This window comes from Scomber scombrus, chromosome 4 (assembly GCF_963691925.1).
Source record: "Scomber scombrus chromosome 4, fScoSco1.1, whole genome shotgun sequence".
Classification (NCBI taxonomy): Eukaryota; Metazoa; Chordata; class Actinopteri; order Scombriformes; family Scombridae; genus Scomber; species Scomber scombrus.
Genome location: NC_084973.1, coordinates 25,307,292 through 25,521,090, shown reverse-complemented (window position 1 = coordinate 25,521,090; position 213,799 = coordinate 25,307,292). Strand labels below are relative to the sequence as shown.

At 40.5% G+C, this 213,799-nt stretch overlaps 4 protein-coding genes and 1 long non-coding RNA gene across 5 annotated transcripts; 2 read left to right on the top strand and 3 right to left on the bottom strand.

Annotated features, from left to right (window-relative positions):
* Nucleotides 1-19,995: 19,995 nt before the first annotated feature.
* LOC133978964 (uncharacterized) lies at nucleotides 19,996-31,689 on the top strand. The gene is made up of 3 exons (XR_009925047.1): nucleotides 19,996-20,128; nucleotides 29,646-29,835; nucleotides 31,034-31,689. It is a non-coding gene; the product is annotated as an uncharacterized LOC133978964 (long non-coding RNA).
* Nucleotides 31,690-45,179: 13,490 nt separating this feature from the next.
* xbp1 (X-box binding protein 1) lies at nucleotides 45,180-48,430 on the bottom strand. The gene is given in 6 exon segments (XM_062417335.1): nucleotides 45,180-46,515; nucleotides 46,663-46,770; nucleotides 46,773-46,829; nucleotides 46,933-47,049; nucleotides 47,420-47,516; nucleotides 48,060-48,430. Coding segments are annotated over 6 exon segments (1,191 nt in total). The 5' UTR covers nucleotides 48,296-48,430; the 3' UTR covers nucleotides 45,180-45,939.
* A 22,130-nt stretch (nucleotides 48,431-70,560) lies between these two features.
* Nucleotides 70,561-138,575, top strand: znrf3 (zinc and ring finger 3). The gene is made up of 8 exons (XM_062416984.1): nucleotides 70,561-70,956; nucleotides 107,200-107,322; nucleotides 127,820-127,894; nucleotides 130,316-130,447; nucleotides 131,412-131,522; nucleotides 132,887-133,054; nucleotides 136,363-136,465; nucleotides 136,683-138,575. Exons 1-8 carry the CDS (start codon nucleotides 70,726-70,728, stop codon nucleotides 138,431-138,433), a joined length of 2,694 nt encoding a protein of 897 aa, XP_062272968.1. The 5' UTR covers nucleotides 70,561-70,725; the 3' UTR covers nucleotides 138,434-138,575.
* Nucleotides 138,576-139,045: 470 nt separating this feature from the next.
* On the bottom strand, nucleotides 139,046-146,672 carry coq5 (coenzyme Q5, methyltransferase). Its single transcript, XM_062416993.1, has 7 exons — nucleotides 146,443-146,672; nucleotides 145,335-145,484; nucleotides 144,468-144,692; nucleotides 142,949-143,055; nucleotides 142,200-142,288; nucleotides 141,272-141,383; nucleotides 139,046-141,051 (listed from the first exon to the last, which is right to left on the bottom strand). The coding sequence occupies exons 1-7, from the start codon at nucleotides 146,618-146,620 to the stop codon at nucleotides 140,950-140,952; spliced, it is 963 nt and encodes a 320-aa protein (XP_062272977.1). The 5' UTR covers nucleotides 146,621-146,672; the 3' UTR covers nucleotides 139,046-140,949.
* A 7,746-nt stretch (nucleotides 146,673-154,418) lies between these two features.
* kremen1 (kringle containing transmembrane protein 1) lies at nucleotides 154,419-210,590 on the bottom strand. The gene is made up of 9 exons (XM_062418075.1): nucleotides 210,512-210,590; nucleotides 188,469-188,631; nucleotides 179,939-180,030; nucleotides 162,239-162,363; nucleotides 160,448-160,601; nucleotides 159,583-159,915; nucleotides 156,079-156,318; nucleotides 155,418-155,502; nucleotides 154,419-154,578 (listed from the first exon to the last, which is right to left on the bottom strand). The coding sequence occupies exons 1-9, from the start codon at nucleotides 210,588-210,590 to the stop codon at nucleotides 154,419-154,421; spliced, it is 1,431 nt and encodes a 476-aa protein (XP_062274059.1).
* Nucleotides 210,591-213,799: the final 3,209 nt, after the last annotated feature.

Here is a 213,799-nt window from a genome sequence, read left to right as displayed (position 1 = left end):
AACACTTTGTTTTTAACAGATGCAATGTCATCTTGAAACAGTTTAGTACCATGATTAAAAGCGATTACTATATGATTGCAGGACGACATACTAGATGTTACCAGATTACTGAATATGGGTGCAAAGATATCAGCTGAGTTAGCAGGCAGGTTCTGTTTCTGGACAGTTTTGACAGAGCTGAGATTTACAAGATCAAGATTGATTTAAAAAAGGTGCAGTAATCTTCTGATAAAACAATCTCAAGTGCTGACATGGAAAGGGCTTTAACTCCTTTGGACATAATTAAGTATGGCCCAGTTTATGAGTGGGCCCAGTAAAATGCTGTGGGAAACCAAAGGCCTCCAGCAGATGTTTTTAGATCTTTTTAGCTTTCTAGAATAGTAATCACCAGTGTTATCTACATGGATATTAAAGTTACCAGAAATGTATATATAAAATCAAAATCTAAGCATGTTTGGAACAGCAGATCATTGAATTCACCAATCAATACACTATGATTAATGAAGACAGGAGTTGTGCATGTCAATGTCAGTGCAAGATATTCAAATGAAGTGTACTCACCAAAAGTGAGTTGCCTGCATAAAAACATATAAGAGAAGAGTGGTGCTACACCTGAACCTCTCCCATAAAACCAAAAAACATTTAAAAGTTCAAATTCAGTAGTGATGACCCTGTTAGTGTATCAGTATGTCCAGCCAAGTTTTTAGTTAAAAGTACTATGTCCAGCTTATGATCTGTAATTAGGTCACTAACCAGCACAAGCTTTCCTGTTAAAGATCTCACCGTTTTAAAGTGCTGACTGCAGTAGCACCGTTTTGTGGAAAAAGTCATGTTTAACAATGACATAGCCTGCGAAAAAAATGGAAAACGGCAATAGAGTTTGCTCACTGCAGGTGTGCTCAGCTTTCAGTGTCCTGCAGGCAGTGAAGCTCTGGCACTGTGGCATTTGGTCAAGTGTGTGTGTTGTGAGTGTGTGTGCAACCCCCTAAGACAACATCCTTTGGGGGCAGCCAAGGGTACTTCCAACCGGCTGACATTTCTGACAGCCTCTGATAGAGCCCAGAGTGCTGAATTATTCATACAGGTGTTATGGGGAAAGGTTGCCATTTTCACAGAAGAAACTAACCCCCGAGTGAATTGTGGCTGTTTATCCCTGCAAGTGAATACAGTAGTAATGATTTGGGTCTGTGATGGCTTTTTGGCCAAATGGCAGCAATTCTCTGTCAGCTCAAATGTTGAAAGCTGCTTCACTGGCCAGAGCAAACCTCTTCAACTTAATCACCCCAGTATTGTGTTTCTACCTGTGTTTCATTTGACATGTAGAGGTCAGTTTTCAGCAATCCTATATGTCATAAGGAAAATATTAATAAAAGGCAACCACCTGATTACTTTTATCTGTTCTTACAACATTACAGCAAATTCAAAAATGTATTTACCCAAATCACAAAAAGAAAAACATGTTTTATCACACCTTTAATGTTATTTAGTTATGCTGATAGTTTTAGTTTTATTTGTCTAGGTTTTAAGATATTTGTCTCTCGAGATTTCTGTCTTCCCCCCAAAATTGTTTTAATTTCTTGTGTCAGTGGCAGACAAAAAAATATATCTGAAAAAGTGAACAACAGCTACTTGTCTTTCAAGAAATGTTGCCATTACTCCCAATCATCTACAGACCACAGTTTTCATAAAAGGAGGTGTAAGAATTACAGTTATTTGCTGTCTTGCTGAGAGTGAGCCAACAAGATCGATACAACTCTGCAGAAAGGAGGTGATTAGCCTAGCGTAGCATTACAACAAGAGAAGCTGAAAAATACAGTAGTTACAGCAAGTAACTCCCTGAAACCACAACTTGTCAATTTTCAGTTTGTGTTTGAAATAAACAAGCTACAACACTTGTAGCTGGTGCTGGTTGGTGTCTATTTGAACTCTGAGGAGAGCCAGGCAAGCTTTCCCTCCCTGCTTCCAGTCTTTATGCTAAGCTAGGCTAATTATCGCTTGGCTTCAGCTCCATACTTGATGTTTAAGGATGGTCCATCTTCTTATCTATCTCAGGACAGCCAAAAATACTACAGTCAACAGTTTAACCATCAGTTGCGGCAGGAAACTATAGTTATATTTTACTAACTGGCTACGAACAAAGCTTCAAAAATATTAATTTTTCTTCCTTTTTTAAATGGTACATGGTACCTAACAGTGCAATAAATGCAACCTTTTCTTTGTCCTGTATTATCACACCACAATTCAATAAACCCAATAAATAGCTTTAGGTTTCTCCAGGTTCAGTATACAGACCAATTTTCACTCGTCAAAATCTTTAAAAATAGACAGTATGGAAGGTTATTAGTGTCATATGAAAAATAATCATTGGAGTTATTTCATTAATATTGAAATTCAGAGAAAATTCATCATTCTGGGATTTAAGTTAGAAAAAATATCCGAACTATGGGCTAATATTATTATTTAATGTTAAATATTGTATTTCAAATTACCATAATCCTCCTCTGTTGGACAGGGATTTGTCACATGATTTAGGTAGTAATGAAAACACAGACACAGCTGTGTTGACATTATTGTTTATCTCCTATTTAAAGATGTGGTGTAAATTAGGACACCAATATGAAGATGTTGACATGAATGCAATTGGCTTTTGCTCTGCAGCTGTCATTCTATTTACATCATGTGTATACAAAATATCAGCTTTCTTTGCATCTTGGGGTTGGTTTTAATGGCATTAACAATCAATTTATATCCCAGTACACATGCAATTATCTGGTGTGCAGTTACAATGAGAGTCCAGTTCGACTTTGTATTTTCCTACTGCCCGGTTGTCTCTGAGCAGACTACAAAGCCTAATAATGGTGTTTTGGCTCTTACCCTTGCCTGCCATACTCTGTCATTTATGACTGCACCAGCTTGTGTTGTCGCAGTCTGCCATTTGTCGGAGACGATGTTGACATGAAGCATCCCACGCTATTTTGTCAACACTACTGCGAGTCCTGTTTCTCATCATGTCGTAGCTGACAGATGATACTTTCAAGTTTCATTCTTGTGCTAGATTCATAATTGGAATTTAATTATGAGATGTGCCCGAGCTTGTTTACGTCATGTTGCAATGGCTTGTGTATCATACCCCGCAAAAAATCCCGATGCTGTTGGTTTTTATCGTAATTTTGTGCATGAAAAATTCATGCTTAGGAATTTACAATGAAGTGATGACTTGAAGCGATAAGTAGATTCAGAATAGAGCCGCAGCATATTAGTTGTTCTAATCACTGTAAAGATTCCTCACCTACCTCGAACCCTATCTCTTTTGTTGCCTGGGAACAACCTGCCACCCAAGGGCTCCCATGATCTGATCTGTTAAAATGGTCCCCTTCAACCGATACCACCCCACCCCACCTTTTCACAAATGTCTAAATATTTTTACATTGCAATCAATTTTTAACCACCTATCAAGTCCTCCTTCCAAGCATTGTCATCTTTAATGAGCTTTTTATGCCACCCTTTGATTTGTGGTCATGGTTTACTCTCACAAAGAAGAATAACTTGTTATTGACTGGAAGGACAGATGGTGGTCGATGAGAAAAGGCGTAATGGGGTTTCACTTCAGAGCGTCTTTCAAACACAAATGTTTCATTGTGTGTTTACGTATTGATTATACATTGCTTGTTCTTGTTGCCTTTTCTTTTCTTTTCAAACCAAATACTGCAGCCTGTCATTGACTCAGCAGCGTTCTTCTGTCTGTTTCTTTCTCTCGCTTTTCCCTCCTTTCCCTTCAGCATATTATCGTTCAGCTTTGAAAATTACACTCAGGCACAACCAGTGCTGTTGTCTCAAACATTTGTGCATGTGGTGCATCAAGCACAAGTAGAAAGACACCCACTTGCCTGCCAGTTAGAAGATATTAACCAATTTATAAAAAAAACATTAGCTGAACCAAAGTGAAAGAGTCACTTTAGCACAAAGAGCTAACAAAATTAGTCACGTCTGAGGCAAGGTCACTGAGCCACCTCCCACACTCTTGGCAGCCGGCAGCTACTCCTGGGAAAAACTTTTTGCACATTTGATGCTACGAGTCATTAGCGATGCTGATAGAAACACACTTTAATTAAGACTGCTGCATCTTGGACTTAGATGTCACATCTGAAGATTAATAAGTAATATCAGGGTTGTGGTGGTATGCAAATAGAACAGACATGCCTCAGAGCAAAACTGGTGCATTCGGTGTATCACTGAATAGGGCCAAATTAGCATGCTGGAACACAAGTGCTCGGTGCCCCCCTCCTAGGCTGAGGTGCTTGGCTCCACTTATGGGCGAAAAATTACCAGCCAGCTGCTCGCTAGATAAGAACTGGAACAGCAGAGGGTTGGAACATTTATTCAAAATGTATTTATTAGGATAAAACCCTTGAGATTTGCCATCAGGTTTTCAGGGGGGGTCCCAACATATATCACAATCACTACATAACAATAGAGGATTGGAAAAGAATAAATTAAAAACATAGGAATGCAATTATCAATATGGCAATATACAGAGAGACAATAGACAAAAACAAAACAAAGAGAAACTACATACATTAATTAATTAATGAAAACTTTACTACCCCAAGTGGCCAAAGTGGCCAATAAGATAGACAGTAGAGTGTTAGTGGATTACGAAATACAATCAGGTATAAACATAAGGTATAAACAGTAGGTATAAACAGTGAGAACTTCCTTGATAACAAGAGCAGTCCGTCTAAAGTAAGAAGACAGGGCACGCTTAAGTGATGAAATAGCTCTAATACAAAGGTAAATTACTCCAATCTGCTGGGGCTTTAAACCTAAGCTCTTTTACAAATTGTTTTCCTATCATAAGGGAGAGTGCCTGACTTGATCATTTGAAATAAAAGGTACAAAATACTGTCGTGAATAAGGATAATAATTGAAATTGGTAAATCTGCTCTAATGTAATCTGCCAGTTAAGTTTAGCGTAGTTTTCAAAAATTTTTAAAAGTTCATACATGTGTTCTGTGTTGTTTTCTCTTGACTCTTTTGACTCTATTCACTGTTTGAGTCTACTTGAAACGTGAAACAGATATTAAATGGGTTGTTTCACTGGTTATTGCAGATTTAGGTCACAAGGTGGCAGTGTTGAGTAGACGGTGCTGCAACAACTCTGCAATTTAAAAAAGTAGGTAAATTAACACATGTTGTATTTATATTCCTGTACAAATACTTAAGTAACTTTATCTGTCGACATTTTAACGGTAGGCTATGGTTTGATTCAGGACACAAAAATCACCAGTGTTCTCAGTTGCAGGTAGGCTAAGGTAACATTAACATTAGCGTGCGTAAAGCTACATCATGCTATTGTAATTTGTATAGGGCCTACTAGAGAAATGGTTTTACACGAGTTTTAACACTGTTTGTAGGTAAACGACAGTGTGTTTAGCTGGGCAATCTTCTAGGGAAACTTGTTTAAATGTAAATTAAATTATGTTATGTTTTTATATTGTGCATTTACAGGTTAGTTTTGTTGGTGTGTGGTTGTTAAATATGTAAATTGTTAATCTAGTTATATTTTATGTTTTTATGTTGATAATCATAGCCCATAGCTGTATTTTGTTTTTGTTGTTTTTCTTCTAAAATGACTCGGTAGCTTACACAATTGTTAAAATGACTTGCTAATGTGGTCAACAGTCAAATTTAAGCTACAAGAACCCTTTTAGTAATTGTGTCCAATTTCACGGACCACAAATACACACAAATATAAGTTGAAGCCAGTAAAAGTGTCTTCTTACATTTAGTGACAGCCATTTAAGTGTATCATACATTGCACAGTGATGCCTGAGAGAGAAACAAACAAAGACACATTTGCAGAGTTTATTATATGTTGTGTTAAGCTGGACAAGGTCTGATTTGAATGTTTTGATGACATCAAGTCAAAAACCAGAAGTTTAAGTTGAGAGGAAAGATTGTTATGAACAATGTGTGTAAAGAAATTTCAAGATCAGTGTAGAACATTTACTCCAAAATTAACCTCATGTGTGGTTAATTAATCGTTAACACGATCGATGTGTGATTCGGTGTCAATTTAAACACCAAGAAAATTTAATATTATCAACTTTATGCAGAGGAGTGCCATTATTACAGGTGATTGCACAATAACAGGGTTTGGATTGAGTTTCTGTCTGATATCAAAATCATAATATACAACTTTTTTTTGTTGAGGAGTAGTTTATTATGTAAAAAAAAACTTTCTTGAAAGATGTTGAAATCTGGCTTGAATTTAGATGTAATCAGATGTATGACAGAATTTCCACCTAATCCTTGAAGTTACGCTTGATCACAATAGACCTGTGACGGGCTCTGTATCTTTGTTGGACAGTCAGAGAGTGGTGGGCCCCCTCACTGATCGGCAGAATGGGGAAGTTGTCTCCTTCCAGAAGCTGTGGGATCAGCTGGGACATGAAACAGATGATATCATTGCCTTCAGCGGACTCTTGAACTCCAACAAAGCAGAGATTAGAGCATCAGTTTTGGTTCTCCAAGACATCAATATTGTCCATCAGGTAGGAGTTGTCTTTCTCTAGCTGTTGATCCTGAGTGACAACCTCCTGGTTCTGGTCCTCATAAGCCCCAACATGCTGTTTTAATGAATTCTGTATGCTGCTCAGACTACTTTGAATGTGATCCATTTTTGCATCAAAATGCATCCATCAGCATCTCAGCTTTGATCTGTTGAATGGCGTCCCGCGAAGTTTGGAGTGAGATGTGCAGGGACGCAAAAATATCATATACACAAATCTTATGGCTTTGTAGAGTGACTTAGATAACGTTTGACTTTTATAGAGACAAGTCATGTCAAAAACTTGTGGATTGAGATAAAGGACAACTTCTAATGATACTTGAACAGTGACAAGCAGATTTGACTCAAGACATGTTCATCTTTTTGAAGTGGCGCCGAACATATGCAGGCGTTTGTGTCATATGCAGGCGTTTGTGTCTTTACTTGTCTGTTTTCACTCTAAAACAAGCTGGTTTTAAGAGGAAGGTCAGAAGAATATTGTCAGGTCATTGTGGCTGTGATCCTCACACTTTAAGCTTCTTTATAACATTCACTACAGTCAATCTGGACAACAATGTTGGAATGGAAAAAAAGTTTTGGATTATTAATTTATTTCTATGGTGGTATACTTTTAGAGCTGGGCAGTATCCATTATTAATACATCACATTCACCAGACGCCAAAATACATAGAATAGTTAGTGCTGTGATAGTTAGGGCAAATGCTTAACACCTGCACCCATTCTTTTTTTATATAAGCACACAAACTGATGGTGTCTGTAATTTGATCTGGGGCTCTGCTGGAATATATTTGCCTGATTTACAGTTCAAAAAACACCTTTTTTAAAATCTTATACTGACCCTTTATACAGCCCCTCACCTCAGCTTCTTTATTTTTAAGGCACTCTATATGCTATGTCAACAAACCATGAAACAAACTGTAGTGGTAGGATTTCACTAAATCTAATTTTTTACTCGAAATGTCAACTTCTTATACATCTGTACTACAACAACAACCTTACCAACCCAGGCTATGAAACTGATGGCCGTTATGAGCATGTGGGATGAGCTGATGTCAACTCGTTGACAAGGTAGAAAAAGATAAAGCCCTGTCCTGCAAACGATCCATTCAGTGTAGGCCGAAGCCTTGGCTTTGACTTGCAGGGAGCATCTCTACATATGTTGACTTTGTAACTTTGACCATTTTTAACATAGATCTCCAACATCATAACTGTATATAAATAACAGAAAACCAGAAAAGGCATAAAATGTCCACTTGAAAGGTACCCTGTGGAGTTTTCTTGTAAACACAGCTATGTTGACAATGTGTGTTTCTCACCCACACATTGTGTGTATCATTGAGGCCTAAAAGTTGTGTTGAATGCTTTTCTTTCCTCATAAAACATTTCCAAAATCAATATTTAGCACCTCCAACTGTTTATCAGTGGAAGATTATGAAACATCTCACCTGTGTGTGTGAATACGAGTCCACATTGTTGTGTTAGTAAAGCAAGAGATACTGTTTATTAAATCATTGCAGTTGTGAGAACTTCCTAAAAGACTAATTATATAAAAAATATAGTTTGGAGGGCTGCAACTAACACTTATTTTCATTATTAAACGATTTGTTTATTGATCTATAAAAGTTTAGAAAATGGTGAAACTGCTGTGATTAGTTTCCCACAGCCCATAAATATAATGACTCAAAACGATCATAGATTATCAAAATTGTTGGCGATTGGCAACTAATCAATCAATGGACGAATCGTTGCAGCTCTAATGGTTTGCTGGGTAGCATTCATTCATGAACAGCAGAATTACTCCCTGTTCATACCATATTAATACAATTCTACTGAAGGTTAATTCATATTAACATTGAATCACCCCATATATATTATTCTCTTAATATTGCCTTTGTGATTGGACGTGACTGCTTATCTTCACATCACTCAGTCACATTGAAATTGCTGATGACCACTGAGCCTCCTGCAATATGAATAAGGTCCCTATAAGCTAATCCACTGCTCTCATTTCATTTAACAGCCCTGCAAAATTTGGTTTTGAGTCCCAGTGGATTCCAACAACAAAGGATCATACAGGATCAGCACCTTGGCTCTCCACTTCAGCTCACTTCAACAAGCTTTGCAGCATCCCGTACCTGCTTTTCTCATCCTCCCTCACTCACAAGAAGGCCAACCGCTCATTTAAAATGATTAAGAAAACACTATGGTGTATTATCCGGGCCGGTCTCCTGGCAAAGTCACCTCGACAGTTGCTTCCGTGTCTTTTAATTTTCCACTGCGGCATTAATGCAAAGGTAATTATGCGTGCAGTATGAGCAAGCAAACAGTATTGGAGGAAAGGTTATGGTTGGAAACTAAAGCACCATAATTAAGTCATTCATCTGGCCAGATGTAACACGTTTCTCCCATAATGCTCTAGTTAGGTGTCATTTGTGCCTGCCTGCTGCTTTGGTGTGCTCTAATTTTGGTAATTTACAGTGTGCAGTGTGTGTGTATGCATGCATGGTTGTGATGGATTAATCTAATGGTACGCGAGCACTTTTGACCGTAACTCATTGGCTTTGATGGTATTTTTATGTGTTTCACAAAGATAGGAGATTAATGCGTAGGCTTGACATTTGTGGTTTATGAGCATTTTGTTTTTTCGTTTTTTTATCTCTGTCATTTGGATTGTTGGAAAGTAAACATATATCATTATTAAAGCACGCTGGGTGATGCCCTGTATTTATGACTCCCGCTTGTGTTTGGCATCAGCAATTAAGCCAGGCCAGAGCTGCTTCAAGCTCCTGCAGAAAGCGGAGCAGGAGGAGCAGCAGAAAGCAATAGAGGCAACGAATGAGGAGGGAGGAGCAGCTGAGGACGGAGCCACGACCTCCCTGATTCTCCTCTGACTCAGACTGTGATTCAGAGGGGAATGGCAACATCAGCTCAGTTCCATTCCTCCTTGCAGCAAGTTTATCAGCTTGGGTGCAAAGCACGTGTAGTGTATAATGTGTATTTTATTTTGCTCTAAATCAAAACTAGGGCTGGACTTCTAACTGCATATTCATTCCAAACACTATTACACTTGACCTCTAACTTTTTAGACCCCAAGAATAAGGCTGGCCATTGTCTCTAATTTTCTTGTCAATAGATCCCAGCTATGATGAATACGTATTGCCTGTGTAGCCAAAGACTGATAGGGTTTTGGCCCCATAGACCTTCATTGTTGTCCAGGAACTATTTAAAACCCATCACTGAGCCGCTGTACTAATGACATCTTCCAACATTACCATGATTTTGAGTCGATCTGACATACCCTGTCCTGCTGCTGGAAATATTCACTCGAGCACTAAATGTCTACTAATTAACGACTGAAAATAGCCCCCAACAAATGCACTATTTCCTTCTGTTTTAGCGACATTCGGTAAAAAACTGCAGTGCCCAGCCATTTAAGGAAATGACAGAGCCTTTTGTTAAAGTGAAACAGTACATTTTTAATCATTTATGTCTGTAGTAGGAACCAGTGGGCTTGGGGATGAGTCCCACAAGCAGGTTAAGGAAGTCCGGAAGTATATGGCTTTTGTCTTTTCATGGGATTTGTCGATAATACTGTTTAAAAAAAGAATAATGCCAAACTTACCCTTTGAGTATACTGTACTTTACAGCCCACACTTTTAAGGCCATATGGACCACAGAGAGAATGAGCTTGCTCTTAGTTGGTGTGCGATGTATTTACATAGTGTGATATATAGTGGTGATTTTTCATGTTGAGGAGGTGTGATTCAGCAGTTCTTTTAATTATAAAAAACATTGCTTTGCCAAATGATATTCCATGTTGAAAGATAGAGACGGAGTCGTGCAGAAACCAACTGTGCTTCTTCCTCCCAAACAACTTTAAAGCAGCGGTGCGCTCATGATGTTCAATAAAAGAGAGGTGGGAAAGGCTTCTGCTTTTCTTTGTTCTTCAGCATTTCGCTGTCAGTATATGACCTTCAAATGTACAGTGCTTTGCTGTGCTGTATATACAGTACTGTGTAGAGTACTCTGCAAGTAACTTCATGCAGGAAGGTGTTCAGGGCGGCCAGATAAGGAAATTCAATGGTCTGACCTTCAAAATGATTTGTATGAGGCACCAGAGCTTACATATAAAAGCTAAGAAGAGCTAAGAAGATTAGTTAGTATCTCTTGTTTCAATAATTTAGCGTAGAGAGTTCGGTTTAATATCTGATTATCTCCCGCTATCATGATTTAACTATTCACTCCGTGCTTGAATGAGGACATAGATTTGTGAAAAGAATCACTACACCCTGCGGCACAGTAAAGAAAAGGTGAGAAAAGCTTTTGATTTTAAGGAATCACTGCACCTATTCCCCCTGCCTCTGTTAGTCGGTGTTCATCCGCTTGAGTCATGTCAACAGATGTGTTACTACACCTCAGCAAACATCAAACAAGGAAAAACAAACAGGCAGATTGCTGAATATTTAATGGAAAACATCTGACAATGACAGATATTCCTGATGCTTTCATTTTGTATTTCTTTCATACAGCAGGTTGCTTTGATGTTATGTGAACCGGGGCTAACCTTTCTGAAAAACCTGTCAGAAAAAGTTTTCTCTGACAAATCTTCCTTGTTAGAAACTCAGCTGTTGGCTGACAACAAAACACACACAGAACTCAGGTTCACAAAAGCAACATTCATGATTTCCTGCGCTGCAAGTGCACTGCTTTGATCTTGTATAGAGGATTTGATGGCAACACAGCCTACAATGAACAACAGAGCAATACAGTATGTATCACACATTGTGTTGTGTGCTTGAAAATGATTGAATGGCAAAGCAGGAACATTTTAGCTTTTAAACTCAGTTCAATACCAGTTTGCTAAAAAGTCAAGATATGTTTGCACTTTGGTAAAATAAATCTGTTACAATTTATAGTAACACTCCTATTTTGCAATTATATAACATGATAATTGGACTGCATTACCATCACTTTAGTATTTATTTTCATTTTAAACAATGTGAATCACTAAAAAAAGGTGATTCAGAGGTCTGGAAGTTAAGATTTGTCCATAACTCCTCCTATGAGGCATTAATAACTGGTATATGCACAGTTAATCAATACACAATACAGAGTTGTAATCATAGCTACTGTCTTTAGTAGCTTAAAACACATTAATCAAAAGCTGTAAACCTGTGTATAAACAATCAGCATTTCATACTTCAACACACTTATGAATACGATTGAAGACACCCTCCAGTCATGTTATAAGATGTGTTTGGAATAATAAAATGTCTGACATGGTTTTTCCACTGAAGATTTCAAATGATTACCTCATTAAAAACCCTTAAAATGACAAATATACTCTTCTTGCATGTAAAAGTCCAGAATCAGTGAATATGTAAATATTATTGATTTAAAAACTTGTAACTGCAGGACACAAGATGTTTCCTAATTCACTGCAAACTCCACTGTCAGTGTATGTGCACTGGAAGCTTCAAGTTTCCACAGTTTGCACTTGTGTAAAGTGCATACTGGACCACAATTAGCTTTTAACTATCATCACAAATCAGGCTTGTAGATACACTACTCAAACTCAGATTTAAGATGAGCACAGAGAAACATTCCTCCTTAAGCAGATGAATGTGAAAACAAACTCGGCACATACATCATTCTGCAGTAATGAGAACAGCCAACAGAAAAATACCTTTTTGATTGGGGGGGGGGGAGTTAAAACGATTTTAAAATGACTGAAGTCCATATTTCCGTTTGGATTTTTCTTTTTTTAAAGTATTTCCCCAGTTCAAAACTCAGTCTCAAGTCAAGTCTTAAGTAATTCTCCAAACAGTCAAGAGTGAAGTCCTCATTTTTGTGACTTTGACATGAGTCTAAGGTCAAGTCTCAAATCTAACTGTCTGCTACAAAGTAACTGCAAACACAAACAAGATGTTCTTGGTGAATTTATTACTCTTATCAACAGTGTGCTATACTTCTTTTATTAATTGCTTGTATGCTAAATCAGGAAGCAGTTGAATAGGAGGTTAGTGTAAAGTGTTACTTAAATGATTGAAGTTCTCTCAAACCTGTTCCTCGTCTCCACAGACACAGTCAAACACTCTGTCTTTTATATTTGCCTGAGTGCTACTCTACAGGGACAAATCTTCGCTCTACGGCCTGTGTTCATGATGCATCACCTCCAACTCAACATGCATTTCCTCTGACACGGCATTATTGCCACTGCCAGAATACAGCCTTGTCTTCTGGCGAGACCTCTGGAAAATAACAACCCTGTTTGAAGGCTGTTACCTGACATCTGACAGATCCTAATCTTGCAGACTCTCCGCCTGGCAGACAAATGGCCTCGTCGATAATGAAAAGAGCTTTGAGCGAACCGGGGCAGCAACATTTGTGCTCTGGGGGGAGCGAGGAAGAAAAGGAGGCAAAATTCATATTGTGTTTGATGTGTTAGGAGAGATCATGGGAATGGATGTGGTCATAAAGCCTCGAAGCGTGAAAGTGTCGGGGTGATAGACGACACCGCTTGACTGCAGATGACACTGTAACCTAGCTTTTAGAGAGATGGCATGTTTTGCATTTGTTTTTACTACAGCAGCTTGTATATAAACTGTCTGGCCTCTTGTGTGGATGTTTTCATCAACTTATTTTACCTACAATACAGGACGTGACTGGAAATCAAGGGTGTTGTATATGATTAGTTTGTGCAGTGGCTAATTTTGGCCATTGGAGGGGCCACTGTGCCATTGCTGGATATTGTGCTGGATATTGTGAGGACTTGGACATAAATCACAATCAGAGACACGAAGAAGCTGTTGCAGAACACTTAAAAGCACTTTGAAGTTCGGTATTACTTTTATTTGTCTTATTCTATTCTGTACACACAACACCTACTTGCATGTCTGCCTGTCCTAGGAGTGGGATCCCTCCTCTTTCGCTCCTCCTGAGGTTTCTCCTATTTTTTTTATCCCCATTCAGGGTTTTTTTTAGGGAGTATCATATTCATATTGAGGGTCTAAGGACAGAACATGTTGTATTGCTGTGCAGATTGTAAAGCCCCATGAGGAAAATTTGTGATATGTGACATTAAACGAAATAAAACTTGACTACTGATTTTATTCAAGATGAAGATCTCTTTTTCAAGAGACCACACAACAAAGAAAAACATTTAATTAGACCTAACAGACGCCCACACTGTCTGCAACATCAGACAGGCCACCAACAATATAGCTACAAAAATCAATGATAGAAATAATTAAAGGAGTCATCTGCATCTCTGTAGGTACTGATGTAAAGAATCAGATGTGGAATTTAATATTCATGTTTTAATTGGTGTGTAATCAAGTGGAAATGAGGAATCGTTGTTTTGTTACTTTGGAATGAGCCCTTTATATTTATATAGGGAGCAGGTTCCGCCATATTTCTTTAGTAGTCTAGAGCAGACAAACCAAACACTGACTTGTCTTTAATGTTTTTTGCAAGTTTAGCAGCCACCAGAGGTTCTCCTCGAACTAAGAGGATAAACTATAGGGGGCATTTAGTTGGATGCAATCTGCAGCGTTACTGTTAGATGCAACTAAATCATACACACTGGTACTAGGTACTGGTAATTTGAACACAGTAATACACTGCGGCTGGATAAATGAAAATATTAGTTGTCCGTAAACAGAACTGCATTCCTGTGCATACACAGGATAGTGTATGCTTTTCAAAGAACGACTCTCAAGACTGAAAACGTGGTTACTGTTATTAATCTTTGGAGCCATTTCTGAAACAAGTACATAGAACAAAATGTTGCTGTAAAACTATTAGACACTATTAAAGTATATCCAGCTTTTAGTCAGTGTCTCCAAAATTACTGGCATTAATTGTGATGTTTTAGGCCTTACTGAACCATTCTCATACTGAAGCAGTGATTTCTGTAAAATCATGCATCACAAAGCTGAGAATTAGTTTGCTATTTTTTTTTTTTTACAAGTACTTTTAATCTTTAAATATTTTGTAATGATGAACACTTTCCATTGCTTATATGTAAAAAACATGTTTTTCCAAGTTTTTCCTCTGCCATGTATATAAGATAAAACTCAGTGTTGGGACAAACCATAATGCAGAAAAGATAGGGGTCAGTCAAGTGAAGATTGTTTTCATTATTAATTCATTAAAAATTGTAATTTGTAGCAAAATCTTTCTCTGAAGATCCAGGAGAAAACTTAGATCCCATCCACTGTTAGTGAAGTCTATGTGTAAACTGATTGATGTACATATTGCTGTCTATCAATATATCAGTAGGGACCCGATGAATAAAACTGTGTGTATGCACAGAGACAGAAAATATGCAGCTATTTATACTGTTCATATCATTAATTCATCACAAGAACCTTTAAACTATCATCAGCAGTGATATCTCATCATTATTTTTAAATGTCAGCATTATGCTCAATAATTTGTTGGTAGTGCTCATATCAAAACAGAGTGTCCCAGTTAAGGATAAAAAAGAATATTAACAGCAAATGTTGCCTCCTATGTAAATTAGAAGAATGATCAAATTGATTCTAATAGATTCCATCACTCACCTTTTTTGCCCATCTGCACCTCATATAATCTACAGCTATCTCTATAAAAACCTGTGTACGCCTGGTTTGATGTATGCATGAGATGTGCACATTCTCACTGCACATTCTATAATGATTAAATGGTAATCATTATAATAAAAGCATATTGATGGAAACTTTTACAAAGAAACAAAACTCAGATAAATGTCTAAGTTCATGTCATTGTGTGCTGTTGCAGGGAGATCATCTACAACCAGCTCAGGCCTTAACTCTGGAGCGGAGTTGGCCCCTACACCACCTACTGGGAGCCAAAAGTAGGTGTCTAAGTTTATTACAACCCACACACCAGGGATCAGTTTGAGAAAATATATGAATAATAAGTTGGCTTTTAGATGTTGCTCTGGGCAAGATTTCTGTCTAAAAATACATCTAATCAGGCTGTCGTCATCTCCTTATCAAGACTCGCTCTAAATTCCCAAATAATATTAAACTTTTCAGTATGGACAGTATTACAAAACAGTTTACAGATGTCATATGTCATGTACTTAACCTTAATGGATGTGGCTGGTGATTTCTATATTTTTCTTATTGTCAACAGATCTCATGTGCAGAGCCAAATCAACAATGATTCAAGCCTACAAGTTTTGTGTGTGTATCCAAAGCCTGATATTACATATATGTATAAAACTTATTCCTCTGTGCTGTAGACCTCCATTGTTGTCCAAAAATTGTCATCAGTGTGCAACACCTTTGGACTATGAAGATAACGGTCATTTTACCTTGTTCAGAAATGGCTCCAAAAACCAATAACAGGTATCACTTTTTCAATCTCCAGTGAGTAGTTCCATGTAATGCAGATGCCATTGCGAATGCATAAATGTGGTTCCATTTAAAGAGATTCCGTAAGTTGTTGTGCTTAATATCACAACCTCTTTACTTTGTAAATAACTGTAGTATAAAGTTAGTTCAGTTATTTATTTGAACATGTTAAAATAATGAAACAAAATAAACAGGCTGTGAATTATACCAAAATAGAAATGACAGCAAAATGTTTTAGACAGACAACAAAACAATAACCATCGAATGTTTGAAAGGGTGTAGGATGAAGTACTTTAACAGTCACTTCCAAGCCAAAAGTCAAGAGGTTGTGACATGTAGCACAACAAACTAGGGAAGCTCTGTAAACAGAACCGCATTTACGCTTGCTTTTCAAGGAACTACTCTCTGGAGACTGAAAACGTGGTCGCTGTTATTAGTCTTTTGTGCCATTTCTGACACTAACTAACATGACCAACCAAACTCTTTGTGGTGAATGAACATGTCACCCACCACAACAGTGTGACTCATTGACTTGTTTTTAATAGTTTCTGCATAACAATAGAGGTTTACTGCGCAGAGAAATAAGATATCGGGCTTTGGATACACAGAATACTTAGATCAAATAATTGTTGGTTTGACTCTGCATATTGTTGAAGATAAGGAAAATGTAGAAAATCTCTAGCCTTATACTTAAAGGCCACACTGATATATCTATAAATATTTTCTGAGCATGATATAGGTTAGATCTGTCAAAACCTGACCTGTGGAACCTAATAGGTTTCTAAAGATTTGAGATAGCGTGAACGGGTAATGGTGCATTCACATTGAGCAATGAGACACAAAAACACATGGAGCATTAGCATTATGACTAGGGTTGTCTTCATACTTTCAAACAGCCCCATACATAATACATAAACTGTCATTCACTATTAAGGAGTCATTCCACTGCCTGCAGCCCCAGTCAAGAAACTAAAACACACCAGCATGAGTGACATATCCATCAATGATTGGCTCATTACGCTACTGACCTCTGCACACTGACAAATGAGTAACTTCTGTCAAAGCCACACTGTTTTTAAGCGAGCCACCTGAAGAGACGTTGCATCTGTACTGTAGAGTGCTGGTGATGAAGGGTGGAGGTGATCAGGAGCTGCAGGCGCAAGCTGACAGTGCTGGATGAAATATAAAGTCCAAAGCTCCGGAGGGGGTCCAGGCTTAGCGAGGAGATTGCATTCTTCCATCTTTGTCGCCACCCCCTCACCCTACCTTCCCCCACTCCCTTTTCCAGGTTTCAGCCCCCATGATATTGACCTACCACAGGGAGTTGAGAGAGAAAATGGAGAGAAAGTGCAAAAGCAGCAGCTGTGTGGTGCTTAGATTCATATGTTTAACCCACACATTTGCTGTAACATTGCATATGTAGTCTGCTTTAATTCCTCAAGGGCAGTTCTGCTTAATGTTCCCTCTTTACGTCTCTTCTATTTCTTTTTTTCCCCTTGCCTTGATATTGATATCTGATGATCTTTATTCAACATTCAAGATGTTTATTGTCACTCCGGTTATACAATTGTGTCAAATGCTTTGGCTTGGAGGCTCAGTAAATACTATACAGACACAATCAGTGAATTTAAACCCTATAAACAATTAAAAGGTTGAAAGGCACAAAAAGGTTGCATATACAGTCATTTATATGTAATATTGCACAGAGATTAGATTGCACTGTGTGTGTGTCTGTGTGTTATTTATATAGTAGTCTCATGGCCTGAGGGAAAGACCTGTTCCTTAGTCTGTTGGTGCATGTTTTTAGGATTCCTATGCCTTATACCCGAGGGCAGCAGGGAGAACAGGCTGTGTGGATGTGTGCTTAATGACCTCAGGGATTTACTGTGGCACCACTGGATGTACAGCTCCTGGAAGCTGGGCAGCTCAGATCCAGTGATGCACTGGGCCGTGCGCACCCTCCCTGGTGCCTTGCGATCCATGCTGGTGCAGCTGTACCAGATGGTGAAGCAGCCTGTCAGAATGCTCTCTATTGTACACCAGTAGAAATCCCTGAGGATTTGGGCCTTAAGCCAAATTTCTTTAGGTGCCTAATGCTGTACATACACTGTTGGGCCTGTTTATGGTTGTTCCATAGGCCACAAACTTCATCTTCAAATAGGTGTCCTTCCTTTCCAAGTGGGAGATGGTGGTGTATAAATTGCAGGAGGCTAAAGGTGGGGGGTCATAGGGCCAATGGGGAATTTAACCACCCTATCAAAACACTTGTTGGTTACGTTGAGACTGGACTTTCTGTTGTTTGGGAATGAGGATGATGGTGGTGGATTTAAAACAGGTCTCTCTCACTCTCACTCTGTCTTGTTCCCTTTTTTATTGCTTTTGATGGTAATAAGAGAAACCTATGTGTAATGATTTGACAGTGCAGCTTCTTCAAGTATCATAGGAATCCTGGACTGGGAGAATAGATGAAATCATAAAGTTTAAATGTATCTGTGCTTAGTCACAATGGTTCCTTGTAGAATGTAGTACAGCAATATTATATTGCATACCACTGTAAGCGTTGAATAATTGATAGAAAAATGAAAAAAGGAAAGAAAAGAATGGAAGGAAAGAAAGGAAGAAAAAGAGCTACAAAGAGGTTTTTTTTGTACCCCAAACATTCTCATGTTACAGCCTCCAGGACCTTCACTCAGCTTCAAATCCAATTTCCCAGAAAGTCTTAAGCTTTATGGGCCAAATGATCCAACTGAGGTATTACTGTACAAGAAGACAAGGAGAGGATGAAATGAAACATTATCACAAGGTTACAACACTGCTGGGCCCTCCACCAGGCAGGCGGCTCTGATGTTGGGCATCAATCTAAAACACTGCGCAGTCTTTACGATAAGATGAATTATGATTTTGATAATGGCCGGAGCGACTCTCGAGCTGTCTCTGGCTTGAAGGCCGGTTTTCGACTAGTGGTGGGTCACAGAAGGTCGCTGAGGTGATGAATGTATCACAACAGCAGCTATTATTTTCCATTTGCAGAGACCCTGGCCAAGGCAGGACCACGATTAAGATGCTTAAAAAAGAGAGAGCCACTGAAAACAAATGGTAGCAGGTTGTGTCAACCAAAGTGTAAAGTTGGATTTATTTTACTTTTATTTACATTATATTGCCAAAAAGATGTAGACGGCCCTGCTTGAATACATGTGTGTACTTAAGAGCTGCAACAATTAGTCAATTCATTGATTAGAAAAATGAATCATCAACTAATCACTTCAGTATTTTTCAAACCAGAATATTAAAACTTCCCTTGCCAGTTCTCAGATGTGAGACTTGGCTCCTCCTTATGGTTTTTGGATTGTTCGTCGGACAAGATGAGAAATTTGCAGACGTCACTTTGAAATATGGGAAACTGGGATGGACATTCCTCACATTTTTCTAATGTTTTAGAGATTTTCAATTATGACAATAATTGTAAGTTTCAGCCCTAATGTGCTTTTGGTGTGGGCTGTTTTTCATAGTTCCTGTTAAAGGATAAGTCTGGTTATATTCTACATTTTTTCCTCTTGTTAATGAATTCCATAAAAAAGACCAACATCAAATATGAATTGATCGTTCCAGCAAGAATTGTCTTTAACCAAAGCCTGATATGCAGTAGTGTATTTGTCAGTGCCACAGACCTCCATTGTTGTCCAAAAACTACTAAAAATCCATCAGCCTGATGTCCTTTTATTACTATAAATGTTGCTGCTGCTGTTTGTTTTGAGTAGATCCCACATACACCATCCTGCCACCCCAAAGGGTATTTAGTCCAAGCCTGAAAATAGCCCCCAACAAATGCATTAGTTATTCCAGTTTATAAAAATGAAAGTATATATTCATGTACTAGGTTTTTAAAAGTTGCAATACACGACTTTCAGACACTAGATGTCGCACTATAGCACCAACATCTCTGCCCAAAACAAGCGCGTGTGTCACTTAGTCAATAAAGTTGTGGGGAAAAAAGAAAGCTGACAGCTCAAGAAACTCAGATCAATCTGACAAACTAGGCAGTGTTGATCAAATATGGATTAAGATTCTATTTCTCACCTTAAATGTTTTTTAGAAATATATTGTAGTGGGTGAAACAGATGTGAGGACATCGAGGAACTCACGTGCTACCAAAACAAAGAACAGAGAACCTTGGATAACAACACACTGAAAGGTAGTGTGGCTTAATGCTCCTCTCCGGTCACCATTACTCCACTATGTCTTTACATAGCAATTAGTTATTTGCTGACATCCCGTGTGGCTCAATGTAATTTATTGCATCTTTAAGGTTTAACACCTTAAGTAGGAAACATTGAGCTTAAATTAAAGGATCTGAAAGTATTGAAAAGGACTAATACATTGTTGGTTTTGGTATGCTCATGCGAAAACACAAAATATCTCCAGCCTTATGGGGACATTTCCATGCTACAGCACACAATGATATTTTACATAATAGTGTGCTTCTGTTTAAACTGGACAATGGCCCTTTGCACACATAAAGCCAAATCCATGAAGAAATGTTTTTTTTCCCAGTTTGTTGTGGAAAAATGTGTCTGCACAGAGCCCTGACCTCAACCTCATCCAACACATCTGGACTGAACTGGAGCACTAACTGTGAGCCAGGCCTTATCATCCAACATCAGTGGCTCACCTCACTAATGCGCTTATGGCTGAATGGCAGCAAATCCCTGCAGCAGCTTCCAAAAGCGAAAAGTGATGGCCATTATAGCAGCACATTAAAGGATGGGTTCAAAATTATTTTATTCTTTTTTTTTTTTCTTTTTTTAGTCAGGTGCCCATATGAACAGCCTACAATGTGAATGAAAAAACCCACAGCCCTCATTTTGAGCAAATATTTATTAAATGTTATCTGAAGTTAACATGGGGCTTCAGCAGTCTGAGTTAGACAAACAAAGTAGATGTCTTTCACAGTTAGTGTTTTGTAGTCGTGATGGACAGTGTTTTCTTGTTAAACTGCAGTGGAACAATAGTAACTAATAGAATAATTTGACTAATTTGGACACCTTGAGCTTCATATATGCTTCAAATAAACTTCTAAATATGTTTTTGCACAGTAGGAGGTCTTAGGTCTTAATGTCCAGTATAAACAGGAGGAATGATTACAGTAAGAAAAGAAAAATGTGTCAGAGTTCACCTGAGTATTGTGAACCTATCCTTTAATGCCCATGGTTTTGGAATAAGATGTTCAACTATCAGTTGTCCGTGTCCTTTTGGCCATGTAGGAATTTCCCTCTACATATCTCAGCAGGAGGTCTGAGTTTGCCCAGAACTTATCTTTCAAAGACCTCTGCCTGTCACGCTCTGCAGAAACAGAGAAATCCTGCATTGTGGCACCTACATGCATGGATCCTCGCACACTAACACATACACACAAAGACAAAAGAGGAAAAGTCAGGTGAATTTACATATAATCACTCATGCTTGAGCAACACACTAAATTGCTTCTAAACCTTAAATCTTAATGCACAGGCACACTTACTGAAAGAGTCAAATCCGCATGGCTACGCCCACTTACTGACTCACTCAATAAGCAAAAAAACGTCATCACACACACACACACACACACACACACACACACAAAATCCTTAGGGGATGGCAGTGTGTGGCAGTAGAGGACATTTGGAGAGCCGTTGCCGCTGTTGCTGAAGTGTTGTGCTTCCTTCCACCCTGATAATTAGGCTGATGGGAGCGTCACACACACTTAAGGCCTAGATCTCCTCTGACAGACAGGGAGGAGAGAGGGAAGGGCATAGGGGAGAGAGGGGGAGGGAAGGGAAGGAGAGACATGTCTGGCTCCTTTCTGTTGCTCATATGTCATGCTCGGTTGTTGAGAGATGGGTCTACCTGTGAGTGTGTGCCAAGCTGCCACCTGCCAGCTTGTTTTTGTGTGTGTGTGTATGATTGCATATTTATATAATTGTGATAATCAAATGTCCCCATGAGCAGCTATTTAAAATGTAAGACTTTGCATTTGGTTTCAAGTTAAACTGACTCTTACTTAAAAGCAGCCTTTATCATAGGAACTTTGGCCCATTTCTAGGCTTTTTCATTGTTTGTTGGTCTGCTTCTCTTTTTCCCAGGGGCAACTGGCCAAACACATATGGCTAGACATCACACTGTGATATTTATAGCATGGCTAAAATGGAGTTTGATGTAAAAAAAGATCTAAACCATCACTTGTCACTGCCAGGTCTTTGTTATTCCCTTAGAATTCATATCATGAACTTCCAAAGAGAAAATAGGTAATTATAGCCCACTAATTTCTCTAGTGACAGTAGCCCCAAAGGACAAATATGTAATTCAGCCATAAGAGATATATTGTATTGAGGAAGAGCTGTGGTAGCTTCTTAGATAGGCAGCTGGGGAAGTATGTAGTAAACGACCAACCTAAATAGATGACGCAGGTTGAGGTAAAATAGGTAAACCAGAAAGACAAACTGTGACACTTTTATAACAAAATATCCAAAAATGGACTTCACACCACAAATTAATAGTTTGTTAAAACATTTTTAGTCAGTAATGGTGGATTTCCATTTGAAGGTTCAAATTTTGACCCAGTTTGAATGATCAGTGTAAATTAGAATCAGATTAGGGTTAAGTAAGTAACGGCTCCACAGTAAGACTTTTATGGCTGAAAAGCTTTGTTGTACTGACCTCTATAGGTTGAAAGTGTCTGCACTAGTGTCCATAACAATTGTTTGTTGTCCTTTTGTGTGTGTGTGTGTGTGTGTGTGTGTGTGTGTGTGTGTGTGTGTGTGTGTGTGTGTGTGTGGGTGTGGGTGTGGGTGTGTGTGTACAGTACTATGAAATAGTTTTAGGAACTTTAGATTCTTATCTATAATGCAATACCATCAGGGAGGAATCTGATCGTCTCCAAATTTATTCTGCAGCATGACAATGACCCCAAACCTACAGTCAATCATAAAATAACGTTAGCAACACGAAGATAAAGGAGTTCTAGACATTTGAACAAACAGCCATTGCTGTTGAGGGCGAAAGCTAATATTATGACCTGTAGCAAAAGTTACTGCAAGCCTACATAGGATAGCTAGTTAGCCTTAACAGACAGGCAGCTCAAAACATATTATACTTAAGAAATAAGTTTATGAGCACATGCATGGAAGAGATTAAACATGTGCAAGAGCAAGATTCTAAATTCTAATGTATAAATGTTATTGTCTGCAGACACATCAGAATACAACAGGAATATGAGACACATTTTAATACACTGTGTAAATAGATGTCCTTTGAGTTACTTCTCTGTGGTATGCCGGCGGGCGGGGGGGGAGGGGTCTGCATGCAGTCACACTGACTCATCTCCTATTTGTTGAAATCCAGAGCACGGAGTGAACCCTGTCCATTTCCCATCAGCGTTGGCACTTTGCTGAGACATGAACAAAACTTCACACTAATGTTTGTCATTATATGCTTATAATGACCTTTCATTGTCTATATTAATACCCTAAACCGTAAACCTAACATTGATCCTTACCTGTACAAGCCTAACACTAACTCCTCCCCTAATCCGAAATTAAAATGCCCTCAATGTGGGTTTACCACATTTAAGAAAAGCACACATGAAAAGGATTTATGAAAGGTCTATGTATGTGAATCAAAGAAGTTACTTTTTAAAATGTACTTTGTTCTCTAAGTCTAATGAGTTTGTCTAAAGAGTAATGTCTAGACCTACTCTATTCGCCCTGAGGTCACTTCTGTTGTAATTTGGCACTGTGTAAATAAAGTGAATCAGGCTTTTCCTTGTTCCTTGCATGAAAACACAACTAATGATCACAAAGCCTTAACGTCAATTAATTCCTGTTGATAAAAAAATGAGACACTGCACTCTCCATCTCTCTTCATGAACAAACACACACGCAGTTGTGTTTCTGTCACCTTACATGTCACAGGACATTACATTGACTTACATTCATTTCCTGAAGACTTATCCTAGCCCTGACCATAAACCTAACCCCTGCCCTAATCTTGACCTAGGCCAAACCTTACATTAACTTAAAACCAAGTCTTCACCCTAAAATGAATGATTCATGTTAAGGAGACTTGCCTTTTGTCCCGATAAGGGAGGGTAGTCCCTGCAACATGACTGTGTAAACACATTTATGTTACCACAACAGGAGGAATACCTGCACCAAATATACACATACATTCACACATTTGTCTTTATGTGCTTGTGCGGTCACTCGTTGACATAATGCATTTCCTAGCCCCTTACCCTAACCTTAAGCATCACAACTAAATGCCTAAACCCAACCATTACCCTAAACTGAACCTAAACCTAAACCCTAACCTTAACCTTAAAACTAGTCTAGTCTAAGTCTAGTCTTTGCCCTCAAATTGCTTTTGAAGTTGTGAAGACCGGTCAAAATGCCCTCACAACACAGAAATTCCCTCACAGTGCTGGTTCTCAAATAAATCGGTTCTCTCAAAAATAGAAAAACACACTCACAAACACACACACACACCTTACTTAGCACCTGCTGAGTCAGAAATGGACTCCAAAATAAGTGTTAGGACTGTTCGATACACTACTTAGCCGAGTGATTAGACTAGAGCCATATGCCCTGGTTGCCTCCCAGGGTGCACTGCTTCAAGCTTCAGAACATAGTATAATTAGTCATCTGACCCCCCCCCCCCCCCCCCCCCCCCCCCCCCCATACACACACACACACACACACCACCACCACCACCACTGCCACTGCCACCGGTAGATTACAGGTTTCATATCATTACCTCCTGATGAAAGACTGTTCAGCTAGCCGTCATTGTCAGGTTGTTGTTTTTTCTTTTCCCTGACTCTCTTTCTCTTGTTTTTTCCTCCTCCCAAAACCCCCACTCATCCAACCTCCCGTGCTCTAATCATAAAAGGAGTCCAAAAATCAAAGGATTAATTCAGCGTCATTGGTTTAAAGCAATTAGCTGCTGTTCTGGCTAATCCCTGGAGCTATGTCTCAAATCCACAAATTGGCCACTGGAGATGTGAGGCTCTGCCCACACTACATTGTTTTGCCTGCTAAATGGAGTTGAAACAGGACTTCTTTACTTTGAAAAAAAAAGTAGTTTTCCAAACTCTTTGATGAAAAAAAGGAATTGTACAACTTTGAATGATTAAGAGGTTTATCTTTGAATTTCAATGTCTTCCCCCAGTAGTTTTTTTTAGCAGCACAGATACTTAATCCGCTGCATTCATTTGGGATAATTAAAATAAGAACTCGTATTTATTCAGTTTAAGCCAGCCAATTTGCAAAAGTTATTGGCTATTACAGTTTTGGCTGCAGGTTTTTATAGCTGTTCCTTGTGAGAAATCATGCTATACATTTTAATAAGCTCCTCATCTGCCTGATTTGCCACACTGTGATTAATTTTGTCACAGCTCATAGAAAAGTTGAATCATTTAGGCTGGTATTTAACATTTTAATGAATGCTTTATACTCTGTGGAAGCTTCATGAAGATTTATTGTGTCATCACTTTGTATGACATCTATGTATAAACTACTAGCTGCTGTGTCAGTGGGATTACATAGTCGGATAAACTTCTCCATCAATTCCATGCCGTGGTGACAGCATGTGAACACCAGGGGGAGCTATGAGATTACATATGACAGAAGACATGAACACATGCATTGTAGTGATACTTGTCCAAGCTCTGATCTGTTTTTAGAAATCAACCCTCTACTTATTAGATTTCAACAACCTCTGAGTTGTTATTTGTATTTTTTAAACTGTTGTCAGACTCAAAATCACTTCTGATTTCATTGAATCACTGAAATACTGGTCACAAATGGCACATTCAGAGCAGAAGTCCCAAGAAGTCCCTTTCTGGCTTCTGATCCCTTGATAATGAAGCATTGTCTTCTTGCAGTGTGTACTTCTTGTCACAGGATTAGACATGAGTTGCGAGAAGTTCAACCAAAGAGTTTTTTCAGTTGAAGAATTTTAAAAGGACCAAATATTTCACAAGACAAACAACAACAATTATAGATACATGGAAAATTTAACATCATTTTGTGCTACAGAAATCCCTTTTTTCTTCTTATCTTGTGAATGCTTGAGAAGACTCCTTGGGGGTTTCCAAATTCCAGGTTGGGAACCACTGGTAAAAGGGACACCACAGGAAATACAACCTATTGGGCAAAAATTGAAAGCAAACTTTATTAATGTAGTACATTTCGCAAGGGAAAAAGATTAATAGAAAGATGCTTATCTGTTCATAGCAAACACTCAAGAAGTCACATCAATTATTAATTTACAATGGAACAAAGGCAACAGACAATAAATAAATAAACGTTTTAATGCTACTTGTAAAATAAATGACAATCTGAGCACAGCTGAGGTCGGGGAGGTTATTCCAACCACAAGTTTCTTAAAAACTAAAGTTATTTCACCAGGTTATGAAGATCTGAGAGGTCATCATTTACTGCTACATACTGACAAATACATTATATTGATTTGTTTATCTGGGCAGAGTGGCTTTTAAGAGTCTGGGAGAGCATATAAAAATGGTGAGCCTTCTTGGAAAAAGACAATATTTTTGATTTATAGGGTAAAAACTTGACTTCACACTTATCAAAATGACCCTGTCTGCCCAGGACACCAATCATTATGATTATAAAGTTGTACAAAACATTCTTCTGTTGAAAACTTTGAAAACTGGTGTTAAAATTAATTACAGATCAATAAACTCTGCACTACAGCAAGGGACAAGGAGATAAGGAGTAAAGAAATAATGTAATTGAGTTATTGTATCTCTAGGTCTAAAGAAAGACATGGCTCAGGTTGGGGCCATTGGCTCTACTGGCCAATGGGAACATTATATCAACTTTCTAGTTCATGACTTATATTACAGCAGCCTGAACCTGAGTAGTAACAATGTACCAACAAGTAATTAAGGTATAAAGATAAAATCCCAGTATCATTACCAGCTTACAGCCATAAATCCTTAAATTCTACCCCTGATTGCTGTTGTTCCTCAGGACAGTCACAATAAGTGGAACAGTAGTGAGGACTTTATTTCCTAGATCAACGGTAAGCTAATCATAAAGAGGACAAAAGTCCAAACTGGCATGGCCTGTGAACCTGGAAGGATAGTGTAAAATAAAAAAGAAGAGTAGAGAGAAGTACGCTACAGGAGCAGCTCAAACTGTACTCTTCTCACTCCCTCTGTGGTGACAACCCATCAGTTTGTGTCACTATTTTTAGTCCCCTTCATCTTCATTCCTCCTCTGACCTTTTCACAGCTTTAAAGGGAGTGATCTGAGAGGCTATGTCAGGAATGCTGCGAAACGCCAGTGGGATTGTGTTGTGAATGAGACACAAAAGGAGCATGTTGTTAAAGTGTCATCATTGGTGCTTTCTACTCATGCAGACAGTTAAAGGTGTGATCACATTGAGAACCACCATTCAATGACTGATTACATGTGCCAGATGACTGTTTTCTCCCAGCCAGTAGTGCTTTACGTAATTATGAGTTTGTACCAACAACGTCTAACATGGAATAGTTGATGTGCACAATTTTAACACTCCAAACTGTCACCCTAGTTTTAGTACATGTGTATAAGCAGTTCATAGGAATTTCATTATATTTTGTGAAGCCAAATTATGTATACAGCCAAAAGCATATAAACAGATATACATAAAAGTACATAAAACATAACAGCATATAAGGATCACAAATTGTAGTATAAACGTCACTACAAATATGAAGATTAGCATTCATAAATTCACTTTAGAGGCACAAATGTATATAAAACATCATTGAAAACAGCAGATTTGCCTCTCAATAGCTACATTTTACAATGGAAAACCAATATTTTGCACTATTAGAACCAATAATACTAAATATTGCTACTCAAAAGCAACGGACCTCTTTATATCTAAGAGGAACATCTCAGAAGACATACAATAATATCCAGTCTCACTTTTAATAAGCATGACATTTGTACATGCCATTTTAACCCATCCCTATCACAACAGTCTCTAACATAAACACGTCTTACTCGTTTTAATCATCTGTTCCAGTTCCACAACACTTGAGTCTAAAACACAGCCATTATCTCAAAGGGCGGACGACCAAACCGGCTCCAAGACTGCAAAGACTTCTCATTCCAAAAGTTGCACCTACAACTTCACATGTTCCATCAACAAACTAATAATCTTAATTTGGTATTCAACCAAATATGACCTGCTTTATATGTTAAGTATTTGGACAGTGACACTTTATCCATTACTTTGTCTTTCTGTACTCCAACATTAGATTTGAAATGAAACCATGACGACAGGGTTAAAGTGCTCTTAGCTTTAAGGGTGTTCATATATTGGGTGAACAGTGTAGGGCTTGTAACCCTTTTCATAAGCAGTACCACCTTTTTTAGGACAACGCAGCAAGACAACAATCGTACATGTACAGTCAAAGCAACCAAAAAGTAAAGTTGTCAGCAGTACAGACCTGACAGAGTATCAGCAGAGAAAATGCCAAATGTCTGCTGATGTCTGTGTTTCATAGACTTTAGTTAGTGACTTTAAATCATTTGTCAACAAAATTGATTTAAGCTTATTTTAATTTGTCCTATAGATTTTGGTCTGCTAAAACGGTGGATTGTATATAAAGAAAGCAACATTTCCCACAGCGTCAGTCCAATGTGGATGTAAACACCCTTAAATTAAAGCACATTAACATCATAGTAATTGTTTCATTTTGTGTGCAAAGCCAACAAAGTGATTTTTTTAGAGATGTTTGTCCATGCCAAAAGCTGCCAGAAAGGCATACTTTATAGCATATTACAACACTGAATATTCATTTCACGTCATTCATTTTTTCTTCACAATATATGAACATAACATTAAAAGTGATATTTAACTTCACTTGGGAGTTCATGAGAGCTCAGGGGACCAGTAGTTGTTCAGCTTCCACAAATGATGACAACTTTTTATTTCATCATTCATTCATTATCAGAGCTAATGGTGCTCCAATCTTGAGCTTGTAATTTTATTTAATGGATTTTTTTTTGCATATTTTACTAGAATGTGAAACTTGACTCAAAAGCACTTGGGGAAAAATGTTCAGTGAATGTGATGTTATCATGTTTTATCATATTATAGACTTTAATCCACTCACTGAGCTTTTGCTTTTCTTAGATCTGGAGTTAACATCCCTCAGACTGGTATTGCTAGCTCACTCTTTTATGTAATTCTGTGTGCTTAATACACATTTGAATATCAGTTCAATAAAGTCAATGTGCTTATACAGTATAAGCAGTGCTCTGTGTGAGCTCTTACAGGTTCTTCCAGTTGCTTTTTTCATTCAGTTTTATTCAGTTTTTTATTTTATTTATGACCAGATCAAGTCACCTTCCCCATCATGTGACCTGCAAGTCCAAAGAGACAGAAGCTACAAACAGCAACAATAAAACAAGCAAAGTAAGAATATGTGTGGTATGCAGCCTGGTGAAGACATTATCTAGGGTGGAGCTGGGGTTGTTGGGGCGGGGGTGAGGTCAGATTTTTGTGGATCTGCATGCACATATGGTGTGCATATGTGTGGTTGTATGTACATTACCGCTTAATCAACTTGATGTTATCATCTGTTGTAGCATTGTATGAATGATGCTGTCAAAGGATGTGACACCTGTGCTGGTTTGTACTGTCATTTTTATCAGGTTGACCAATCTGAGCTGAGCAGCCTGCCTGAGGACACGTGCAGGGAGTGAGCGGTGAGCTGGGTGCTGGAGAAGCTGAGTGGTTTTGCAGAGGAGACGCTCAGGGTTTCACCTCAAGCTCTTCATGAAGGTGTTGGAGGGTCTGGAGCTGTGGGAGCTCTGTCTGCCTGAGCTGTGTGTGGCCATCCAGGTATCTCTCCACATATCACAAAGAAGATCGAGCCACTGAAAACTGTGTAACACATTTTTTAATTCTCATAAGGGCTTTGCAGCAAATATTATAATACTGTCTTCCTCACAACTGCCTCCAAGTAAATACATAAATACAATTAGAAGAAAAGTACATTTTGGTCTATGTAGGAAATAATGATGTCACCCCGAAGCTCGCATCTTTGTTTGAGAGATTTAAAAAAAAAAAAACAAACAGTGCAGATCCGAAATTTAAGGTCTGAAAACATAAAATCTGAGCACCTGTAGGTTGAGGCAATACACTATCAAACCTTTTGTGGGACAGAAAAAAGACATAATGCCCCCTTGTTGACTGGTGATATATACTTTTTAAAATAACATTTATTTATAGTTTCACTGTTTCTGTGAAGCCAGGAACACACAAGCTAATTAAAATTCCAATGTGACAACGGCTGGTCATTTTTTTTAGGTCATGTCAGCACTGGTCTGCCAAAAATAGGCTCTCGTAATTTGCAAGACTTAAAGTTTAAAATCTTCGAATAAGCTGAAACAGTCAATGAAACAGGTTTAGTTTTGTGACTAGAATCCTCTTTACATGGATTTTAAAATGTTTAAACTTAGTTTGTTCCTAAGTATTTTCACAGGGTTTCGGTAGGAATATAAGAATATCAGTTGTGGTGCCTCATCTGTTAAACTCCTCTGATCTTCCCCCAAACTTAAGTCAAAGAGTAAAATGGGGGCTACTCCCACCAAACCCTCAATTAGAGACAAAACTTGCTCAAGTCTTAACAGACTCTAAACCTCAAATACACACCCCTACCGGTCCGAAATGAGGGGCAATACATCCTCTCCAGACCCCAGAGCCGATAGCTAGAGGTATAATGATAGGAAACCGGCTGCTAAATGACACCCAAGGACAGTAAAGATTACTTTCTGATTTAGAGGGTCAGTGAGGAGGGTCAGGCGCCGGCTGGTTTTTCTCTGTGTCCCCTCTCAGAACAGCCTGTGGCAGCGTCTCATTCTGAGACTTAGTACTGAATAGAACAGACCACCCTCTTGTTTTGGTTTCCATTTCATGCTCAGCAGGAAGGGTCAGCTGGGTTTGGGGATTTTTGGGATGAAACAAAGCCAACCTACTTCTACCTGCTTCTGTTTCTATTTAAATGATCCCACCATCCCTCCCTTGTCTTCTCTGCCAGATTACCACGGATCATCCAGATGCTCAGGGAGATGTATGATGCCTGGCTGTGTTCGAGGAGAACTCAGACACCGAAGCACCACCATGCCCCTCATACACCAGGTGAACCAACCTCAGGAAGGCTTGAAGGAAAGCTATAGTCTGGAACAAATAGATAAAGAGAACTCACTGGGGTCACACTGGGGCTATGAATTTAATGTGAGCTCGAGGCTGAGATTGCCTAAAATAGCCTTAAAAGTAATGGGGGGAAAATGATAAGTAGGGGAAGTTACTTTGCATTGCAGCCTGCTCAGAATTCACATGAATGGGAAAGTAGATGTTAGCACCACATAGCAAGCAGAAGAGAAAATGTAAACTTCAAACAAAGCCATTCATCAACAATAAGTAATGATTTGAAAAAAAATGTAACAAGTGAAGGTTGGAAGACATAATAGTTATTGCATCATAATTAATTGTCCAAAAAAGTAAAGAATTTGATTAAAGATCCAAGACTTTTTATCCTAATGAGCACATGTTCATACAGCGATAACAGCACAGAGATAAAGACACACATAATATGCTTGAAGCAGGAAGTACCTCTCACTACTTCCTTTTATCAAGGAATCTACAATCAGGGGTTACAAAGAGCTGCCAATTGTCTTCCTGCCTGTCAGCCTTGTTTTTGTCACGAATTTCCCGTAACGTTCCTCCTCAGTGCAAATTTCCTTCCATTTGTGTTTCTGTAGGTAGAGCTCTTCTACTTTTTCAGACATTGTAGCTTTTTTCATTACTACCCACATGGTTTTTTATTTGTCTAAAGCAAGCTTTATAGTTTGAAATTTGTTGTAAAAACCACTACTTCCTGTTTGCGAGGAAATGTTTCCGGGAACGGCCTACTTGACTCTGTCTGACCAGCAAATGTGCAGTAAAAGCTTTTCAGAAGTGGCTAGGTAGAATCACTATCACACGTAGTATCATCTGTCTGTACAAAGAAGCAATATAGACATATACTGTTACTATTTCAAATACATCCTTTTTCTGTTAAAGCTATAAATATGCACACAGATGATCAAAACAATGGATACACTACTTAATATACAGGCATTCTTCCAAACACTCATGCTGACCTTTAACCCCACCTCGCCTTCTGATGGGGTTGTAAATAAAAGAGGCTGACCTATGACTTTCTGCCTGCTAGATAAGAATAATAATGAACTCTGGATCACTTTTTATTGCCTTCATCAGCTTTTCTGGGGAATTGAAAGTGATTGTGTCTGAATCTCAACTTGTTACCATGAGTATTTGAACCTAATTGAACTGCACTGTTAAACAGAAAAATGTCAGACTTGATACACACAAGATTGTATGTGATAAAGAAGCCAAGTTTCTGCAAAAATGTGTTATTTTAACTCCCTCTGACTGTAAACAACAGTGATAACTTCTAGTCCTCCTTATCCACTCATGATAAGATGTACTGTATTTGTTTCCATATGAGATGGGACAGGGCAATTTCACTCAGTCTGAATGTGGCTGTGTGGTTATGTGATGGTGGTGGGGGGAACACAGTGTGAAAAGGGACTTTTTTGTTGCCGGGATGAGGAGGGGTCGGATTTGAAACAGGGGCAGCAGTGAGCAGGCAGCAGCGAGCTAGCACATTTCAGGAATGCCACACACCCTCAAAGCTTAACTCAAGCCACCCACCCCCACACCTCTCACTTTAGCCCTGGACAGGGGGATGTAAGGGGGGTGTAGGGCAGCAGAGGAAAACATAAGGGAAACAGGCATTCTTTCATTACAACTCTTCATTCAGGTTTTAAAGTTCATGTCTCAGGTCTTCAGTCTTCAGTCTCGACCAAATAAAGTGAAAGATAGGAACTATAAGTGATATGTGATATATGTCGCTGCAAATCAGTGGATTTAAACTGGCCTAATTATACACATGCACTAAGTAAAATTTAAAAAAATAGGACCTGAAGATGAACAGGAATTTTATGTGAGCTGGTGTGAATAGAAGCACTGGAAAAATTAAAGTTTCTGTTCCAGTAGACTTACTGAATTTCCAATGAATGTGTCTGAGTCATGTCTGGAGTTTTAACAGGGTTATGATTATAAGTTACTGGCCAAAAAAATGTCTGTGCCTATTCTCATATATAATATTCATTTAATTTCATCTGTATAACTTATCCATTGCACCCATTGCACCTCATCCCTTGCACCATCTGTAAATATTGCCTTGTCAGCATCTTCTTTTTACTATTTGTATTGCATGTTTATGCAACCATATATCACATATGCTCTCACCTATAAATATTGTCTCATCAGCACCTTATTCTACTATTTGCACTTTCTGGTTTGATGCAACATGACATTTCATTGCACTTGTGCTCTGTGCAGTGACAATGGAGGTGAATCTAAACTAACACAAATTAAAGGAATAGTCTAACATTTTGTGAACTTTGCTTATTCACTTTCTTGCTTAGAACAATGACAAGGAGATACCATTCGTATATCAGTACATTAAATATCCTTTAATAGCCTTAATGCTAGTTTATCTTAGCATAAAGACTTTAAATAGGGGAGGAACAGCGTGCCTGGCCCTCACTAATTTACACACCAAATCTTCCATACAAAAACCAAAGTGTAAAAATATGTAAAGAAATATGGCGGAATCCAGAGCCATATATTAGCTGTAGGCTCACTTCTGTTCCTCTCACACATTATCACAGCAGTAAAAAACAATCCATCCACACTCTCCACCTCTCTGCGGCCTCCCCACTTATCACTCGACCTGTGTTCAGAACCTCTATCCACACAAGCCACCATCGGTCAGCAGCAGCTCTTGGGGAGCCTAGAGGACAGCGGCTGGACAAACTTAAACAGCTGCCTGCTCAGATTACACTTCACTAAATGCGACAGAACATACATACATCAAATAATATATCTCTATATATATAATAGGGATATCTATATAGTGAGAAAACACTTTCTATGTGAATTGGCCACAGCCTTTCTCTTTCTAGTTTGCCAGCCTTCATCCACCACTGTACGAGTGCTGGAGCCCGGAGACTGTCATATCCTCACACAGACAGCTGCTTTGATGATTTCCTCCTGTCCTGCTCATGAGCATAAACACCCCTTCTGATTGGTTGTGGCTCAGGCCCATTACCTTTCGAGCATTTTGTGACATTAAGACATCACAAAATCATGCAAGAATCCATCTTGTCAGACTTCAAGTGTGTTGTGTTGTGAATCCAGCTGCCTTGATAAGTAAGACTCTTATAGACGATGATGGACAGATGGTTCATCCAATCAAATGCCATGTATTTTTTGAAAGTGATCTTTACTTTTCAAAACAGCTCCTAAGAACGACTTGTCAGATAGTTCTGTGTAACAAACCATCTGGTGCAAGCCAGCTCCCTTTTACAGAGCCAAGATTTTTCCCCCAGCGCTCATACAGAATGGACAACTAGCAGGCAGTGAGGAGATATTTGCTGAATTTGACAAAAAGTATATTGAACTATCTTTCGCCAGAATAACTGACTCTAATTTTAATTATTTGCTCAACTATTTCTCAGTCGGATGCAGTGACTTCCTGGAGTCTCATCACTTTGTTCTTGACAGTCAACAGATTTTTTTTTAACCTTTTGACAGAGCTGAGCCAGCTGTTTTCACTGACATCTAGACTTTGTGCTAAGCTAAGCTTTTGGCTTTAGTTTCATATTTCACACGCAGACATGAGATTAATACTTATCATCTTGTCCCAACTCCCTGCAAGAAATTGAATAAGCTTATTTCCCAAATATGTAACTACTTCTTCATGGTGGATGGAGTGATTTTTGCAACAGCTTGCAACAGCTGCCGTTGCTGGTCTGCTGGTGACACAATCATGTGGCTGTGAAATGTGGTTAATCTCGTTATATACTAAATATCTAAGTTTAGTTGCAGTTGAGTCAGTTGCAGCTGAGACATATTCACTTCATGTGATCACCTTTGGATTTAGTGTCGTAAAAGTACGAAAAATTTTAAGATAGAAAGAGAAGAGAATAGTCAAACTCCTGTGTTTCTTGGATCTTAACAGTACTTGTGAAAAACATAATGAAGATATGGATTTAAGAAGCACAGGCAATAGAAAATACAATGGATTAAATAGGAACTAAAACCTACATGTAGTAGGAGATGAAATTAATAGATCGAACAAAGCAACGTGACTTTAGAAATTAACAATTGCATTTTAAGAGAATTTTAGCCACCTATCACAAAAGTTTATGTAATGAGTATAATCAGTCAGAGCTACCGGAAAATATGCTTGATTAACAGCAACAGAACACACTGTTTCCTGCTTCAACGTATAAATGTGGGTGATGTCGTGTAGGTGTCCTCACACTAAAACCCTGTGTCCTTTTTCCACTACATCACATCAAACGCACAACGACCAAGCTGCCTACAGTACAGGAAAATTCAATATTTACTCTCCAGTTTACCAGCAGCAGCCACTCCGTGCTCGTGTAGTTATGCAAGTGAATTTGGCTGCATGGGAGGAACAGAGAAGTGTTTGCATAGCAGTGAAAAGTTGTGCAACCAAAAGCTGGATCTCAAAATTGTTACATTGAGTTAAACTGAATTCAAACTAATGAACTTGAGTTTTACGAAATTCATCTCTCTTGTTTTTTGGAGTTGTGATTTTGAAATATCACATATTCAAACAACTATATTCATACAAACAGTTATGACTACATGAAATCTTGTGTTCATCTAACTCATTATTGCTTGCTGGCAATGTTGGAAATACTGAATTATTCTTGCATTATTGGAGAGTGCCTGAATATCATATGTAAACCCTATAATGGCAACATAACAAGGTCTTATCAGTTCCTTTATTATGTCTTCCTGCTCCTGCATGTTCCTTTTCTGAGCCCTTTGTCCTACTGATAAACAAAGTCCCCTTACCTGCCTCTTTGCACATGTAGACACTCTCTTATCACTGCTCAAACAGTTGAGGGCACCTACGCTGTTCTCAAAGTCAAACTTGCACTCAAATTTTCTACACAAATAACAAGACAAGCATTAGTCATCAATATAACTTTTATGTCAATGTGACAAATGTCATTTAGCCAAATCAAGTTCAAAGTGACTTATCATGCGGCTTGTCACACAAGCTAGGCTAAAGGCTGTCTTCACCACTGACGAAAATAGCCGTGTAGCTTTAGTTTAAAGTACACACATGGCACTTTTACAGCCGAGGTCATTGAGGGAAACCACCTGTTGTGGGCATAGTGGTGAAAGTGTGCTTGTCTGCTGTCACTGGCTATTATATTTTACTTCTGACCATGATTTTATGGGGCCTTGACCATGTTGGGGTTTTGTGTTGATCACATTGTCTTTCTTGGGAGTAAATTTAGTAACATTGTGGGTTAGTGTCCTTTCTGTGGTTGAAGTTACATTGACTTTTAGAGGTTTACATTTTGTGACTAAAAGAATGTTGTTGAGTGAACACTTTGTAATTCAGATTTTGGTGAGTTTATGATCAATAACATGGTCGACTATGGGCTTAAAACATTCTCTTACCAAATCTGTTAACAAATATTTAGCTGCAGGGGCAACACAGTTCTAGGATGTCAGTCACGGATGTATAAAGAGAACTTGATACAGCATCAGAGGCGGGGCCCCGTTCATCCCTGTGAAAGTTGCTCAGTGGCGCATGATGCCAAAAAATCTACTTCCTGAAAACATACTGTGCATGCTCTGTGGGCCCGATGCACCCATTGAGCAATGTGATTGGAGAAGAATGAATCAAATCTTGATAGTGAGACAAGTCATTTCGAGGGGATGGATGCTCAAAAAAATATATCCGCTGATTTAAGGACGTCTATTTTACAAAGTCTTTTTGGGCACGATAGTGTCACATGACACTGGTTTCAAAGCCCAGCACTCTTCCTTTATCTAGTTCTCTTTATATGTCAATGATGTCTGTCTGTTAGTCAGTCTTCTTTCGATCTTTCTCAGCATGATCGGTGAACCCCTGACTTCAGTAGCGGCACCATCAGGTTACATTTTATAAGCGGTCTACTACTTCATGGTTTATGAATAAATACCCGTAAAACTAATTATATTTCTATCAGCCTCAGTTGCGCTTTAATTAGTAAATGTTAGCATGCTAATATGGTGAACTTGGTAAACATTATACCTGCTAAATACAAACATGTCAGCATTGTCAGTGTGAGCATGTTAGCATGCTGACATTAGCCTTTACCTCAAAGAACTGCTGTGTACAGCCTCACAAAGCCTCCAGCATGGCTGTAGCAGCTTCAGGTTGCGTTATTCTAGACAACTAGTTTGTTCAATGTGCTGTTTGACTACACTGGAAGGCAGAAGTGTTTATAACTATTCTGAGCTGTCACACTTCAAAGAGGAGTGAAAAAACACCCTTCATATAGACGGGCGAGAAGTGATAATCGTGGTATGGTTATAACAGCACACATTTTTAGACAGTCTCTCCTGGAGGGCATTCATAGTGGTGCACTCTGTTATTCACATGAAAAGTGTCAGAAACAGCTATGAAACGAATGAAAAAAGACAACTTGCTACCCTGCTGACTTTCTCACCTCTGCACACCTGGTGAATGTTGGATTGTCAGTTTCAGAAAGTCACATAAATTGTTGGCTCTTTGATAAGCATTTATAATAAGGGAACACTGGCATCTTTAGTCTCTTCCTAAAAGGGTACCTTTAGGTGTTGGCATGAAGGCCTTGTAACTCTAAGACTGTCTATAAGAACATTCTCTGAACAAACTGCTTATGTTTATAAATTTTGTGTAAACAATATAAGTTTCAAAACTAGAGGTGAATGTATGTAAAGCTGAAGGGCTTCAGCCTGCTCTAAATGCTGCATTTAGGCTGTTACCTCTATTTCCTCTTCATGATTACATCAGATGGTCATCACATCAGGTTATTGGTAAGGTTGTTCCACGGGTTGGTCTTGTTGTCGGATTTGAACATGTACAGATGTATTGGAGAAGTTTCTATTTCCTGAAATGAACAAGAAAAAGAAGTAAAATCCAACTACTACTGTTTGTTTACATAGCCTCCCAAGCTGCCAGACGTTTGCCGAGGGGCAGCTTCTGGAGGCTAACCAATCACAACAGAGTGGGCTCATCGAGAAAGGGGCCTTGAAGAGACAGGAGCTAAAAAGGCTAGTTTCAGACAGAGGGGCTGCATAAAGGGCCAGTATAAGATAAATAAGGAGTTTTTTTTAACTGTAAATCATGCAAAGATATTCAAGTAGAGACTGAAAATATAAATATTGACCATGAAATGTCCCCTTTAAGTAATGTGAAAGTTTGGGGTTTTTTTTATTTTGTGTGTGGCTGAAAAGCTGAACATTTTCACCTTACAGCAACATTATTGATCTATGACTCTTCCACCTCGTCACTGCAGGAGTGTTCGATATTACAACAGACATAGTACAAGCTGTGACAGCTAAGGGATGTTTATTGTGTTAGACATCAGTAGGTGGTCCTGATGAAAACACATGAAAGATTAAATTCCACAGACGAATTACTGTACTTGCGTATGTGTGTGCAGGCCTGTCTCTCTCTGCTCTATGATCATGTTCAAGCAGACTTTGTAATTGCAGGCAAACACAGGCTGACGCTTGAGCCTTTAACCTCAGGAGCCTGGTTTGAAGGAACAGTGAAAAGCCATTCAAAAGTTTTGGTTTGTAGTGAAACTCTCTCTCTAAAAGTTGTTAACTATCTTAGGAAGTTTGGACCGCAGAATTTGAATTAGATTGCCAAATGAGTAAAATGCAAACTTGTGTCAAGGTTGTGAGCTGAAGTCATTTAAATGATATCAAAAGATATTCATAATGTGCCATTTAAATCTCCCTGATCCACGCTGAATCTTTGTAACATGGGTTTACTGGCTTTGAGAAAGCTTCAAAGAGAGAATCTGCCACGCTGTGTAGGAGGAATCCAAGTGATTAATGTTTTCTTCCAGCAGACAGGCTGCTTCTTGCAGACCTGCCACATGTACAGGAAGTGAAACCATGGCAATGGAGCCTTGTGTAATGTGTGACGCCAGTCCACCCGCAGCTTGCATTAGCTCGTGCCTATTAAATATCACTCCGGGAAGCCTTGGCTAGCCTGCTGTCATTCATTGTACAAAATGTCTCATCGTCTCTTTGCTTCCTCGTTGCTGACCTCAGATTGTGTTTCAAAGAATATATTATTGATGTTGTTTTTAAAGCAAAAGGTTATGTCGTGTTTCTTTATGATGAGAGATTATTTCCTTATTGATTTGAAGTATGTGTAGTCATCACTTTTGTTGCTTTATGATTAATCACCAGTTAACATACTTTGGAGGCATGACATATAATTTATCTATGTCATAGGAAAGCATGGATTTGGAAAAAGTTTTTGCTGCTTTTCAATAATAATTGAGATTACACTTAATTAAATAATTAAGTGCATTAAATGTTAGTTTTCTAAATATTTAAAGTCCCTGTCTACTCAAAAATGTGCTTTCTTATTGTTACTTCACTTGGATGTTAGATCTTCACTGTTTAAAATAATCCAAGTACAGAGTTTGACACTAGAAACATGTTTTTACATTTATCTGCTGAATGATGAAAGCTTCTCTGTGTTCAACATAAATCTTAAAATGTTAAGACGTGACCATACAAGAAGGATTATTGATATCACAGCCAGTTTGGAAGCCTATCGGGTCCAGTATGCAGCTTTCACAGGCGAAATGTAAAAATGTGAAACCTCCAGTGCACATCCACTGAGAATGGACTCTCCAGTGAAGTAGGCAAGTTAAAATAAGTAATAGTAATTGAGTAATAGTACGTAATTGAACTCTTGTTGTGGAAAAAAACATATCAGTCACACATTATTATTCAAAGCAGATTATTGTGAATGTCTTCCAACATGACTGGAGGGGATCTGTAAATACAGTCATAAAGCAGTAATTAGAACAGTATGTTCCTCACTTTCAGGAGCACATCTGACTCCCATAAGTAGCAATACTGTTCCCTCAGTGTGCTTTGGCTCAGAGCCGCGGATCAGACATGCATTAACACACTTGACTGACCGTCCTCTGTTGCCACTGGTAACTGAGGATAACGATCTCTCTCACCGCTGGAGAGTAAGCTACCTTGACTGAGCACAAGAGTGAGGTGTGCGTCTGTGTGAGTTAATGCAGGTATGTGTGCGTCACTGATGATACGTCTGTGGTTCAACCAAACAATAATATCCTGCTTCTTTTTTTTCACTCATTTAAGTTGTGATGTAACCAAGAAACAAGTGACTGGACACAAAAAAGACAGATGAGGTTTGGGATTGTCATGTTTGTGTTGTTCCAACAATAGGGTGCTGATAAAAGACTGATGATTGACGCCTTTTATTCTAAAAATGATTTATTACGTGTTGAATGATCATTTGGAATGTTTTAACCGACTAAAATCCAGAAAAACAAGCCTGACAAAATTAGACGCAGGAACACACCTTTCAAAGTGAGAAGACAGGATTAACAGGCTTTTCATTTTTTCGGGAACTGACAATTAAGTGCAGTAGTTTGCATTTTAAACAAGCTGGTGAATCATTTTCCTCCACATCCATGAGCAGAGATGGACAGATGTTGTTTGTTGGCAATGACTCATTTTTACCCAGTTGACTCATTCATAAAGTGCCCTAAATACCAAGGCCATACCCCCCTTCCACTCCCACTCCGTAGCTCGTGATTAGCCTTTTAATAAAGAGGGCCAAAGGGGGTCGTTTAGCGATTTTCATTCCTCATCTGGGTCAGGTGACTGAACTCACATAGCCCCCTAGGCTCTGCAGACTGCAGAGTGTGACCCCAGCTCACCCCCCACCCGCCAACTCCATTACTATTACACATCACATGAGCCACGTTATGTTCTTTTCACTGCCTTGACCTCTTGTTTGTTTTACACCTGACTCACTTTGCCTTTAAATCGTGTTTGATCAGCTGGTCCTATGGGGGTTTTTTCCTTTTGTTTTTTTTGCTCACTTCTGCCTTAGAATCTAAGTCGTAAAAGCCAAGGCAAGCTAATTCAACACTTTAAAGGGTTTTTGTTATCCTGTCAGAGCTGATTGGCCCTAATTTCTCTTAGTTTAAAACTACATTTTAAACACACAGTTAACCACAAGTCTGAGAGCAAGAGCTTGAATGTTCCAACTGTAAAAGCTGTATTTACATTGAAGTGGCAGCTGTCAGTGTAGGTTTAGCAATCCTCTTTATAATACTGCTGAGTGTAGTAACTCAAGACCTGCAGTAACGTTTATCCAAATCCGTGCATAGTGACGAGAGTGTCATATTAGCACGACGAATCTGGCTCTAATTTAAGCCTGGACTTTGACTTGCAGAACAAGGTTGGCATCACGTTAGAGGAGCACACTGACTTGGATATTAAGATCAAGTCTTAGGCAACAATAATCAATAAAAAATGTACCTGAACGTGTAATGCCTAAACAACAGCTTCTACCATTTAACACAAATATTGGGTTACGGTTAAGGTTAGGACAGATGATTTAGGCCCCGTTCTCACAAAACAAAAACAAAAAAAACAAAGCATACTGAAGATAGGGGAGACTGAGGACAGCAAGTCTTATTTCTCCAATCAGAAGCATGCTAGAGTGATGACACTCACACTGCACATGCTCAGTTAGAACCTCTGCCCACCAAGAAGAAAGAGGCCATATTGAGCATCTGGTCCTGCTTTTATCAAGAAAAGTTGTTTTGGAGGCATGAAAGTAGCTTTTTTCATGAGCTGTATTTTTGTCATATTGTCCTGACCTTTTGTATGAGTGAATCCAAACTTACCTAGTTTGAATCATTGTTTTGTTGACTATTCAGTGACATGGTTAGCATGTGTCAATGTCAGTGTGGCTAGCTAGCACATGATGTTTTGTCATGACTGATACCATGGGGACAGTTGCAACAGTTGCATGCTAAGTTGGCTAGTCATATCAAAACAGATTACAAAACAGTATTTGTGAAGATTTTAAGTTCAAAATAGGCACAATTCATGTATTTTATTGTGTCTTTGCTCATGATGAACAGAACTGGCAATTATAAGACAATGAGAGACTAATGCTATTGATAAACAAAATAATTCTCCAAATATCTAGTTAAGCAAAAATGAAAAATTATTGTTCTATCTGTTGTGCTATGGGACAAACTAGCCACATACATTTTCCTGTGAAAACAGGAGAAAAGTCAATTTATTTGTTTTCCTATAGTGAATAAATCATCTAAAAGTAGAAATTGTATTCTGTTTGTTTTCAGTATGCCAAGAGTGAGGAAGAGAGTCACTAACAGAGGGGTTCCCCTCAATATTTTGGAACGAGCCTCACATATTGTAAGAGATGAGGGCAAATCAGTCAGGGCAGTAGCCAAGGCCTTTGACATATGCCACACCACATTATTCAGGTTCCACAAAAAAAGAGAGACTTGCAAGCGGGACATCAAATAAGATACCGCTTGCAGGGTACTGGACCAGCAAAAAAGTATTCTCAGAGGACCAAGCAAATTATTCCATTCTTCTTGTCTCACACTGAAATATTGAGTTTTAATAGCTTCAGCAACATCTGCAAACACAAGGTAGGCCTATGATGAATATTACTAAATAAATAATAATTAATTAGTTCAATTTAATGTGTTTTAATATGTTGCAACCATCCGTGTTCCGTGTTGCAACTGGGGACAGTTGCAACACTGTCCACAGTTCCAACACGGGTTCAGTTGCAACATCTGAATTTTTCTATTCAAATCAATATTGTGATTGATATGTTATATGTAACCTTAGCAGACATGTGTAAGTTTAATATGTAAAGGTTTGGTGGGCCTAGTCCAAATAGTCTCTGAGTAACTGAGAGTAATGTAAAAAGTGTTGCAACTGTCCCCAGTGTCCCCTACTAACCAGCACTTGCAGATAATCAAACAAAAAACCCTGAACAACCATATTTCAGGACAATATTCAGGACACACTGTGCATTCCAGCTTATATGCAAATAGGTTACACATAACATTTTTTTACTGTACACAACACTAAACAAAACAGAAACCGGTTTGATGAGGTTGTAAGTAGGGACGGCTCTCTCACGAAATGTCAGCAGATATGTGATTTATTCATATATGACACATTTCATAGTACATCATTGAATTAGTAGTATTAGAATTATTATCTAACACCAACATTTGTAAAGTGGATTTTTCTATTCTTTCTGTTGACTGTTTAGGAAAGCTGAAAGCAAACAGGTGAAAGGAAATATTTTGGGGAACTAAAAACATCCCTTTATCATGAAAAATGTGCCTTATGTCAGCATTGGATGAGAATTTTGGCAGGAAACTTGGTTAACCCTGATGAAGGCCGCAAGCCGAAAAGCACTGGTTTAACAAAGTTGCTCTATACTAAAAGTATTGCTGGAGCTTGGACTTTTTTAGACTTTCTTTCCCTTCTCCGTGCACCTTGGAAATAGTTGAAGTTGTGCCAGAAACCTCTATTCTGCTGTTACTGGAAACTTGGATTAGCAGGAATTTACTTGAAGGAAAAACATGAAAGAAGTAAAAGGACATAGTTTAATAAATAATGCAGATAACTGCAACAGGTGCAGACATCCCTCATCATATATCATTCTTTTCTAATCAAAACATCTGCACATACTTCACTTAACCAATTGGTTAAAAAGAATGAAAAGTAGCAGTAAGTAGCACACACATTCACGGACTAGAAACTGAAATTAGCCTGGAATCCTTAAATAAACCAAGAATCCTCAGCCTGAACATGGAAAGACCTGCACAGCTGCTGTCCTTTTCAGTTTCAGCTGAGCACCTGTAGTGAGCTGATGTAAGTCTTTACTGTGGTATGCGCCTACGAGACAGGAAATGGTAAAATTATTTCTCACCACACTCTTTCGGGGAGAAGCAAAAGCGAAGCTACGTCAAAGGCGGCTGCGGTTCCTTTCAACGTACCACAGAATATAAAATGAAGGTCAAAAGACAATGAAATAGCTGAGCTGACAATTCTTCTTGTTTCCTTCCAAGCTCTTCTAGGTAATTTGCTGTGATGTAACAACTACTCCAAAACTAGAGTAGCTGCTGTGAGATATAATGGAGGACATCACCAGTACAAAGCTTTGTAATCAGGGAGCTAACAAAGCTAGCAGACACAGGCAGCAAGGCCCTGCAGAGTTGAGATCAGTTGCACCTGAAAACCTGATCTAATCAGCTCAAACAATAAAAGGGGCTCTGGGACCTCTTGTTCAATGGGTAGGTTATGCTATGCACAGCCTGGGGAGCTTTAAAGGGGCAACTGTCTCATCAGCCAAAATGTGTAAAGAATAAAGTCCTAAGGGGAAAGGTGTGTTCCCTCCCCTGCCTATTCTCTTCACGCTGGGCCAAAATACCAACAATACTTCCACTGACCCATTTCTGCTGGGAAGTAAAGACTAAAACTGTCTCAGGTTAGACCCTCAGGAAACTCCCAGTTACATTAGAAGTGTTACGTAACACAAGCAGGCCTCCTTCCTGGAAATGTGAGGTTGTGCTGGCACACGAGAGATAGGGAATATAAACACTCTGTTTGCACATGCAGGAAAGTATTTCTCAAAGGAGAACTGGAAAGTTGGACAGATCATTGTGGAAAAGCAACCCTTTACTCTGGTTGATCTGTGAAACAACATAGGACGGTTTAAGATAACTAACCGGATAAACCTGTTTTGGGAAAATACCCCTAATACCCTAACCGTTGACCCTTCATCTTTAACTGTGAGAACAGTAAACATTCAACAATCTAATTAACCATCGTTAGCATAAATAAAACTGGGGGGGGACTGATTCCACTGGTGATGTGATTTAGTCTGTGTGATAATACAAGCTGTTAGAATAAATATCTACCCCCCCCCCCCCCCCCCCTCTTTAGATGACCATGTCCTGCATTATCTCTTCCTTGAAACGAACAAAAGGTCTAGCTTACACCTACATATTCAGTGTATATAATCTTATGTGATATTTCATATTTAAACAAAGGATTAAGAGCTCCTGAAAATATCATGAATATCTCTTGAATCTTTGTGCCTTGTAAAGTCTTAAGATTGTCCATTTCTCCCTTTCCAAGTACCGTGCAATGACTAAAACAAAGAGACAATATGCAATGCAAAATTTTTTTAATGCAGTAATTAGACTACATGGAGAGCGGCAAAACAAAGAAGAAAGCTTTATACATGCGTACATACAGTGACTCCAAAGCAGAATACAAATAAATAAAATGCCATATTTAAATGATCGGTCCCTGTCCCCTTAAATTTACAGAAATACTGAATCCACCCACATTTCAATTAGAACAGCGAGTGAAAGATTTGAAAGCAATCTTAAATCCTCTGGAGTAATTAACTGATGGCTAAATAAGCTGAATCTCATCTCCCACAAGTTCATGCAAAGTGAATGCATCACAAGTGGTACAGACCTGCTGTAATAAAAAGGAGATTGTGCTTAACTTTAGCCTATAGATGAGCAGGGTCTGTGGTGTTAAATTTTTTCACATCAGGAACTCCTAAACTGACAAATTAAACCACCGACCCCAATTTGATGAGATTTTTGTCCCAGGATTCCTCATTTGATAAGATTTGTTTTTAGTTAAATTACACAGAGTATGAAACCCATGACCAAAATAGTCATATATTCTGTCATTATGTTATTCATGGATGGAATTACAGTGAAAATAAATTATTCCCCTTTTTGCTGGGGACCCCCAGAATCCCCTCAAGGTCTCCTGGGGTCCCCAGATCCCACTCTGAGAACCAATGTTCTACGTTATAATGAAGCGTTGTGTCCTTATCTGTAGGTACCGAACACTACACATTAGCTCTTATATGTATATATTATAACCTATTGGACTACAGGGTTGGATTCAGACACTGATAAGTTGGGGGAAGAGTTCACTTGTGAACATGTCTTCCCAGGAGCTCTCAGTGCACAGGGGAGAGGACATGTCACTGAAAGGGGAAGGGGACCCTTCGTATCCAGAGTCACTGTATGTGTCCGCCAAGCAGACTTCCTTATCCAGGCCGCTGAGTGCAGTGGAGGTGGAATCAGAGAAAATGTCATCCACCTGACTGTGACCGTTACAGTCGGGGATGACCACTTCTTCTGGTTCGTCTTTGATGCAGACTGTCTCCTCCTCGACCACCACCTCGGCAATGGGGAAGGCAGCCTCTTCAATCTTCTCTTCTTCGCCGCTCTCCAAGTCGTTACACTGCCCGTCAATCACCTCCTCCACGGGCTTGGTGTAGATGTGGTCAAAGTGGATCAGTTCATTAAGGGCCTCCAGCTTAACTGATGGGGCCCCCAGAGTCTCAGGTGTGGTGGTAGGTACTGGGTCCCCCCCTCCGACCAGCAGCACCTGCGGCTCCTCGCACTCCTGTTCACAAGACTTGAGGAACAGCTCTGGGTCAAGGATGTCCAGAATGCCCAGGAGCAAATCAGACTAGAGGGGGGAGAGAACAGAGAAAATGGGGGATTAGCCTCATAACCCATGACCCGACTCGAGTGTTATTACAGAGCTTTCTTAGTAATGGGATTTAAATCTTAAGGCACATGTTTCCATGAAAAGAAATCTTTGTCAGAGACTTACCTCATTGTCTGTACTGTCAGGACTATCTGTATCCATTGAGAAGTCTTCAGATTTAGGAACTGCTGGGCCTGCACCTGCTGCGGAGGCACACGTAGCCTGAGTGCTGCGGACTCAGAAGACCCGATCCCCAAACCTGCGTCGTTCCCGGTGGACAACATTACCTGAACCTGAAACAAAAAGATGGAAAGGGGGTGTTGATGATGGTTACGCCACTCAACAAAAGACAGTTACCAATCTGCTTCCCTTCTACAGTCTACATCACAATCTTACCTTCTCTTTTGAGTCAAGGGTGTCCAACCCAAGTCTCTGTCTCAGTTCCTCATTTTCTGTCAGTAGGCCACATGTCTTCTCCCGAAGTAGCCTGTTTTCAATGTGAAGTTTCTGATTCTGCGAACAGGAAAAAAAAGAAAAAAAAGAGAACAGATGTTTGTACTTGAAACCTTTTACTGGGAAGTGATGCGTGAAGTGTCTCGGCAGAATTAAAGAGAAACTAGAAATGAAACCGCACCAAGCAGTATTAAAATGTTTTTACTGTCAAGACTGAGAACAAGATTTAGAAAGAGGCAGCTAATGAAAATATAGTGAGGTTAAATTGATTATAGCTGTATAAAGCCATTATGATGCCAAAAAAGGCACAATTACAAGTATGAAAATGTATTTATTGGTTGTGTTTCAGTTTAAAAAGATATTTTTGTGATGTGGAGACGTGATGAAACTGAGATGAGGGTTGTACAAGCCTGGCTACACAAACATTTACCTCCAGCTCCAACTCTAGGACTTGCTGTTCCAACTCTCCCATCTTGGCCTTTTTTCTATCTCTGGCTGTCTGAGCTGCAACTCTGTTCTTGAGTTTCCTGGAAAAAAAAAAGAGGGGAAGGGAGAGAAAAAGAGAGGAATTTAGACATTGGTTGCAAGATGCTGACTAAGCCCCCCTGACATGACTTGAATTCACTGTGTTACTGCGCAATCACCGGCCATGTTGCTGCCACGCAGGCATACCAGGATATCAGTGTCCTGCTCTGACTGTAGCAGCAGAGCCGGGCGGGTCCGGCCGCAGCCAAATCACTTAGATTGCAGTTTGACAAGCTAGCTCAAAGTCTGAACTGATACAACAGCGACGATTAAGCAATACAACTACAGCATGTGAGGAGAGAGGGGGGGGGGGTATTTAAAAACAGATTCATTAACCTACTTATTATGTTAGCTGATGCAACATCGGGGACTATTTTTCGGGTGCTTTGGTTTATAAACGTCAGATCAGTTGTACATTGTTTCTACAACAGGATCAATATATTATTGGGTGTGTCCTTGTCGTTACACCAGTGAGTCTTTACACCCAGATATGATATGAAGTAAGGGGTATTTTCAAAAATAAATAAATAAATAAATAAACTAACCTGCGCAGTGCTTTCTCCTCTGGACTCAAGTGTGTGAGCCTTTGTCTTTTTCGTATCGGCGGCCCCGCAGACGAGTTGGATTCTGAATCCGACGACGCCGGGCTGGACACTGACGGCAAAACAACGGAGATGGGCCGGTTGAAGCCTGGCTGGGAGCCGTTGGAGGAGCCGGTCTGCTTCCCGGATATCAGGAGCACTTTGTGTGCTCCTCCGGTCCCTGCTGATACCACCACCATGTTGGAATATCCTCCTGGTGCGGTGTAAAAATAAAAAATCAGAAAAACACCGGGTATCCTTAACAATTCAGTGGAAACCTTGTGGCTTCACTGCTCACCCGGCTGATGATATTTCTCAACTGTTGACCGAGAGCGGCTGCGCCTGCGATCTTTTTCTACTATCGTGGTGACACCTGATAGGCTCCGGGCTCCTCTGACGCATTCGCTACACTGCCTGTGATTGGTACTCGGGATGATGTAATTTGCATTTGAAGTTTCATTCTGCTTGTAGTACAATTACCCTAGGTTCCTTATAAATAAGTGTTATTTCGCGTTGAAAAAGGGCTGGTGTCAATTTCTGTTTCAAGGCAACAATACGTCCATTTAGAAATCTTATTATGATTTATTCTGAAAGCACCCCTTTCCCCTTGGTTTGACTTTTCTTGATGTAATAAACAGGAATTTCAGTACAGATCACTGTTTCCCGATAGTTGCATCAGATTTTACTTCTCTCTCTCTCTCTCTCTCTCTCTCTCTCTCTCTCTCTCTCTCTCTCTCTCTCTCTCTCTCTCTCTCTCTCTCTCTCTCTCTCTCTCTCTCTCGTACACAGTGGTCTCAGCTCACATCAATAAACAATAAGCTTTCACTGTATTGATCGTGAAGTTATGACACTGATTTGGAGTTTCCTGGACCCCAGCATAGTAAACACCGTACATGTAGTATGGCATGGCATTTACAACCTCTACAACAAACAGCAGCAAAGCATGAGCTTTATGCTGGTTAAAGGGGCAAAGGTCACACTGAAAATTTAAAGTCAGCTGATGTAAAGGAAATAATTTGCCCTTAGAGAATGAGTTTTTTTAACCTAAGGTAAAAGGTTCAGTGTTACTGTTGTTTGGCCTCTGTAGGATATTTTGTGCTCCTTGCTCTTTATCTTGTACAGTACAGTTTCCTCATTCTTTTATTTGAAGGAATCTAATCAAGCAAATAATACAAGCTCAACCACTCTAATGGCTTTCCTTGAAATTGAAATTTCCTATTTCCTGTAAAAGACTGTTGAATGAGTACAAAAGTTAATTGTCTGTTCAATGATTCTTTATAGTTGTTGTTTTTTTTTCTTTTTTCTGCCAATCAGAAGTGGCAACAGTTTGATAAAGACACTCTAATGACAGGGAAATTCTTATTCAGATGGCATTATTACTATTCAATGGAATAGTCCTTTTTTAAGGGGGGGTTTCGAGACTGGAAGATTACAGTATATCAATTATGCTAATATTATTTACAAAGAAAACCATCTGATTTGTTCTATTATGATCAAAAATGTGTCAATTTATATTCGCTACACTTAAAAAAAGTACGGATTGCCTGGAAATGTGTCTTACATTTTGAAGTACTGATTTTTTTGGGACATTGTACTTTATGTAAAGCACATTGTAATGAAGCTGTGAAGCATGACCTATTAAGAGTACTACATGACACAAAGCTCTTCACACTACAACAAAAACAACAGGATGCAGTGACACCAACAGGAGATAGTTCAGTAACCACAATGTTGCTCAACTTTGAACAAAACATGAACTGTGTATTGAAAGCAGAGCCTCAAATTGAAAACTATGGGTTGATATGATAGGGCATAGTTTACAACCTTAATAGTACTAAGATTGCCTGAAGCATTTTATGCCATCACAATAAAAACACCTCAGGTGACTTTGAGCACTTTGTCAGCAGCCACCCCTAGTTTCAGATAAAGGTGGCCCCTGAATAAACAATCAGTTAGAAACTGCTATAAAAGAAACACAGCAAGCAAGTTCACAAGTACACTGTCTTCCTGAAACTACTATTTGTCCTCAAGTAGGAATTCACATTTTTGTGGTGTGTGGGACCATTACTGTTTACAGCTTGTAGCACTTTGCTGTCTGTCTGTCACCTCAGCAGGAGTAGCTACAGCAGCCAGAGCAAACACTGGCCTGTTTGCAGAGCTTTACTGGCACTACAGAATCAACATCTGAGAAAGTGGAGGTTTTTATGATGTTGCTAGTGTGTGTGCGTGTGTGCATGTGTGCGTGCGTGCGCATGCGTGTGTGTGTGCGTGTGTGTGTGTGTGTGTGTGTGTGTGTCATAGTGTCGTTTAGTTCTGAAGAAAGATAACAAGATTTAATTACAGGATGTCCTTTATTTCTAGCAATATAACAAATAGGTCAAACTCCTGTGGCGTCATGAATGAGAGCTAACACTAAAACAACGCAAGCCTTAAAGCAAATAGGGGAAATAGGTATGCATTTGAAATTCCTAGTAAATATTTCCCATTTTTAAGTTTCATTTTGTCACTCAAGAGAGTGAATAGGCAATATTATACTGCTCTAAGATGAAACGCAGTTGGTTATTTTTCACTTGGAAAATTGGTCGGGGATCTCCCCTCATGGGTGAGACAAGTCTCACATTTGCCGTCAGTGAAGTGAGTGCCTGTCTGACTATATTTGTATAGCTCTCAAATTTTATTAAACCCAGTGTGGGGTAGAGGTATAACCACATAACACAATTAAAATTAAATCTGCCAAATAGCTAAGGGGAATTTTCGGACTGTGAATCATGCTTCAGTCTTTGTAATTTCTACCTTGTGCACATAGCCTGTGGTCATTTGCCATGAATGTATGTCAGAGGAGGAAGCTGAGAGAGCAATATGCATGGTGGTGTTTCTTCATCGTTGCCGATATCTCGGCATAGATGAAGGAACACCACCTGCAGGGTTAACGTTTGCAAGACTGAGCTCTTCCTCGTCCCAGCCAGTCCTTCTGTGCAACGGATCAACATCCAGCTCGAACTTAACTTAAACTTGGATTTAATAAAACTGAACTTTTAGGTTCATGTGGCCTCAAGTACTTGGTCGTGTCAATTTGCCCTATACAACCTCAAGAAGATTAGACTTGATCTTTCTGAGCATGTAACACAACTCTTGGTACAGGCTCTCATAATATCACACATTGACTATTGCACCTCCTTACTGGCAGTCCTCCCTGTATGAATGTTCAAACCTCTGCAGATGATTAAGAACACAGCGGCCTGTCTGGTATTCAACCAACAGCACATCACTTCACTGATCATAGCCCTCCAGTGGCTCGTAAACTCCATTTGATCTGCAGAGTCTCTCTCAAACTTTAAGAAAAAGCTGAAGACCCACATCTTTCTCCAACACCTCTGCACCTGCTGGACTGAAAACATGTTATTAAATGCTTCTATGCACTCTATGCATTGCCTCTGCACACTGCCTGCTGGCACTTACAGCCTGTCAGACCTGAACTTAATGGCATTTGCTTGCATTGTTCTCTCCTGAGTAGCTATTAACCCTCAGGTGTGTGTCACTTATAGGATAAAAGTGTCTGCCTAATGAACAATCAAATGCTGTGTAAAATGCAAATTATATGTTCAGTTCATGTTTCCCAACATTCATAGTAAAATATCCTAATGGATTATTTCCACCGTATAAACCTATGCAGAAGAACAGAGTTGCAACCACACACTAAAGCTCTGTAAGTACTTAATGAAAATCCTCTAAATACACGATGTGCTTACATGGGTGTAACAACACAATGGAAGTACAAACAATTACTGATCATTGAATACAGTGTGTGACAAGGACATTCAAGCTACTTTTAAACATTGAAGGTCTTTGTTGCCTGACTGGTTTTAAAGAATATAAAGTGTAATTTGACATTACTTGAACCAGGAGTTGAACAAGTCATGCAGTGTTAGAGTTTGTTTTGCTTTGAGGAGAGTCCTGGAACTTCTTGAAACTTCAGAAACAACTGTTCCAAATCAGAAACATTTTCAACAAATGACTACACAGTAGTTCTCTATCTATTCATTTCTTGTGTCCTTTAAGTATTTTTAAAAATATGCTTCAAGTGTTTTATTTTCAGAATATATAACTTATTTTATTCAGTATAATATAAAATATCTTAGTTTAACACTGGAAAAACCTTAGTTGCTTTCCATTCTAGTATGGCATATGCAGTTTACAGTGATAACAGAGGCATATTTACCATTTGAAATTTTAATTTTAATAACACAAGAGCAGGATTTTCATTTCTAGGTGTCAGTTAAGACGACTTAAATAACTGCCACTCACAGTTTTTATCTTACTTTACGAGGTAGCTGGATTCTTGACATCATGAGATCCCACGAGAATCCATCTTGTCAGGTTTCGTTATATCCTTGTGTCCAAACCACCGGTGGTTTGGTCCGATCAGGGTAACCAATCCAGCTGCCTCAAGAGGTAAGACGGTGAAAACAGTTTCCAAGCACATCTGCCTTGGTCGAGGCAGATGGCCACCCACTTAGAGTTCCTGCCTGAGGTTTCTTCCCGTTAAAAGGGAGTTTTTCCTTGCCACAATCGCCATGTGCTTGCTCATGTGGGAATGTTGGGTCTCTTTAATTGAATTAAAGAGTATGAGTCTAGACCTGCTCTATGTGTAAAGTGCCTTGAGATGAATTTTGTTGTGATTTGGCGCTATATAAATAAAGATTGATTGATTGATTGATTGGTTGATTGATTGATTGGATTTCTCAGATGGTTCTGTGTAACAAGCTACCTGATACATCAGGTTAGATTTGATCAACTGTAGCTGGCTCACCACTTAACAGTAAGTCTGTGAATTGGCTGAAACTTTTGTCTCCAGATGTTGTTTTAATGTTGCCAGCTGATGTGTTGAACCATGTAAAATAAAGTCTAACAGGCCCCAGACAAAAATTTAGCATCCCCACCAGTCAAGTATTTATGTAGAAGGAGTACCATTGTTCTTGTGTTGCAGGTTAGAGCTAGCTATTAGTACAGTATTACAACTTAAAATGTAATTAAAATGTTCTATCAACCAGTTTGGATGGTTACGATAATAAATAAAAAAAGCTTGGACAAGCAACACAGAAGTTTAATATTTTTTTAATTCATATTTCCGACACAATATGTTTCATTTATACAAAAGAAAATACTTTGAGAATCAGGACTTCATGTGACAAGTTGCTGGTTTGCATATTCATGGCTTTCAAAGTAATGTTAGGTTACTATTGTAGGTACTTAGTTAGCCTAAGTATGCTAACATTTATGCCTTACGTTTTAGAAAGACAGTAAAAAAGTACAACCTTTCAAACTATTTAGATACAGAGTAGCACATCTGAGTAGTTAGGGTTGCTAAGCTAATGAGACTTTCACTGTTTGGTGGAGTCTGTCAGCAAATGGAAATTGCTTTCTGTCTTAATACAACTTTATTCTTCCTCTCTTACATGAAGAAATATTACAAGCTTGAGTAGTGTGGGATTGATTCAACTAGTTTTAGCACTCACTGTTTTTGCCTTGTGACTTTTAGGGTTGTAAAGTTTCAGGCAGGACTAATTAAATTAATGGAAGCCCTATTCATGTGAATTAAGAGTTGGGGATTTTGCAACTGGTTTCAACTCAAGATGTTCTATTAGTGTTAATGTAATTACTTCTGCTTTTAAGCCTCAACCCACAACTACTGGAGTCAGCAGACCAAAGCCTGAATTAAAAGCAGATTGTGTATAAAATGCCTATACAGTTTTGCTCATAGGTAATATACTGAATTCATTGTGACAATATTAACATCAACTTTACTATAGTGAAATACTGGATACTCAACTTCTTTTGGGAAAAGAAAAATATTATATCATTACAAGCTGTTGAAAAGAAGTAGAAACAGTTAAAACCTGAGGCAGAAATGTTGTCTTAATTCAATATTAAACTGACTGACTAACATCAGCCTTAAATCAATGGTTACATTTCCAGGATTCAGATAGTCTGCCTTAGAGGCTCTTAAAGCAACTGTTTGAACAGCTCTAAACCTATGTATAGTCTGGCTGCTAGAGTTTTCTCAACCAGTACTTAGACACACACACACACACACACACACACACACACACACACACACACGAACAGAGACAGAAAGAGACGTATGCAAATACAGATACACTCACAAATGGGATCCTCCCTTGAGCTCAAAGTTGGAGCCTGTGATTAAGGTGGGTGGATCCTTGAAACCACAATTCAAAATGGGCCAATCCCAAAAGCATCAAAAAAACATTGTACATATTTCTTCCAGATGGTGACAAAGCTGTGATGTAACAACCAAGACTTCCATATTAAAACTGCACCCTGTGGTGTTCAGACTGCTGTGAATGGGGGCATACTTACTGTTGTGCCTTAGTGCATTGTGGTATGTCATTTGTCCGCAGCTTTAAATTCTCAAGTCACTCTTCTAAAAATGTCTTTTATTTATTATTGCTTCACTGAGAGGTTTGACCCTCACTGTGTAGAAGGATATATGGTCAGAGTTTGAAACTATAAAAGCAATTTTCACATTTATCTGAAGGGAGAAAGTTTTCTGTGCTCACCTTCAATCTTATATGTACCTACAGGATGATCACAACTAGTTTGAAGCTAATCATAGTACAATATGTAACCACTGACATGAAATTAATTATATTCCCTGCTTATAGCTACATAAAACCAGCTTGTAAAACCAGCCATTAAATATTATTTTTTTTCCATATTTTCCATTTATCTGTAAATGATTTAATAAACTGGCTCTGGGACCAATTATTGACTCAAAGACTTGTTATCATTTTGAATCAATGAGGACTTTTTCTGTGAAGATTTAGTTACAGAATTTGGTGGATAGAGTCTTGAAAGTTTGTTTGTTTGTATTTTTTAAAGACATTTGGCATAAATATTTGGTACTGGCAGCTTCAACTGATGTCAGTATCATCAGTCATAGCCTACATCGCACTGACTCCACAGCACTGTGTCTAAATTATAACCTTGACTAAAACAATATCATGAGGTTACAATATGACTGTGCTCCAGCACTCATGATTTGATTAAGAACAAAATGCTGGTGTGTGTTTAATTAGAGGCTGCTGTTAACCAACCATGGTTTGTTTTTTTTCTAGGAAAGGCCTGGTTGCTACAGTGAAGGCATGGCATGCAGGGTAAACAGTAACACCCATGTGTGCTCGGCAAGGCGGGCACTGGTGTAAACGGTGGTGTTATAGGGCAAAGCCGGGTTGGACAATAGGGGTGAGTGGGGTCACACCCTGGGACAGCAGCCAGCTGCAGGGGGGCGGTGGGTCGATGTGTTTGCTAAACTCCTCCCCATCACACATCCTGCTCCCTACCCACGATACACTGGGGTATTTGCTCGGCCTGGAGCCTTCCCACACCCTCCACCTGTATCTGCTGCTTTTTCTCAGCCTATTTTTCTTCTTCACTATTTTACTTCTTCAATGCTATTTTTTTTGCTAGTTTTCTTTTCCTCATTTCATGTTGTTTTTTTCACCCATTTTATCTTTATTTAGCATTATCATAAATGCTAGAAAATGCATTCTATTTTTCTTGGGTTTTTTGCTTATTTTACATATCAAGTTGTCATTTATTTATTATCATTCTTGCATGTTGGTGCAGTGGAAGTCTTTGCAGCCCTGCAAAAGCACCTCTGCTAAGTTTCTGCAGTGTCATTGCATCTTAGCACTACAGTACAACACTTGCAGTAACGTAGTTCAGCAATTCATTCATCTCTTCCCTTTTATATCTCTACACCGGTTACTCTACTGTCAGTTAGGCTCTTTATCTGTGTGTGTGTGTGTGTGTGTGTGTGTGTGTGTGTGTGTGTGTGTGTGTGTGTGTGTGTGTGTGTGTGTGTGTGTGTGTGTGTGTGTGCGTGTGTCAGCCAATCTACAGATAAGGTGTCCGCCACTTTGAATACACATTTTAGTATACATGAGCAATAATGCAGAACAGACAGAGATGTCCCTGCTCTTGGATGAAAGAAATGCTTTTTGTCTTTGATCCATTGCACATTTTAATTAATCCATCCATCATACAATTTCTGCCCAAAATGACATTTCTGCCTTTAATTGAAAGCCATCATGGGAAACAAAGCGATGAAGCCAAATTCATCTTCCGTTATAAATTGACCTAAATTCAAATAGTGGAACAGTGCTTGTTGTCCGTCCTCTCCGTCTCTGCAAGCACTTTGTCAGCCCAGATAAGCCATGCTTTGTTGGTACAGCGAGCTGACATAGCGCTCTTTTTGTTTGATGGGCCGCATTTACTCTGCTCTCACTGTACTGGCTGAGTACAAAACAACAACAACACTATTTGTCAGTAACAACACTGCAATGTTCAGATACAGAAGGGCAAGATCTTGCAGGAGCCTCATGAAAACCTGTTGATGCTATGTTATGCTCATTTTTGACTAAGGGATTTTAGTTTATAGTTAGTGTCAATGCAGGGCTGTGAACTGTTGCTATCTTTAAGAACAATAACAAAACAAAACAAAAAAACACACATTTAAAGCAAAGCCACACTTGTGGATTTGAAAATTGCTTCCACAAGTCAGGATGTATGCATTATTTTAAGAAAGCAAATGTAACACATACATCAGACCCTAGGCTTTATCTACTAAATGCTTCTAAGTGTAACATCCCAAATTAATCTCACTTTATTTGCAAAGTTCAGGAATTTGTCTTGGTGGTACTAAAGAAGCATAATGACATGATAGTGTAAAATGTGCTGTGATAAAGGAAATAGGTGGAGAATGAACACAAAAGAAAAGCAATCATTATTTGGGCATGATCTGGTCTTTACTTGCACAGATCTGATCGGCTCAGCCATGAAGCAACATTGATCTGATGCAACACAAAGGCAAGAGGGAAGATGTCCAGCCCCAAACTGATGAAACCCACATTAACCTTTGACTCATCATGACATGTCTTTTTCTTCATTACTGTCACCACTTCCTCTTACTCTTGCTAGTGTCAAATTCATGTTTGGTGCACTCTTACAACTAGAGTGTTTTAAGACATGATACTAAACTTTACTGGACTTCTCCCACACATGGTTTTTACATGGTTTCACTTTCTGTGCAGAAGTTGTGTGTCCTACTGCCCTCTAGTGTTTGCAACAGTGGATTACATTAACACCCACCACTACCTACTGCTAATCCCCAAATAATTCCCTGACGATACTGAATTCTCCGGCATTGTTGTTGGTGTGTAAAAAAATAAATTAAAAAAGCAGTTATGTATCTGCTTTAATTTACTATCTGTGTTTGTCATAAGATGACATAAAACAACTTCTCACATCACTCTGAAATGAAAGCATAGTCAAAAATCTGAAAGCTCACACACAATTACAAATCTTAGCACACATAGTAGAAAATTGCTTTAATTCTTTCAACATTTTAGGGTTAATAGTTGATGTCACATTCAAAATTCTTGCATGATCGGCTCATTTCTGCCTCATAGTGGAGGAGTGAGGAATATCTTATCTACATCCAACAAGTTAAAATGCACTTTGCATTTATTGTTACAGTGTGATGTAGAACGATGAGGTTAATTTCCTAATAATCAAATACATTTTTCCTTTGAGTTGAACTGCGTCTATGAAAAGTCCAGATAACTCATTGGAAATTTCTTACCCACCACATGACACACAGTAATTTCACCAAAATACTTAGTGACTCATTGCTAAAGGCACGACTGCCCAGGCTGCTTTATAACACATCCTCAGTGGCTAAGACAATACATTATACATGATATGAATGACTTTTAAGGCCTGAAACTACCAGCTTCAGCCCTGCACATCTCAGTTTAAAGTGCTATTGAAACAGCCGCAGTAGTGGTTTACAGACCAGCGCCCTAGAAGCTGTGACTTTTGTGGTGTTTGTATTATATAAATGTTAACTAAAGTTTAGGTTTCCATATTTATTTTGACTGGTTAGTTTTAACATTCATATTATTTTTTAGACATTTACATAAGGGTTCACTTTAGTTCAGATTTTGGTATCCCTATTTCAAACGTCTGTAAAGGACAGCTTTTGTCTTCCTTTCATAACTCAGTTAAAGTAAATTCAATACAAATGCACCCATCACTAACATGATGTTTGTGAAGCACAAGTAAAGAAATGCCTAAATTAGACCCAGTACTTGCCGAAACAGTCTTAATTGGTGTAATTTCATGGCAAATAGATATAAGACAAGCATTATATTCTGGTGCTGTATAGAAGTGTTCTTAATGATACAGTAATATGAGAACAAATCAAAGGTTTTGTCTGATTGAACTTCAGACTTTTGGCCCAAGTGTAGTTAACTTTTAATGATTTAAATACAGTAAAATAATAATTCAATGAGCTGCTGCTGCATACAGAGACCTAATTCTTAAGGGAAATTGAATTTGTGTCTACCGGCTACTAGTTTGAACTGAAGTGCCTTTGATGTCTCCTTCCACTGGGTCCTACAATGGTGTGTATGTCTGTGTGTGTGTGTGTGCACAGACTGCCACAAAATCAGCAGAAAACAAAATAAGTCTCACAGACATCAAAGAGACCCAGGAGGAAAGATGATCTGTTTTCAGACGTGGTGAACCGCATTTCTCTCTCCCCAACCAGTTCCCCAGTCATCTCTGGCCCCAACCCCCACTATCCTTACATCTCCACTGCTTTCCAACCACTGGGTGGCACATGTGGCAAAGTGTTATACTATGTCAGCATGTCCTCTCACGCAAACCAAAGATCCCTTCTTTGAGACCAGCTTGAGTGATGTGCAGACTGGCTTTTCATTTGGGGATTTAGATGTTTGGGATTCGGTGCTCTGACGCATTGTTTTCCTCCTCGGAGTGATGATCTGTTCCTGCAGTCAGAAGCAATAAGGGAGCACTCGACTGGGAGGTTTGGGAATTATGTCGAACCATCAGCGGGAGTGACAGGGAGTTAGTGAGAAAGAACGGTGTGGATAGACAGAGAGAAGGTGATAGAGGAGATGAATGAAGATGAGGAAGAGTGAGAGAAAGTGTCATAAAGACTAAAATCTGAACGACAGAGCAACTAGATAAGAGGAACAGAAAATAAATTGGTATCTGCTATCTGGCAGCCTCAGGTGGCAGTAGGAAATAGGTAAAGCTTGAGGCTGTATTTATGAACTCCACTACAAGGTTCATTTTGAGTGACTTGGACACATTTCTTCTTATTTTTGTAGAGAAAGGTTTTTGCTTGGCAGTTACAGTCATTGTAGGTCAGTTCTGCTCATGCTCACTTCCTGTTTAGGGAAACTATGCATTTATTTACTTACAAAACAGGAACAAAACGTAGTAACAGACATGCATTATACAAGTGTCGCTGTACATTTTCCAAGCACAAGGAAGAACCTTTTAAAAGTACAATCAAATAAATACAGTAATATCATAATATGTACATTAATAAGGACTTGTGCAAGTAGTGATGAATACAATTTAAAAACTATGGTACAAACATACAAAGCAGATATCAAATTAAATGTATTTACACTACATTGGAGGCTTATTAAATATTTGAAAAGTTGAGTTAATTATATTTTTAAGAAATGGAATAAAACGAGTTATAGGTTAAGTTGAAAATGAGGAATATACACTACCGGTCAAAAGTTTTAGAACACCCCAATTTTTCCAGTTTTTTATTGAAATTCAAGCAGTTCAACTCCAATGAATAGCTTGAAATGGTACAAAGGTAAGTGGTGAACTCCCAGAGGTTAAAAAAACAGGTAAGGTTACCCAAAACTGAAAATTATACAAAAAGACTTAAAAATGTAGGTCTTTCCTACAGAGAAATTGCGAAGAAAGTCAAGGTGTCAGTGAGTAAAGTTTCCTTCAAAAAGCACTCAGAAACTGGGGGAAACTCTGAAAGGAAGAGGTCTGGCAGACCCAAAGCCACAACAGAGTCAGAAGACAAGTTTCTGAGAGTCAACAGCTTGCGTGATAGGCGGCTCACAGGACAACAGCTTCAAGCACAGCTTCATAGTGTTCGTAGTAAACAAGTCTGAGTTTCAACTGTGATGAGAATACTTCCAGTTGCAGGTTTGACAGGTCGAGTTGCAGCAAGAAAGCCGTCAGAATAAGAAGAAGAGGCTTGCCTGGGCCATGAAACACCACCAATGGACTACTGAAGACTGGAAGAAGGTGTTATGGACTGATGAATCAAAATTTAAAATATTCTGTTCATCACGCAGGATTTTTGTACGCCGTCGAGTAGGTGAAAGGATGGTTCCTCAGTGTGTGACATTAACTGTCAAATATGGAGGAGGAAGCATGATGGTCTGATGTTTTTCTGGATCCAGGGTTGGCTACCACAGCGTTCTGCAGCGCCATGCAGTACCCTCTGGTATGCACGTAGTTGGTCAGAGGTTCATCATACAGCAAGATAATGACCCAAAACATAAGTCTTGGTACTGGTACTTTTTCCCTTAATAAAAATAAGTTAACTAGTTAAAGCTGGATTACTCAACACTGGCATGTTATCACCTGAAAAAGTTGCTATGGCGGGTTTCATATTTACACATCCAGCAGATAAAGGTCAGTATTAGCATTCATGTGGAGTTGTATTTTTGGCCACCTGACAAATGTAAGTCTGCAAGCTCTCACTAATTCTAATGTGAAAAATGTACTGCTCTGAAGCAGACAAATGTCCCACTATGTTCATCAGCTAGTCACTAACTTCGCTGGTGATAGACAGTTAAGGTGTTTTCACACCAACAGCATTTAGTGCGTTTTAATCGAACCATAGTTTGTTTGACTCCTTGTTTCGGTTTGTTTGGGTCGGTCAGAATGCAACAATCGACTCAGGTCCGCACCAAATGAACCGGTCCGAGACCACAAAAAGAGGTGGCAACAAAAGAAATAGGTAAAAATGACCTAGTTGTAACAAATTATTGCTATGGGGGACACTGAATTGTGGATATAATTATATATTTCATTTCATATATTTTATATTTCATTTATATTTCTCGCTGAAGTGACGTGCAATGCGTCTTCGATGACACCAACATCATCAGATTATTTTCCAGTGGGAGCTGTGCCTCGTTTTCAAACTATCATTTGCCAAAAATTAGCAGAGGTGGGAAGTAACTACTATTGTAATTAAGTAGATATTTCAGGTATCTGTACTTTATTTGAGTATTTCTTTTTCTGACGGCTTTATACTTTTACTCCCTACAGTTGAACACAAATATCTGGACTTTCTACTCCTTACATTGTCAAAACAAGCCCATTACTTGTTTCAACCTCGGTAACATTATAAAAAGAAGACATGATGTGCAAATAAGTGAAACCAATCTTTTTTTTTCTGTTGGGGTGTGCGCTCCATATCACCCCCGGTAAGATGCTGGTAATATGACTGTGCATATCAAAAACTGCTACTGACAGGGCGAGTCTGTGCAGACAGTGCAGGAATATGACAGCAGCAGTGAGACGCCTGACATGGACACATGCTGTGCACATTGCACAGTTTATAGAGGTCGATTATAACGGCAGACTGTGGCAGTGGGTATATATATATATATATATATATATATATATATATATATATATATATATATATATATCCTGTCTGAAATTTGGCTTGCAGCAAAACTATATCTCCGGTGATTTTTTTCTGTGCAGGTTGTTAACAAAAGAGGAAAACGAAGAAGATAAACACCAAAGTGACCTATGAGGAGTAGTCAACTCAACTATTACGTATTTTGGTTCGTTCAGAAATATGCATATGTGAAACCGAACCAAAGTCAGTACGCTACATTGTAACAATTTATTGCCTGCTGTAGACCAAGACCAAACCATTGAACTATAGGTGTGAAAACGCCCTTAGCGTTAATCAGAGCTTTGTGAGAGCAGAGTTTGCAGGCTGAAAACTAAAAGAGCTTAAAGATCTAAAACTCTTTGTAGTGCTGAGGTAAACTGCAGAAGCGGCTGATATTTTAATTGAATTGAAATGCACTGAATTGAATTTTGTGTGGGTTATTAGTATAAAAGAATTGAGTCATGCAGCTTTAAGGAGAAAGTTTTACACAGTACAATTGAAAGATACCTTCTGGACATGTTTTAAGACATAAAAATACTCTGCTTTGACTAATACTGTGTGTCTGATACAGGCTTTCCACAAAAAAAGTCCTTTAAAATCCTTAAAATTACATCTCCTCCTACCTCTATGAATAATCTATATGCAAATATTTTTCATTTCAAAAGCTTAACTGCTGAATATAAGGTGTCCAAACTCATTGAACGTGCGCTCGAGGCGTCAAGTTTCCACATCACACGTGTGCAAGTTGCATGTTAGTAAGCAGAGAAACTTTCTACTTTAGTCAGATGAATGTAACAGCCAGAATCTACACATCAATCATTCTGCTCAGCAAAGCTCAAATATCCAACTGAAGGAACAAGAAGAAGAAGAAAATTTGACTGGAGGGTGGCTATAATTTACATAAACAGTTTTTTGCTTCCTTGCTGAGATAGATAAGAAGATCGATCACAGTCTGTCTGTTATAAAGCTGTAGCCAGCAGCTGCTTAGTTCAGCTGAGTGTAGCAAAAAGACTGGAAACAGGGTGAAGCAGCTAGTCTAGCTCTGTTCAAAGTAACTACATTTGCCTCCCAGCACCTGTAAAGTTCACTAATTATCATCTATGTCCCATTTTTAAAATCTGTGCAAAAAGCAAAGTGTAAAAATATATGTATGCTGTGGTTTTGCAAGGGTATAGCTATGTGCCATTATCAATCTTTTTATTCATCTGTTGGCAAAAAAGTGAATAAGCATAGTTCAACTATTCCTTTAAGTTAAGTTAAGCTTCTGGTGCTTCAATATTTCCTGCCTGTCATCATATGAATTACTGCTTTGTAATTTATGATCATGATACAGGTGGATTTTTAAAAATTAAAAATCTTGCACAGTGGAGCTTTAACATTTGAGATTTTCCAACTGTCCAAAGTTTTCAAACACAAAAAGATAATGCACGCACACACACACACACACACACACACACACACACACACACACACACACACACACACACACACACACACACAGAGTCTATCCTGAGGGGTCTTCATCTATCTCCTGTTTGCAGTCGTGTTTCCTCATCCACTTTCCCATCATGTCGCCACCGGGAAAAGCCGGCTCACTCTTTCACTCTTTGATCACTGATGAAGACATCAGCTACTTTTTTGCCTTTTTTCTCTCTCTCTCTCTCTCTCTCTCTCTCTCTCTCTCTCTCTCTCTCTCTCTCTCTCTCTCTCTCTCTCTCTCTCTCTCTCTCTCTCTCTCTTTTTTATTATTATATTGTATTACCAACTTCTTTTTTCACATTACAGATCACCTAAAATTGTTCCTACATTGCTCACAGGCCTTGAAGTGAAGGTGTGTATGTGAGAACAGATTCCATCCATCCATCCATCCATCCATCCATCCATCCATCCATCCTTTGAGAACATGTTCACGCCTGTGTGAGTATATCAACATCATATCCCCCCTATCCTCCTCACTTCTCAGAACAGATTATTAGCATTGGAGCTGACTGAAATTACTTTGAATTCTCCAAAGCCCCTAACCCCTGGGAACATACCTGTTCTTGCAAGCCTCAAACGTACAGGTGCCTCATTTCAAAAGACTCCAGCTCTCCTCTCTTTCTTTCTCTCTCTCCCTCTCTCTCACTCCGTCTTCTCTCTCATTTTCTTCCTCCCCCATTACGGCTGCAACTTTACCCCTCGACTGAACTAGAGGCCTATTGAAATACCTCCCCCTGGTCTAGTCTGCACTTCAAAGTCAACTTTCACCCTCAAGCCAGATCCGAAGGGGAGGTCCAACCAGGAAAGGGTCCACCCCTTGAATAGTTAGGACTTCAAAGCTGTAACATTTAGTTATGACCGGTTTGAAAATTGCAGGGGGGGGGTGAGGGGATTAGGTGATTAATCCTGTCGTTTGTCCACTCTAAAGTTGATACTGTATCTAATTGTCTGACCAAAACCTTCGTAAAACCTTTATAAAGCACTTCTTAATGAACTTTAAAATATGTAGGTAACATTCAGTTTGTTTGGCCTGAGAAAATGTGTTTATTTTCTCAAAAAAACTAACAAACAAACAATTTTTGATGTAATTTTTATATTTAAATAAGTCAATTTGACAGTTTTGGTGGATGACAAATATCACTGATGCGCTAATTTTTCCCAGTTACGTCATTTTGTCTTTTTAGCCTCATATTTCTATTCAATGTTCTGTTCACTTAATGTCTTCATGACATTTGTTCGGTAAGAGAGACAATAAATAATGTTTTTTATTATTATTAATAAAGGACTCTCCACCACCCCTCCCCTCGGTGCTGATGTGTTTCCCCCTCTGTCCTTTCAACTGATAATTCATTGCAGAACATTTCATGAGAGTTTCCCACTGGGGTTTGTGTAGTGACATCATTGCAAACATGCAACATACTCCGAGTCGCCTGGAGTCAATAGTCATCACCATACTGTGTCATCATGGGGAAAGCATCTCCCATAATCTGGGGGCTGTGGGGCCCCCTAATTGCTTTATGTAATAATATGCTGCAGTGATGCGCTCTTCTGGGAGCCATGAATGTAAATGCTCCCCCTCCTCATCATCTCCTTCCTTCATTAAAACATAACGTCAGCACCATGCCAACAAAGGGACAATTGGTACACATAGAGCTGCACTGAAGGACTCATCAAACACATTCAAATGTTCCCTTTAGGTATAATTAGTAACCCGTGATCTCGTGTTTATTTCATATTTACTTATTTATGCAGGCAAGTCAATTAAGGAATAATTCTTATTAACACCAACAAGCTGGTGGGAGAGTTTTCAAAAGTAACAAGTGTTATTGTAATGTAATGCAGCAGTGATGTATAGAAAGGTGTGAGAGAGTGAAGTTGTACTCATGTGTGACATATAAGTACTCAGACACAGTAATGTTTGCAGCAATAAGCACACCATCGAAACAAACAGTACAGTTTTACATTCAGTTGATAATTATCATTAAGTAAACATCCACCAACTTAAATAAATCGAACCAAATTAAAGATTCTATATGTAAGAATCAGACTTTTTTTTTCAATAGGATGCAGTCAGCATCCTATTGCTCGAGCATGAGCGAGCAGTGACAAATGACTATTGCAGGTGATGTGGTTAGTTATATAATCATGGGAATGAGCCAGGTATCTGCATAATCATTATTTCACTATTATACTAAACATACTCACAGAATGGCATTGCTGTTAGGCCATCATAATCATTTTTACAGCATGCTCAAGGCCATCATGGCAAGTAACACTTCATTTTTTGGCAGCACACTCAAGCCATGGATGTTTTAGAGCTCTAGTAATACATCCATGACTCTAGGCCATCATTGATGTTAGGTGTGAGAGAAGTGTCAGGGTCAGGGCAAATAAACTCACAATAAATCCAACATTACATTGAACTCTGCCTGAACCTAAGTTTCTGCAACACTTGCTTACACTCATAATAACATATCTCTAACGTGTTGCACCGTGCTTCAGCAAAGCATCTGTCACTCCAAGTCAGTCAGTCCCCTCCCCCCATACGTGTGCATGCCCGTTCGCACACAAACACACACACAGACAAACACACTGAGGCTCCTGCTGTGATGTGGCTGTTCGCTGGTAGTGATGCGTGCATGGGTCAGGGTTTAACTGCGCCCATCCCACCCATGATGGGACCAATCTGCACCATCCAACTCACCAAAATTGTGTTTACTTTGTTTACCAACTGTGTTAACTAAACATCAATCTTCTCAGTGACATGTGACCCCGGTGCAATGCACAGCAGTTTTGTTGTGAAATGTGTGGTGGTCAACAGAGCAGCTAGCCGTCTCACCCCCCCAAAGGCAGTACTGTAGCCAGAATAAATGGTAGCTTACATAGTTAGGCAGCTAGCCACTAGTCAACCTGGTGGATAACAGAGCTGGAGAGCTAATATGTGCAGGGTGTTTCTACTCTAGAAAAGTTATGAATGTTTTTGTTGTGGTGGTTGTTTGTTGATATTAGCGGGAGAAAGGCAAGGCAATCGGAAGTGCACAAAAACATCACATCCTTTGTATTTTCCTTCACATAGACATCAATTCATAGGCTGATACAGGCAACTGAGAGAGTCGGAGATGTTGTCATTTTTTAAGCTACGTTACAACCCGTTCACGCATCGGCAATAAAAAAAAGCTTCACAAATCATGCATATAGGACCTTTAATGTTCATATTAAAACTTAGTCAAATCTATGTTGCAGATATTAATTTCAAATTCAGGGCTATGAATAACTATTAAAGGATAAGTTCACATTTTTTAAAAACAACAGTCATTTGCCAATATGAACACTGACAGACGCCTTCCTCGCTGTAATCATTCCTCCTGTTCATACTGGATATTAAACATGCAGCGTGTAGAATTTAGAGGCATCTAGAGTAACCGACTTGGCAGAAACTGAATATAATATTCATAGGTATGTTATGCTGTGTTATAGTGTAAGTACATTATTAGTGTATACGAATCTTGTTTGTTTTACCTTAGAATGAGCCCTTTATATCTACTCAGTGCGTCCTTTTCCACACAATCAGCCATGTTGCACCGCCATGTTTCTACAGTAGCCCAGAACAGACAAACCAAACACTGGCTCTAAAGAAGGCCTTTTGCATTTTTTGTGAGTTTCCTGGGGGTTTGTTCAGTTTCTTGCAATCTCCAATCTGCAACCTCACCAGTAAATGTCTACAAACTGAACCTATAAAAGATCCCCTTCACATGTGCTTTGAATGCAAGTGATGGGGATCCAAAATCCACAGTGTATCCACACAGTCATTTTATGAAAAAATGTATTTAAACATTTACCTCATATGAGGCTTCAGCAGTCTGCGTTAGCCATATCATGTGGATATCTGCCTCATTTACATGTCTTTTTAGCATCAAATCCCCTCTTTGTGTTTTTTTGGACAGTGTTTCGCTGTTGAGCTGTGGTGGAATAAAGTAACTAAAAGAGGGACTTTAGCACTAAAAAAAGACTGTAACGTTAAAAGGTATCTACTTGACTAAGTTGGATGGCTAAAGCTTCCAATTAGCTTTAGATCAACTTTTAAGTACATTTTTACAAAGAAGGAGGACTGTGGATTTTGGCCTCAATCACTTACAGTGCATTATTAAGGGATCTTCTAATGGTCAGTATGAACAGGAGGAATGATTATGGCAAGAAAAAAACATTTTAATGTTAATGAGCAGCTGATTGTTGCTTTAAGACACACTTGAAAAATTGTGAACCTTTCTTTTAACTGGGTGATTCTTTTCTTGATTAACGGATCAATTTTGTAGTCTCAAACTTGTGAAGAACACTCATCACAAAAATTACTTGTTTTCAATCAAAAACCTAAAATACTTTCAGGTTACTGACACTAATTGTTTCCCTTCTAGATTCTCCTCTTTGTTCTTAATATTGTATAGTAGAAGAATCCTACTTCCACAAGTCCATCTGGAAGAAGAAAACCAGCATTAATACACTAACTGACAAGCCTATCAGGAGAGATGGCAAGGTAATACACAAAGCCGGGCCAGCCATCATCCTTCAAAGTCATTCTCATCCACAGCACTCTCTCAGCCTAAACAAAGCAGACAGCTGATTCTTCTCAAGCTGGCCTGAGTTTAGACACTGGTGTAGCAAGAGACCGGAGCGTTGGGGGAAGCTCCACAGCTGCTATTAAATGAAAACCACACATGGAGAGTTTTAAAGGACTAAATGGCCAACAAACCTGTTCTAAATAGTTCGGAAAGTAAACAGTGTAGAGTCAATTCAGGGTAAGTCAAAGAAAACTACAAAAGTGGAGCTACAGAGTGGGAAATCTCTAATGAAATGAAAACTTCTAGCAACCAGCAGAGGGCAGACTTGCCATTAAAGAAGAACATTACCTCTGTGAGTAATTGGATCACTGATGCATTGTGTGGCCCTTTAGTAAACTGATAAAGTGAATCTCATCAGGCTTGCAGGAATTTTATGCATGATATGGCTCATTGTGCCTTTTATGTTTTTATTTTCAGGAATGTACTGATTGATACTCCTTCATGTACGTGTATTTCATGTGTGTGTGTGAGAATGAGAGAAACAGAAACAGAGAAGTTAAGTGCCACAAGACAAATATGGGACATGTGGTGTGGATCAGGATTCATAAAACAGAGTGACGTCCAATGTGATCTGTAAATTATTGTCATGCTGGAGGCGCTGAAGAACTTCTTAGGTTTCAGCTTTGAATTGTTTTCCTCCCTGCTTTTTTGAGTCCGAACACATGTTGACCATCACGCTTTCTTCCAGAGGCGGCTGCATTCTTGACCTAAAAAGTCCTCACAGTTGGTTTTAATAATCGCACTGCCACACAGCTGACAGCAAGATGAGACCTTGTTTTCTGGGCTTTTTTGGACATCTATCACTGTGCACGGCTCACCCTTCATTTGAAAGATTTAATACACCAGATTGTTTTCTTTGCAAGTGAGAGATTAAAATGATTGGAAACAGGCCTTTTCCAAAGTTGTATTAATTAATTTCATGCATTATTGTTTAACCTGTTAAATGACACTGTCCCATCCATTGGACAATTGTCTCTGTAACTTTGGTTCAGGATCAAAACTCATTCTGACTTTTTGGTTGCATAATTTAAAGAGTTGCCTTTCAAATGAGACCACGGTTATGATCTGCAAACTTTTAATTTTAGGGACATTATTTTCAGGCTGATACACACAATATTGGTGGCGGGGAAGAGGTTAAAAACTCTACTTTCAGATTAAACTAGGAGACTGTACTCTAAGTATAGCTACTGTCATCTTTAAGTCTTGTTTCCTCTCTTTCAATGTACGTACAGTATCGTCATCGTGGTACTGCGAGCACTTTTCATGAATTTCTCAGTTGCACAAAGGTTCAAATTGTCTTCTTTTGTGTGGGATTTGAAAGATAGTGTGTGTGTGTTTATCTATTCTCTCAACATCCTTTCAAGACACAATGTGCTCATTTGCAGACACATAATGAACAGTCACACACTGAAAGAAAGCACGCCAGGCAGAAGATGTTCTCTAGGAACTGGGCAGTATGTACGTTTCACAATAGACTCTTTATCCTCAACAGAGAGTGATTGGGAAATAATTGTCTTCTTCTGTAAATAAAAGCATCAACAGTTTATTTAAAAGGGGGAAATGCCTTCAGTGTCTTAGAGAGCACATCATGGAAAATGTGATGTTTATCAATTAATACACAATAAATCAGACGCCCAACTGCTACAACTTCAGTTGAGATTTTCCATTCAGCCACTAATTTGCAGCGGACTTTCTGCAGATAGAAATTATGTCAAATTACTTTAAATATGTATAGGTTTGTGAAATGCCTGAAATGATATATGACTAGCTTGTCAGGCCCGTCTGGGTGAGGACAACTACTTTGAAGATCAAAGCAGGCACTTAATTGGAGATCCATCTGTCAAAAATAGTGTTGCACAATTATTTACGTGCAAAGTGAATGCGTTTAATTCACGTGGAATACAACTGCTCTCATGAGAAAAATGCAGTTTTAGATGTGGAGTGAAGTGATGTGTGATTGTTGTGACGTTGTGATTTCCTTAAATCTTTAAAGAGATATATGGTGAAATGTTGTGATTCCAAAGATGGGCGAACAAATCTCCATAAAGTAAATTGTGCAGGGATACAGTAGGGAATGCTGTGTTTAATTGCATTGGAATAATTTCATCAAACTTTCCTGTTTCTGTCAGAACAAAAGGCAAAACAAACAAAAACGTTATATAAACTATCACATTCAAAGTGAGATGCTGAAAAAGCTGCTGCAACGTGTTTGCAATCTGAAGGTGAGCAAATCTGAATCAGATTGAAAAATTAGCCCGGTTAAATCACGAAGCGTCCTGAAGAGGGTAGTGTTTATTTTAAGGTGGTACGACTGCAAAAAAAACGTGTCAAACTGAGGAAAAAACATCACCGGGTAGCCAAGGCTTATAACACTAGTTAAAGATGTAGCCTCTGCTTGACGATCAACCCAACTAAACCTGAATCAACTCAAACTTTAAAGAGTAATTCCACCATTTGACAAACAATAAGTCTCCTTTCTGCTGCTCAGTGAAGTCTGCGGTGCCTCCTTAACTGAGTGCTGGCACTTCAGAGTGGGGAGTGCATAGGGAGAGGGTCAGAAAGATTGGTGGGTGGGGATATAACCCTTTTGGGAGAGAGAGAAAAAAAACTAAAAAAAAAAAAAAAAAAATCACGTGTTTGGAGATCAAAGGAGATCCGCTTTGTAGAGGAGGAGGAGGAGGAGAGGGAGGGGGGTGAGAAAGAAAGAGGGAGAGAGAGGGAGGGAGGAAGAGAGCGAGAGAGAGAGAGAGAGAGAGAGAGGGAGCGTTTGCAGGCAATGTAATTGACAAGGCTTGCAGTGGTGAAATAAACACGCTTCAGCCAAGGCTCAGCTTTTATTGCACAATTGTGACTCTTTTGACGAATCGCCCGTAGCGCGCATAGACCTGATTTCAATTACCTTCACCCGATTAATTAATCCGTGTGAAATTATGTCCCGATCGGCGCAGATCCAGCCGGCAAGATGATGATTTCACCGAGGAGAGGCTCTGATCGTGTACCCGACTCGGTGGTCCTGGTGATCTTGGTGGTCGCCGCTTCTCTTGGTACCGTTTTCGCCAAGGATACTGCCTTTGTGGAAGTGGTTCTGTTCGAGTCCAGTCCCAATGGAGATTATACTACTTACACGACTGGCTTGCAAGGACGGTTCTCCAAAGCAGGAGCCACTATCAGCGCGGAGGGGGAGATCGTTCAAGTACGTGTAAAGTGTCTTTTTTTTCTTTTTTCCCCCTCTTCTTACGTGGGAATGACAAGAGGCAATCTGGAGCTACACTGCCTGGATCCGGGGTGTAATTTTACCAAGCTGCCCTTCTTAAAACTTTTTTTTCCAGAGGGGCTGGGGGGGTTGACAAGAGTTGTATACGGTGTGTGTATGTGTGTGTGTGTGTGTATGTGTATGTGTGTGTAGGCTTGTGTGAGGATGGTACTAAGCTTGCAAGCATATGCGGTCACAAGATGGCTCCTATCTTGTGGAATTCATTCACAGGGAAAACATGCTCTTGCAGGTTATTTTGTTGATGTGTGGAGCTCACTTGAGCGCAAGTTAATAATAGTTAATTGGCCTCTAAACACAAACGCACGCTTTTCGGGAGTGTTTTCCTCCAAAAGTTACAAATAATCCGCCACCGCTTCCCGAAACAAGTTTGTAAACTTGTACCGATTTGAAGCCTTATAGCTGTGATAGTTTAACCCGTTTGTGTTTTTCCGGTCAAACAATCCGCTTTCATTTGGGAAAAGTTGGCTTTAATAGTGGAATAGGTTTGTTTTTATTGACTAAAGCGTAAACTGACCCGCACGTCCCGCCGTCTGCAGCCTGTTAGTTACCATGTAGCCGTCATCAATGCTGCCTTTGAAGTTGCATGTTTTTGGCTGAGGCTTTCTTGTAACCACTTTATGGCTTTTGGATTAAACATCAAGTATGCTGAAGGAACTAGTTATCATTGGAGACTCCTCCGTGTTCCATCTTTTATATCTTCCCCCCAAAAAAACATGACAAGTGCATTTGGCAGGACTTGGTTGTAGTTGGAGTAGTCGTGCAACTTTGATTTAGTGGAACTCACTAAAATATGAAGCTTTTTCTCAGCGCCAAGTGTTTATTTTAAGATTTATAATGCTTGCTTAATCTACTTGGCCACTGTTTGTGAGGTACTGAAGAGTTTGAGGTACAGTGAACTCATGTGCCAAAGCCAAATGTTTTATTTACTGACCTCTAACATGTCCTATGTGGAAGAAGTTTGTGATGTGTATGTGTGTGTGTGTGTGGGAGGGAGGGAGGAGGAGGGAGGGGGCTCTTCATGATCGATTGGTAGTCACTTGAACGTGAAGCAATATCCTCTCTTTGAAGTAGTGTCTATTTATTTGGCAATATCTTTAAAATCCAAACTGTTTCTAACACATGTCAAGTTCATTTGGATTAAGCTTGTGATTGATAATTGGGCCAACAAGTCCAGTGCACTGGTCACTTCGCTACATGACGGATTTCTCCAATATTGAGATGATACTGGATCATCATGAGATAAAAGTTCAAGTTAAAGCCTCATGAGCGATGAAGATGATGGTTCAGTTTTTGTATCTTTTGTAGACAAGCCAATAGCTGCTCAAGTGCGACCTCAACACTGAAGAAACTGTTGAACTATATGAGATCATTGGTCTGTCCTGGGGTTACACGATTCAGTGCAGCCTGTGGAGAGAGCTGAGGGGTGGAGGGCTTGTTTCAAATTTTAATTTATATGTGTTTATATGTGGTGGTGGGCTGCATCGTAGAATATCAGCAGCTCCTGCCATGAGCCGTCGTATTGACGAGTAAAGACAGTGACTCACTAGCACATTTGTGTCTCTGTTAATATACACTCATACTGAATCTACCCAGCTAGTAGCATCCTCTCTCCACCCCTTGCTACTCTGTAAGAATGATGCGTGGGTGGATATCAGTTGTACCTTTTCAGTGCCTTTTTTGTTGTTGTTGTTGTTGTTGTTGTTGTTGTTGTCGTCTTCCTCAAAATGCAGACTCTTACATTCAAAGAAAGATGATATGTGGGAATCAAAGGAGGGGGATACTCAGCACAAAAATGGTCCCTGTTTACACACAGTGATGGCCATTTGGCGCCACTCGGTAACCACACAGAAATGTCGGACCTCAGCTTTACATCGAAAACCACATCTATTTAGGTTTGCTTTCTTTGCTAACATAGCTTCTGACCACTTAGAGGCAGCTTATATTTTGTCAGGCTATAATGAGGGACAGTTTATCCGGCACTGCGCACTGTCTTAAATTTCTTACAGCATATATTCTACCAAAGATTTATGAAAGTTGAAACTGACAACAAATGACAGCCATACAACCTGAGGAGTACAATTTTAAACTGCTATCGAATTCCCCGCATGCAAATTCTATACTTGTGAAATAACATTGCAGTAACGTGTTGGGAAATTGCTGCGGTGTTGTAACGGATATAGTGTTACATTGGAATTGGGTTGAACACAAATATTTGGGTTCTCGTGCATTCAGTTGTCCGCAGCGACCTCTGCAACCGTTGCACTTGTCTACCTTTTTTGCATTCAAGGTTTGAGCCTTCTCGTGTTCGGTGAGTAGGGGCGCTTGATTTGGTCTGTCTGAGGTTTACAGGGCCTTCACGTTCTCCCTTCTGCTGTTTGAACAGGGCCCTGAGGGGTTTGCGTTACCTTGTGTGTACAACAGTGGCCAAACCTCAGCAGGTACGGGTTCAAATACGGGGGAAGTGGGGGGTAGGAGTGGGGTGGGAGTGTGTGTGTGTGTGTGTGGGGGGGGGGGGGGAGTTTGGCAGCGTTCCTGAGCAAAGACCCAACTACGATCACCGCTCATACACTCCCAGCTCGCCTTTGCTAATTCCCTAAAGCTAACACCCGCTCAGCCCTGTTTGAAGAGTGCGAAATGTGGCACACGCTGCCAGGGCCAAAAATAATAAATTAAGTTAATTTGCTTCTCGCTCTTGCTCTAAGAGGGGAAGGATGACGACGCAGATTTGCCGACGGTGCCAAACCCCAGGCCTCCCAAGCCAATTCCCTGATTGCTCCAGTTTGACTTGGTAATAGAAAAGTAATCAACGTCTCCTCAAACCATCCTGTCAAGAAATTAGTCTGTGTGTATCGACAGGCATTTCTCTAAGTGGACTTTAAGGGTGTATTTACAGCAGTGGCTGTTAACTCTGTGTCTTGGTGACCACAGTGCTGCAGGTTGTCATTCCTGCCAGGTAGTTAATTGTATTCACCTCTTGTCCCAGATTTAGATACTTCCTGATTAGACAGCTGGAATTAAAACCCAGCAGTGCTTTGGGCCAAAAGAGACTGATTAAGTGAAGAAACCCTGATGTAAGCACTTGAAGCATTCGTTGCATGGATTATATATTTTAAATAGGTAGTTCAGGTAGTCTTGCTTCACCTTTCCACATGTCTGCAGCTGTTTGGATGTGGTTTAAGTACACTAGGCAGTGCAGTGATGGCACCATCATGTCATCCCATGATTAAGTCACAGAGGGATTAAGATGAACACCTTGATTGGCGTGGGTTGACAAAACCAGCTGATGCTTAACAGACTGAAAGCGCTCTTCTTCCAGATGTACTGATAATAGAGTTTCTGGACTGGCTTTGCTCCACAGGATGCCCAGTCAGACTGCTCATCACCGTGTTTGTCACATTTGTATCATTGTTGACAGCGCACACACAGCTCTCCTGATTAGAACGTGTTTGATGTGAAGGGGAAACGCCATCTGCCGCTCATCATTCTCCATTGTCTCTCTGACGCCAAATTGTCTTTCCTGTAGCGAGATGAGGCGCGATGCACTGCGCGAGCACACATCTGCCTCTGATTTCCAGCAGGCCCTGCTGTCAGCATGTGAGTGAGGAGCTGAGGCAGGGACGTGGCAGGGGCACCGAGAGGACCAGATGGAACTCATAGTGTTGTCGGCCAGAACCAGAGGGAATAATGTGGCTTTTGCCTGCTTCCTCTCAGAGGGGACACTGAGCATCCCCAGAATCCAGAGTCAGGAAGAAGAGGCTATAGTTTCCCAACACCCACGAGCTGTTTCACCTTTGAACTTCATCCCCATGCACATGAAGTGCCAGTAACTATAGCTGGGAGACTTCATGATGTGGTTCTTTGAAAGTGGCAGTTTTTTTCTGACTGCGTGCGCAGGGGGGGAAAGTGGTGGTTTTGAGCTAAGACAACGATGAGCTTAAATACTGGAGCTCCTACCTTGGAGCTGGCAAGAGTTGTGTCGCGCTGCATTTAGACTATAATGAGAGCTTTAGTGGTTTAAGGCATCCAGCGCGCTTTCTCACCACAGGCTGGAAACCCCAAGAGGCCATAATGGGCCGGTCCCAGACGGGAGGTGCCAGGGACCGGGCCACTCCCAGCGCCAAAGCAACAGTAGCAGTACACAAATGCTGGTTTAAAAGGTTAAAAGTGCTGCTCCCTACTTTTTTCCATTTATTGGCTTGGCGGTCACAGCTGTATTTTAAGTGCTATCGTCTCTTAACCGCCACCCTGTTTCACTTTCATGTCCCGGCCAAAGTAATTTGAGGCTGCTTTTCTCCCCTTTTCGGAATAGAACAGACTAAACTGTTTTTCTCTTTCTCTTGCTTAACACCCCCCACACACGCATCCACTCTCACCCCCCACCACCAGTCTGCTCTTTGTGATGCAGCCAAAATTTGTCATGCGTTCTATATTGAATTTGAATGACTTCAAGTGATGGTTGCAAGTATTTCTTTACTAGTGTGTGCATTAATGAATTGTCACTTAAACATCAGTTGTATTAGGGTGGCCTGTTGGTGGGATTTATGATCAGCATGCAGCATGCAGTCTCCAGATCTTTGCTGCATGTCATTCCCCATTTCTCTCTCCCCTTGTTTCCTGTCATCTTTCTACTCTCAACTCTCTGATGAGGGCATACAAGGCTCCAAAAATGCTCCTAGAAACACTGGATAAATGCAGTTGTTCATTTGATTGTATATAAAATGTGATGTTCACATATTGAACTTGCATATTTTGTCTGAATATGTAAAAGCACCACAGGTTTTCAAGTTGCATTGATGTAAAACAAGAGAGAATATTTGGCATTTGCACTTGACAAACTGCTTAAAATGACAAATCCTTTGTGAATATTGACTAATCAATTAATCGGAATTTGTGTTTCGGCACTAGTAATTTCTCTATCTTGCAGTAAGAATGTGACATTCTGAAACTATATGTAAAATGATTAGTTAATATCTTATTGTCAGCAATTCACTGAAAGCACTAAGTGTCTGTCAGCATTCAGTCAGGTGTATATCAGTGTTGAAATACCTAACTTCCTGTTGGATCTCTTACCTCTTCTCCAAACTTCTTTTAATTGGCCAACACTGCCTCCCAAACTAGCAGCCTCTGTTTCACTCTCCTGCCCTTGGCTCTTTTACTCTGTCTTCTCCTGTCTGCCTCTCTTTCTCTCTCTCTCCCTCTCTCTGATCCTCTCATTCCCACTCACTGCACAGCTCCACCTGGAACAAGTGCATGTTGGTACTGGTGGCCCCAGTAGCTATGTTAGTTTCCACTGGGCTGAGTGGCTGAGCAGATCTTTGATGTTCCACTCCAACAGAGATTAGCAGTCAGCGCTGGTGCTCGCTGCTGCTTTCTCTCCAGCTTCCAGGCCTCTCCCAGGGGAACCCTATTCCCTCATGTCACTCCGCTCCTGATCTGCTATTGATTATTTGTCTGAGCTCATTTGTATTAACGTCTTGTGTTTGCCCTCTGCTTTACAGTCCAATCATGAGGAAATGTTAATTCAGTATCACCCTGAGGCTGTGATTATTTTTCTATGAAGCGTGCTGTGATATGGTAAATGCACCGCATCATAACGTCACACTTTGACAGGTGAAAAAGTGATTTTTCACACAGCCTGTCTTCACCAAGGTTATTTTTGAAGCAGATTTGTTAAGAATCAAAGATGAAGAACTGTCCGAAGTGGGTTTTTGGCTGTCCGAATAGCCCCCGGTGTGTCTGTCTACATTTGATGCAGCTGTACTGAAAGGCCAGTCCATCCCCTCAGCCCACATTTTTATCCACTGACACAGAGGGTCTGCAAAACAAAGGCTAAGGGGTCGAGGGTTATGAAATGACAATGCTCACAGTGGATCATCCAGGCAGAGGCATGCTTTGTTGTCGGCCAGGAATGTGCTGACTAACCGTGGAAGGCCACAACGCCAGCCTCCTCTTTTGTTGTACTTTTTTTGCCAATAGACTAGGAAGGTAGCTGTGCAGGGAGTCCATTTCATTCTGAGCAGTACACTCCATCTGCCTCCTTCTCCTCCTACCTTACAATGTACTTGTGCCCTCGCTCGTCTCATTTGTTTTCGAGAAAGGAGAGGTCTTATCACAGATCTGTCCCACTCACCCAAGTTCAAGAACACAGGGTTCAAAGTTCTTCCTTTTGTGTACATCATTACATAATTATCAGCCTCTTGTGTCTAAAAACATATCACAGTTGCTGTTATTGTAAGAGAGATCCTACTGTTATGTCATTTTCATTCATACTAATATCGGGTAGGCCTAGTTTCAGACTGTCAGGTTATTGCTCAAGGAAGCTATTACTGGTTTTGTGCACATGATCACCGCCTAATTCATCATATTAATTTGTGAGGGCTCTTTTGACAGGCGTTCTGTCAAAAACCCTGCCATTTTTCTTTCTCCCCCTTTTTTGTTTCCTTTAATGGATTCCTACACAACCGTGGCAAAGGTCATTTACAGGGGTGCCAGATGGGGACAAATCAGTTTCAGGTGGAAGCTCCGACCCCATCGTGTTCATCTCTGTCCCCTTACCCCCACACATCATGGTGTGTGTGTGTGTGTGTGTGTGTGTGTGTGTGTGTGTGTGTGTGTGTGTGTGTGTGTGTGTGTGTGTGTGTGTGTGTGTGTGTGTGTGTGTGTGTGTGTGTGTGTGTGTGTGTGTGTGTGTGTGTGTGTGTGTGTGTGTGTGTGTGTGTGTGTGTGTGTGTGTGTGAAGTAATGAGGAAGATCCAGGTTGTAACACAATGGGGCCAGAGGTATGATGGATCGGGCTTGTTTGGTCAGATGAAAACAAGCTGTGTTATCTCTGCATTCTTTTTGCTTTTTTTTTTCTGCATGTGTCTTCACTCCTCAGTGAAGATATATCACTGCATCTTGAATATTTGTTGTGAAGCAAAGGAGTTAGACCTTCACCAGTGCATTTTGTTTCTAACTCCTCAAATCCAACATAGTCAAGTGCAGCTATTCCTTTTTATGAATCTACAAATATAGCAACTAATATACCGTGCCAATAAAAGCTCTGTTGTACAGCCTTGGGTTTAAAAAAAAAAGCCACCACAATTCTTCCTGTCCTTCCTGTGGACCCCCGTCGGCGGCTAAGGCCACACTGCTTCCCTCTCCAGCCCATGGACCCTGAACAGGGAGGGGCTTACAGGGCTGGGTGAATAGCTGCCGGGAGTCGTGCTGCGGGTGTAAACCACATGAATGTGCCGCCTGAGCAGATAGGATCAGGCGAGGCGGGGAGGCCTGGGAGGCCGCGACGCTCGGCGCAGCTCCACGCGCTAACATCAAAGGCAGTGCCGAAGGGGGTGGTGGAGGGGAGGAGGGAAGCAGAGAGACAGAGAGAGGGTTGGGCCAAACTCTTCAAAGGCCTCTCTGAGTAATGCCGGCCCTGATATGCAGCACTGCAAAACTGAATGATGTAATTGCAGGCCTTCAAGCTAAATCCTCTCCCATACAAATAAAGGTGGAGGTGTTCCCTTGCACAAGCACGGTGAAAAAAATACTTTGAGTGTTTTGTTGAAACCAAAGTGTTCAGTACACCTCACAGGCTAAGGTGTTGGGTCACCTCCTGACGCTCCTCTATAGTAAGGATCCTGGTGTAGAAAGTTTTATTTACGTTTTTGATGGAGGACTTGGAACGGGAAACAGTTTTTTATCAGATTTCAGCAGATAAGTTAATCCACTGGGCGTTTCTAAAGTACACAACAGGTGGAACAGAGTTGACTCTGTTCTTTGTAAAGTTTATACAGGAGCTCCGTGTGTGTGTGTGTGTGTGTGTACATGTGTACTCTTCTTGTAATGTGTGTTACACTAAGCATGACCACAGATCCTTTCAAAAATGCCCACATGATCATCAGGCTGATAACTCATTGACAGCTCCCATGACAGTTGAGAGGCTCACGCTGCAGGAAAGTATCCCGCTTGTTGAGAGCACACAGCAATAATTCACTGTTGTTGATTCGGTTTGCCAAAGGTTATTTGCATGCCTCTGATCGAAGTTATCTTCTCCCCGCCCTTGTTTTTGTGATTGTATATCACTTTGATGTTAAATTGGCAGTAAACAGCTGCACTTTTACTTATTTAGAGTTCATGCAGAGGTCAGCCTTTTAACTCATGCATTCTGAGTCGGACTCAAAAGTCGGGACTGCAGCACAAAGCATAGCTGGTTGTAAAGAAGAGAGCTCCTTGTTTCCAACACGTAGACTGTAGCATTCATGACTATCACAGGACCATCCAGCTAATCGCCAAACTTGAATGGATGGAGACAAAACACAATTCATAACATGAATTACCAATCTTGGAGTAGGGCTGCAGCTGACAGTGACTTTTCTTATCATTTAATCGGTTGTGTCTGTGAGTAATTGGTGCTGTCCGTAAAATGTCAGAAAATTCCAAATTTCCCAGAGCCCAAAGTGACATCTTGTCTTTTTTGTCTAACCAAGCCTAAGCTATTCAATTTACAATGATGTGCAAGTTTGTCATTTTTGCTTGATAATAGATTTAACAATTGTACAATTATCAGGGTAGTTTTTAATTAACTTTGCCGCCCAACTAATTGATTAATTATCTAATGATTACTCAAATGAATCATTGCAGACTTTCCTGACTGCAAGCAGGATTCTACAGATTCTTCTGTTGGTAATTACTTTAACTTGTTTAAATTCACATTTCATTTAAATAATTGCTTGAATTCATCTAGTAGAGCCAGTTTAACTTCCAGTCCCTATTTAATTTGAACTCAGTGTGCTATGAGCATGTCAACTCTTCAAAGATGCTTCACTGCACTCTTCTAAAGCTCTGAAACCTGTTCTCGATGCAGTGTTGCCAGCATATTAACTGCAAGACATCATGAATGAATCTTGGCTGGCAGTTTCAAATAATTGTATCCATACTGATATTATGTATCAGTGAAGGAAGCAGGCAGGTTCATTTAGTGTTGGAAAAGATCCCATTGCCTCTATCTGTCATTTACCAATGTCTCAGCTGAACTGCAATTGAACTTCATACTGTGGATGAAGAGAAGCTGTCCAAGCCTTACAGCCACAGATATGATACAAAACACTGTGGGATACTGTACAGAATATCATAGGAAACCACTGAAGGAAAGCTGTGATGGAGCGTATATTTTCCTAATTCAGAGCCGCTCGACTGTCAAACATAACTAAGTGTACACCTTGCAGCTGTACGATACAGTAAATGTTACTTTGTGTCTGCACTTTCTAAATATAAATGACTCTGATTGCAATTGTAAGCAAAAAGCTCTCTTCACAGTTCATAAAGAGTAGATATTTACATGAATGCATTCCTCACTTCAGTCTTGAATTGGGGAATGAGTGAGAGAAAGTTGAGGATGGAATAGAAATGTCAAGACAACATCATTACAGACAGCGGTCAGTTAGGCTGATAGAAATGACATTTTCCATCATGCAAATTGTGTCTGCGCTCTTCCCTCCAACCCTACCTTCCAAACCCCCCTGGCTCAGTGTGAACATGAGTGTATATGAAAAGGTCAGGACAATTACTCCTGGCCAGCTGTGTCCATTTATGTCCCCTTGCAATCCATCTGTTCACCCCACATTGCCCCGGCATGTTGCTGTCAGGAAAAAATGTCAAGGTTGTTTTGATTTTTTGTTTTGTTTTTTTTCACGTCTGATTATTTTTCTCAAAAGCAGATTACAGACTGGGCGTATGAGAGAAAATGGGGTTTTAATGTTAGTAGCAATCAAATCATTGTTTCTTTGCGTAGTGAGATGGAGCACATCATTATTTGTGTCACTGTGCTTTCTCAATCACACCTCTCCTCCATCATCCATTATCTGCATTCTTCCGTCTGTCATATGTCACTGTAAAAGCACCATTTTTCATTTTTAGCAATCTTTTAAAAAGGCACTGAAGAGATCCTGGCTATTCTTTGCTTGGCAGTGTATGGCCAGTTCGTCCAAACACACTTGGCTCGCTAATGATAACTTGTCGTTGGACCTGTCAAGGAAGTTTCTCAGAATGCTGTTTTGAGAGAAAGGAGCGATCAAGTGGGAGAAGATGAGAATGACCGAAAAAGACAGGCCAATACAGCCCTTTGCTATTCCGTCTGCATCCCACAGGTATGTGACAAAGTGAAATTGTCACCCCCAGGGTGACATGCATCCCGCAGGCATTTCGAAATAAACACAATCCCGGGGAATGTGGCTCTGAGATTTTGGCTAGTGGCCTCACCAGGCGTTTGGAAGTGTGGTTCTTTCTCATATAAAAGATGCAGAAGAATCAGCACTTTGTATATTGTAGATTTAAATACCATAGATAGAGCTCAAATATATTCTTTAACTAAGTGAGAATAGTTTGACAATTTGGAGCAGTTTGGCAAATCCCCGTATTTGTTATCTTGTTGAAAGTTGGTTAAGAAGATTGATAGTGCTCTTAGTGCTCTCGTCTGACTGTTGCATGTAAATCTTCAGCCGACAGTTAGTTAGTTTAGTTTTGCATAAATACTGGAAATGGCTAGTCTGGCTCTTCCCTCTGAAGAACCACAAAGTGCAAATCTTACACTTTTGTTTTTGTTAGGATTAAGCAAATAAAATACAATTCTATTAGTGAGCTTTTGAGGTGTTGGTAGGTCAGACTTTGTTTCCTTTTAACAGGGGCATGCTAGCCATTTCCCTGTTTCTGGACGTTATGCTAAGCAAAGCTAACTGGCTGCTGGCTGTAGCTTCACATTTAAGGAACAGACATAAGAGTGGTATCAATTTTCTCGATCTTCTTTCTTATGGTGCAGAAAAGGTGTTTTATGTTTGCAGCATGACCAGCATTAGTTGTTTTGAATCAGTAGAAATGGGTGTTGGCAGGAGCATCTGCAGTAACCATGGCTGAGCAGATTTAGCATACACAAATTCAAACTTCATCTGCAGAAATTGCTGAACCAAGCATGCAGTACGTTGTGTTGCAGAGTTATGCTGTCGTGACACACCACATCTCTCCTGTAAAGGTCCAGCAGTCTGCAAGTGTTGATTGAAATGTGATGAAGTTGCAAATTGTCAGTGAGAAAACTGTATTTTATTGAAACTGTGAAAAAGAGATGTGAAAAATAAAAAAGTCAGGCTCCATATCCATCTGAGGATACTAAACATGTTGTTCTTTCTAACAGATGAGTCAGTCTATTTGCACTAATGGCTTCCAGTAAAAATCTGCAGTAGATCTGCTCCAAAGTGCTTTTATGTGAAAAGCAATCACAGGAATGGCTTCACACTCCACTAAGGTTTTCTATAAGGCTGCTACCAAATGCTAACAACAGACTAGCACCAGTATTACTGTAACTAAGCTGAAACCAAGCTTGCAACCATTTCTAAATTTTCATGATTTGATTTTACACCAAACCGTTCTGGTGCCTAACCTTAAACCATTTCCTATTGGCAACCACATGTAGCATATTTGGGTCAGCTTTTCTGCAGCATTGCCTCAAGCTAAGCTTATGGACAGAGGATTTGGTAAGCTACTGATGCATACATTCGTCATAATTATTGTTTTGCAAAAGCTGGAGTTAGAATTGCCCAGGCAACGGGAAGCTTCAGAATTCAAATTAGAGTGTGGGATTGAGTTTTAAAGTTGTGGAGAAGGGCTGTTTTCTGTTTTCTGTTTTTCAGTCAGAGCATAAAAAAAAACTCCATCATTATGCCCTCTAACCCCTGTTGGTTGGTCTTGGTTGCTCATGTATTAAAAGCTTGAGTTGGCATGGCGCATTATTTGTCTCACGAGTTGAAGCGACATGGGAGAAAGGTGAGGAAAACCCCTCACTCCACAGTATGCACTGCGTTCTCTTCACTGGCACCAAAACAACCAAAGCATTTTTAGTACATCTCAATTCATTTTCATTTATAATTACATCATAATTAAGCACAAAACAGTGCACATTCCTTTCTCTCATCATTCCTTGCCTCCCTTTTCATAAGTGCTTTCTGTTTTCTGCTCTCTTTCTCTCTCTCTGTCTGTCTTCTCCCACTCTGTTAAGCATGGGAGGGGAAGGGGGACGGGGTATAAATGTGAGACCACACATGCTGTGTCAATGTTTGCTGGAATAATTAGAGACAATGTGGGCCAATAACGGGAGGAGTGCAGTAACCTGAACTCACTTTGTTCTGCCCCGGCAGCAACACAAAAGCCATTCACAGATGTACAGATCCGCAGGCTCAGAGAAGAAGCAACTGCACTTTTAGCCGGTGTAGAGGATCTGCAGGAAACTGGATTGGTTTCTATGGAACCTGAACAGTCCGCTCTCGCTTTGCTGTTTTTGTGGCAGCTCAAAGTGATGCTGATGTCACTCTGAAGGCCTTTTTAAGCACTGCCTGAACATCCCCGCCACCACCCCAAAAAACACCCCTTCCCCTTCCCACCCTCCCCATTCAACCAACACATGGCCCTGGCTTAGTGGGCCCTCTTTAACTAGAGGATATCCGGCCGCTCGGTATGCAAAGAGCCTGTGGATTCCTGACGCGAGTGCTAGAGCTGGACTCAGAGGTGACTTTCAGCGTAGCCAGACAACTGTTGGATTAGCAGGACACTTTGCGTTGACTCAGAGCCAATAGGAGGAAGCCTGGCCAGAAGCAGGGCGTACTTGGTCAAATGCGGGCTAATGGATTCTTTTGAGCTATATATATTAGATTACATTTTAAGCATTCCACTGCTGCTCTCATCCAGCATGACTTACAGTAAGCACACCACACTTGATTTTTTTTTTTTTTTTTTTTTGGTTGAAAAGAGAGCAGTTTTCCTTTTTAAACAATATTATGCAGAAAGAAAATAAATAAGATTAAAGAGAGCACCAGGAGGGATTTTATTCTTCATCATGAGACTAAGACGATTATCTAAATCACAGGAGACAGAAATAAGATTATTAGATACAATGCACGTTAAGTGTCACCTAAGCTCGTTGGTGTTTCCCTGGTTGCGGCAGAGTGACCCACTGCTGTGCTCACACCCCTGGGTGGACCAACTGGTTTGTCCCCTCTGGTGTCCATCTTGAAAGGGGACACTGCTATGGGATGCATACATCCCCTGGAGGTCGCTGGTGTCATTGTGGCACCTGTCCCCTCCACTCTCAGCCCGTGTCAACAGCTCAGATTTATTTACATTCACTCTTGTTTTCCAGAGAACTGAACTGAAAGCATAGGATTGGTTTGTGTCTTGTGGGACTTCTTCTCGTCAGTTTGTCAGTTGATGGAGTTTGTGATTGCTAATAGTCAAGTCTGCTGGATTAATGAAAGAAATACGACTGTTATCTTGTTTAACGATGTTAGTACACTACCACTACCTTTCGAGCTGTATTTCTTAAACAAGTCTTGCTTTCAGTTTCAGTCTAGCACATGCAGGATAAATACTGCAGTAGTGCTTGCTAAAGATGGCCATCAATGTCCAGTTTGATAATATCTTTGGACAGTACTATGTATTTATCCTGAGTCTCATGTCATATATATGGGATTTATGGTAACTTGATTGTTACTTTTTGTTGTTTTGATAAACTGCATGTATTCTAAATCTCACAAGGAGCTGTCTTTTTAAGAAATATATAGACTTAATGCAGTTTTAGGGGATTTCCCTTCAGGAGAGACTGGTCCTTTTAACTTCTGGACATTTATAGTTCTTATTGTTCAGTTTTGTTTGACAGAGCCTCCTCTCTGTTTTTAGCCTGGGGATACACAACAGCTTTTTTTTTTCTTCCACTCAGTGTTCTCCTATAATCATTTTCAGATTCTCTCTTTGCCTCCCTCTCATTCCTCTCTCTCTCATCCCGTCCTCTTTTGTCTCCTTGCCTTTCTCTCCCTCCATCTTCTCATACCCTCCCTTTTCCCCGTTATCTCTCTCCTTCTCGTTCCTTTCCACTGGGCTGACGTTCGGTTCTGTTCTGCTCTCCTGGCAGCAATGTGTTCCTCATCACAGCTTGTGTTTCCTCTTATCTACAGTTCTTTTATCAGCAGCCGCCACACATGCCCGAGAGAGGAGGGTGGTGATGGTGGCGGTGGTGGGGGTGGGCAACTGATGCTATCAGCAGGTGAAGATTTCACCACAGAGTTCAGGGGTCCAGCGTGGCCAGAGGACAGCCACACCATAAGGTTCTGACGTGGGAGTGAGCAATGTGAACATCTCCCTTTTTAGTGTCTCTCTTTATTCATAATATGAAAGTAACATAAGTGTTGTTTCTGCACTACATATCTTGCTAGTCAGACAGTGTTGATAGAAACATATTATCTTTCTTAAGATATGTTGTTGTTGTTCTTTTAAGCCGGTGCTTTTTCTTCAACTTTTCCATCACGCTGGTAGCACTGCTCAAGTCATGTTCAGTGCTGCCTAAACAAAGCAAAATGTTATGTTGAATGTTGAATGTTGTGTGTAAAGTTTTGATACCATGTGTGTTTTGTTTGAATAAATCCAAGAGAGGTTAGAAAGCGAAGATTGAAATGTGTTTAATCGTGCAAAATGAGTTCCATGATGTGTTGATAACACTGTTGTTGTATAGACGTCATTGCTGTGCAGGGTTTTAGTTGCGAACGTGTCGGTCTTCACTCAGACACACCCGACCAATGAGAGCAAGAATTTCTTAAAGAAAAACATTTTCCACAGCTGGGAGGAAAGATATTGTTGAAAAATGAAAACCTGCGCATGTTTTCACTGAAAGCATTCCAGTTGTTCATCTGGTTATCCCACAGGAACAGCTGTTACTGCTGCAGGACATGAAAGAAGCATCACCTCATGTGCATCCATCAACAACATACCTGACACCAGGTGTTTACGTAAAATTTAAAGGCTTTCATGAATTTTGGTCAAAAATTTTAAAAATGTTGTCACTTACTAGCATTACCAGTCAATCCCATTGTGTGGCCATTGTGCACCAAGGATGTGCAGTGCACGTGAAATCCTTGCAGCACAATGCAGAGAAAGCCTGGACGTGGTAGAGAGCAGGGATGGTGGACCGAAAATGGAGGGTTAACCAAAGCATGGGCTCACAAAAGCCTAAAATGATATCGCTGGTGGATATCTGGATGCTTGGGATGCCTTGGATGGCTGCTGTACACTTTTGGCTTTGTCTTTGGGGGGATGAATAGAGGCCTCTGTGGTAGTGATGACAGGCTTCTCTGGGCCGGGCCCTGGCTGGCTGGAAGACTAGGTGCTGGAGGTCGGGAGACTTCAGTTCACTCATAGGGGCAGGAGCCCGACAGGGGATGCTGGTTGTCCTGGTTCTTCCTACAAAAGACACTCTGTTCTCTGCCTATGACCAGCGCTTGTTATTGTGACATGCCAGGTACACTCATACACACGGGTGTAGCTGAAAGCCAAGGGCCCGCAGCGCCAACCAAGCTTGTATCCTCCCACCTGAGTTTTCGATGTTTTCATGTGGTGCTAGGGCTAGATAAATATAATCATTCTGTTCTGATGTTGGCTGTTCTGAATTTGAATTATGAACATTGCTCAATATTGATGATAGAGGATATGATTTTACTCAACATCTTCAGACCTGCCACACATACCTGCTAATAACACTGTATAGGCAATTTTGATGCTGTGTGTCAGTGTCACGTCATTTAAATGTGGTTTCAGAGAGATGGTCACCATATGCAGAAAGAAACTGGCAAATATCAAGTAGTTGTTCTTTTTGCAGATATTTTATATGAAAATGTCCAGTGAAATACATCACAAAGTACTGCAATAGCAGATTAATAAAAAAAAAATCTGCATTCATATAACACTTACTGACTAATGCCTTTGTAGATGCACATTAGGAAGATTTATTGCAACAGTGTTTAACATTGCAACTCTGTAAGGTTTTGTTTTCCATTCATCAATGAATTCAAGGGGTTAATTCTGCACAAATTTGAAAAAAATTGGAGAGTAGAGGGATGACAACTTGTGACAAGGCAGCTTTGATTCCTGTCTCCAGGCCACTGTTTTGGTTTTGGAGTTGAGACGTAGCGTGCAGATGCTGCCTTCAAGTGTCACAAAGCTCTCTCTTTTTCACCTAATGCAGTACAGGAGGGCATTACGGAAGTGAAGGAGCTGCCATGGCTGTCACAAGAGGTTTCATCATTCCTTGATCTGCCCTAATACAGCACCACACAGCTGGCCAGGACAAACGTGAGGTGAGCACACTGCTCACTGGACTGTGTGACTCACACTTTAACATGCTAGCGGCACACACTGGGGAGTCTAATGGCTGAGCATATTGTGGTTTTTTTCATGTTTTTTGAATTATTCACGAAACATGGAGAAGCTGTAAACGAAGATGGAGCTTCCACACGTAATGCATGATGTGCGGTAACGCTCTCAGACTCTTCACATGGCCTCTGAGTTTATCCTGAACAACCCTCTGAAGATTCAGAGAGCCTCTTTGATCCGTATGCTGTCCTCCCAGCTGGGAGGCGAGGGGATGCAAGCAGCCCCTTTAGTCTTCGATTTCAAGTCACACATTCTTTCCTTAAGGACCCAGAGGTCCTGACCCTTACTTGCAATGGAATTTCATATGCAAAAATAGGCCAGACTTGCCAGCTATTTAAATATGCACTCGTCCTCTTTTAGCATTCATCATCCTTGGATCTGCAGAATTAGGTATTCATCTTCAAGGTGTCATGGTGGGGCGTATGGAAATTATGGCCAAAGAAGTGACAGACAGACCTTCCCTGACCCTTTGTCCTTCTCTGTCCTTTTAATATTTTCATCACAGTGATTATGACTTTCAAAAGGGTCTGTATTGCCTATAAAAGAGACAAAGTCTAGCTTGACAATTGCCTCACTGTTCAATGCAAACATGGAGGTGGAAGCTCAAAGTAACTGCTCTAGCAGACTGGATTTTAAATATCAATGACATATTCACGTTGCTGTATAAATCAGCTCAAAGCCATGATAGTTTTTGTATATGAAGGCTCTCACAGAGATGGTGAATCTGCTGCATTGCATTGGTTAATATGTATTGTTGTACAATTTGCCAAATCTGCAAATTCCTGTGTGCTTTGGGCATCTAGAGATTACAGTTACATTACAGTAGCTTTGCATAGTTTTGCCAGCTTGTTTTTGCAGCTCCAGGGTCAGTATTTGCCATTGCTGTCCCTTTACAGAAAACCTGCAATCCTCTTAGATGTGGAGCCAAATGCCCCAGAGGTTACAGCCAGCTAAGTGGTTCCTTGTTTCTAATAAAAAACAAATCAAATAACATGGATCCCTAGGGGTTTATAACACCAGAGTCATGAACTCTTGGGCAGATAAATCTCTTCCAAATATCCCCATACAAAGGCATGGATGTGGGAGGAACTTGTTGGCTTTGATTGTATAATTTATAAGCCACAACATGCCGAGGAGTGTTGATGAGGGGAGGGGGGAGAAAGCTCTGACCACTCAGTGATGGAACAGCCCTCTCGACTGTGAAATGACCTGATCTTTATAAGTTGGCCATTACCTTTTCAAAGCAGCCCGGTAACGCTGATGGCAGGAAGTTCTTGTGTGTGAAGCAGGTTTGATGTTTAACTCTTCAGGGGCAGTTATCCCCAGGGTCTGCTTATTCCCAGCCCTCAACCCCACAATTCTCCTTCCACTTCTCTCTGCGGCCCCGTCAGCTCCTACCTCTGGCAGCGCGACCAGTGAGAACGGGAGGAACAATACTGCGTTTGTGCACCGCTCTGCACTCGGCCTGCCGCTAAACAAATGTTCGGAGGAATTCTGGTGGCTGGCCTTGCCCCTGGGCCCAGGCTGATCCCACAGTGACTTCATAAACACTCACTGGGGCGATCAAAAGAACAAATCACCCTTTATAGGGAGCTATATGGTAATGGAATTATTTCCACACCAATTAAAATTTACTTTTCCCTCCCTTTGCCCTCATGTAGACTATTTATTTTGCTCCTACGGCAGAAAGGGAAATTTTCTGTTGCCCAAGGCACAAACATTCATTTTGTAGACGCTTTACACAGGGTGGAGTGACGAAGGCATGACAGTCTAGTTTATGCCACTTTCTCTCCTTGTAATTGCCACTGATGTTGTGGTGATATTTACAGGGTGGTTTACACGCCCCCTGCTCTAAATAACTTGTTTTCATGGTGGCTGGGGTATGTTATTTTACGTGTTTTTAAGTTCATTTTTCTCAGAGGCGGCTTTGCGAAATCTCATGAAATCCTTCAAATCAAAACCACTTAAGTGGAGAATCTAAAGTGTTTCCCCACCCACAGTGGAATGTATGAAATCCACAGCCCTTGTCCTCGGGCGGTGGTGTGGGTTGACGGAGTTGGAGATGAGGGGGATTGAATGGCTGGGTGACATGGATCCACACCCAGACCTTCGGCCCATGTGGCCCTGAGGTGACTAGTACAAGGATACAGACATGCAGGATAACTCTGGGCATTTGCTTCTTTTTTCAGGCAAAGAGGAGTTCACCGTTAGAGGGTCAGTTCACCCAAATTACCAAAAAGAAACCCCAAATTCTTCCACTAATCGCTAATGTGTCTGGTCATCTAGATAGTCGAGGTTTTTGAAGTATGTGTATGAGGTGCTGCTACTACTCCAATACAATGGAGTTAAAGGAATTTTCTTCAGTGGGAAACGAAAATGCATTTGAAAAACTTAACATGAACTTTTCATAGAGCATATTTCTACTGTAAAAAGTAGTTCTCAATGTTTAAAGCCCTTTTGCTACATTTTACCCCATTTCTACAAGATTTTGGGGATTCAATAGCATTTTACCAAAGCTGTATCCCGTAGGGAATCTCCTTTAACCCACATTATTTCAAATCCATTCAGATTTATTTTGAACATAAAGTAACAAAAATCATAAATAAATGATTACATTACTGTGCAGGCTTCACAAAACTAGATACTCCTCAACACAGGACAAAACAGTCTTTTCTCTGACCCGCATCGGCTGCTCACACCTGCCACTGCAAGGCCAAGTCCTTCCTTCATACCATTTTCCCCCACCTCGGCCAGGCCTCAACTTGGCCCAGCACCTTGCTGCCTTTTATCTCCACCCACTGATGGACCCAGCCATTGAAGCAACCTCAACGCCACCCCCACCCCTCCCAAACCTTTCTCTCTGTCTCTTTACCGCTCGCCTGCACAATAGCCTCGCTCGGCAGAGTTCCAAGAACAGTGTTTGTCCGATCACCGCCGCAGCCCCACCCCCCTTTTATTGGTGTGTGCGTGGAGGGACAGTGAGTGAGTGAGTGTGTGTGGGTTTGTGAGCACACTGTTTTTCAAGCAGCCAGAAGGAGGTGTGGCTGGATCGTTATGGTAACCTAAATTGCACACAAAAAAAAAGTTTCTAAGCATTTCTGCTTTTAGAGATGCAATTTAGTTATGTTGAGCATCCAAGATTTTGGAAGTAAAAAGTCTACATATGCACTGTTGGATGAAGAGCAGTTGGAGCACTTCCAACTCTTTCATGGGAAATGAAGTCTCCTGGTTGGATAAGCATCACAAAAGATGAGCTGTGTTAGAAAATATGCAGTTCTTTTGATGAAAAAAATCAAAAAAGTACAAGTATTGCTTAATATGAAAAGAAAAAGGTCAAGTACAATTCCTAATGTACACTAAATATCCGATTACAGAGCTTAAAATTCTGTTGTGTGTGCGTGGCTAATGAGGATCAGGAAGTAATATGCTCTGTAAAAACCGAAACACTCTGCAGTTTAAATCAGTTTAACTTATTGTATTGATTATGGGTCAGTTTTGCTGGCGTTGTGTTTTGTTCCCAATTGCAATGATGAGATGTTCTGAATTAACTACAGCTCTTTGGACCTGTGACTGGCTTCCTCTCCATAACGATAGTTGACTGAGACTCGTGTGTTTAGAAGTATGTTAGAACAAAGTGCAAGACTTGTGTTTCTGTTGAGAAGCACTGAGGATTTCATAACAAGAAAACTTTGAAATGGAAATTTTACTGTCAGAAAAAACACTTTAAGAATTAGTTTCTCCATCCATCGGTGTTGATGATTCAGGGAACAGCATTTTCTTTCTTTTTTTGTGTTGAAATATTTGAATCCGCATGCCATCCTCTCCTTGCTCTCTATCATTTTTACCCCCTAATCATCCTCCAAACACACACACGCATACACACTTGTACACACACCTCTTTTCAAGCCCCATGCTTCTATGCCCTAAGCCCAGATGCTCTGCCAGGGTAGGGCTGTTCCTTTCCCTTTTGTCCATGCCACTGACCTCCAAGCGCACTGGGAGCGCACCTCTGTGGGGCCTGGCCCGTAGCCGGACGCTTGATGTGGACATTGTTGGAGCAGCGGGTCCCCCTCACCCCGGCAACCAGGCCCCTTTGAGCCCTTACCCCTCACTGTTTGCCCAGCCACTCTTTCCTCCTCGGTCCACTCTTCTTCTTTTCCGCCTTGCCGTGGGACTGGAAGAAAGCTTGAGAGACAGCATGTTGTTTTGTGCTCACTGCTGGTTGTGCTGCTGGTGGCCGGCTTCCTATGGTGCACCAAAGCTCCCATTCACTTTCTCTCCCTCTCTTTCTTTGACCTTCTCCAAGGAATGAACCCCTGTTTGATCACATTAGGGGAGAAAGAGAGAGATCAGTGGTGCTTTTGACATTCCCACTAGCTTTTGACAGTGTATGTGCTGCTGATCAGTTTGCCCGGCACCAGCAAGTGGCCTCTTTTGAATTTCTCCTTTTTTCTTTTATGTTTTTTTAGGCCAGCTTTTGTGAAGCCTTTGATTAGAATGTGTGGGTTGAGCTTAGCAGGACTGCTGCATCATTTCTTATTTCACACTTTTCTCTTGATTCTGCCCCCCCCTGCCTTCCTCCCCGACACACACACACCTTTTCTTTCATTTTTAAAAAAAGGAGCTTGTTTTGACCGAAATCAACTTCAGCAATCATATCTGTAGAAAAACATGTCCTATCAAGTGAAAATGAGCCACAGCATGTGCATGCACCACTTTGACAGCCTCTTTGCTGTAATCAAAGCTGAAACAGTCTGATATTTTGACCGCTCGGAAAGCAGACGTGTATGTACTCTGCAGTTGGTGAGAACTGTAGAGCTGTTTTATTCAAAAGCTGGATCACAGTGTGGGTGTCTATACTCAGCATTTTCTCACTTTGATATTGTACGTTTCTTATCGCTCCTGAGAATCATTCTGATAGATCCTCCCCCTTTGATCTGCAATGCTTGAACCTTGACAAATCTCACGTGATTTGGGTATGACCACTTTACATTCAGTGGCAGCCATGCTTACGAAGACACAGAATTTGCAGAAGGCTTAAAGAAGGCCTCTTGAATCTTGTTTTATTTATGCCAAAAATGCCTGGCCACAATTAACCAACCACGACCACTCTGAATGTCAATTTAGGTCATTTTCTACCCTCACAAAAGCCACGGACTTGGAGCCCATCAAGCAGAAAAAAGCTGATGTAATGGGTTTAAGAAAATCTCCAAGGGGAGTCAAACCTCACCCACACACCCCTAACTACCCTCCTCCCCTCCTCCTTCTCCTCTGTCCAAAATCCCACCCCTTATCCACCCTCTAAACTCTGAAGCGGTCATCACCTTGAGTCCCCACCCAAATATGGTCACTTTGATCCCCCATTACAACAGGTTGGAAAGTTTCACAGGAAGAGTTAGAGCTTTTAGACAGCAAGAAGTTTGTGATTGTGACCCCCTCCCCCCACCCACCGCTACTACCACTACCACTAAAAAAAAAAGAGCGAGAGAGAGAAAAGGTTTATGATTCACTGATTTGGTGTTTGGGATGGGGGAAGGGGAGCAGGAGATGAAGGCAAAGGGACGAGGGAGAAAAAAAAAGGGGGGGGGGGGGTAAAGAAAAGAAATCCCAGCCTTGGCACACACACACACAGACTCTCTGTGCAGTGCAAAGCACAAAAGAAACCTGTAACGCCTCCAGATTCCTTCTAGTCGAGTATCAAAGACATGCTTTGCTTTAGAACAAGAGACTAGTGGGTAAGATAGGACTGAGTGAGCCAGTGAACCCAGCACTGGCTCGGTTGGGTGCTGCGAGTTAATCTCTTAGATAGGATTTTCCCCCCACCTCCTTCTTCTCTACCTCCTCCCTCTCTTTTTTTTTCCTCTTTGGGGATATCGGTATTACAGTGTAGCTCTGAAAAGAGGGACTTGTATAACCTGATCACCAGTCAGAATAAGTGCAGGGAGAGGCTCCAAAAACACATGCAGGGATGGCTACTGCTTTCATGTTCAGATGTTGGATAAACTTGCCCAATGTTCCATCCTGGTGCCTTTAGCATCGCTTGTGTCTCAGACCTCACAGAATTTTAAAGATTATTTTAATAGGTGTTTTAAATAGAAGCTTTAGATCAACAGTATCTCATCAATTTTTAAGTAGTTTTGTTGACGATGTTTGAGTTTTTGTGAAGGCTTACAATTATTGTCATCTAAAGTTGAATTGACTTTGCAGTTGAAATAAAGCCTTTAAAAGTTAGCTTGATGCTTATATTATAGTTATTGTTCATTAAAACAGCAACTATTGATCTTCAATATTGATTAATGTATCTAATTTATCTCTGGTCTCTTATCCATGTAGTTTAATCCCAATGTGACGTCCTCAAAGATCTTACATAGTCCAACTACCTGTCCAAACTCAAAGATGTTCAATAAATAATTGCTGATAATTGCTTAATCATGCAGTTAAATGATTGATTATTGATCAGAATTGCTCTTGATTAATTTCTTATTGATACACTAATTGACTAATTGTTTCAGAACTGTAGTAGAGCCTGATGATACTGGAGTTGTGAGGTTGATATTGACACTGATAGTTGAGAGGTTTAAAAAACTGATAACATTAACACAAACATTTTGACTGAGAATATTGACTATGCAGATTTATCATTTGGGCTCTAATAAACTTGCATTTATTTGCATTGTTTTGGTATTGTATATTACCCATTATCCTTAAAGCTACAACAAAGACAATACGAGACTATTGGTGGTTTTGGATAACATCCAAATAGCTTCCGGTGCTCCTGTTCTTGCCATTCAGGGTCTTCCCTTAAGGAATATAAGTAGGAAGCTGTACGATGGCTCCCCTCGCTCCATCCTGTCCCCCCTGGTCCACCTCAATCCATGTTTCTCGCAATATTCCTGGAAATGGCCCTAGCTTTGTTTATGCACATTCTCATTTCCTCTGGAATATCATTAGCTCCTTGGAGGGCCCTAGCTCCTCGATCGAGCTTTCCTCCTGTTTCCCCCCTCCAGGTTGTCGTGAAAGGTGATCATACAGCCATTCAGACACAAGAGAGCAAGTGAAAGAAAGAGAGGGGCGGCAGGAGAAAAACAAAACAGGCACAAGCGAGCCAAGAAAAGACCTGGGAAAGTGTCAGAGGCTGATTCAACGTGTGCCAGTTTCCACAAGAAAAATCAATCCTTCAAACCCCCTCACACTTATTTCTCCATGTTTACTTTAAAGGTCGGTACATTAAAAACTAACTCATGAGGTTAATTGCTGGTGACACTAAACGCATTCCACATGTGGTTCAATGGAGCCCCCGAGTGTAGCGTGACCCTGGCCATCCGACCCGGAAGTGATGTAGGTGAGCACTTCCTCTGGTGTAGTCGGAGCCCCAGTAAGTGTTTCCTAAAGAAAACAAGTCAGAGGCGTCTGAAACCTGAAACCAGTGCTAATGCTGGCTGCCTCTCCACCTTGCCCTCCCTCCCTCTCTCCCTAAACACTGTGGCCAGGGGGAAAGCAGAGGTAAAGAGGTAGGGGGGGGGGGGGGGGGTGAGTAGCTCTTACCAAACTCACCGTCTGTGCACACATTCGTTTTAAGTGTGTGAACATGTGCATGTACTGTATGTCCTGTTCACATTCCTCTTACTCTCACTGGCAGGGAGCTACAATCCTCAGCAAACACACAGTGTGCAGCATTGGCCAGCGCTCTGGTTAGCCTAGCCTTGTGTACCTAAGCCCTGACAGACATCAGCAGGAATGGCCAAAATGGCTTGTTTGTGTAGTTGTTGTGTGGAAGGTCATTCGCTACGTTAAGTGTGTGTGTAAGGAACAAAATGACCTGATCTTTGAAGAAAGCCCTGTCTATCTCCTTTCTGAAGAGTGGTTGGATTACTGCACACATCTCCCACTTATATAAATATATATGTACTGCATGAGAGTCAACAGTGACTTTTATATTGCAGCTGTGATATGCCTGGGCTACTGTGCATATTTGGCATGTGGCTTTGGTCATCTGTGTTTGCCATTCCCCTCTCTATTATCTTAAGGCATCAGGGTTTAGGTGCAGCTTTTGATAATGAGCCAGCTGCTCGCCTCGGACACGTTCGATCTCCACAAACCACCTCTGTCACCGCTCCCACATACCACAAATCCAAACACTGACATTGTAAATGAAGACTTGCCACACTGACATCCGTTCTTGTTGGTGGGTAAAAAGTTAATTTGATGAGTGAAAGAGCTGGGACACAATTCAACGTTGTCATTAATCGACTTAGTGGAGTCTTCATGGTATGTTCAAATTAACACAACTTTGTTTGTTGTTTTACACATGTAGACTTAATGTGCTCTAACCGCTGGAACATTTAACTTTAACTTTAATTGTTATTTCAACTATTTGAGGATCCATTCATCATTAATTTTTTATCTTTTATTTTCAATTTTTTATGTTTGCGATGCATTTTTATGTCTATTGCGATAGTAAACTGAATATCTTGGGACTTTGGTGAGTTGGTCAGATGAAACAAGACATATGAAGAAGTCACCTAGCTATTGGTTGTAGCCTCAAACTTAGTATGGAATACATGTACTCATCAGCTCTTTGGTAAAGATGTTTTACATTTTGTTGATGAGAAAGTGTAAATCAGTGACTAGCTGGATGAAAACTTGCAACAGTGTACGTGTTCATGCTTCGTTTGTAAGGGAGAGTCCAAGGAAAACACAGCTTGGCAACATGTTCTCCTCTTCTTCCCACCATTGCCCCAAACTTTAGGGACTGGGCAAGGTTGCCGCCATGTTGTCCACCACAAAAGGCAGGGTGGGAGAGGGGGTGGGGGGCAGGTGGGGAGGGGCGAGGAAGGGCAATATGGGCCTATACTCTAATCCCATTCCAGCGGGCTGAGCAGCAGCAGCTTGCGCCGCATTCCACAACTCCGGGGGCTTTTTGGGCGGGGAGGGAGGGTGAGCAGCATTCCTCCATGGCCGGAGCCATCAAAGACGCCGCGTAACTTCAAAGGCCAGTCAGAGCCTAGGTGTTGATGACTGCAATCCTCCCCTCGGTCCACTTTTAGCTCAACCCCTCAGCCTTCTCACACACGCACACACATACAGAGTGGACTTACTGCGCCAGGTATGCACAGCCCCTCTCCTCCCCGGTCTCACCAGCCATCCTGCAGCAGCATTAATCATAGCTCATTAAGTAGTGACATTGACTTTTGTTTTATGGCGAGGGTTGCAGAGGAGCAGGCTGGAGCAGGGATGCCACTGATATTTGGGGCGGTGGTGGCGGCGGCCCGAATCAAAGCTGCATGTGGTTTGGAAACTTAAACTGCAAAAAGATTAAATCAGCTTGACTAATTGGGTAAAAATGAAAATTATTATTTGATCAAACAATCAGTCAGTGCACGGAAAGAGATTTGTTAATCAGTTATGCATTTTGAATCATTAATCAGGCAAACATGCTAAACACGCTGCCTTCAAGTTTCTGAGATGTGGAGACTTGCTGCTCTTTGAGTTTTTTATCATTATAAATGTGAAATCTTGTGGATTTTAGCTTATTGGCCAGACAAAACAAGCACATGTACATGCAAGTGTTACCTTGCAGTTGTGTGCTGTATAGAATAGTATATTAATGAGTCCCATCTCCCTTTGCTTGTTACGCTGTTAGTCATGCTAATTATTTCACTGTGGCACCTTGATGCTGACAAATAATTTGTGCGTGTTCACCTACTTTTGTATTTGTCCTCATAAGTGCAACAGCCTCATGCACGTGGAGACAATATGTTTGCTTGCTGTTCTTATTTATTTTTGCACATAGATTCTGTGATATCTTCAGTGAAGAGGGGTGCGTTTGTTTCCACTCCCCCCTTCTCTTTCAAAAATGGTGGCATGCAGCCCAATGTTGACCCCTGTACTCTGTCGGCCTGTCCTTTGTTCGTGTCACTCTGGGTTTTAAAGACTGAAGAGCTGAAAGTGACACCAGGGAGACTTTTGAGTGTGCGTACACACACACACACACGCCATTGACGGTTTCGGGATGCACTCGCATAGAGTTAATAGAGTCACAAGCTCGGCGTCCTGCTCAGTGTTAAAGCTGTCAACCCCAGAGCCTTGTGCTACATATCAGGACATTTACATGATATTAGGTGTCCTCTACCAGCGTCCCCTGCTTGCTCTGAAACCATGACACTTGTTTGCTTTGCCCGTTGCTATGAAGATGGTGCGGAGGTGATTTTCATGGGAGGTTAAGGAGGGGACAGCGACTGGTGGTGGTGGTGGTGGTGGCAGTGGGTTGGGGCTGGGGGGGGCGAATGAACAGATGATGACTGCGCTGTGGCCCGCATCACCAAGCTAGCTTGCTTAGAGCACGCCTTTGACATAGGGAAAAAAAGCTTAGCAATGTCAATGGTAAAGCTGACTTTCATGAGCTTTTGTCTTCGGTCCCCTGCATTTTTTCCTTTTCTTTTTCACACTCCTCCTTTTTCTTTGGTTTACGCAGCCAAAATAAAAGATGGACGCCAGGCTAGCTTGGCTAATTGTTCCTTAAGTTCCAGTGGGGAAGACAAAAGAGAGGAAGTCTTCATTATTTGAGAGGAGAAGCAGAGGGATCCCTTTACAGTGATAATGTTACAGGAGGAGGAGTGTCGGGCCCCACCTGTAGGGCCCTCCCAGCTGCTCCACTGTAACTGGATCCTGTTCCCTCTCTCCTCAAGGCTACCAGCCCCCTTTGAAGTTATTTCTAGTGCTGGGAAAGAGGGGCAGAGAGCGACTGAGAGGGGCAAAGAGTGACCGAGAGAGTGAGAGGGGATGTGTGTGTGTGTGTGTGTGTGTGTGTGTATATGTATGTCGTGTGTTAGTGCATGCATTTAAGTTTGTGAGTCTATTTGTGTGTTCTATACATAGAAGGCTGCAATTCAAAACTCCTACTCCTTTTTTGTGCTCCTTTTCCTCCTCTGCTGTCTGACATTGAACCTCTGTGTGAGGATAAGAAAACTCAGAAGATGTGCTGTTTTGATTAGAGATTGTTGGACATGTTATGATAGTAACTGAATGAATGAACCCCTGAAGACATATTATTGACTAGAAAAATACATCCAATGCCTCTATTTACATCGTTTTTGGTTCAGATCATTGATAAAATAATTTGGAGAACAATACTGCATGTCCACGGAACAGAAAGTCTTGATTTGTAAATAATTTTCTTTCTCACAGATTTCTATATAGAAATAAAAGAAATATTTCTTCCCTCCAAATGGGTTTAATTCCGTAAACAAGGTGGATTATTAGATATACAGTATTTGTACTTGAGTCTGGTGGTAACCCAAAACTGTGCAGCCAAGGACACTCACTACAAATCTTCCTGGCAGGGTTTGTAGGAGTGTCTGTGAAACACGCACATCCCAATTGGCACCAGAAGCTTAACCTCAGAGAGCCTGAACTAAAATGACTTGCTAGAGAGTCTCCCCATCCTCCTCTGCTTCAGTGATTTTATTTTGGGTCATCATTTGGATAAAGGCCCAGTTTCGGACTTTGATTTCCTTCCTCTGTCCTTCAGGCATGATGCCATAGCTCTTCAGGGTCGAGACAACTTGTCTGTGGGCCAGTGGGGAAGGTGAGATAATGAAACAGAGGAGATGGGGAGGGATGAAAGCTAGATGAAGAGGCATTCCACATGAAAAGATGGCGACAAGACTTTGAGAAAATTTGACCTTTGACTAATGACTGTCAATCAGTCACGACTTGCCACTTCTTACGAAATATGTATTTTATCATAATGGCAAACATGCAGTTATGAATGAAAATCACACTTTTTTAGGTTGTGTTTTTATTTTTTTTGGTCTGATGAATTTCTTTGAGCATGCATGTTGTTCCTGGGGGCCAGTTACAAGATTTGCAGATGAGATATCACTGCATGTATGTGGCAGCTGGTAAAGCTATCTTATAGATGGTGCAACCAAGCATTCATTAGTATGTGTGTGTGTGTCTGTGTGACAGTACTTTTCTCACATACTTTAAATTAGGATGTCACTTTTTGACTGCCCATTCAGGCTCCCAACAAACACTCTCAGCTCCTCTTTCTCCATACCTTTACTGAAGGAGGCCTGAAGAGCATGTGCTGATGGAGAGAGGTTATTTGTGTTTGTGTGTGCGTGTGTGCAATTTGCAGAGGAAGGTTGGGGGTTAAGCGCCAGCAGGAACATAATTGGTTAAACCATGCTCCCATGTCTGACCTGCTGAGCACAGGGGGGTGAAGTTGACTGCGTCCTGACCGCGCCACAGTTTGCTGTTAGGGAGGACGGCTGGTGGAGAATCTGGTGCTAACATGGTGTTGACATTTTGCTAGTTTGTGTGTTTTGGCCAACATTTGCTGGATGTTACGCAATGGAGCATCGTAATGTGCTGGTTTGCATAAAATGCTATTTTACACTGCTGGAGTATTATGATATTGTGTATACTTAAAGGATAGGTTCAACATTTTTCAAGACTGTCCTAAAATAATAGGCAGGAGATCATTCCTCCTGCTAATATTGACCTGTAAAAGATCTGGTTCAAATGTGCTTACAGAAAAGTGGGTATCTTCAGATGATATTTTCTTTTTAGTATAACATTTCTACTTTTTGTTTCTCCAGACAAAATGAATAAATAATTGAAATGTATTCACCTGATTTGACACATTTAGATGGCTGTAGCTCCATATTAGCTTGAGATAAACTTTAAGAATACATTTTTGCACAGAAGGAGGACTGTGGATTTTGTCTCCAATCACTTACATTGAAAGAACATTTGGATTGGATCTCTGAATAACCAGTATGAACAGGAGGAATCAATACAACTCCAAGAACAATCTGTCTCAGTGTTCATGTGAGAACCTGAATAACATTTTAAGACCGACATGTAAAATTGTGAAGCTGTATCGACACTGTGAGCCGAGCGCTAATGATAATTGCTGAGGTGGTTCTGGAAACAAACAGGCATCACCCCCAAAGCACTAGATGATTGTTTTTCTTTAAAAGAGGAGGAAATGTGTAATTGATTCATTGTTCAAAGTCATCTATCAAGCATAAGTGTTGAACATTAACGGACTCCAGCTTTTTATATATGTATACTCTGCACTCGACTGGCCTTGCAAAATTCAGAGATGATTTAAAACAAAACACAAGGTATTGAGCCATTTTCAATTGAAATTCTAATTTTTATAAAACTTTGTATTTCATCACAGTACAGTCATGTAAGAGTTTGAGTATGCAGCTCAAACAACATGTTTAAGTGTGCAGTACCTCTTCAGGTTGGAAACACTGTTAACTGTCACCACTAGTAAGGCAATTTAGTAGAGACTTGATTTCAGTTTATAATGTATTAGACACAGCTAGATGATGTGAATGTGTGCAGAGGTACTATGAGTCTTGGGGCGGTCCAGTGTGTGTGTGTGTGTGTGTGTGTGTGTGTGTGTGTGTGTGTGTGTGTGTGTACTTGTTAGTGTCCAGTCACAACATCCTGTTGCACACCACTCCATCCTGGCCTGAAAAAGCTCTTTCTGTCATCTTTCTTCAACAGCTCTGTGTTCTGCCAGAATTATGAGACTCTGAAAGACAACACAACCCCCCCCTCCATCATCCCATGCCCACATCCCTCAACACAACTGCCCACCACCTCAGTTGGCAAAGCTGGTGTGTTATTCCAGGAAGTTGACAATGCTCTCCCCATAGAGAGGGAGGTTGAAGCACAGTGCTGGGGAGGGGAAACTGTTGGTGGAGGTGGCGCTGGGGAGGGATGTTGGAGGAGGTCGGAGGGGTCGGCTGAATTAAAGGCCCGGGTGGTGGGCGGGATGCTTCATCGCTGGGGTGAATGAGTTTGTGGCGAACGGACGGTCAGTGAGAGATGCCACTGAGTTACCCCTCGGTCACCCATGATGTGTTTCAGGCTACAGACTCGCCTCTACACACGCCTGTGCTCAAACAGTGAGACACGTAAACACATGCGCGACGCTGGGGAAGCAGGTGGGTGTGAGGACTGGCGCTGTGCCCAGGTTTTTCTTCCTCTAGGTTTTGTGTGCATGTGAAATAGGTGCCAGCTCTTCTTCCAGAATTTATAAAAGAAATCCATGAACAACAGATCTGTCCAGTTAATCATTTAGCCAGCTTCACAAAGAACATCTTGTAAAAATTGGCTGGCACACGCTTCAGACAACAAGGCAGCTTTGATTATTGCGACAGAAACTCATCCTCGGTGTGACCTAAATGCCATCATAAGAAGTGTTGGAACCAAGTTCTGGGTAAATTATTGATTGCTGAGATTTCTAAAATGGATTTTTTAAAAGTTGAATTTTCAAGGACATGCATGCCAGTATCTATAGTTGTATCCTTTTATAGATTACTTTTAGCTCAGGGATCATTCTCCTCTCCAATCCGCCTACTTGCCTTTGATGTTGTGAGCTCCTGGTGTGTTATAGCAAGGATGCCTTGTTGTAATGCACAGCACATTAAGCGCCATGTTTCAGCAAGTGCATAACTTTAAATAGACATGCAATTCAGCAACTCCTTTTAGAATTTTAGATTTGAACCCTACAAGCATCATTTTTTTCACAAGTTCACAAGGCTTTCTTAGCCGGTGGTGCTAAAAGTAAAAGAAGAGAGAAATCTTTTTGAAACTTCTGCTTTGTCACAAAGAAAGTTTTTTTTTTTTTTTTTTATCCCTGGGGATGTTTCATTTGCAAATACAGACATTTGGAGTGGTTATGCGGATTTCAAAGGCCTTCTGGAGATTTTTTTAGTTCAGTAAAGCAGGAAAACAAATTTGCTGATTTTTTTTTTTTAAGTCCAAGTGCAAGTGAGTGAGTATAGAAGTTGTTCACATACGTACACACAGCTGTGCAGAGAAAACGACAAGCTCTTTCATGCAAGGACGACATAGCATGATGAGGGCAGTGGAGGGCGACTTGTTTTGGAGGTGTGGGAGGGATGAGGGGTTATGGGGGGCTGTAACCGCGGCCACCAATAATTTAGAAGGAGAGAGGAAAAGGGGGTGCGGCAGGAGGAGGGGGGGCAGAAGTGGTTGTTGTATGATCAAAGGCTCAGCGAATTGTGTCACAGACAGACGGAGAAGAATGGCGTTGGATGGTGTGACTTGCATTTTGATGTCCTTTGAGAGCCTGGGGGGAGTGGTGGGAGTTTTTTAGAAGTAGGGCCCTGTTTTGATCCCATTACCAACTCTCAGGTCACTTATTTGTGGAGAAGGGGACCATAAAAGACCAGAGGGAGAGCAGAGAGTTGGAAGAAGGTTTTGTGATCAAAATGAGATATTATTGCTTCCAGCATGTAAAAACAAGCAATTTTTTTAATTTATTTTTTTATCACGGTTTGTCTGATAATTTTCAAAGCTGACAAAATATTTTATATGTATGTAACTGTGAACAGAAATGTATGAAATACACACGTTCCTAGCAATAGATGAAGGGGAATCTGTTATAAATATGACAACCAACTTTTAAATTAAGCTCAAAGCACAAAAACTGAAGTCAATCATACTATAATCATTGTCCTTGTGCTAAAAAGACAATATCACAGCATTGTGCATTAAGCTGTATTGGCTTTATAAAAAAGCATCCTATGTGAGCAAGAACTTTCTCTACAGGTGGTTTTGCAGGAGGGGTTGGGGGTTGGCAGGGGGTGTGGTCAGCTTGAGTGACAGGTGGAGTTCAAATCCCCGCCAGGATTTCATTGAGAGTGTGGCCTGTGTAATGGGATATTCATGTGAAAGGCTGCCTCTCCCCAGGGGCAGGAAAGGCAGGGCAGAACAAGAGCCGCCCCCTTGTGGTACTTTCGGGGCGCTGGATGCCCTTCACCCAAAACACTGGGTATAGAGGAGCAGAGCTAAGTGGAGCAACCGGGTGTTTCCAGTGGGTTGAGCTTGTGTGATTTGGGGCCTAGCGGGGAAAGCTAGGAGTTGGAACAAGAGAGGCGACAGTCTCTGTCATATTGTGTGTGTCTGTGTGTGTGTGAAGGCATGTTTGCATATGTGCTCGTTACTCTTTTGTGTGCACGGCCGGTAGCTGTGACCCACTTCACCAGATCGCCGTCTCTCATCCAAACCAAGCTCCTTTTCCTTTCGCTCCCCATCCCCACATCCATCAACGCCTACATCAAGATCTGACAAAAAAGAAAAATCCCTGTGGTGGAGATAATGGTGCAATGGCCAGCCTCTAAAATAACAACATGGTCCACAACAACAACACTGCCCCATTTGGAGTGCAAGAGCCCCCGCACAATGGCCCAGTGTTCAGGATCCAGGGGCACAGGCGGGGCTCCCCACTGCCATCTTGTTAGACAAGCAGGAGAGAAAGGTCATAATCACACAGCAAGCACTGCTCCACTTCCTGGTCCTCCTTTAGATTGACTGAGACAGAGAGACAGATTAGGCCTCTCTTTAGATCCCCTCCTACACTGACTCACTCTGCTTCCTCCACAACAACATCCTCATAAGGTACTGTATGTTACATCCAGTTCAAAACGTTACCTTAGTTGACTGGGATGTGCAGTATGTGCAGGAGAATTGTTCAGGTTTTAGAATGATATTATGTGGAAGGAGCAAGTCGAGATATGCATGTTGAATGTAAACCTGACTATGTTGCGCTCTTTTTTAACATTTTTCTTTCCCTTTAATTCTGGCGTCCTCCAAAGGCTGAGAGGGAAAACACACTCAAATTATCATACCAAATGTCTATGTAATGTGTAGCTGTGCAGTCTCCCCGCTCCTGCCAGCCCTAGGCTAATATCTACCTTCCAAACTGTCACCCAGGGCTCAGTAGCTCTCCACCTGTATATGCTCAATAAAGAAAAGTATGGCGTTTAATTTGTTTTTAAATCCCACGCACATAAAATACCATATGAGACAAGAAGACAAATGAGTATCCACGAGTGGAAAAGCATCCTCACGAAAAAAGCATTTCTGCTCCGTGTGCACAAATGTGGTCCAGTACTCCCAGGGTTGTGACGAGCACTCCATTAAAACTCTGTTTTAATGACTCTCTGGAGTCTCCCTGGTAATCTAGTCCAGATTGGACAAATCTAATTATAGTGGTTGTTGAACTGAACCTGGTCTAATGTGGTTTGGATGGAGAAATGTCAGTAAAATCACCCTTTTTGTGTTTTCATAAGGAAATAAAGGTTTCTCAAATCTAAAAGAGGGTTTACAAAGCATTAAGGTTTTAACTATTATGCCTGCCTCGCTTTTTTCAGGCAACTGCCTGTCTTCAGTTGTGTCAGTGATCAAACCAAACAGTCAATCAGAGGTCATGGTCAGTATTCAATCCAATCAAAGGAGCACACTATCTATTTCATCCCTGCCTCCAAAGTCTCCAAAGTCAATTTGATGAGTGAGCGAGTGTTGAGCTGTTCACAGTACATCACGCTGGTGCTCATCACAGCCCCATGCTCATGGGGATGTATTTGTGCACGCTGAGCAGAAATGCTCTCTTGCAATGATGGTTTTCCGCTTGCAGATACTGTTTTTTGTGTTCATATCAGGAGCATGTGGCTGGTTTTTATGTGTGCATATTTTGAAATAAAAACTACCGCCATAGAAAAGCAGCTTTCAGAAAATGTCTACTGAATTTATGAGATTCAGGTAGGCAGCGTGACTGCATCCTGTGGATTTGTGTAGAGGTATTTTGAGACAAAGTAACCTCGCTTTTCGATGACCTTCTCTCTGGTTTTCCGAACCCTGTTGTGAGAATGAACCATTTTGTTTCGAAAGACAAGGATCGTGATTTTACACCAGAGCCTAATCTTTTGTCATACCAACATTTGTCTGTGTGTGTGTGTGTGTGTGTGTGTGTGTGTGTGTGTGTGTGTGTGTGTGTGTGTGTGTGTGTGTGTGTGTGTGTGTGTGTGTGTGTGTGTGTGTGTGTGTGTGTGTGTGTGTGTGTGTGTGTGTGTGTGTGTGTGTGTGTGTGTGTGTGTGTGTGTGTGTGTGTGTGGGAGGCCTGAGGAGGAGGATTCAAGGATGAGCGATCTTTTCAGAATCCATTCTAAGAGAGATTGTATGCGTCTTCAGTGTCAAATATTCTTCCAGCGTAGTTACCTTGAAGGCTTGGGATTTCTTCAATTCATCATCTGCTGTTCCTGCATCTTCACTATCAGAGCTGATGGTGCGTGGATTCCAGTCAGCTTTCATCCCTAAGGCAGAAAAGAAAGATGCTATGCTGTGGAGCTGCAGAGCGGCACACGTTGTCCACATTCCTTCCCTATGACTCTTCAATAGTCCACCTGATTTGCATGTGACCCCCTTACTCTTAGCTAAGTCCTCCCCAAAAACCCCTTAGGTCAGGGGCTTGACCCCTCGCCCTTGTGGCACTGAAGTGACTAGGCGCCAGCTGAATATCTCTTCAATTGGCCTGCTGCACGACGAACCTGCTCCCAACGTGATAGAGTGGGGTTCAAAGGTCAGGGGTCACCAGAGGGAGAAGGGTATCTTGGGTCATCAGCAGTGGCCCTCGGGCTAGAGTGGCCAAGGGCTCGGCGCCACAATGCTGGCTGATTGGGGTGCTGTGGTCATTGGGTTAATAGGATAAGTGGCCTGCAGGTCATTTTGGCCCAGTTCTAATGCTAATACAGGAACTTGTCTTTGCTCTGTTGCCAGGACGGGGAATGGATCCAGGATTTTGGGTCACCACTTGGTTACAGTTTTAATCCAAGCTTTTTTTCATCACAGCTTTAAAGTATGTTATTCCATTCAAGTGAGTGGCTGACAGCTCTTGTCCTCTGCCTTTTGCTTTGGTTTGTGTGCTTTGATTGTTAGGATTATCTGCTCACTTCCCTCATGATACAGACACCTCTTGGGAGTGCATACTAGCACATCCGCAAGATTGACGGTCAGATAATAGTCTCTAGCAATCTCTTGATGGCAAAAAGTGATACAGATTGAGGTTTTTTGAAATTGTCATTCTGTTACAAGCCGTCTGACACTTAGCTAGCCTCTAGCCTTCTTCATCATCATCATCTTCCCACAGTCAAGACAAGCAAAGTAACGGAAGTGCTTTGAGATAAATACTTTAAGATAAATGCTTTTGTTAGTTTGCAATTAAGGAGGCTGCCAAACTTCTTTTCTTCTGGGCCCAGGGAGTGAGTCAGTGTTTGTGATGTCTGCCATCTTTTAGCTTTAATCTTCTCTAAAGACATCGTCTAGGCGCTGGCTCTGCAGAGCTTTTTGGCACAGACAACTGGGCCAATTCAGTGGCCTTAAATTAAATGAGAGGACAACTTAAAATAGTCTGATAGACACTGAGCATACTGCATGGGAAACGTCAGCATCCATTTTCATAATTTAGTGAGAGAAGATAAAATATATAAAGTCCCCGGTCATTGTGCACATATGCACAATAGAAATGGCAGAAACGTTCATTTTGCGTTCATCATTTGCAGCAAAGTAGAAAATCTGCCTAGTCAGCAGATCCATAAAAGCACATAAATCCCAGTTTGGCTTATCTGCTGCGCTATTCTTTGAGAGGTCATGTAGAATACTGTACTCTATGTTTAGATCTTTCAGGATTTTTGCCTCACACAGTGAATACTTCAGAGACATGTAATGCTCTTAAGCTCTTACATTTCATTATGGAAAATAGGTGACAAGTGGATTATAAATTGTTGCAGTCCTTCAAACAACGGGGTATCCAGGAGAGATTAGTCCAAGTCTGAGCCGCCTGGAGAAAATCTATAAGCCGATGATGCTAGGACCCTCAAACTTGACACATTGTGTGGGGCAGCGTTTCATGTTGTTTTGAAAGCCTGCGCAATGCTTGTTTTATGTTTTTCAGAACTGGAGATACAAAGCGCCATGTTTGCATGTGACTTATTATCCTTTTTCTTGTTGAATCATGACAAGGCTGCCCATTGTCACCTTTCGAAGTTACTTATAACTCTGTTGTTTTGATGCAAATAACTCATTTATCTTCCTATCTACTCATTCCAGATGCATCCTTTGGGATTATGTAACAATAACGATGAGGAGGACCTATATGAGTACGGATGGGTTGGAGTGGTGAAGCTGGAGCAACCCGAGCTGGACCCCAGTTGTCTCACCGTGCTGGGAAAGGTAAATGTAATGTAATGTAATGTGATGTAAACAAGTTAATCTTTGTGGTGTGTGAGGCAGAAAGAATCCTAATATAGGAATATAGCTCTGAAAACATCATCTTAACTTTGTTATAAATACATTGTAGGACTTGAGTTATTTTGACTCCTTGTTGTGATTAATTGCCTCGTGGTATTAATACTGGACTTCAGATGACTAGATTGCTGCTTCATTCATTGCATATTTGTTATGTGGCCATTTTCGGGGTAAAAAAATACTCTGTCAGACCCAGAACACCCAGGCTTTATTTTTTTTTTTTTTACCATCTGCAATCTACAGCCAAACATCACACATCTTGGATATGCGTTCACTAACAGAATAAGAATTGGATTACTTTTTGCATGTAAACATAATCTTGAAAATCCCAACAGTACAGATCAAAATAAACAGAAATACTTCCAGGTGTGTATTGAATGTTTGGGCTTGAGATTTTTGGTTTAGGGAGTGATGAACAGAAATGTGCAGACAGCGTTGTGTGTGTGTGTGTGTGTGTGTGTGTGTGTGTGTGTGTGTGTGTGTGTGTGTGTGTGTGTGTGTGTGTGTGTGTGTGTGTGTGTGTGTGTGTGTGTGTGTGTGTGTGTGTGTGTGTGTGTGTGTGTGTGTGTGTGTGTGTGTGTGTGTGTGTGTGTGTGTGTGTGTGGACAGCCGACCCCTTTGCTACAGTCAAGTTAAAGAAAATTCTTTCTCCTGCTTAATTAAAACCTTTTAAGAATTTATCTTTGATCTTTTGTAGTCAGGCAGACAATTCACGGAGGGATGATTTAGTTTTATTTATTTATTTATTTTTTTAACTTCCCGTTGCTGGGAGAATTAGGTTGAACTGAATCCCTCCCTTGTCTCTCACCACCCCCCCTCCGTCCTCCAGTGCCCAGACCCCTCTGGAGTCTCCGAGTGGTATTTTATCATGCTTTAATTAAGTGTTCCTCTTAATGGAATGTACCAACATTCCCCGGAGGAGGAGGGGGGGTAGCTGGCTATAGTCTCATTTATCCTGTGCAGACCCAGTGACAGAAAGAGAGCAGCCATTCATAATTTAAGGAGCCCTTGTGCCATATAGACATGCTAATGGTGCACTTTCTCTGGTGATGGCTGCTGCTACCTAACAGATGCTTATGCTGAGACCTGAAAACTGACCTAATGTTCAGCACTCAGACTTCTTGACTGCAGCTAAGAATATATCCATGTCAGTGGTGGCTTTGCTCACTAGTAAATGGCCTTCAAACGGGTAATGCGTCCATGTTTGAGGGGGTGTTTAACAGTTCCAGAGGCAAACCAAGGAAACTATAACTGGTTTACAAAAGTAGTTGTTGTTTACCACTACTATAATTGTCATGAGAGCTGCATGCCTGTCATGAGAACTGTATGCTTGTATGATAGTGAGACATTTATTTTATTTTAATGGTAAGTAGGGAATATTTTTAGTACTCTAAGCATACAATATCTGGTCTCTTGTATCTAGCTACATGTATGTAACATCTGTACTAAGTCAAAGGAGCAGCGATTCAATACCAGTTCAGCTTTTGTTCAGTTGTTGTTGAGATTAAAGCTTTATGGGACACACAAACAAAAGCAGGAAAGATGGAAAACATAGAGTGGACATTCAGACCCTGATTAGTTCTTGATATAGGACATGTACGTTAGCCAACTGAGCTACCAGGGCACACAGAGTACCAGAAACCCACACCTTCTGCCCAGTGGAACCATCCAAAACGGAGCGCTAATGAGCTGGCCATTTTTATACATTCTGGGTTTGGTGCTTTGCTAAAGGACAGTGTAGTGAGGATGGCAGGAACCTTGGCCTGTGACCTTTTGGCCCCCAGCCAGCCTCCCTAACCTCTACACCACTCTATTTCCTCTGTGTTTATTCAGCCAGGACTATAATTAGAGGAGGGAAAGCCCATTGTTGCATCTTGACAGACCCTTGCCCGGGGCCCGAACACAGCTGGGTGCCTTGCGTTGGCACCGCCGCTTTTGCCAGGCCAGACAGCGCAGTGTTTACCCCCTGCCAGTCTGCTTACTCTGCCCAGCCAGCCAGGCCACCGTGCCCAACCCCGGTCCGGATACTATGCCCACTCTTACACATTCACCCCGCCTGGCCTGGCCTCATGCGTGGCAATCCCACACACACACACACCCCCCACTTGCTCTACCCAACCAACTGGCCCCTGTCTGAACCCAAGAGCCCACTCCACTTTGCTGCCACTTTGCCACCAACAGTGTTGGGGTCCTGTCTGGTCAATTTAGATTCCATTCAATTACAAAATCCCAGTGAATGCACAAAACTGAATTGCAGGGAAAACACGCTGTTTACTCTAATCCATGTCTAAATATAAAGTGTCTGGGAACACAAGCCCCCCAGCTGTGGCTAAGAGCTGGTCAACACGTAGCAATGGGCATTCTCTCCTCTATTTAAAGTTGGCTGCACACAAGGATGGGGCTTGCTTTTATTTTAAGTGTCAGGTCATAATTGGCTGATGGATATGGTCATGCAGATAGCTGTTATGGCAAAACATGATTAAGGAAGCGTGGTTTAGGAGGTATGAGCGTTCACTGTCCTAAGAACCGTACTTCCCACAGTAGGAAGATATGGAGATTCTCTGTCCAGGTTATGCAGGTTTTTGTGTAGTTTGTATTACTACAATTTAAATAGTGTTTTTTTTTTCTCTTTATTCTTTACTTGATTTATAGGCTTATAAGAAATCACAGTTTCGTATATGCTGCTGTTGTCAATAATAAACCAATGTGATTTTAGCTTTTACTTAATAATCCAGCTGAGCCACTTGAGGATTTCTCACTGTTGCAGAGAGATGCTCTGACATCAGCAAATATTAGCAGTAGGGGAAGAGGAGGAAAAGAGGGCAGTCACGCTGGCCTCTGAAGTCCACGAGCAAACCTTACAAAAGTGCTGGCGTGTCATATATATGTACACAGTTTTTTCCTGCACTTCCTGTTTGGTTCCTGTGAGAGCGGCAGGACTGGTGAACCCCTGACCTCTGTGTGCCACAGCAGTAGCCCTCCCCCAACAGCAACAACACAAAACTAAGAACATATCAGTTCATACTGTAGCTAATTAAATGCATTTGAGGCAGTCTTTGATATGGTTCGGTGACACTGCAAGGTGCCTGAGCGTTAGCAGAACACAGATGCAAGTAGTTGCCTCTCTTTAGTTACAGCTTATCAAGTCTCTGTTTTCTCTGAGGTGTTTGTAAATGTTGTAAATCATGCTCACACCTCTGCACACATGTATCCATTCTCAAGTTGGACTATTTATTGCAGTCAATAACATATTCTTGGTTGTCATTTCCTCCTTGCTGCTTCTGAGAAATGGCCTCCCTCCCTACTTCTCTACACTGTCTTTTCACACACATACACTGCGATTTTTGGCAGCGCCTCTGGAACATGAACTCATGCCACTGGCTTTCATTGGTGGCCCAGGCTGGTTGGAGTCTTTGTCACTGTGCCAGTGAGATATCTCTTCTTTCAAGTACCGCAGTGTCAGTCCAATGGCCACACGGGGCCTTAGCATGCCGGCTTTTCCCCTTTCATCCTGCCCAGGATCTCATGACATCAGCCCCCAACTAGGGCAACCAAGGGAGGAAGGGCAGAGGATTGGAGTGGTGGCGGATAGAGAAAGGAGTGGGAGTTAGAGGACAGAGTGAAGGGAAAGAGGTTGGGGGCTTGGCTTCTCAAGAATATGACGAAGGCGAATGTGTCTGGTTTGGTAAGTGGGTGGCTGGGATTTGTGTCTCGCTTGGTGCAACTTTTTTTTTTTTTTTTTGTACACACATAAGCAGAAAAATGCGACCCATCCTCCCACACAGCCCTGCAGCTTGTGTAAAGCAAGCCTCTTGGCTGGCATAGCATGTAAATCTCGCTGGTATGTGCTTGTTGTGTGTGGCCTGGCGCTGCCCTTGACCAGCTCGTCTCTGAACCACGATCAGTTCCACCTTAAACACCAGCCAAAGACAACATTTCATTGCAGCGGAGCGCAAGACAGGCCGCTACAAAGCACTTAAAAATAACTAGAGCAACAAGAAAAGTTTCAAGATCTTTATTGACATATCCTCCCAGAAATAAAGCTAGCTACTTTAAAGTTTTTGCCAGAGGCACACAACCATAAAATGTGTATCCTGTGTGGGAAGCTCTGTCTTTGACACACATACAAACATAATCCTAAAACCACAGTTGCCATGGAACAATGTGAGCGGGCAGAGGACTATGTCTTCTACCGTGGCCCTCAAGTTGGCACTATGGGACAGCAGGCCAGAGCAAACAGCTGCTGCTTCTTAGTGCTAAGTGGCTTTTGGACTCTAACCGTGTCTGGCATCTCGGCCAGAGCTGCAGAGAGGGTGTAGTGTGTGTATGTGAGTGGAATGATGGGGACATAGAAAGTACACGAGGCCTACAGGGATGGGGTGTGTGCGTCTGAAGAAGAGAAAGACCTGCATTAAAAGGAAAGAAATGGCAACAGACAGATGAGTGTGATATTGCGGGCGACTGGCTGCGAGCCTGCGGCCAGGTTAGCTGTCCTACACACTCAGGTGTGTGTTAGAGGTCGTCTCGAGGCCACGGCAATGCCAGTAGGGTGTCATGCCGCAGGGCCTGTTGTAAAGACGCTTCAATGCTGGTTTGAACTGGCTACATTTTGGCCTTGTTTTCAGACCACTTCTAATACACTGTGTTGTCTTTCATGGTTGGGAATACTGTCTGATCAGTGGTTGTATTTGTTGATGTGCGTATGTGTGCATGCATTAGCTCATCCACTGTTTATCAGTCTGGATAAGAAGAAGTAGAAGCCTGGCAAATCAGCTTGTGTTTTGATGCAGGCGGCTGAATGACTCACTCTGTCTTTCTCATCACTTTCTTCTGACTCCTTTCCACTTGCATGCTTTTCCTCTCCTTGCCTTTCACTGTAAAGGCTTTAGTGTAGCAGAGAGCATTGACAACAGAAAGGAAATGTATGTAGTTGCAGTCTCTAGAGTGTTTTGTTAAATTGCAGTGAAACCACAATAATGATTGATTTACGTCGGCAGCTTTTGTTCGGTACCAATGAAGCTTGTTTTTTCCTCAAAGTTAAAAGAAATCTTTTCATGGCGTAGCTGCAAAGATGCAAGAAGGATATCGATAAGACAATTTTCCCTTATGCTTTCCCTAAAAATGAAGGGGCTTACTTCCCTTTCAATTGTGTGCAGCAAATTGAAAGTCGATTTTAGGCTGTTTAAATCAGAGCAGCTAATGTTGGCAGCTGTAGCCTGAAGTATAATGGAGGCTAATGTTGTAGTAACTTCATAAACTTCTCCGCCTTGTTAGATGTAGCAACTTGAGGCAGTTTTCGCCTGATTTTCTCCTCAGTTCCCCTCCTTGAAATTGTGTTGCCCTCTAAAAATGTGCCATATGTTTTTGCCAAGTTCACGGATTACAGAAAATATTTCAAGGGGCTTGCAAATTCCTTACAAAAACATTCAAAAAGTTGAAGGCACTCCCAGTTCTCACAGATTATTAAAACTCAACCGCACAGTCAGTTACAGGGCATTCAATAAATTATCAAGGGCCAATAATCCATTGATACTATAGTACTCCTAGATACCAAATTAAGGAGTCAGAAAGTGAAAAAAATTTGTAGGACAAAAACAATGAGCAGCCAGGTTAGCTTTACAGTGTTAGTGGGTAAACTCTTTTGCTTCCTCTCCACCTGCCCCTTGCCCCAAACATGCTGCACAAACACTTTCAAACACTGCAGCATGGAGGGAGAGGTAGAAAGAGAAATTGAAAAAGAGAGGAGGAGCAGCAGGGAGAGAAGAAAAAAGGGAGGAAAAAAGCTTGTGAAGCGCGGCGCACTCAGGGGCCTGCCTCTTGGGCTCTCCTTTCATGTTTGTGTACGCCTCAACTTGCTGATATTATCTTGGCTGCTCTTCCTGGTGGGGTGTCGGGAGAGGTTTCCACTGTGACCAGGCAGGGGCCTCTCTCTCTGTCTCTCTCTGTTTCTGCATGTCTCTCTGTCTCTCTCACCCCCCCCCCCCCCCCCCCTCTCTCAGGCTGTGATGAAACCCTCACCCACCTTCCTACTTCGATCGCACACACACACACACACACCTAAAAAAAAAAAAGTCCCTCTCCTAAATCACTGCTTCACCACGTTTCACGGCGTTTGGAAGCGCCCGGGATCCCACAGCGCTGGTTTCCATGGTCACTGGGAAGCTCCTTGTGTCATGTGGCTCAAAGTGAGCCGTCCCTGGGCCGAATTACCCAGCTTTCAATGGGAGGCCAAATGACCATTATTAGACTTCACAGCTCAGGCCCCTATTTAAAGAGAGAAGAAAGGAGCCCCGGGGACTTAAGATGAGAGACAGAGATGGAGGGAGAGAGAGAAGGCGAGGGGAGAAAAAGAGTGAGGAGAAGAAGAGAGCAAGGGAAATGAGAGGAAAGAGAAGAAAAGTACTCTCAACACCACTGCGGAGTGGTTTCTTTTTATTTTTTCCCCGCCCTTACATTGATTTTTGTTCTTAATCACGACTGTTATTTGAAAGTCAGACACCAGCCACAGCTAAAGCTCTCCTGTCTGTCAAACAGCACCCAGAAAGACGGGGCGGCACTGGATCAAAAGATGAGCCGTGGAAAAAGTAAATCTTAGTAAAGATAGAACCAGACATCCACCCACGTCAACCAAAGCCCTGTCTTTTCTCTCTTCATCTCTGTCTAAGCCGGTTGCTTTGTAGGGGAATGCGCTTGTGTGCGTGAGAATCCTTGTGTCCTGCGCCCTGCTGTGTATGTCAGGGCCATGTTGTCTTTAAGGCTTGGGCCAATGGCCTGGCACGGAAGCTGGAAACTGAAGCCCCCTGGTCCCCGCACAGCTAATCTGAGGCCTCTCCCCACTACAGATGATTCCTCCACTGGAGGGTTAGCGGGGGTGAAAATGGCATCCTGCTCTTGTGGTTTAAACTTTCTTTTATGCTCCGCCAGGGAGCCAAGGTTGGGCCCATAGCAAAAGGAGATGGAGAAGAAGTGGTGTGTGTTTGAGGGTGTGGGTGTGTGTGGGTGTATGAGGGTGACAATAAAGCTGCCATTGCTATGAGGACAGTGAGGTAATGGAAGAAGAGAAAGAGAAACATGGAGATAAGGAGGGCAAGAAGACTCGGAATGCACCTGGTGGATACTGGTAGATATTGGCATCGTTTATTGGAGACCAATATAACAATAAAATTTAGATGAGACATCCGGATGGCGGTTGTCCATGGTTAAAGTTAATTTGAGATGATCAGTTTTCGGTCAAGTGTTTTTTAATACCTTTTTATTATATTTATTTTTTTACTCTTAATGTAAAGTAGAGTAAAATGTACAACATTTCACTTTGAAATGTAATTCAAAACTCAAAACTGAAGTATGCTATTCAAGAAATGAACTCCTTTTGACCAGATCTGGTAGAAGGTGTTTAATTGTTGACCAATCTGATGACTAAAGATACAGTAATATAGATTTACTCACTAAGATAAGACAACAAGTCGTAGCTGAGTCAGGTAAACACTCGAATATTGCACCATCTTGCTGCTCAAATCCTTTTTACAGCCACAGACATTTCCTGCTTTGATGTTATCTTTATTGGGACACAACAAAAGGAAAGGTGCATGCAATGTTAGATGAAGATAAGAGTTCCAGTACACTGTTTTAGAAATTGGTGCACCTTTTTGGTCAATTTCAAAAAAAATTTTGTGACCGGTTCAACTGAAAATGATTATTTATACCTTTTCATATTGTTTTATTTGGATGTGTTTCAATGGCATGGGGATTTGAAATTCACTCAGCCAGTATATCCCAAAAAAGGCAAAGATTAAAAGAAAGTTTCAAACAAAGACATAGTTTCCTTGTTGTTTTTCTATCCTGTGAACCTCCAGACTTGCGTTGTTAGGTTTTGAACTCCTATCATAGATGACTTAATACCCCATTGAACTGCAGTACATAGTACACTTTTTCTTAGACCTCTGCCTTCGCTCAACTTTCATTCTGCCATCAAAAGGCAAAGCATTTGCAGTCTCTCCTTTCAACTTGGACATTGAGAGGTCTCATCAAAGGAGAATCTGTCAGTCTGAAGGCAGTTTCAAGCATTTTATGAATCCAGTAGTACTTTCTCCAGCCTTTTCCTTTACATTTTACCCCCAGACATGAAATAAACAACCAAAGGTTAAGTCGGTTGCAGGCTACACAACAGGAGAAGAGAGGTACAGTAAGAAAGGAGGCTACATGGGGGTTAGAGGGCCGAGTCCTGACCTGCTCTGCCTTGTTTGCCCAGGGAAAGCAGGGAGCAGGCAGCAGCAACACCCCTCCATCTGCAGCAGGATAGATGCAACAACAGCAACTTCTCTTTCATGCAAGCAGGGACATGGTTTCCTAAAGCAGCTTCAAGGCAGAGAGAGATTAGAGAAAACCAGTATGACTGCAGAAGAATTAAGAGAAGGAGCAAAGTAGCTGTTTACTGAGACGCCTCAGTTCAACTTAAATCACTGCATTTGGACATAATGCGTGTTCACACCGTAGCATCCTGGGTAAAAAGAACCACAGATGCCGCCGTGTTGCTGTTTAAGTTCATGTCATGTTCAGAAATGTCAGTCTAAACTAATTTGGGGTTATACTGTTAATATGATGCTGTAGTTTCTGTAGGTTTAGTAATGATGAATGTAGCTAAGAATGTATTGAGTTTGGAATTTATGTCAGCTGTTAATGACCTGTGTGGTTGGATATTTTAGGAGATGGAAATAGTGATTTTTGATTTATTTTTCTCTGTTTGGGGCTTGACAATTGCTGTTGACTTAATGAGTGGTTAGTGTTAGCTGTTGAAGGTAAAAAGCCAGTGTTCTTACTTGGCTAACAGCAGTGTTTCTTAATTTAGCATACACCAAGGCTCGATTCCCAATCAGCCATGTTTGGCAACTGCCCCAGGGGGAGATGAGTTTGTGGTAATCTAATAAATCGTGAAGTTGTTAGGTATATTAACCTCTACAACACAATAAAAACTAAAACGCTAAATGCCCTGAAGGCTCACTCATTTTAACCCGATGTTGTGACCCTGTCTTAGAGAGGAACGCTGTGTCGAAATCCTGCACCTTTTAATAATTCAGTTAATATTATGCTTACATGGTGCACATTCTTTAACAATTTTTTGTTTAAAATGATTACCTCAAACTAGCTGACTCACAGCACACCACAGGCACTATACTAATCCATTTTAAGATTACTGCTTGGTGTCTGGAGTTCTGGGTTTGGAGGCCCACAACAAGGGCCCACAGCTCGTTTTTTGCCTGGGACCACATTGCAAATCAATCCGACCCTGGCATAGACTCTTGCCCAGAGTAACATGTATCGTGTATTGCAAAAAAAATAAATATATAAAAAAATGTTGTTGAATATAAAACACCTCATCAGCTTCCTCTGAGAAGGCTGCAGTACCATAGCCCAACTTTTAAGGCCTCATATGCCTTTTTTATGTGCTTGCCAGATGTTTAAGCATCTTCATTTAGTTTGAATCACTGAGTAACTGTAGTATTTTCCTTTCCTTGTTTATTTGCTCATGTTGTTATGCTGGAGGCACTAGTTGTTATCTACTGGCTGATAGGACACAGCATTACATAACATAACAATACACAACACTTTTGACATAATCACACATTTACTACTTCAATTTATTTGAAGTAGTTGCAATATCACTGATGTAATGCACATTTGCTGTTTGAATAAAGGACATCTGGAGTCAAGGTGCCGGACTGATATGACGCCTATGAATACAGTGAATGTCTCTTCACTCCGACAAATGATAGATGTATTAAAATATTATATAAGGAAATATAAACTCCCAGAAAAATATAAAGAATAAGCAGAAGATTCAAATAATACCGGCTATGTTGAATACTATCGCAAACTACACTATAACTTAACTTTTTTTTTTTTTTTGTAGTCAAAGTTGGAAGAGATTTCAACCCTAAACTCTTTATTGGGGGGGAAAAATTAATCCTCTCTATATCCTCGAAAGTCGAATAAAATCACTTAAGATCTCATGTGTGCCACTACACTTGCAGAAGTCGAGCATAAATCATGTGCTACACTTGTCTTTACTTGCTTTCAACTTTATCATCCTCCCTCCATTTCTATTTTTTCTTCACTTCTTCCCTGTCTGACAGCTCTCATCTCGTGAAAAAAATATGGTAATCCTGAATTTTCAACACTTGCAAAAGTTTCTGCCGCCTTCAGGTGTTCTTCGAGAGGTTTATGACATATATATATATAATGAATATTAAAAACCAAAATTTGTGATTTATTTTTCTTATTTCCTTCCTCATGTGTCAAAAATATACTAGATATAGACAAGTATTTCTTCTTTTCGTGCTGTAGAAAAAAGAGATTAAAACTTTTAGTGACTGTAGGCTATAACAATACAAACAACCTAATATAAGTGAATATCAGTATTTTTCTCCTTCGATATTTTGCATGCATAAAAAACAAGTATTGTCATCAGTAATTATCTCAGTTTATATCAAGCCAAGAAGTTCCGTAACTTTAATCCAAACAGCTTGGTGGAGAAGAGGCACTTAAAAAGTAGTATTCTTGTCCTAGTCGGAAAGCTTGTTATTTTCCTGTGAATCACAAAGGGCCAGAGCCCAAAACCGGTAAGAAAACAACATGGGAGGGACGGAGAGGAAAAGTGGAGGAAATTTAATTAGCGGTTGTCCATTCCTCTAGCCCAGCGTTTGGTCTCGGCAGGGCAGAGCAGTGGGCAGCGGGAAGAGAAGAGGACTCAAAGGCTTCTTGATTAGTGGCAGACTGAGTCAATGCCTTTGCATCTGTGTTTATGTTTGTGTAAGTGTGTGCGCGCTTGACGCCACAAGGCCTCAAACTGTGGAGAGAGACAGGAAATGCTGCCTGTGGTGCACAACAAGCAAGACAAACGTATATTTAGAGAGAACGATGTGTAAATGCTTTGTATTTGTCAGGAACTATTGAGTCCAGTGAATGAGCCTCATCCATCACCTGTGATTCATCATATCTTCACAACACTTACAGGAAAAAACGAATGTTGTGGTGTGCTAAAATGAATGTGCTGGAAAAGTGTAGGAAGGTCGACCTAAAGAAAAACTCAGCTTGGAGGTTGATGGATGTCCTATCACTCTGTTAGTTCATAGAAACCACAGTGTTTCCTCAGAAATCCTTCATCATGGCCACACGATGACAAGTGTTTAAGGGTTTCAGAACAGTTCCTTTGTTATGTTACCCTGATGAAGGTGTTCGGCTAAACAAAATTGAGGTTTTTTGGTACCAAAAAAAGTTCCTTGTGTTCATGTTTCATTTTTCGTCGAGTATAAATCACTTTGTTAATCTGTCATTCCCAAAAAACTCTTGAAAATATGCTAAATGATCGATCGTTCGTTTATTCTACTCCTTGTCACAGTTTACCAGAAATTAAGGTAACAAGATATTTAAATCTTATCTACTGTTGGCGTTAAAAAAAAAATCTACCTTGGAAATGCATCAAATTGAATTTAAAAAAAGGCATTTGACATGTCATTTTCCATGCTTCATACTTTTTTTTGCCTCCAAGTCGTAATGTTTCAGAAAATTGCTGGATAGTTGGTCTGATATGACACCCAGTTTTTCATACCTAACATCTTTTCAGTATCTGTAAGAACATTTTCTCATTGAACAATGGAAATCCACAAAGTGGTGGATGCACATCAAAATATTGTATGAGGTGTGTTGGCAAGAGGACAAAAACAGTTTCAAGTAAAAAATAAAAAAAAAATAAAAAAAAAAATTCAAGCATTGAAAGCACACTGATGCTCTTAGAAAAAGAATTTATTATGCATTTTATATTCAGAAACTGACATATTTGATTGTATTGTATCAATCAATATGTTACCAATATCTTCAAGTTGATGATAGGGCTCAATCAGAGATTCAATCCTGGGTTGAATCAGTTGAAGCAGTAGTCGTACCTGATGAGGACATAATGTTGAAACATCGTAGGTGTACTCAATGAGTCAATTTTGTAAGAACTAATAAATCAAATAGTCTAAAATTGGCAAAATTGTGATATTATCAGGGTCAAAAGTATGAATCAGACCAGGAATTTCAATTGCAGGTTTTGATAAACTGCCAGTTTTTTTATATTAGTATTAAAGTTTGATAAGAAGCCAACCATGAATTTGCAGTTTTGGCCCTTTCAGTGTTTTTACGGAAGTTTCCAGTCAAAGGTTAGAGTTTAGTACAGTACAGGAGGTGAATGAGAGAGAGAGAGAGAGAGACAGTATGTGTGAGTGTTATGATGAAAGAGAGAGAGAGAGAGCTCCCCAGTACACCGCTCTCTCTCTCTCTCTCTCTCTCTCTCTCTCTCTCTCTCTCTCTCTCTCTCTCTCTCTCTCTCTCTCTCTCTCTCTCTCTCTCTCTCTCTCTCTCTCTCTCTCTCTCTCTCTCTCTCTCTCTCTCTCCCCCCCCTCTCTCTCTCTCTTTCTCTTTCTGTCTCTCGACTCTTTAATGGGAGCCGGCTCTTTGCCAAGTTCCATTGGCAGGCCTCCTCTGTGGTGCCCCCCCCTCACACACACACACATTTTGATAGCACAATTCACTTGTATAATTCTGGTTATGCAATGGTCAGTCGGTGAATGGCCACCCCACATTGTGCGCTGAGGCAGAGAGAGAAATGGAGGAGGGGGTTGGTGGTTACTGGTCAGGAAAGATGAGGTGAAGAAGAGGAAAATACTGAGAGATTATGGAGAGATTTTTTAGCTTTAAAGACAGCTGCAAAATTTAGCTAGATGATGTTGGATGCATCCTTGTAGAAAACCTGCTGTTCTTATCTGCTGCTTTTGTCCCCAAAAGAACTCTTCTCCAAACCTGACATTACTGCCTTAAAAGAGACTGTTCACACCCATCCAGAAGATGGCCACCTTGTGAAACGCATCTCCCTCTAAAGGAAATAGAAAAAGATGAGAAGCCTCACAGCTTGATCTCAATTGCATCTATGTTTTTTCCACAACTCTGTTTGTCATTTGGGGATTTAAAGCAGTGGAAATAAGAGACTTCACCCATGGGAACTGATTTGCCCTCAGGGAGGAAGACACAGTGAGACATAGCCATTTCATTGTGTGTGTGTGTGTGTGTGTGTGTGTGTGTGTGTGTGTGTGTGTGTGTGTGTGTGTGTGTGTGTGTGTGTGTGTGTGTGTGTGTGTGTGTGTGTGTGTGTGTGTGTGTGTGTGTGTGTGTGTGTGTGTGTGTGTGTGTGTGTGTGTGTGTGTGTGTGTGTGTGTGTGTGTGTGTGTGTGCTACCTGGTCATGGGTTGGGGATCAGTGTACCTGTGGCATGCCTCATCTTTGTCTGATGGTGAGGTCATTCCATCCGCCCCAAATCTCGCTCTCTCGCTCTTGCTGTCTCTCTGTCTTCTTGCACTGGTGGGCAGTTTACCCACAAAACCGCTGAGTTTCTGTGCTGATACAAAAACATTACATGGCTTTGTTTTGTTTGTTTTTCTACAGAACCCTTCTACCAAAATCAGCCATACAGGAATTTTGCCTAGATAAGAAGTTTCCATTGAAATCACAAACTATGTGGTGAAAGATGAAGACTACAAATCTGACCACATATCAGATGCCAAGTTTGGGTGCTGACATTTCTCAACACATTTCAGATAGTACCAAAAACAAGTATTGACCCAGCCCTTTCTGCAGTATGTAGCATAGCCCATAAAGATGTTTGATTGTATGCTTATACATGCTGACTACTTCACTACCACAGTGGGATTTAACAGTAACAGTAAGTTACGTAGACCAGACTTTCAATCTTTGGCACCGTTTTCATTCACAGCATTTTGCGAAGGACAGTGTCAAAAACCTCTCGATTGGTGCTTGAAGTACAAGGACTTTACTATTCAGTCATGATTGAGAATTAGGAAAAAAATTAATTGAAACACGTTATTGTTACTGTAATAAAACTCTATAGGAACTAGCTCTGACAGAGATGGCAGCACACTGAACCCAGGGAAAAAAATGTGTTTTTCTCCTGCTTTGTGGATCCAGAGGTTATCAGACCAAAAAAAGCATAAAGTTATATCGGTTTTCTCGCTTTTTAGCCTCATTTAGCTTGCTGTTTTTGATTTTGCAGCCCAGACATGTATTTTAAACCAAAACCAAACCTCTGATAAAATTACTCACCAGCTGGTGGAGAAAATCAAACTTCTAGCAGCTAAATAGCCAGATATTTTTCTCAGGGGTTGGTGGAGACCAAAACCACAGCTCAGTCCATTCCTTAAAATCAGATTTAAGGTGAGCACAGAGAAACTTTCCACTTTCAGCAAATGAACGTGAAAACAAACTCTTATTAAACTTAAACTCTTAAGCTTATTTTTGACCTGAGGGGAACTTCAAGGTCTCATTTGATGAATTTTAACTCATGAACTGAATTTACATGAGTGTCTCGACTAGGAAGACACTCAATAAGGATGTCTGTGTTCACTTCCTGACCTAACTTCTTATCTGCAGTTTGATATTAATGGCAGTCACTGAGCTCACTGAGTACTTCAAGTGATTCCTTCCCCTGTGTGTTTATGTTGGGTAAACTGCCCATTTATATGAAGCGAGCCGAATGGAGAGGAGCTCGAGGAGGTTAGCCGGCCCCTGTCGTCCACCGGTGTGACACACAAGTGGATTTTTATGTGCTTCGTAAACATTTTGTATGCAGCTTGAGAAATGACGCCTCAGATGTCCGGGGACTTGTGTAAAATTCTCCAGCTGGGTGCTTAACAGCATCCAAATTAATATTAAACAGGAATATGGGAGAGCTCAAACGTCTGGGTCGGTAGGGGAAGAAACTGAACATTGACTTGTTAAATACTCAAAGGAACACACAGTCACCAGAGAATGTCTTGTTTTTTTTAACCTGCAAAACAGGTACGAAAATTAATGGCCGTGACTCAAAACCTTAAATATGAGCGGAAGGGGATTCATTAAAAGAAGTTATTGGCAGGATTAAGTTCAACAAGGTTATTTGAGTTCATGTTATGCCCTTGTAAATGTTTCTAGGATAGTGTTTATGTGTCTGTGGGAACAGGAACGTCCTTTTTTTTTTTTTGTAGTTGTCGTGACACAGCAGATAGCAAATCCGGCACGGTGAGAGTGTCAAACCAGTTGATTACATGTCACCGAGCCAATGCGATTATGTCAAGTATCTGTAAACAGAATAACATGTTATGACAGATTTAACACTCTGTCAGTGAGGTGTTAACATCAAACGGTAGGAGATCAGGAAGATGGTGAGTAATGTGCTTTATGAGCCGGGAAAATGACTGAATCCTGGTGTAATGAAAATGCCAAGGTAATACGCATGACGCCATGTGCAAGTGCAGTATGTACAAGAGAATGAATGCGAAGGAGGTGCTTCAAGCATAGTTTAATTTCTTTCTCCAGGCTTCACGAGCTTCCAATCAGATGACAGATTGCCACGTTGAAAACTTTTTGATTTTATTTTAGCTGATTGTAAATAATGTCTTGGCACACACACACTTGCTCTGTGAGGGAGAGTGGGGAAAAAAGGCGACCACATATAAGAAAATCCATGGGAGAAAAGTATGCCTTTATCTTTTAATAAACCGTAAAGCCAGGAGGCAACATGAAATTACAGCATAATAGCAGTGGAGAGTCTTCTGAAGACTTAATTGCCTTAATTATAGCAGTGCAGAGGGAGAGGGGGAAAGAGAGAGGGGAAGGAGAGCGGGAGGAGGAACGAAAAAGGAGGGAATCAGAGAAGAAGAAAGCAGGAAAGAAAGATGGAGTGAGGTGATAGAGGAACTAGTGCATGAGCCAGATGTTGCAGGTGTAATCTAGGTGTGTGTGTGTGTGTGTGTGCGTGTCTATTTGCGTGTGAACAGATAGCTTCCTGTTTCATGTTTATACATTTGTGCACACATTCACACATGCGCTGGTCTGTAACTGTGTTCATCTGAGAATCCTCAGTCCATGTGAATGATGGAGCAAGCGCTACGCTGAGAAAAAGTCTCTTTTCCAGACGATTGAAAATGTCTCCCTCAGATCTTACAAGCTGGCAAGCTTACTTAGGGATGCTAAACATAGCTTTCATTTTCCTCTGTGTCTAGACTGACTTCTCAGTCCTCTCTGCTGCGGTTTTTGTTCACTCAGTGAAGATTGTACCCTAATTCTCATGCCTCCTAGCCAGCGGGAAGTTTGTTTAGCCAGCAGTGTTGTGAAGTACCTGTGAAACCCCCACCACACACCCCGCGTGTTGAGGTTGAGCGTTTAGCTGATTTTTGAACATGGATGACTGATCAAACACTCAGGACAATATTAGCAGTAGAGGAGGTTTCTCGATCACCAGCCGTCTTCTGATTAGTCTCTAGTTGTTCTAAAAGATTATACATTTATTTATTTGCCAGTCCCTTGTTTGCACTCTGATGGCTGGACATTTCATCAATCTTAATAACTTATGGATGATAGTGAAGCATTCAGAGTGTGGGCTAGTTATCAGGTTTCAGCCTTGAGAAAAATATCAGCAGTGTGCTTTTTTTAGGATTTCATGTTTCTGATTACCTTTGATTACCTTTGTTTTAAAGGTTGTACCTTGATTTATTGTTAGAGGTGTGATGCATAAAGCTTAAACCTTAAAGGCTGCCCTCTTCTTTGCACTCTGATTGCTTAAAAAAGTAACATCGACGGAATTTTTGTAACAATTTTTCTTATTTTTGGGAATGGTTCATAGTTAAACATCATTATCAGCGCCCTTTTTCTAGGATTTCGAGGATTTTCACTTTCTCTTTTTTGATCAACAAGATTGTAGGTGGAAATTATTTTTTGAGGTGTATTTAAAAGAGCTCAAATCTTAAATAAACTGCCACCTGTCATACTCTTATTTGCACTCTAATGGTTAAAAGAGGATCAACATTTGAATTTCGTATTGCAGCCTTCGTCATTGAAATATTGGATTCCTAAAATGATAACATCTGCGTGTCTCGATCTCCTCTTTAATCCTGAATGAGAGGATCACATTGTCATCTTGCATCGACTTCACCAAACTTTCAAAATAGACTTTTGAAATTCCTGTTCAATCTCAATGAAACTTTTATGAATGAAAGGTCTCCAGTGTTATTTTCTTTTCTTTCTTTTTTTTTTTGTTAAAGTTGGCAGGGAAGGACTGACTGCTGTCTCAAATTTCTTTCACAATATCCCCTTACAAAGGAGCTCTGCCACTTGAAATCCTATATCCAGTTTGAGTCATTGAAGTAAACAGTATTTCCTCACTGAAGTGTTTTTAAAACTTAAAACTGTAGCAACATGATAATTTTTTATATTACAACGGTCACAATCCAAGTAGTAGTTATCCTTCCTTTGGTGTCAGAGGTTGTAGTTTTTTTTATAGGGCTGAGAAGGAGATGTGTCATGTTTTTTAGGAGAGCCAGTTTGCCTGTGGGTGCATTTTTGTTGTCGTCAGGCAAGTCCCTGCACTGCAGCGCAGGCCTGCCCGATTGGAGATTCTTTAGGAGGGAGATCTCCTTCTGAAAGCGTCTTACCAAGAGCTATTAATTATTAACTGGGAGAGCTAACATCAAAGGAGCAGACTTGTGCTGAATTAAATGGGGGCTGGAGCCTGGCAGTGTGGAGCTGAGAGAAAACTGGGTGAGAGGGAAAAGCCGAGCGAGATTTCGCTCCCCTCGCTTTTGAACTTTCCAAGTACAAAAAGAAAAGAAGAAAGAAAAGAGCGATGTTAGTTTATGTAAAAGAGGCAGGGAAAGAGAAAGTAACAAAGTTGGAAGAGCTTGTATTTATGGCGCATTGCTGTTTTAATGTGTGAATGTTTTAATAAGGCTTTCATTCACTACTCAGAAAGATCGAATCCGTTTGCAGGGTTAATTAGTCTTTAATGAGCTATGAAAGCCAGATTCATAAACATCTTGTCTTTGGATTAAACCAAGAGGAAATCTAATTGAGACGTAGCTCATACACTTCTGATGCTTGAGAATATATTTTCCTGAGGTGGATTTACACTCAAAGTTGATTTTATAGACTGTGGTACATACACCACCACTTACATCAAAAGCTTTTTGTTAGTTTGGCTCCATTTCCCTCCTGCTGTAACTTGTCTGTGCAGCAATAGTCCCACCTAACTGCTCATACGGGACAGTATCTGCAGTGAAGAAGGTTTCAGGCCCATGCTTGTGTGTTGCTATAATTTATTTTATATATATATGTATATATACGTAGTGAGATTATTGACTCTGGAGTTCTCTTTCTCACTTTGGAGGAAAAAACTGCTTCAAACAAGTGAAGTGTGTCATGCTTGTTGTTAGTGAAACATTGGTAAAGTTAAATTTAAACTAACTTTGGTGACACGTGCTACTTCTTGGAAAGCTATAATTAATTATTGACCTCTTTCTAAAGAATAATACACACAGGAAGTTGGTAAAATAACATAAGCACCATAGGAAAACTGAAAGGAAAACAATTACAAAGCTGCATCATGTTAGGTTTAGTGCCGTGTAGCTATACATCAACTAGTTCACTATATCAACACTTGTATGAAAATCAATGCAGCAGGAAACAACTAACAGAGGTGCAAAGAGGCCAGATTATGTGTGTATATACTGTGTATAAACTTTGGATGGCAAGGTGAACATCTTTTTTAAAATCATGCCAAACAAACTGCTCCAAAGAACAGAACTAGAGTCACAAGTAGTGCTTGTTAAAGAATTGGTCAATCAATCATAAACCAATCAATTCGATTAATCAATTAGTTGTTTGGTCTTTTGAAATGGTGAAAAATGTTGATCACTATTTCTCAAATGTCTTGTTTTGTCCAGGCCATAATCCAAACACAGTTCACTATCATAGAGGACTACAGACACCAGAAAATATTCACATTTGAAAAGCTAGTATGAGAAAATGTTTTCTTATAAAAAAAAAAAAGACTCAAAACTATGTACGATTCATTAGTGATTATTTCGTGACGGTCGACTAATGGATTAATCAACTAATCTATGCAGCTCTAAACACAAGTCAAGTCAAATGGTTTTAGAAAACCCAGTATTGACCAAAGAAATGTAAAAAAATTAAACTATATTGAAAATAGTTTTAAGTTGCAACCAACAGAGTTATGACAGCTGTTTGATTACATGAGTGGACAAACATAACAAATGAAGATGCTTCCACTCAAATCATGATCGGTCATTGTAATGTTTGAGGAGCATGAAAACTGAATCACTTGACTCTCATGGTCACCAGATTTTGGATTTGTGTAAGAGCACTTTCCACAACCATTATCAAAACACCAAATAGAATTATAGAAACATGGGAATATCTTTTGGAAGAATGGTGTTCATCCTTCCACACTTGGAGTACTGAAGCTGTTCTGCCTCCTGGTAGTGGACCAAAAGTTTGTCTTTCCGCTTTGGTCACTGTTGAGTGTCGTTTCCTCCCAAAAAATCAACATGATGTGTTGTGAAAAGAGAAATCACGCCTCCCCTGCACATACCTCTCCTTCCCATCTCCTCTCTCTGTCCTCCGTGAGTGCCTGCAGACTGGAGCGGTGACACTCTCCAGTCACTCGGCAAGCAGAGTCACAGCACTGTACACTGTCACTTTGATCTACACCTCCCCCCCTCGCTCCCTCCAGTTATGAAGAGCGCTGGCAAGAACCCAAGGGCACTTGATAATACCAGGATATGATCCCAGCCGCGCTCTTTTAGATCATGTAGTGCAGACATCAAAACGTTGTCTAAATAGGGCACCATGAATCAAGCGGGGTGAGAACGTGTTGTAGGGGAAAGCAGGAGTTAAGATAATGGAACTTTTTTTGCAGAGGAGGGGAAGCCAATTTGGATTCTGTGAGGAGATACTTGAGGTTCTGCAGATCCAAGCATTTCCTTTATCTTTTGCCTTCAGCAGAAGTCTTCAAAAGACCTCTCTGCTATGACTTTCTCTACTCGCAGATGAAAGAAGCTCAGATTTGAGGCGGTTGGAAAGCCTTGATAACTTTATTCAACTTTTCAGAGCGTGCACGGCAGAATTCAATTCAGATTCAGCTCCATGTGATGCACCTCAGCCATGCATGCATTAGTTCTCGATACAAGGATGAAACGGTTTTAGTGGATGTCATGCTATTACGGCTAATGTGATGTGGATTTAGTTGGAAACACATCGTGAAGGCATGGACCACATGTGTACATCCAAGCAAATGTTATCAATGGCTTGTTTACTTCTTGACTGTTGGTTTTCTGTCACTTTTCTTCCTCATCCGCTCGTTCCAGATGATCAGTGGTCACACTCAGGCAGAGAACTCCCTCTAGTGGTCCTAATTTGAATGTGACAACTCAAAATAGTGAGAATGCAGTTGATTGAGAAGAATCTGATCACACGTTTCCTTGCTTTTTCTCTTCACATCAGCATGTCTTATAATAACTTTTTTCCCCTCCGTTTGCAGGCAAAGAGAGCAGTGCAGAGAGGAGCCACAGCCGTCATCTTTGATGTGTCAGAAAATCCAGATGCCATCGACCAGGTTTGTCCACACCTAAAGTTACTCTGGCATTTACCCGCTCACGTTTCAACAACACTGAACCGCTTTAATCTGTCTCGCTCTGTCTGTTAAAGACACTCTGCCTTTCACTTCTGAATAAAGCTCAGCAGCATGCCCTGCCCATCTGACTGTGTGTGTGTGTGTGTGTGTGTGTGTGTGTGTGTGTGTACGCGTGTACGCATGCTGTTTGTACAAACAATGATCTTTCTATCTTTAGTTCTGCTCAAAAGCATGTGGATCAGTTTTGCTCATTCAACCATTCTGGGCCTTTGAGCTCTCTAACTTGTGTTTGGATGAGTGTGTTATGCTGTGAGAGGACTGCAAATGGATATCCAGGTTCAGCTTTCACTAGACCATGACCAAACTCTCTTGAGCTCATAATTGCACAGGTAGCGCACATTACCTCACCCCCCTGAGACCATGGATCTGTCTTTGAGTGCGCATTTGTGAGAACACACATACTGTAGGCTACTGTAAGAACAAAGTATATTTCTCTTCACACACACACACACACACACACACACACACACACACCCACCCAGACACTCACATTCCTGCTTCTTCAACTCTTTCTGGCTCCTGTGTCTGTTGCTGTTGAGAGGTATAATACACGAGTTGCTCGTCTGAGCGCCTTTGTCGCAAGAATTCTCCTGTGGTATTCATCCTCGCCACGCCAGGCCTGGACTTGCAGCCTTTTTCTTTTTTTTCTCTCCTCCCTTCCTCGCCTCTTCTTCTCTGCCGCTGGGTCGTAAAGCGCGTAGCTGAGAGATAAAAGGGATTGCGCAGAGACCACATGAAAGGCAGCGCTGGGCGGCTGTGTTAAATTCCCCCGAGAGGCTTTTCCAGTCAGAGCGGCCCGATCAGCAGAGACAGGACCCACAAGGCCGAGGGGCAGGGAGGAGGAGCTTAGAGAGAATTAAGATACTGGGGCCGAAATTTAGAGAGAATCTTTATTAAGTTAATGTACTTGACTTCCTTTTTAAATCATTGTGTACTATAATGTGGTGCCAAGTGCTGCTTGTGTCTGAAACACTTGTTTGGGAGAAAAGTTGAGTTTGTGATTAACTTTCTTTAATAAGTGATACACTCAAGGTTTTTCTTTCTGTGGAGTTTATTGTAGGACTTATAGGTATACTTCTTAATGATGTATTGTTTGGCCAAGCCAGAGTCTTGGTGGAGTCGTTTCTCAAAGAGGGAACAGCGCACCAGAATCGAGCGGCACATCAAAAGTTCAAACATCTATACTTTGAAACCAGAACATACAGTATTTCTCTGGGGAACATGACGACAGCAGAAGAAATAGAAATGCGAATATCCTCGGTATTTCCCTTGGGCTTTTCAAATTACAGATTCCACCAGCAGACGAAAGGGGAGGACAGAGGGAGAGGAGGAGTAGAGGAGTATGTCAACTGACTCGAAAGCCAGAACATACTATTCATTGACTATTTCCTCCTGCTCCCTCTGGCAAACCGTGACCACAGTTTCCATGTCTTGAGCCTATAGGTCACTTTCCCCAGTTGGTAATAGAAGAGTTCATGCCTTTGGCTTTTTCACCCTCAGACAGTTCACATCCATTAGGGCAGTAGTTCCCAAACCGCCTGCCTTATTTCCCCTCTGCTTGCAGTCCTTCATCACACACTGCATATGTCAGTGAGTTGAGAATAGTTCCACCATAGAGTGATTTTTAGATTTTTAAAGTTTGAGTGTAAAGCATTTAATATTTCGTGGCTGACTCCACCGCTTTTAGGGTAGAAGTCTTTGTCAACCTGTGACACCCTGGTGAAAAGCTGACACTATGCAGTTTTTTTTCTTTTGCATTACATTTGGATACTTCAAGAGGCTTTAAGAAATAAAGCCATGGAGAATTTCACAAGAAAAATAGGATCAGAGAAGAGTGTGAGAAGTTGTATAATACTGTGCTGCAGAACTTGTGCCTTTTGCTATTAATCGTCTCCCACCCACTCCAATGACACTGATAGTTTAATACTGAAGCGGGCACTTGCAAGGAGCATTCAGTATCTTTACAAAGTGACTATTTTCAAAGCAAAAAAACATCCACTCATTATTTCCTTGAAGAATTTCAAGACTGGAAAAACCTCTATAATGACATTTAGACCATCACCAGACTCTTAAATGGTTAGCCTCTTCTAAAGACACACATACCAGTACAAATCGGAAATCCTCAGATTCCTTGCTTCAGTCAATTAAGAATTAATAAAGCAACATTTATAAAAATCGAAATAAAGTGAAATACTGGCTTTAGGCTGTTTCCTATTTGATGTAGATCACATGGCTGCAAAACATCTCAATTATTATATGAAGGTTGTTATTACTATGACTGTAAATTTTGTTTTGCATTAGTACATGTGGTGTTGAATGTATTCTTCTGTCTCCTCTTCTCAGCTGAACCAGGTTGCCGAGGATCCCCTGAAGCGGCCGGTTGTGTACGTGAAGGGCAACGATGCTGTGAAGTTGATGAACATCGTCAACAAACAGAAAGTGGCCCGGGCTCGCATACAACACAGACCACCGAGGGTAAGGACTCGTGCCAAACCCAAAACCACTGCGTGTAGATCACGTGCATGTGTGTGTGAGACAAATCCAAGCTACATGTGAGGAACATGAGGACGAGGCAGACATGTTGCTCCAAACAGTGCGGAAAAGTTTTCAGATGTGAAGACAAACGAAAAATTCCAGCTGTGAAATCTGACCCTTTCTCTTTCTTCTCCTCTCTCCGCTGCCCTGAGGCCGAGGACTTTTTCACAGCACTGCAAGAGATTAATATCAGCTATTCAAAGAGCTGTTTGTTTGCTTGGAATATTTGATAAGAGACCAACACACTTTGAGGTCAAATAGCTTGACATAATGAAAGCCCGAGAGAAAGGACAGTCCGATAAGTGCACATTTTCTGATGGTGAATTTGGCAATCTGACCTTTCCCAGAGGATTTTCAGCAGATGTTTGGGACATGTGAACATATATTCTTGGAAATGCCACCTCTTTGAGTTAGCCGGCATCTTATCCTGGTTCCTATCTCTCAAGAATAAAGAAAAGGTGTCAACGTTGCTGTTTTTCTTGTCTTGAACTTTGCAGTATCATTTCCTGTCAGTTTATGACTGAGATGTAAATGAATTGACTTGCATGAATAATGAAGACATTTCTATTCTGAAATATGTAGATTTTCAGTGTATTATTATTTTAAGTGCATTATGTATGACTATAAATGTGTTATGTATGTTATGTATGTAGGGATCTACTCAAAAGATTAATGTAAAAAGGGGTAGGTTGTAGCTATTGTTTAAGCCTACACCTTTTCAGCCAAATCTGCCTTTTTTTAAGTTTGTCACTGTTTCTAAGGGAGATGAAGATCATTTCTTTAGTTATTTACATGTGTATTTGAGTAGCGTTAATTTAAAACAATGGAGAAAACATTACACCAGCTGTATGTGAAGATTATTTGACAAATGTGTGTTTTCTTTTCTCGCCCTCCTTTTCCACAGCAGCCCACGGAATATTTTGACATGGGTATCTTTCTGGCTTTCTTCGTGGTCGTGTCGCTGGTTTGCCTCATTCTGCTCATCAAGATCAAACTCAAGCAAAGGAGAAGCCAGGTTAGAGTCTAATCACACGCTCATCACCACTAGAACAAAAGTGTGAAGAAACAACAACTTGGAAAAACATTATTTATTCACAATATTATGACACACATAGGACCAACCTTATGCATGCATCACACACAAAACACACCCAAATATACAATTGCTTGTTTTTCCAGTCAACATGACTTCACTGGGAGTTGCAGGCATTGAGTCAGGCGACAGTAGCTCTGCCGCTGATTGATTCCTGTGGTGTGTTGACAAAAAGCTCTCAGTGGAGGCTTACGTCGGGCGCATGAATCGGGATTAGCATTTAATTAACGCTGATGAGAAGTCGGCTGTCAGAGCCAAACGCACAGAGATGTCATGACAGAGCAGGAAACCTGTTGCAGCATCCGTTAAGACAGGTGTAATCCTGCCAGCGTGCGTGTGTGTGTGTGTGTGTGTGTGTGTGTGTGTGTGTGTGTGTGTGTGTGTGTGTGTGTGTGTGTGTGTGTGTGTGTGTGTGTGTGTGTGTGTGTGTGTGTGTGTGTGTGTGTGTGTGTGTGTGTGTGTGTGTGTATGTCTTAACTGTAGGCCTCCTTTTTCTGTGTGTGGGTGTATAATGGGTGTGTACTTCTGTGTCACAGCAGTGTGTGACTTCCTTTGGTGGTTAATTAAGAGAGCAGCTCACACCAGGGGCAAATGTGTCACATGTAACAACCTTTTCCTTCCTGTAATGTGAAAAATTAATGAACTGCTCGTGGAAGGTAAATCTAGTTCGCACCATATTGACTTTTTAAAATCCAATTTATCTGTAAAAAGCGCACAAAATTTACTAACACCATCTTTGAGAGTTTTAGGCTGAGGTCCTTAAGGGTTCGCCCACACACAACTATAGTTAAATTACATACTAACTATACAGATTTTTAAATTCTTCATGTTTCATATTTTGTCAACCCTGTGATGAGAATGATTTTCATGCCAAAGTTCATTACTTTCTTGCTGACCAGGATATTCATATGTACACAAGCAATTAAAGCAGTGACTTCTATAAATCACCCAGGCTGCTACACATGTACTTATCACTTTTAATCCTGATAGGCAGTTAACTATCAGTCTCCATTTTTTAATGAGTAACATTTTTAAGGCGGCCTGAAGAAAAGAGACCTGAGTCAGAGCCGGAGTCAAACATTGCAAAATGAAGTACTGTGTCGTCACTGCGTTGACTTTAGTCTTATACAGTTATGTCATTTTTATGTCTTATCTTGACTCTCATGTTTATCAGCGTTCATGTTAAATTCTGCAAAGCTCTAAAGGGGTCTTCTTAAAACTCAAATGTTGCTCATCAAACACTCAGATATTCCCGCTGACCATGATCGCCTTCCTCCCCTCCACAGAGCTCGATGAACAGAATGGCCATCCAGGCTTTGGAAAAGATGGAGACACGAAAGTTCAAGGCCAAAGGAAAAGCCCAGCGTGAGAGCAGCTGTGGAGCCTCTGATTCACTGAGCAGCAGCTCCACCTCTGACTGCGCCATCTGTCTGGAGAAGTACATTGATGGGGAGGTAAGAAAAAAAACTTAATTCTGATTTATATATTTGACTTCCTCAGCTTTTCTTGACGTTATAGGTCCTTTCAAATCTTAACAGGACTCCTTGGTCTTCTTTGGTCCTCAAATAGTTGTGGTGTGTTTGGGGTCATTAATTGTCCTGCAGTATGAATTGTTCTCCACAAAAATGCAAACCAGAGGGTGCAGCATGTCTCTGAAGAGTGGTATTAATCCTTGGACAGGGTGTAATCAATTCAGTGCAGGTGTCCACATCCAGAGTTGACAAAGCGCTCCCAGACTTGAATATTCAGTTTGATTGTTCTTTCTCCCATTTGTCTCCTTATAGCCACACTTTTGTCGCTGCCATAAATCTCAGACTTGGATAGATAGAAAGACTTTAGAAAGACAGACTTCTTTCCAGTCATCCACTGTGAAATGCGAGTATTTCTCAGCCCACCCCAAGCGTTAGGCCTTGTTGCCCCTCCTGAGAAGTGGTTTGGAATCTGCTTTTCATCCACTAAGACCACTACAACACAGCCTTCTTTTGACAGTACTTTTGTTGATTGGAGTCTTGTGTTCTTTGTTCAGAGAATTCTGTATCTGTGATGAAGTCGCTTTTATTTATCTCTCAGGGAACTAAGCTTGATGTATTGATCTTCTGATGGTGTGGTCACTTTTGGATTGCCTGATTGTGTTTTGAAACAACTGATCTAGTTTCTGCAAAGCGTTTTAGTAGCGTTTCCATGCGCTGCCTGTTTAGAAACCTTTATTCTAGCCATGATTTGACACTGAGAAAAAGCCCCTCTTTGCTTTGAATAACAATTTGACTTCTAACACTTTCCACAACTTTTCTTGAATTTGATTGTTGACCTAGAAATAGTGTTCATGTTCATGTTCATTACCTCCTGGGTATTTCTGTAGATTCCCAGTTATGTTTCATGTGTATTCAAATCCAAAAAATCTTATTTTGGTTGAAGTACATATGTTTTAGCGTCAGATGGACTCGTTCTATAATATTTCTGAATGCTTAAACTTATTTTCAATGTGGTCTCAGACTTTCTTCATAAAATATATACTTCTTAGAAATTAACTTTTATGAGTAGCTACTGTATAAAACCCTTTTTCCTCGACTTGCTTACCAGACGTACAGTATATCTCAATAACACAGTCATGAGTATTATTGCTATACTTGCCCATTGTGAAACCATTGGGCTCATTCAATTTGAAAAAATCAAGGTAAAAATCAGATTATAAAATACATTACATCACAAATACTGGTGTAAATGTGTATTGATTTAAAATTGCAGCTGAAATTGAGGCTCACAATCCTCATCTTGTTTGTATTTTCCACCCATTAGCCTCTTTATTTTTGTTCATCACATGCATTTCACGCATGGTGCTTGCCACAAGACTTTGTTTACTGCAAACAGTGGCGACCTGTCTCATCTTGCAGTACAAAGCACAATGTTTTGATGTGTGGGGACAAAAAAATGATTTGAAACACTTTAAATCAATTGGCTTATTTGGAAATATCCGATATTTTTCATTATATTTGTAAAACATTTGATCCCTATGAATGGTAGGTCATGATACACAATTTTCTCCAGGAGAGCATTTTGTGCAACATTCAACCTTTGACATAGTAAAGGTCCGTACAGAAACATAATAGACAAAGGTAACATGCACCATCTGAATTTGTTGAATGATTGTTATTTAAAAGCACCTTCCTGCTTTAGTGGGACATGCTGAAGCCCAGACACTTCTTAGCTTTGGCAGTCTTAGTGTGGTCATCTACCGACTGAGCCTATTTTCTTTTCCCTTGCATATTCTGTAGACATGAAACATAATGCAGTAATGTGGACAATAGAATGGAAGTTCCCCTGATGTGCTTGGGGACCACAGTCCTGCGGTCTTCAGTGACGTTCTTTCCGGCGCCTTTTTAGATGTTTAAGTCTTTCATAGCACCTGGAGAGATAACGGTACCCAAAGTGCATTGGGTTGTGATTAAGCTTCCTGTTTTCCGTGTGTGGCCTTCTTGTCAACATATGTATCCTAATCTCGGACTTTGATGGTTTACTGTAACAGCATTGCTCATCCTCATTCATTGATGCTGGAGGGACAAACCCCACTGCCCAGGGAGACATAGTTGGTGTTTCTTTATTTTTCTTTTTTTTTGTGGTAATGTGTCTCTTCGGTAAGGAGGAGAAGAAAACACAACAAAGCATGGCGCCAGGATTGCACAGAGGAAGTGGCGATATAAAAGGCTGAATGGCATCAAAGCGGTTTTTGAGCAGTGAACCGAGCAACAAAAGCTCGGGTGGAAAAGAGCCCAAAGATGAGTCACATTAAGCCACAGAGAATTTATGGCAGTGAAAGAGCTCTCACTGGAAAAGAATATTATAATTCATATTTATAGTGTTCCTGCTTTTGTGTACTGGAATGACAATTCTCAATCTGAATGCAAAGTGTTGCATTCTTTTCATATCAATCCTCAAGTGTACGCCTGTTGTTTGTTTTGTTCCAGAAAGCGGTGACATTGAGCATCAAAGTTGTATTTGTATTGTGGTGTGGCATCTAGTTAAGAGTTTTGTTTGTGGCATGATGTGAAGTTGGCTCCTGCAGTCACAACCATCACCATAACTGACTGTTCTGTATGGCTTTGCTGCCACCCTCTGGACATTTACAAGCTCTCAACCACACATTTATATTCACCCTCTGACAAATGAAACCCTGTTGGCATACACATAATTTAAGAAATGTGTTGCCTTGCAAATGTACTTGTAAAAATGTCTTACATCTTAATGTAATTTGACATATTTCACTAAATCATCTAAAGAACACACAGCTATATTTGTTATTTTTTAGTAGTGGGTTACCAATGCAAACCCTGAAAGACAAACAGGGTTTCATAGAAATAGTAACCGCAGGGTTATTGTATTGTGATGGCAGTGTTGAAGTAAAGATCAGACGCTACTTGTTAACTTTTATATTAAATGTGTGAAAGTCTTTTAACGTGCTTCAAGGAAGGAACAAAGATCCAGATTTTCTTCTGGTTTTTCTCTATTAAATTAATAGCAACAGTCCACTTAGACATAACACAGACATTTCACTCTCCAAAGTGTGCTTATGCTGGACTGCTGCCATTAATTTTATTACAGATAAATCAGAGTAATGTTTTGTTAATTTTGTCCACCTGCTGTAAGGAGACATTGTGGACCTTACGTGCTCCTATTGTTGTAACAGTATTTTCTGCTTTTCTTTTTTTTTTGGATGGATGACAATAAAGGTAGTAACCATTAAATCCTCTCATATTTTCCCCTCCAGGAGCTGCGAGTCATCCCCTGTGCACACAGATTTCATAAAAAATGTGTCGATCCCTGGCTGCTCCAGCATCACACCTGTCCCCACTGTAGACATAACATCATTGGTAAGCTAATGCACAAATTGTTGTTGCCTTGATGTTTACATGAAATACCCTTTCTTAATATCACTGACACTTATTTCACTGATAGACAAAAACTGTTCCTTGGTTGTAAAAGATCAACTTGTTATTGGATTGGCATTAACAGCACTAAATACATTAGTTCATAAAGGTACTTTTCATCTGTAAGATTCTAAATGATGCTTATTTTTTTTCTCCACAGAACAAAAGAAGGGAAATCCGGGACCAGCATGCATGGACCCCGGCAACCCAGTCCATGGCCGGCAGCAGAGGGTGGTGCTGCCCGTCCATTATCCTGGCAGGGTGCACCGTGCAGGCCAGGTGACAGCCTACCCAACCAGAACAAGCATGGACCCGCATGGAAACCCCATTACTGTGCTCACTGTGGACCAGCACCCAGATCCTCAAGGTTTGTACCCACCCCAATCAACGTCTGCCTTCCTCCGGAGCTACCACCCCACCCTCCATCTGGACCACTCACTCAACCCTCACCATTGCGGATTGGAGCACCGTGGACCCCCTGCCTACCAAGCACAACCGCATCACGCTGCTTTTAAACGACCCAAATTCCACGGGCGCAACTTCTCCCGAGCAGCCTGCTTCTCGCAGTACGAGACTATGTACCAGCACTACTATTTTCAGGGGTTGACTTTCCCTCAGCAACCTGAGGGTGGCCAAGGGCCTGCGATGGCAGGACAGCTTGGTGGTGGAGCAGGGGCTCATAAGGGCCACCACAGCAGGGCCTTCCAGCAGGGACTGTTATACCCCACAGTGGTACACATGGCACCTGCCTCTTCTTCAAGGATAGGTGATACCGGCAGCACTTCTGGCCTGAGCTGTTACCATGGCCACCGCTCAGTGTGCAGCGGTTACCTCGCTGACTGCCCTGGTAGTGACAGCAGCAGCAGCAGCTCAGGCCAGTGTCACTGTTCCTCCAGTGACTCCATGTTGGACTGTACTGAGGTCAGCAACCAGGGGGTGTACGGTAGCTGCTCTACTTTCCGCAGCTCGTTGAGCAGTGACTACGATCCTTATGTCTACCGAAGTAAGAGCCCATGTAGGGGCTCCGCAGGGGAAGCAGGGGCTACGGGTTGCACCTCAGTTCCTGCTGAGGACTCGTCATCCCCTGCTCCCTTGGGACATGATTGCCTCCAGCTTCCTCCTGGGGCTTCGGGATATAACTCGGGGGACCACCTCTCCAACTGCAGCTTGGAGCCCAATTACAGCAGTCGCTCATCACTGGAACCCAGGGAGAACAGCAACACTAGCACTACCTCAGGCGGGGCTCCAGAGGCTATCGGAGCAGACAGGGGGAAGGGGGCACAAGACGAGTCAGGGGAGCTAGGGGCTGCAGCCTGTAGCTGCTGCTTCGAGGTGCTTCCTCCCAATGTGGAGTGCAAGGGGCAGGACTTGGACCAAGCTGGGCCTCTGGCCTCAGGACACTGTCACAGGGGGATGGAATTTCAGAGCTCCACCTCCAAGAACTACTTTGTTTCTGAGCACATGTGCCCTTCCTCGGAGCAGGTTAGCTACGAAGGGCTACCTTGCTGTTTCTACAAAGAGATGAAGGTCCACAGGGCCACAGCAGGGCGCTACACAGAGGACTACGCTGTTAATGTGCAGTATGCGCATGCAGACTCGGAAACCTGTTCTGGACAGGCCTGCTGTGAACTGAACCAGAGAATACCCATAATTCCTGAGGACACAGATTGTGAAATGGGCACAGGGGCAGAGACCCAGAGCAGTTTATTGCCTGTCAATGTCACAGTGGAGGCAGAATTGCGGACAGGGGAGCGACATGAGACCAGGGAGGGGTATTTCACCTCAGGACAGTTTAGAGGTCAGCCATACCCTCAGGAGGAGGAGACCAGGGCTTTATTTCACCCTCAGCTCTCTGGAAGCCCCAATGCATTGGGAAGCAGTACAACAAATGATGGAGGTCTGGGTATATGAACTTGAGTCCAGAGAAAAGGAACTCAGTCAAAAGTATGTATTTGGTACCGTATCAGTCAGTCAGTCAATCATTGAAACCCTCAGTTGCCTTGTTCTAACCGTGCTCTCTGAGCGCTGAATGTTTTCATCTTAGATTGTGTGGATTTCTACTGAAATGGCCTGTTATTTCTAGATATACAGTGTATCAAGTTCATTCCTGTGGCCACGAATGTCTCAGAAATTAGAGTGGTCGGTATTGGCATCTATTTGCAGACTGCTGCCATCAAGGGTTAGGCCCCTTCAACCCTGAGAAACTGGGCCCATTTCTTATGAGATTTTTCAGACTTTGTCAAGAACAAAACATCTAGACTTCATCTTCTGTGCAAGGTCTAGGAATACAGGAGTTTCTGTTTTTATGAAAAAAAAAGTATACTCTTAATTCACAAACATCTACATGTATACATTTTGTATATGTGCGCACATGAACACTGACTGCCTATAAAGCTTCAACCACCAACTCAAATAGGTTGTACGGACATAGCTATACCAAAACAGAAAGACATGATTGTTTGTTTTTTTTTCTTCCTTTTTTTTTTTTCAAGAGCAGGGAAATGGGTCCAAGTGTCTGTGACCCACACATTTCTCTGAGGAGAAGAAGCTATATATTACAGGAAAAAAATGCATAGAAATGTGAATGCAAGGCTGACACTGGTCTCTATTCAATATGATACAGAATTTGTTTTATGCATTGCATTTCTGTCCAGTAGTGGCCTACCTGTATGAGATGTGCCAGAGCAACATGAAAGCCTTACGCTGGTAAGCTATTTGTAGCAATATCTAAAGACACTGCACAACATCTGGTCGAATCCCAGACTAAAGTGACTAAAGTGTCTCGGGGTCAGTAGATTTCTTGTTTGGAAGCCCTTAAAACGTGTATTTTTGCTGTCACTTACCCGATTTCCTCCATGAGGCATGCTCTAATAAATATCTATGGTTCTTAAGATTCTAGCATGTATCAAAAGGCCAAAGGAAAGTAGCTGGAAAAGACTCATATTTCATAAGGGTTCCTTATTGTACTGTGACTTTTTTTTTTTTTAAACAATGCAGTTTTACATACCACAGTCTTTCCGTTTGAATCATATCATGCCATGCATAATACATACAGTACTCGTGATATCAATGCTTGTCATTCATGCCTTTCTGTTTGTCCTGCAGACTTTTTTTATACTGTTTCTATGAAATATACACATTCTCTACACAGAGGAAAACCTTCTGAAATAACCCTATTTATAAGTTAACCCAGTGCTGTAATCAAGTGAGAATCTAATCTTGCCTTTTGCATAGAGATATGTACCTACTGCAAATATAACATTTTGGGGTACTTGAGTCACTATTTAATTTTTTTGTTATTGTTTCTAGCACTTAAGAAGATTAAAATGTGTACAAAAATTAATATTTTTTAATTTTTTAAGAATATAATTATTTTCTGTCATTACCATTACAAATGTTTAAAAAAGGCTAGAAATCAATCTGTGTATATTTCTGTACCTGTATAGCAACACATTTTCATGAATGGAAATATGTTCTCTGAATATTTATTTACTAATATATTTATCTTTAAGCCATGTCTTATGTTCAGAGTGTATGAACGTTTGAGTTATTTGGTTGCTTTTTATTTTGAGAAAAATCACTAACATGAGACTTTGTATATACATGGTAATTGCACACAAGACGATTAAATCTTCTCTGACCAAAAAACCGATTTTAAAACTTTAGTACCATACAGTTTTGTAATTAAAGTGTACAAAGATCTGTAAAATATACAGTTTTATTCAAGTAACTCATGTTGTGGTGTCCTCCTTTACATTATTTACAATCAACATTTTTTCCACAAGTCATTAGCTGTTGTTTGATGTAGTTTTATCTAACGATGCACCAATACTGATACTGATACTGATATTGGATATTGTTTCAATGCTGACTCAAATAACTGGATTGGGTATCGGATAACATTATTTTAATAAATAACAATTCAGTACATTTATTTGTTACATTTTGCTTCACAATGTCTGGAAAGCAATGATGTTACCTTACACATAAAAGAATGGTCCCAGTCTCGGTATCAGGCGATACCCAAAACCCACATATTGGTATCGGTACTGGGAATGAAAAAGTCGGATTGGTGCATCACTAGTTTTATCATCAGTAGATATGAAGCTCACCATTTGCAGGTTTTATTATTTAGTAGATGTTACCAAAAAAAACCTCAAAATTTAAGTCACTTGGGAGTTGTCTTAACATTGATAATGATGGTAAAAAGTTGTTTTTTTTACAGTGCAATAGTCAGTGAAAGAACATCATATATCCACGGACCTCAGATTTTCTGTGATTGTGCAGTAACATCTGCAGAGAGGAGCTGAGGCTTCATGCTCTGAACTGTCTGAGAACTGTCTACAGACAGTTTGTCATACAGGCAGAGGAGCCTGAAACACAGTCAGTGTTTTTTTTTTTCCATTTGGAGGTTTTAGAAGTTCATCTCACAGCTTGAAACCCGAGTGAATAGCCACCACACCGCCAGTGAAGTTGTAATACTGCACACAGTAGAAACCTGCATCCTCAATCATAGATTTAAACTCCTCCTGCAGACAAAAAATGGAAGAAGAAATGACACACAGTACATCAATTTTAAAAATGTATAATTAATTATTAATAATTTAAAAAAATTCAATAGATAGAGAATTAGAAGTGAAATAATACAGTCGTTTAAGATAGACCTAATATGGATATAAAATGACATTTGAAGTAAAGTTGGCAGTGATGGAAATACAGAGACAGAGACAAATTAACGCATTTTCTCACCTGGTTAGGAAACTTCCGGATGCTCTCTACCAAATACTGGTAAGACTTCCAGTCTCCAGCAATCACTTCTCCCAAAACTGGAATCATCTGGAAACTATAAGCGTCATAAAGCCTGAAAAATAGAAGAGGATGCTTGTTACCTATACAGCCAAAAAGCTGGAATTTGCTTTCAATCCCAAATGTATTTGAGGTCTATGTATGTTTGCAATGTTTTTTTTAGACTGGAAAGTTTTGTTTTCATAGAGTAAAACCTCACTATATTTCCAGTTAAATGCTTTTCCCATGCCATCTTAAATTATAGAGTATATGTAAATACTGTTGTAGTTTCTATAGTAATGACTAACTAGCTTTTAATACCTGTAAATCCTTACAATACTGCTTTTCAGGCAAATGTGGAATTATTAGTCAATCGGCTGGCAGCCTCATGCAGACTCTACAGCAGAACCAAACATAACAAAAACTGCATTTCATTTAGATAGGCCTGTTCCACGGACCTGCTATTATACATGCAGATTCACTGGACACTTAATGAGATGGAGACATTGTTATAGTTATACAGTACTGTGCAGCCAGAGAGGAAATGTACTGGTCTCTATGGTACAAAGCCAGAAGAGGGCAGTGTCATTCCATAGCTAACAAAGCAAATGTCATATATCACATCTCTCTTATCAGGAGGTAACACATTTAACAAATGAAAAATGCAAATACCACATTTAACAAAGCAGGAAAATAATTAGCACATCTCCCAGAACATGGTGAAGCTTCACATTTGTGGTGTTATGTATTGATTTGCACAAATGTGTTTCCCTCCAGAAGCAAAACACAAGCTGTAGCTGTTATAATGTGCTGTTGGATTCATAATGGCAGCAATAAATCTATCTTTTGAGTGTTACAGGGCTGATATATATTCACAAACACTCCCCCTCACCTTGCCAACACAGGATTTGTTACTTTACTGAACTCCAAGCACATGAACCTGCCACCAGGCTTCAGGACCCGTAGAGCCTCCTGCAGTGCCTAAACAGAAACACATGATGCTGAAATGATGAATGAATAAAACACAAAGTGTATCTTGTCCGATTATCAATTAATCATTTAAGTAGTTAATTAAGCCAAAATGCCAAACATGTTGTTTTTTATGCTTATGAAATGTAAATTCAATATAAGTGAAATATGGACAATTTGAAGATGTCACCTTTTTGAGAAATTATGATGGCCATTGTTTTATCAATGTCTGACTTTTGTTTTGAAAGTGAATCAGTTAAATGGAAAAAAAAGTGAATTCAATAACAAACAAAATGTTAAGCTGCTAAATAAATACAATATACCCCAAATCCTTTATAATACATGTGCATGAGCTGAACATGTAACTTGGAAATGAAACTATTAAGTGGTAAAAAAAAAAAAGAATGTTTTTCAGGATTTCTTAACGAATTTAAAGCATTTGAATCAACACATTGAATGTAATGTTATCACAAATGTCTTTTTTATGCATCCCTTTCTGACACCATTTTTTAAATTCAAATGGATCACAGCATAGGAGTCAACAGTAAAGCTGAGAATCCTGCTAGATGATAGTTTGACAGGGATGGACACACACTACTTTGTTCAGTTAACAGGCTGATATCACTAAACACAAAGCTGCAGTACCAGCTTGTTGATGCTATGGTCAGTTACCTGATCTATGTGAGTGACATTGCGAATGCCAAAGGCGATGGTGTAAATATCAAACTGGTCATCATCAAAGGGCAGCTCCTCTGCATCCCCCACCACCCAAGACAGCCCTGACACACAAAAAAACACAAACAATCATGTCAAAAATAACAGAATCCTTCTACTTTTTTCTTCATTTTTAGACCCTTGCCACCCTGTTTCTGCTCAAATTCACTGTGCTGCGAGTTTTCGTGCATTTGTGAAGAAAACTTGTAGCTGTAATTCTAGTTTGCAAACTTGTAACGAGTTCTAAACCAATAGTTCTGTTTCGTAATCCTGCAACAATTATTATGCGCTCTGTTCAGGTCATGCATGGTTGCACAGTCACACACACTTATAATTAAAGTATTTTGTATCTGCTCTTTCGGATTGCGTACTGTGCTCAGGAGTGAGCTTCAAAATGCTTGGAAATTAAAGTTTGCACACATTTAATTTATGTTCATGAATAAAATGATTGCAGAATGTTCACATCCAGTCAAATTGACTCTACAGCCACAATCTGAGCTCAGTAAACACAGTCTCTGTCTATGAGCACATTTAATTGCACAGGACTGCTTTCATGGAACATACAGAAGAGAGGCAGATGCAGTTTTCTCATCACTGTCTGCTGTCAATGTTGACTGTTTGTACGCAATGACATCCACTTCAGTCACTTTGTAGCTAACAGACTTATCTCAAGAGATGAACATGAACCCGATTTACTAGACTGAATCTTGGGTGAGGCTCTGCTGCGACCGGCAGTGTCAATCAATCGATAAATCAAATGTTATGGGTTTGGTTTTCACAAGTTATTGCCTGTAAATTAAGACCAGAGAAGCAAACAAACCTCAAAGTCTTCTCCGTTCTGACTGGCGTCAGGTTGTCACTCTTACCAAATGAGGTAATGTTTAGATATATAGCTTGTTTTTCTGGTTAACTACTCCCTTAACTGAGTCAAAGATGCTCATGTGCATGAAACTGATGATTATTTTCTTAAATTTGGTGCTAGTATACCACTGAGTTCCATTACCAATACTATGTTTTTGTACTAAACTCTTTTTAAATTCACATAGTAAGCCAGACTTCATAAATCAGTGACATACAAGAACTTTGCCTCATTAAAACTAAAATGAGCAAAATTATGACTTCAATCAAACATTATCTGATAAAAGATTAATTAAACAAGACCAACAATCTGGACAGTTTTTGTCATATTTCGGTCTGCTCTCAGAGGGGGAGGTTTGATATCCAGACTTGCTGACAATGATCAGAAACCTGGAAATTGTGTTTACATCCCAGTTTTTTTCACAACAACTCAACCAGAATGTGTGGTTTTCTCTAAGCCAGGATGAGGGCTTCTCCAGATGTAACCATAGTATCATTACATGCACAGTTAAATTAGTGGGATACCCCAAAATCTGATTTGTGTACATATAAACAAAATACATGGATCAAGTGTCTGTCTTTCAGGACACTTGAAGCAATTTTACTCTTGAAAACTTACCAGCACTGACGCCCGCGCTTTCATATTTCTGTTTGCCCACTCTCAGCATCTCCTTGTTGATGTCACACACCACCGCTCTGGATTCCTGGGGCACATCCTTGTCCTCAGTGGAGTAGCTGTTGGAGATTTCCTGCCACGAAGGCGTCTGCATGGTCCTCACCGCCCTCCTCTTCTGGCGCTCTTGCTGAGAACGAACGTACTCCAGGAAACGGAAGGAAATATCACCTGCAGCAGAGGATCATTATAAACAAAAAAAACATGAGTTATACTAGAGCCAGGCAATATATCAATATTATATCAATATCGTGATATCAGACTAGATACTGTCTTAGATTTTGGATATCGTAATATCCTGATATGTCATCAGAGTTGTTTTCCTGGTTTTAAATGCTGCATTACTGTAGTGTATGAAATGTACTGAACTTACCAGACTGTTCTAGCTGTTCTGTTATTTACCTTTTACCCACTTGGTCATTATATCCACATTACCAATGATTATTTATCAAAAATGTCATAGTGTAAGTATTTAATGAAAGCACCAACAGTCATCTCTACAATTTGTTGCAATATTGATATCGAGGAGGTCAAAAATATTGTGATACTTGATTTTGTCCATATCGCCCAGCCCTAAATTATACCAGTGTCGGATTTCCAGAGTTTGACTTTTAACACGTCACACTGATGAAGCTCAATAAACTTTATATTGAGGGGTGAGTGTGGATGGGTGAATGAGACATGTAGTGTAAAAGCGCTTTCAGTGGTCATAACGACTAGAAAAGCGATACATAATCACACTCCATTTACCATTTCTTAGTCTTGTTATCAACAAACATTAAATATGTTTTGGCTGCACACAAGCTTCTTTACCTGTTCCACCTGCCACATCCAGTAGTTGTGAACCAGGCTGTGGGTTCATGACGTGCAGCAGTGTGTCCTTCCACAGTCGATGAATCCCCAAACTCATGGCATCGTTCATAACATCGTACTTCTGGGCGACGTTCTCAAACACTTTATACACTGAAAAAGCAAAATGGAAAGAAAGAGCATTTGTATGAGTGGAAGTTGTCTAAACATTTTAACTGAACATTAAGGCTGGGTATCGTTTAAAAAATTACCATACCAGTACCAAGTAACCTTAAAGTGATACTGATACCAATTCAGTATTTCATTCGATACCCATCATGTGAATAAGCAAGTTAAATTCCATAAAATGCCACCACTCCTCCACATCTAAATGATTTGATTTTTACACAAATCACAAATGGACCTGAAGAAACAGGATTTTATTTTAACAGCATTTCTTCCAGTTGAAGTGTCAAATAAACAAATTAAATAAAATATGTGGATTCATGTGTTTGTTCATTCTGTAAAGCTCTTCTAAATCTTTCATGAGATCTACAGTATATTACAAACTAAGCTTATCTTTAATTGGATAAATAAATGCCTGCAATCGCCAGACATAAAACATAGCAGGTCAAACAAAGCACTTTTATTTGTATGTGGTTAATAGAGATATTCAGGTTTTGTTATGAGATGTTTTTTAAATCCTTAAGGTTTCTTGGTTTATTAGGTCTATAATTGATCCATAAAAGTTTCACTTAAAATTTCAATAAAATCTTAAAAAATATTTATATGTTATTTCCACCAATGTGCAATGTGTATTTAAGTGGGAATTACTTGGTTTAATTGGCTTATATATAAAATAAACCAAACCACACAAATGCTGTTACAATTCCCACTTAAATTACACATTGTAATGTCTGAAATCACCTTTAAATGTTTATTTTTAGAAGTTTTTATTGAGCTGAAGTTTCACTTTTATGGATCAATTATACACCGAATTAACCAGGAGACTTTCAGTATATCAAACACATATTTATCCCTGTTTGTCAAGGTGTGTGCATTAACAAGGAGACGATGACGTGATAAAATAGAGAGATTATTGACTGAGGTTTTGCTCTCTGCTGTCACCCACCTCTCTTCGCCTTCTCCGCCTCTGGTACAGTCTCAAAACCGAAATGAGTGCTCCTGTCTGCGGCTGCATCGCTGAGACACCGACAAGAGGTCCGACCTGAAACATTAATATGTCTGTGAGAGGGAGGGATCACCCTGCGGACCAGAGATCTCATGGACACAGCCATGGTCACAGACATAAGGACATATATATAAGGACATGTGTATAATGTCTGTGATAATGACCGAGGAGGCTGGTTATTCAACAGCGCGTCAGGATGTCGTCATTCATAAGCGACAGTAACTTTTAAATACAACTTTATCAACAGCACCGTAATGTTACAATACAAATACCAGAGCATGAGAAAATCAACAGGGTTATTATAGGTTTAAAATTAGTTTTTGTTTTCATTTAGTTTTTTTTTTAAATACATATATTTCAGTTTGAGTTTAATATCGAAGCACATTTCCGCCAATGTAATGGGAAAAAAGATCCTGTATGTTAAAATAATGACTTATTATCTAAAACTAATGACTTAGTATCTAAAAAATAATGACATATAACTCAAAATAATGACTTAGTAACTCAAAATAATGGCTTAGTATCTGAAAATAATGACTTGGTATCTAAAAATAATGACTTAGTAACTCAAAATTATGACTTAGTATCTCAAAATAATAAATCATCTCAAAATAATGACTTAGTAACTCAAAATAATAAGAAATTATCTCAAAATAATGAACTCAAACTAATAAGAAAATATCTCAAAATAATGACTTAGTATCTCAAAATAATAAGAAATTATCTCAAAATAATGAACTCAAAATAATGAGAAACCATCTCAAAATAATGACTTAGTAGGCTATCTCAAAATAATAAGAAATCATCTCAAAATGATGAGAAACTACCTCAAAATGATGACTTAGTTCATCAAAATAATAACATAGTAACTCAAAATAATTAGAAACTATCTCATAATAATGACTTAGTATCTCAAAATAATGAGATAATAATAAGTCATTATTTTTGAGACAGTTTCTCATTTAGAGATAGTTTCTCTTTATGTAATAGGGACCAATACTTTATGAGTGTCCCAGTTTAATAAGGACAATTTGAACAGTTACTCGAATGAGTACAGACATGAGAAAATACATACAAATACATGAGAAAGGACTCGTGCTCCTTTCTGCAGAGGGAACATTGCGTCTAAAGTTGTGAATGAATTCAATTTCAGACAGTTTAAAGGTTCATTACCGCCACCTAGTGGACTGGAGTGTGGAACTGTAGATTGGTAGACAACATAAATAAAACACGTTTCTTGTTTCTACAAGATATTTAATTGGGTAATTGTATATTTGCCATGATGCTTATCTGCGAAGATTCCCTAATGTGATGTTATTTTGCTTCTTTTAGTGCTCATATCAGTTTCCTTCTTTCCTCCTCGTGGATACTCCAGCCACACATGTTGAACAGATTCAGGTTTATTACAATGCATGCATGATCCAGCTGAGTGTTTGCCTATTTCATGCAGTGTTTAATTAAGTCATGTTTGCCCTATCCTGCGTCTTCCTTTCTGTTCCTGCCCAGCTTCCCTCCAGTACTAACATGTTGTTTGTATAGAGATGTATACCTGTGTCATTGATACGCCAGTATTCTTGGGGGGGTATTAATTAAGTAGTGCAGGCCTCAATGTTTTATTTCTTTTAATTATTCCATTACTCATAAGAGGACATATTGCACTTGAAGAGTAGAGATGTATTCTATTGGTTATTCACACATGATAAACAGCAGCCTGCTTCATTTATGGTTAATTAAAAATCTGCTGTTCTTGCCTTAGGGAAAAAAATAGCATCAACACAATATTTATTTTCAACTGCCACCTATTTGTGTTTATGAAGAATAAATCTGCTCTCTGGTCAGGCTAAGTTGTCAAATTAAAACAGCATTAGAATTAACTCATTAAAATGTCATTTATGGTTTATTAGACCCAATTTCACCAGCATGCAGTATTCAGACAGCATGGTGCAACCATGGTTTTAATGCCTCTCCTGGTGAGGAGGAAACAAACTTATATTCGTTGGGATTAACACAAGCCATTTATTTATTTTGTTATCAACAGCAGATTTGTTGAAAATATCATGCAAAAGTTCATGAAACTCAAAACTTAACTTTTCTTTAGAGTGCCAAATATTTTTGCTGGTGCCATGTTCTGCTATTTGCATATCACTGTATTGCATTTTCAAAATGTTAGCTTGTAAGCTTGTATGAAGCTTAAGCAGTCTGAGGAAGTCATATTAGTGGATATCTGCTACATTACTTTTTTTCTTTATCATCAAAGTCCGTCTTTTCATTTCCTCAGTGTTTCCCTGTTGAGCTGTGGTGGAAGTATAGTAACAAAAAGAGGGACTTTGGCACTAAAAAGACTAACGTTGAAAGATATCTTCTTGATTTGACTCATTTTGACACTTTTGAAGCTTCATAGCTTCAGATAAACTTTTAAATTCTATTTTTGACTGAGGATTTTGGCACCCACCATTTACATTGTATGTACATTGTGAAGGGATTGTCTAATGGTCAGTATGAACAACAGGAGTGATTATAGCAAGAAAAAAAAGATTGTATTGTTCATTTTGGCACCTGACTGTTGTTTTAAGATAGTCGATTAAACTTTTTTTTGTTATGTTTGTGGCAAAATTACTAAAAAATCCTCAAAATTATTTTTTCTTTTCCTCAACTCATAATTGTTGTAGCACTAATCAGCGGTCCTGATGATACACGATGAGTAGTGTGTATATAAACAGCTTTCAACAGCATAAAGCTACAATAATAGAAGGAAAATCTCAAGCATTAAACAGGCCAATGCATGTACTCAAAATCACTGAAGGGCATAAGTCTGCCTTAATTGCACCAAGGTCATAGACAATATGGCAGAGCGAGGTGGATCAAAACAGACAAGTTTCTGCACGGCCAGTAAACCAGACTCTTTCACACAGGTCTTTTTCAAATCCTTCGAGGGAGCGGGACCAGCTCAGTACAGTACCTTACTCCTAATCTACCTGACTACAGTACTCTGAGTGCAGAAAGCGGCAGGTATTGTCTTCCATTCTTCTCACTTTCTCGTTCTTGTAGTAACCAGACACTGCAATGTATTGTCCTATTGTTGCCTTAATTACTGGTCGACTCGGGTTCAGAGGGATCAATTCACATCGGTCTCTTTTCCTTGGTTTGCAGGCCAAGGCTTTTTCACAGGGACCCAGAGGAGTGGTGATAATGCCCGGGGTTTAGTAAAGGATTAATGTTACAGCTGCACAATTACTATTGAGAGAAAACCATTTGGGGTCAATGGGAGGGTGTGTAAAAGACCTCACTTACTGTGGCTGTTTGGATGACAGAACTTTATAGAAAGACCACATAAAGGCCACAAAAACAAAACAAAAAAACAAATTTATTTTTTAAAAATTGCACGTCAGTGAATCATTAGCCATATAAATAAAGTATGGTAATATTATTAAGTTTGTTATAAATAAATATTCCATTGACCGTGCCTGTCCAGTGTTCATGCCTAATCAGCCTTTACAATGAATCTGGCAAAGCAGAATTATGTCACTGAAAGCAACCTACATTTAAATACACACAATTTTGGTCCATAAGACAACAGTTTACAGAAAACACACTAAAATCTACACCATAAAGACCACTATCATTAATCAATTGCTCGTAACTGCAGAATACTGAAGCTATCATGTATGCAGAGGACACTGAATGATTTATTTAGATTTTATTTAGTTTGTTGTAGTTATAGTACTTTTAATTAAAGCACTAATTCAACCTTTCTGGGTTTTGTGGATACTAAAAAGACTATTTTATTCAGCCAGTGGGCAGAAACAGATACCACTGACACTGAGCATCATTATCCAAAGGATACTTTTGGAGGAAATGTGTTCAAACATCATGTCACCAGTAGAGGGAGCAAAAGGATCGTTCACAGTTTGCTCTTTCTAGTCTCCTGTCCTGGAATGTGTCTGTTACTTATTGGAAATTAACCTAAATGATGCTCAAATGACCTGAAGCCATGTGGTTTTGCTGATCTCTGCATGACTTTAAATCTTTTAGACCATGAAGAGAATATTACATTATTAATGAACTTTTGCATAAGCCTTTTGCTTCACAGTGCATCAGTGGTCCTCAGGTAACTTGGTCTGATCTGTCTGAGTCCATGGGAAGCAGTTTCAGCCAAGTTTCAGCCAAGAGATTTGTGTGGAAACAGTTTCATGTTTTTTGTTGTTTTTTTTTTTTTACATGGCCTGTGGTTAGCAACCTCATTATTGCCAATACACTTCTATAGGAGCCTGTTTGGAAGCACTTGCAACATTTAGAGGATTATTTTGCTTCTCTTTTGAATTGCATTGGTCTTGCCAACACATACCAAGTTTTGCCGAATCAAAACAAAAACAGACCCTAAACAGTTTCAGAGTGAGTGCTTGATGAAAGAAACAGCAACACCTTTGATGAATTAAGAAATCATCCCTACAAACATCCCAAGTATTACAGCTTATTACACACCCCTCCATGTTTGTTTTGTTCATGGTGTTCCAGTTGTAAAGCTGGACTCCTGCTGTTCCCTCAAAAATCTGCAGGTTGCATGCTTGACCTCATCCCAGAGGGGAGCCAATGGGTTACACATGGCACTCTAAATCCTCACTCCATGTGTGTGCATCTCCGAACAGTCTGGGAGTCATTTCACAGATAAGTATTAAGCTTCACAGAAAGAAAAGGAGAAGGCTGTGCAGATGTCCCGCCATGCAAACACTTAAGTCTGAATCTTTTTAAGCCAAGCGGGGAGATTTCGGAAAACCACACTGCACCTTTTGATTTTCACTCACAATGCCGTGCACAAAAAGGTTTCACATAAGAAGAGTGAATGGGATCAACTTAATCTGGTATTTGTGATCCATATGCTTCTCAGCCACTCGGGTATATAATGTTATGTATAGTGATGAAAAAATGATGTTTTATTGAGAGGTTGGAGGACAACAAAATAATCATCACAACAAAGATTTAAGAAACATGCATACAGTGTTTATTTTGGAACCAGGACACATTAAATAAAACTACAAAGGTACTTCACTTATACAAAAGATAGATTATATCCCATTCACATACAAAATAACAATAATTTACTGTATAAATTAAAATTTTCACTATTTTGCTATGTACAATTTCATGAAAACAATGTTTTGGCCCCTCCAGATCATTTTCCACAGGGCTTCTGGTGTTTTCACATCAACGAACACTACAGGACATTCACATTAACTACAGTTTTGGAAAAGACGGTTTCCACCGCTCTGAAGATAGCGTGGAATTTTCCGATTGACTGGAGGACGGGACAGAAAATGGGAGTTTGCATAATTCACCAGGCTATCCAAACAAATATGCCCATGTTAGATTTTAACTGTCAGATTTCGTTAGCTTGTGTTTGATTTGAACGCACATTAATTTCCCATCGCTCTCACATCTATGCTGCTTTTTTTCTCTCTCTACGCATGGTCTGCTCTGAACATCACAGACCCAAGGGCATGTGCTCTTGTCTTGCAATAATTAACATGAGTTACAGTTGAGCAGACAGGCAGAATATAGCACAGAGTCACATTTTTACAAACTTCTGATTGGTGAAGAAAGGTTATTCATCTTTTTATAGGCCTCAAATTCTGTCTGATTCTTGTGATAGCTATAAATCCCCTCTCCTGAATGTCACTGTGATGCTGCATTATGTGTAAAATATAACCTTTTGTCTCAAGTGCTCAGGTTGTTGCACATCTATTAAAGTACATCTTTCTTTTCACTGAGACTCAACTTAAAAGTAAAAACAAGTACTGTTTCACTTGGAACTAGAAGCAAATTTAAGTGCATTGACGTTTCGGGTCTCTTCTTTATTTATTCTGACAGTGATTGGAAGATTTTTGACCCTCTAACATCCAGTCCCACGACAGGAAAGGCGAATTACTATGCCAGTGGTGCACCACTAGACTTTGACCTTTCACAAGTAGTTTGAATGGCACAGAAAACCATCACAGCTGCAAACCTGCTGTCAGCTTGTGTATAGTACCACTGAGTGCTTTTGGTTGTATCTCTGTCTGGGTGTATTGTTTGCGCTCAACCTTTTGGCCTGAAGTCAAGGTGACAAGAAAAAGCTCCAGGGTCTGCAGCGTCTTGCAAATGTAAGCAATTTACTGCTATATAAGAAGAAGAAAAAAACTGCATTCCACATTTGAGCTAAGTTGCAGTTGATGAGTAAATACAAAAAGCACTTTGACAGCTCTCTCAAATGCTTTGCCGAAACAGAAAATGAAAGAGCAGACATAAATATCGTCATATTATCATTACCACACTGAATTACATAATATACAACAATATTCATTCCCCCCCTGTAATCAAAAGACAACTTAATGTGAACAATATGTTCAGTAAATGTCCAAGACTAAGACTATAAGAGCAAATGCAGAAATAAGAAGGAAAAAAAAGTCTTTTAAAAGCCTTGTCCATTAGTACATGAAGAGCTCTATTCCAAATAACTTATGTGTTCTTCTTGGAGAAAAAAAAAATCATCTGATGTCCATCATAACAAAAATGCCAAAGATCCAGTCTGGAGAGGTGTTAAGTTGAGTGTATTCTGCCTAAAAAGACTATGACATATTCTTGATTTAATCCTTTCAACCGCTGTACAAGATTTGGCATATATATTTTTTCCTTTAAAATTATCCTATTTTGGAATGAAACTCTGAACATACAAAGTTTACAGCTGACTTTAAAGAAGTGCAGACTCTTGAGGGACCCTAGTCCACTTTGTAAAAGAAACAGATGTGAGGAATCTGAGACAAGGGAAGAGGAGATCCTTAAGGCACTTGAACACCATCAAACCGGAAAGACTCCCACCCACAACCGAGCAGAAAAAGCCCTCAGATCTTCCCAAGCCTCCCTAAATGGCAGTTTGTCTGCAAACTGCGCCACCCAACCCCCCCAAGTGAACGACGCTATTTCTTCTCCCCACCCAAATCTGCAAGAGCGCTGAGAGAACGAGTGGGCGAGCGTGCTCTCTTTCTCTCTGATCTTTTCGTTTTACAGCAAGTGATTCATCCCCAAAGTGCTGTGATATCTACCTTCCGTGTGACGTTTTCGTGTCCTGTTTCTTTCTCCTCGGAAAGCTGCTTGTCACATGAAACACATCAAAAAGAAACATTAGCACTTTGCATACAGAATCAGGAGACAAATAAATACACAACTCTTTGGATGGGAGGATTCTGGTTTTTGGCTGCAAGTGTTCATCATCCATATGAGGCAGTTAGAAGAGTTACGCAAAAACTGTTAAGCTGTTAAGTGTTACAGCATGTGTGTATGTGTATCAAAGACTCAATTTCTTCATCCCCTCTTTGATACTGATGAAGATTTGGTTGCCACTGTGACTGTAAAGCAGCAGGAGGAGGTAAAAACTCCCTGTTTCTTAAACTGAACACAGACAGTGAAGTTAGCCGTCATTCTTTGCCTGGCTGTGTTGTGTTTTCACTGGTGAGCCTGCAGTCTGGAGGGTTTTTCGGAGGTACAGTATGTTGATTGTTAGGGACGTCCGTGTGTGATGGAAATGGAAATCTCACTGAACTAGAGAAGCTTCCCTGCATGTTAAAAGCGTCCTTGTGCCTTTGTTAGAGCTGCACCCTTCCTCCGTTCTTTTACTCTCCTCTCCCACTCTTCGGTCACTGACAGCCCTGCCTGTCCCCCTTGTCTTTGGTGCTGAGCAGGATGGGAGGGCCCGGCCACTCGGGCCCACGGGCCATTTAGTAGCAGTCACTCATTCAGTTGTCATTAGCCACTCAGTTGTTGGCTTGTTAACTTAGCGCCTCATAGAGTTTGATTGTCTGAGGGCTTGGCATCTGACGGCCCTTGTACAGAGAAGTTGTGGGTGGTGGTAGCGTTTGGTTAACGTTAGCAGAGCAGCAGGGGCGCTAGTTGCCCACCAGGGGGCTGAGGTCGCCATGATGGTTTTTTAGCTTCTTCTTGAAGAGGGAGATGGTGGAGGGCCGGTACAAGATGATCCAGGGCTCAGAGGAGGCTGTGCTTTGGCTGCAGCTGTCTGAACCACTGACTGTTGGGATGTTAGGGGATCTGAAAGGCAAACAATTTAATTCAATTAAAAGGAAGAAAAAGAGAAAACAGACAACAGTGACTACAGAGAATAAGTAGAGAGATAAAACAGTAGAAGATGGGACAGGTTGGGAAACACAGATTAGGAAAGATTGAATCAAGAGGGAGAGAGGGAAAGAGATTCAATAAATTCATTTATAAAGGGTGTCATGCTGCCTCCTGATTGTTACATGTTAGATTGAAGCCATTATGGCTTTACTTTAAACATAAAATCTAGTGGCAGTCACACCATTATATCAAGGATTATCTTCAACTTAATGTGACATTCATAGCACAATTATCAATGGTATGAATATTTTGTTTCATTTATATCTAAAATTAGCAACCATACCTTAGTTGGCAGCAACGGTTGTGCTTTGTTTTTTAAAGATTTTACTTCAGTGATAAAAAAAGAAATGATTTAATACTGTGCTAGTAAAAGATAGAAAATGCTTGCTGTGCAATTTAACACTTCCTTGTATCTATTTAATCATTTTCTGCCAGTGGAAGCTAATTTACTCACAGAAAATTTTGTAGCATTTAAAAAATGTTGGCTTTGGCGACTTCTAGTGGTAGTATAAAGGAATGCACAGCAATCATTCATGAGCTGAAAGCAACACCTAGACTGCACACATTTCATCAATATTGTCTCATTTTTCTACAGTATACCATCAGAATAATTAGTAAGATGTTGCAGTGATATAAACATTTTGACACAGAGGGGTTTTAAATGTGTGCGTGTCATCCTGTCTTTTCCAGTATGACATGAAAGAAGCATAATCCAGATTGATCATGCACACCTCAATCGTCCTCATACTTACTTGACTGTGATGTGCAGCAGCAGCTTTGCCACCATGGCTATGACAGTCAGTATGAGAAGACCAGCCAGAGCATAGATGGTCCACACTACAGAGAGGGAGCAACACAGTTAAAAGACATCAGATATCGTAACACGGTAATGAAAACAAACCGGAGCAGACTGAAAGGATTAGCAAGCAAAGAATTATTCGAGCACTGCTGGCACACCTGTTAGCAGTATTCAGCCAGCAAATTGTCAAGAAATGGTGATGCATTATCAATGCACATCTGTTCTTCTTTGGCTGAGAAATACATCAGATAGCCCCTTTGAGACAGAACAATCCGAGCTTGCAAAGTATAGTGTTTCACGGAAGTAGAAAAAAGCTCAAAGCACATCAGTCCACCCCGTGTAGCTTAGACAAGAGCTCTGATTGTGATCAGCAGGGAGACCCAAAGTAACTTTATTTATGAGTCACTGGCAGGAAAAAACATTAGCGTCACGTAGCATTAGTCCTATGTGTGATTATAGGAAGTCATTGTGGGCTTTCAGAGGCATCTCAACAGACAAAGAAGATTTTAGTGCTTTCAGGTTATGCTAAACAGTAGCCAAGAATACTCCTAAAACATCCCTGCAGAGGTAGAGAGAGATATAGAAAGTGCAGTGTATCATGGGTGTTAACATACTAGCGCTGTGGCCGGTGGTCTCGCCGCGTCCAGCCCACTGACCTGGCATGTTGTGCTCCGGTTTACCGGGGCTGGACGTGATCACGTAGAGGATCTGGGAGGAACGTCCATTAGAGGTGCTGTTGGATCGTTCTGTGACACCTGCATCCAGCTGAGGCCCCACCGTGCTGGGGATGTCCTCTCCTTTAACCTCATCCTCTCTTTCAGCATCTATTGTTTTGGTGTCTTGGCTTTTCAGTGCTGTGGAAAAAAGAATTAGAAATATGATTTAGAAAGGTTCATAGACAGAAGGATGTTGTTGTTTACGCTATCCAGGTAAAGACATTATCTCAGATGAGAATCAACTGAACTTTTTTTACTGCCCTAAAGCACAATGTGACCCATGTATTGATCAACGCTAGTGACCCGAGGATTACTATGCCAGGTGCTGACGTCCGTGTCGACTCTCTGGCATTTCCAGAAATCCCCCCCCCCTCACAACTGAACACCCAGACGCGCACACACATACAGTAATACTGGCAAACTGCCCATCAATAGAGAGTGGTACCACGCATCAGCTACCAATATTTAATCTACAATAGTTAACTTGTTATCAAACCCAAAAGATGGACATTAATAAGAACATTATTACACAAAATATTATAGTTTATTGGATTACTGTACGACGAGACAATAATCTTCTGATTATCCAATTATCCAATGACAGCATTGTGTGTGATAGTTTTACAAAGTTCTGTTTAAATTCATGATCTTTGATTCACGTAATTTTGACTGTGATATATCTTTGTAAAACTTTTATATTTGTCAATAACCACAAACTAACAAGCAATACTGCTTGTTAGGCAACATCACATCCACGTTTTATGTATATAATGTAATCATTTGCCTGTGATTGATAGTAAAACATACAACAAAAAGAAAAAAGGTGGAAACAAATTTAGACAAGCCTGGTTAGGCAAAACCAGCTGTCATTTGCATTATTCAAACTATTATTCATATTGTCCATCTTGCAATCTATAAATCATATCTCAGTGTTTCCATCTCTGAAAAAGATTATTTTTAAAATTGTTAATATTAGCTTGTTTCAGGCACTTCTCCCAGCCTCAATTGAAAGAGCATTACAGTTTTCTGCAATCTATGATATCACCTGATCATAGCATGCTTCTCATCTTTATGTGGTGATAGTGTGACTATTTCTATGTACGATAGACTTTCATAGCTCTCAAAGTGGGGAAATAGAAGAAGAAAGTCTGCCATGTTGTTGTAATTCCTAAAAGTTGAGGACATTGATCAACATTTAATTATTCCCGCGGGTAAACTGGGCTGTTGATGCAAGCACGCAGTAATAGGATACATCATGTTGATTATGTTGTTGAAAGTATATACAGCAGAGTCACAAGTGAATATTTAATGCAAACTCCATTTGTTAAGAAACAGGCCGACTTTGCAAAAACACTCAGGCGTGCTGTAAACATGTGGTGTTGAGAGCTTTTCTGTCCGCTCTAGACATGATTCAAAAAGTGTTTGCAATAAATTCTGTTTGTTTTAACCTGCTCAGAGCACCATATGGGCAGAGTTTGCTTCATAAAACAACAGTGCCAGGGAGCGCGTACTATTTCAACTCGTTTGTGTGTTCCTAGAGGAAAGCAATATCCTAAATAACATCTCCTCTGCCTTTCATTTACTTCTCCTAAACATAGATGTGATTTATTTAAAATCACTGTGTGATTTTGAGAACTTTATTCCACTTCTGAAACTCTGCTCCTGAGAAGAAAAAAAAATCTTGGATGTCTCTCTTATTTTCATGTCTCACTTGACTCTTTCATTATTTTTCTTACTTAATTGGCTCTAGGAGTTGGTGAAGAGAAACATATCCGAAATTTGACAGCAATCTGCAATAATGAAATATCATGATTTTTGACTTTGTCTAAAAGACATGTTTATACTTGTGTCTCTTTAAATTATTCTTAAAGCAGTATGAAACAGAAATTAGTAAGATATAATTACCATGAACATTATTCTAAGTTTCAGATCCTTTAGATCACAGACAGACAGATGAGGTAGTTACAAAATGCCCTGATATTTTAAAGCCAACCAATCTTGTGTCCCACTTAGCTTAAATCAAACACCCCCAACTATTTCCTAATAGTATTTGATCCGGGTCTGTTCCACTCATCCGTGAATGGCGGTTGGATGTTAAAAGCAGTGTGGGAATTTTTCTTTTCTTTTCACATAATAGCGTACCCTGACTGCGATGTTCCCAAAACTTCCCACATGTTCCCCATTTGCAAACAAAATACCCTGCTCCAAACCCAGACTCAGCTGAAACACTCTGCCATCATCATCTGAGAGTGTTTATCCTGGAATTACCATTTTGAGCACTCAGTGTGCCACCAAGGAGATATTAAAAGTATTTAGTGTAGATACTCAGCCTAACTGTTGTCTTTGCCTTTTAGTTTCAGTCCTCATTTAAAATAGATTTTTCTCTCTATCTTTCTGTAAAAACACAAAAATAACCTGAAAACTCCATTACTATAGGAGGTGACCTTTTCTCGTAACATATCTGAGATTCAATTTCTTGGCTACATGATGCCTCATGCCAAACAAGAACCAAGACATGAGGAGAAAGGATCACGCCTGTCCAGAGGTCAGAGGATTTTGACCTCCAGATATTGTTTTTACTGTAATGCCACCGGGAGAGAAAAATGACACTGGATTACAAATGGAGGCAGACAGGGAGGAGCGGGGACAGATTGCTTCTCCTGTGTAGCAGGTTGCGAGCTTGAATGTCACCTACACTGAATTATATGAGGGTGTGCTTTACTTATACCTCCAGAAATGAATGGATTAAATCATTTTTCACACAGAGACTCACTGTGGGAGAATAAAGTGTGAAAGCAAAAGACGACGGCTTTTCTTTTTCCACATTAGTCTTTCTCTGTTTTCCACATTAGTCTGGCAAGATAAAAGAATTTGTTGTAAGGTCTTCAACTTTGTGTGGGCTATTGTTCTTCAGCTGTATATCTGCTCTGCAGTGCAATCGTGCTATCAGAAGGCATGGTGCATAGTATCACAGTGTTTTGTATGTAATTCACCAAGGAACACACTGTGGAGTAGCAAAAGCAGCTTGCCGCAGCTTGATAAGAGAGTGAGTTCCTAGAAAAACAAAACATTATTTATATATATATATATATATATATATATATATATATATTTGAATATGCAGTACCATCCGGGGCTGTGAGACATTGACTAGCAAATGAAAAGAGAAAAGGGCCTGCCAGTGGCGTGACAACTGCCTCGCAATAGCTAACAGGCATTGGTCTAATAAGCCGGGCTGCAATGAAAAACTCCATCATAGAGTCAGCAAGTCAGCAAGTACCTGATCATGCAAATGTGTGGTAAGTTTGAGGGTGTACTGCGTGTTTTTTAAAACTTTTTTCCAATGCCCTTCTGGTGGTCCCCTTATCAAATGCCAGAAAAGCCAGTGAAATCCTAAAATACCTTGATAAAGCAGAGCAAATCCGTGGGCCTGGTTTGTGCGGTCTGAGTAGAAGTAGAGTATGACGAAGTCGCCTGTGATGTTCACCAGCTCCCGTGGTGGGTTGCGCCAGTCAAAGCGTGCAACCACCTGGTTGGTGTAGCCGTCCAATAGCTCCACCATGTCTGTCTGGTCAGAGATGTCAAAGAAGGTGAAGTTGAAGAGGATGGCAAAGGATCCGGGCACTCGGATAGTCCAGTAGCAAACACGGCCAGGCGAGTATATGTCTGGGAAGTCAGGGGAGTAGACCACTCCTGATGGAGAGCTGTAGTTTCCACCGCAGGCCCCAACTCGGGCTGGAGGATAAAAAGAAGAGGAAATGGTCAGAGATACTGTATATGCTATAAAAGTTTAGAAAGCTACTGTGATTCAGATTGTTTGTCTCTGAAATACTGTAATGACCAAAAATGGGCCATTTTCAGCATCTTCATGTCATCTCATTAATCAGTGAGACATATACAGCAAGTGAGTACCCTTTAGAAGAGGTGGGTACATTATATCTTGGTAGAGAGGCACTTCAGACTTTCCAAAAATCCAACTAGAGAATCACAAATTGCAACGTTGTGTAGTGCAGATTTAGCAATAATAGAACATTTACATGCAAACCACGATGTCAGTGGGTCTGATAACAGTCATGGATCTGGAGAATTGGGTCAATCTGGTAACAAAATTGACTATAGTGCCTTTTGGTGTTGAACTGGAGCCTAACTAAAGGTTATTTTTTTCTCTTTTTCCCCTATTATTTCATCAGAATTCATACCAAAACACAGTATGGATGTGAAAAAATAATGAAGTCGGGGAGAGAGCAAAACACACTGTCATACTCACTGTCAAATATGATGACCCAGCCGTCTCCACCGCAGGGCTGGGTGTGGTCGCCGAAGCAAACGTGGTTACACTCCATGCTAGGCGACTCGCCGTGGTCACGCAGGTCTTCTTCATTGCCGCAGAAACAGGCATATCCCGACTCCATACCAGCAAGCTGCACAACACAAAGAGAGCCATTGGATCAGGAATTCAAAACAAACTTTGGGTAACACTTTCCATAATGCTACTTATTACAAATCCATTTGCAATGGGTGCCTGCGAGGAAAACTCTGACTGTGATTCTGATGACTGAGAGAGCACTTCATAGTGGGATCATGAGGATTGTGTTCTGTTTTATTCTGTTCTCTCTACTCTAAAAATATTGAAAATTTAAATTTGTTCCATTCATTCATTATGATAATATAACACATTTGCATGAAAATGGAATAACTTCACACATAAAACATATTTAGGTACTTTTATAGATTGAGTTTCTTGTAGCAGCTTCATGTGGAATTGTGTTAACACTCAGTAAACACTTCATGTAACTCCTTGTCTTTTTGAAAGTGACTTGAGACTAAAATTCCCTAATTGCTTTTCCTCTCATGATTACAAGATCCTGTAATTCGAGTCTGTAAAACCGCAACCTCTGAGTTCATCTGATTAGAAGCCTCCTTGTGCCTTTCAAACACACAGCTGCACATAGAGCAAAGAATAAACCTTACAGAAATAGCACCTATCTATCTTCCAACATCAAAACTGTTAGTAAACTGTTCCTGAACGCGTCGCAGTAGGAATGTGAAACGTCAAAAACCATCACACATCTTGACCTCGCCACCACTGGCAGCTTGTCCTCAAAAGAGCTATTGTCTTTCATTCAAAAGGACACCATTGTCCAATTTTCAGGCCCTAAATGAGTTCACACAACTGAAGGTACTGCATCATTTCCCACTCTGCGTCTTTTCTCATGGAATAGGAATTTATGGAGCCTCTGCTCTCGCCAAGATGTATCAAGCTACGTCCTTGTTGCATTATTCTATCTGATGAAGTCACGTTTGAGAACACCAACGTGAATATTTCTGGCTAGGCAAACAAACGATGTATCGCTGTCTAACTCATCAGGCATGCTCTTTGTCAAAAAGTCACATGGGATCTTTACTTCCGAGCACTGATGATTCACAAGCGCATTAAGGACAGTAACAGTCCAAGGGTAGGCAAACGATGCCAATCTGCCGCCACATCTGGTAACATCTGCTGAATTGAGAGGGGACGGGGGAGCTGTCACTATCTGTCAATGCAGACAGAGTTGAGCCGGATCTGCTGAGACAGAAAATGAACACCTGGCACTGTTTATTGCTGGGACAATGGCATGCCAGACTCAGAGATGAGTAAAATGCATTGAAGAGGAGGTGCCCACTGGGCTAATAACCGTTCATTTCCAGCTGTCAGCCTTGATTGCTGTGATGATTTGTCATCCGCTGCTTGGTTTGAAACAGGAAGTTTGATGGCTGAATAAAGAGGGTACAGACTGCACTGGGCATCATGGTGATAACTGTCAAGAAACTGCTCTTACATGCAAATGATTTACATGAACGCTTGACTATTGCAAGAGACAGCTCGTGTCAATTTTAGACATATTAGGGGCAATTGACTGAATGCTTTCTCATTCATTGAGTGGCCACATTTAAACTACCCAGGATACTTTTTATATTTTTTCTTGTAGAAGCTGCCAGTTTTAATCTGACTCAAAACATAATGCTCTCCGGTTATAGATTTCCTTTAATGCAATCTGCTTTAATTTCTAAATCTTACTGTGTATCTCTGCTTCCTGCAGAAGCTGATGCAGTTCTGGATGGTGAGTTTGTTGGAGGTCTCACTGGAGCCGGACAGCGTGGGGGGGTCGCCGCTGTCTTTGAAGCAGCCCAAGTTCCCAGGCACTGTAGGAAGACGAGAAGAGAGGAAAAACGATTAGTTACGCACAACAACTTAGATGCACTCTGTATCACATGCTGACTATTAGCAGTTCATGTACAAATGTTGCAGCTGTTAGACCTTTTTTTGTCATTTCATTGCATTAGAGCCAGGTTTCCCTCTGGATCCATTGCAGGGATCAGTCTAAATTGGTGTTGTAGTATATATATATATATATATATATATATATATATATATATATATATATATATATATTTTTTTTTTTTTTTTTTTGGTTATTTAGATTCTCAGTGGAGATTAGTGTGCTGCCAAGCAATACGATAGCATATAAGTGACAGATGATGTATTTTCATTGAATTCAGACACTCAGAAATCATGTGGTCCAACTAACAACTCTAAAGTAGTTATGAAAAAAAACCGGTGCATGACAAAATGTGTCTCAAGCTCTATGACACGCATCATCTGCAGCTTCCAAATAAGTTCAGACTTTGCTCTATAAACCCGTCCCAGACACATGACATCTATGGTGACACACTCAAGAAGTATTAAGGCGTCTGTTTCAATGTTTTGCTGTGATTTGCCAACAGGCTGACCAACAACTGGCCTCTAGATAAAAGAGGAGAGGAGGAGGGAAGAGGTAATGGGAGATGAGGAGGAAGAGGAGGGGACAAAAATGCATGAGTCATAGCTTAAAAAGAAGCTGTAATCTAGAAAATGCACCCTGTCAGATATGAGAGCAAGTTGCATCAAACTAGAGATGTAGACTTTTCTGCATGTGTGACTGTGTGTGTGTGTGTGTGTGTGTGTGTGTGTGTGTGTGTGTATGTGTCTGCTTTTTATAAAATGATGCAAGCAGCAGATACATACTGTACAACTTCTGCATCCGTTTTCATTTGACTTTTTAATACTCATCTACTATCAACATCTATTGTAAACGTTTGTTAGGTGAGACCTGGGGACGTATGACACAAATACTCCAACAATCGCAGATGGATCATAGACCAGACAGATAGGTGGAAGATAGATGTTGACACCTTTCTAGATCACACTGGAGTCAGATAAATCAGCCCGCCGTCCCTAATCCACTGTGTATTCATCAAATACAATGCAATCTCTCAAAATCCAGCGCAATGATTAAACCCCTCCAAAGCCTTTAAATTCATCGTAATAGCTCAGGAATTGCCAACAAAGCTTCCAGCGGTCTATATCCCACTTGTGATTTGTTTTTCATTGCGATTCAAACGAGCGTACTCCTGTTTAATTTCCACATTCTGAAGTTAAACGAATTTGACACACAGAAGTAAATGCACAATCTGAAAGTAATTTCCATTGTATAAAGTATAACAAAAAAATATCCCCCCAAAAGCTCCTCATTCTAATTGGAATTGGTCTCATCCAACCGAAGGGTACAAAAAGAGCTCATTAGGAAAAGAAAGAAAAAACAAGAGCAAAGTCTGAGCCCAAAACAGCTGTCAATGCTGCTTTCAGATACAACATGAGGGCGCAAAAATTCTTGTTCTTTATCAAACAATTTCCATTTGGTGTCTTAAACTTCATACTTTAACTAAATGAGATACAAATCATCTTTAATGCAGAGTGATCAATATTACTGCAGAATTGCAATTGATCTTCCAGCAATCTTCCAGTGTTGTAAACTCAAAATGACTGGAAATCAAATCAGCAGAACAACACGTCAAGTCTGATATTTTATGTTTTTACTGACAGGGTCACAGCTACTGATTTTGGAACATGCCGTAATAAACAATGGTGTAAATAAGACCAGGACTTGACATTTTGCTTGATACCAATATGAATTCTACAACACAGTTTCCTCACACACTTATAAAAGAGAGCATGACATTTATTTGATCATAAGTTTTATATCACACAGCAGCATGTCTTTATTTGTGTGTCTTACTTTGTGGATGCTGCAAAGTCTGACAACAAGCTTGGGGACTGTGGAGTGCTTTGTCCCCTGACTCTGTACTAACACTGTCCTAGAAATGAATTCCACCAGAGATTTCAGTTGATGTGTGTCTTTTCTTCTCAAACATTTGCATGTTGAAAGCTGCCTGCTCATCTCATGACAGCTAGTTCCACCAGTGAACAACTGGTATCCAGTCGTTTGCAGTAAAAAACAACAACAAAAAAACAGAGGCGCTAGAGCCATTTTTACAAGCCTGGCATGACATGATTCAATTTTGGACTATATTTGGATTCTGCAAAAGGAAAAAGAGGTATGGAGCATAGTGCTCAACTTGGTTTTAATGTTTATAACATCACTGTAGAGGGGCATCACTCACTGTCTCTATGAACCCAAGTAACTTGTTCCCTCCATGATAAAGACCACACATGTCTTTGGCATGCCACTTGTTCCCAATGTTAACTTTTTGGCTGACTCATATACATGTACAACAGATGCTGTAGATTCTTTCTGTTTATGTAAGAATGAGGCACAAAGGCTTTTGGGGTAAAAGTGTGACATGTTTTAGACTCTACATAAATTATTGTCCACAAGAACATCCACCACAGACTGGAAAAGTGAAGGAGGGGAGACAGGGAAATGAAGTGAAACAGATTGGGAGAGAGAAGGCCGTTCGGTGCATTTCACCAAGGTTTGCTGACCGTAAAATGACCAGCAAGCTTTTGGCTGCAGCCACGATTCGGTGCTGTTAGAAACCGTGTTTGACAGATGATTCAGCACTTCAAGACAACATTCTCAGATTGGCTCAGATCAGCAATAAATCATATGAATTATTGCTTTTTCAGCCACAACCACGCCGAAGCTTTATAAGTGGATTAATATGGTTGTTTGAATCATTTAGCAAGACTCCACGATGCACACTTGCAGCATTAACGGCTGGATTATATGACAAGTTAAACTGCAAACATGACAGTAATCAGAATATTTTCTATAATTCATATTTCAGGGTGAGGCAGGACAGTGCTGTAACAGCAGTTTTTTTTCTACCCGCCGCCAAGCTATACACTGGATTAACCCCAGTGAAGTGTGCAGGAGGAGAGCCGAGAAGAGAGGAGAGATAAACACCTGGTTGGGAACCAACAACCTCCCTCCAAGCAAGGCACGCAGGTACCACATCAATGGAGCCTTTGAAAAAGTGGAGGGGATAATGCTACTGCGGGGCTCAACAGCTAGATTAAAGGCAGCAGTGCTCTTTTTTCACTTTGCTTTGACAAGAAGATTGCAGACTACAGTCAATTTATCTGTCTTTGTCCTTTTCTCATCCCAGGGGCTGCAAAGCGTTGTCTGAAGAGCAGCAGGTAGTGGGATCATATCACAACAGAGGGCTGGAGGTTTGTATGGAACTGGAGAGGGCCGCAGCCTCTGCACTGCACATTCTCTACAAGCAGGGCGTTTATCAAAAATAACTTGTGTGAAATTGTCCTTGCATGAACATTTTTGAGCAAAGCATTGTTCCTTAAAAAAAACATCTGCTTTGCAGGCGCAACAAGTGCAAATATCTCCATGTACAATAAAAGAAAAAACACACAAACACATTTAACACACTTCAAAGCTGTCGGTGGAATTTAGACTTTAACGAGCCAGAGGGGAGAAATGGAGGAAACACAAGGTGCATAAATGCTCCAGTCAGCCCAGACCAGACCTCTGAAAACCTCGGGAGAGCACAGCGGGAGGGGGGACTCCAACAAAGTTTTAAAAAGTGAGAAAAAAAAGGCAAAGAGCTAAACAAAGCTTGACTGCAGCCATACTGATCACAACCTGACAACCTTCTACCTTAGCTCAGAAAGGAGCAGCTAGTTAGCCTTCCTACAGAAACAATGCTGCGCTATGCACACAGGAGGCAGCAGGCAAAACAACAAAGTTCATGGGTGTCTGTCTAGCCAGGAACAGGAGACACCTTTTTCGACGCAGCAGACACAACAACAGTGCCGACCGAAAACACATCAGAGAGAAAGAGAGAAGAACAACACAGAGGGATATTACAAACAAAACATCAAACATGTACGACAGGCTTTGGCAAGTGCAGTTGGCAAGGAGCGCATGGAAACAAGTTGATGAGCTGTTGGGGGTACAGGACATGTCATTAAGTTATACATTTGGAGAGTAAAGAAGAAGAAGAAATCTAGGGGGAAAAAAAGGAGAAAGAGCTAAAGAAGTGTTATGTTTTTAATGGGATTCTGGGTGTCTCTCTTTTTAAAATAGATTTACTCTGAACAGCCAGACTCTGCTTGCCTGCATCCACCCAGTGCAGTATGCCAGATATGTTCTCTTAAAAGATGAGGTAAGAGAGAGAGAGAGAGAGAGAGAGAGAGAGAGAGAGAGAGAGAGAGAGAGAGAGAGAGAGAGAGAGAATAAAGCCTTAAGGAACAATGAACCTTTAAAGTATCTGCTTTATAATCGCTGTTGAAACACTGGAGGATTTCACTACGAAACTATTTTCACCACCTGTCCTCTGTGTAATCTACAATAGAAGCCAAGATGACACTGAAATACAGTATGTATGCAAAAGATCCTGCAACAACACGGAAAATACATTAAATAACGCCCCAAAAATCAGCTATATGCTTTTTTGGTGGCTACCGGTGGCATTGAATGGTTCAAAATTCTCTTCACTTGTTCTTTGATTAAACAGTTTATGATTTCAATTATAATTTTACCAATTTTAGAAATACATTAACATTGTATTTCTCAAGGTAAGGATATCACAAAAAGTATCAAACATTTTAAATTTCCCTAAAAAGTTGAAGAATACTGGTGTATGTTCTTTGCTGCCTGAATGTTAACTGTCTCTTAAAGTTTAAAATATACACACAAATCTATTCTGTTACAATAAAAACATTTATTTGGGCAGCTAAAGTCATATTTATTCTTCTCTCAAAGAAAAAAAAACACTGAATCGCCTTTTACTCATTGCCTGAAGAATTTTGGACATGAAAGGTCAGTTTAAAGCACCCACACAGATCATAAATGATATTTCTGCTGTGGCGTCATTGTGTAGGTGACGGCGTGGGGTTTCTATAATGAATGATTGTGGTCAGGGCGAAATTTATGCCCATTTTCCAGAATTAGTTTTCCTTTCAGTTCTCAACTCTTTCCTTTCTTTTTTGTACGTCAGATTACTTAACATTTTATTTCCTGATTTGTTTGTCTTCATATAAGCTGACAGATCTCCTGTGAACAACATTGAGGCAGCTGACATGAGGCAGATTGTAACACCTGAAGATGTAATGCAAGGGGTGAGTTGTGACATCAATAAGGAAATGTAATTTAAAAAAACAGCCAAACTACAACAGCTATCTCTTCTTTTACAAAAACACTTTACACAAAGTATATTCTACACATATTATTTCCTCATTTTTAAGCATAAATCATACCAATCATTCCCAAAGCGCTGCTAAACTGCTCTAATATCTCACCTTCTTCTGTCTCATATCACATGCTCCATCTTCTGGCAGTGTTTTGAATGCATAAACATTTAAATGTTATTCTTTTTATGCCTCATTAGCCTTGAATAAGTTTTTCAGACACACATTTCACACAAGTATTATTTTCCTACATTGAGTTTGACATCTCAGAGATTTAGTTTTGATATCACTTAAGAGTGAAATGAAAGTAAATTGCATTGTGAAAGAAGGAAATCTCTGATAAGAATCTCTGATAACACCATGAAAAATCGACAGGATTTTTTTTTTTTGAGGAAGCAGATGAAAAAACATTAACATTCGCCGTGCCCGAAATGATGTTCCATTTACATTGAATTACACTGTAACCATAGACAAAAAAACTCATTAGTGCTTCTACATTAGCTAATATGTTAAAGCAGTGAGGTCAAAAGAGGAGAGGCAGGGTTTTAAAAGCACATTCCTCAAGTGCTAAAAGGCTTGATACAAGTAATTTAAAACACAGGTATGTTGGAGCCTTGGAAACACTCCCACCAGCCCATTAATGCACCACCAGCAGGTTAACCATTCAAATCTAATACACACACATGCACACGTGCACACACACACACATCTGGAACATACATTGCCTTCCAAGGAATGCTAAGTGCAACAAAGCAAGGAAACAACACTTATCACAGTTGGTGTTTATGTGATTTTTTCCCCCCCTCCATCCCGTTCTGTCTCTCTCCCTCTATTCCTTGCCCCTTTCATTGTGTCTCTGCCCCATTTATTACTCCCTTTTGTAGTACAGTATATTGAATACATAAACAAATACAGCTGCAGCATTTCATCAAGGCCATGATTAGTCTTGTCGACTGCACCGCAGCCTGGTAGAACACAACAGAAACAGATAAATATCCCACAAACTCCACTGGGACGTCCATTTCTGGAAACTGAGTATTGTTTGTAAGTAGGTGGGAGTTGCTATTATGTTTTTCTGTACGGTTTACACTTGTTTTTTCTATGGAGATCATAAATTCTCCAACCCATAAGAGGGAACAGTTTACAGTTAGACAATAAGGGACAGAGCGAGAGAAGTATTTGTATCTAAGTGACTGACTGTGCCAGTGGGATCTTCATAACACGCTGCTGGGCTGAGTGAGTTTTAATGATAATATGGTATTTGTGTGTGTGTGAGTGTGAGTGTGAGTGTGAGTGTTTGAGAGAGAGAGAGAGAGAGAGAGAGAGAGAGAGAGAGAGAGAGAGAGAGAGACTGCGTGTTGTATCAGTATGGTATGTGCATGTTTACTGCATGTCTTCTTTTATTCCATTATTAAATGATATGGTGGGTGACTTTTTATTTTGTTCTCATTGTAATTAAATCTCGTACAGAGCTAAACCACGAATTAATTGATCTACTTAAAGTATTGTATCCAAATCCTATATCTCATTCCTCTGACCTCCATTGACCTCCATTGACTTCCATTGTTTTCCAAAAACTATTAAAAACCCATCTGTGAGTCACACTGTTGCACTGGCTTACATGTTTGCTGGCCCTGAAAAATTTGGGAAGGATAGTTTGTTTGGAAATGGCTCCAAAGACAAATAACAGGGATCACGTTTTCAGTCTCCAGAGAGTATTTCAGTGTAAAGCTGAACTGAGTATGCATGGGAACGCGGTTCCGTTAACAGTGCTTTGTTAACTTGTTGCGCTACTTTACACAACTTCTCCACTTTGCACTTCAGCTCTTTGTTCAATTTATAATGTTGTAAACTGAAAACGTGATTGATGTATTTACTCTTTGGAGCCATTTCTAAACAAACTACCATACCCAAACTTGTTGGGGGTGAAGGAACATGTCACCCAGTGTAATAGTGTGGCTTACTGAGAGTTTTTAATTGTTTTTCCACAACAATGGAGGTCAGCAGCAGAAAGCAATAAGATATATCAGGGTTTGGATATAAATAGAATACTTGTAAGTAGATCAATTCATTGTTAGTTTGGCTCTACGCATGAGATTTGTTGACAATAAGAAAAATATAGAAAATCACCAGCCTTATCCTTTCAACATTTCTGTGTGTGTGTGCAGTGGAGGCTGTGTTACAACAAGATTGAGATAGAGGAGATCAATGCCCCAGCCTGGGGCCCTCGGAGAGTGACTAACCATGTAATTAGAGGGAAGAGGGAAGAGCCGCAGCTGATAAATGAATAATTAGTCTCTTCTCAGAGACCAGGCTGAACAATGTAGGGAAGAGATGAAAAATGGCCGCTGCACCGCATCATTCTGCCCCACCTGAAAAACCAAATAGCCTGTGTCCTGAGGAGTCTCAGGGGACCTGATATCAGGGTGATGGGGAGATGAAAAGATGAGCAGACACAAGTGTGACCACCTTGGGCGTTAGATAAGCACGGAGGTGGTATGTATTGGAAGTGTATCATCATTCACTTCCAAAGAGATCGACTTCTCGTTTGTCTACTGTGGCACATTGTCCTGGTTATCTGGATGTCAATAGCAGTGAATAAGTCCCCATGAATGTGCAAAAAAGTTACGATTAACAATGCAGCTTGAAAAGTCCAAATTCTGTAGCATTCCCTCACCATTGACACGCAATATGATGTTTTTCTAATTCCAATTAGGAGGTGATGCACATAATTAATCCCAAGGCATACAACAAACATTCAACTAGGGCTGCAACTAATTTAACTATTTTCATTATTGATTAATGAGATAAATACTCTCTTGATTAATTGACTGGTCTATAAAATGTAAGGACTTCATTTCCTAAAGTTGATGTAATCATATTCCTTGTTTTGTCCGACAACACTACAAAATCTAAAGATGCTTGAAAAGACTAATCGCAATTTGCTTCAGCTCAAACGAAGAAACAACACTAGAAATAGAGAGAAAAAGCATAGTTACAGTCATTGTTTGAAACAATTGTGTGTGTTTTTACAGCCAGACTAACAGCTGAAGGCATCATGGGGCCACTCCCTTAAAGCTGCAATTATTAATACACTCTCCAATATGAAAGTAATGAAAAACATGCTGATTATTTTCTTAGACTTTTATCAGTCCTGCAACTAATCATGTAACTGCTTTGTTCTGAGGATGGCGCAAGAAAAAAAGACGTGGTCATTAATCAAAGGAGCTTATTAAAGGAGAAATATTAATGTATTCAGTAAATTCCATGACAATTAAATTATTACAAACTGCGTCACATGTGTAAAGTTGAAAGGTTGGCTCTCAGGGCAGTACAATACAAAAGCTAATGCTTAAATCAGAAATCAGACAGATTTATCCTCTGGGCGGCATAATTTCACAGCAGTCTACAGATTTATAGATTTAGATTTTCTTGGATCTAGTGGACAAATGTTGGCCTATGTGGCACTCGTCAGGTTGTCACCTAAAAAATTAGGATTCCTCTAGTAAATTTAAAGAAAAATCTGGACAGGCGTTTCCAACATATCTGGCTCTGGACCACATTGTTAAAAGAACTTACCTGTCAGAGTCTTGCTTTCCACAATTAAAAAATATTGACCACGCAAATGAATTTTAATAAAAAATAAGGCTGAAAATATGCAAAATGGCAAAGCTCCAAGAAGATGCACAGGGAACACTTGCTGAACTGAAATAAAATTGCATTTATTGCACTTGTGCAGAACCACGCTGATCTACATTTGGCTATGAGCCCTCATTCCTGAGCACTAAATTGGTTGACCCTCTATTCATCTCCTCCTCTTTCCAAAGACAAGAACTAAACAATGGCCATCTACTTGTTCTCATTAGCAAACATTCTACACAACCGGCTTGCCTGGTAATCAATACCTTTAATTCCCTAATGGCCCTGGCTGATTTAACCCCAGCCATGTTGAGAGAAGGAAGGAGCCAGAGAGAGAGAGGCTGGAAGATTAAATCTACGTGATGTCCTCTGGCTTGTTTTTGTGAGAGTCTCTACTTTCTGTCAGAGATTTTCCTTACAGCCCTTGCAGGCAGGAATTTCCCCTGAAGGCAGGTGTGGGTGGAGCTATGAGGAGGTCAGAGGTCAGAGGAAGATAACAATAAGAGTGCTCAAAGCTCCCCCGCCCTCTTCCCCAGGTAAGGACAGATCTAATGCAGGTGAAAGGGGACGCGTCAAACTGTCTGACATCAGTGCTACAAAGCATCCGAAATGATCCCCTGCCAAGTTAAAAATGTCTCAGTTGTGTACGATCTTTGTATAGCTGTGTATTTCACAGAGTCCTGATTTGTTGCTCTAAAGTCCCTAAATGACTTCAAAGCTTTTTTTCAGTTTCTGTGTGGATGATGATCAAGTCTAATATTAGCAGAAAGTTAACTTCATCCCCATGTGGAGGCAGACAGTCAGTGTAAGGCCAGAGGCAAGAAAAAAAAAGACAAAACGTCCCATTGTTTGAGCGCACAGGATTTAAAATAAACCTATATGCACACAAATAGACACATAATTACTCTAAGGTTGGCACATTTTTTACAAAAAATGTATATTAATGAATTTGGTTAGTGACAAAAATAAAGGTAATTTTCTTAACAAGCTTGGGGCAGTGAGGCCAAAAAAGATAATTTTAGACATTGATTGCATGCGCGTGTGCACACACATATTATTGCTATCCTTGAGAAGCCCCTCCATTTATTGCGTTCATTGGATTATATGAAAGTGGCTCTTTATGAATGTGGCTCTTTCAAGAAGTGCCACATGATAACACTCTTCTATTAAGGCTCTGCCAGCGCATCTGTATGAATCTTTAAGCAGAAGAACAGGTCAACCTTTTGACTTGTCTAAGATCTCATAATCCAAAACATAACCATCAGCAACATGACTGATTTTTAGCCTTAATTCTCAAAAATTATCCTCTAACAGCCTCTTAAGAAATGGAGGAATGGTCAAATGACTTCACTTCACAAAAATATCCTCTCTCTGAATTCTAAATAAAGTCTAAATCTCTTTTCACACTGTCAAAAGAACAGGAACAAACACAACAGACACACACACACCCTTCTTCACACAGTGATGCCTGAACCTGCCTCAGTATGCTGGTTGCGAAGGATGGTTGTGGTGAAAGCTGGTACAAGACCACCTAGGGGAAATATTCAGCCTCTGAAAACAATGGCAGAGAGTGAGATAAATACTGCAATAACACAACCTGAAAGCATCCATGGTTCAGGCAACCACAACAGCCACGAGGCAGGGCTGTGGTGCTTCACTCTGGGCTCTGTTTCTAGACCACACGTCCAACATGTTCGACTTGTCTCAGCCTCTTGCTTATTTTGACTCATGCTAGTTCATTTGACTTTTCCTGCCTATGATAACATCTTCAAAGATGTATCTTTTTGAAACCTGATCCTTATTTTTAAAATAATTTCTTTACAGTCCTGTCATTTAAGGAATAACACGTGTGTATTATATAATGATTCAATGCACTGATTGGTTGGATGCACCAACTGTAGCTAGTGCAGAGGGAGGTACCCCTCTTCTTCTTTAACAGGCTTTACTTTTTATATTATGATTATTGACTATTTTTGTGATGGATTTAGTCTGGTCCTCATTTGGCTTGACACTTCTTGGGCCCTTGTCCCAAGCTGCACTATGTCTGGCCCTGGGACCAATTTGGACTCAGTGGATAAACAATAAATCAATACGTCAAATGAAAAACCAACAATTTTGATAATCTATTAATCATTTGAAGTTCTTTAATAAGAATACATGCCAAGAATTCAATGGCTTTGGGTATCACTTAAGACATGACCCTTCTGGCTGTGCCTATTTTATTCTCCATACCTTTATTTATAAAGTACTGTGTAAATAAAGTTATTATTATTAAGTAATCACTATTTATCTTGCAAGGGGACGTGAATGTCTGAACGAAATTTTGCAAACCTCCCTCCAATCATTGTTGAGACATTTCACTGGATCTCAGCCTGCTGATGGAAGTAAAGGAATGACCAAAAGTGATTAGGATTCATCGCCTGGGGACCATGAAAGTTTGCATCAAATTTCATGGCAAATAATCCAATAGTTGTGGAGACATTTGGCTAACAATCAAAAATGTCAACCTCATGGTGGCGCTGGAGAAAAATCTATGAATATATCATATCATAGAAATAAAAATAATCTTTAATTATTAACTGATAAATAATCAATAATTGCAGCCCTGTTTTGATCACAGCACTGTGTTTTGAAGTGGATATATTTTTAACTGCAAGGAAGTGGAGTTCTTTTATTGCACAAAACAGTAAATTTAACAGCTTGTATTTGAGAAGACAAGATGGACATTTACAGCAATGGAGGCAGAGTAAAGTTAAAAAAAGACTAAGTAGTAAAACCCTGTAAAACCCTGACCTGGACAGCTCAGTTTCATCCCAAAACGTTGAACAAGAGGAGCCTAGCTGTTCTTGGACACAGATCACTGGTCAGATTCATTCATTACTCGCGGGAGGTTGACTCAGGTGTCCCACAACTTCAAAGTGCCATGTAGCAGCTTCATAAATCACTCTTAATGAAGGCAATATCTCATCACTGCATATTTTCCTCAGCGCTTAGTAATAAAGTCTTGGGCCAAACACATAACTACTTTGTTTTAATGTCTTCAAGGTGTGGCTGGTTAACTTGCCAGATGGATGTATTGCCTCTGGTATTGAGACTATTGTTTGACAGTGACAGACAAGGTTAATCAGACATTGCCTCGATTGTTCAAATAGATAAAAGGGTAACCTACTGTAAGTCAGGAATTCAGATCATATTTCAACTTGATTTAGAGTTGATGTGCACACACACATTGACAGCTCTTTAACAAAGGACCATCTCAAAATATCAAAAGCGTTGCTTAGAGCAATTATGGCTTCCATATAACGAGTCTCATTGCACAACACAGCAGGTATGTGTTGAATACAAAGATATTGTAAACATATGATATTGACGAAAAATACACCACTTAAATGTTTATTTGTTACATTCTGTTAACAGGTCCTATCTTCATTTTGTCTAAATACGTTGGCTACAAATTAATATGATGTATAGCCTGAATTAAACCTTAACAGCACAAATAGTAACAGGAGTTTTGAAAGTCAGAAGTCTCAGCCAGGTAATAATTGATTTCTTAGTAGTCATAAACAACTTTATCAAACTCCTTCAATGTCAGAAAATAAATATTGAAAAGATTGATAAACATCCAGCAAAGAACAAACATATATGTTACATATTCTCTTAATGGTTGCCAAGGAAATGATAACAATAAATTGGATGAATGTCCTCTCACCAGACATAAATCAATGGACTCAAAGACTAAAACAAATATACACAATGAAGGGTATTAGGGCACATTTACAAATGAAGATTGACATTTTTCTACAAAGATGGACTCCTGTTAGGATATACTTGGGACTACGAATGCTTAAAAATGATATGGTCTGATGTTTTCTCTTGTTTGGAAATACATGTCAACTCTGCTCAATATCACCAATTGTTTGCCAAATGAAGTTCAGAAAAAAAAAGAAAGAAAAGGTGGATCGATGACCATGTGGATTTCACGCTTACCATCCTGTAAACTCTCTTCAGGACTGTATTGAAACAGGGCAAAACTTCACTGCTGCTCCACATTTCTCCACTGCAAGAAAACACAGTGGCACAACAAGTTTTTCTTGGTTGTGTGCTGTTGAAAGATGAGTTCCCAACACACAGATCAAACCATCTTTGTCTTGGCAAACGCTGGAGGACTTTACCCTGACAGTTTCACTTTGTGTCAATCAAATTAGGCCAGCGCATATCGTCAAGTAAATGCATGTCAGTTTAAAGGAACCACACAAAAAAACTAAATGTCCTGCCAGTAAGAAACACTGTAAGAAAAGAAGCTTTTAAAATCGAGAGACGGTTAGCAGGAACTATCACATTTTCACTGGTCAAATCAGTTAAATGTTTTCTATAGAGCTGATCCTCTTGTAAAGAAGTGTTTTAACATCTACAGACACCAGAGTATCATAAGACTGAGACGTACAGAGCTAAGCTAAGCTAAGTTTTACTAACACTTAACAAAATCACTTTATAGCCTGGATTTTCTTTAAAATCCCAAACAAATCCTTTGTCATTAAAGCAAACGGACATTTAACTAAAAACAAATGTTCAAGACTTCCCAGGTACCGTCCGACTTCTGTGTAAAACTGAAAACTCCTGTAACAATTGATTGAGCTGACAGCTATAGTTTGTACCTGGTGACCCTCCACTGGTAAATTCCTAACACCTCATTACAATTTGCATTCTTTGTCAAACAACATTAAGCCTTTTTTGCCCTACACATTGAAGCCTGACATTATACTTTACCTAATTCCCTCATTACTTAACTTACCTTAGAGAAAACTAACCTTAACGACAATGTAAATGTTTTAAAAGTAATCCTCTAACTCCTTATTCCTGTTTTACAACATAGCTCAAGTTAATCAGTTCAGTGTAGGGGAATGGTTCATTTAGAAGTTTTAGTTTTTAGGCTGGACTGCTACACAGGGACTGGATTTCAATAAATAACAATTATGACAGGGCTATGCTTAGCTGACCATTTAGTGGCCTGGAAATGGGAAGGACCCAGGACAACGTGCACCGTGGAAATGTCAATTTGTACAGTAGACAATGTGCCTTGACAGCATGCCTTTTTGAAATTCTTAGATAATTTCACCGCATGACTAACTGCTTCCATGAGGGATTACTAAAATCAACAAATGTCATGACCTACACTGTAATCCACACTGTCAGACTATGGGTTTCTGGCCTCACGCGACCTGCCTGGCAGCGTGCGCCCCAGCAGGGTGTGTCACCCTCGCCAGGGTGGCATGACCCTAGATGACAGGGAACCCAGCTGGATAACAGGCTGACCATTGGCAGGCTTCAGGTGCCTTAGCAAGTGGCCACCAACTAAACAAACCACGCAACATCGAACATAAGCAAAAAAGTAGACAAAACGAAGGCACAGACACAACAAAAGTCAGACAAAATGAAAACAAAGGCCACTGTTGCCCTTTCTCTGGCACACACCAGTGTTTGTCAGCCTCATATGTGAACACTGACACTGAGAGAGCATCAGCATTCTCTCACTTGGCAGCTTGGAAGCTTTCAAGCGCAGCAGATTGAGAACAGGCACCGCCAGAAGGTGAGGCACCCCGTGGCGATTGTGGTTTCACAATAGATGAGACAGAGTGTTCATGTCTGAAAGGTCCCTCATATCCCTGCAGGGAGAAACCGTCTCTACTGAACAGGCATGTTTTAAAGACACTGGATGCCTGGCTCACAGCAAGCACCATCTCTTTTTCTTACATTACAGGGCTCTGTATAACACTTAATGCCCCAAAAGAAAGAGGAACGTTCATATAAGACAGCATTTGATACAGGGGAAGCTCTCAGCTGCTAGAAATGGGCCACATGTCGCAAGGATGGGTTACATGCTGTGCAGTCCTGGATCCTAGACAAAAACAAGGCTGAACCAGCACATGGCAAACCCATCTGGAACAAAAGCTGGCCTAATTTTATCAGAGATAAGGGAAAAGCCTGGCTCTAAACAGAGGTGGTGTGGGCTGTTCTCCTCTTTCCTCCAAAACCACAAAGGTTTGGGATATTAGCCTGGACACACTGAGCTAAATTGACAGTTGTCTGAAATAGGTCAGTCAAAAGTCTAATGGGATACGCACAAGCTCCTATACACATGAAATCATTCACACATGCAAAAACGTCATGGATAAATACATGGATACACACAAGCCATCCAGCCAACAGGCATTATTTGATGGGTTAATGGGTCCTGGGCTATTCAAATCTTTAGTGAAGAATCTGCACAGACAGTATAATGGTGGGATGGCTATAGGGGGTGGGGGGGCTCAAGAGGTCTGGTGGTACAGTGTACCTACTATCACGAAAAGTCACACAAGAAGGTCTCAGCTGTTCCCCCATCACTACTGTCCACCAGTTTACATCAAGTGCACACATGCTGCATTTTACTTCTATTAAAATGTTATTTCTTTTTCTTCTATCTAATGTGGCAATGATTACAACAGTCAAGTATTTTAAGTATTTATTTTACTTCCTATAAAAAATAAAATATTAACCCCTTAAAAGTCTGCAAAGACGCTGGCCAGTCCTCAGCCAACATTACTCTCTTTCAGAGGATGTAGCAAACTCAGTTTTAAAGCTAAAGTGAAGATTTTGGTAACATATAAAAGATGACCTCATGCATCCATTGGTACCAAACATGTCATGCTAGCCTGTCAGGAAGGGGGCTGAATACGTTTTTCCAAACGTTTTGACAAGGGGAAACTGTCATGACTATTTTCAAAGGGGTTCCTTGACCTGTCACCTCAAGAAATCTGAATGACAATGGCTTTTATGGGTGGTCACAAGTCACCCCTTTACAGGCATGCCCACTTTATGCTAATCCCATGCAGTTTTGCATGCAGTATAAATGTGTTGTTTTCTAAAAGTTGTGTATTTGAATATTTCTGCACAAATTTGGTATGACTGGAAAGCTGAGAGTCTTTTGGGTTCATTAAGCATAATTGCATTCATGTGTGATGATATTAACCCTCACAGTAGACATTTCATTGTAGTGAGAGCATTTCTGAAACCTGACCTCACTGTATAAAATGACCCATTGTGCCCTTTACAATAATCACAACCTCATGAAACTTTTTAACCACAAACTAGAGACATATGATATTCAGAGGATGTATGGCTTTAGGTATACTAAGAATAAAGGGGTGCTCACCATCCAATAGCAGAAAAATGCAATTCTTACAGAAATCTCCAAATCTCAAAAGTTTTTGATAAAATAAATCACAGCATCATTTATTCTATGATGTTCCTGAAGGTCTTTTTGTCTTAATGTGGTATTTTGGGGAGATATTTGACCATTTTTTATCAAATCTATAAAAAGCAAATGTATCAAACCAGAAATTGCTGCAACAACTTCTTAGACACAACTGAGTATGGGAATGGCCATCATATACTTTAATCATAATGTTCTAAACCCTAACACATTAAACTTACAAAATATGAATAGCCGCCTCACCAGAACACGATGTTTATTACAGATTTACGACTAGAAAATCATAACATAGTGCTGAGTTGCATCTCAAGTTATTCCTCATGTTCTCAGCTATCAGATTATGTATACCACTTCTATGTGGTGTATACACTGGTATTTTTTAAAAAGTGTTTAGGAAAGAATTAGAATAGAAGACAGATAAAGAAAGACAATAAATGTTTAATCTCAGAGAAAAAACGGGAGAGTAGAGATTGATTAACAGGGAATGTATTTTATGATTGAAGGAATTAAATATTTATTTCGGTTAAGATTTTGTCTGCAGCTGAAGTTAAACAACCATCTTTATCTTTTGCAATGTGTTCAGTCACCAGATTCTTATGGTGCTAATGCAATAAGACTTCTGACCTAAAAGTGAAAAACACATGATGTTTAAATAGCATTAAGTAAGTAGTGAGAACTATCTAATTACCTTAGAGATATAAGCATTTGTGACATTTACTTGAAAAAACAAACATGCTTGCAGTAAAACACTGGATCTGAACCTCCTCATCAGGAATCCTGATCTTTGGCATCAGTGTAGGTTTATCCACATCAGTCTGTTTTCAACAGCAGTGATTAAAAAGTTGGAGGGAATGAAAGTAATGTGATTAAAGATAAGCGGCTCTCTGTAAATGTGTGCCAAACTGGTAGAAAAGACACACAAAAGCACAGAGTCTCCCGAACCAAACAGTCCATCACACACATCTATTCAGGCATTACTGGACCAGGACACTCTCATACCCACGTGAACAAATCAAGCAAATATATCCAAAAACAGGTAGATACACAATAACTCACATACAAAAAACATCAAAAGCCTGTCAAAACAAGCTAAAAAGCCAAAGGGGAAACTTATGATCGCACATACAAAAACGCACACACGCATGCTCACACGCAGAAGCAGTGATTGACAGCATGCATTAAAGTAGGGGCAGGCCCGGGCATGGCAGGGGGAGGGTTGACGGGATGCAATTAGAGGCATTTTTTAGATGATAATAGCTGTGTACAAGCCATACAGTCTATCAAAGCTATTCATAGCAGGCAAGCAGATGAGCATAGCAATGAAAGTGGCTGGTCCGTGTGCCCATGATATAGCCCCGGGGGCATGAAAGGGCAGAGAAAAAGGAGTGGCAATCGCTTACTCTGGCATGTAGGGATGTCGCAGTATCTCCAGTAGATCCCGTCTTCATGATCTGCAATGTAGCACCACGGCTGAACATCCCCATCAGGATTCCTACAGACATACATACAGGCCAAAACGTTAAACCAGGAACCCACAAAGCTGGTTAAAGTGCAGAAAAACATCCTATCCTCTCTTTTTTGGATTTCCATGTTTTTACTAAGCTGTCTTTTTTGCACACCCAAAAAATGAGCTTTCTAGACTGGCTAAATCTGATAACAGTGATGCATTTTTGTGTCAAATTGGAAAAAGATGACATATTTCTGCTCAGATACTGTCAACTTTATATTCTCTCTAACCCATTCTGTGATCACTCCTTTTCATTTATGATTTAACTGAACACATAATAGTTGTATTTATGTTTTTAGATAGTCAGACGTCTTCCTATGTCATCAAATAATGAGCTGAGTTTTCACTGGTTAATAGGTAGCATTAATAAGCTGCAATCAAAGCACTCTGTTTTGCTCTTTTAGCTGCAGCAACACAAGCAGTTAAACATGTGAATGAGAACAACAAACTTGTGAAAACTGCTGTATTTAAAATGCTGTATCACAAAAAGGGGGACAAAACAGAGTAACCAGGTTGTGTCTTCCCTCCTTTCCAGATGTTAGCTGTGATGCATATTTTTATTTTTTGGACAACCAAAGCAGAAAAAGGATGATATTTATCAATTTTCACTTGTTGGGGGGTTACTGTGGATAGAATTTTGTTTACAAAAGTTTTTACACATAAACTGTATTTTTGGATTTGTCTGTCTTATTGTGATTGTAGTTTTAGAGGTCCATTGGGAAGGTCATGAAGGTTAAAAAAGAAAAGAGAAGGAAGAGAAAGGAGGAGGGGAAAGGGTAAGGACGACCGAGTGATGGGAGGGATGTGAGCGCAAAAACAACAAGACAATGACAGGCTATCAACTGGAAACCCTGCTGCAGAAGACTGAATACTCAATAGTGTTTCAGAGGAAGATTATCTTGGTTGTGTCAATCATTCCTAGTAGCACCCCTTGGCGCTTGTTGATTTAGCCTCTTCCTTTGCACTCTGGAGGCTTGACCATGCATGTCAGGCAAGGGCCAGACCAATGGACTTTGATGGGTGGAGATGGTTAGAGGTCGGGGGGGCTGCTCTTTGTTCTGGGCTAGACACAGACCTTATAAAGGGATGGGTGATGGGGCAAAGCTTTTGTCTGAGTCTGTAGCCTCTTTTGAACCCCATCAAGGCACTTTAAGCCATCATAGTAAGGCTGACAGGCCCCTCAGTGCTTCTGCTTTTCAGTTTCACCTACAAAAGCAATGAGAAGCTGGGTTAAAGATAGAAATACCTAAAAGCGTTGTGCAGGCTCCATATCTCCAGGGTAATGATGCGACTTTGTTAATCATGACCCTTATGGCGACTTCTAAATTGCTGATAAATGAAATCAAATGCAGTGGGAGCTCCTTTTAGTGCTGTTTCAGCTCTTTAAGCTCAATTTCAGGATTACTGTGAACTGTAAAAATACACACCCTGCCAACTAAAAAAGCCTTCTAGGATGACATAGCTATTTTTTTCAGCCCTGACTGTAATTGCTAGAGACCTTTTCTCTTCTCTTTTGACACACCTCATTGTAGCATCTTGAAAAAGCCCTGCAGCGTTGCACTATCCCGTTTCGCCTTTTGTGAACAAAGTTGTGAAGGGCGTTTCCATTTCTTTTCTTCCCCTATCAAAAACAGTATCCAGAGTTTCCTGCTCTCTTTTCAAACTCAGAATGAGGTATTGACAAAGATGTCGTTGTAAAGACTTTTTTGGGTTGAACTCAAGTTTAAGTGCCTTAAAGCTTTTCACTTTCATTATCTGGCAATCAGTTATTGCCTTATTCTTGCACCCTGACCGCAAAAGAAATGTGTGAGGAAAGACCTCATCTAGTCACATTGTTATCTAATATTTATTCTACCATTCTGCTATCAAAACAACTTAGATTTTCTTTTGTGACCCTAACCTGAAATATCCCCAAGTTCACAGCAAACATGCCTTGTTTTCCAGAAAACTGCAGCACCGTATCATGAGCTGAGATCTGTTTGTTGCTCCACCCAAATTGGAGGCAGACACCTGTTTGTTTAGCCTGAGGCTACTACTGAAATAGCTGAAAAGAGAAAAAAACTGGGTCCAACCATCAAAACATTGGATTATATACCCTTTCTCTATTTCTCTCTCCCCTTCTCTCTTTCATGCCTGTCAACGTATAACAGCGCTATTTGAAACTAAACCCCCAAGAACTCATCTATAGCCACTTATGTAATTTACTGCACTTTCTTAATCACCCCCTAAGGAGGCAGACATGAATTACAACCATCAACGTTAAAAGAAAACAAAAAAACATCCTTGGTAGACCACCCATCACATGTCTGACCCACCGGCATCTTTGATCAGTAAATGATGTGCACCCTTTTTGTGTTTACTCTTCCCCACTGGTCCCTAAATAGCGTTTCATGGCTGTCTCTCACACACAAACACCTCCACACACCGTTTTAGCGGAAGCATGGGAACATCATCAACAGGGCTAAGGTGAACAGGCCAGCCCACATGACAAAGAAATATAATCAATCCTGCCCCGAGGTACCTCTCTCTGTGTGTGTGTGAGAGTGTGTGTGTTTGTGTGTGTGAGAGAGTTAGAGAGAGCGAGCAAGAGAGAAACAGAGAGAGAGCGAGAGAGAGCAACAGAGAGAGGAGGGAGGGTAGAATAGTGTTTGGAAAGCAGGCAGCCTCAGATTAGCCGAGGTGCCACAGCACAGATAAGGGCAGACCTCAATGGACGGAAATCCATTCATTTAACCCGGCAGCACAGAGACAGAATTTGGACCTTGTGGAGACGCTCTGATAAAAGTTGCTGCCAGCGTGTGCGTGTGTGTGTGTGTGTGTGTGTGTGTGTGTGTGTGTGTGTGTGTGTGTGTGTGTGTGTGTGTGTATCTGTGTGTTTGTGAATGTGTGTGTGTCTTTTTTTTGGGAGGTGTGTTGCATTAATATCCATGTACGTCAGACATGGCCTCCTTAGCTTTGAGTAGAAGAGCTTGTTGAAACACTCACATACCCAGAGGTAGATCACAGAAGATGTTTGGACACTTAATTGTCACAATTACGCTGATTGACTCATTTTGCTCGGAGTAAGCCACACACTTGGGTGCAGAGCCAATTATAGCCACATTGGTTTTGCCTCACAGAATCTCCGGTCTGCACTGAGTGGCTTACATCTGAACACTGAGAAAAACAGCTGTTCTTGGTTGGCTGCTGTTCAAAAGGTTTCTTTAATAACAATTTTCCACATACCTTAATCAGAAAATTTACGGTCATCTTTAAAATGCCTGGCATTGTGAACCTGCACATAAAAATCTCTAAATAATTTACATCAAACTATGTGTACAAATGTTGGAAATAACATCCTTCAGGGGTGCAGAGCTTAAAGTATTTTATTCATGAGCTTAAACGTAACTGCATTTGTTTAGTAAAACTAGTAGATGTGTAAAAAAAGATGAAAGCTAAACTTCCCTCATTTTGCAGAATGAGAAAGTGGAGAAATGTTGATTGGAAAGTGGCAGTGAGAAGCTTGTCTGGGCTGGGATTTGAGGTCAACAGCAGATCAGAGTCTGGCAATTTACTGCCTGAGAGAAGAGTCTTTAATTGACTTGGATGATTTAGCATGCAAACTGCTGCCTGCTGCTGCACTGCATGAATGCATGTATTGAAGGAGAGGGCTTGTTGGTCATGAGCTGATATGTATAGTCTACTGTCTATTGTTGTTCTCTCACGGTCTACTTGTGCTAAATACAAGGTTGTGATCTTCTCGTGTCACGTGTCCTGATAAACACACCACTGTTTTCCTTGACAAATCTTTAAAGAGTCTTTTTCACTGAAATTACAACAGAACAGTTTCTCCCTTACCTCTAACTATGTAGATGTTTAGTTTTACTTTCCCAGGCTTCGAGATATTTCACTCAGAGAATTTTGTTGTTTTTTGTTTCTGGAAAGAGATAATGTTGCGATTTCTTTAATGTAATTTTTCTAATTGTGGTGGACACAAACAGAATTCTGATCACCTCTATTGAATTGGGGTGGGGACAGAAACTTCTGTTATCAAAATCTAGGCAAATAAAAGAAACTATCTGTATGGTTTAAATTTGTTTGTTTGGTGGCAATTTGGGTGAACTGAGCAGTCAAAGACAGATGTCCATACATTGCATGAAATTGGTCCCTAATAATTTTGAGATTATTATAATGTTGGTGGCAGATGCTTTAACACCACACAGTCTGTCTTCTTATCGGACACTTCTATTAACTTCTTCAATTTAACAAAGGAGTGCACTGGGATTGTAATGTAGTCATATAAACGGTGGACAACTTGGCTGCAGTTTGCCTGACCTCAGATTTGCACCTGATATCATGGAGATTCAATTACAATCAACTTGGGAAACATTATTCACTCAATGGCATTTCCATTATCTCATCTATGTAAGGGAAAGGCATTAGAAGCCATAGTGGACACTCATAAATTCTATAGTACACACACACACACCTGCATATAAATAGCCAGGAAATGGCTGGCAAAGCTATTCAACCACTCACTGAACTGTCATGCACTTCACACCCTCATCCTAATGCACTGGGGGGAGAGTCCAGTAGATTCGAAGGAACAATAAACGAATTATAAATCAAGACTTCGATTAGTGAGTGAATGTCAAGAAGTATTCCAAAAAGGTCAAAAAAGTACTTAAGAAATGAACAAAGTGTCTTGTTTTAAAAAGTGCAGCGTGACTGCAGAGTGACATCCACACTCAATACCCCATATAGGAGTAAATCATTTACTTGCACTTCATGATACAAAATGAATTCTGGATTGAAAGATACTCATGATAAGTAATGTGATATTCACTGCTGAAATGAGTCTTGCTAAGTCTCAGCTTAGACACGAGAGCTCTTGTCCTTTTCTTGAGGTTTTGTGCTCCTTTTTTTGCAGGGGAATAATGTGACATTTCCCCTCTTCCCAGTTTCTCCTTGTTTACGCTATTATATTTTATAGCAGGCTATAAAGATGAAATGTGAGGGCTGTGAGGGCTCTTTCTATGTGCAGTATTATGTGTCACTAGAAACTGAATTTGAATCATTTATGTTTGAATTTGAATTGCTCAACTTGAATAACTGAATTAAAAGAAAATAATTTGAATCACATAATTTGAATTTGTATTTGTATTGTTACACACGATTGCTCTTCCTCAATGACTACATGTGTGTCTCAGTCAACTAAAACTGAATAGCAAGAACTAAATTTGAATGGTGAGAACTGAATGTGGAAGTATATAGAGAGCTGAATTACCAGTGAGGATCATATACAGTTTCAGATCAACTGAATTCAATTTCATAATATTGCATTCAGTTTCAAGTTCATTGGAATTCACTTCAAAACTAATAAATTCAATTTCAAATTCTATTCAGCTTTTTTCAATGCAGTTACTCAAGTTAAATGATGTAAATTCAAATGATGTGATTCAAATTCATTTCTTAACGCAATTAATCACTTTGAGCAATTCAAATTCAAATATAAATCATTCAAATTCAGTTCCTAGTGACAAATATTTTATCCAGCACCACTGTGGTGCCCCATCAAATAAATCATCACAGGAAAAATGATGGCAATAGGACGAGAATTGAGTTTGTAATCCTCTACTTCTTTCCGTCTCAACATCTGATATGTGCTTAGAGCCGTGTGTTACTTTAACACTCAGCTTTGTATTATCCACCTGTGCCCTGGCCTCTGCTCTCATCTCATAAAACCACAATTGGCTTCAGGGTCAGACATGCCAAAACTGCCCAGGCTCTCCTTTTTTACCCCTCCCTCTCACTTTCATTCTTCTACCTCCCCCTTTTGTCTAAGAATTACCACCTATTGTGGAGTTCTTGCCAGAAACGCACACAAAAGCCTCAGATGAGAAAGACTTTGAAGGTTAAAAGAAATATTGAAAACAGAATTTGAATTGCAAGACACTCTTCATGTAAATAAGGTGATTTGCAATCCAAATTGAGCAACAACGTCCAAGACAGCTCCCCACATGGCTGGAAAAATCCATCTCACGAGCCAACACTCTGTGATCAAACAACTCAGCATTTCTCTGTGGTCGGATAACCCTCTCCTTTACTGGCACATACATGTTCCCAACATGTGCACGCAAGAACACACACACACACACACACACACACACACACACACACACACACACACACACACACACACACACACACACGCACACACGCACACACACATGTGGGTGGACGCATGCACAAATACTTGACCTTGTGTAGACATGCCATAAATGCCATCCCTCATCTTTTCACAATGAAGTGGCCACTTTGGTCCCCATTGCACTGCTAATGACTGACTCTTTACAAGGAGGGAATCTGAGAGAGACTGAGAGTAGTCGTAGCTACAGCCCTAAGTGATAGAAATCCTTCTCTCCGAAAGAAACAAAGCTATGATTTGTCAGTGAGTTGGGAAAAGCTGCTAACTGCATAGGTGGCCAAAAAAACAGCCAAATCCAAATACGGAAGATTTGCATTGCTTGTTGGACATAATACACTCTAATGTGCAGGGAAAGCCTTCCTCCATCCTCTGCATGTATCCTACTCATAAATCTTCCGATTTCCCATCCAGTTCAAGTAAAAACAAATTCATCCAGTGCCACTTCAAAGCATTGCTGCATTATGAGTTTACAACCATGACATAGAGAAATGTTTCAGAGGCTTTGGGCCGAGGAGGAGGGGGTGTTCTGTTTCTTATGGCTTGGCGATCTGGGCCAAGCCACTGCTCTAGATGTCTTGGTAAATTTGAACTGATTCACGAAAGAGTGCAGCACCCTTCAAATATACACGTTTGACAGTGATGCATACAACACTGACAGTGGTACTTGGATTGTAACAGAGGGATATAACCCTATAAAGCCACCGTGTCCCCTCACATTCCAGGAACGATGGAGATTTGCTTACACATACTCTTCAAGCATGTTTGCATCCTTGGGATGACAGGGCTAAACGTTATGCTTGGGTACCACCAATAAAATATTCAAAGGCGAATGTCTGAGCAGCAACCTAGTTCTAAATAATTCTGAAAGTCAAATGCTTTGTGTAGGAAGTTCAAAGCTTTGTCAAACATCAGTATCACTCAGTCTCAGGCAGATGAGTTTCAAAGGTGATACATGTAGTATTTTTAACTTTAGTCATACATTAAAATGACCATAAACAAACAAGATAACTGCAGGTATACACTGTGGCCCACTGCTTAGGATTTTGCAATACATTTGCTGGATTTACATTATGAAATAATGCACTAGGCTGCAGGCATGATCATGATTTCAAAAAACACAAGTGCTATCACCATATGACCTGTATAAGACAGGAACTAGCAGGACAGTCTCATTTGCTTATAATGCCAGTATGCCAGTATGTTGGGTAACATTGTTATATTGGCCACCATCACTCCTTCAATCTGTTTTAACTGAAGCATTTGGGCTGGTGAGGTTTGGTTGTCATATGAGCACCATGTGACTCACTGTATAGTATATTGCAGTACACCAGTATCGACAACTGCAGAACACCATTGCATTACAAAGCAATGATAGACTGTAACGATGGACGAAGCAAGCTGTGATATCAACCATTGGTGCATTGGAGCCAGTTTGCAGGCCAGAGTTGCAGCTTATGATCAGCGCCAACTTTTTGTTTCCGGGCCCTGGAAACACATCCCACTACATCAGATCAAAGCGAATGCTAGTTTACTGGGAACAACCGAGCAGGTGCACAATCAGGCTAATGTTTGCTTCTTTAGCTAACAGGGTAGGTATCATAATCACAGGAGACGTCAAAGCTACTAGGTCTTCAAATCTTGAGTTTGAGTTATAATTTCCAAAATGATCATTAGAGGGCCTGTGTGATTGAAACTGTAATGACCTATTGAAAAAAGTATTCTCTCAATATTTCTATAGATAAGTTGATGCTTTTTGAATTGGAGTCAATTGGAGCCATGGATTTTCTGAAACCAGCATCTAGTGGCTGTTGCTGGTATTTCACTTCTACATTGGCTTCAGCCTTAAGCAGTGGTAGTTGCCACTTAGATTTATGTGTTTGTCCTATTGCCAAACTCTGAATTCAATTATTTTCAATATTATGACATCAACAGGACATAAGCAGAATTAAGAATTGCATTAAGAACTTTTTTTTCTTATCGTATAACAAAATACATATATACTGTATATATTACATTAAATAGTAAACTATTGAAAATGAATGTTACAGTTTTCAAGGCAGCAACAGTATCAGCTGACCACCTCTGCTTTACTAAAACACAATGTCACAATCATAAGAAATGAGAACTTAACCTTGAGTTAAGAGTTTATGACTTCTTGTACCACCATTATCAACGAGTTAATCCTTTTCGTGAGTGTTGCAATCAGTAAACTGCCAGATTAAGAAAAAAGGCTCACCTGCAGTAGTTGTGCCTGCCCAAACCTCCCTCTCCGTTGGGGTATTTGAGTGTGTTGTAAGGGTGCTGGAAGGTCTCGTTCCAAAAGAGGCAAGGTTTACCACCATGCAGGCTGGTCTGGTTCTGGAAGCCCCTGTAGTCCTCTCCGTTGGCAGTGTAACACTCTGGAAGGATAATTAAATGGAGAAAGTGAGAGAAATGAAACCAAATCAAAATCTGATGTCTGCAATAAGGGATTAGACAGCTATTAAGACAGAAATCAAAAGCTTGGCAAGAGCTTTTAAACAGGCATGTTAAAGGCAGGCACATATGTGACCTGCTTTATTGAGAATCTGGGTTTAGAGCAACGCTCTCTTGCTATTAAAATGTTTTAATGTATTTGGAAAGATCATAGACAATAACTTTGGAATAATTGTATTCTTTGCCCAGGCTCAGTTCATTTCAGCTCGGGCCAAACGTGTTAAAGCAAGATCAATCACAGTATTGTTTCAATTAATGTCGACACACGAGCACAGAAAAAAAGCTGCACAGATATACAGAAAAAGCAAACATGGCTTGAATTTCCAGGAAGTGTATGACAACCATATGGCTGAGTCAGAAAGAGAGAGAGCTGAGTTCCCAAGGCAAAACCATAGCTGGTGAGGGACTTTTCTTCCCTTAAAGAGCAAATTCAAATAAACAATGGCTGATGGGAGTGTGATGAGCCGTCACTGCTCATCGTATTGAGCCTCAGGGGGGCTTCTGTTAAGAGAGTTTTAGCTACAACTGAATTCCTCTTTTGATTGCATTATGATTGAAAAAATACATTTATTATGTGACTGTTATGATTACTCATACTGCAGGTGCACATAATTGCTTTGACTGTTGACAGAGCAGGATACCCCTTCAGTGTCACCAACTGGTATGAAAACAAGCTTTTCACTCTACATTTTACCATTAATCTGTCTGCAAAGAGTAGACGCCAAAGATGCCACATCGGCAACAATTTGAAGATGAAGTTCTGAGATATATTTCTTGTATATGATCATGTAGCACGTTTTAGTGTGAACCTATGTGCGTTTCAAAATGTTAAGGAGGAGCATGTTGAACTACTACGAACATTTCACATCATGCCTGTCAATCAAACATTAACCCAAAAAAAACAATACTCTCTTGTTTGGCTCGTCTCCATGGGGTCTTGTTGCTATGTACGTGGTTAGCCAATGACCGACCCCTTTCATCAAGTCAAGCTGTCTGGGCTGAGTATGAGCTAATGCATTGCAATATGACAGTCATTATACCCCTTGGTGAGCCAGCTGTGCTCCGAGGTTCGTTTTCATTCCCTTTCGACTCCGATGTTTCCCAACTTCCTCTCTCTCTCTTTCTCTCTCTCTCATATCTTATTATCTGTTTTCTTCTCTCCCATTCTCCTCTCTCCTCTGCTGATTTTGCCTTTTTTGTCATCCCCTTTCAACTCACATACAGACAAACATTTCTTGGGGGATTACTAGGTTGCTCAGCCTCAAAGCCTTGTAATGCAACTTCTGTAGTGTGTTGCCAGGTCCGTCCTTAGATGGCAACCTCTAGATGTCTTTTCACAGGTGAAGAGGACTTTGGCAGCATCAATTATTACAGTTAAAAGACCAAACAGAGGTCTCTTCTAATTTGTGGGAGAACAACAGACTAATCAAACTTCTGTGAGTTAATTATAGTAGAAGGGTTTTTTTTAAAAGTGAATGGATGTAGAATGATCGAGCCTAACAAGAAATAAAGTTTCATGTGTTTAGCAGTTAGCTTCCCATACTTTCTACCACGTTTGCCGTATTTATGGCTGTTAGTTTGCATGCATACATGCATTCCAGCCTCTTGTATCCACCACAAAAGTAGAACTAACACTTTATTGTAGAGTAAATCAGAGGCCCTGGCCATTCTCAGTGTGTCAGCCAAAGTTGCCTTTAATTAAAGTTGTTTCGGCTCTGTTGTTCAGTCAAGCTTATCATCCATCCATCGTCTGGCTGACAATAGTTCAACAGCAGCAAAGAGCTGCAGGGTGTCAGGTTCCTGCAATTATAATGCCACTCTATTGTCTGTAAATGGCTCTCCTCTCTCTTAGCAAATTAATACTGCCTTGGCATGCAAGAATATCAACCACCAGATCGTAAATCCACCTGAGAGTGGCTGAGGCAGAACACTACCCCATAAAATTAGAAAAACAGCTTAATGGTGTTACAACAAGGGTCACGCTCTTGCCACTCTTACACGAGGGAGCAATGAGAAGGGTGGAGGAAACAAGTTATCGTCGGGCTGACACCCAAAGGACAGATGAGACGTGTTAAATAACAGTAATAACACACTTCGAAGGTCCGATTAGCTGAATGTCATCACCATGAAGTGCTTTACCTATAGAGGATTTTGGAGATGTTGAGTCAATTTTGGTACCGATACCAACATTGTTTAATACTGACGCTTTTTTGTTTGTTTGAGATTATTTTTTGAGTATGTTTTGCCTTCATTGGATAGTGGGCAGTGAGGAGGCAGACCGGAAACAAGGGGAGGGCAAGATTGATATGACATGCAACAAAGTTCCCTGGGTGGAATCGAACCAACCAGTTATGTGTCTTGCACATTCACCATTCAGCTACCAGGGTGCTCAATTCAAGACTGATGCTATTTGGATATGCACAGTACATTATGGTATATATTATTTTAATAAGAGTGGGAGCAGATGATGAATTTTTATTGTATTTACATATTTTTCTTGATGCTGGCAGCCACAGCAACAAAAAGAAAGAGAAGGAAACACTGCTATTGGGATTTTGGCAATGGCACAAGCACAATCATGAGTCACTGCTCCCCAAAAGCAATCATGACTGTTATTGCCCCAGTCAGAGAGGATAACATCGGGCAGGGACAGGGCAACCAACTGCATCCCAAATGAGCTCACGTCCTTCAAATATCTTCTCCTTGAAAAGAGCGGGTATTAAAATGACTTAACTTGGCCGTGTGTGCAGTGCCGATCAATGCACTGTATCAAAAAGAAAGAGCCAAATGACTTTGTAAATGTCTCCTCTCCTCCTTCAGGAAACTTCACTCTGGAGTTTCAGGATGAAGCAGAGCTTGTCTGCACATGGTCCGATTGGAACGAGCTGCTGCTGGCAATCATCCCGCCCTGCTGCAGCCAAGTTAGCTTTCCAGGATGAGATGGTAAATATGTCAGCGTTTTGCCACCGGGAGGGAGACGGTGGAGTGTTCCATGTGGTTTCAAGGCACCATTTGCTTGTGGTGGGAATGGGAAGTAGCAGATCTGCAAGGACTCAGAGATAAGTGAGGCCATCGTAAAGATGAATGGACCATTTAAGAGCCCTGCGGACGGCCACACATCTATCAAGCTGAAAAGAAAAGGCCAATTTTAAGTTGGAGTGGTGTGGATACGAGCATTTTATCCGGGTCCTGGAGGAAATGAAGAGCTCATCTGCTGATTGGACTATCACCACTTCAGGCCCACTCCCATCTGAACACACCCAGCCCCCCACCTCACACCCCTTTCCTTGTCACCAAGCAACTGTTGCACTCTTGTCACATGGGCCTTGGCTTTCTTGTGGTTTCATCATAGACCGTGATGGGAAACAGAACCACCACCGCATGAAAGACAGAGAGGGGCGGGGGGACGGGGGGTTGGGGGGGTGATCCTATAAAATACATGCAGATCTACAAATAGAAAAAATCCGGGAAAAGGAAAGAGGAGGACTCGCCCTTGACCAAGCCTTGTGCTCACAAAATACTGCACCACCCGGGCAACGAGCAAAAGAAAAAAAAAAAGAAAAACAGCAGAGGATCTCTGAGAAAGAACTAATCGCCCTGTTATTATATTTGTTGGGATTTGTGGCTAATGACTTCCACATTGCAACTTCAAATGCACTTGATGCTCTGAGAAACGAGGGGGGAGAGAGAAAGAAAGGGGTACGGGGATTTGGTCATGTGATCTCAAGAACACAAACAAACAAGCTTACAAACAAATGGTTTCTGTGAAACGCGTTGCCAGGTCACACAAGAGCACTTATTTGTTGTGTTTGCTACGAGGGATGAAAAGCAGCGATAATTACAGACGACTGCTTCCTCACAGAGGGCTGACATAAAGAGCTTCCTTCCATCTTTATTATATGCTTTGAGCTCTGGGGACAGCAAAACAAGCTTACAGCATGAGCAATATTTCCACTATAATAAAATTACACAAAATGAGCCTATGAGAGAAGCATGCATGTACAGTATTGTGCACAAAAAACTAATTTGTGCAGGCACCAACACCACCAAAAAATGGAAGCCGCACACTGAGGTTTTAGAGACCTTCCAAAGTCAACAAAGAAAGATGACAGAAATGGCAGATTATTAATACACAATCTGCCACAGCATGTTTCCCCTTCACAGTGTCCTGGTAGCCATTACTGTTGTGGTGCTCATTAATGTCACTGTAGTAAGAAGAGAGGCCAGGACCAGGCCAAACCAGGCCAGATGTAGTAGGTTACAGAGTTCTTTTCTAGGGGGACACAGCTGGCTGCAGCACAAGTCTGGTTCCCCTTTTCCCAAACAGCATCTATTTCCACATCAAAACCACACCAAACTTCAGAGGATTGCAGGAAGACTGCTTCACATTTATTATCATAGATTGTCACAGATTCAGTGAAGCTCCTCTAATGAAGTGGGATGTTGCTGAGGAGAATATCAGTGATTTCTCAGGGGGGGGGGGGGGGGTCTCTGCAGTTAATGGACCACACCTTGCTTCCTTATTTCTCTGATCTTGCTTCTCCTGTAAAGAGTTTTTTTTATTTAAAGAGCCTTCATGCGAGAGGGTCAATGAAAGTGCAAAAGAAAAGCAATTGTGCTTCCTAAGTGATGAGAACAGCTGCCTCTAACCAGTTAATTCTTCGGTCAATGACTTCTCAATGGGATTTTACAGTCCTCCTTTTCATTTCATGCTTTTGTCATAGGTTGTAGCCCCAGATAACCAGGCCATAAACCAAGACCTCATTCAGGCTCAAAATAGCCTCCACCACCACCATTCTTCCTGCAAAAACTCTTTGCTGCACTACCTCTCCAGTTCACAACCACAGTAGCCACAGACCCACAGGACTCCTTGCCAAAGTTACTGGGTAGCACCTATAAAACATGGCCCCATCTCGTTCTAGTACGGCCCCTATTATTTAGCTCCGTAATGGAAAGAGTCTAATCTGCTGGAGCCACTGGTGGGCTAAATGCTCTGCCAAAAAAAACCCTCTGTTTGAAGTTGCTTGTCGCAAAAATGGAAAACTTAAAAAGGTTTTTTCTGCTCTCTGGCCCTAAATTTAAGTGTAATGTCTTGAGCGATTTAGAAAATTCAATCACCAAACAAACAGAAGCAGATAAAACGTCCACCTTTGCAGTATTTCCCAAATGTGGTTGGGATAGTATCTGACAAAACACAGCACAGATGGACCAAGAGTAGTTTTGGCTCTGTGAGTGGACAAAGATGAAATAAGGTGGGACAATTTTGAGCTTTGCCTGGCAAACGTTCAGGCAGTGACTGATGGGCTGCAGACTCTGACAATGACGTAAAGGACATTCAGGGACTTGCTGAAACCCTGGGAGAAAAAGCCGCAGAATGTCGACACTAAGGACCCGCCAGCCAACCTGACATGAGGGCGGATGGGGTGTCGCGTTCAATTATGTCCCTCTGGCATATCCTCAGTGTTTCCTCAAGTCATACTCAACATCTGCCAAAAACAGAGGCCATATTTCCAAACAAGATTAAAAGATTCTTCACCTCTAATGCTGTCCTTGTTTTCCATAATGGCTCACATGCTATGTCACTCACGCATCCACACAATCACACACCTCACCATACAATAAGCAGAAGGGTGTTACAGGGTTAAATAAACAAAGCGCAAGTCTCCCGCATGCTCAACACATGCCACTGAACCTGCTCTAAACCAACTCTGACATCAGAGTAAACAAGACTTGTGCAGTCAGGAGAATGCAGGGACTAAGTGAGGTAGAGGGGAGCAGAGATAGAGAGGTAGAAATGGACTGAGGGCGTTCAGTTCAGAGCCTTCCGCGGTCCACAATTAACATGTCTGGGATCGATCCACGTTAAATTAAACCAAACTGCAAATTAGAGCAGAGCATTGAGACAGAAGGAGGGATTGTGAAAGACAAGAGTGATATCAGGGGAAGTAGAATAGAGAATATATTGGCAAAACTGAGACTTCTTTATTGTCATTTCTCAGCACTTTCATATCAAAACAAAATTAATCCTCTGCAATTGACCCATGCTATATAGTAGGTGCAGCAGGCAACCATGATGCAGCGCCCAGGGACCAACTCCAGTTCTTTTTTGGCAGTGCCAGTGGTTAGGGGCACTGATAGGACTGGCTCACTGGAGTATTCACTCTGACAGACATGTCTTTGATGTTGGGAGGAAACCACAGCACCTGGTAGAAACCCACGCAAACATGGGGAGACAATGCATACTACACATAGAAAGAAGCTGGGATAGCTGGGATTTGAACCAAGGACCTTCTTCCTGTAAGGCAACAGCGCTAACCACTAAATCACTGTGCCACCCTAGCGAGTCAGGGTGGGACCAAAGACTGGTTTTATGATTGTGCAGATTGTTGACCCAGGCTCTAATTGTCTCCTACTTATGCATAACACCAATCAAGTGAATACTTTTTTTTCAAAGTTCCCCATGTTATAGACAGGGCTGCGGAGCTCAGGCTTGTAAAATTAGCAGCAAACACAAGAGACAGCATATGCAACGCCAGGGGTCTGAGTCTGAAGGAACAAATCTCATTCCTCTGAGCTCTGTGGCACAGCTGCGTGCGCCCTTTACCAGCAAACAAACAACCGATGTTGAGTTTAAGAGAGAGAAAATGTCTTGCTAATGCGTGTCTTCTGTGAGGAAAATAACACGTCACCATATGGGTTCCTCATTGCATGCAGCCTTTGATAAGCAGAGGATCTACGGCTTGTGATACAAGACATGATGGCTCACTGTTGCTAATGGTCTTGCATGGGGGTGTTTTCTCTTTTTTTTGGCCTGTAAATGGATGGTAAAATGATCTCTCAGTCAACTTGTGCTGTCAGATGCCCCGATAAACATATGCAGTGACAAAACATGCATTAATCTGCACTCCTACCCACATCATTCCAGCTCTTTCTTTCTCCTCTCCTTCTTCCCCCTCAAACTCATACTTCCCTCCAGTTGCACTTACAGTAAGAATGAAAGGGAGCAATTTTCATCAGCAGAGCAGCCGCAGTATTTTAAGATGGATCCGATGTGGAGGGAAGGAAGGACACACACACTCGCACACACACATAAGCATGCACACAGGCCCCTTTGTTCCCTCACTGGTAGGGCCAGTGTCATTGTGGTGATGCCATTCTCACCCACTCATCACTGTACTGTAGATATCGCCCACTGAGCTTGTGTGTGTTTGAACTTTTGTGTGCACGTGTCTGTCAATGCCCTAACTCCTCTCCTTACAATAGGCCCGGCTCTCAAGGGCAGTAATCAATTTGCGGTAACGTTATGTAAGCTGTTGGGCCGGTACGGCTTCGGCTCGCCTCCTGTCCACTCTCTTGTGGGATGATTTTCACATTTCTTATGGTTCCAATAATAACATTTCATTATATTGTCGAAGTAGTGTTGGACCTCAGATCCATATTTAGGCCCTTTGACCTGACCGTTAAATAAACTCAATCTAACATCAAAGTCAGATAACACCTCATGGAAAGGTGAACCATGAAAGAAGAAGAGAAGGGCTGTCGCTAAACACACCTGTTTTCGATCGTCCTGTTTGTGCTCAGGTTAGCTGGTATCTGAGGAATGTAAATTATATGTGGTTTGGTTTGGGCTGAAGCTCTGTCAGTGCTGTTGCAGGGGATTGTGTGCAACAGAACCCCCACCCCACCCACCGATCCAACACACACACACACATCACCTCCACTCTGTCTCTTCTTTCTCTCTCAGAGGTACTGTGTGATTACAGGTTCCAAGGAAGATGAGGTCTGACTTGGATAAATAAAGGTCTCAGGTTGAGGGGAGGGAGCGATGTGACCTGCCCTGCTAATGCAAAAACACACATACACACACACACACACACACACGAAACACTGCTGCACCAGATCAAAAGCTCAGTGCTTTTTTTCTGTTTAGTCTTAACAGGCATCATTATCAAAACAGAATGATGTGTCATCTTTAGCTGTCAGCTGAATGGATGATTTAAAATGTTGTGACAGTCAAATAACTTTTGTGGAAGGCAGTTTTTTTGTTTGTTTGTTTGTTTTTTTCAGCTTGAGAACTTTAACATTATGTCATGTCACCCCTCATGTTTAAATTCTTCCTTTTTCGGTGAGGGTGCAGGTGTTGATGAATATCTTTATAGCAGACTTTATCCAGTTTTCTCCTGACAGAGCACTCTGTTTGTTGCTGCTGTTTGGAAGTGAGTTCCATATTTTGCTCTTCAGTTTTGAATAGTTATTTCCTGTTGTGACAATTTCTTGCCAGCAATCATGTGACACCAACATTTTATTTGGCAAAATTAACAAATCAGAGCTATTTCTTCTCTGATGCAGTACCATTTGATACTTCAGTGTGGTCAGATAAGATTATTTCTTTCTTTGCTAAATGTAAAATTCTGCTTTGCTTTCATTTTCTATTACCTATATTCTATTTGATATTTAGTTAATTAAATAGAAGACTAAACAAGTCACAAGGAGTATGTGTTTGTTTACTTCCACATCAATGTTGTATTGTTGCGCAAACTAACAAAACTAGAAAAACAATCGCTGAATAAACCTTTACAGACAACATCCCTGCGTATTCTCCAAAATCCGACCGCCAAGGCTAAGTATCACCTCAGCTAAGGGATCCAGAGCCTTATAGGCAGATTTGAGGCCCCTTTTTGGTAATTGTTCCCTTCAGAAATGGAACAACATGGTCACTGGAAATTGGGTTGAACTTGGTCAAATGTCTCTGTGAGGCTTATAACCATGTGTTGTCATTACATGTAACTAAAGCAGACCAATGGTGGGTTTTTTTCACCCTTTGGGCAGTACAGAGAATTAGAGAGACAAAAGAGGGGAGTTTGCACAGGGGAGGTCAACATCAAAAGAGCAGTAATAGATGTATATCGAACACTGAGGTTAGAGCAACTTTTACTTCTTGTTTGCAGCGCTGGATTAACAGACCCCATGTGTGGAGCAAAAACATGCAACCATCCACATCCAATGAATCTCCAGTGCACTCGGTTGGAGAGAGTGGCAAACACATCAGAAAAAAAGGCTTCAGTGTGTTTGTTTTGCCAATCTTTGTAAACTACAGATGGGGGCATTGGTCTGTTCTCTCAGCATTCCTGGGTATGTTTAGTCGTTTTTACACTTTAAATCCCTGTACATTGGGGAGAAAAGCTCCTTTGCTAGAGCCACACACCAGTCAAGACGTTTTACTGTAATCTCTCGCTACACAGAATTGCTTTGTGCCTGTTGTTGGCTTTAGAACAATCCGCGATCATTATCACGCAAGCGTACATTCATCTCAATTTGTGTATTGTACTCTCTGTTATTTCCTAACATGTTTAAATCTTTCTTTTTTTAATTATCTTGCCTGAGTGACCTGGTCAGAGTACGAACAGAGCACACATTTCCACTGTATCAAATCACAAAAGGTTGTCAGATAAACGGCAACAGAGCATACTTCCCAGGACACAATAACAACAGCACAATAGGCTGCTACAGAGGGGACCACAGTGTTCAACATTCAGACCCCTTTTAACCAGCCACGTCTCCAGTTCCTGATCTTGACTGTGAAAGCGATCCTTTTTCACTGTGGTTTGTGAGACTGTGGGAAGAGCAGCAGTACTGGGAACCAGATGGCTCTGGTAAAAGATAGGGGGCATCCCACTGGCCTCCCTGAGACGAGGATCCATTACGTGGGATCTATTGAGGGCTAGCAGATTCTGTTTCATGGCATCGGCCGAGTGTGACCACCCCTCGGTTGGCGTTGGTCGTGGTCTGGTGCCACGTAGGCTGTTGTAGGCCAAGCCCGTTTTGTGTTCACCTTGGGGAGCTGTATTCACCTTCGATACAGGACAGACAACTAAATCAGGGCCTCTTGGGTTTCATCCCTCAAAGGACCTCACACTGCAATGGGATATCATTGGCTGACTTGGGGGACAATGGTTGTTTGTGAAAACGGTTGACTGGGATGTTCCTGTGCACTTGTAAAGTAGGGTCCATGAACTGTTTAAGCTCACTTAACTATCACAGGGGGTATCACAGTTTGGGTTAATGGATGTCTATCTACATATTCTTTCAAAAACGACCACACCGAACTGTGTTGTCCAACCTTTGGTCTGCGCTCTCTGATCCACTGCACATTTCCCTGTCACGGCTTCTTAGCTCTGCCCGCTACTGGCATTGTTCCTTTGTTTGCTGTCCACTTAGCTGTGTCTGCTCCCTTCACTTGTCCAAATGTTTGCTCTGTCCACTTAGCCATGTCCACTTGCTTGGCCTTGTCAAATCAGTCCTGTCTGTGGGCGTTTCCTGCAAGGAGGAAAGGCGACAATTTGCCTTTTCGGCCACAAATTGCTTCAGCTGGACACAAACCAGACCCCGGGGCTCAGCAGTGAAATTACTCTCCATTTATTTAAAGTGGTTGCCATTACTCTACCACAGTAGAGCGCAGACCTCAGTGGCCCCGGACCAACCATAACTTCAGTATAAAAAGAACTAAAGTTCGCCGGACAGGTCATGCCTCACACAGTAGCAATTCAATATCCTCCCGTTATGTTCTTGGTTACGCTTCTCAAAACTCAGAATTGCATGTGACACCACAAAAATACATGGTTGCTTTGAAACTCAGTCTGTGGAGACCTTTACAAAAACACCCAACCAATCACTGGCGAGATGTTTGGAACATGTTACACGTTTGAATCAAAGAAAGAATAACAGATCATTTACCTTAATCATACTTTGTCAAAAGCTTTATTAATAGTATTTTCAGAAAGAGAAATACAGAGACAAGAAGCCAGAATGGTTTTGAGGTTGTACCAAAACAAATCAAACCAAAGTCTAATAATTTTATTTTCTCAATACACCACCAATGACCACTGTTCGGAAACAGCAAGGTTGCACTTCCTTATACTGTATCAACATGCTTAAGGCTGATGACACTCCAATTTAGTTTCTAGGGCTGCCCCTACCTTAGTTCAAGCCCTTGATTTCACTTCATTGTATGAATCCTATATTGAAGGGACAAAGTTATATTTTGTCTAATGTTTTCATGCATCAGTCACTTGCTCCCCAGGGCCATACAGCCTCCTTTAAAATTCCATTCTCTGTGAATTAAATTTAGTTTTGATAATGAAAACAATTGTTTGTTTGAAAGTTAATAGAATTCATGGAAGAACATAAGGCTCTGTGGTATTTCATTACTGTTCTCTGACTATTTGATTTACCTCGCTTGCCCTGGAGTGTGTTCCAGCTGATGGGCTCTGACTGCTGGAGAGAGGACCAGCAAAGCTGAGAGAGAATGTCATTCGGCATTGACTGGAGTGGGTCTCTTCATGCATACGCAAATGTCAAGTTACACAGAGAGGCCAGGGAATACAGCTCATGCATAATAGTATTAAAATGTACGAAGGAAAGGAAGGGAAGAGAGAGGTGAATCGGTTGACAAAGACGGAGGAAGAAAAGTTGAAGAAAAATGTAGATAGGTTGAGATGAGGAGAGTTGTGGTAGATGGTACATCGTTTTTGAGAGCTCCGTCCAAAACCAACATGTCACAGTTCATTCAGAAAAATACTCTGACTAGTCCTGACTGACCTTTGAGCAACAAAACCTCACAAACCACTATTCTGGCCACATGAGTGCTCTCTCCCACCTAAACATTGTTTATCTCTTTCAGGCTTGACAGCTGTGTACAGCCAGCAGCGGCTTGACAGCTTAATTTCATGTTGTCTCACAGGACCGCCTCCATGGATCAGGGACTGGAGTGACACACTCAACCTTGCAATATTTTGTTTGGGGACGCCTCTTTCTCTCGTCGGTCCGTGCTTTACATGACTATCGCATCCGTCATGCCTCGTCACCTCTGAGGGGGGCTACCTATCACCATCATGTTTCCTGAAGCTGTAACTGGCAAGGCTGCTTTGCATGCTGGGTCGTCCGACCAACCGCCTGAGCAGGTGTTGATTTGCACAAGGTGAGAGAAAAAAAGACTGAGCGGAAGTTTAAAAAGAGAAAGAGAGAGAGCAGGGAGTGACACAGAAAGAGGTACTTTGATCAAACAAATGTAAGCCTTTGAACACGACAGGACGAGAATCACAGCGGCATGATAATAAGCATGATTGTGTTTATAATAACTAGGTCTGTTGCTCCGTCTTAGTGGTTGGCGGTTTTCTGGGCGGTCCAATCCCTTGGCATGAAAGAACGAGGGCGTTGCCCGCAACTTGACCTTCACAGGGCACCACCCAGAGGTCAACAGGAAGTAAATGGGCAGAAGCTTGACACAGAGGCACACATTTCTGACCTAAAGTATTTTTTTTCTCTCGTCTTCTGTTACCAAACGTGAGCCAGATTCCACTTCGTTTCAGCCAAGTAAATGAGGGAATTCTTCAAAACTTTGGCCTGTCTTCACAAGTCAAGACATGCTGAGTATCATGAGTGTTGGGATATGCAAAAAGGAAAATACTCTGCTCTATTTTCTTCCATTTCAAACTTTATACTCTTCTGGCTCTGTCCGTAAGTGCGACTTTTTGTGTCTCCTCATCTATCAAAACTGGATAGCTGCTGTGAACTAGCATTGCTGTCACAGATGCACTAGATGAGGGTATTTTCGCACATACTTCATCCCATTAAAATATAAAGAGGTTTGCATGATCAGCTCTGGATTAGTTTCTGATCTACTTTATAGTCCATTAAGTATTATACAAATGTACAGTAATACTGGGGGATTTTCAGGGGAAGGGATAGCCAATCATCTCTGCCAATTTCTTTATGTGAAACTGAAACTGGTAACATATGAACATGTGAAACATTTTATATTATAAATTATAAAATTGTTTTAGGAGTGAAGTGTTGATTATGTTCTACATGTTTCTTGATTAATCTTTCAATCTAATGCCAAATATATAAATGTCAAATGATAATGAAACATTATCATCATAATATGCATGTTTTGTCCAATCAACACTCAAAAAGTCAAGATTATTACATTTACAGTGAAGAATGTGGCTGCAGAGAATGAAGGAATGTTTTGCATTTTGCTTAATGAAACAATTACTCAATTATCAAAATTATAACTTTTTTTCTTCTAGGAATCAATTGATAAACTAACTGACTAGCAATATGAGCTACAGCTGCTACACTTTAGCGCATGTGCATTGGGAGTAACCTCAGCAAGGATGCTAATCTAACAGTTCAGAGCAGGGTAGCATTTTTAGCATCTCTGCACTATAACCCTGTGGCCTTGTCTGTTTTTGGTCACTTCACGGTCCCAGTGGCAGTTGGAGTCCATATGCCAAGTTGGTTTTTGTCAGTGTGTTTTGTTGTCTTGCTAAACTTAACCTCTTGGGGCATTCCATTGAAGATTTATGAGGGTTCCATATGGGCTGGTGTGCAACTGATTATGCATGGACACAACAAAAGAGGCTGGCTGGGTTTACCATGAAAACAATCAGGACATACTGACTGATCCTGCATACAACCTGAAGGACATTTAAAGGAATACTGTAAACCAAACGACACAAACGTTTTAGGGAGATTAGCCCATTTGTTAGCTTCTAATAACTAATGAGATTGTTTTGTTCTGTGATTGATGCCAACACTTTTGCATGCCCTTGACTGAAAGGAAAGGGACTCATATTATCAGAAAAAGTCAGACAAAGAAAATAATAGCTTCAAAACTAATCATTTAAATACTTTTGGTGTGATATGTAGAGGTATGAAGATACTGCTCGGAGCTAAACCCAGTACAAGATAAATACATGTTATGAGGCACTCTAAGGAACCAAACAACTTAATTTGAAAAATGTCAGCAATAGCTTCTCTCTGTTAATAAATAGATGCTGTTAATGAAGATGACTGAAAAAAATTATCTACACATTGTTAGGAACAATTGTTAATATTCATGTTGAGAGTGTAGATCAAATCATTCCCACTATGAACCATTTCATGTTATTAGCTTTTATGTTTTTTCCAGTGTCATAAACAAGATCTTATACAAAATATGACACAAAGGAATGTGATACAAGGAGATTTTTTTCCACTGAGGTGAGCACTGGAAGTCCAAGTGCACAGGACGTCTAACTGTCAACAACAAAAGAATCTTAACACAGTATTAATTAGTTTTTTGTGGCATTTGAGGAAGCTGTAACACTGACTTATAGATGTTACAGTGAACATATTGACACATTGAGACAACACGTATCTACATCAGCATGAATGTGGTGTTTCATTTTTCGCAACAACTGATTAATCTAAATTCAATATTGAGCTACAAGGTTTGCTCTCCACCAGCTCCTGAAGGGAATATTTGGCAGCTACACTCTCATTAAATAACTCTGTTCACTGGGTAATAGTATTAAATGATGGGCAGGCAGGCGTACAGTGGATTTATCAGAGCGTTTCAGTGAAAACAGCTGCAAAACAGTAACCTTCTGTAGTAAACTCCAAAAAATGAGGTGAAAGATGCTGAAGCACTACAGAAGGAAACTGCAAAATTGCGTGATAATCCTCCCTGATTTCAATACTACAAGCAACCCGTCCAAATTATGTGTAATCATGTAATCCAATTTTTATTGAAATGATCCACATACTATCTTTTTCTTGAGTTCTCAATCTCACCTCATGGTCTTCGTCAGCAGATTAATACCTTTACGCTTACTATATGATTACTCCTTTAAAAGCAAGCTGACGCTTATATTGTGATGTTCAGTGACAGTCGGTGTTCAATAATTTGTACTTTTCAATTATTGCAAACTCGAAGTTCTGAGCCTAAATTAAGCATAAGTCTAAACCCTAAAGGAAGTCAAAGGTGAAATGAACGTGCCTTGCAAAAAAATGTACTCACTCTGCAGGTTTAAACTCTGACCGGTCATATCTTTAATCATGACTCAGTATAGTACACCAATCTACTGTAGTGGTTTGTCTGAACTGTGCCTGCTGCACAGAAGCTCACAAGGGATGAGAGGTTTCCATCTCCATCTCTGAACCGGAAAAGCGGGGGGGACCGCAGGGCCCACATCTGAGACCCAGACCCCATGCAACCTCTTCCCATAATGCCTTCTGACAGTCCGTACACTGAGCACAGAGGGTTTACCCGCACACCAAAAGCCCTTATGTTAAACTCTTTAAGAACCCGCTGTCTCTCCTCAAACCAACGCTCCATTGCAGACACCTCTGCCAACACAAGCTCATGTTTCTTCAAACGGCTGAAGATGGTCTGTTATTATCTTTGAGACGATTGAGAGTATCTCTCCTCTCTCTCCCTCTCTCTATCTCATACGCACAAACACACACACACATACACACACACACACACACACACACACACACACACACACACACACACACACACACACAGACACACAGACACACAGACACACACACACACACACACACACACACACTGACAAAGACCCCTCTATCACAGGGGTCATAAACTGCACTGTATGGACTGCGTTTACAAGTGGAGAGTGGATTAAGTCAAGACAGATTTGGTGATTGGGTGTATGAGGAAGAGTCATGGTTTGGGCAGAGATGGATAATTCATGTGTGTGTGTGTATGGAAGAGGGTGGGGGGTGTTGAAGGGAGGAGGGACCTCAGATAGAGTATGTGAGATCTCTTGGTTTGACACTTGACGTGGCCCCTTTAAAATCCTGAGCAGGAACATTGGAAGTTTATAGAGACTCCAGATGGCCACAGCTGCCTCACATTTTAATTTTACTCAAACACACATGTAGTGCTGAAATTATTATCTGATTAATCAATCAGTGAAGTGACAAAAAATTAATCTTCAAAAAACAGGCATAATGTCAAACATGTTGATTTCAACAACCTAAATGTGAGGGTTTGCTGCTGTTCTTTGCTATATATTGTAAATTTGGACAGGTGGGCAGACAAAACAAGCAAGTTAAAGATAAAGACATTACCTTGTGCTCTGGGACACTATAGTGGCCATTTTTCACAATTTTCTGACATTTTATAGACATATTCATTGATTTATCATAAAAGGATCAACTTTGAATATACAGTTCTTAAATGGGACAGATCATGCTTTTTGTGACTTTCTGTTATTTTTTTACCGTTATAATGTCTGTCTTTGTTAAACATGATCAAAGATCCAAAATTTGTCATAAGTCATAAGCCAAGGCTCCAGTCTGCTCTGAATGCTTTGTTTGCAATGTCATCTCTCCTCCATGTGGTGACATGCTTAAAAAGGACCATCCACGTAGCCTTTGTTGCTAAGGTTGCTCCAGGAGTTGCTCAGGCTGACCCCTGCATAATCAGACAAGAATGTGTGGATATATTTGAGAAGTTTCCATTTTGAGTAAAGGAGGAGAAAAATAAGTGAAATCCAACTACATACTACTGTGTGTTTATGTAGCCTCCCGAGCCACCAGATGTCAGCCAAGATGCAGCTTCTACAAGCTAACCAATCAGAACACAGTGGGCTAATTGGGAGGGTTCCCTTAAAGAGACAGCAGCTAAAATGGACTGTTTTAGACAGAGACTGAACTGAGGGTCTTCATAAAGGGTCAGTACAAGATAAGTATGTTTTTGACTGTAAATCATGCATCAAATGAACAGTGCAAATCAACATCTTCCAGTAGAACCACATGATATAAATATAGACCTTATCTGCTGATGAAGATCATGTGATATGATCAGAAGCCTAAAATAAACAACTTAATGAACTTTGTGGTGAGACTGTTTTCCCAACTGCTGTCTCCAAGGTCAAGAATGTACTTTGAATCTCAACAGATCAATCAATAATGAAAATATCCATTAGTTGCAGCCCTACAGACACACACACGCGGGTAAGTTCACAAGCAAAACACTAACCACTGAAGATCCCGACAGACTAATGCCAGAATTTGACAAAATCCTTGACTTACAGACAAAGAAATGTTGAGGAGCTTCTGGCATCCTTCTCTTTGCTTTTTTGAAGATAGGTTAGCATGTACATGCACAAACACACACAGCCGATCCATCTTTTTAAACTTGACGTTAAGCCAAATAACTGAAAATAACCATAAGCCATACAGCCACTGCAGATTCCTATCAATCACACATCAAACCTAGTGAACACAGAAGCTGCACAACTGTTGCCAGGACCAATAACTACAATCCAAACCTCTGTGTGAGCTACATCTCAGGAGTTCGTGCAATGATTTAAACCACGCTCCGGCCACCTCGCCTTACTTGTTGCACCGCACAGCAACGCCCAGTTCCGTCTGCGGCCGAGTGCGATGAATCTGACAGAGTCCAGGCCAACACTGTGCCCTGCTGGACAACGATCAGACAGGGAGCAGGAAAGAGAGCGGCTTGCCAGATGAAACAGAGGGTTGCCAGTTTATGCAGCAGCTCATATGCATGTCAAGCTACAAAGAGATATCACAACACATGCTGTCATTCATCCACCCATCACTCTATCTGTTGTCAGCACTGCTTCAAGGAAGAAACTAAAGCGCTGGTGGTGAATAAGGTTAAAAAGTTTAAATATCTCTAGTTCTAGTGTCTCTTGCCACAAGTTAGTTTGATGAGATGCCTCACTGCACAGAAATCATCCATTGCATATATTCCCAGTGTGGCCTTACAAGTTTTTTTCATGCATTTCCAGTTAAGTAAACTTGGCAAAGACTGCAGATGAAAAAAAAAGCCTATAAGGCAAATCTGCGCCTCCTCCAATCAGTCTAAGATTCAGTTGGTTGAGCACAGGCTGATATTAACTTAATGTTTTCTTCATTGAGCCTTATTACTGACAACTCTGCCTTCTGTGATCTCATAATCAGAATGCCTTCCATATCACCAAAATGTCACAAGTTGCCCTTTTCAAGTCTCTGCTTGACAGAGCCAAAGCTGTTTTCTTTTAAAAGTAATAGAAGGAAAGTCCAGAGATACACAGGTTGTGACTCCACTTGTTTTAGTTTGTTCTGACTTTGAAAAGTGGGCTCAGATAGATCAACTGTTACTAACAGTTTTGCCTTGTGACCCTTTTAAATCAAATTGTAAGCAATGCCTGCTTACAATCTTTTGCCACAGGTTGCATATGACTTTGATCTGTGAGCAGATCTAGAAGGCCTAAAAAGGTAAAAGTATCCAGTGTTTTTTTCCACAAGAAGAACGCAAAGATTAAAGTAATAGTTTAACATTTTGGGAAATACATTAAGTCAGTTTCCGGCGGAGATTTAGGTGATAAGATTGATGTCACTTTCATATCTGTCTGTTTAATTATACAGCTATGGTCATCAGCCAGTTAGCTTAGCTTAGTACAAAAACTGGAACTAGCCTGGCCAACGGTACCAAAAACCCACCTAACAGCACCTCTAAAGCATACTAATTTAGATATTATATCTTGTTTATTTCATCTGTACAATAAGTAAAATGTAAAAAAAAAAAAAAAAAAATGTGTTTTAGGAGAGTTTATGTGCAGGACCATTTCAGTTGCAAGGCAATAAGTTGAGTTACTGCTCCAGGAAAAGAAACTGTCTGTATTTATACGGCTTAATCAAACATGGCACAACTTTAATCCTGTCTACAGGATTTTGTTACCTGGAGTAAGTTAACAGTTAACAGTCCTCTGGTTGTAGCTCCATATTTAACCAAAAGATGTGAGAGTGGTATCAATCTTCTCATCTAACTTTGGGCAAGAAAGCAAATGACTTACTTTAATCTTCCCCCCGACCACAGGTGGGGAACCACTAAGATAGATAGATAGGGATATAAGTTATCCCTGCAGGTATGAACAGGAAAACAGCTTGCTCACCATGCTACTGAATTTAAAATGGATCACTTTTAAGGTGAGCCACAGCAGCACTGCCAGCTTCATCAAAAAGCTGCCCCAGCCTCCACTTCAATGGGATGTTGCATCATTTACATAAACAAAAGAAGGACATGTATGTGCGTGATGCACTGTGGGACTCTCGCCATCACTTTCACCAGAGCCACGCATCTCTAGCCTGCCAGTAAGACTGGTCATAATAGGAACATCAAGAAACAAAATAATTCTCTGCTGATTAGCCGGCTCGAGCTTGTTCACGACACCAACACCATCAGCTGCATCATTACCGGCTTACAGAGCAACTCAATTACGCCTCATCTTGACAGCTCTGACAGGATTCAGCTTCCACTTGTGTGTACATTTGTGTGAAGGGTCTAAGCAGCTGCCAAGTGAGCAACAGCAGGCCTCAGTCAGAAAAAAACAGCATGTGGGAGTCTGAGATGAGTTTTTTTATAAAGCCTCTAAGTTCAGGTGTGTCACTGGATGAGAAATCCTATACATTATGGATAAGAGTCTGTGTTTAACTAACACTCACACAACATGAAGTGTGCTATATGGAAGAAGAGTCATTCTCACACTATAGCTTGCATAAAGGCACTTAGCTGCTCTACAGATACAACTGCCACACCGTCATCTGTAACCTTTAGCTACATTTTCACTCTTTTCCTTTTCATATGCATATGCGTGTATGTGTGTATACATCTCTGTGTGTGTCTGCATATCACTGAGCGCATGATTATCCCTCAGCGCAGGATGAAAAACACTTTCACCGTTAATACAATTCGGCTCGATGTGATGCTGCAGTCTACCAGGACAGTGAAAGCAATTCGGTGTAATTGTTTTAGACGGTGTGTCACAAAAGCAACAGCAGCAGGCTTTCTGCAGAGCATTAATAAACTGCTGCATGACTGTAGCAGTTAAAGGAAAATTCTGCTTTGTTTAAGAATTCATATTTGCACATGCCCAGATTTTTATTTCTTCATAACACCACACAAACGTGCCCTGGATTCATCTGACAGAGTTGTTTATGCTCATAAAATGCATTTGGATGGCGCTAAACCACATTAATAACACATAATACCAAAGTCAATCAGTGCAAACCAGGAGTTGCGTCTCCGTTTTGCTTGTTTTGGAGAGCCAATCTGCCCTCAACCTAGCTAATCCACTTCCCCTGAGGGTCCTGCTTTTACCAAAATGCCTTGCACTAATCTCCAAAGCATGAACATGTTCACTTCAACTCCTTCAATATATTTCTCCTGTTTAAAAATGAACACAAAACTGTACATCTAAAAAAAACTTGACTTGTACAGTACTTAGATTCTGAGAGCATGCCATTTAAAAATCAAAGATTTCCACTCATATGTAACATATGTGACCAGTTTTCAGCCAATAAACTCTATGGCAACTCCAGACTTTTAGCAAGTCATCTGTGGTTGTGAGAAAAACAACCACTAAATAACAACGAAAGCTTAACTAACTGCTGTGTTTTTACTGTAAGTGCACAATGGTTTTAGGGTGGATTTTTCCTTTTGGTGTTGTCAGGTTTCACATTCAGTCTGACCTTTTAATTGCACAGTCTAAACATATTAAGGGCATCTGGCCAAAATAGAGCAAAGACAGCATGAAAACATTCAATTCTGTTGCATTTACAACATGAGGACTGACTTCTTGTAGAGGCATGAAATTATTGTTTTACTGTACAGTAAATATGGCACAGCTGACTTAAACTAAACATAAACTTGGCCTTTTTTCTCCCCAGTGTTATGAGGGGGAATACCATTGCTTTAAATACTTTGTTAATACATAGGTACACATGGGAGTACTTACGCACTAGCCCAGATGGTGGACCCTCTAATTTGAAATCCAAGGGTATAATTAAGAGACAAAAAAATTAAAAAGGAAAGCATGAGGATTTGCTGCTTCGACATGAAACGCGGCACAAATTACAGCAAGGAGAAGCTTGGTTTGTGTGGTCATCATTATTAGATATTCACATTAAAACTCAATTTTCTCTGGGAAGGCAGCTTTGAATGGGGATCCGGCTGTAACTTTGAAGCTCTGCAGATAGACTCGAGCATATTTCTGCATATTAGTCTGAGCTTGATGGTAAATTAAATGGATGTTATCAGATGACGGAGCTGAGGGTTTCAAGTTCATTACGGGGGGAGCTGGTGTCTGTATGGGTCAATTAAAGACACGTAACCTGCAGTGGCAGTGCAGCCAAGACAAATATTGTGATGGAGATTAAAATGACAGTGCTTTCTTTGCAATATCCCTTGATAATGTGATAAATCAATGGATTTTACGGTGATCAATCATCTACAATGCCGAGCTGACGCAGATGCAGGTAAACACAGCAGGACAAGAAGCTCAGGGTACGTGCTGGAGAGTGGAGTCAGTGCGTAAAAGCTGGTTTGGGTTGCCAGCCCGTCGTTTCCCTGTTAAAAAACGTAGCATTTAAAACAACTTAACACGTGTTTCTAGTTGTTTCCAAGCATTTCTAGATTTGCATGGATCTCCAATTTTGGAGGATTGTGTCTGTAAGTCAGAGTGCACCTTTGGATACGGTTTGGACCAGAAATGTTTACTCTGTAGGTGTGGAGGTAACAGTGAAACGTCTGATCACGCCGCTCGCATTACCTCACCTTTCTGTTTTTAAACTAATCACCAATTTCCTTTTTTTGCTTTGGCTGCCCTCTTGAAACCTCCAAATTAAAGACCTCATGCCGTTTGGGAAGAAGCAGTGCCGTAGTGGGATTTGAACCTAAAGCGATGAATGAAGTTACTGCGACTGCACATGTTCGCGGAGAAATGAGAAAACATCTCCATAGCATTAAAATGTATACCCCAGTGTTTCCATGTGAACTCACAGTGACACATGTAGATGGTCTACAATGATATTGTCATACTTTTACGACCCGGTGCGTAAGAGAGCAACTTTGTAGACGCAGCCGACAACGTAGATATTTATCGGAAGATATCCCCGAGAAAGACGCAAACAATTGGGAAGAAAAGTTTCACTCACCGGTCTCGAAATGATTGAACGCCGCAGAAGAAATAAACCCCGCGAGAAGAAGAGCAGAGGTGACTGTCCAGGAATCCATCGTGTGATTAAAGAGTCTGAACTGGCTCTCAGGTGAAGTGCAGTCTGAAGGACGGATGCGCAGACCGGCGGGCTGCTGGACTGGCTGTCTGACTGTCCGGGTCTGTGCAGGAGTCGCACTTTGGTCGACGTTAAAAGTCCCTGAACTTCAAGGCAGGTCCCTCAACTACAACTACCACACTGACACCACAAAGACGGGACTAGATAGTAGAAAGCAGGGATCCTATTTCCAACCCATGTGACAGGAAATAGGGGCAATAGATTCAACCTGCAGCGCTGGGGAAGCAGCAGAAAGAAAAGAGGAGGTGGAGGGAGGGTGGCGGTGCTGGGGTTTGGAGGCTGGACTCAGTGCTGCAATGAACAGCAGGTTAGTAAAGTGTAAACCTCCTTTTTCTCTTAGAAGACTGCATATTCCCAATGTAATAGCGTTATAATACAACAGCATATCAATAGTGTAAGGAAACTATTATAGTAGGTCAAAACTACCATAAAGCACGAAAAGTTCATTATGCATAAACTATTAGGTCCCTATAGTGATGTTACAGGCATACAAGTGATACCACAGAAGACCAGAGCTACCATAAAGTTTGACAGTTCATGGAGTACTAGAGGCACACAATAAGTCCCCTGTGGAATATTATGGGTGTATTGTCTTGACTTTTATGGTGAGGTCTCAGTCTACTTGGGGGTCCATTGCGTTTGGAAACCCCTGGGCTATGACATGCTTGCTCAATACTAAACTGCACACAAAGGCCTCAGCAATGCATCATTTTAATGGCTATACTAAAGAAAAGGGGGTTAAGTGAATAAGGAAGATTTGCACATCATCCTGCAGAGTAGCTGTTGTATTATGTTGATTCATTGAGATGTGGATGAGGCTGGGTTCAATATTTAAGTTAAATATTTCATGAAACAGAAATACAAAAGTTGTTCCTGCTGCTGGAGTTGTGATCAAAGAAACTTAAAAAAAATCCTACATATTCTTTAATTTTCTTTTTTTTTGCTAACATGTGTTAAATAGAAGTAAAAACCATTGGTGGGAATAAATGGAAGACGAAGACACCTTTCTTTGTGTGTATTTTTCTAATCTATAGATGAAAAAATGTTTTTCTGTCTTACTGAGTTGTATAAAAAATTAGCAAATTATTTTCATGTCAATTTCAGATATTAATGTATACTAGTGACACTGCAAAAATGTAATTCCTAAAGGCAATTCAATATTTTAATGTACAATAAATATGTGGAAAAATACTGATTGTACTCCTTGAATGACTTCACATTCATTAAAGTTTTTCTTATCTCATTCACGGAATAGAAACAGGTGCACAGAGTGTGTGCTTTTCACCTCTTCGCCATCTCAGGCTGGCAGTCCCATCCCATCTTCAGTGTAAAACAGCACCCTCGTGTGTTTCACTGCAAGAATCATGCAACACTGTGAAGAGGTGTCCAAACCAAAAGCAGCCAGGAGCCTAAAAATAGAAAATACAGTATGATCTCACCACTCTTTAAGAAAGAAAGCCCAACATTTGTTTTGCCAAAACTGAGGGTTGAGATGGAGTGCACTGGGAAAGTAATCTAGCATAATGTGTGCCCTTCTGAGAAATGTACTGTAAGTGTGTAGCTCAGCGATAGTAAAAAAAACAAACTCACTTATATTACAGTGAAAGAATGTATTATAATCATACTGTTATTATACTATGACTGAGATGTCCCCAACCAACCCTGTTTAGTTTAAAGTTACAATGTGACATTAACTGCACCAAATCTCAAATCAGTGGTATAGTGAAGGTACATTTACACACACTGTACTTAAGACTTAAATATGATTTTGAGGTACTCAAGCTTTACTTGAGTATTTTCAATCTCTACACTTCTTGTTTTTCAGAAACATTAGACTTTTTACTTTAATCCATTTATTTCAAAGCTACTAGTTAATTTGCAGATTGAGATTTTATGTACCATAATATAATAGATTTGTATACACAATTAACTTTCCCAACAGTGCTTATAAGTAGTTTAAATGAGTTCAACCTCTCAGCTACATTTAAATGTGCCTAACTCGTGTCTGCATCTGTATATACTGATATTAGTTTACTGTGTAATAATATTACACAGTAACATTACTTTTGACACTTAAAGTACATGTGGCTGGTAATACTTTTGTAGGGCTGCAACTAACACGTATTGTCATTAATGATTACTCTAGAAATTATTTTCTCAATTAAATTCAAAGAAGTAATTGTGATTGTTCCATTTGTCTTATTCATATGTTTCATCTCTTAGTTCAAAACCAAAAGAGATTCACTTTACTCTTAAAAACAACACAAAATATTCTCATTGGAGAAGCAGTAGATTTTTGCCATTTTTGCTTAAAACTGCTCAAATGATTATCAAAATTGTTGCAGATTAATTTTCTGTTTATGAAATGATTGATTTCTAGACCAATCATCACTTCTCTTGACTTCTGACTTGTGAATTCAAGTAAATCATATTAATACATGTTACACCACTGTATTATATTATATTATATCAATATTTATCCAGGATAGTGTCTGTGCTCATCCCAAGCTCACTTAATGCCTTCAGGTTTAGTAAATTAGTTGTGTCCATATGAAAATGAACCTGAATTGGGCTCATTACCTCCCATCTTCACTGCTATCAGTGCTGTGATGCAGTTGTAGTAGCAAGGCCCCCTTTGTCTTCTTTGTCTCTCTCTCTCTCTTTCTCTCTCTCTCTGTGTATGTGTGTGTATATGTGTGTGTGTGTGTGTGTGTGTGTGTGTGTGTGTGTGTGTGTGTGTGTGTGTGTGTGTGTGTGTGTGTGTGTGTGTGTGTGTGTGTGATATCACATGTTGGGCTTGTCTGAACAGGCTGCCCGGCCACATTCCTTGTGGTCTGCTGGAGTTACTGTAATTCTGTTCTGTATTTTTGCTCTCGCCAGATAAAACTCAGCACTTCCACACATGACATTCACACTTCATTCTTTTTTTTCGGCATTTTGCCGTTTAGACAGTTCCGATTGAATTTCTCAATAAGTTGAAAACATCAGACAATTATTCAAAATTCCTCAAAGTACCATGTACATGCATTTTTAGCATGGATGGCTACAGTAAGAGCTGAGCCCCTCACCCTGCCAGTGTGTTCTGCCTGATGAGTTATGCAGGATGGATACTGAAGGTCACAGCAAGAATAATCCACTGAGATGTATCAG

Coding starts and splice junctions, on each gene's coding strand:
- znrf3 (XM_062416984.1), top strand. CDS start 70,726: ATGATGATTTCACCGAGGAGAGGCTCTGATCGTGTACCCGACTCGGTG. Junction 127,895..130,315: donor ATCCAGATGCCATCGACCAG/GTTTGTCCACAC, acceptor TCCTCTTCTCAG/CTGAACCAGGTTGCCGAGGA. Junction 131,523..132,886: donor TCAAGCAAAGGAGAAGCCAG/GTTAGAGTCTAA, acceptor TCCCCTCCACAG/AGCTCGATGAACAGAATGGC.
- coq5 (XM_062416993.1), bottom strand. CDS start 146,620: ATGTCTGTGACCATGGCTGTGTCCATGAGATCTCTGGTCCGCAGGGTG. Junction 145,485..146,442: donor GGCGGAGAAGGCGAAGAGAG/GTGGGTGACAGC, acceptor TTGCTTTTTCAG/TGTATAAAGTGTTTGAGAAC. Junction 142,289..142,948: donor ATGTCACTCACATAGATCAG/GTAACTGACCAT, acceptor GTTTCTGTTTAG/GCACTGCAGGAGGCTCTACG.
- kremen1 (XM_062418075.1), bottom strand. CDS start 210,590: ATGGATTCCTGGACAGTCACCTCTGCTCTTCTTCTCGCGGGGTTTATT. Junction 160,602..162,238: donor GCAGGAAGCAGAGATACACA/GTAAGATTTAGA, acceptor TGTGTTGTGCAG/CTTGCTGGTATGGAGTCGGG. Junction 159,916..160,447: donor CTGGGTCATCATATTTGACA/GTGAGTATGACA, acceptor TTTATCCTCCAG/CCCGAGTTGGGGCCTGCGGT.